Source organism: Papilio machaon, chromosome 2 (assembly GCF_912999745.1).
Source record: "Papilio machaon chromosome 2, ilPapMach1.1, whole genome shotgun sequence".
Classification (NCBI taxonomy): domain Eukaryota; kingdom Metazoa; phylum Arthropoda; class Insecta; order Lepidoptera; family Papilionidae; genus Papilio; species Papilio machaon.
The window spans coordinates 1110911-1354826 of NC_059987.1; the positions used below are offsets into that span (position 1 = coordinate 1110911).

General features: G+C 34.2%; 19 protein-coding genes, 1 long non-coding RNA gene and 2 other non-coding genes across 32 annotated transcripts; 15 read left to right on the forward strand and 7 right to left on the reverse strand.

Moving 5' to 3' along the window:
* Nucleotides 1-9222: 9222 nt before the first annotated feature.
* Nucleotides 9223-21279, forward strand: LOC106714143 (acetylcholinesterase). 2 transcript variants are annotated; one of them, XM_045680655.1, is made up of 15 exons: nucleotides 9223-9585; nucleotides 9959-10108; nucleotides 10814-10951; nucleotides 11456-11602; nucleotides 13703-13859; nucleotides 13935-14146; nucleotides 14262-14432; nucleotides 14939-15140; nucleotides 15734-15921; nucleotides 16629-16921; nucleotides 17071-17266; nucleotides 17791-17906; nucleotides 18876-18911; nucleotides 20560-20719; nucleotides 21075-21279. In XM_045680655.1, the coding sequence occupies exons 1-15, from the start codon at nucleotides 9301-9303 to the stop codon at nucleotides 21237-21239; spliced, it is 2616 nt and encodes an 871-aa protein (XP_045536611.1). In that variant the 5' UTR covers nucleotides 9223-9300; the 3' UTR covers nucleotides 21240-21279. The 2 variants fall into 2 exon arrangements, with proteins under 2 accessions (XP_045536611.1, XP_045536613.1); XM_045680657.1 differs by lacking the exon at nucleotides 18876-18911.
* A 1251-nt stretch (nucleotides 21280-22530) lies between these two features.
* On the reverse strand, nucleotides 22531-28243 carry LOC106714144 (armadillo repeat-containing protein 3). The gene is made up of 17 exons (XM_014507104.2): nucleotides 28083-28243; nucleotides 27556-27783; nucleotides 27188-27349; nucleotides 26819-27043; nucleotides 26486-26686; nucleotides 26086-26245; nucleotides 25724-25873; nucleotides 25333-25460; nucleotides 25005-25106; nucleotides 24788-24909; nucleotides 24568-24697; nucleotides 24085-24238; nucleotides 23885-23993; nucleotides 23758-23808; nucleotides 23410-23557; nucleotides 23034-23204; nucleotides 22531-22762 (listed from the first exon to the last, which is right to left on the reverse strand). The coding sequence occupies exons 1-17, from the start codon at nucleotides 28224-28226 to the stop codon at nucleotides 22574-22576; spliced, it is 2574 nt and encodes an 857-aa protein (XP_014362590.2). The 5' UTR covers nucleotides 28227-28243; the 3' UTR covers nucleotides 22531-22573.
* Nucleotides 28244-28566: 323 nt separating this feature from the next.
* On the forward strand, nucleotides 28567-31282 carry LOC106714163 (estradiol 17-beta-dehydrogenase 11). The gene is made up of 6 exons (XM_014507126.2): nucleotides 28567-28829; nucleotides 29209-29346; nucleotides 29474-29665; nucleotides 29812-29941; nucleotides 30163-30339; nucleotides 30950-31282. The coding sequence occupies exons 1-6, from the start codon at nucleotides 28596-28598 to the stop codon at nucleotides 31093-31095; spliced, it is 1017 nt and encodes a 338-aa protein (XP_014362612.2). The 5' UTR covers nucleotides 28567-28595; the 3' UTR covers nucleotides 31096-31282.
* A 620-nt stretch (nucleotides 31283-31902) lies between these two features.
* Nucleotides 31903-33508, reverse strand: LOC106714159 (zinc finger protein 33B). Its single transcript, XM_014507123.2, has 2 exons — nucleotides 32343-33508; nucleotides 31903-32229 (listed from the first exon to the last, which is right to left on the reverse strand). The coding sequence occupies exons 1-2, from the start codon at nucleotides 33401-33403 to the stop codon at nucleotides 31917-31919; spliced, it is 1374 nt and encodes a 457-aa protein (XP_014362609.2). The 5' UTR covers nucleotides 33404-33508; the 3' UTR covers nucleotides 31903-31916.
* A 697-nt stretch (nucleotides 33509-34205) lies between these two features.
* On the forward strand, nucleotides 34206-43211 carry LOC106714155 (oxysterol-binding protein-related protein 1). Its single transcript, XM_045685358.1, has 14 exons — nucleotides 34206-34512; nucleotides 35638-35798; nucleotides 36164-36361; nucleotides 36555-36699; nucleotides 37097-37242; nucleotides 37336-37563; nucleotides 37684-37798; nucleotides 37904-38043; nucleotides 38623-38715; nucleotides 39715-39825; nucleotides 39953-40016; nucleotides 40096-40224; nucleotides 40657-40810; nucleotides 43093-43211. Exons 1-14 carry the CDS (start codon nucleotides 34374-34376, stop codon nucleotides 43106-43108), a joined length of 1839 nt encoding a protein of 612 aa, XP_045541314.1. The 5' UTR covers nucleotides 34206-34373; the 3' UTR covers nucleotides 43109-43211.
* A 3994-nt stretch (nucleotides 43212-47205) lies between these two features.
* LOC106714145 (oxysterol-binding protein-related protein 1) lies at nucleotides 47206-63337 on the forward strand. Of its 5 annotated transcripts, none has more exons than XM_045685327.1 (10): nucleotides 47206-47285; nucleotides 54474-54664; nucleotides 59835-60055; nucleotides 60338-60453; nucleotides 60678-60820; nucleotides 61068-61268; nucleotides 61567-61750; nucleotides 61853-61969; nucleotides 62235-62449; nucleotides 62762-63337. In XM_045685327.1, exons 2-10 carry the CDS (start codon nucleotides 54630-54632, stop codon nucleotides 62868-62870), a joined length of 1341 nt encoding a protein of 446 aa, XP_045541283.1. In that variant the 5' UTR covers nucleotides 47206-47285; nucleotides 54474-54629; the 3' UTR covers nucleotides 62871-63337. The 5 variants fall into 5 exon arrangements, with proteins under 5 accessions (XP_045541283.1, XP_045541289.1, XP_045541307.1 ...); XM_045685333.1 differs by having other exon boundaries at nucleotides 47223-47305; XM_045685351.1 differs by having other exon boundaries at nucleotides 47229-47285; nucleotides 54506-54664.
* A 5026-nt stretch (nucleotides 63338-68363) lies between these two features.
* Nucleotides 68364-81987, reverse strand: LOC106714151 (17-beta-hydroxysteroid dehydrogenase 13). Its single transcript, XM_045682553.1, has 8 exons — nucleotides 81814-81987; nucleotides 79378-79445; nucleotides 73248-73407; nucleotides 72821-72972; nucleotides 70364-70541; nucleotides 70025-70210; nucleotides 69650-69832; nucleotides 68364-68556 (listed from the first exon to the last, which is right to left on the reverse strand). Exons 2-8 carry the CDS (start codon nucleotides 79437-79439, stop codon nucleotides 68482-68484), a joined length of 996 nt encoding a protein of 331 aa, XP_045538509.1. The 5' UTR covers nucleotides 79440-79445; nucleotides 81814-81987; the 3' UTR covers nucleotides 68364-68481.
* Nucleotides 81988-87234: 5247 nt separating this feature from the next.
* LOC106714157 (epidermal retinol dehydrogenase 2) lies at nucleotides 87235-90687 on the forward strand. The gene is made up of 7 exons (XM_014507120.2): nucleotides 87235-87330; nucleotides 88122-88260; nucleotides 88719-88870; nucleotides 89244-89421; nucleotides 89622-89807; nucleotides 90207-90389; nucleotides 90578-90687. Coding segments are annotated over exons 1-7 (921 nt in total). The 5' UTR covers nucleotides 87235-87328; the 3' UTR covers nucleotides 90659-90687.
* A 395-nt stretch (nucleotides 90688-91082) lies between these two features.
* Nucleotides 91083-94206, reverse strand: LOC106714146 (EF-hand calcium-binding domain-containing protein 1). Its single transcript, XM_045684327.1, has 5 exons — nucleotides 94111-94206; nucleotides 93622-93724; nucleotides 91732-91994; nucleotides 91506-91628; nucleotides 91083-91185 (listed from the first exon to the last, which is right to left on the reverse strand). The coding sequence occupies exons 1-5, from the start codon at nucleotides 94173-94175 to the stop codon at nucleotides 91083-91085; spliced, it is 657 nt and encodes a 218-aa protein (XP_045540283.1). The 5' UTR covers nucleotides 94176-94206.
* A 3800-nt stretch (nucleotides 94207-98006) lies between these two features.
* Nucleotides 98007-147614, forward strand: LOC106714165. 2 transcript variants are annotated; one of them, XM_045682178.1, is made up of 5 exons: nucleotides 98007-98183; nucleotides 133704-133764; nucleotides 140097-140187; nucleotides 146040-146788; nucleotides 147404-147614. In XM_045682178.1, the coding sequence occupies exons 3-5, from the start codon at nucleotides 140130-140132 to the stop codon at nucleotides 147512-147514; spliced, it is 918 nt and encodes a 305-aa protein (XP_045538134.1). In that variant the 5' UTR covers nucleotides 98007-98183; nucleotides 133704-133764; nucleotides 140097-140129; the 3' UTR covers nucleotides 147515-147614. The 2 variants fall into 2 exon arrangements, with proteins under 2 accessions (XP_045538134.1, XP_045538130.1); XM_045682174.1 differs by lacking the exon at nucleotides 98007-98183 and adding an exon at nucleotides 127990-128214.
* Nucleotides 147615-150704: 3090 nt separating this feature from the next.
* On the forward strand, nucleotides 150705-153641 carry LOC106714153 (1,2-dihydroxy-3-keto-5-methylthiopentene dioxygenase). Its single transcript, XM_014507114.2, has 4 exons — nucleotides 150705-150903; nucleotides 151756-151922; nucleotides 152218-152350; nucleotides 153495-153641. Exons 1-4 carry the CDS (start codon nucleotides 150781-150783, stop codon nucleotides 153624-153626), a joined length of 555 nt encoding a protein of 184 aa, XP_014362600.2. The 5' UTR covers nucleotides 150705-150780; the 3' UTR covers nucleotides 153627-153641.
* Nucleotides 153642-153728: 87 nt separating this feature from the next.
* Nucleotides 153729-155443, forward strand: LOC106714154 (1,2-dihydroxy-3-keto-5-methylthiopentene dioxygenase). Its single transcript, XM_014507115.2, has 4 exons — nucleotides 153729-153998; nucleotides 154397-154563; nucleotides 154720-154852; nucleotides 155280-155443. Exons 1-4 carry the CDS (start codon nucleotides 153876-153878, stop codon nucleotides 155409-155411), a joined length of 555 nt encoding a protein of 184 aa, XP_014362601.2. The 5' UTR covers nucleotides 153729-153875; the 3' UTR covers nucleotides 155412-155443.
* Nucleotides 155444-156716: 1273 nt separating this feature from the next.
* On the forward strand, nucleotides 156717-170525 carry LOC106714148. The gene is made up of 2 exons (XM_014507109.2): nucleotides 156717-156814; nucleotides 170087-170525. Exons 1-2 carry the CDS (start codon nucleotides 156738-156740, stop codon nucleotides 170523-170525), a joined length of 516 nt encoding a protein of 171 aa, XP_014362595.2. The 5' UTR covers nucleotides 156717-156737.
* A 14024-nt stretch (nucleotides 170526-184549) lies between these two features.
* On the forward strand, nucleotides 184550-188260 carry LOC106714164 (arginine kinase). 3 transcript variants are annotated; one of them, XM_045685155.1, is made up of 3 exons: nucleotides 184550-184635; nucleotides 186669-186847; nucleotides 187275-188260. In XM_045685155.1, the coding sequence occupies exons 2-3, from the start codon at nucleotides 186682-186684 to the stop codon at nucleotides 188174-188176; spliced, it is 1068 nt and encodes a 355-aa protein (XP_045541111.1). In that variant the 5' UTR covers nucleotides 184550-184635; nucleotides 186669-186681; the 3' UTR covers nucleotides 188177-188260. The 3 variants fall into 3 exon arrangements, with proteins under 3 accessions (XP_045541111.1, XP_014362614.2, XP_014362613.2); XM_014507128.2 differs by lacking the exon at nucleotides 184550-184635 and adding an exon at nucleotides 184947-185243; XM_014507127.2 differs by lacking the exon at nucleotides 184550-184635 and adding an exon at nucleotides 185987-186264.
* Nucleotides 188261-195220: 6960 nt separating this feature from the next.
* Nucleotides 195221-196336, forward strand: LOC106714160 (chromatin accessibility complex 16kD protein). Its single transcript, XM_014507124.2, has 2 exons — nucleotides 195221-195430; nucleotides 195707-196336. Exons 1-2 carry the CDS (start codon nucleotides 195305-195307, stop codon nucleotides 195974-195976), a joined length of 396 nt encoding a protein of 131 aa, XP_014362610.1. The 5' UTR covers nucleotides 195221-195304; the 3' UTR covers nucleotides 195977-196336.
* A 6710-nt stretch (nucleotides 196337-203046) lies between these two features.
* On the reverse strand, nucleotides 203047-203786 carry LOC123722515. The gene is made up of 3 exons (XR_006756500.1): nucleotides 203753-203786; nucleotides 203269-203462; nucleotides 203047-203084 (listed from the first exon to the last, which is right to left on the reverse strand). It is a non-coding gene; the product is annotated as an uncharacterized LOC123722515 (long non-coding RNA).
* A 14654-nt stretch (nucleotides 203787-218440) lies between these two features.
* Trnae-cuc lies at nucleotides 218441-218512 on the reverse strand. Its single transcript has one exon. It is a non-coding gene; the product is annotated as a tRNA-Glu (tRNA).
* A 1816-nt stretch (nucleotides 218513-220328) lies between these two features.
* On the forward strand, nucleotides 220329-220400 carry Trnae-cuc. Its single transcript has one exon. It is a non-coding gene; the product is annotated as a tRNA-Glu (tRNA).
* Nucleotides 220401-221847: 1447 nt separating this feature from the next.
* LOC106714158 lies at nucleotides 221848-223341 on the forward strand. Its single transcript, XM_014507122.2, has 5 exons — nucleotides 221848-222010; nucleotides 222271-222480; nucleotides 222641-222783; nucleotides 222912-223031; nucleotides 223230-223341. Exons 1-5 carry the CDS (start codon nucleotides 221858-221860, stop codon nucleotides 223285-223287), a joined length of 684 nt encoding a protein of 227 aa, XP_014362608.2. The 5' UTR covers nucleotides 221848-221857; the 3' UTR covers nucleotides 223288-223341.
* Nucleotides 223342-224490: 1149 nt separating this feature from the next.
* LOC106714149 lies at nucleotides 224491-230337 on the forward strand. Its single transcript, XM_045684985.1, has 6 exons — nucleotides 224491-224666; nucleotides 224742-226227; nucleotides 227166-227232; nucleotides 227687-227810; nucleotides 228042-228179; nucleotides 228466-230337. Exons 1-6 carry the CDS (start codon nucleotides 224658-224660, stop codon nucleotides 230155-230157), a joined length of 3516 nt encoding a protein of 1171 aa, XP_045540941.1. The 5' UTR covers nucleotides 224491-224657; the 3' UTR covers nucleotides 230158-230337.
* A 703-nt stretch (nucleotides 230338-231040) lies between these two features.
* Nucleotides 231041-235644, forward strand: LOC106714150 (peptidyl-alpha-hydroxyglycine alpha-amidating lyase 1). Its single transcript, XM_045682740.1, has 8 exons — nucleotides 231041-231197; nucleotides 231274-231352; nucleotides 231463-231700; nucleotides 232386-232514; nucleotides 232769-232920; nucleotides 233222-233419; nucleotides 233630-233890; nucleotides 235063-235644. Exons 1-8 carry the CDS (start codon nucleotides 231108-231110, stop codon nucleotides 235239-235241), a joined length of 1326 nt encoding a protein of 441 aa, XP_045538696.1. The 5' UTR covers nucleotides 231041-231107; the 3' UTR covers nucleotides 235242-235644.
* A 3299-nt stretch (nucleotides 235645-238943) lies between these two features.
* On the reverse strand, nucleotides 238944-243055 carry LOC106715988 (methyltransferase-like protein 25B). 3 transcript variants are annotated; one of them, XM_045682720.1, is made up of 6 exons: nucleotides 242815-243055; nucleotides 242073-242533; nucleotides 241340-241754; nucleotides 240999-241108; nucleotides 239993-240174; nucleotides 238944-239067 (listed from the first exon to the last, which is right to left on the reverse strand). In XM_045682720.1, the coding sequence occupies exons 1-6, from the start codon at nucleotides 242902-242904 to the stop codon at nucleotides 238988-238990; spliced, it is 1338 nt and encodes a 445-aa protein (XP_045538676.1). In that variant the 5' UTR covers nucleotides 242905-243055; the 3' UTR covers nucleotides 238944-238987. The 3 variants fall into 3 exon arrangements, with proteins under 3 accessions (XP_045538676.1, XP_045538680.1, XP_045538677.1); XM_045682724.1 differs by lacking the exon at nucleotides 239993-240174 and having other exon boundaries at nucleotides 238951-239067; XM_045682721.1 differs by lacking the exon at nucleotides 238944-239067 and having other exon boundaries at nucleotides 240050-240190.
* Between the last annotated feature and the right edge of the window lie 861 nt (nucleotides 243056-243916).

The following is a 243916-nucleotide window of genomic DNA, read 5'->3' on the forward strand; positions in this document are numbered from 1 at the left end:
GGAAATATTTTTAATATTTTCTTTCATTGAAGACTGCCGAGAAGTTTAAAGTTCACACACTAATAACAAGTATGCGAAATCCTCTGTGACGTTTTCTATACTTTTTGCAGTATCAAAATAAACTTATATGCGACATAGTAGAAAATATAAGACTACAACTTCTACATTTTATAACATAGTGTCAAGACAACGCAATATGTTATCAAAAATGACCATTGTTACACGTTAAAGAATATTCACTGAACCTTCCTACCGCTATACCGTTTTCCATAATTATATAATTATATTTTTGTATAGTGCAAAAACATATAGTATATATCCTTTCCGATTTGAGCAATAATCACTAAAATCATCTTGAGTGTCAATTTAGTAACTATAAATACAGTAATGACTTCCAAGTATTATATTCTACTGGTTTTTCTAATATATTTCTTTTCTATTTATTTTCTTGTGGAAAATATTACAAATTTTTTCCACTCTTAGAAACCGGAGCACCGTGGCATCGGAAACTATTACCGCAACTTCACAGATACGGTTTCTTTTCACACCCAGCTTACTGATCATGACACTTTTGTAAACTAGAAATACGAAAAGATATTGATTTTATAACTACATTAAAAAAATAAAATTAATCATTTGTTACAAAAGATTTTTCATATTATACCAAGGAGGATGTGAAATGTTAAATTAAACTTTAAATGAAAAACAAATTACCTAGTTATAAAGCTTTGAAGTGACTTAGTGTGCGTCCATAGTGCGTGCCTAGCGCGGTTGCGGCGACGGGCGCGAAGTATCATACATATGAAACGCGCCTTTGTGTCCATATTGTAGTGACTAAGGCGGAAGCCTAGTGCGACGGGACTGAGCGAGACAGCGCGCCTAAGTTTCAAACGCTTCTGTCCGCGCGTTTTGGCCCCACTACAAACCTAGTCAGCGAGCGACCCAAAGCGCGGGTGGCGGGGGTAACAAACCAATTCAGTCTTGTCGCTCGGCGTATGCGCGTCTGTTTGTTTTGTTGGTCGTAAAATGGCGTTAGATACTGTAATGGCGAATTTTGTAGGGTATAATCTCAACTCTTCATATAAGTTCACCAGTTATTGTCCTTTTTTTTATTTATTTCGTGCACACCATCTCTAGTGTTCAACACCTCCCATGTCAGAATCGGACTGTCTAGTAAAAATAGCAAATCCTCGTCCATAATAGTTTACAACACCTGATATACATCAAAACGCTACAAGAGCTCGCGCCTTACTGTGGCCACCGCACGCCCCCGCTCGCCGCGCCCGCCTAGGCTCCAGTCACCGCGCTTTCAGTGTGGACGCACACTTAGATCTATGCTTTGGGCGATGTCATTTAGTTTTTTTTAATATAAACGCTGCACAATTTGTTGAAAATATTTGAGAAGCCCTCCTTAAATTATCTTACAAAAGACTATTTTATTGTACCTAAGTCTCAGTTTCCAATGTCTATTTCATTAGGTATTTACAAATTACGTTGTATAGATGTACAGTCATCAACAACAAGCTAATCACATCATAGCATCAAATTATCGCTTTATTTATTCATAGATTAAGCGCTTTGCAAATTTAACATTTGAATATCATTCGCGTTTCGCTATTCAAAGGATTATGTCAGCGCTGTGATATTCTACACTTATATTACAACAAACCTTATCATATTTGTCACTAGTTTTTAAGTCATTTGTTAATTTTTCTTAATATGGGATACTGAACTAGGGTAACAAATAATTTGAGACAATAGTGGCCTAGCTTTCAGACATTTCAAGTTTGAAAAGTTGTAAAATGCAACGTGTAGATTAGAGAGAGGGGGCGGGGGGAGACAAATCCAATTAAGAAATACTGTAGCTCTCGTGAGACGAACGTTAGCGAGGTCTATTCAGTGGAGCCTGGGGGTCCTGCGGGAACCTTGTTTAATCACTAAAGAGGGGAGGCTTTTTGTCTGCGAGAATATATGACGATTTCAAAATTGGATTTCAAAAGTTTCAATGAAAGAAAAATGTTATATTGCACGATATTTTTTTATATTTATTTATTTAAGGATTCTTTTTTTGCATTTCAGTATAGGAAAAAGGCGATAACTGGACTTTGGTAACTTAATCGTAACGCCTATATTTGGAGCCGTGCTGCTGTAATTCATTTAAAATTTTTCTCAGAACAAACATAGTTTTTTGTGGCAATATTTATGGTGTTGTTCAACATATTAAATTAAGTTTGATTCAAATGAAAAATTGAACTCAGAATTTGCGACTTTGATTCTTGCTTTATTGAAACAAACTTATTAATCAAGCAATGCTATCGTATCCGTGTTTCAATCGAACTATTTAAACGACGAAATACAATCGTTGGCGACTTGAAATTGAAACCAGCGGGATAACAATATATTTGTGAACTCCCGGAATCCGAACATCTCCTACACTGTTTCAACAATTCCACTTCGAATTCTAATTGTAAACCGAGCTGCGTGGATTTTAGGTATTTGAATAGATAACCTAGATTGGTCAGCGGCGGATTGCAATGATATACTACGTAGCTAGAAACGAAGACTACAACAACAAAGTGATTTTGAAACATATTCAGAGGCTCAATTCCGATCGTAAAATTATTTAAATTGGTCAATTTATTAAAAACTAGCTTTTACCCGCGACTCCGTCCGCGCGGAATGAAAAATAGAAAACGGGGTAAAAATTATCCTATGTCCGTTTCCTGGTTCTAAGCTACCTGCCCACCAATTTTCAATCAAATCGATTCAGCCGTTCTTGAGTTATAAATAGTGTAACTAACACGACTTTCTTTTATATATATACTAGCTTTTGCCCGCGACTCCGTCCGCGCGGAATAAAAAAAAAAGAACAGAAAACGGGGTAAAATTTATCCTATGTCCTTTTCCTGGTTCTAAGCTACCTACCCACCAATTTTCAGCTAAATCGATTCAGCCGTTCTTGAGTTATAAATGGTGTAACTAACACAACTTTCTTTTATATATATAGATAGATTACGAATGGTGTAAGATTAATAATGTGCACTTACATATTATAGTTTTAAAAGAACATGTACAACACAACAATGTCAAATTAATGTATAAAAATAAACTTGTATTAGCGTATGCAGCATTTTAGGGCCGCATTATCATAACGGGAGCTAATGTTCGCATGGTTTCTTATGGCATTACCGTTAACACGGCTTAATATGCTGCCTTTGCCTTCGTCAACAACTCTAGGAACGGATTATTGTAACATCATACTTTCTGAGATAATTAGCAGCTTTGAGTATACAGTATCTATTACGACAAACATCTTCGCATATGTAATTAATTAAAAAACTTACACGTTATTTCCTTCGAGACTATTACTGACATACGCGAAATTCTCAGTTCATTTGCAAAGAGCTATTGTCGCTGTTTTTATTTTGGTATTTGGTAGAAGAAGGTAACTGAGTAACACGATCTGTATAACTGACTGCGCTATAAGGACTTCCAAAAATCAGAAGAAAACTCAATCTGCAATGAAAGACAAAATGAGAAGGCGGTTGGTAATACCTACCTTATAATGATTCGACTAGTATATTCTAATTCATCTCCGTCAAAATTCGGACGTGTTAAGCTTTAGGGGAACCGAGTTTAGTGCCTGCCCACCTCAAAAGGGATTAAAATGTCTTAACAGTTGTAAATGAACTAAATGAAACGTCTCACTCACATCTCTATTTTAAACGATCTTTATATTGTTATTTATTTTATTCATTTACATTTTTATTAGTGTAATGCTTTAAATTATGTTAGAGAATTGTTGTATGTTAGCACATAAAACCCTTTTTTTGAAAAGGGTTTTACATCTGTACTTTTTTATTACTTGGTGTAATAAAATGTATCTACACTTTTGCTCTACATTTCTTTTAGAAATGCAATAATAATAAAGTAAACTAATTATATTCATATATTTTTTGTTGTTACGATAACGTGAAGTACATGTCAAACAAATTTATGATAACACGGCTAACCTTAATCAAGTCCTTTGTACATAGACATTAAAAAAAACAAAAGCATTGTTTTGAATTTAGAACATAATTAAATCAGTTTTACGTTTAATTCTAATTGGTATTAATAATCGAGTAAACATCGGTAATAAATCGATTAGTTTTAATAATCGGATAAAATGCCAAAAACGTTCTTTAATTACGATTTACTATTAATTAAGTCATATTTATCGTTTAATTGCGCTATAACTCAATATATTGTTGACAAATTAATGTGTTGTATTTTGTGGTTACCATTTGTCTTGATTACATCGATAATATAAGCTGACCAATATATTTTAGCAAAGATCTAGTACAACCATAATTATAAATTACAATTCTTTTAGCCAGTTAAAAGTAATAGTAAAAAAAACTTACAGTAAACTGTTAAGTAATTTAATAATTACACGACAGACAATAGGGTAAGTGTTTGGTTTTATAAATTAGTAAATACTATTTTGATGGCCTAGAGCCAAAACGACTGAAACTATTTTGACGAGTGAGATGTCATTCGATTCGACTTTTTCCCCGGAGTAAGATATGTTAAATTATCTCAGCTCAAAATACATTCAATAGACAAACTCAAAGTGGACTTTCAAAGTTCGATAACTCTTTAACTAATCACTTTAAAAAAATTAACAGATGTATCAAGAATATGTTTAAATAGAAACATAATCAAATATTTTTGAATTCATAAACCTTGAGTTTATTATTATTACCTGGACCCTTTGCATGCAATGCCACACAACATTGCTTTAAAATGGCGCTGGCCTCCATTAGAGCCCGCCTGTCAGATTTTTTTTATAAGTAAGGTTATGTTTATTGAATATCAATTTTTAGTTTGGAATACAAAAAGTAACAGTAACATAGAGTCCATTTATTCGTTTTCCAGCGACGGAACGTAAATTCGCATTTGATAAGATCGGTGTAGGATTTACGCGCGTATTCCGCGGCGTATCGTGTTCCCGCCAAATTTATTCTTACAGTAGCGTTGCAGCGAGCATGCCGCAACAGAAGTAACATTTTATATGCGTCTCCGAAGAAATCTTGACTTGATTTAAATTTTATAAAATAGAATTTAGATTTAAATTAAAATAGTAACGATAAATTTTGACGCAAGAAAGTGATTTCAAAATACTATTTGTTAAAACTAATCAATATTACTTTGAATGAGGTATATATGCTTTGAATATTGAAGATTTCAAAATATAGCTTCAAATATTCATAAATCGTAATAACGTTTTCGCTTATATTGTAATTTCCATTATTGATATAAGTATGTCGTATTATTTGTATCAAATGAAATTTATTTGTTTTTTTTTCTATTTCTCTCCTGAATAATAAATTTTTCCTTCTATCATTGTTCGGTTACGAAAAACTCGTTACGAAATTTATTCGGCACGTGTTCAGTACGTGACAATAAAGCCCTCAGCTTGTTTTCTTACAATTATTTCATTTGAATACAACCCCGCGTGTTTTATATCAATTTATGAGTATATAATGTAACATCTAATATTCAAGGTAAGAACAAACAGACATAATTGATTAGGTCAGGCTTATTTGTCGCAACTTAATAAATGCTATTTGACAAATAAAAACATAACTTAGGCGATATATAGACAGTAAACATAAAAAATACGTTCCAGGTAAAATAACGAAGCATTAAAATAATCTGGATTCAAGGCCAGCGTTAGGATAGGGCGCGGTTGGGCGAGTACCCAGGACATAAATGGGCGCCATAGATCTGCGAATTACATAATCTCACATAACGTCCTCTCCTCCTCAAATGTGTGTTAAAAGAGGATGGAATTGAAATCTCAGGGCGCTAGTACTGTCTAGATTAAGTTAACCAAAGCTACATTTCCAATTTCTGGAAATACTATACGGTAGCTGGTGCCATTGTAAATTTCTGAATTATTTCAATTTGAAACTATTCAGATCTGTTATGTTGGTAGTGATAAATTGACGAGAGGCCCGCCCACAGAGTAAGCGACTATTTAGCAAATCCGTTCCATTCAACGCTGTCATCTGAAATTCCGATAGAATTAAGTTATTCCGTAGCGAAGCGATTAGCTTAAAGTCCGTTCTTATCTATTGAATTTTGACTCCGTTAAGAAATGCTTGCGACTTCAAAATTCTCTTATTGAACGCATAAACCTGTTTTTTATTAAGCACATTACTCGATGTTTATAAACTTTCTAACTCGAGTTATAACTATATCCTTTTCAATGTAAAAAATAAATAATTGTATATGTAATTGAAATATATATTCATTTATTTTTTCGTTATTCAACTAATTTTAAAGATATTTAAGATATTTATGAAATTAAAATACATAATTGAATTTATTAGAATATAAAAAAAGTGAAGTAAGAATACATAATAGATGGAATAGCATAGACCATATATGTTATGTGATTGTTATATGTACGTATCGACATCCAGGATTCAAACATGTCGGGCGAGATGCCTCGCATTCCAAGACCGAGCAATCCTTTGATAGGTCCGATTTAATTAATTTCTCCGAAGATGCCACAACGTTTTCATATATATATAGTCTGTAGGAATGTGTCTGTAGGAATGTATATCATTTATTTTTAAAAAGTTGCCTAGAACTTGTTATTTTTTAATATTGAACAATAATTACAACCTTAAAAGATGAGAGCCTACTATTTAAAGAAAAGTTATTTTTTGTTTCTTTAGGAATAAGAGTAGGATTTAACTTTAGTTTAACCGAGATTATCTGGTAACTGAAATTAGAGGTTGTGTGTAACAATCGTGATTTTAAGTATAGTACCACAATGTTGAAATGCCCCCATTCCTTCACATTACGAGTATATAACCTAACCTTGAGTCACATCTCTGCCTATACTTTCATCGCCCTAATCAAAGTTTCTAAGGAGGTGCATTGTTAAAAACTCGATAAGTTTCTTCCGATATATTAAATGAATTCACATATCGACGCCCCCATCGATTAATCCTGTAATGCACTCTTACCGGGTTCTTGCTTTTCCGTTGAATTCGGCATCTAAAGGTCCTATTGCACGTTGTGATTTTTTTTTATATTTTCTTAATGTTAATTACGGAGATAAAAAGTCATAATTGAAACAGATTTTTTTTATTTCCGGTATTATCATTTTTTCCTTCATAGCACAGAATACGCCCGGAAGACATGAATGAAAATACAATGTATCTATAAAAATTAGCTTTGTTTTGGTATCTAAAAGATTCTTGTACAATTATTGATGAAGTTATTAAAGAAATACGGTTTTTTGTTCTCCTGAAAAATTTGATTTTTCCTATTACGGGGTTATTAGGTGGGGGCGTCGATATATTTCTTAATGAGAACATCAATATCGTCAGTAATCACGTTAACAAGCAGGGCTTACTACATCAAAGATAATGGTAACAAATAGAGTTTCGTAGACCTTTCCCTGCCACTATATTGAGTTATGAGGCAATTAGACGATAAGCACAGTCATTATTGTTCAGCGGAAACTGAGAGACGGTTCTAGGCGAGTGTGTGCTGCGCTGCGAATGCGAAAAGCAACATTTTCTTTCGATAATACTGCTCGGATTCAAACTCTCGAATTCCTAATACTATCACCTTGATACTTAACCGTTCACGATATATTATATTTTTGATTCCACCACCTTATTTACTTTTCAAACGCAAAAAGAGAAAAATGAAAATGTCTTGAGTAATATGATATTTTTATACGAAAGAGCTTTTAGTATAACATTTGCCGAATCATCGCCACAATTCTTTTTTATTGTCGACGCTATAAAACGCAATAAAAAGACGTCATCTTTACCCCCAGAAATATATTCCAAGTTTTTACATTATTTTCCATATTCCCGACAAGAAAACAATGTGAATGTGCAGAAATGTGTGCATGATATTCGTAATAAGATAAAGTAAAATTTTAAATACCTTTGAAACGCTTGCGAACTGAAGCAACCAGACTTCATAAACCTTAACGCTAAACTGTACAGTTGACCCTTTGCTGTTATTATTCTAGCAGGCGTTTTTGCTAATCAAATCACATTTTTAAGACAAAATTACTAGTATACTTACTCTTTGGATAAAATATAACCTTGAGATTAATGGGGTGGATTGTGTGTGAAGTTGGCAAATGTTTTTTTTTTATATATATTTATCTGCGTATTTAAAATTTATCTCATAACGGCATAATCAAGCGATTGAAAAGATTGAACCACCCAAAATGCAAACACTGGTTGTGTTTGCTCTCGAAAATTTAATGGACGAGCGGCGTTAGCTGCGGTGGCCTTTAATAATTGAAGACCCATTTTGATAATTCGTTACTCTGTATTTAGATAAATATGAATTAAACTAGTAAACACAGAAACTATTAAAAAGGAAGACTCGCAGAGATTTCTTTTACCTTTTACGATTTGTAAATCATAATTTAAAAATGCTATATTTAAATGGGATATTTATAGGATACATATCTTATTGGTTTTATAATTTTCTAACAGGTTAGAAATAAAATTAAACTCTAATGAAACGAAATTTTATGACTAATGTACGACGGCTACCTGCCTCACTTTTGTGCTTTGAAGCTATGTTTTAAAGATTTGAAAAACGAACAAATCGTTCAAAAACGATACATTTTATGTCAACTTCGAGTTACAAAAATTAACTTAACAAAGATATAAAGTTTACATTTATTTATTTTTTACTTAATTCATGAACAAGCCATTTATAAACAAGCAATAGATTTTATAAGCAATCATCAAATCATTAATAAATATTAAGATTCATGGTTCCAAAAAAATATATTTAAAGGCCTTTGCATAGTCTGTGTATGAAGTTGTTTCGGAACGAATATAAACTCACTTCGTAACTGTCTTATTGACAGTTTGAAGTTGAAATCATAAACAAACTTTGGTTGTGTAGTAGTGGGCGTTGCCACACATTGTGTTGATAATTCATTGATTTTATAACAGATAAACCGTACTTTGTGTGTGACATGCTTTGAGATAATAATGTGGGTCTTTTGTGATAAAATTCACAACTATTGCGGATAATGAATCACACGGTTTCGTGAAAAAATAACTTCTATTTATTTCTCAAATTTAGTATGAAATATTAAGTTTTTAAGTTTAAAATTATCTTATAAATTAGTTAAAAGTTGTTTAAAAACATTTTTAATTCATAAGTCTTTAAAATTATGTGATATTAATCGTAACTCAGTGTTCGCATTTATGTGGCTTCTCGTTCATCTAAGTTCTGATTTACGTATGAAAAATGTTGAAAAACGCTTTTATAATTTTGTTTTTGTGTTTTGACATTAATTGCCAATCAAATAAAGATCTTTACAATGGACAATATAATACACGGCCTGATGGCTCTGAAGCAAGACTTCCAAAACCTGGGGATAATAACTATAGAACATATTTGTATAACAATAGAAGGTATGGTGCTGACCCCAGTAGATATAATCCATACAACCCTAACATAAATCAGCCTGGTGGATTTCCATACAATCCATTGAATACCAATCCATTAGATGATCAGTTTAAATACAATACGGTAAGTGGAAAAAGCTATTTATTTCTCTTGCATTACTTTAGAGTTTTTTTTTACTTTACATTCTGTAAATACACCCCAGTAAGAATCTAATAAGACATAGAGATAAATGTAGTTAAGTTAGTTTCAAAGTTTTCATACATTTGGTCTTGAAATAGCAATGTTGTAGTTTTCATAAGTTTATTTACTAACTGACTTAGCAATTGGAAGTTAAATCAATCCATGTAAAGTCCTACAAATATTGTCCAGATTTATTTATAAGTTCTACAGTTAATTGACAAAAATATATACTTCTTCATCTATAATATTTGTAAGTATTTTACAGGAATAATAATAACCTATTTCGAGATATTGACATTTCTATTTTATTATATAGAATATAGACCCAAACAATCCAGATGCAATATTCCCTGGTGTCCTGGGTGGCTGGAGGGAGGACTTGCAAGGGAGGGAGAGGAGAGACTCTCGACAACTGAAAAGAGACATCTTTGTTAATACCAATTATGGACAGGTTCAAGGATTTAAGGTATGTTATATACAAATTTGAATTTTACTCACAATGTTAAGTTAAATTGCTTTATCATAATGCCTCTTAATAAATTTATATAAAATAAATAGACTGAACATAAGCTAATTTTTTAAATGTTATAATAATGTTAGGTTACATATCAAATTTATTTAACATAAACTATAGAACTGAATATACAGCAACTTGACATCAGATTGCATTCTAAAAGGAAATACAACATTTGCAATATCTTTACACATTAGAGGAGTAATGCAAAAAATTTTGCAAGAAACAATTTTAAACTATATTATGTACTAGCTTTTACCCGCGACTCCGTCCGCGCGGAATAATAAAAATGCACACAAGATAAAAAAGTTCCTATGTCCATCTCCTAGTTCTAAGCTACCTGCCCATCAATTTTCAGCTAAATCAGTTCGACCGATCTTGCGTTATAAATAGTGTAACTAACACGACTTTCTTTTATATATATAGATTTTAAATTGTATTATATTTATTGTAGGATATTGTTCTCATGGAAGCTACTTTTTCTTTGTCTATATAAGAATAAATATTTTTTATTAATTAACTGTGCATGAAATAATTTTATTTTTTCCAAAGTTTAAATTAATTAATTAATTTATTGGGAAAAAAATATTTTAAACAAAGTAGTGATTTCACATAAAATATTGTAGCATATTTGTTTAATTATACATTACTTTTCAGGTATATTTGTATGATAATCCAGACCCTAATTCCGGTTACCGACCATGGCTGACCCCAGTGGAGAGGATACAGGGAGAAGTATCTGTATTCCTGGGTATACCATATGCTAGACCACCCGTGTTGGAAGGGAGATTTAAGGTAAACCATTTTCACTTACAATTATTTGAACATTGAACTCTTAAGACTTCGTGTCAACAAATTTTTCACTACATGTGTATGTAAATGTTTCACACCGAACTTACTTCTTTATAAATGGATAGGCAAATGCTTGGAAAAGACAGTTTTTTTCTTTGTTATGATTTAAATGCCCCTGCTGATAATATGTGACAATTAATTCTATCTATATTATTAGTTCGAACCCACACCACCTCTACAAAACTATACCATCAATGTCGAAATGGAAAATCAAATAGGCACAAAATACTATGTCTTATAGCCAGTCCATTTATAAGGTCAGTGATATATATAAACTAAGTTACCCATCACTGAAGCTTGAGTACTATTAATTAGCGATACCTTTATATTCATACCAAATGTGTATAAAAAAAAAACATTAACTCAGCTGATGAACTGTCACTTTTGACAGTTGACAATGTTACTTTTGTTTTTTTTTGTTTAACTATAACGCATGTTTGCGTACAGCCGCCGCGCCAGCACCCCGGCTGGCAGCTGCTGCAGGCGGTGGACTGGGGCCCGGCGTGTCCGCAGCCCGTGCGGTACACCGGAGCCACTAAGGGCATCCGTGACATGGACGAGGACTGTCTATATCTTAATATATTCTCACCTAATGTAAGTACTATTTATTATAGTACTAGCTGTCACTTGCCACTTGGTATTAAAAAAATTTTAAATGTCTATGTGTTCTTTCAGACTATTTTTACATCTATAGCAAATTTCAACTGGATCCTTTAAACTGTTCTAGAGATATGTAGTAATAAGCATCCATCTGTATATCTAAACATTGCATATTATTATCTTACTAATTTAGTAATACTAATTTGTAAGAGTAGTAGAGCGTCGGTGGCTCAGGGGTTAAGCACTTGACTTGCAATCTGCAGGTCCTGGGTTCGAATCCCGCTATGTACCAATGTGTTTCTCGATTTTCGATTTACATAGGTACATTTATCCGACGTTCTTACGATGAAGGAAAACATCGTGATGATGCACATATCTGAGAAGAAATTCAATGATATGTGTGAAGTGAAGTGCACTTGGCCAGCGTGGTTGACTATGACCTAGTCATCCCTAACTTGGGGTAGGCTCCGAGCCCCTCAGTGGGGACGTATAGTGAGCTGATGATGATGAATTAATAAGAAGAGAAAACTTCTTGATGATATGCACAAAAATTATATCATTTAATCTGGTATTGATCAGGTTCAAAATAAAACGTTTAAAAGCTGTAATATACTGCGAAAGTTCAGCAGTTTTGTTAAATGTAATTAGATTTATTTTTAACAAAAAAAAATATCCACATACTCTTTGACATAATTTAACAATTGAAAAGAATATATAACGTACATGTTTAAATCTATGGTCTTCATTTACGAAAAAAAATTACTATTTCAATATTTTTTCAAGCGACGTCGGGTCATTTCTTATGCATTTTATAATGAGTATATGTTTTTTTTTTTGGATAAAATAACTTAATAGGTTTTCCCCTATAGTCAGAGAACTGGTGTCTACTTACGAATATTAACAATTCTGTGTATCGATTTCATAACGCTATTTGGTCGCGGTTTAGATATTGGGTCGCTGATTGTAATACGCTATTTGAATTGCGGTTTTACGTAACATTATCCATACTTAATATGAAATTGCTACCCGCATTCATATATCAAAATTTATATGTACAAATAGTTATACGCCATCTCTGTCTATCTTGAATGGCCTAATGAGTTGTGAGGCAAAGTGGAAATACTGCAAGAAAAGTTCGACCATCTGAATTAGGAATTAATATAAGCTAATAAGATTAACCGTTGGTTTCTGAGACCAAAATCCCCATTAAAAACATATTGTTATCTCTGATCAAAGACAGGGATGAATAAAATCTTTGTATGTTTCAAAGAAAGATTTTACTCTCAGAAATCTACGGTCAGTGAATTATCAAAGCAATACCGCTTGTTGATACGAATTCATTCTTATTTCAAAGTGTTAAGGTCGTTATTAATTTGACAATTATGTCTAATTGATGAGATTAGTACTGGTGCAGTTGGCTTTGCAAATTGAATCAGTTAACTACCGTGATGACGAATTACGGTCATGTCATTGACTCGTAGCTTTAATAGTTTTCACAATAACGTAATCATTATTACGTAGGATGTTAGGATCATAGAATGTCATAATATGGTGAAAATTCCATTAGTTATGGTATACTGTTGTACCCCATTGAGTCGCTAGGAGCCTATACTAAGTTAAGGGCGAATAAGTCATAACGCTGGGCCAGTGTAATTGACTTCACACATATGTTATCTTTGAATTTCGATATGTGCAGGTTGCATCACGATGTTTTCCTTCACCGTAAGAACGTCGGATAAAAGTACATAAGTAAATCGAAAATAGAAAAGCATGTTGATACATGACGGGATACGAACACAGGTCCTACAGATTACAAGTCAAGTGCTTATGACCTATGAGCCACCACATCCATACATCAGTAAACAAATGTATTTATTTTTATTTTACACGCATAAAGATCGTAAAAATTCAAATATTAGTGAACATTGGTCTTGGGTTGAGCAATTCAATGCTCGACCGATTTATTGACGCTTGTTTTTATCGAGCATTACGAATTGCTTCACTGAACATCCACAATTTATAAATCTTTAAATGATAAAAACGTACAAAGTGAATGTGGGACACTTACGGCTGGTTATTTCTTGTAATTTGTAGACAGAGGCAGGTGCAACAGCTCAGAAGTACCCTGTGATGGTATACATTCACGGCGGACAGTTCTCCTCGGGCGCCTCCAACTTGTTCCCCGCGCACATGTTGGCCGGCTTCTACAATGTTGTTGTTGTTTCCCTCAACTACAGGCTCGGCGCATTAGGTATATAGTGTGCTATCTTTTTAAACTGATCTATATCAGGCGAGACATCAATATTTAAATTTCCTCACACTGTAGGTTTCCTCTCGACGTCTGACGAGAACTCGCCCGGGAACTACGGTATGCTGGACCAGATAATGGCGTTGCGTTGGGTCCGCGACAATATTGAACCCTTCAACGGTGACCCGAATTCTATTACACTGTTCGGTCCCGGCGCAGGCGCAGCCTCCGCCGGCCTGCTGGCACTTCACCCGCAGACCAGCCATATTGTCTCCAGAGTTATTGCACAGGTAGGATTCCTTTTTGTCTGTCTCTAACTTTATACTTTCTCACTTCCAGTTTAGGAGTTTACAAGCAAATTGTACTTTAAGCTTTACGTAATAAGGTTGAGTATTGTTTACACAGAGCGGGTCAGCGCTGGCGGACTGGGCGCTGATCGAGGACAAGTTCCGAGTGCAGAACACATCACTGGTGTTTGGGCGACTGCTGGGATGCCCCATTGACTCCTCCTGGAAACTGGTCAACTGTCTACGTCAAGGCAGAAGTTTCTATGAGCTCGGCAATGCTGAGTTTCAGGTTATAACATTCATAATAATAGCAGTGCTTTTAAAATTTACAATGTTTGTAAATGTTTTCAAATATCAAATATCTGACCTATTTTATTTTTATTTCTCTTAAGATATTATTCAAAGCATAACTATGTACAGTTGCGGAAATACGCGGTGTTTTACTTATAGAAACTGCCTCTTCACAACAATTAAGTAGCAGTGAGTTACGAACGACGGGATGAAAATAAAAAGCAATTAGTTCTGTACCATTGATTGACCTTTATGCGTACAGACAAATTTAAAAGCTACCTATTGATGATTATTCCGCGTCATCTTAACGTGTTTAAAATGTTCAAACGGCTGCTGCTTTTAAAGTAGAACACCGCCAGTGTCTCTGATTGTACCTACCTGAATATTCAAAGATTTAATCATGTGTTTCTTGATATCCAATGTAATTTTTTTAACACAATATAAGACTGAGTAATAAACTTCAGATTTTTTGCTGCAAATATATTCACGTAACATTAATTTCAGCCACAAGTGGGGTTCATCCCATGGGGTCCGGTACTGGAAAACAATTTCACATATCCCGGGGATGAGTGGTACGAAGGGTGGCGAGCGCGGGACTGGACCTTCCTGCAGACCAAGCCCGAAGATCTGATAACTGCTAGAACATTCAACCCCGCTCTCAGATATATGACCGGTGTTACCACACAGGAGGCCGCTTATGTGTTATGTAAGTGATTTTAATTTGGCAATATAACTAAACTTGTTTGTATCAAAAATGTATAGAGTAATAAGTATAGCTACGCCCCTTGTACTGTTTCCGCGCTTACTAATCTCTTACACTTTTTTTGTTTACTTCTCCAATGTTTTTTTTTTTCTTGCGTTTTTGACAGATCAAGGTCATTCACCCGCAGATTGTTTAAACCAGAGACCCCCAAACTATTTTGGACAAGTGACCCCTTTTCCGAAATGAACTGTTACCACAGACCCCCAATGGCCAAATTACTTACTTTTAAGATCAATTTTTATTATTATTATTTTTCATTCTACCTTAGGTCAGTAGAAGACAGAGTGAGAATTAGCAATGCTTTAAGTTCTTTCACTTTGGGAATCCCTGGTTTAAATCTATCTATCTATATAAAAAAAAGTCGTGTTAGTTACACTATTTATAACTCAAGAACGGCTGAATCGATTTGACTGAAAATTGGTGGGCAGGTAGCTTAGAACCAGGAAACGGACATAGGATCATTTTTACCCCGTTTTCTATTTTTTATTCCACGCGGACGGAGTCGCGGGTAAAAGCTAGTACGTTATATATGACAGACAACAACGAGAGCCTGGCTCCTGGTTATGAGATCAGCGAGCAATGGTTCGATCAGAAGGTGCGCGAGCTTGTGCTGCGCTACAACTACACGCTGAACCCGCGCGGAGTGTACGACGCTGTGCGCTATATGTACACATACCACCCCGACCCACACAACCTCACCGCCATACGCGAACAATACGTGCACGTGAGTTATAACACCCCGCCCCCCTCAACCCCCACCCTTCTGCTGTAGGAAAAGGAGCAAGCGGCTACTTAAAATCGCTGGTTTTTTTCAGTAAATTATTAAGAAATAAGTTATTTCATCATCAGCTCACTATACATCCCATTGTGGAGGTTGGAACCTACCCTAAGTTAGGGGTGACTAGACATAGTTAACGCTGGCCAAGTGCAGGTTGACTTCACACATATCATTGAATTTCTTCTCAGATATGTGCAGCATCACCATGTTTTCCTTCAACGTAAGAACGTCGAATAAATGTACATATGTAAATCGAAAATCGAAAAACACATTGTAAATGATTGGTACATGACGAGATTCGAATCCAGGATCTGCAGATTGCAAGTCAAGTGACCCTTGAGTCACTGACGCTATTTAGCGGTTAAGAAATAATTATTTCTTTAGTTTTTGTCGATTTAACTTTGAACTCTATTTTAACTTTTTTACTATATTTCTTTAACTTTCAATTATCATATGAGCAATAGTGAGATGTGGAATGAGCTCCATGTAATGGCATTAAAATGTGAAAACCACCAATTTTTGACTTGAACGGTGTTGTAATTGACGATATATATCACTGTAATAAGTTACAGATTCCTTCAATAACAAGAATCCATCATTAACATTCAAATATTGAATGTCCAAAATGATTAACTATAATATGGTATCACCAGCTCCTCTCTGACTTCCTGTACCGAGCACCTACAGACAAAATGGTGAAGCTGCTCCTAGAACAAAATGTGCCTGTGTACATGTACGTAATGAACACTACTGTGGAGGCGTACCGCTGGCCGGCCTGGCGACAGTACGCACACGGCATTGAGGGTGTCTTCCTCACCGGAGCACCCTTCATGGACCAGGAGTTCTTCCCGCGTCGGCTCCGGGTAGACCGTCAGGCCTGGACACCAAATGATAGGAATATGAGCCATTTCTTTATGAAGGCTTACTCAGATTTTGCTAGATTCGGGTGAGTGGATTTTTTTTTATAAAGTGAAAATAAAGTTGCGATCTCTCCAAATCACAAATTTTCTTCAATTTTTAAAGTAATTTACAACCAAACTGTGAAAAATTACTTAAATCAACATATTTTTAACCCATACTTTCTTGTGTTCTCAGCAATCCGACGCGGTCTCGTATCCTGGGCGTGCACTTCGAGCTGGCGCAGGCTGGACAGCTCCGGTACCTCAACCTCAACACCACCTTCAACTCCTCCATACAGCTCAACTACAGGCAGACGGAGCTCGCCTTCTGGACAGTCTACATGCCCAATGTCATCGGCAGAATGGTACCTACGTACCCCCCCATCACTGAGGTAACGCCCATTAATGTGCTGTAAGGTCCTTCCTACACAAAGTAACGAAAATCTTCCGGCGATTTTAGTCGCTAAGCGATCAATTACAGTATCATAGAGATTTGTACACAGCGTGTATTTTTCTAACATCGCCAAAGAAAGTCGCTTGCAACCTGTTTGTTAATATCATTGTGAAATAAGCCGCTGCAATTTTCAAGATGGCGGAACAAATCTATAAAGTTGACAATGTAGTCGCCATGTTTGTATTGAATAAATAGTCGACGCGCGTTGAGGATTCAACGTTGTATGTATGGAGCGAGTGCTACGCGATTCTCGCGATGTCATACAATATTAATTTCAGACGATTTAATTTCGCCTTAGTCTTTTACCTTAGTCTTATTTATTATGTTAAGTAATGCAATAAAATGAGTTTTCTTTCCTAAAGATTAACAAAACATTAGCATTTTTTTAAAATTGCGGGTACTTGAAGAATAACTCTTATAATATATGAGATGAGTTGTTCCTGAGTGTTCATCTCTGTGTAGTACTGGTGGGAGCCTCGTCAGCCGCTGCAGATAGCATTCTGGTCTGTGGCAGTAGCCTGTCTGCTGCAGCTGGTGTTGCTGGTACTCTGCTGTATGCTCTGGCGCAATGCAAAGAGGTACACCCCCCTCATCCCTCTCCCCCCCCCCATCTCTCTAACACAAACACCTATTTCTCCGTCTCTTCCTCACGCACATATAAATTCAAACCCACAATCTTTTACTTTGTCTAATGAGCTTGATACTGGACTTTTAGCTTTCATATTTAACGGTACTCCAAGTCATCTTTTCCTCTTATAAAATAACACTCTTACTAATCATTTATTAACTGCATGTGTTTAAGACATTGTTTCCCAAAGTGGGCGATAACGCCCCCAAGGGGGAGTTTGAAACCTAAAAGGGGGTGTTAAGGGGTCCAAAAAATGGGGGGCATTGAAATTAATTAAAGCAATGAAATTGTGGTTTTTAAGTTTTAGGGCTGAATAATTAGGACTCTGAAATATAATTGATTTTTCAAAGTGGGCGGTGAAAGAAATAAATTTGACAATCACTGGTTTAAGATAAGGAATGAATATAATTTCGTTCCCTAATATATTAATACTAGCAGTCGCCCGCGACTCCGTCCGCGCGCAGTTAAAAAATGGGGGGGGAGGTATGAAAAATAGATGTTGGCCGATTCTCAGAACTACTGAATATGCTCAGAAAATTTCATGAGAATCGGTCAAGCCGTTTCGGAGGAGTACGGGAACGAAAACTGTGACACGAGAATTTTATATATTAGATTGCATATATTTTTACATGAAATTATATTAACATTACTAACTATAGACTGACATAACTATCTGAACCGATGAACATAAATTAAAATTATACTAGCGCCCTCCTGTCATTGTCAAAAATGTCACAAGATCCACTTTGTATTGTAGCTGTCATGTCATTTTTTCTTTTGACATTTTCTATGCCTAAGTAGGTTTTATATACATTTTGACAGAACCAAGTAGCGTTTCTCATCGGTTCAGATATTCTTGTTTGATTGTAATAATAAAACTATAGCTTTTTTTAACATTACTAACAAATTAACATTCCAGGGCTTCACCTCCCAAATGGAAAATGGTACCCATAATGTAGGTGAACGTCTTATTGTATTATATTGTATGTCGCTTTTATTTGCTTAGGGGGCGTCCATAAATTACGTGAGGTGTTTAAGGGGCGGAGGGGGTCGAGTCAAATCTCATCTAATCTTACGTTGGAGGGAGGGGGGGTCTCGGCAAATATCACGCAATTTTTTTTCTGATTGAAACAAAAAAAAAATTATACTACTTTGGTCCATTTAATCCAGATTGTACATGCATAAGATTTAATCTTAAGCGTTATCGTAATACGATAAAGATCATTCACTAATTCGTTCAATAGAAAATAATTTCATTCATACTTCGACGTTATACATTTACTTACTGTCAAACCACCATATTTGTTTTATACACTGAGAGAAAATTTTATTTAACAGTAATAAAAAAGTTTATTTGGACTTGAAAAGAAAACTTAGTTAATAGTAATAAAATTATATTCCATGTGAATAAAATTTTATTAGTATTTTTTACTAGATCAGAACGAAGTTGAAGGATCAGATGATTTTACTGAAAATCATATGGACATGTTGGTTCCAATAGTCTCTCTTGAGACCGTGCATGATTCTCCATGGACTGAATTAGAGTAGATACTCTTTTTTAATCTAAGTAGTTAAGATTTGAGTATTCTATTGTTAAATTTTTATTACACTTATAATTAAACTCTCAGCAACATTGATTACTAGTCGTAAATAAAAGCACGAAGCAAATTTGTTTTTTTCTTTTTACAATGACAATCCAACGCGTTTACGTAAGAAACTCACATTTTGAAAAATCTCACGTGAGATTGGGAGATGGGGGAGGGGGTTGAATAAAATCTCACGACATCTCACCAGGGGGGGAGGGAGGGGTAGAAAATTAAAAAAAACACCTCACGTAATTTATGGACGCCCCCTTATGTGTATTTGTTTTTTTTTTTTTCACTTTTTTTTTTGTTGTGTTTGTTATTGTCAGGAGAAGGTTCTTAGGACAGATGTTTAGACGCATGGATAATGATGTTTGTTTGAAGGTATCTCCAGAAAGGCTTAATGAATCGTAATGAAATCTATATATATAAAAGAAAGTCGTATTAGTTACACTATTTATAACTCAAGATCGGTCGAACTGATTTAGCTGAATATTTATGGGGAGGTAGCTTAGAACTAGGAAACGGACATAGGAACTTTTTTATCTTGTGTGCATTTTTTTTATTCCGCGCGGACGGAGTCGCGGGTAAAAGCTAGTTTGATATAAATCATAGTCTGGAAGTGATAAGTATGTGTAGGAGTAACTAAAACAACGCTTGCTTAGTGCAGACTGCTTTATTGACGTCACTTCGACATAGCGGTCGGGCGCAGCCGACCGTTCCAATATACGCATTGTGCATGCGCATACATAACAGGAAGAACATATTGTCTACATATTTTTTTCTTTAATTCGACGCAGACGAAGTTGCGGGCAACAGCTAGTAGTTGTATAAATTAAACCAAAATAATTTTATGAATATCTTACTAATATTATAAATGCGAATGTTTGGATGGATGGATGAAGAAAATTATATTTTATAGTATGAGAAAAATTAGAGCATGTAAACTGATCGTACAAAGCATATATCTCTAATCTATATTTTATTATCAAATGCAGTGAGATTTTGGTATATATTTAGGGAGAGTGATCGTCTGTACGAGGGTGACATATTCATGGTGCCAGAGTTGACGGAGGGTGGCATAGACAATGACACCGCGGCGCGATCGCGGGACAATATCTACGAATACCGCGACGTACCACTCAAGAGACCGCACACGCCGCAGACACTCACTAGAACGGTGAGATACTTATTTTTACGTAGTTTTAGATATCCATTTTCTTTTGGATTTCAATTACTTTCTTCCGGTTACAAATATCCATTTTAATATCTTACTAATATTATAAATGTGAATGTTTGGATGTATGGATGGATGTTACAAGGTATCTCCAGAACGGCTCAACAGATCTCAATGAAATTTGACACAAACATAGAACAAAGTCTGGAAGAATACATAGGCTACTAATTAAGTTTTGTTTAAGTAATTAATTCCGCGCGACTGAAGTCGCGTGCGACCAAAGTCGCGGACGACAACTAGTATATAAAATCTATTATTTTATCAACCTTACGCAATGTTTTTCACTATTTATATATAGTTAAGTCAGCCGGTTACACTGCAGTCATCTCGCCCGCCATCTGAAGCCTCCACAGGCTCTGCTCTATCTCTGAAGGAGAGTACAGTGTCGCGTGCACCTGCGCCTGTACCACGCGCACGTTCACGCACACAAATAGTACACGGAGTACCACAAACTACAGTCTGACACACCATTTTAAACCTTAACATCTACACAATAAGGTTTTATTTACAACATAGTTGTCCTGGACTGTGTTTTAATATTGTCAGAGTTGTGAGTTAAAACTCGTGTAATCCATTTCGAACCTTATTTGTTATGCAATAAGGTTTAAATTGGAATACGGTTTTTTTATTTCTAACCACAAAAAAAATGTTTTATTTGATTTAATTTACCTTCAAGGTCAGTGTATGTTTAAGATTCTTACCAGTTTTTTTTAATTAGGTGCTGTCCATTAAACGATTTTAGACTTTATCCCGTACGTTATAAGACTTCGTTTCTATTAATATATTGAGTACGAACAATTAGGTTATAGTTAGGCTTAAAATATCTCTCATTTTAATTTAAATTAATTATTATCATTTATTAATACCAGAAAAAAAAATCATTCCAAGTTTTTTTTTTGTGCCAATATTCAGATATATTTTAATTATTTTTTTTAATATATTTGAAAAATCATGTACTAATTTCTATGAAATTTTACTTTAACAGGACTTTATATTAATAAAAATTACCACCGTTATTATTTTTAATATTTCATTATTTACCAATTTTAATGATTTAGACTGAAATAATATTAATTTTTGATTTAATTTACTAGCGTTGTGATAGATAACGATTTTTTTATATATAATATGTAAAATATTAGATTTTACAATTTTACAGTACATATTTTCATATCGTAAAGACCTAATGACATGTAAACTGCCTTTAAACTGCCGAAGTATAGACACATATTGTTGTCTCTTTCATTCCCATTGAAGAAAGTGAGACAACAATATGTTTGTACGGACCATCTTTAAAAAATATATTATACCAGTGATAGCTGTTAATATAATATTTATATTATGTATTTAAGTTGTCTCGTCTTATTTTAACATTTTTTCATGTTTGTGATTGTCTGTCCGTCCATTTTTGTTAACTGTTCGTTGTATTTTTATATAATATTATTTATATATAAAATAAACACAACTGGTTTCTATGTATTTAAAAAAATAATATTAAAATTATTTTTACAGATATTTGTTAAAATTGTTTCATTTACTTAACCAATTTTATTTTACTAATATTATAAATACGAATGTTTAGATGGATGGATGGATGTTTGAAGGTATCTCCAGAACGGCTGAACGTATTTTGATGAAATTTGACACATAGTCTTAAATATAGAACATAGTCTGGAAGGACATATGAAGTTTTTTTATGGAGTCGCGGGCAACTACTAGTATTGCTATAAATACGTGTTCCACGTGTTCGAAATAACGAGCTAATAATAAAATATGATACGCATACATTGCTGCAGTTTATTTGGTACATTTACAAATGTCAGGCGGCGAGCGCGCAGTGTATAGCGCGTCGCACGCGGGGCCGCAGATCAGCTTCGCATCAACGCCACCTATAGGTAGCAGCCTGCCCGGACACTGCGTCAGGTCTACCACGTAGTTAGCTCGTAACAAGCCTGCTGGATAATTCTGTTCAACATCGGACTCCTCCTTCAGAAAAGATTACAAATCAATTAAAAGTGCATAATTATTTACCGAACGGCACAATCCTATTTCGGAAATCCGAATAATGCATTAAAATATAAAGATACACCTTTAAAATATTGAATGACTCTTAAAATAATAATGATTGACCATAAAAATAATAATGATTGGCCATTAAAATAATAATGATTGACCATTAAAATAATAATGATTTGCCATTAAAATAATAATGATTGGACATTAAATAATAATGATATTTTCAAAGTCAGATCCTTACCGGGTCTGGCTCAGGCACGGCGACCTCGCACCAGGCGCGTGCGCTGCAGGCTCTGGCCAGCGCGCACGGCAGCCCCGCGCGGTCAGCCAGGACCTTGTACAGCAGCGCCCGCTCCAGCGCCCCGCCGCACTTCACGAAACCCAACCCTATGATGTTTGAACGCAGCTCCATCTACAACCAGATGAACCAGTATTCGTACTAACACAACTTTGATGAAGCTACTCGGATTACGGAAGGACATCTTTGAAGAGATCTTTACTTTGGTATAGCCTTGAATTTAGGCTGATGAAATTGCTCGCTAAATACTAAATACTAAACGAAATTAACTCCTGTCTACACCTGATTTGTAGCCTATCTATCGAAAGCGTTCAGTTACCATAATATCAGCAAGGTGTAGATGCACGCTGGGCATTGAGCAATCGCGCTCCTGTGTGAGGCCGCTCATCACCTCCGCCACGTACTCCGCCAGAAGTGCCGCCTTCTGCTTCAGTGTTGTCGACACCTCCGCACACTTGTCGCGGTATCTGATCACCAACATATACTCACAAGCTACTACTCAATCTGTCAATGACCAAAGATAAACAAGCACAGAACATCGTAGCCGCCACATCTCCACTCATCCCCCAAAAAATTAAACTATTCTCAATTAGATCCTCCACATTTTATAACAGTGACTAAACTATTAATTTAATTGGAAACAAACTTATAAACTACAAAAACTTACCTAACTTCATAATGTGCGTCTTCTATTTCCAGATAGTGCAAAGATTTAGATCTGGTGACAAACAAATTTATTTCATACGTGATATTTCAGTTAGTTTCCTCTTTTTATAATACACATTTTAACTCACGGATCACCGAACCAGATCCGTAAGCGCAACAAATAGTGACGAAGATTTTTGTCATCTAGCAGTCGGCCGGGACTTAAGCTGCGATCGGACCTCGACGTCGGCGAATATTCTAGAAAAAAATAATAAAATAAAATCAGACCAATTATTCCACCAACCATTGTTGAAAACATTTTTGTTATACTTATTCGCTTATTACTCACTCGGTGTTCTCAAATCGACAGCTGAAATGCTCTCAGCGTCAGGAGGTTGGAAAGAGCACACAAACACCGGGTCTTGACTCGGATCCGCCACTTCCAATAAAGCACGTAATGTAGGGAACGGACTGGATAGTCGCTTCTGGACGTAGAATCCGTCCTAATACAGTACACAAAATATTTCACGAAAATTATTATAATGACACGAACGAAAAATGTCAATAGAAAGGACTCTTCTTTTCGACAAATGTTAGGAATGGTTATGTTTCTGATCTTTTCTTAGGGAATATAAGGAGATCGAAGCCCATAACATCTCTAACACTTTAGTAATGAATAGTAACGAATTTGAGTGTACACTGATATTAATAGGCCTTTTCGATCAGATTTAAGAGAAAACCATAATCAACATCTACATCCCGCCCTTGTTCTATGGTTGTAGAAACGTCCATGTAACAATAGATATAATTATCTAGTAATTTTATGCCGCACCCTAGTCTTATCATTGATGTCCAGCCGGCCAGTGTACGCCAGCTTGGCGGAAGGGTGCTGCTGGAATATTGCCTCAATTGCCGGCTCCCACGCGGCCACGACGTACCGCGCCTGCTTGTTCTCTACCATGCTGAAAGTACAAGTATATTGGCGACACTTAAAAGAAAAAGAACGTAAAATCCCAGTTGTCATTTTCAATATAATAAAATATGTGACAAACTAATGCACAGTGCCGAGGTCCAGGTAGACGTCGGCGCCCTCATCCGTCACGCTCCCAGTGATCATCTCGCACAGCGCCGTGCGTAAACCCACGTGCTCTATCAGTAGGTTGTTTGATATCACCTACAATAAATGATCTAGCATTATTAATATAAAACAATAGCTGCGCTTTTATAGAATTTTTATTTATTACATTTTTATAAGCGAAGTATAAATACCTCTTCCCCTTTCCTTGCTGTGAACAATTCCTTGCTCACATCTTCGGCCATCAGACCACAGAGCGCAGTACACGTCATCATTTTCAATGTTATATCGATTCGCTGAAAGATTTTTTAAAAGAAATCACTTAAGTTTTTTTAACTTCCATAACTATATCATTCTAAATATAAAATCCTAACATTAACTACATCTTTAACACATTAAATGCCACTTAGATTTTTAAATGATACTCATGGAGCCAGTCGCTGGCAAAAAATATGTTTTAGCTTCAATTTGAACATATAATATTAAATCTGTATTATAAAGTTGCAGTGTATAATGTTAAACCTTCAGTATGTTAAGCAACTCTTGCATGAAGTCGGCGTTGAGCATGGCGGCCATACTGACGTGGTAGCTCTGCAGGTTGATGTAGCACTGAACCGCCACGCGCTGCGCCTCGATTGGAGAGTCCGCCACTACACTTACACCATACTTTATACATATTTATTTGGGAAGACACAGAAAGGTCAACGTAAAAAAGTAAAAACATATAGATATGTAGGTATTATTTTGCTATATTTTGAAAAAGGAAGACAATATTACTTTGCTATAAAATTAATGCAATTCGATAAAAACAAGTTAACACGTTAACTGCTACCGAGTTATCTTTCGAGTTCACGTAAAATCGTAGTTACATTGGACATGTAGATGTCAAAATGTTGGAGTCTACATAACTAACCCTTCTTGTTGATATTCCTGAGCGTAGTGAAGGTGCTGGGTTCTACCAGCCTATAGGCGGCCTTGGGTATGATTCGACAGAGCTCGGCCAATGCGCGCAGCGAGTTGATGCGTACGAAGAACCACGGCGCCGCGTCGTCGGCCAAAATACCTTACAGGGACATACAGCAAATAAACTCTTTCCTTCTCTCTCTTTTTCAAGCTCGCTCCATACCGACGGATCCGCTATTTTTTTACGTTTTACTACGAGTTATTAATCAATAACGAAGACTCTTAGTATATTTGGTACTTTAATTATCTCAGACTGCTGCTGTAAGGGGTATAAAGTAACCGTTTAAGTATTCTAACTCCGGCAGTTGTTACCACAAAGCGCCTCAATGATGTTCGTATCGGACATGCGTACGGCAGCGGGCAGCAGTTTGGTCATGTTTGCGACGCCCATCGCAGCGTCCGCCAACAGGTCGGCGTTCGTGCTCAGAAGTTGGCTGCAGAACACCAGATCCGTGCCTGTCTGGTATAGCGCCTGGGTAAACCATCGAATGTGGAGTAAGCTTCACGATAAACGCTCAAAAGTACAACTCATACACATATATCCAGAGTAATTGTACTAGAGTGACAGACTTTAAAGAAATACTTGGATATCAGAAATTATGGTAAAGGTAAAGTTGTTGAATCTCAACCTTTTCTCGAACTGACAAATAAAGGTGTAGAACCTTTAGGCCCAGCAAGTTAAACTAGTCAGGTAAGTTAACAATGAGGTTACATCTCTCCCGTTGGCAGTAAAGGACATTTTGGTGAGGACCGCGAGACAGTGCGGTTTCATGGCCGGTAGCGCCATATCGAGGTAGGCGAGCAGTCGTAGCACGCAGCCCGATTGGTACAAGTGCGCTGCGTTCTCCTCCGTCTCAGCGTAGTCGCGCAGGACACCCAGCACCTCCGTGTGCACGTCGCGGAATTCATACGACTGTAACCACATCATAAGCTCGGTCACTCGAGGCTACGCTAGTCTTCTGTTGTTCTTGTAAAACTACAACAGTATATGCCTCATCTCAAATATTACGAAAGCAAAACTGCTCTATAATATCAATTATTTAACCTCTAAAATGTCACACAAGTCCAGCACTCCAGTAGATGCTCTAAAGGTCTTCTGGACCGCGTAATCTTTATAGCGCCGGATGAGCTGATCGACGGTACGCAGCGCGGCGTGCTGGATGGCCAGGTACTCGCTCTGCATCAGCGCTAGCAGTGACACCCAGCTGAACTGGTTGCTTTTCGTCACCTCCGACGCGCACACTGGGTCAGCCAGTAGGTTGCTTAGAGTCTAGGACAATTTGTATCGGAAAGTATAATCCACAAGGCAGAGTGTACAGGAAAATACAAGAAGAGAGGTCTTGTGTTACTTTAATAGACAAAGAAACAGACACATATATCAAAACACCAGAACAACAGTTAAAATGGTAAAAACCTGCAAGCAATTATTCTGCACATCAGGGTCAGAGCTGTTCTTCATGCGGTTAAAGAGCGTGTTAAGGATGTTGGCGGAGACAAGCTGGTCGCAGCCGAGCGGCTCGCGCGTCAGCTCGCTCAGCACCAGCGACGCAAACTCCAGTACGAATATGTCTTCCACCTCGACAAACAATTAAAACTACAGGAATTCTACAAAGTCGTACTAAAAATTGGATAATCATGACCTTAAGAAGGTTACGGGAAATTACTCGAAGCCGTAAGTAGTCTATACAGGAAAAAAACGTTATTCAATAATAAGACCGCAGTATTTTGTTGAGTGTTTTTTATTTCTTCTTTCAAATTGCGCACAAATGATAAGTTACTAACTTTGACGAGCATCAAAGCAATCTTCCTCAAGTTCTGAGGGTTATCAAGCACGACCTCCGGCGCGTGCGGCAGCTGGCACAGCTGTGCGAGGGCCTTCAACGCGAACCGGCGGATGTTCAGCTCGGCGTGGTCGATGTGTGGCAGGATGTACCGGATCGCGTTTAGATCAAACAGCAGTTGACGGTTCAGCATGTCTTGCGCTGAGAATTTTGTGATCGCGCGTAACGTCTGGGGAAATTTGACTACAATTAAATCATTGCCTCGTTTAGATATTGCATTAAAAGAGCCTTGGACAAGAGTATTGGGTTAAATACATAATATTAATAACGCAGTTAAATATTCCATAATAATTTGAAATATATGAATCTTCATAGCATTTCATCCTGAAAGTACAATTGTAAGTTTTTTTTAACTTTTGGTGCCTTACATGTTCAAACGATATTTTTGTTCCAAGTGAAAAAATGAGGCACATTTTATTGTTGTCTTTGAAAATTGTGGAATCTTAAAATAAATAATAATAAGGGAACCTGGCATAATATCTCTGGTTCAGGAGACTCCAGAAGTAACACCGCAGTCTTAGCAGTCTCCGGGGTGATGTTATATGGATGGAAAGTCAAATCTTTCTTATCGGCGGATCTGTTTTCTCTATCTTTCTGCAAAGGTTTCGCCATCGTAGAAAATATTTATACGAAAATATCTTCAGTTAATGTTAATATATACAGAAAATATACTTTCTATGCTTTATTTACTTAATTGACGTTTTATAATTGTCAATTACTTTTTTTGTTGATACCAGACCAAGTTTATTAGCTAAAAATAGCTAATATTGTATTTTGATTTTTTCAAATTCATTACAAAATCGGCATTTACTTACTTCTATATTCGATACAAACATGTGCATTAACGCCCGTATCTCAGTGAGTTACGCGGAATCTTTTTTTTAAACTGGCCGTTACAAAAATGATTAAAAAATTATTTTCTTTGTTGTCATTTTCCAGTTAGACATTTTGAATGTTGATGTACTTTTATACAAAAGCTTTATGCGAAGTAAAGGTTTAACATTTCGTTACATAGGTATAATAGCTAGGAAGTTCAGGGCGTTCCAAGAGAGATGGCTACTGCCGTGGTGGGACAGCGGGGGCATGTCGACAGCGCCGCTTTGGGCACTGGATACACTCGTGCTCATCGTCAAACTGTGCTCCACTTGTGCCATTGCTGTTGTAAGGGTGCTAATTCCACCGTCAATGAAGAATTTGTACGGAGAAACTGTTCTGGTTCGTAGCTTTCCTTAGTTCAATTATACCTCGTACAGTGAGCAAGAAAGTTCATATTTACTTTTGCAAAATTAAAAATGCAAATATTGCAAAACTTGTAATTAATATTTTTTGAATAGATGTTGATATTGTAAGTAGAATCGGCTGGTATTATAATTTACTAGCTGTCGCCCGCGACTCCGTCCGGATTAAAAAAAACTTAATTAGTAGCCTATGTGTTCTTCCAGATTATGTTTTAAATCTGTGCCATGATCCGTTCAGCCGTTCCGGAGATACCTTCAAACAAACATCCATCCATCCATCTAAACATTCGCATTTATAATACTAGTAATATTGATAAATTGAATCTCACAAAATTGTTGTCAAATTTTCGTCATAGATCACCGGGTCAGGCCAGGGCCTGGGTCGCGAGCTAGCGATACAGTTTGCTGAGCTGGGCGCCACCGTTATCTGCTGGGACCACGACACGCCCCGGAACAACGCTGTTGTCAATGAGATACGGAAAAAGGACGGCGAGGTAACTGTTTTTGCAGTCAATGCTCACTGACTATTATCTTTCAGCCAGTACGTTAACCCTTTCATAAATATCAAGTTTTTGAGTTAATTAATCGTTCAACTATCGCCTCTTGGTGTTTCTCCTCCAGTGCTTCGGGTTCACAATAGACGTGACGTCACGAGAGCAGGTTTCCTCGCTGGGCGCGCGGCTGCTACGTCAGCTGTCTGACGTCAGCATCGTGGTGATCAACGCAGGGACCTATTCATGCGGACCCGTGACTCACTTCAGGCCAGAAGCAATTGCCAAGCTCATTGAAATTAATCTACTGGCACATTTCTGGGTAATTTCTTCCATCTTAAATAAATACAGGTTAAGATTATCCATTCATTGTTTGCTTGATTGCTCGACTATTGCTGTGTATTGGATTTTATTCCAATAAAAATAAAATTTAATGTCCAATACTTAATTGCTTTCACGTTTTTACAGATTATACAAGCGTTTCTCCCAAATATGATTGAGAAGAGACGTGGTCACATTGTGGCGATAAACTCGAGCGCGGGCCTCATGCCCTGCGCAGAAATGGTGCCGTACTGTGCTGCTAAATACGGCCTCAGAGGTTAGTTACATGCAAACGCTTATACATTCCTTTAATAGACTGATAAAGACCATAAGTGAGGCAGAGAAAGTCAGGGTACAATATGGTATAACTCTTTATTCCTATATCTATGGTGTTGAATCTGCGGCTTACGTTTCTGTCGCTGTTTGTGCTAATAGTAGAAAGCCAATCTTTCTTTTGACTGACGCTCGCTTAAACATAATTCAACATTTACTTGTCAGGGTTGATGGATGCCATAACGGAAGAGCTGCGCCTAGACACGTGGACGAAGAATATTTATACGACGTCTGTGTACCTGGCGACCTTGTCTACCGGCTCGTATCCCCCACCAGCGCACCGCTTCTCCTCCCTCTACCCGGAGGTCGCGCCAAAGGACGCCGCAAAAATTATTATTGATGGTAAGCTTATTCTGAACTACCTATCCCCGTGTTGTTTTATTCGCATGAAATTCCATTCACTTTTTTACACAGAAAAGTTTTTTTATTGTGTACATTGTGTAAAACTTTGAAATTGCAAAAGTCAAAATTTAAATGACAACGTAGGTCACCGCCATTGTTACCGTTACCGTGCCAACCATCCATCTTTGCTTCTGTTGGCTTGCAATTTTTATCCCTTTCTCGCATTACAATTTTTAACAATTTACTTACCCCCCTAAGTTTAATGGCGTGAAAATGAATCGTCTAAAGCGTGTCGTAAGTATGAGGCTTTTTATTACAAAAATAATGATTCCAAAAACATGCCGTGATTGCTACGATCCTGCGTTGTAAAGTGTGTTTACGCTTAATTATATTAGCATAGATTTCGTCGTCAATTCCATCTACTACATTCCACGCCATCTGTTATTTGTTGAACAAAACGAATTTCGGAATGTAAAAAAGAAATTGATAAACTCGTTTTAAATAGTCATGACATCATATTAACATAATGTTTAATTCAGTTTTCAAGTAGGCTTATGTTAGTAGAGAGTAAGGTTTTTCAATTTTTAATTAGTCTTTTATGATTTTGCAGGTATTCGTAAAAATCGTAAAGAAATCAGCATACCCTCAATCATGAAGCCACTGATAGTTCTCAACAACATACTGCCATACCGAATAAGAATAATTCTGATGGATTTCTTTAATTTCGGTCACAGGGGTTGGTTTAGCTTTTGTTGACTTTGTTTAGAATATTTCGATTATACATGTTACCATAGATTTTAAGTATATTTGTATGGACAAGTTTTGTTTTTAGTTTATACAATGTTTTTTTTATTTTCCGTAAGAAAAATTACCGTGGCTTTTGTAAAATAATTAAGCGCCTTTCGACCTTCAACTAGCAATTTTTCTCGATCTTCTTTCTCACTCTGCCTCTGATGGGTAATTACGAATACCATTTTATATATTTAATGCATTTTTGAATTTATTGTTTTATAATAGACTTGTATATTGTGTAATTTGTTATAAATAAAAATAATTTTAGAACTGTTTTAACGTTTTTTTTACACCATATAACCAGATATTTCTTTCAATTCATAATTATCAATTTGCAATGGGCAAAATCGCTAGTATTTTTTTAATACTGTTTATTTGTAAGTGTTATGAATTTTGTAAACTCAATATTTTATTAAAAAAGCGGTAACCCGCGACTTCCGTCAGCGCAGAAAAAAAAGTAGTCTAACATACCAGCGTACTTTAACTACCTTCCGGTCAAAGTCGGATTAAAATCGGTCTAGCCTTTCCGGAGATAACCCGAAACAAAAACGGCCTTGCAGACAGACATATAGACAAAAATTTACAAAATTGGTTTTTCCTTATCTGCTATGCAAACTACAGCTACATTCTGCATTTCGAGCTTACTAATATTATAAATGCGAATGTTTAGATGGATGGATGTTTGTTTGAAGGTATCTCCATAGTCTGGAAGAACACATAGGCATCTTGATTTTTTTTTTAATTCCGCATGGACACAATCATGGTCGACAGCTAGTTGATTTTATTTAAACGCACAGATGACATTCTAATTTATGTCTATCTACTTTCTCACCACATTTATCACACATAACAATATCACTATGTTTTAATTGATGTTCATAATTAGATTTTGCATCAGGAAACTTTTTAGAGCAGAATGAGCATTGATGATCATTTTGTGCAGCATGTTGCAAAGAATGACGAAGTAATGTAGCTTTTGTTGCAAAACTGTGACCACATGACTCACACAGGTGACTGCTCGCAACTTGTTTTGTGTGATTTTGTACATGCATGTACATTTCTTTGTGGTTTCCTGATATTTTATTGCAAATCTTACACCTGAAATATGAAAAAAAATTAATAGTGAAGTGAAATAAAAGTAAAGAATTAATAATAAATCAAATTAGGTAAAAAAAAATGTTACTAATTATAGTTTAACATTTTTTTCTCACCTATACAATAAGTTTTCCAGTTTTTCATGTTCTTCTTTTTTATGTTTAGCTAATCTGTCATTACCAATAAAGGTATGTCCACATATATCACAAATCTTTTCAGCAGATTTAATTAAATGCTGCTTTACATGTTTGTAGAGCTCCAATCTGTCTTTAAAGATAACTCCGCACTGTTTGCAGCGGTGACACAAACCTAACATAGACACTTGGTCAGCTTGACAACTGTTGTAATGTTTTACAAGTAATTCTTTGTTAGTAAATTGTTTACCACAGTTGCAAATCATTTGTGTTAATATTCCATGAATAATTGAGTGTTTTTTCATTTTTTTCTTGGATTCAAATTGTACATTACAATGTATGCATGTTCTAGATGCATTTTCACATATACACAAGTGTTGTGACAGTTTTTGTACATTATCAAATTTAGCTTTGCAGCCAAAACATATTGTCTTATCATTTTTTACATGATTGCTTTTAGTTTTAGGCTCTGTCTCTTTAAACAATATTTCTTTTACCAACTCTACATCAGAATCTAAAACATCTATATCCATTTTAATACATTTCTTTGTTTTTGGTGACTCTCTTTTTTTAGGACTAGCCTGTTTGGTAACTTTATTAATTGTTTTTGTGAACTCTATGTTATGATCGCTTGTTTTATCAAGCAAACTTACTATGGAAGGGATATCTTCTTTACCTAAATTGTTTAGATATTCCTCTATGTTTGCTGTATTGTTTAGAAATTCTAGGAGTGAGTCCGAATTGTATTCAGAATCAGGTAATGGTTGTACGTAAGTTTTAGTTTCTGATTTCTTCGTTTTTGACTGAATAGAAGATTCTAGCCAGTCTTGTGAACATCTAGCATTTTGCTGGAAATTGTAAAAGTCGCATAACTGCGATATGCAAACTACGCAGATTTCTTTAGGAAGGTCATCGTTAGTGTTTACGTTGATTGATAAGCACGATTTTATATGTAAGAGAACAACCGGATCTTCAAAAATGGACACATGTTTCGTCTCGACGTCCAAACATATTCTACAACAGGTTTTAATGTTGTCTTCCATTTTTATCCTTGTAAATGTGCAGAAAGAAACAAGTATTTACGAGTAGACAGTGAAAAAAAGAGTCATAAACTCCATAAAAATATCAACCCTCAACAACAATATTCAAGAATAGAAGTAGACTCAGATGGCATTGTCAGGTCAGTTGTCATTGTCAATGTCGTTATCAGTCAATTGTGGACGAAAAATGTTAATATTGTGACATTTTTAGTGAGTTGTCATAATTTAGTTTGACTTATGTCCATCGGTTCAGGTAGCCTTTTTTATTTTATTTTTATTTATTTATAAAACAGTGTTCACCTTGGAAATTTTAAATAATTTTGTGGGACATAGTTGTAATTTGACATTTTGTTGGCCGCTGCATAATAAAATAATCGTGGTGGCAATGTTTTAAAATTATTTGAGATTATTCACTTCCAACGGTCGCAAAGTTGTAGCAATTATAAAATTACACGGAACACTTAAACAGATAAATACGAAGTACTCTTTTTTTGTACATACGATTAATTTTAGAGGAGCATAAAAAAGATTTTTATTTTGAATATTTCAAAATGCAACATTTTATTTCCTATGGCAAGTATAACAATCGTGACATTTTGATAAAAATATGTCATCTGTCGTGTTTAATGTTTATGCAATGACGCAATTTGAGTTGAGTGCATAATTTAATTTTAATCGGTTAACGCAATAAATAATGTTTGTCGCCCACTTTATATGAGTGAAAAAAATTAATGATTTTGTACAACTTTTGTAATTTAGTTGAAACGTCATCGGTATACCATGTTTTTATTAAAATAGTGTTAAATTCTGTGATAGTAAATTTAAAATATATTTGTTCTAGGTTTTATTTAGTCTTCTCAAGTTCTTTTTTGTCATTAAGGTTTTAATAGCTGTTAATCCGCGAAAATAGTGGAAGCCTTGTACAATATATTGTATTTAAAAAGAAAATTTTACAAACACCAAACTGTGAATCATGTCTTCAAAAGACGATACTGGCCGAGAAGCTGAAGAATCTCTACTATATTCAGCCAGACATGGAGAATTATCAGTCGTTAAAGCATTACTTGAAGCAAAGAGAGAGGGAAAATTGACTTTGGATATTAACTGCAAAGGTATATTCTTTTAGTTTTTTTTTATATTTTCAATACATTTTATACACAGAATTTGTCAATTATAAATTTAAAATATTAAGAACATAGCTTGAGTGTATATAAATCAAAACTCCTGAATAAAAATATAACATTATCTCTGCTTTTAGTTTTTTTTTTAAATGAGTGTGGTAACTATATTTTTGTGAAATGAAACAAGTCATAAGGGAATATAGAAGTATGTTAGGAATATCCAAATAATCCATATCAAAACAATTAATTTTTAATTTCCAAGATTAATGTTAGAATAGATTTTTAAAAGTTATGCAACATTAAATTATGTAGTAACAAAAATACCATGCTCACAGACACATGGATAAGCATAAATTATGCAAAACATAAAGACCATATAATATGTCTATTTATATGACACAATATTATTATGTAATTTAATACCCCCAGGTTATGAGTCACCTATTACCTAGTATCAAGTTTATATATACATAAATTTATCTAAAGTTTCATATAGAATAAATATCTATCACACTATGTATGTATTCTAAAATGAACTATACTGTACTTGAATAGAACACATTTTACCTTGTTACATCTAATATTATGTTATGTGACTTGAGGAAACTTGTTTTAAAGACTATTAGCATACACTAAAGCTATGAAGTTTGATTATTTCAATATGATCAACCTTGAATTGGTTAGAGATTTTTTGCGTTAACCTGCAATCAAATTTTTTTCTTTTGCTTCCTTTTAGAAGATATGATAAGAATGAAAGAAGAATTTGAATTCACTCCTTTTTTACTATTATTTCTTCAGTCTTCCACTACTATTATAGGATTTTTCTGTACGTAGGTTAAACTAAGTGGAGGAGGGGACGCATAGGAAGGAGAAATATCCTCTTTCTGTGCGTCCTCTTGTCCGTTGATTAAAGGTAGGCAGCGCATCTGCATTTGCGGATGTCTATGGGCAATGGTCGCCTCGCTATTGTGGCGAATCCAGGTGGTCGTTTGCTCGTTTGCCACCTTATGATATAAAAAAAACTGATTTATTTTCATATAATCTAATTAAATAATATAATCTAAAGATATAACATGTTTCATCTGTCTAAAGTCATCCATAATCCTACTGTTCCAGGTAAAAGCAGAATAAATTATGGCTGGACACCGCTACATTTGGCTACGTACTTTGCGCACAAAGAAGTTGTTGAGGTGCTGCTCGACAGTGGCGTCAATGTGGATGAAGTAAATGACAATGGAGACACAGCTCTGCACAAAGCTTCATTCACTGGAAACGAAGTTAGTATTATTTACAAAATTATATGAAAAATTAACGGTTCAACTGTCTTATAAACGAAATTAAAAAAAAACTAAATAAGTACCCTATGAGTTCTACCAGACTATGATCTACATCTATGCCAAATTTATCAAGATTAATGGATAAGCCGTTTCGAAGATAATTTCAAACAAACATCCATCCATCCATCTATCTAAACATTCGCATTTATAATATTAGTATATATAATCTACATCTGTGCCAAATTCCATCAAGATCCGTTGAGCCATTCCGGAGATATCTTAAAAAAAAATCCATCCAAACATTTTTATTATTATTATTATTAAGTAAGATTACAATATTATGATTGGTAATTTAAACATTTCAGGAACTAGTGATACTCCTACTGAACTATAAAGCTGATGTCAACATAATGAACGGTGAGGGTCAGACGGCGTGTGACGTCAGTAAGACACATGATGTGCAGCGGCTGTTGGAAGCGGCGCAGAAATCTGAGCGCGTAGACAAGGAGCGGCAGCTGCTCACTGCTGCTAAGGATGGACGGGTTGAAGATGTACAGGCATTGGTAATATACACTGCTATTATTTTACTAATTTACATGACATTCTAGTCTTACCTTAATGATTGAATTTTGGTCCTAAAAGATAGGCAATACATCTGTAAAACATTGCAAATATTTGGGTCTTGTTGTTCTTTTATAAAGTTAGGTTGCTTCAATGATTTTTCATATGTTTATCTCGTATTATACTGTTTAATAGCTGAGTGGTGTCAGTCCTCCGAATATAAACTGCGTGGATAGTCAAGGCAACTCGGGGCTGCATTGCGCAGCGTACCGGGGACAGGCGCGCGTCGCCGTCCTTCTGTTGCAAAACGGCATTGACACCACGCTCAGGAATAATACGGGTATGTTGTTAATAAAGGCTTAACCTGCCCTTATCCCTATGGAGGGTCGGCACAATATGTACTACTCCTCCATACATCTCTATCAGCCGTCATATCTGAATTTACCCCCTTCTTACGTATATCCTCTTTCACACAATCCATCCATACTTTCTTTGGTCTACCTCTACCTTTATAGCCATCCACATTCAATCTCATTACTTTTTTGTTTATGTGATCAACATCCCTCAGCATAACATGTCAAAGCTACGCTAACCTTCTGCTCCTCAATTTCTTGATAACTGGTGCTAATTTCAAACTTCCTCAAATATATATTCACATATCAAACTTGTTTTCTTTAATGAGAAGGTATTTCTACAGTGGAAACCGACCATTGATATGTGTTTATTGTGTATTGCAGGTCAGCTGGCCATAGACCTGGCGAAGGATGATGATATGCGCGAGGTGCTAAGCGTGCGGCCGGTGCAGAAGCTGCAGCGCACAGCCGCCAGGTTCGAGGGACCTCTGCTTAAGAAGTCGCGCTTTCTCGGCTGGAGGCCAGTTTGGGTTGGTCCATTCACACACACATCTCAAACCAACGTCAAAGTCTGAATTTAAAAGAACTTCTCTGTAATCCAGTATCATATTGTATGTAACTAGGCGGTGTTACAACGCGGTGTGTTGATGTACTACGGGTCTCGGGCGGAGGCTGCGCGGTGTGGGGCGGGGCGAGGCGGAGTTGGGGGCGGGGCCAAGAAGTACCTTGATGGGGCGCGGCTCTCAGCACCTCCAGCACAGCCTGCGCTGCTGCTGCTGCACTACAGCGACGGCGATAGCCATCGTCTCGCCGTTGACGCTGCAGAACCAGACACGCTCGCATGCAGACAGGTATAAAATACCACAGGATGGTGGAAACACCCCTTAACACTTATCATAAACAATTCCACACTTTCATACTTCTATAATCTTCAGAACTAGACTATTTGATAGTTGAAATTTATTCCACAGTCGTGGATAACAGCTTTGAACGAGCACATCGCGTACTCTGGACACTATTTGTGGGCGGGCGCCGGCCCTGAGACCGCTAAGGAGGCCACTGAGGACGACGATTGCAAACCACTTGGTTAGTTAGACTATTTAAGACTAACGTATACGTACGTAGACTAACGTATACGTACGTAAACGTATACGTAATTGTTTAAAAGCATATATTTGGTCTATTTCTCAGGGTCTATGCAGGATGCACTGACTACAGCCAACAATCGTCTGGCAGTGCTGGAGACACAGCTGCGTGAATGTGGTGCTATAGTTGCAGCACTAGACAACACTGCTGCACTCGGCAACTCACTACATCACTCCGCTTACATGGTAAACATATTAATTAATATTATAAATGCCAATGTTTAGATCAGTGTTTCCTAAAGTGGGCGATAACGCCCCCTTGGGGGCGATAACGACCCCTTGAAGGGGGCGATAACGACCCCTTGGAGGGGGCGATAAAAGGCCCAAAAAATGGGGGGCATTGAAATTAAATAAAGTAATGAAATTGTGGTTTTTAAGTTTTAGGGCTGAATAAAAATTAGGGGGCTCTGAAATATAATTGATTTTTCAAAGTGGGCGGTAAAAGAAATAAGTTTGACAATCACTGGTTTAGATGGATGTATGTATGTTTGTTTGTTTCAAAGTATCTCTGGAACAGCTCAACAGATCTTGATGAAATTTTAACAGACGTAGGACAGTCTGGAAGTACACAACATTACGTATAAAGTTTTTTTTATAGATTGAAAAAGCTATCGCTTGATCACGATCCCAACCAATGAAGTGATGTGGTTTAAAGATGGTACGCGCTATGTTTTTAATTATGCAGACGGAGTAGCGGGCGATAGCTAGTCTTTTATATATAATTAGCTAAGATAATTTAATATAAGTGAGTATTTCTGTGTACAGCGTTTCCAGCACGCTTGTGGTACTGGGGCGGAGGCTCTGAGTGCTCTGAGGCACTGCGCCGCACTTGTAGCGCAGGCACGAGACCGCGACCAGGCCAGGCTTGCTAGAGAGGTCACTAGTCTTTCTAACTGAACTTACATCATTAGCTCACTATACATCCCCATTGAGGAGCTCGGAACCTACCCTAAGTTAGAGGTGACTAGGACATAGTCATTGCTGGCCCAGTGCGGGTTGACTTCACACATATCATTGAATTTCTTCTCAGATATGTGAAGGTTGCATCACGATGTTTTCCTTCAACGTAAGAATGTCGAATAACACATTGGTACATGACGGGATTCGAACCCAGGCCTGCAGATTGCAAGTCAAGTGCTTAACCCCTCAGCCACTGACGCTCAACTATACATATAATATATACTTTACTTGTTTTTATCCTTTTTATTGTTTTAAACCTAGTATATAAAAATTGAGAAATGTTTATAAATAAAGAAATAAAGTACACCCAAAATCCCAGGTTTCTAAGCCAACAATATGTTAGAGGGGAACGAGAGGGCATCATAGCGCTGCCCATAAAAAATAAACTATGCTTTATCTCAGAAGTCTGCTCAAGGTCAGCTATGATCTACGCAGTGTCCGCTCTTTACATTCCTTTACGCATCTCATACATAAAATTGTGCTCATTTGTGAACCGACAACATGTTTAATGTCACTCATACAATCTTTCTTATCACTAATATATAAAAGAAAGTGGTGTTAGTTACACTATTTATAACTCAAGAACGGTCGAACTGATTTAGCTGAAAATTGATGGTGAGGTAGATTAGAACTAGGAGACGGACATAGGAACTTTTCAATCTTGTGTGCATTTTTTTAATTCCGCGCGGACGGAGTCGCGGGTAAAAGCTAGTTATAAATACAAATGATTAAATAGAAGATGGATGGATGTTTGTTTGAAGATATCTCCTGAATCACTAAATAAATCTTGATGAAATTTGTTACAGATGTAGAACATAATCTGGAAGAACACATAGACTACTTATCCTTTTTTTTTTAAGTTCTAGTTAGTAATAAATGTCGGTGCAATGTTTAAAGTATGTGTTATGTGCGCAGTTAGAACGTAACCGTGTACTGGAGGAGGCGCTGGCGGCACTCGCGCGTACACACCACGCCCTAGAGATGTCCGTCGCTGACGAGATCACTAAGGTTAGAAATATCACTTTAGTGTGGGCTTCCACTGTGATACTATGTTTAATGTTAGAGTTATATCACTGTTACTAATTTATCTTACTTTACCTTTTTTTACTTAATCTATTTTTTTATATTTTTTCAGAGTAAACGAAAAAAAAAGTTATCACAAACCGAATCGAAAGAAAATTTCTTTGACGTATATGACGGTAAGTATTTATTTAGATAAATTTGAAATTTTTTTTTCGACTTGCAATGGTCATTGACGTGACGTGATGACGTGTTCAGAGTCAGGTGATGATGACGACACGCTGGTGACTGCAGGACTGTCAAGTCCACTGGGCGCCCTCAGCCCTTGGGGCAGCAGTCCTGACCTCACACGACACACGCCCATCGGAAGTGTTGATAGTGATGAGGGTAAGGGCTTCACTTAATTCACTCAATCTATATATATATAAAAGAAAGTCGTGTTAGTTACACTATTTATAACTCAAGAACGGCTGAATCGATTTGACTGAAAATTGGTGGGCAGGTAGCTTAGAACCAGGAAACGGACATAGGATAATTTTTACCCCGTTTTCTATTTTTTATTCCGCGCGGACGGAGTCGCGGTTAAAAGCTAGTGATATATAAAAACGAATGAACTAAATAATGCATTGTCTAAAAACTATTTTTAATTTTAGGCAAAAACTGTTTTTTTTTATTTCATATATCGTATTGATCTCAAATAGTTTAAATATTCAGTAAAAAGTAAAAGTTCTTGGCTCTTATAAAAAGACCAAATAATTCTAACAATATAATTTTCAATTTCTAAGTAACATTTTTTTAATATAAATATATGTATATTAGATGATAAGACGGCAACAAACGAGGGCAAGCTGGAGCGCGCGGTGTCGGGGTCGTCGTGGTCCTTCCGCAGCGAGTGCTCGCGCGGCACGCTGGTGTCTCAGGACGGGCACGTGTACCGCAACGCCCGCCCCTACCGCAGCCCCGCCACGCCCAGGTAACAGCTAGTGCTCGCGCGGCACGCTGGTGTCTCAGGACGGGCACGTGTACCGCAACGCCCGCCCCTACCGCAGCCCCGCCACGCCCAGGTAACAGCTAGTGCTCGCGCGGCACGCTGGTGTCTCAGGACGGGCACGTGTACCGCAACGCCCGCCCCTACCGCAGCCCCGCCACGCCCAGGTAACAGCTAGTGCTCGCGCGGCACGCTGGTGTCTCAGGACGGGCACGTGTACCGCAACGCCCGCCCCTACCGCAGCCCCGCCACGCCCAGGTAACAGCTAGTGCTCGCGCGGCACGCTGGTGTCTCAGGACGGGCACGTGTACCGCAACGCCCGCCCCTACCGCAGCCCCGCCACGCCCAGGTAACAGCTAGTGCTCGCGCGGCACGCTGGTGTCTCAGGACGGGCACGTGTACCGCAACGCCCGCCCCTACCGCAGCCCCGCCACGCCCAGGTAACAGCTAGTGCTCGCGCGGCACGCTGGTGTCTCAGGACGGGCACGTGTACCGCAACGCCCGCCCCTACCGCAGCCCCGCCACGCCCAGGTAACAGCTAGTGCTCGCGCGGCACGCTGGTGTCTCAGGACGGGCACGTGTACCGCAACGCCCGCCCCTACCGCAGCCCCGCCACGCCCAGGTAACAGCTAGTGCTCGCGCGGCACGCTGGTGTCTCAGGACGGGCACGTGTACCGCAACGCCCGCCCCTACCGCAGCCCCGCCACGCCCAGGTAACAGCTAGTGCTCGCGCGGCACGCTGGTGTCTCAGGACGGGCACGTGTACCGCAACGCCCGCCCCTACCGCAGCCCCGCCACGCCCAGGTAACAGCTAGTGCTCGCGCGGCACGCTGGTGTCTCAGGACGGGCACGTGTACCGCAACGCCCGCCCCTACCGCAGCCCCGCCACGCCCAGGTAACAGCTAGTGCTCGCGCGGCACGCTGGTGTCTCAGGACGGGCACGTGTACCGCAACGCCCGCCCCTACCGCAGCCCCGCCACGCCCAGGTAACAGCTAGTGCTCGCGCGGCACGCTGGTGTCTCAGGACGGGCACGTGTACCGCAACGCCCGCCCCTACCGCAGCCCCGCCACGCCCAGGTAACAGCTAGTGCTCGCGCGGCACGCTGGTGTCTCAGGACGGGCACGTGTACCGCAACGCCCGCCCCTACCGCAGCCCCGCCACGCCCAGGTAACAGCTAGTGCTCGCGCGGCACGCTGGTGTCTCAGGACGGGCACGTGTACCGCAACGCCCGCCCCTACCGCAGCCCCGCCACGCCCAGGTAACAGCTAGTGCTCGCGCGGCACGCTGGTGTCTCAGGACGGGCACGTGTACCGCAACGCCCGCCCCTACCGCAGCCCCGCCACGCCCAGGTAACAGCTAGTGCTCGCGCGGCACGCTGGTGTCTCAGGACGGGCACGTGTACCGCAACGCCCGCCCCTACCGCAGCCCCGCCACGCCCAGGTAACAGCTAGTGCTCGCGCGGCACGCTGGTGTCTCAGGACGGGCACGTGTACCGCAACGCCCGCCCCTACCGCAGCCCCGCCACGCCCAGGTAACAGCTAGTGCTCGCGCGGCACGCTGGTGTCTCAGGACGGGCACGTGTACCGCAACGCCCGCCCCTACCGCAGCCCCGCCACGCCCAGGTAACAGCTAGTGCTCGCGCGGCACGCTGGTGTCTCAGGACGGGCACGTGTACCGCAACGCCCGCCCCTACCGCAGCCCCGCCACGCCCAGGTAACAGCTAGTGCTCGCGCGGCACGCTGGTGTCTCAGGACGGGCACGTGTACCGCAACGCCCGCCCCTACCGCAGCCCCGCCACGCCCAGGTAACAGCTAGTGCTCGCGCGGCACGCTGGTGTCTCAGGACGGGCACGTGTACCGCAACGCCCGCCCCTACCGCAGCCCCGCCACGCCCAGGTAACAGCTAGTGCTCGCGCGGCACGCTGGTGTCTCAGGACGGGCACGTGTACCGCAACGCCCGCCCCTACCGCAGCCCCGCCACGCCCAGGTAACAGTTAGTGCTCGCGCGGCACGCTGGTGTCTCAGGACGGGCACGTGTACCGCAACCACATCTTTAGGTCCCCCTTAGGCGCAGCCCTTCAGTACGTAACACGCGCCCCGACCACCAGTAGTCTACGTAGATCGTGACTTACTGACTATTTGCAATTAGTTTTGTTATTTTTTCATTTTTTATTTAAGTTAATAATCATTTTTTTTCTTTTACTAATTTCTTATATTTTTTTGTTTTATCTTTGTTTTTCTTATGTCATCTTTTTTTTTTGTTTCAGTTCTGATAAATCGTAGTAGGTATGAATTAAGTACAATACAGGACGCAGCATTTATCATATGACAATTAGCACAAATACGACAACACACTTGAAATATTTCCTTTAAATATTTTAAGGAAGGAATATAAATTCATATTAAATACACTGTTTCGATGAAATATTATATTATAAAAGATGACAATTATTTTTGTTAATTATCTTCATTTAGTCGTAATATGAAATAAATATTAATATCACAAGAAACAAGTGTGTAAAAGAAACGAAAAAAATGAGGTAGAGTAGCACTTGTACAAAAAAATGGTATAATTATGTGTTTTAAAACATGTATTTCGGTAGTGTAAACTCACGATAAATTGCTTCTAGTAGTGCACCAATATTTTGTTAGGTTGTGGTTGGTATTGTATTGTTCTGAATTTAATTTTACGTCATTTTTATATGCAACAAAGGGTACTAAAGTTTCAGCAGATTGGTAATAAATTCACCGTAGGGGTAATTTCCTTTTTCTTTCCAACGTTCTTACTGTAAAGGAAAACATCGTGAAGCTGCACATATCTGAGAAGAAATTCAATGATATGTGTGAAGTCAACCCTCACTTGGCCAGCGTTGACTATGTCCTAGTCACCCCTAACTTAGGGTAGGTTCCGAGCCCTTCAGTGGGGATGTATAGTGAGCTGATGATGATGAAATTTCCTTTGAGATTGTTAGATTTTCCAATCTGATTTATCTTTAGAATTGTTACTGAAAAATTATTAAACTTGTTAAAAAAATGACACGAAATTAGATTAAGAATTTGGACGAATTTTTTTAGAGTTAACGAGTTAACAAAAGCCATAATCTTGCAAAATATCAGTATGAAATTAATTAATCTTTTAGTTAAAAAACTTTCTAAATTTTTCCAATATTAAATAGCTGACAGTGTTCCTAACACATTATTTCATGTCTACTAACAAAGACTCGAAGAAGACTTCTTCAATTTTGGTAGAAAAGTATGACGGAAACAAAAAAATTATTAATTTTGACTAAAATCTAAAAATACAAGTATCAATTACTAACAAATTCGTTATTATGATATCCTAGTACAAAATAAAGTTGATATTAAATAAATAGTTAAATAATATTGGTGATATTTTTAATACAATATTTAATACGTTATAATTTTAATAATAATTTTTTATAAATAATTAGAATGAAAATTATTAAACATTTGATATTAAAAATAGAAATATTATAATTTTAATGATTTTAATGAGTTAATCTTCTAATTAAGATTATTGAAATTATATCTAACACTTGCGTCCTTAAAAATGTATTCATTCAACGCACAAATTGTATCATTAACGCACATTGTTAGACACCTTAAAGTGTATACTAAGTTTGTTTTCCGGTTTTACCCATCGAGGCAAATGATACTGAATAATCTAAATCAGTGGTTCCCAAAGTGGTTCAGGCGAAGGCAGATCCGACTGAGTTTTATTATGCCAGGGAATAAAGTTGAAGGTTCACAAGTTGATGAAGAAATGTCTTGGCAAAGTGTTACCCGAAGTCATAAAAATTTTGAAAATGGAAAATAAGAGATATTAATTTTTGTCGAACTTTGGGAACTTCTGGTATAAATTATTCTACACAAAATGGAGTGTTCATTGTCAAAAGAATTAATTAAATCTGATTAATAACTTTTAATTAACGCGTACAAAATCTTTACTTTTATTATTAATTTAGTTTATTTGTTACCTCATAGTTTAATTAATATTTTTTTATATTTGAAATGACGTCACTCACATTGCATAGCGTTCTTTTTCTTATAAAATATATGCCATATAAAATTGTACTAGTCAATTTCGAATGGTTACCCCGCGATATAAAATATAAGTTTATTGTGTGTTTTATGTAACATACATATCTTTATAGAATCTCTTAAATCTCTCAATAGAAGTATTTGTTAGGTTAAATGCTTTATTTTGAAACGCAAATGTGAGTTATTGTGATAATTTTTTTAAGAGTATTTTTTTCTATGATACTATGTTTTTTTATTAATTTACTTAATTTTAATTCATAATAAATGTTTATTTTAATTATTTTCGTTTTATTTTAACAATACCTTTTAATTTAATGTTCTGTTTTAATTATTTCAATTTTTAATCTATATCTATCTTATATATATATAAGAAAGTCGTGTTAGTTACACTATTTATAACTCAAAATCGGCTGAATCGATTTGACTGAAAATGGGCAGGTAGCTTAGAACCAGGAAACGGACATAGGATAATTTTTACCCCGTTTTCTATTTTTCATTCCGCGCGGACGGAGTCGCGGGTAAAAGCTAGTATCAATTAAAAATGTCACGGTAGTGGAATTCTACAGTAAGAAACAGTCGATTTCTATGTCTTGGAAACGTAACGCGCATAATAGTTTAATTTTCTAGTTAAATTATCTTGTTTGTTTAAGTGTTATATTTCACTATTCAATGTTATACCACTAATAGGCTTAAGGTTGGGGAGGCGTGAAAAGGGGAGGATTAGGGGTGTGCTGTAAGTGTCGAGGACATCGCTTTAATTCCTTTTAGTACATAATCCATTGATGAATATTAATTCAATATACATATATATATATATATAATTAATATTCAATATACATATATATATATATATATATATTATATATATATATATATATATATATATTATATATATATATATATATATATATATATATATATATATATTCAATGGATATATGAAAAAATAAAACAAACAAAATCTATTTTTATCGATATATAACTCTACGATAAAAATGTGTTTTTTTTTTCTTTTAAAGCATAACATCGAATTCAGGTCAATTCTGTCGAATGGCCAGTGATATGAAACTGTACAGATTGCGTCAAAACTCGATCGTTATTGAACGATACGCGTGGGTTTCAGTAGAGCGAGATTGCTTTTAGGTTTTTATTGTGATTGTATCGTTTGTGAACTGAATGACTACGACTGAACCCAATAACTAATGAATATCTATTTTTGTGTATCTAATGTACCTATTATTAGGTAACATTTCAATTTATTAATAGTAGTCATCGAAATTAATCTGTATTTATTTTAAACACGATGACTTGTAGTTAAATTAAAAAAAAAATTCGTAAACTTATATAAAATAAAAAATAAACTCTTGTCATAAATACACCTGTTAAAAATATATCCCGTGTCACCCGGGTATAGTTAAATAGTGTAGGAATTTTTCAAATCGGATGAGTAGTTTCGGAGCCTATTCAATGCCACAAAACAATCAAATCTCCTCAAAATAATTTTAGTATAGATAAACTAGTCCGCTACTGAACTACAGTCTACGAACAGCTACGGCGTAGTACATGTAGCTTTTTATTTACCCTTGCAACTTACCCACTACCTTAAAACTAGATATTTTCATGTTGTAATGCTCTAGATGGCCAATAAAACGTTATGGTTACAGCATCGATTTTCTATACACGTTCTAAGCTGTGCACAACAACACATTGAACTCGATTTGGAGCAAACACATCTTTAGATCACGTTTTTATGCCTATCGTCGTTAAGCTTTGCAATCGAACACCTTTGTCGCTGCTTCGAACCGATCGTTAAAACTTGTCTCTGTTTTATTCTTGGTCATAAAGCATAAGTAGCGCGCTTTTTTTTTCTAGTTGTTATTTTATTTTATTGGAAAGACAAATATATACGTTACATAAAAGAAAATACCGCCTATGTTCAGATACATTTTGATATAAGTTAAGTTAATTAGTTAACTTAAGCTTTTTGATAATTCTGAGAAAATTGTGATTATTTTGGAGACGGGGCGAAACAGCCTGACTTATTCATCCCTATTATTCAATAGTAGAAAATCTATTTATTAAATGAACTAATAATATTATACATATAACTTATATATGTAAGTAAACTTCAAGAATGGCCAAGTAATAGTAATTTGCAAAGTGCTAAAGACACATAATTTTACCGTAGCTTTCTTCGGGGCCCAACTTGGGCGCCAGTAGGGTCTTGCGGGGAGTAGTCGGTATGGAACGTCGCAGACTCGCAGAGTGGGGGCAAGGGGATGGTGACACCCTGTCTCGGGATTCTGGCTAGAATATCAGTCAGTTGCGCCGCAGCGCTGGCCGAGTGTGATTGTATTTGTCGCGTTCATGAGTCATTTCACATATGACACAAAAAATCGTGAGTGGACGTCTGGTTACGTAATCGATTTTTGTTTTTCAGTTCACTGTTAATCATTTTGACGATTATTTTTGTGAAATAACTGTTTCTTATTCAATCAAACATTATAAAATTCTATGAGCCTTGATATATGTAACGAAATGTTAAGTAAAGCTTTCAACTTAATTCCACTTTGAAGTTAAAGTAACCGTATATTTGCAAACAAGTACATACACTTCTAAGAATATAAAATACATTTTCTTTGCGTGCTTTACTATAAACGTTTACTAATATATTCAAAGATTTATAACAGATTAATCTTTAATTATTTTATTCAATCTAAAGTGACATAATTTACAATACTACGCCTTATTATTTCGTCAAAGAATTAAACGATTTGTTATCTTTTAGAGACCAACTCATTAAAGCTATCCAATATTATCGTAATCGCAAAGTTGTTGATATCACTAAATTAAAAAGATATGGCAAAATATAACATCAAAAGTTCATTAAGTATATAGCATAGTAATTCGAAAGTTTTGTAATTATTTAATATATAACGTTATCATTGCTTTACATAACGCTGCAAACATATACATACATATATGTATGTATTACATAAAAATATATGTATTTAGTTAAATATAAGTAGAGGGTACGTCGCTGCGCCTCGGGTCACTTAGATGTCGTGCTTAATTGAACCGTAATGGGTTCAATCTATCCTGTTGCGGCCGACAAGTTAAAAAAGAACAAATATAACAATATATAAAATAATTACCCATTACATTTTTAATGACTTACTATATTTAAATTATTTGAAGTATTGTATAATTACGTTCGATAAATAACAACCATGAAGATTTGAAGGTTATAAAATCATTAGCATATTCTGCTGTGAAATAAGACTGTTTACTTAACAACCCGGCTCAGCAAGTAAGTGCATATGCGTTAGCCATCGGCATAAGTCGGCGTGTGCTTTTCTTCAGTATTTGAACTTGGACTTCTCTACTTGAACATGCTTTTAAATAGATTTGCAAGACTTTCATTATAGTTAAAGATACCGTAACTATAAAAATTAACTAAATATTTTTTTTTCATCACTTAAGATCAAGTGAATATTTTAAATAAAGTGGTGATTCAATCAGCTCTCTGCGCAAGTGGTTTTCAGTCCCCGAGAGCTTCATCGAAGGATCCTTAAGACGATATTTAATATTAGTATAATATATTCAATGTTAAAACAAGGTTTTATCAGAATAATACCGTGAAAATAAATACCGCTTATGTACTACCGGGTATTAATTTAAAAAAAAATATTCAGTTTTTAACTCAACTCACTGGTGAACCAAAAACAAAATGTATTTTTAATTAGTTCATTATCATTACATTTGGTTTTTTTTTAATTGCTTTATTTTCAGGTAGAAACTTTAATTGAAAACAGTATGTATGTTGCATGTTTATTGGCGCAGCTCCAAGCACAGGTAGCTTTAGAAGGTTCTTCTATAAAATTGACCTACTTTATACAGTGTTTTGTTTTTACCGCATTGTTCATTTTAATTATACAAATCTTGTTTTACGACTTTTAGTGGATGTCGCCCGCAACCACGACCGCGCGGAATTACAACAATTAAAAAAACTTAATAAGTAGTCTATTCTTCCAGAGTATGTTCTACATCTGTGCCAAATTTCATCAAGATCCGTTGAACCGTTCTGGTGATACCTTCTAACATACATCCAAACATTCGCATTTATAATATTAGTAAAATATATATAGTAATATTTTATAGTGAGCTATTTTTATTTAATATTTAATATGTCCATGATGTAATTTCTTGTACCTTTAAAATTTATAGATATATAAAAAGCCATCATAACAAAGCAAACATAAAAATATAGAATTATATTTGAAACAAAAATGTTATTAATTATGTTATGTTGAAATAACGTTATTATTACGAATATTAATTTATGCATGGTCACGTTACTTAAAGTTCCAGTACAGATTAAGTTCAAAGCTTGGAAGACCGCCTTGTCATCTTATGAAAATTATGTCACAGTTATAAAAACCCTTTATCTACTTTAGATCCCATTAATATTTTCAAGATAAAGTTCAGAAGTTTTAAGTGTGCTTTTAAAACATTTTATAATTTAATGGAACCTAAAGCTTATGCGAAAAATTCGAGGAAAAATAGTAACGTAACTTGTATATAGAGTAATAATAATAATATAACAAAACAGGAATGTAATGTATTATTTTTATATATAATGAAATTTTGATTACTAAGTTAAAGCCATTTTTACAATTATATATGTACATTTTTAGAAAAACATTATTTTTTTTATCAATGGCATTTGAGAAAATGTTTTCTGAATAAAATTGTCAGACAACATTATAGATTAACTTGAATACTACTCGAGTTTTTCACATACGAAAAATAAATAAAACAAGAGCACTCAGACGAATAAGCTCGTAAAATAAATGCTTAATAAAAACCTGTGCAACATAGAAACAGTACAGACCCCACTCGTAGTTCGAATCAACAGGGTAATTCGCAAACTGTCTGCTAGTCTGATGTAAAATAGTCGTGTATTCAGTGTTCGTATAACCCCGACATATCGACCCGCCAATTCTGGCTCTACGCCAAGCCAACCTTTGCCGACCTGTTGGTTGCTCAGGTACTTTTATTTATTTTTTAACATTCCTTCTAATGGCTTTTGTGAATGGCATGTTGCGATTTATTCTTTTGTTTAAATTGTAAAAAGTTTTTATTTTTAAATAGAAAAAATTTGTTATTATCTATTTTTGATTATAAATCATAGGTTTGGAAAACTACTATCTGTATTTGAATAACAGCATTTTAGCAACGATTACTTTTTCATAAGTTGGTATGATATTTTTTCATAAGTTCGAACATTGTCCTTCTTTACTAAAACGTAATTTTAATAAAAAAAAATTAAATGCGTACGTGAAATTATTCACTTAAACTTAAATAAGATAGACTTAATTAATGTGTAAAGTGAATCTCCAAATATATCAAAAGCAACTTCATAAGCTAATTTAAATTTCAGTCACGAATTTAGGACACTTTGACACTGCGATTTCATTAAAACGTGACAAGGGGGCTAAGATGAGACGAGCTCAAATAGATCCATCAGAATATTTAAATTATTAACCTACAGAATAAGTAAATATTTTTTTTAATATTTTCATTGACAAGAGAAAGGCTAAAAAAGTAAGGTTTCTTAATTACAAAGGAGATGCGACTAAAATTATATCTCGTTTATGATGAAGAACACACGTTTACATGGGAAAATTTATTCTTGAAAGACTATATAAATGCTTGACACATAACTGACGTACACTCTTATAAAACTAAAACAGCCAGTGCACATCTCAGCGTCTAAGCAGATTATACTACTCCAACACGCCCCCTTTAATCTGCATTATCTACGAGCCCTAAACCTTTTACACAAAGTAAATGTTTGGATATAGCTATCATTAAATCGGTTGACAGATGCCTTAAGGTTATATATTTTTCCTTCATAACACTACGTACAGGACGTACACTACGTTTAGGAAATTCAGCCAAACAAATCGCACCTCTAATGTCAATATGCATCACCACTTTAGCAAGTTCATCCAAACCTACATCAGCTAATAAGCTATTCAAATATATACTCTCTTTCATATATATTCTGCCAGGCTCATGTATTCAGCTTCCTCAAATATTCAGCTTCCATCGACGATGTAGCTACCGATTTCTTTATTAAGACACATAGCGATATCCTACAACATCACAGTTGTTAGGCTTCAAAATAATCTTAAAATTATTATTTTTAGTTAGACTTTGAACTTCTGACGAAATAGCTTCCATCCAACCTTCACGTTCGTCACCCGTTAAAGCTTCATCTATAGATATTTCTATAGCTCCAGCAAAATGTTCATTTTCATAAAGCCTTTCACTGTCTTCTTGATCATATTGCGTTGTTGTATTTTCTGTCATTTCATTTTGATTAACTTCTTGACTGGTTTCTCTAACATTATATAACTTCTTAGGCCTTCCACGTTGACCTCTTTGTATTTTCGGTCTTCCAGGCATTCTTTTTAAAATAATCTCATTTGTTCCACCAGTTGCATTTTCACTTGCATCGCCATGATCATTGTTATCATTTATATTATTTTCATGATCAATTTCAATATCATCACATATCGTCTCTTTATTGAATACTATATCAACGATCGATTCATCACTTGATTTCTTATCCTTTTCGATAATCTCATTTCCACCTACATTGCTTTCTTTACTTCTGCAAATTTCATGGATTTTGGTAATATGATTTTCTTGGAATTTCACGTCTCGTGCAATAACCACTTTATGTTCATCTGGTATCCAAATTCGATATCCTTTAGAAGTTCGTGGGTATCCCACCATTATGCCTTCTCGAACACGTGCGACAAACTTATCTTTATTAGGCGTCTTGTCTAAAATAAAACATTTAGAACCAAAACATCGCATGTACTCAATATTAGCTGGTTCTCCATACCACATGTTATACGGCGTGTCACCATTAAAAGTATTCGTCGGACAGCGATTTCTAATATGGCAGGCAGTTGCCACAGCTTCAGCCCAAAAACAACTAGACAGTCCCGAAGATAACAACATGCATCTCGCCATCTCTGTGAGAGTACGATTCATACGCTCACTTACAGAATTCATTTGAGGTGTATGTGCTACCGTCAAACGACGTTGAATTCCTTCTGTCCTTAGAAAGACATCGAATTCTTTGTTGCAGTATTCGCCACCGTTGTCAGACTGAAGAGCTTTAATTTTCATACCAGATTGTTTTTCAATAAAAGTTTTATACGTTTTAAACGCGTTTAATACTTCACTTTTCTTACTGAGCAAGTACACTTCACACCAACGTGTACTGTCATCTATAAAAGTAACGAAGTACTTTGCTCCACCTAGAGATTCGGTTCTCATTGGTCCAACCACGTCCGAATGGACAATCATTAATTTAGTATTACAAGGGCCTCTCGTCTTCAAGAACGGTAGTGCAGTCATTTTTCCCTTCGTACATGTTTCACAGTCATATAATACATTCATATCCTCTGTCTTTACATCAAATCCGTAAGTATTCAGTAATTTCATAAGATCTCGTGCATTTAAATGACCCATACGCTCATGCCACAAACGTACATCCACATTCGTAGCAACTAACGCGTCATTCATTCTATTTTTCACTTCTCTCACTCTGTATAAGTTACCCACACGATCAGCTGTCATTTTAATAATGCCTTTGTTGTCAGTGACATAAGCAACATCACGTTTAAAAAGAACATTATGACCATTTTCAGTAATTTTGGCAACTGAAATTAAATTACTTCTTAAATTGGGAACGTACAAAGTATCGCGAAGCAGAATTTGACGTTTGTCTCGATCATTTGAAGCTACGAAATTTATATCACCCTTACCTTTGACATTTGTCGACAGATTACTAGCTAAGTTTAATTTTGCAGTATACGGAAAAACCCCTTTACCAAAAATTTCAGGATCTTTGCAGAGATGAGATGTGCACCCACTATCTAAAATAAAAGAATTGCTTATTAAATTACTTGGTAAACCATTACAATTAAACGTTTCATAATTGTTTTGTTCTTCAGTTACACATCCTATCTCATAATTTTTCTTCTTTATTTTGCAATCACTAGCTTTATGACCATAATTATGACATTTGTAACATTTGTACTTGAATGTACCACCGGAATTAGATACGGTATTGACGTTCTTGAATGACTTATGTCTCGTCCCATTTCTCTTAGCATACATAGCTCCTTGTATTTCAATAGAATTATTACTCTGTCGCCTCGAGCTATCCTCTTCCAAAATTTTTATCTTTAATATATCCACCGTAGGTAAATCATCGCGGGATTCCATTGCGCATCTAAAGTTATCATAACTTGCTGGTAAACTATATAACAATAATATTGATAACAAATCTCGATGTATTTCGATTCCAATATCATTCAGTTTATCTACAGCGTCCATGAATTTTGAAATGTGTTCACGCACATCCTCGCCCTCTTGCATACGATGTAATGTTAACTGTTTCAATAAAATTGCTTTACGTGCAGGTCCTTTAGATGCATATATAGACTCGAGTTTCAACCACACCTCTCGTGCAGTTATGCACCCTCTTACGTGCTTTAACTCACTCGGACTAATAGACAAAATCAGATCTGCCTTCGCCTTTTCATCTGCAGCTAACCAATCATCTAATAATTTTTCATTACCTGGTGTTGAACACGGTCTCACATTTTTCCCACTTACGTATTCCCAACCTTCCGTCTTCGTTAACAATGCTTGAACTTGTATTTTCCACGTTTCATAATTCTCTTTATCCAGTAACTCTATTCGCACTGATTGAGCCGTCATTATGTAAACGTTTTATATTATTTACCCATAACCTGATAATATTGCGTTTCTGGGCCCATAACCTGATGAAGAACACACGTTTACATGGGAAAATTTATTCTTGAAAGACTATATAAATGCTTGACACATAACTGACGTACACTCTTATAAAACTAAAACAGCCAGTGCACATCTCAGCGTCTAAGCAGATTATACTACTCCAACAGTTTATTCATTCATATATGCTATTCGGTTACTAGTACTTCTAATATCAAGAAAAATTTAAATCGTTAACATTTGAAATTTCGAAAACTAAAATGAAATAGCGTACCTTCTCTTAGTTGTGATGTCCATTTAAAAATCATCCTCTCATCACGAGATGAGCTTTACAATGAGATGACCTAAAAACACGCTGTTCCCATTACGTACTACGTCGCTTCTATTCAAGTTTTACCGTAGTTTTAAAGAAGATTTTACTTTTTTTGATGGCTTTACTTGCTACTAATATACATGTATGTTATTTGATTTTGTTAGTATTAAAAATGGTCGGTTGTTAAAAAAATATCTTGGCCTATTAAAAGTAGGTTTTTGTAACCAGTCTTGTAGTAAGAATCTGCAGAGGCTTTTTGTTTTTTTATAGTTCTCATTCAAGTTACCCTGGTTTTACCTCGGAATTGTAACGGTCCTAAGTTATAACTATTTTTAGATATTTCACAAAACGCACATTTGATATGTTTCTAGTCATTTTTTAGTTTTTTACTACGACACTCATATAATTTTGTTATTTAATTTCCAGTTAAATTAAATAATAATATGGATATAAAATAGCGTAAGTGACATTGAACAGTTATTGTTTTGTAAAAGTTTTGCAAACAGTGTTTCGACAATAGTTTGGTATAGATAACAAAGAGAAGAGAAGAGAAGAGAGTGAGAAGGTGTTGCTTGTTGTAAGATGGAAGATAATGTTGACGGGGTATACAAATACAGGTATGTAAATATTAATGTAAGTTTTGCTATTTGTGTAATTTTGATAACAAATCACTTAGCATATGGAATACTGACAGTATTTGTTCACTCCTGGAATTACTAAAAACATTAGTAATTAAAAATTAAATCTAGGTTTAGTATGCAATAAAATTTAACATTTTAAATGTAACACGAAAGTGGTTGTTACATTTACTGCGGCGCAATTGACAAGAGAAATATTTATTCCGAGCATGGATCAATACTGAAAAGTTTTCCTGTGAGACGTCGTCTTACCCGCGTAGCAATCTCACAGGACACTAGAAGTTCTGTAATCTTAGAAATATTTTATATAAAGAAACCTTTTCTTTGCCACATTTTATCTACTTTAAAAGAAAAGCGGCAAAAATAACTTCTTGTAAATATTCTATTATTAATTTTAATTGAGGTATACGAATTTTTCTTTGAATTCTCATTGAAATTATTAAAATTAAATTTACAAGAATTGAATCCTTAAAGTTTTCCTTTAGCACCAACTACTTGTGAACCGCAACAATGTCTCCACACTTACTAGTAGTATTTATGTATGATGTACCAGTACAGTACCTTTGAGAGCTTCAAGGCCGCGGTACGGGATCAATACGTAGCCCGGGGAGGTGTTTGCTCTCTCATTAAGGAAGTTTTCCAAATGGTGTTATTTCCGCTAAAAGACACTCAATTTGTTAGCTTTCGAGGATTTAAACTTGAGGCTGAGAGGGATAAGTTAAATAAAAGTTCACTGTATTTTTTTACCCTATACACGATTTTTTTTTACCCTAAAATTATATAAAATATGTATTATGTCAATTTAAATATACCTAATAATTACTTTATTATTCGTCGGAGAAAAATAAATGCAATTAATCATTTTTCATATCTATAGCTATAAAAAAAATTCCAACTTCTACTTGTTTTCCACTGCATTAGTGTCAGGTTTCAAAGGTTAGGGTAATTTCCCCAGTACTAAAACACGCTATCGATCTGCCCACAAGTCTGCGGTTCGAGTTTCACATCACTGGGCCTGTAGTTACTCACTTTATGATGTACACGAAATTTTTCTAAATAAAGTGAACTTTGTGGACAGTGTTATCACTACAGTAGCTTAATAATTTCAAGTTGAAGCAGCACAATCTGTAAACTAACCTATATATGCATTCTTATAAAATTTTAGTTGACTTACCGTCCGTTTCTGAGACCAACATCTCTGTATAAAACATAAAATCATCCCTATTATTATCTTTGACAAAACATAGATAGCAATATGTTTTAAACAGAGATTTCGGTCTCAGAAACCTATAGTTAATGACTCATTTAAAATATGTAGATAAAGAATATATATTTTTAAATGAAATTAATTATAATTAGGTTTATTATAATCGCATTTATCACAATTACTTAGTCGTTTGTTACGAAAAAAATATTGTTCGAGAATATGAGAGTAGTGCTGTAATTTTGATTATTGTTTAAAAGTCGCTAAGTTAATATTTATATGCTAAGGTGACAATTTTACAATATTGTTTCAATTTGACTAACGTCATTAAAAATGTAGGTTGAAAAAATTAAAAGAGGATTTGTATATAGTTGATTTTTAATCCTTGTTAGTTATTTAGGTAAAAGTAAATAACTTTTTGCTATTCGTTCAACCCAATTTATTAAACAGGTAAGAAAGAGTACCCCAATTTTCGTATTACGTTTTTGGGTCAAGGATATTTTTGGGCAACGAATAAAATTGTCGGCCTTGTCCCTTTTTACGAAATATCATTCTTCAGGATAAATGTTCCTACTTCCGTAATTCAAAGAAATAAATTACATAAATGGTGTGGATTACAAAGTGTATTACAGATAATTTTTTATAAAAATCAGTAAAAATGTATACCTATACATAGTTTCAATTCAAAATTTAGCTTAATTTATTGACTAGACAAAAATGGCAAATATTTTATGAGAGCTTAAATAAAGTTTTGTAAAGCACCTAACCTAGAAAAGAGCAATAACCAATGTTTATCGTAAACCATAAAATACATCAGCACTTCATTTTGACGCGGCTATAAATTCTTAATTGTGCCAGTGTTCTTAATAGCCGTTGAATTACTACGGAAAGCGATGTCTCTTTATGACGCTTGTTTTTATTGTTAACTAGCTTTTACCCGCGACTCCGTCCGTGCGGAATAAAAAAAATGCACACAAGATAAAAAAGTTCCTATGTCCGTCTCCTAGTTCTAAGCTACCTCCCCATCAATTTTCAGCTAAATCAGTTCGACCGATCTTGAGTTATAAATAGTGTAACTAACACGACTTTCTTTTATATATAAAGACTAAATAATCTGTATCGTAAGTGATTACATAAAACAAATTGTCATATTGAAGATAACATTCTAAACTTTTTAAAATTTAACTCTTCAAAGAGTTGTGGAATTTGATAGTGACGTTCTTTATTATGATTGTACTTTATCAATCTTTTAAATTGTTTTTAGCTTTTTTTAACAATAAACTAGTTGCTGAGTGTATCGTGAACGAGGAGTAGAGAAGAGAATTATTTAGAAAGCACAATTTGTCGAGACTCAATGTTGGCGAACTTCTGTTTGCTTTGGCCCAACCATTGTCGGACCTAGCAGACGGAGTCCGCAGCATGCTGTTGAAGGCCTTATAAAATTGTAAATACTTTTTCTTGTTATCATTATTTGCTCTTTTTTTTGTTGTTATTTTCTTGTAAATGTATTTGTAATGATATTGTAAGTTGTTTTCTATGGGATTGACATGTTCATAAGAACCAAAGTCCCTACAAAAATAAAGAGAAAAAATAATAATAATAAATAATCTTAGTGGGATAATAAGCATTTTTTTTCAATAATACTTGACAACGACCTGTATTATCCTTAAAAATAAGAACAATAAAACAACGTAGTCTGTATTAAATTCTAAGTAAAACGAAAAAAGTTGTGTTAATTAAGTGAGTTGTACGGTTATACAGCTACGTAATGTTGAGTGCGGCGTTTCAGTTGGGCGACGGAGAGAGAAGGAAAAGGAGTCCCGGGGGAAACTTGTGCAGATTAACTTTGCGGAAATTAATATAAACTGCGACTAGTAAACATTCGTTGCTACCAAATTGCTTCTTGAATTTTACATTACGCTGAGAACTTTTTACTTTTTCATTTTTAATTTTTTTTCACTCACCTACTGTTAAAAAAAAAACTATTATTTTGATATGTTTTGTAGAATCTATTAATAAGTGACATGTGAAATAGCAGTGAAATGATATGTAACAAAACATATTTAAATCATTATGTATGTACGTTCACAAGAAACTTTGAATGGATAATTTTTTACTAAATCCCAAGAATATGAACTTAATTATATCTCAATAATTAACACAACACTGTAAAGTAATAAAACTATATAGTAATATATTTTTAATTCCTATTATACAGGATGTTTAAAACATTTCACCTAAACTAACATGGCGACTTGAGACCGTAAACCCTTTTTACGATTAGATCAAAATAAGATTTGTACGTAAATAATGGTCGAGAAAAACATTACTCCTACATTACCGTGATGAATGTTATATCCACTTCAAACGGCGTTTGGAGGGCAAACAGCATCCCGGGCGGGGCGTATCGATCGCGGTGCGGCCTTGAACGCGCCCCTAGGCCTCGCAGCCCCCTATCCCCTAGCTCCTACCACTCGTAGCGTTGCCTCAGTAATGCTATTGAGTACATATTTACATTGAATTACTATAAATTATTAATTTAGTTATTATAAATTACAACTCAATTACGTATGTTAATTTATAAATTAAATCTGCAAATGCTGCATACTCAAAAACTGGTTAACTCTATATATCTTAGAATGCCTGTTGAAGATATGTTGCACTCAGCAAATAAAAATTAAATGTCAATCACCAATATAAATAATTTATTCTTCCCACATTCTTAAAAATCCCCAATTTGCATATATGTTCGAATGGGAAAGTAGAAATTTTCCACTGCTTATTATTTTCATCGCTCTCGTATTTCCCAACTAAACGTCACAAACTGTGTCATTGTATCATGCCAGAGCGTAATCACGCTTCAGAATTCGCTTTGACGGTGCGTTGCTGTTAAAGCTTGTCAGTGTAATATTAATGAGCACCAGAATAAAACACCCTGTACATAGTTATAATACGTATTAAAAAGAACTTGATGAATGTAATCGAGCGATACGAACGTTCTCTAGAGTTTTCTAGTATCTTCTGTGTGCAATTATATATTACTGTGTATTTTTATACAATACAATAAATGTAGTAAATTAATGCATAATTTTTTTTTCGATGAATTTGCTGAAATAGGGAAGTGACCGCTGCCCACTGATATCCAGAATTGCCTACATTTAATCAACGTAGGACGTACTGAATGGCATATTTCTACGCATAGGCAACTATGCATCCACGCTTTCGTCAAATCCACTTCCCGTTCCCATCATTTCGTGAGAAGAAAAGGGACCGTGTACTAAAATTATTCCTCCGGCGTGCTTTTGTACATTTTATACTACTTTAATATCTATTATCAGTCTAAATTAAATCTAAAATAACCTTGAAATACCTAAATAATACTAAATGTACAGCTTCTACCAATAATTAACCTTGGATTCACCGATCAAGGTCAAATTGACGCAATCAATACTTTAGCACTTGATGACAGATCCATTGTGCGAGAGTTAGGGAATCTGGATGTAATATGAATTTAATAAGAAAGATACGTATTTTTCTAAACTTGTTTAACTTCTTTTTACAGTAATATTTTTCTTCATTATTTAACATTTAGATGTTATTAAAATGATTGACCGCTTTCTGTGTAGCTAATAGTTATTCGGATCTCTAAGTAATTTTTTTGTATTGTAAAACCCAATAATTAATGAAAACTTGAAAAATATGTTTGGGATACATCATAACGCATTAAACTGGTTGAATTCGTTAATATTAAAGTACATGAAATGCAAAACACGTGGGACACAACTAACTGATTACAAATTTATTCTATGAAGTGCTTAAACCGATTTTGAAACTAGAAGTATGAATAGGCTTTTTATAAATTGACGCTCATTATCAGTACACCATATAAACACTTGATAACAAGTGGGATCATGGCCATGTATAAGGTATGGACTGGTGTTACAGAACTTCGCTACCAGTGGCACAGTTCAGCCGCGGCGACTTCTCGCTGTGGTCGGTGTTGAAGAACTGCGTGGGCAAAGAGCTTTCCAAGATCACGATGCCGGTGGTGTTCAACGAGCCGCTGTCCTTCCTGCAGCGCATGCTGGAGTACTTGGAGTACGCGCACCTGTTGCGCCTAGCCGCAGAACAGACCGACCCTGTCGCTAGGATGGAGTACATCGCAGGTTAGAGAGGGATTATTAAGTCTTCGACTTAACAAGAAGTTCATGATATAAGGTATTTGACGGGGAATTCCTAGTAAGATGTCATTATATTTTACTAACTTCGACTTACAGAGTGTGACTTTATCTTCTGTGGGACATTGGTTTTACCAAATTGGTAACTTATGCTCGCTTCTTTTGATCACCCGGCGTCCGTTTGTTAATGACACCGAACAGAGATGTTTTGAATACTAAAATTATGGTTATACTAAACAATTTTAAAAATATTGATTTTATTGTGCACAGCGTTTGCGGTGAGCGCGCTGGCTTCGAACTGGGAGCGTCTGGGCAAGCCCTTCAACCCACTTCTGGGCGAGACATATGAGCTCGAGCGGCCAGAGTTCAGAGCCGTTTGTGAACAGGTACTACAAATATAAATTAATATTGAGTATTGCTTAGTTTTAAGTGGACCCTTTCAAATATTCATTGTTGTGTTCATATTTAGTTGCGCCTGTTGCATTCTTCATAGCAATAATGAACATATAGCCCAGTTTTCGCATTGCTTGTTTATATTTTTCAAGCGTATTTGCTTAAAATACTTTTTTTTCACTCCACGTTTTAACATAAAACATTTATTGATCACCAGGTGTCGCATCATCCGCCGGTATCGGCATTCCACGCAGACAGCCCACACTTCGTCTTCCACGGCTCTGTCCACCCTAAACTCAAGTTTTGCGGCAAGAGTGTGGAGATACAACCCAAAGGACATGTTACGGTTGAATTGCCTAGGTGAAAATTGTAATTTATAGCAAAGTTTTTAGCGTTTCAACATTAACAATTTTGGATGGACAAAATTGGATGGAACCTTATCTCAACTGATATATCGCCAATCTGTTCTTGATTCTCACTTATTAGATACTAATGTAGGTAGTTGAGGAGAGGAGTTAACTTTTGATAGATTCGTGTTGTTTTACTGAAGGGTTTGCCATCATAATTAGATGCAGGGACTTGTTAGACTAGTTCAAGTTATGTGTAGATGGGGTGAGGCGTACACGTGGAGCAACGTGAACTGTTGCGTGCACAACGTGATCGTGGGAAAGCTGTGGATCGAGCAGTACGGCGCTATGGAGGTGACGTGCCACGGTGGCGCCGGCCTCGCCGCCAGCCTCGTCTTCAAGCCCGCCGGCTTCAACAACCGTGACCTGCATAGGGTCGACGGATTTATTACTGATGCCAAGTACGTGCACAATACCTTTGTTAATATTACGACTTTCATTTATGATGAAACCAAATTAACACAGATGTTAAATGGAATATTTTATTAAATTATTCAATGCAACACAAACAGACAATTACACAATGACACATAAAGTAAATAGTACAATATAAATAATATATTTGGTTTAAACAAAGGGCCGCAGTCCGTATGACGCACAAACTAAATGATGTACAATGGCATGCAGACTGTTAGGTAAATACTGTCATACAATTAAAATGATTCACTTTTTGTAGTTTACTCCAACTGTTGCTTACAGTAAGAAAAAGCTGCGTTTCGTGTACGGCAAATGGACGGAGTACATCCGCAGCTGCAGCGCGGCGGCGCACGAGCGCTGGGCGCGCGAACAGGCCGCCGCAGAGCCTGCGCACACGCCCAAGAAGGTGTTGGCTAAACTAAACAGCTTCAAAGTCGGTGCACTCCGCTCCATGTCTATACAAGATGTCAGTATAAATTACTAATTAAATATATGTCATTTAACTTAACATGTTCAATACCACTGCGATTTTCACATGTCACATTTATTTGTATTTATTTAAATTCAGACAGAGGAGGCGGAGAACTCAGAGGAAGTGCCAAAGCCTGACGAGTCGTACAACATCGACATCCCGGGCTCCACCACGCTGTGGGAGGCCACGCCGCGCCCCAGCAATAGCGCACAGGTAACGAAGACGACATATTTACAAACACTTTTTCGGACACCCCTTATACCGACTCACTCAAACTAACACTTTTTAGATCCTGTATGCTCTAATAAAATTCAAATTGGGTACCAATCTTCTAGTACAATACAAATACGATAGATACACTTATTGGAATAGTACAATAATGTTTTCTTCTTCAATAATTATGACATAATGTAGGCAACTTTAGTTCTGGTACAGACTGTGAGAACAGACCAACATAAGTCTATTGCTCTGTTTCCAGTATTACCAGTTCACGGAGTTCGCGATGTCTCTGAACGAGCTGGACCGCGAGCTGAAGGGCCAGTTGTGCCCTACCGACAGTCGGCTGCGACCCGACGTGCGCCTGCTGGAGCAGGGTGATATTGACGGCGCTGCTGCGGAGAAGACACGCCTCGAAGACAAGCAGCGCACCGCCAGAAAGACGCTCAAGAAATCCGCTGACGGCTGGCAACCGAGGTATGTGTTCCACTCTGACATGAAGTTAGAAGCCGCGCAATTGAGCAATGTGTCCCACTTTAACATCACGATTCACGAGAAATCCGTAGCCGCAGCTATCAAATTTTTAACACCCATATCAAAGTTGTTCTGGTTATACTTCTATGGAATTTTTTCTTATACAAAATGACGATCCGAAAGCAGTACCAATTTCGAACATCGAATTTCTGCGCAACATTCCATCTTTTGTGCTTTTTCAAGGAAGCCTATATTAGCGTAATATTTACAAATTTTGTTATTATAAAAATGTTTATAAAGATGTATTATGCGCAGATGGTTCAGTCAAGGCACGAACCCTTACACGAAGCAGGAGGACTGGCTGTACAATGGCGGTTACTGGGACCGCAACTACCAGCATTTGAAAGACGTTGATATATTCTAACTCTTTAGCAAATAATGTAGTAGAAAAAAATCATATTTTTGTGTCGCTAAGCAATGTGTAGAGATTAAAATTATAATTGTTATGTACAAATAAAAAGTAAATAAATGCTATAGAGCAAATATTAATAATGTTAAGGTTATAGCATGCATATACAATTTACTCAAAGACGTGGACATATAAAAGGTTAATACGACAGCAAGTAATGCTTCAACAATAATCAAAGTATATAAATACTGTGAGCTTAATCTAAAAACAAGTACAGGTAGCATATGAAATAAACAACAAGAATACATTAGTTCAGAACAGAGATCGATAAAGTGATCTACATAGAACCCCAGGGTGGTATGTGGTAAAAGCAGAATCTATCTGAGTCAGGTCGAATGGGGGTCGAATAAAAACAGTTCTTAATACGCAAATCACACATACCTATTAGAGTATGTTTTATCATTTTAAGAAATCTTTAAAATCATAAAATAAATTACATTTTCGCATAAAATTTTATTTTAATTTTTATGTACAAAACTTTTTTTTAAATTCACTTTATAGGGTTCGATGGAGATTTCGATACTAATTTAACTAATTTTAGCTAATTTAAAAGTAAGTGTTATTGTGTTGTTTTGTGGGAAATATTTGATTGTTGACTTCGCGGTATTTATCAGCCAACGACGAACAGCCCACAGTCTAACGCCAAGCTGAGGTTTCGTTATTAAGGAGAAATTACTTTTTACTGATGTAATTTTCTATCCATACCAAAAATAGTTACGTGAATATAAAATTCCGTCATAAATTCATTTAATTTTTATACGAATACGCACAGAATGACACTTGGTTTTATGTATATAAATGCTGTGGACCTAACACGAATATTTGTGACAATTGTCATCCGATCGTCATGTCAGTGATTCTCGCAAACATTCATACTAGGCCCACAGAAAACTTCAATAATGCTCTGTCAAACAATCATGACCAATTTAAATTTTTTAAGATAAAATCCTAAAAATAAACATAATATCTTTGTTTTATAACAATGATGAGAATTAAACATTAAATTTTTATTTTAAAATAATCACTTTTTTACATTTAAAAACGTTGAAGATGTATCACTGTAATAAATCAAACGCTATTCTTAAATTAAAAAATATAAAAAGTGCAAATTTATTTTTAGACGTTGATAAAATTAAAAATAAAATGTCATTATATGTATTTTTATATTAAGTAGCATGATTAAAGGGAAATATTAAATTTTATTTTTAAATTAATGACATGTAATTTAAATTCAATATACTATTTGTTCAAATATAACTGTGTATAGTGCGACAAACTTATTTGGTCCGGTGGGCAAAAGTGAAACTAAAGTAGCTATAGTCCGGTCGCGGAGCACGAAGAATTTCGTACATTGAACTCGCATTACCTGTCTCTGTCACTCCCGCGTAAATACAATTAGTCTCGCTCGCACAGAAACAAAGGCCGCCGTCCTCAGGGATTGTAAACCTTTAGTTTGTTTGTTTGCATAATAAAATTTTTATGGGCTCCGTTAGAAGGATTACCGAAAAGGAATTTTTATTATTGGATAGTTCGAAATGAACAATCGAAAAGAATATTTGAAAGACGAAAGTGCAGGCAACATCATCATTTTATTGACGGCTTTCCGATAGTTACTTTTTGGTTTTAAAATATTATGCAAATGAATTCTTCAACAAACAATAGAGCAAAATAACAGTTACTCCGAAACAGAGGAATCGGATTCTGATTTTTGATTTTTTATTATTAGATACTTGTCTAGATTTTTATTACTTGTATTATTAAATCTAAATAAATGATTTATATAATAATAATAACTATATTTTATAAGTTGGTAATTTTTCTTTCTCCTTCAAATAATTCATGTAAACCGCACTAAATACAAAAATGTTTGTAACCTCTGTCAGTAGGTAAAGAGGTCATTGTACGAAATTCTTCCTGCTCCGCGACCGGACTATAGTGTCTTATTTTTTTTTTTCAATTTTATATTTTATTTTATATTATTATCTGATACAACTTAATACATTAACAGCGCTATTCTAACCAGGTCAGATATTTTTGTGAGATTGTAAAAATAATGTTGAAAATATTTTTAGCCGACTTCAAAAAGAAGGAGGTTATCAATTCGACTGTATTTTTTTTTTTTTTTTATGTGTGTTACCGCGAAACTCGGCCCCTGGTGGTCCGATTTTGATAAAAATTATTTTAATCGAAAGGAAGTGCTTGCAGGTGGGTCCCATTTTTTTGTTTTTTTTTTTAAATAACTAGAAGACTAGTAGATTTTGAATATAGCTTCAAAATTTGTTGCGGAAATTAGGGACATTTTTGCTTTCAGCGCTTACGTAGGCTAAACTATAGGACCTACATAAAAATGATGTATGGCGAATTGTAGCTCTTTAAATGTGCTAAATAAAAGTCCGCGATAGCATATATCTATCTTTTATAGTTTTCTCACAATAACCATTTTTTTCTTTAGAAAGATTAATTAAATTCATGCCCTATTTCCGACGCTATTATTCAAGTTCAGTATTAACCCTTATGTAAATAAACATGTTCATTATCAAGAGAATTAAATGTAGATTATATTTGCAATTGAAACTATATCATTCTGTCTAATAGTTTAGGAGATATCGTAAGAATAAAATTACGCGGAAACGAAAAATGCTACATCGCGTTACAATGAATAGCACAAATTTGCTTTCTGGGCTTACGTAGGTCAAACTATATGACCTACATTAAAATGATGTATCGAGTAATTATAGATCCTTAAATTTGCTAAATAAAAGTCTTAGGTGGCATATATCTATCATCTATGGATGTCTCACAAAAACCATGTTATTATGAACAAACTTCGATTAAATTGCACACGAAAAACAGCGTCGTAAGCTTACGGCGCTATTATATTATATTCGATATGAATCCTTATCCAAATAAATATGTTTGATGGCTAGAGTATTAAATGCAGATTACATTAGCCTTTAAACTATGTAATTCTGATCAATAGTTTGGAAGATATTAAATTATTAAGAACTACGCGCATTCGAAAAATGCTACTGCGGCGCGCGGCTGGACAAAATTAAAGGCACGCTACGATGTATTAGTTCGTTAATTTTCAATTTGTATACCGATTTTGATAATTATTTCATTGTTTAAAGGATAAGTGGTTATCTGGTGTATTCTAAATTAGTTTTTGAATTGAAGTACACACATATTAAATAGGAAAGTCCTTTTCTTTATTTGTCTTATTTATGTCCTTATTCGTATTAAGGAAATTTGTAATTAAACTTCAAATTCACTAAAAATTGAGAAATAAAACAAACATTTTAAGAAAAAAAAATAGCCGACTTCAAAACAAAAAAAACTATCTCAAACAAAATGCGCTCAAAAGTAACTTAAAAAAAACAATTTCAAACAAAATGCACTCAAAAGTAACGTAAAAAAACAATTTCAAACAAAATTCACTCAAAAGTAACATAAAAAAACAATTTCAAACAAAATGCATTCAAAAGTACCATAAAAAACAATCTCAAACAAAATACACTAAAAAGAAACAAAATAATGTCATGAAAACTTCTTTCTTTCTTTCTTCTCTCTTTCAAAAACCCTCTAAACTCTAAAGAAAGTTCTCTTCTTTCTTGTAACATGTCTATATTGTATAATTATTGTTATTTTGGAGTCGGTTTCGGCCTAAGTAGGGACATAAACGTAAGTATGTCTAATACATCTCAAATATAAAATGTCACCTATTTACTTCGGTCGACACCGACTGCGAAATAACAATAATTATACAATATAGACATGTTACAAGAAAGAAGAGAACTTTCTTTAGAGTTTAGAGGGTTTTTGAAAGAGAGAAGAAAGAAAGAAAGAAGTTTTCATGACATTATTTTGTTTCTTTTTAGTGTATTTTGTTTGAGATTGTTTTTTATGGTACTTTTGAATGCATTTTGTTTGAAATTGTTTTTTTATGTTACTTTTGAGTGAATTTTGTTTGAAATTGTTTTTTTACGTTACTTTTGAGTGCATTTTGTTTGAAATTGTTTTTTTGGTAACTATACTTTCGCTAAGTTTTTCGAAACCAAGATTACTGTGAATAAATTACTTTTAATGTACACAATATGTAAACAAATCAGTCTATTAGTTTCGCTAGGAATTAAAAAAATCTAACCTCAAACATTGTAAATTGACACGATTAAGGTATTATTTGAGTTTTGTAATTGCCTTTGCCTCCATTATATTATTACTTCCAAAGAGGTCGATGTTTCATAGTAAATTGTAGTGAATTAATATTAATCAATTAAAGGTGTAATTAGATCTGTACTGACATTTTATTTCCTACCTCAGTCTAGTCTCAAAAAAAGTCAAAACTTTAAGGTTGATAAAACCTTATGCGCCGACCCCACATGTGTGGGATAACACCTGGGAGATGAACCTCAGTAGTCAAAGACAGGAAAAATAGCCTAGGTTACTTGCTGATTATAAAGTTATAATATAAACAAAAAAAAATTAAGTGGCAAATTTTTTTTATAAAAAATATTATTTTTTTGTCTATTACCAATTGATATATTTAAAAAAAGGAATAAGAATTAAAAATATATATATATATATATATATTTAATTATTTATTACTCTTTCACTTAAAACAACATCACAATCTTACAACAATATCACCAAACATCACAACAGACTCATTATCAGTATTAATAAAATATAAAATTAACGATCTGTGGTATTTATAATTTGACAGTTACATTATAAATAAACTAATGGCACTTTTATTGTTATATAAATTTATATTTTATCACAAAGATAAAAAAAAAAATATAATAAACCAGTTTCCAGTTCATAATTATATCATTGTTTTATAAAAAAATATACAATAAATAAATAAAAATTATAATATTAGATAATATAAAACACCCTTTATACTAAAATATATCTAATTCTCTCACCCGCATAAAATCATATCACAATAAGGACGTTCAGAATTTTCATTAATTCGATTAAAAATACCATACTTATACAAAAACTAAAAAAAAAAAATTATTAAAATTTATTTTTTCAAATTTTTTTTAAAAAAAAACCAACACCGATGATATAAATTTATTTCTTAATCTTATATTGGAATAACGGAATTGTTTTTGTCACAAAATTTTGTACTAGATTTTTTTTATATTATATTTTATCGAATTTTACTAAAATGATATACATTTTACAAAGAAAGATAAATTGAATTTTTACAGGATTAAAAAAAAAATTGAAAAAATGTGACATAATTTTTATAAATTAAATTGATTCTTAAAAATTATTCTTATTTAAATTTTTAAATTACAGATAGTTTTATTAATTGGCAAAAATTTTTGATGATTTTTTTTCTGTCGTCAGATCACTTTGAATCATATCACAAAATACACATTAAATTTTTCAAAGTGTTGAAAAACTCTTTATAAAAAATTTTGCTATTTATTTTTTTCTTTTTCAATTATGCTTCCTTTACCTGTATAAAATATATTTAACTTAATAAACATTTACACAAGTTTTTAAACTTCTAGTGATAGGCAAAAATAAGCTGCAAATTAAAAAACTGAAATTAATGTGCCTCCAGACCAGAGTCTAAAAAGTCTTTAAGATGGAGAGGCACAGCGCGCGGCATCGTCCGACATATCTGAAAAATAATATTTATTAAAAAATTTAAGTTATACAAAAAAAAACAAATACCAATTAATTGTACTCAACTTTCTTAAATTTCGGGACAGAATACAAATTAAAAAAATGTTAGTTAAAATTTTTTTACATTAATAATTGTTTTTTTTTTTTAATAAAGGGCATTCAACGATCATATTTTTTTTAATGGTTAAACTATTAGCGCAGAATTTTTTAAATCTATATATATAAAAGAAAGTCGTGTTAGTTACACTATTTATAACTCAAGAACGGCTGAATCGTTTTGACTGAAAATTGGTGGGCAGGTAGCTTAGAACCAGGAAACGGACATAGGATAATTTTTACCCCGTTTTCTATTTTTTATTCCGCACAGACGGAGTCGCGGGTAAAAGCTAGTTAATAATAAAAAACGCTATTGAAAACTAAAATTACAACATTTATTATTGGAGCACAGTTTGAATGAATTTCATTACAAAACATAGATTACATGGTACTTTAAATGATAACTAATTTAAAACAGAATAAACCATCACTCGGTGTTTTTCAAAATCAATTTTTAGAAATATATAACTAGTTTTTTGTTAATTATTTTGAACTGTACTATATTCGCATATTCTATGCTAATCTTTTTTTTTATTTTAGCTGTGAATCACATCATATATTCTGTTCCAATTATTTATTTTGCTGGAGGGCTCTAATATCTGGGTTTCTTATAGCCTGATTACCCTATACCCAATATAACCCTATTGCACCGTTCCCCTACAGCTTGGTTACACTTTAGCACGATTACCCCATTGCCTGGTTATCCTATAATTTGATTATCTTTTTTCTTGGTTACCCTGTACTCTAGTTACCCTATACTCTAGTTACCATATACTCTAGTTACCCTATACTCTAGTTACCCTATACTCTAGTTACCCTATACTCTAGTTACCATATACTCTAGTTACCCTATACTCTAGTTACCCTATACTCTAGTTACCCTATACTCTAGTTACCCTATACTCTAGTTACCATATACTCTAGTTACCCTATAGCCTGTTAGCACACTGGCAAGTTACCCTATAACTTGTCTACTCGCCCTGGTCTATTACCTGGTTGATGTAGTAGAGCGAGCTGGGTATGGTGATCTCGTGGTAGTTGCGGCGCACCGCGTCCACAATGCTGTCTGCAGCCTCCTGAGGTGACAGGATCTTCATCAGCGATGGATACTTGATCTTCGGGTTCTTACAGAGACCCGTGTCCACGATATACGGACAGATAGTCGTCAGCTTGATCTGAAAATGAAGAGTTGGAACTCGATTGTGGAACCTGAATGTTGACTTCGTCCAAGTCAGAAATACTAAGACACAAAAGGACAAGACAAGACAAATTTTGGACTAGATTTCTCATTAAGAGACTTTAGCCCGAATGACGCCAGAATTTCAGGGTACCTAAAAAGACAGTTATAATATTAAATAATCACTTACACCACTGAAGTCTCTCTTGTCCTCGCGCAGTTCCTCGTGCAAGGCCTCCATGAGACCGCGGACCGCGTACTTAGTGCCGCAGTACGGGACCAGGTTCCGGAGACCAACGACGCCCGCCATAGACGACATCGCCACGATGTGACCGTGGTTGGTTTCCATCATGTGCGGCAAGAACGCTTGGATCAACTGACAAAATTGAATTTTCAATATACTTTCTACAGCTTGATTAACCTTCAGGGTATATTTATGCCGAATAACAAAATCAGCCTTTGGTCATTTGGTCGTTATACGAGTACCTTTGGTCTATTGGATAAAGTTGAAGATAATGTAGAATCTCACCCATAGCTGAGCCAACACGTTAACCTCGAAGACAGTACGTATCTCCGTGTCGCTGGTCTGCAGCAGCGGCTTGCAGGGCATTATGCCCGCGTTGTTCACCAACATCGTGACGTCACCGATCTCGCGTCGGATCTTGTCCGCGAGCTCGTTGATCGCGTTTCGGTCCGTGACGTCACATCTGGTCACGTAACCAACAGTTGTAATATGTGCTGTTTAAATAATCATGCGCCTCATACAGCCAGTATATATTCTAATAATAAAGTCAATGATATAAACTTTAAATCCTAAAAAACTTTAAGACTTTAACAAAATACGTATTATTCAAGTCACATTTACTTTATTAATAACTCGACGGACACAAGTGCAAACCTTTGCTAAATAAACATGACGTATAATAAACACCTATTTGAGAATTTAGCACATTGTGTTAGCGTATAACAAATTTTTTTTTTTGGAAAAACTACTCAAATAGTTGTTGTCAAATATATCATAAAAAAAATTATTAATTCGTAAAAATTTTAAAATATCCCCTAAACCAGTATACAGATTTTGGTGAACCTTTGGAAGGATGATAAAAAATCTTTTTATTCTACCTATAAATCTTATTTACGTTGAAAAATCAGAAAATGATGTTTTTCAAATTTAGTAAAACATTTTGTTGTAACATTATTTTAATTTTTTTTTTCGACTTTTAACACGACTTCAACGCAAATACACATTCGTTAACTTTTGTTTGCTGAAGTCATTTTCGTCTTGTGAAATTCGTGACGACATAACTAGCATTGTATGGCTTGAATTCAAGGTTACATGTCTGCTAAAGTTTGCAGACTTTACAGTGAATATGTATAATAGATAAAGACAAGTACATTAATATAATATAGGAAAGAAAGAAAGAAAGAATAGGCAATACTTATAGATTGACAAGGATATCTGATCCGGTGGTCATGAGTCAATTAAAATATAATAGCTCACTAGCGCCCCCCTGTCAATGTCGAAAATGTGTCGCATGATCCTATTGAAGTTTATTTCACATGTTGTTTTTCTTTTATATCATACGACTATTAATAGTCCATATCTTAGCACAAGCTTCTTATCCTAGCACAAGTGGATTAATCAAAGAACTGCTTGTGTCTCAATTTAAAAAAAAATCAAAATTAGTGGAATGCGTAGTAGAATTAAATTTCTAGTGGAAAAACGAATACGGACAAATGGTAAAATGTTTTGAAAAACAAAAAATGTTGTTTTTGCTTGCTACTCGGCTGCTGTCGCCTGCGACTCGGTCCGAGCGGAATTAAAAAAATTAATAAGTAGTCTAAGTTCTTCCAGACTAATTCTACATTTGTACCAAATTTCATCGAATTCCGTTCAGTAGTTATGGAGATACCTTTTGACAAACATCCATCCATTCATCTAACTTTCACATCTATATATATAAAAGAAAGTTGTGTTAGTTACGCCATTTATAACTCAAGAACGGCTGAATCGATTTGACTGAAAATTGGTGGGCAGGTAGCTTAGAACCAGGAATAGGACATAGGATAATTTTTACCCGGTTTCCTTTTTTTTTTTTATTCCGCGCGGACGGAGTCGCGGGAAAAAGCTAGTCTTATATATATAAAAGAAAGTTGTGTTAGTTACACCATTTATAACTCAAGAACGGCTGAATCGATTTGACTGAAAATTGGTGGGCAGGTAGCTTAGAACCAGGAAACGGACATAGGATAATTTTTACCCCGTTTTCTTTTCTTTTTTTATTCCGCGCGGACGGAGTCGCGGGAAAAAGCTAGTTTATAATATTAGTAAGATTGTTATAATGAAGACTTCAAGGCAATAGCGTAATTAAAATACAATGATCGAGTTACGTTATCTTTGGTTGACTTGTTTCCATTCTGAAGATCGGTTTCACTTACTATTATTAAGCACAATGCAAACACATATAAAAAACATATTAAATTATATGTTATCCACTTGTTTATTTAAAATTTATTTATTCACAAATCCTAGCATAAAATTCTGATAAATTGATAGTCATAAAATTGCATCCTATTTTTGGAACGAAGTTCCTTATCGCGCGTTGTGAAAGGGGGCTAGACGGAAAAAATTCTTACGATAAGTTGTCACGACACTTTTTGCTATATCACCATGGCAACGACGTGACAATATATAACGAAAATTCATAGAAATAAAATGTACTTCTTGTGAAGACTTAAGTTTTTTATTCATAGAATAAACATTAGTTCCTTCACTAATTAATTGAAAGGAACTTCGTTCCATCCGGGTGTCCCTTGACACCTCTCAAGTTTTTTTGTATAGGTACATACTGACGGATTGTTGCGAAAATTAGTGAATGAAATGCCAAACCAAAAAATGCATTTTTATAACAAAAAAAAAATGAAGGAAGGGTAAACAGGTCAACAACTTTTTCTCATTTTTCTTTTCTAGACTAAGGTAACTTACTGATATGCATGTGCCTTCCCTTCCTGTCCTTTAACCATGTCTACGGTCTCCTTATTGCCGGCGGGGTTGATGTCAACGCACACAACCACACCACCCAGTTTGCCGAAGCGCAACGCCATTTCGCGTCCCATGCCGTGACCTGCTCCTGTTATCTAGGTAACATCGAAACCTTTTTAATATTTTTCTTTTTTAATTCTTTCGAATATTGTATTAAATTCGACCAGTTATAGAATGACAATTTTTCTTCTTAATTAATTTTGTTTTTTCATTGATTAGTGTCAGTAAAAATTATTATGGGCAAAAATTATTTTGAATACCTACTGAGAACAATTAAATAGTCTTAGAGAAAAACTTGTATTTTTCAATGAGGAAGTATTTCAATAAATAGCCAAGGATCGATTGGATTTCGGTCTTCGGTGATACCTACTAATATTATCTCTCCCTGGACATTCTTCGGTTCGGGAGGGAAGAAGAACTGTATGATGGCGAGCGTCCAGGTGATGTTCATCTTGATAGCGAGGATGAAGATCTCCACGGCTAGCATAACGCCCTGGTACACCTTCATCGCTATGCCTTGTTCATCCGTCCTGGAATCAAAACACCAGATATAATCACATCGCAAGAAACATTGTGTTGTTTAGACACCATTCATGTCCGTAATTCAGAACGACAGGTCAAAATATAAAGGTTATAAAGTAATTAATTCTAACGCTATAAAAACCATTATGAATAATAACTTGAAATTAAATATTCAGAATGTATTAGCTAATAGTCGTAAAACGAATCGTGATACGCATCGCATACATTTTAAATTTCGAACAATTTCGTACAAATTTATATTTTGGAAGACATTATATTAGGCGTTATTTATGTAACCACAGCATTTGATATACCAAATGATACAAGAAAGCGGGAGAATATTATAAAAGCGAATGTAAATGGATGGATGTTTGTTTGAAGGTATCTCCGGAACGGCTCAACGGATCTTGATGAAATTTAGCACACATGTAGAACATAGTCTGGAGGAACACATAGACTTATTACGTTTTTTTTAATTCCGCGCGGACGGTGATGTGGGCGACAGCTAGTTGACAAATAAATAAACCCAAAATACTGCTGAATGGTAATTCTTTAACCATCAATACCTTCTGTCATAACGTGAAGATAAAACTTTTTTTTTTATTGATGTTTATAAATAAAGCTATAGCTAGTTCATTGTCAACAGCGTCTGCTAAACAATGCGCCGCTTCCTTGTTTCCTAATTCAATATTTGGTCGCGAGCCAACGACAAAATTGAATATTTAATTAACAAAAGACTAATAAAAAAGTACACATAACCAGTTAATATTTTTAGCACGGATTTAAATGCTATGCATTTTAAGATGTTTATTATTAAAGTACATTTACTTACGTTAATATTTTGTGTTTAATTGCCTTTTTTCAATTTAATTGCATAATTTGCATCATAATCAGCTCACTATACGTCCTGGGCTCGGAGCCTACTCTAAGTTAGGGGTTGACAAAACCATAGCCAACCATGCTGGCCAAGTGCAGGTTGGTTGACTTCACACATATCTTTGAATTTCATCTCAGATATGTTCATCGTAAGAACGTCGGATAGATGAACATATGTAAATCGAAAATCGAAAAACATTTTTTTATATTACACGGTGGCAATCGAGCAAGCGGCCACGTGAATTCGCCGAAATGGCGAAACGACCGCTACCTATAGACATTAGCAATTGCAGATGCGTTGCCTACCATCAATCGACGAAGGAGAAGAGGCACAAAAAGAGAATATTTAATCTTCCTATGCATCTCCTCCTCCATCATATCCACCTCCCCTTCCCATCACTCATCAGACGAAACGCGGAATTACTTCCACTTCACGCCTCTCTTTTGTGTGGTCGTGGTATTTCGTCGAGCGAGCCAGCTAATTCATGCAACGGATGTTGTTGTTGCTGGAGTCTACCACTGTTAAAACGTATTGGTACATGGCGGGATTCAAACCCAGGACCTTCAGATTGCAAGTCAAGTGTTTAACCCGTGAGCCACCGACGGTCTATGTGTGTAATTTACATAGTATGTATATTTCTTTAGCTTATAATTAATAACGTGTTTTGCTTCGTTAAATATCTATTTAATTTTAAAGTCTCATAAATATAAATTGTTATGTATTTAAAAGTAATTATAAATGAATAAGATTCAATATCCCTATGTTTAACCGACAATTTGCGATGACAATGCGATGTAAACAAGGGTTATTTTTAGGCTGTTTTTCGTACCTGTGAAATGTTTTGTGTACCTAGCACGAATATTTGCGACAATTGCCTTCGTATCGTCATCGACAAACTTTACGCCTGATGGAGCGCTGCACAAATTTTAATATATATTTCGTAGATGACGATACGATGGCGATTTTCACAAATATTCGTACTAGGTCCACAGTATTGTATGTGGGTAGGCAGTTAACATGGCATTTAAAATAAATATCTGCTTATTATTACTGAGCGGTAAGCCGACCACTCACAACCGCTATATAGTCGTATATTTCCACTGGCGCGACCGCGATTCCAATACAAAATGCCAGAGGTGCGTAGCCAGAGACACGCGACAAAGTGGCTAGTGAAAATAGGTACAATTTATATGGAACAATTGAATTGTTATTGCATACCTGTCATACCCAGGTATAATCATACAATTTTGAATTGCGCATAATCACAGAAAACACTGGAAAATTACTCAGCCTTATCAAATGCGACGCAGAATGAAGCACGGTAAAAAAGTACATATGTACTTAGTCCATAAGTCCAATGTAGCTACTGATCTCTAACCATGGATAGGCTGAACCCTTGTTATTTTGTGCCTATTTGACCTTCATTTTGGCTCTGGCGTTTGCGGTTGGTAGCGGTGGTTAGGAATTGAATTTATAATGGACATAGAATTAACTAACAGATACTTCAAAAGATGCATTTAAGTCGAATTTTAACGATATCATTGAACAATTTATATGCGGTATAATAAACATAAGTCTTGTAGAAGATTCTGGAATGCAGGATATTTGCTAAACTTTACTTGCTTAATGATTATAAAATATTTGAACTTGTAATAACAAATCTCCACTCAGTGTCAACTTTGTTAATTAAATTCGTTGTTTGATTTGACATAATTAAAAGTTTTCTACCAGGTCTTGAAGTCGTAGAATAAAAAAAAGTTGATGTTAATTGTTAATTACCATTTTAAATAACATTACAAGGATCAAAGTTCTTAACGTGAACGCATTTTTTCTACATTCATAATAAATTTTTGTTCACAATAAAAGAACTAACGAATTTAAATTAACAAAAAATACAAAGAATTTATTAAATTTAATTATCTCTATGGTAATTAAGTTTGGCCATTAATTTTAAAAAGTTTTTTCGATTTGATTATTATAAGTCAGCAATCCAATTTACAATATTTTCGTCTTAAACAAGTGACTATTTTAATAACACTACCTCTCGCACTATTAGGAAAGTCTCTCATCATCATCTGCTCACTAAGAACCTGCCCTAAGTTAGGGGTGACGGCCATAGTTAACAACGCTGGGCCTGATTGTTCGACATATCTTTGAATCTCTTCTCAGATTAGTAAAGGTCGCATCACTATGTATTCCTTCAACATCGGAACGTTGGAAAAATTTATATTATGTAAATCGAATATCTAAAAACACATTGGTACATGGCGAGATTCAAACCCTGGACCTGCAAATTGCAAGGCAACTTAACCCCTGATCCACCGCCACCCTTACTATATTTATAACGTCTTCTAAAATAATAAATTCATAATAGTTCAGACAATTTAAACTAAACCAACACTACACATTTATAATGTCTTAACTACATCTAACAAGTAATCGTATAACATGCTTTACTTTTTCGTTTTTTTATCGCTTTTACGACACACAGACAGACGCAACACTAAAACAAGATTTTATTTCAAAAATAATACACAGACGAACGTTTTTTTCGCACTAAAATTAATCAGCTAACTTTAAACCGTGCCTTGTGAAAGAATAGTCTAAATCGTCTAAAAAATAGTCAAAGAACTCACTCAAAGAACATCAACCTCTTCTTGCCGGACGCATCCAAAGACACATTGAACCCCATAATAAATCAGTTCAAATGGCAACAATTACCAGCTACAGCATACCAGCTATGCTGTACAAACGCGAGCTCGACTTTCACTGACGCGCGCTCGACCAGCGCTGTACGATAATGTGCAATCGACGGAAACGTGTTGAAAATGTAAGTCTATCCTGCCACGAACATCCTTCCCGGCCTTCCGGTGTTTAAATGTTACCAATGTTACAGCGATTCAGTATAAATTAATGTCAAATAAAAAAATCAATGATAGTTATTGATTTGACTAATTTAACTCTTTCACAGAATCATTTTTGTGAAAGAATAATTTGAATTTGAAATCATTAATACATTCAGATTTATGAAATGAAACTGATAATGGTTCATGAAATTAATTTTTAATTAACTTTTAAATACTCGTTGAAACATAAAATAAAAAATAAACAACATAATAATTGTTGATTTTACGCTAAAGGTTTGAATCTAGACTTCAATGTCACATGTGTAGGCACGTTCCATAAAAGGTCAATCGCAGTGCACTGCTTGGGCAATGACGCATGTCCGCGCAGTTAAATCGCACCAATCTGCCCTCTAATGGCCTTTCTTGACCGTACACAACTCGACACTGTCCATGAAATGTCCCCACACCTTTTCATTAAAATGCTCAAATAAATATATGTCTAAGAACTAAGAGATTCATACCAAGCTTTCTATGACATATATGTAAAGCATGTCAACATCTTCATGTCTGAAAGTGGAGCCCAATTTATGATCTATCTTCCCTCGTTTCAGTCGTCACTTCCTTCTAAATCTCTTCTTAGACTTACGTTGACAACATCAGTTACGATATTCAAGCTATAAATCTAGACATTGCAAACGTTAATCCAACACATTTAAGTTAGTTGAAAACTTGATATAAATTTAGAAATGAGCTGAACATAACCGTGAAGATAACCGGCATACGCATATAATTTGAATTATAATTCCGTACGATAAGAGTCAAGTTTAACTACGTATGTTTTGTGAAACGAATCCTTAGATATGAAAACAAAATAAAGAATTTCATAAGTTTTAGACATTAAAAGCAAAAATATTTAATATTATAGAATAATTACTTGACTAAAGTACAAAAACACTGGAATATTGCAAAGGAACAGAAATAAAAAATTGGTATTGTTAATATTTTTTGTGTTTTGTACGTTTCAATTAATATTTTATATACTGTTAGCGACTTGTTGACCATGCAAAATCTGATGTTAAATTAAATTAAACCTTCAACATTGTTAAAAGAATATAAACATTGACAATTAAATAAGGACTTATGTTTAAAAAACATATAACTTTTCGTTTATTTTTCAATGCCGCCATATTTTCATGGTCTGCTACTTTTATGATAAAGAAAAATATTTTATAATAAAAAATTATACATTTATTACTTTTATTTTAACCATTAAAATGATGTAAAATTATGACTAAATCATTAAAATATTATTACATGTAATTAAAAGTATGTATGTTCTTTTAATTTGTATCTTATTTTACGCGTTTTTTTATCTTTTTAGCCGACTTCAAAAAGAAGGAGGTTATCAATTCGATTGTATTTCTTTTATGTGCTCCGCCCCTGGTGGTCCGATTTTGATTAAAAATATTTTAATCGAAAGGAAGTGCTTGCAGATTGGTCCCATTTTTATTAAATAACTGTAAGACTAGTAGATTTTGAATATAGCTTCAAAATTTGTTGCGAAAATTAGGGACATTTATGCTTTCAGCGCTTACGTAGGCTAAACTATAGGACCTACATAAGAATGATGCAGCGAAGAATTGTAGCTCTTTAAATGTGCTAAAAAAAAGTCCGGGATAGTATATATCTATCTTTTATAGTTTTCTCACAATAACCATTTTTTTCTTTAGAAACATCAATTAAATTCATGTCCTATTTCCGACGCTAATATTTGAGTTCAGTATCCTCTACAATTTCCTCTATCCTCTACAATTACACCCAGAGGAAAAAGTGTTACGCAAAAGTATGCAACGAGCCATCCAAAAAAATGAAAAAAAAATCTTATATGCCAGACCTGACTTAGCTGTAACCTTTGCAAACTTGGCGTGGACCTAAGCCCTATCAGCGAGCGTGAGTCAATACAAATTGACAAACGATAACCTCATTAATATTTCAATATTTAATGTATTTTATTAATACAATATTTGCATTTCAATACTTATATTGATAGATAATTCATTAACAAGACACAGTATTGCAATAAAACATCGAAAATAACAGGTCATTAACCTATCAAGAAACGCAGAAAACACAATGACATGTTTTATTACTACAGATTATAATCCCACGCTTCGGTCATATATTTTATGTATTTTAAAATATATATGATCTAAAAAAAAACTGTGTAGTTAAAAATATTTTATGATAATATTTACCACGGTGCTTTTGCCATCACATTGTAAGTCATACCGTTCTTTTTAGACGGCACTGTTGCCATTTTTATCTGAAACAAAAAATAATTATTTCATAAAATGAACTTAACTTTAACTTTTAGTCTTAATAAAAAAAGATTGAGGGAACGGATAACCGACCCACCAGTCCCACAGTCGTGGGATCAGATGCCAAAATTCGACTATTTCTATTCTAGTCCAATTTCTGAGCTTATTTTTTATTTATATGTATATTAAGGTGGCAAATGAACATGCTGCCACCTGAATTCGCCGAATAGCGAAGCGACCACTGCCCATGGACATCTAAGGATATTTCCATTTCCTATGCATCTCCTCCTTCGCCAAATCCACTTCCCCTTCTCATCTTTTCCTTATAAAAAAAGAGTGGGAAGGGAACGTGGATAAGGCCTCCGACACGCGCATTCATCAGATGAAAAGCGGAACTGCTTCACGCCTGTTTTCTGTGTGGTCGTGGTATTTCACCAGTCAACCTGGCCCATTCGTGCAGTAACAATTATTAGTTTTGCGGGATCTACCACTGTTAAAACTAAATGAAATAGATACAAGAAAAGAAATATCAGTTTATTTAAAAAAGTGTGCTTTACTTTAAACTGTCGTGGTTTTTACAAACATAATGTTTGTTAGAAATAAAATATCGGGAGCTTAATCGTGGCAAGAATCCAGTTTCTTAGAATATCAAGTCTGTTAACATCTATCTCTTAATACCTATTAATAAAATAGGAATGTCCGTATGTAAAATTACAGATATCGTACTCATGATGTCGTTGTTAATAACGAAAAAAAAACATTTTTTTAAATTGTTTAATTGAACCGATCTTGGCGGGACTTTGATGTGAAGGTAGCTGAAGTACGCTGGAACATCATAGGTTTTTATTTTTATTTTAAATAACGAAAGTTGCTGGCGACCGCTAGTTTAATATGTTAAGTCAATCGGTAGAGTCTCATAAACACATATAAGTAAAGTGGCAAAAACATAGTCTTTTTTGCAGTGCCAAATATTCCGGTTCAATATTCAATCTTTTGTAAGTTTTTTTTTTTATTAAACACGTTTAGTCTAGACTGTTATCGATGTATCGGAATATTAAGACATAGCTACATTTAAAAGCTTTGATTTTAAAAAATTGTTAGTTTGGTACTAAATATTTTCCACAAAAAATATAGTAAGCAAATTTTTCGCTAGAAAAGTTGCTTAATCGATGAAAAGATCGTCGCCATACAAGCGCCAAAATTTTTTTTTTTTTTTCAACATAATATTATTGAGAAGTTATTTCGATTGGTTACTGTCACTAGTTTTTAAATCAATTATTACACGACTTTAAGGATGTTTCCCGTTGATCTGATCGGCCTATATATCATTAATAGGCCCAATGGGAATTTCTATTCGCCTTTAAACACCCGATTGAAATCGAAAATTTAGCAAAAACACTATGTTTTGTTCAAATTTCTGGAAAGTTCAATCAAATTTGGCACAGATGTAGAACATAGTCTGGAAGTTCACATAGGCTAAGTTTTTTCAATTTCGCGTGGACGGAGTCGTAGGCGACAGCTAGTGCATTATAATTATAATAAATGGCTGATATTTACCGGCGGTACCTCAATAAACGGTGCCTTCGAGAACACCTTGACAATGACACACTTATATTTATAGTAAAGTTGTTTAGAAAGAGTCTTACGATATGTTACTCAACTTGTTTTAAAAAATTAATCTTGAGTACCTTCAAATACAAAATAATTTGACATTTTTGCTTTATATTAAAGTGAAAGTAAATTATTTTTAATTAAATTTAAATATGTTTTATTTTAGGTTAACTTTTTATGTTAATACGATAAATTCTATTAGTGTTACAAATTTTATGATAAATATATTAATTCAAGCCGTTAATTGTCACTCAATAATTAAATATTTCTATTAAATTAAAAACACAAAAGATTTGTCATAATTAAAAAAAAAAACAAAAAAAAATGGGACCCATCTGCAAGCACTTCCTTTCGATTAAAATAATTTTTATCAAAATCGGACCACCAGGGGCGGAGATTCGCAGTAACACACATAAAAAAAAAAATACAGTCGAATTGATAACCTCCTTCTTTTTTAAGTCGGCTAAAAAATAACACGGTAACTTCATATTAAAAAAGAATTATCATAATTTAAAGTTCAATATCAATTTTAATTCGATAATCTAAGTTACTAATGCAATGTTAATGACATTGTTAATTTGCATGTAAGGAATGTAAATAGTAAAGTATTGTAACTCTTCCCGCCTATTTGCTATCGTTTTTTTATTGAAATATATTTTGAAGTATAACACACACTACGCACCAATCATGCATTCAATATCTCGCATAAATTTGTAACAACTATTATTAATAATTAAATAAGATACATAAAAATAAACTTACTTTTGTTGACAAATTAGAAAGGACAAATATGTTACGCGTCACTATTCTATGAACTGTCTGAATACGCGGGAAATGTAAGTTTTATTTTTAATTTGTAAAAGGCAAAGACAACTCTGTGCGTCCGCCAGCTGACAGATACCGCGAACGACTAAATGACACCAGCGGAACAAACCTATACCGGCCAGTTGTATTTGCATGATGCTCTCATAATTAGGTCGGTATACATAGATAGGCACCCAACATATTATTATTATTATATTGTCCTGATAACACGTTTGCGAGACGGAATAATTTGCAAAGCTTCCTAGTAATATGAAAACCAGATCTTGTTCTTGAATTAAATTGCCCGTTTAAAAAAGGTTACATCCATATAAACATTATTTGTATTATTTCCTTATGTCTTAAAGTATTATAACTTATAGAGAAAAACGTGTAAAACTAAAAATTCATCGATGTAAATTAATTACCTTCCATGAAACCTATTTACATTAATATTTTTGTTGTAATATATCAATAATATTTTGGCCAACATTAGTTCATGACAGTTTTGGGTGATTGAAGCTCCGACTTATATTCATGAACCAAAGATAACAATTGTGTTTTCTCGAAATAATTTTCTAGTTAATTACTTTGTTAGTTCCGGTAAATATATATAACCCGTCTAAATAATCTGTTCTATTATGGAAGAAAAATCGTTTGCAATAATTGAGCGAAAAAGAAATATAAAAATCTGTTTCTATATAATTTCATAGCAATAATTTAGTGCACTAACGTACGGCGATTTTGTTACGTAAGAGTTCAAGGTAGTCAAAATCTTCCGACGGTCCATAAATTACTGGTATCTATGCAATCAGAATATTCTTGTTGGCAATACAAGTGGACGTCACAGGGAATTCACACATTGGAAGGGGGATATATCCTCGTTCTGAGCGTCCCCACCTCTGACGAACATACACTTATGATTTAAAATAATTATGGTCTATCGAAAGCAGAAGTGAACCGAGCTTTGTACCGGTTTAATATTAGTGACAAACGAGGAGGTTCTGCGACGAGTCCAACAAAAAAGGGAACTTTTGCAGACCGTCAAGATGAGAAAAGTATCCTATCTCGGACACGTGCTCAGGCACGACAGATATGATCTCCTCCAACTCATCTTGATGGGAAAAGTTGCCGGCAAAAGGAGTGTTGGCCGTCGGAAGAAATCGTGGTTGCGCAACATCAGAGAGTGGACTGGAATTACGAGTGCCGCCCAACTGTTTCGCCTCGCAAAGAATAAACAGAAATATGGAGAACTGACCGCCAACCTTCGCTAGTCGGAGAGGCACCTCAAGAAGAATATTATGACGGTCATAGTAAGATCACATTTTTGGAAGATAGTTACGAAATTTTTTTAATCGCGTATTTAAGATTAATATAGTTAACATAAGTTAAAGTAAAATGTTATAACCTTGAATTACTCAATTCATAAAAAAAGACAAGTTTATACAAAAAAAAAACCTTCAAGTAAACCCTTAATATATTTAACTATATAATTTTAATTGCTACGATAAAATATTAAATGATTTTTTTCAATAAAACAAATAACACGTTAAGAACAAAGAGATGTTTTTATCACGTTGTTTACTGGATTAAATTTTAATATTCAAATACTAGTTAATTTAAAATTACCTAGTGTTATTACCTGGCTGGCAAGAGGAAAAAAATTTGCGGTTAAGATGGTTTTATCCGACTGACTCAGAAAAAATGTTCATAAAAATGTTTTTATCTTTTTATAAATGAATATGTGAATACTATGTAAGGTCCATTGTGCCCGTATGGAGTCGCTGATTTTAACGAGTCAGGTGTCTTTAGATTCGTATAAAAAATCTCTGGGGTATACCCAGAGATTTTTTTAGTTTATTTATTTTATTTATTTATTTAATCACGCCAACAGCATACATATTGAATGGAAACATATTAAAAGTTCACTGATACATTTTGGATAACATGTATACCAATTAAAGGCATGTACAGATTACATCGGACACATGTGTAATTCTTACTAACTAGTTATATTATTACTAATTTGTATAATTTGTTTTTAAATTGATTTAGTTGATCTTTTAAAGATTATCTTAACCTATTTGTGAAAATGTGCAATATTATTTTAAATTTTTTAATCTTGAAAAATTTAACCTCCAAAAATCGCTAAAAAGAAAAAACTGAAGAACCTGTAATGATTAGAATTTTGAATTTGTATTTAGTTTTTTCTTAATTAAACTAGTTTAAAATTAACCTTGTACGCTCGCTGTTTAATTGACTTCAGAAAAAACACAGATTTACCTACTAAACTAGGTATGTCTATGCCTAGATATCTATCTGTGTTAAATCTGTGTTTTATGTAATAATGAACAAGCCACGCAAAAATGGAATGATTACAAAGAAGAATTCGCACCGTATCTTAATTTGTATGTGCAATTTGCAAATTACTAATATCTGTTATTATCTCGCATTCATTAATTAGTTTCTATTGTTATAAACTTTGTTATTAAACTAAAATGATTTATCATCCATTTTCATATTAAATGCAGTATACATGTGACGCAGTTGTTTACAATCACCGAAGTGCAAAATACGAGTACTACCGCATTCCACGGGTTTTTATTTTTTTAATTGGTATGGGAAGGTTGGCAACATTTTTAATTTCATTGGAACAGTTTAAGGGCGACCTTGGATTTATGAGCACGTATTTACAACAAAAAACCATCGACTGCTTTCTAGTACAAGGTCGATTATCATTGGTAAACTCTACTATAGTGATCATGCCAATTATTGGTACTTTCGTCGAAACTTGTTTATTTATATAATTTTCTAGAAATCTAAAAAATATAACTTGTAAATTAAGTTTTCATTAACAATCGTGAGATTACATTTAACAATCGTAACAATTATAATTGTTATAATTTGATAAAACCTTATAAAGTAGAAGTTAAACACTGGCCAACATGCATCAGTCGCGCTATATCATCTCATAGATTACTTTCACAGCCACGTGGTAAGCGGCCGATGATCTGCTCGCTGGCCAGTGGCCAGTTGCCAAACGAGTGTTTTGCGTCACCAACACGACGTACAACGGCAAGCAAACATTTCTTCAACGGTGCAACTCTTGCGCATGGCTTTACCAACTAACTATACGCAAGAAATTTGAGTTGGATTTTGTGTGGGCGATTTTATAATAACAGTTATGCTATAAAAGAAGAATGTAGAATTAATTAAATCGATGCTGGGAAGTTGGAAAACACTTCAGAAGCGTAGTGCTTACGGGTACGGCGTACCGACCTTGTGGTCTAATCCTGTTGATTGGCTATTGTCGTGAACCATATCTCAACTTATTTGAAATGGTAACAACATAATTTGGTTACCTAATTTAACTTCTTTAAATAATCAGCTTTAAATGTTAAACAGTTTCTTTTGGGCATGACAACATCATTGGAATACAATTTACCTTTATGTTTCACATCTTAGATCTAATCAAATTTAAGCACAAATGTTTGCTAAATAAATTGTTAAATTAAATCATAATTTGGTAATGACTGAATTCGTAAAAGCGAATGCAAATCGTATTGAATGTATTTTTAATTTTTTGGCCTTGATTTGTAGCCGGAACAATTATAATAATATAAATGTCTGGGTTATTAAGTTTTTAAAATGATTTCCAATGAACATTATTTTAAAAATGATTATTTCTCATATTTTTGTTAAAACTGCAGTAACGGAAGTTATTGTAAACACTTCCTGTCCCAAATGTATACATAACAATAAAGTTACAATATTTAAAAATATAATAGATTATACAATAAAGATTAATTGAAATTAACAATTTTTCATTAATTTTACGGTTTTTCCCTCATTCTCTGGCTGTACAGTTTTATACTTATAGCTAAAAATAAACTTAGATTTTGCTAATACTAGCTGTCACCTGCGACTCCGTTCGCGGCGGAATTTAAAAAAACTTAATTCGTAGCCTATGTGTTCTTCCAGATTATGCTCATCATCTTATGCCAAATTTCATCAAGATCTGTTGAGCCGTTCCGGAGATACCTTCAAACATCCATTCATCTAAACATTTGCATTTGTAATATTAGTAAGATTATGTGGAGGTATTAAGAGGTATAAAAACATTTTTACCAGACGTAGAACATATCAGCCAAGGTTTGAACAATACAGTTACATTAAGATTTTATAGCAATATTAAGATTGATAGGGCCCATTCCATGGCGGGAGTTGATAGTTGCCTCAGAGCGCCGTGAGCGTGGGAGGCGCCACTGTTGCCAGTACAGATGTCTGGGTGTTGCCTATTACAAATGTTACGTCACATATTTGTAATACTCTATGACCAATATTGTTAATGTATACCAAAGCTATTAACAAACATTTTTAAAGCGAAATACCAAATGGTATTAATTAAAATTTATAATAATTTACTTTTTTATAAATTTCAGTGTAATTGAAAATAGGAGATGGATGATCGGACGATTTAAATAAATACATTTACTGATAACGGTCACCTATGATTTCAAAGTGTAATTAGCTTTTTGTTTTATTCCTTGACCAATTCGAGTTCCCAATATTTTCAGTATAGTAACAATTTAAGTAAAAAAAAAAATTTGATACTTTCTCAAACCTAATAATCACTTATTTTTATATTGTCCATTTTTAAAATCAAAATTAACAATAACTTTAAAGATAGACTGTTCGATTAAAAATAAAATTAATACTATCCACACTTTAATTTAGCAAGAAAGAACAAAGAACACAGGAATGACTTAAGTTTTCTAGCTATTAAAATTATATTATCGATGAAAATTAATTATGTTATTTAAAAACGCATAATTTAATTTGCAGCACATTTAACATTAAATTAATATGCTAATTATTATGCTAGTAACCTTAAAATATCTTTTTTTTTTGCACAATGGTTTAATAACATATTAAAAATATAAAAATTAAACAAATGTAAATATTTACGTTGGTTTACGAATATTCAAACAAATGAAATCATTTATCTAAATTCAGATTAACTGAAAAACGAAAAATAGACAATGATCTAATAAAATAACAAATGCAATATGTTTTACTACAAAATTGCATTTCATAATTATCAGGCGTAAAATTATTTTGATTACAGAACCATTCCAGAGCAGTATTGGCTTCTTTTACTGACTAATTAAAGACTAAGCGGCGGTTTATATCTCACCACACACGTTCTCTATTGATTGAAACCATTTGAAAATATTTAGAGTACTTTTTGGCGTTATTTTGTTCATAATAACAATGGGACTTTGTTTTTATTGCTGTGATCAGACATGTATTTTTTATGTTTCTTATCATTTACAATTAACATTGAAAGAAGTTCAGCGGTCCCAGTTATCTAGGCTTATCACACCTTATCATATTCTGTATTAAATGTGCGACTGGGACCAATCTTCATTCGGTCGAAGTGTCAGCTGCGAGGGATAACTGTTAGTTGGGAAATATGTAAGTTTTATTTCCATCATACTTTATATTAAGAAATTTATTTTAATTTTAGTATTTATAGTTTTCTTATCTAAGTTGACATACATAGATTATTATATTGTATGTTTAGATTAATAATACACATAGTATATGTATATAGTACAAAAGAAATGTATGAACGAATGAATTATTTTTCATTTTGAATTCTAAAAGATTATAATGTTATGATCGTTTGCCATTTTAGTTACTTTTTTCTAAATTCTATGCAAAGATGTACATTATATAATATAGTTTCCTTAAGTGTGAAATTACGTTTATACAAACTGTTTAAGCTTAATAACTTAGTAACGTAAATGTAAAAATATATAAAACTAGCTGTTGCTGGCGACTCCGTCCGCGCGGAATTAAAAAAAACATAATAAGTATCCTATGTGTTCGTCCAGTCTATGATCTACCTCTATGTTAAATTTCATCGAGATCCGTTGACCTGTTCTGAAGATAACTTCAAACAAACATCCATCCATTCATTCATCTAAATATTCGCATTTATAATATTAGTAAAATATGCCACCAATGATTTTACTAATAAACAAAGAACAATATGATGTACTAGTGTAACTGATTGATTGCATTATTGCTTTTTATAGTTGTAATCTTTGCTGTCTTGTGAGATTATTTCAATGGTCAAGCTGATACATTCGACTCCATCCTGCATGTAGCTTTGGCAAGTTTTAAAACTGATGTAGTCTTTTAGAATAAAGTTAACTTTGCAATAATATTGAATTTACGATTAAAACTTATACATTTTCTAGGAGTAGAGACAACTCGCCTCTGCGTTTAATACGCGAACTCCTGTGGACTCTTCTGGTAGTTAACTTCGAGATCTTGCGCGCTATCTACCGATGGTTTGTGCCGGCTGAGCGTAAGGATGTCGCCGGGCAGGTTGTACTGGTATGTGCAAATAATCTTGCTGTGTACAGAACATAACATAATAATGACTTTTTTAAATAGGATAAAAGTTATTTATATCTATTTAATTTTTGAAGAGATTATCTATGCCACATAACCACATTTTAATTACATATTCTGAAGATACATTATCCGATAACTTCAACAGTAGTCATTACATTATCTCATCGAGCGATAAAAAATAGGAAAACGTTTTGGAATAAATTTTTTAACATAAGTAGTACAAAACACACTAGCAAGTCTTAAGAGTTGAAGAGACTAGCAAAGATGCTAAATTATAACATTAATAAATAACATGACAGATAAAGTACCAAAATATAGTTGGGGTATATAAACGGGCAATAATATCTATCTATCACTAAAAGACATCTTCTCGGATAGGCAATTGAGGTTTTAAATCTGGTAGCATTTAACATATATGAAGTATCCAAACTGTTCAGATCACAGGTACGGGTCATGGCATGGGCCGTGAGATGGCGCTGCGGTTCGCACGACTAGGAGCTAAGGTGGTCTGCGTCGACATCAACGCCAAGAACAACGAGGAGACTTACAACATGATATTAGCCGAGAAAGGAAAAGCTTATAAATACGTGTAAGTAAGCAAAAACACCATTTTCATATTAAACTAAAATAAATCCCATTGCACTTTACAAAATGAAAGCGCAAACTAGAAAAAGGTGTGTGTCTATTGACATTTAAAAACTCTGCTAGTCTTCTAGTTATTTAAAAAAACAATGGGACCCATCTGCAAGCACTTCCTTTCGATTAAAATAATTTTTATCAAAATCGGACCACCAGGGGCGGAGATTCGCAGTAACACACATAAAAAAAAATACAGTCGAATTGATAACCTCCTTCTTTTTGAAGTCGGCTAAAAATAAATTTAATCTTAAAAAGCAGCTCTGATGATTGTAAAGGAATTTGCACAATTAAAGGCAAGCAAATGTGAATGGTGTTAATTCCAGTTGTGACGTAACGGACCGCGCGGCGGTGCTGCAGCTGGCTGAGCAGGTCCGTCGGGAAGCGGGTGACGTGTATGTGCTGGTCAACAATGCGGGCATCATGCCCTGCAAACCGATCACCGAACAGACCGAGAAAGAGATCCGGCTCATGATGGACATCAATGTTAATGCCAATATATGGGTATGCAAGATTCACAAGTGAACCCGCTTCTTAACGATACAAGTATTAAGTTTATAATCGAAGATGGTATGAAGCTTTTAACTAAAACTGTTTTCGATGCCTTGGAGATATAGTCTGTTATTATCTTAGAATGAAACTGGTTGTTAATAAAAGCTTTAATCATCAGTGTCCCTAAATAATCGCTTATTTTCCAACACCAGTGTATTCAAGCTTTCCTGCCAGCGATGATCGAGCGTAACCATGGTCACATCGTGGCGATGTCGTCTATGGCGGGTCTGATGGGCATCCGTAACTTAGTGCCCTACTGCGGTTCCAAGTTTGCTGCTAGGGGCATCATGGAGGCCCTCGCTATCGAAGTGAGAGACGACCCCAGGGATACCAGTGGAGTTAGTATACATTTAAATATTGGGCAATGATATCAAGTATGAAACTTAGAGATTCTATAAATAAGCTGGTATCTTAGCTAACCTGAATTTGTCAAAAATATATAGTAGCAGTAACACGTAATGTTTTGACTAGATGTTACTAGATTATAAGATATTGTGTAGGTTATTGCAAAATCGATAGCCTTTATTTACTTCTAGAATGTTTTGCGTAAAAGCTAAGTATAAGTTAACTTATTTTGAAGATACTGCATCTTAAAACCATTCTTTTCTGTCAATTAGTACCTTTAATCCAACAAATCCACAACCTTCTAACTTATTGCGGGTAGCTTTGTCCACTTGTTCAGTTTAAAACAGATAAAATATTTGTAATACAGCTACTGTTTATCATTCTACTGGCAGATCCACTTTACGACAGTTTGCCCATACATCGTGAACACAGGACTGTGCCACAAGCCTCGCATCCGCTTTGAGAACGCCATGAAGGTTGTCAATGCTGACGAGGCGGCCGACATGATTGTTGATGCTGTGCTCAGGAATATCATGGAGATTACTATACCTCCTGAATTGCATTATATGAATCGGGTAAGTTACTGCTAAAGTCCGAGTTGTTTGGTAAAGATAAACTTAATGGTTGAAGACTGGGACACTATGCTCTATTGTCTATTAAATAGAACGAATGGTGACCATGTTTACCCTTCTCAATGATCTGATGGTGATCATTCTGAATTGATCTTTATTAGTTACGTCATAATGTTGTTTTTTACTTGCAGTACATTTACCGGCTTCTCCCGTTTCCCGCGGCCGCTGCTTTCAACGACTTTTTAGACACCGGTGTCGATGCTCACGACTGAATTCTGTTTAGATAAATTTTACATTTTTCTAATAAAATATTTTTATTTTTACATGTTTGTATTATTTTACTAAATACATAATATATACACTTACAACAAATTAATTACGTGAACGGTGTGCTCTCATGTCCGCAATTGTGCGAGGATTTTCGCAAACAAAATTGGCTACATAAGCCACATGCGAGCACACCAAAGTCAAAACCGGAGTTGAAGACAGTCGCCGTGGCCGATATCGGCCGGGATTAAATCACGTTACATCAAGTTTAGATTGATGATACTTTGTAAATGGTTACCATTTTTCTTTTATTTCGTTTCAAAGTAAATTAGATAAAATTTTTCCTTCTCAAAACTTTTGAAAAATATTTTAGAAAATTAGCGGATTACATATACATTACATTATAGGAGCGTTTCGTTTTTTCGTTTTTTATTTGTTATTTAAATTTTTCATAAACGCCATTGCTTGTCTTTTCGAAGGCAGACATTGGCCAAAAGCTTCCAATAAAAGAGGTTCCTGTGTCACTGCCTCTCTGTAATCAAGTAATACATAACCTTTAGACATACTTACTGTGAGGTATATCTTATAAGAAAGAGAGAATATTTCTCTCACAATTTTAGTTTTTTATTCTTTTTAACACACTTTTTTTGTCGAACGTCTTATTCTTCTTTTTTTACATTTGACATTATATTTATTTCTATTACAGCCAGTATATTATACATAAAACCTCGTTAAATCCACAACACTTAAATAATTTTTATGAATATCGGTAGGATTCTACTTGCGAAACATTCAAACAAAAACATAACGTGTTATTTTGAAGGTAAGCATCTTAAATAGTTTATTTCTAACCTGTAGTCGTCTAAAGAAACTTTTCCATCTTTATCTACATCTAATTTCTTTAGTACCAGCTCTACCAGGTCCCTCACACCTTCGTCCGGGTCCTCGTCTCCTGGCTGCTTTAGTAAAGAGTTCCTAAAAAATTTTTTTCATTACCAAACTATGAAAATCATGTACGGAAAATGAGTGGACCTAAATAAAATTAAATGATTGTTTTTAAAAGGGATAAAATACTTACTTCAAAAGCACAAACATTTCATCTCTAGTGATATAACCATCTCCATTAAGATCGTAAACAGAGAAACAATGTATGCGCCTCTCTTCATCTGTTCCTTTAAGCATTTTGCTCAATCCTCGGGCCCAGGGTTCAAATTTAATGGCACCTTCTCCTCCGCCCGCACCTCGCTCCCACGTCGCCCACACTCTTTCCAATATAGCTTCCTCGGTCACCAGGTCGAATGTGCTATGCATGACATCTCTGAATGTGCATTGGTCTATACCCTGATAAAGAGCATAAAATATAGGATAATTAATTAATGTTCACAATTATTAAATTCCAAAGTTTATTGTCTGTTTGTGGAGGTAAAATTGAGTTTAAGACCCTTTCACGTCGCTGTTGACCTACAAAAGTAATTAGAAATACTTTCAGCTTTTGGTTTCCACAATTATTGTATCGAACAATAATTATGGGCCTGTGTAAAAATATATGGTAAAATTATGATACATTTTAAAGATAAGTTATGAGATATGCAAGTAACAAAAATTGAATGGCTTAAAAGATTTTTTAATTAGATATAAAAATAATTAAATGAGTGTCATGCCAACAAAAACAAACGTAAAATAATTAAGTCGAACGAACTGTCTGCAATAATGTTTCTAAAACATTTAAACTATTTCAAATGTCTTCATTCGTAATTAGCAAAGCTTCGTCGTAAAAGGTAACTTGCCTAAAGTTCACAACTTAGTAATTATTTATTACAAAAGTTGGACACAAATATTATCAAATTGAAATATTTTCTTCAAACAAATGAAATTCTCGTAAATAATAATGTAACCTTCAAATACTAATAATACAAACTGTTCATTTCATTTGGGTTCGAAATTTCTTGGATTTTTGACCAAAAGTCTGATTTCACGGATCATAGATGTAGCTGTAACTATTATGTTTGGATGTATGGATAGATGGATGGATGAATGTTTAATAGATGGTATCTCCAGAACTATTATTAAGTTTTTTTTTCATTCCGCACCGATGGAGTCGCACAGCTAAAATGAAAGTCGTGTTAGTTACACTATTTATAACTCAAGATCAGTCGAACTGATTTAGCTGAAAATTGATGGGGAGGTAGCTTAGAACAAGGAGACGGACATAGGAACTTTTTTATCTTGCGTGCATTTTTTTTATTCAGCGCGGACGAAGTCGCGGGTAAAAGCTAGTTCTACATAAAGCAATTTTGATTTGGTAGAAATTGTCATTTCATAATACTTTCGTATATTTGTAAAACAGTATTGACAAATATGTCAGAAGTGATTTATTTTGCTATTTCGTTTGTATTCGTTGCGTGCGATCTCATCGTGTAACCACATGACCCAAACTTTATGGCTTTAACTTTTCTACGATTACCTAAGAAAATGGAATTGGCGAACATACGTTTTTTTGTTTATTCAGACAAGTTATTGATGGACGATTAATATAGAATTTTTAACAGACTTCTAAAAAGATTTTGGAAGATTTAAAAAAGAAGTTTTAATTGAACTTCCCAAAAAAAAAGTAATTTTCGTTTTTTTTTATAGTATTTCAAAAGTTTTACTTTAAATATATCGAGTGTCCTTTATGAAAAATTAAAAACTTTTTTTCTCAATGAATTATCACGAATTTCGCTTAAAGCCTTCGCGGCTCGACTTGGGCTTAGATATTAGAAGCGCATTTTTAAATTGCTTTAACTTTGTTAAAACGAAAGAACAAAATGCTTTTGATTATTCTTTATTCGTTTAAGAACTAGTCTGGAGCCTCCGCAGACACGGATTCCGAAAAAACAATACTTGTACAATATAAACACAAGAAAGAAGAAAGAATACGCAATTTTTTCCTTACATTCTAGTGCATTAACATGCAATACTAACTTACATCAAGTTTAGCGGGAGACTGACTGATAACGGAAGTCGGAACCATTGACTGAGCACTGGTCACCAGCTTTCTGTACATAGAATACAATGCCTCCAGTTCGTTTCTGGAAATGAAATAAATACTTACAACCACACTCTTCGAAGGATTCTAATTTGCACTAATTTGTTTATAATCGACACTTGTTTAGACTTAGATAACTTAAGCATAGTTTAATGTGAAACTTATTTGTAAGCTAATGTAACTTATAAAGAAATTTCGTCAAGAACTTTAATCTTCTTTCGTCAAGAAATTTCGTCAAGATCTTCAATCTTAAACGACAGTTTCACTCATAATTTAAACAAAAGTGTTATAAACAATTAAACAATTTATACATAGTTATATATTTTAATTATTTAATTAGTTTAATTGTCACCTAATACATATTTAATGACACGAATAATTTTAAAAATATTGAACAAAATTTTTTCATTCATTCACTGAAAAACTCACTTATTAAAATGTGTGCTTTTGTACAAGGACTCAAGAATTTTCTCTTTGAGTTTTCTGTGCGGCATTGCGAATAGAATAGTTAATACGCGTCTAACCTCACAACCTGACAGATTACAACTGTTGAACCGAGACAAGGCGGTGTAAAGTAAACAATGCGCCATGAACTAAAGCCTAGCGGAAAAGACTACACGAAAATTCTATTAAGTAGAGTTAAAACAATAAATAAGACAATTATGATAGTGTCAAAAAGACGGTTATTTTAGTAAACTTAAGTTTCCTTTAAGATGCACATGTTTCACCTTTTAATTGCAGTATCAATCATCGCCGTCTTCTTCAATATCAGTGTGTACCTACAGCTAAATAGAGGCTTTCCCCAATGCCTTCATCTTTCTTCCATGAGATAATAAATCAAACTTTTGGTAAACATATTACCAAATCGTATTTATCTACGCGAATAATTATTTACGCGATATTGTTTTGATTTTAGACACGTGGAGGACCCTGTCAGAAATATACACATAAAAAAGTCTAAGCAACACTTACGAATTTCAATTTTACAATGTATTTTCGCATTAAATCCTCAGTATCCTCAGTTATTTATATTATTTTTAAAGCTTTTTTGACATTAAACAATAATTGTTGTTTTATGTCTCCTCATATATCAACCGTTTACTCACTTAGTAAACTTGGTCGCCTTGAGCAGTAGTTCTAACGTTTTCTGCTGCAGCTTGTGCGTTGGCAACACTGGCTTCAGACGGGGCTTACGGCGAGGTGCGGGGGGCGCGGGCGCCGGGGCCCGCCTCTCAGCAGCTGCTCGCCCCGCAGTTAGGAACAGCTGCACGCCGCGCAGGGCTATCGCACTAGCTGCCATGCTTAGCTGCTGTTTGGGTTGCTGCTTTTTTGTGGTTGACATCTAAAATGATTACTGTTAATGTCGTGTCCGGCAAAGGACAACTTTAAGTCGATCATCATCATCATCATCATCATCAGCTCACTATACGTCCCCACCGAGGGGCTCGGAGCCTACCCCAAGTTAGGGGTGACTAGGCCATAGTCAACCACGCTGGCCAAGTGCGGGTTGGTTGACTTCACACATATCATTGAATTTCTTCTCAGATATGTGCAGGTTGCATCACGATGTTTTCCTTCACCGTAAGAACGTCGGATAAATGTACATATGTAAATCGAAAATCGAAAAACACATTGGTACATGGCGGGATTCGAACCCAGGACCTGCAGATTGCAAGTCAAGTGCTTAACCCCTGAGCCACCGACGCTCCTATATTTAAGTCGATGCATCGCTCCAATTAGAGGTGTCTTGTAAATCATTAGTGGTAACTACAGTATTATCTAAGTAAGGTGTACCTACAAAATGGTGTAAGCCATAAAATTTCCACTACGAATCCTGTATGTAGGTAGGTTTTAATCGAACTACTAACAAGACAATTAGGTCAACGTACAGTTGGTCATTATGGGAGACTCTATAATGAAGATTTCTCATACTAAAAATATTAGATTAACAGTGGTAGATCCCGCTACAATAATATTTGTTGGGTGCAAAAATTGGCCGCGACGATCGGTGCAATACCACGACCACACAGAAGACAGGCGTGAAGTGGAAGCAATTCCGCGTTTCGTCTGATGAGTGTGGTGCCGGAGGCCTAATATTAGTCCTCTTTCCCTTCCCATCCTACTTATTGTAAGGAAAGGATGGGAAAGGGGAGGTGGATTTTATGGAGGAAGAGATGCATAGGAAGGTAAAATATTCTCTTTTTTTGCGTCTCCGCCTTTGTCGATTGGGGGGTTCCCTATTAAGAAAGGATGGGAAGGGGAAGTGGATTTGGCGGAAGAGGGGACGCATGGGAAGGAGAAATATCCTCTTTCTGTGCGTCCCCTTCTCTGTTGATTAAAGGTAAGCAATGCATCTGAATTTGTCTATGGGCAACGGTCGCCTCGCTATTGTGGCGAATCCAGGTAATCGTTTGCTCGTTTGCCACCTTATGATATAAAAAAATAAATACTAATTGTACTCTAAGAAGAACAACTTAACGGCTCTGAGTGAGATAAAAGCTTACAAAATATGATCGCGTATAGTTCAAATGTGGCATGCACATCACTAGCTGATGATCGAAAGTGTCGATAATGTAGAAGACTACCGAATGTATAAATGGTACAGTAACTACAATTAACTGGAAGGAAGTTGTAGAGGCGATGGCGCGAGGTACCACGCCGTGGGAACTGGGTTACATCGATCGCATGGATTAGAGCCGTCATTACAAACTACTAACGTTAAACTTTGCCAATTTGTATTGATTTAAATTACTTAAGAACATGCGGTGTTAACTAAGAAGGCTACACCGTGTGGTGAAAGCCATAAGGTTTTCTAAAATTCACTATCTTTTAAAGACAACTTTATTATTCAAGTTTCTCATTTTAGCTGGTTTTAAGCTTTTATGGAGCTTAGCATAGAATAGAATTTGGCGACTATATTCGTGTGATTGTGAGCATATGCGTGTAAGTCATGCATATCAACATACAAGTTCTCTTCAATTTACATAAATCAATGGAAACCTATGCATGCTATCAATTTGCATAGTCGATAGCTACTATACTCATGTTATATTTAAATATACATAGACAAGTTATTCGAAATAAGTTCTTTTTTTAAATTTGTTACATTTGTTGAAGCTACACACAATCAAAAAAAGTTTGCAATCGCGATAAATCATAGCAAACTTTTTATATTTATATGGTGATGTACCATCAGAAATCTGATATAGGCCTTACTAAAAGCAGAACTGCGTAAATCATTGAAAAACCCATTTTAAATTAGAAATTAAACTATTAAAATATGGTCTACATCTTAGTATTACATACTACAAAACTTTATACAAGTAAATATAAATCACGTTGCAAAACAAAAGCGTTTACTATTGATAACCAGCGCAGTACATATAAAGGTTATCTGCGTGAAAACAACTCACGACTTTGATGTTACTTCAGATTAGCTAGAACGAAACCGCGGTATATCACTTGCCCCACGCGATATTTATGCCCGTATCACTCCCTGTTCAACACACGTCGCTTTTAAAAGTACTTATACATAAACTTTTCCCCGTATGATTTATCGTCTTTGAACTAGACGCATATCGACTGTCTCACGCCGGCGTTGCCTGGCTACAAATTTCAATGATATTGAATATTTTCGTGACCTGTTTCGCGGTTTTTATTACGTGAAAACTTTACTTTGCTAACGAACTTTAGCGAGTTTACTACAGTTTTAAAACTTCTGTTATAGTTTTCTTATGGTGGAATCGCTTCATTTGTGACACGTTGACGAGCTGGAGAGAAGAGGTGAAACGAATAAATATATAATGGTTTTAGAATTTAAGGCATCTAGTATGCATTGATTATATTGCATGCTTCTTTATATCAATGCGTATTGCATCTAAAAATGTATTTAGGCACTGCACCGCAGTAATAAAACCGTGATTGTAGAAGAGGACTTCAACTTAAGGCAAGTAGGGTCGTACTCGATTCGAATTATTTATTCGTGAATCGCTATCGCTATTCGCGGACTCGAAATACCAGAATTTAGTAAAAGAAATGTTGAATTTATATGTCGTTATGTTAAACGCCATCTATTACAATATTAGTAAACCACGACTAAAATTCTACATTACATTAGGTATGGAATTTAATTTCAGGTTTTTTTTATAACAAGATTTTAACCAAAGAAATCAAAAATGTTTTGAAATTAAAAACATTAGAAGGAAATCCAATCTAAATATATTTAAAGACTTTCATTTCCGTTTAAAATCTTAAATTCTGAACCTGGCAGCACAACAGTAAACGTCAAACATCTTTGACAAATTAGAGAGAAAGAATTTACTCTTTGAAAAGGAAACAATGGCTGTTTGTTGCTTCCCGCAAAATATTTGTTTCGTTTAAATAGTGAATAAACAAAAGTGTCGTTTAAACAATATTGTGTGTATTTGTGCATTTGCAGTGGATTCAGTTGTGGAATTGACTTTCATTGACTACAGTTTTCAAATGATTAATGTTTGTGTTTGGTTAGTATTCTTTGTATTTGTATCCTGTTTATTTTTGCAATTCATGCGTTTAATTCTATAAAATCTAAAATAAATAAAATATTGGGTTGAGTTTTATCGTTTACAACGTTAAACTTTCTGCCTTTATCATATTTAATTTAAAAAAATACTCAATAAAACTACAGTAGCGAATCTTGACGAATTTTCATGAAATTAATTTAAGCGATAGGAAACGATCTCTTTTACACTGTCATTATGTTTTCTTTGGGTGTTCGTAATTTATTTCGAAGAAAAAAAAATTGCTTCATACTTTTTTCTACTAACAGGGATATTGACGCTCACCATTTCTATAATAATAACATTTTACTCCCCTTATCTTCAAAAATAGAAACTAAGAAAAATGTTAAGTACCTATTTATATTTAAGTTTTGAAGTTTATGATTTTAAACAGTTTTTACGGTTTTTATTTTAAAATATACTGAGTTTATTTACTTATGGCAAATACCTAAAACTTACATACACTAAACAAGTATAACCTCATATAATTTTAAAACACATTGACTAATTTCTCAGGTTATAACAAACATTTATTAAATGGATCTGGTCTGGAGGTTAAGATAATAAATTCTTTAATTTACTAATATCAAGAAATATTTATAACATTTAGAAAACAATTGTTTATTAAAAAAAAACAACTGGTTTTATATAAAAGAGTCTATACTTTTATCTCCTAACAAGCAGCGGGAACACAAATGTTAATTTTCTATTGGTATTTTGGTAACATCGGTGTATCTGCAGATGTCTTATTGGCCTTAACTAATGTAAGACACCATCTTTCATATAAGTGACCATGTAAAGACTGCCATTACATAACTCCATTATAAAAATCCTAGATCAAATCAGTAGACAGCTGTAGTTGTAGGTGTGGTTTCCTACTAAGGAAAGTTAAATATCTTATTTTTATATATATATTTTTTTTCAATGAAAAGAATAAAAAAATTTGACATATTCTTAAAGCCTTTGATTATAACATATTTAAAATTTAGTACAGTAAAAACTGAATAACTGAGAATCCTCTGTTAGGGAGAGTCCATGTCAGGTCCCGAAGTGGACAATCTATATAAGTGAGAGACTCCGTGTAGAGATAAATCTTTATAAGTGAGAATAATATCACTATCTGTAGTACTCTTCCTTATCCTGGTTCAACTGTATCCCATAAAAACAATTATTAATCATCTTCTTTTATTAAGCAAATAAATGCTGATGTGAATATGAGTTTGTGGTCAGTCCATACGTGAGCGTTAATCGTGCATTATATGACGTCACAGATTACTAGCGCAGTGTAAACAGAGCCTTATTGGGCGCACGGTCGAGGTAGGTCGAGATCCGGTCGAACAGGTAGCTGTAGGGCTGCCAAATTTTAACAAACATAAAATGGAAGACTGGCGACAAAATACTTTTGACTCTTGAGACTTAAAACCCGTCCCATAAAAAAGACGATCAGTGTTTTATTATTCTCAACATCTACTTCGACTTTAATACAACGATTTGAAGCGCCTAATACGAATTATATCCGAAGGTATGGCAACCCTAGGTAGGAGGCACGGTCTTTGATCCCTAACATAGAACCTGTCGGACCATAGATAGTAATTGTCGGGTTACGTTACCAAAGCCTGTATCTCAGGTAGGGGTGATTGATCACAGTTTGACGAAGTGTGAGTTATTCACAGTTGATAAATACAAGAATAATATAAAAATTATTGAAAAATATAAATTATTATTGAAAAATATAAATTCAAGGTGAATCACGATGTTAATATTTAATCATCATCAGCTCACTATACGACACCACCGAGGGGCTCGGAGCCTACCCTAAGTGAGGGATGTTTAGACCATAGTCAACCACTCTGGCTCAGTGCAGATTGGTTAACTTCACATATATCATTGATTAATTCTCAGATATGTGCAGGTTGCATCACGATGTCTTCCGTCAACGTAAGAACGTCGGATAAATGTACATATGTAAATCGAAAATCGAAAAACACATTGGTACATGGCGGGATTCGGACCCTGGACCTGCAGATGAAAGAGAAGAGAAGAAGAGAAAGGGATCGTGTTCAAACACTAGTTTGTTCATTACTAGCTTTTGTCCGCAACTCCGTACACGTGAAATTAAAAAAAAACTATAAAAGAGTATGTTCTACACCTATTCCAAATTTTAGTGAGATCCTTTGAGCCGTTCGAGAGATACCTTGTAGGAAACATTCACGCCTGCAGCCTAGGCTAGGCTGCAGGGCGTAGGTATCGCAGCCCTATGGACAAACATTTCGTTTCACTTATAGTTTAAATTTGTCGTGTCTGTTCCGACGTACTTATCACGGTAATAGTTAGTTATTTGAAAATCTTGTTCAGTTTTACGCAATTGACCGGATAATTGTGAACTAATTATATAACTGTCTTAAGATAAAATTCAATAGCTTAATAGGCATATTTATAAATACGCAAAAATTATAAACTTATGGATTTTACTCCCGGCTATGAAATAATTAAAATCAAATACAAAATGCATCTTTTACTTTTAATTTTTATACTCATTGTCACAGAAAGTTGACGAAGTATTTTGTTTCTTCGCCTCCGCTTAAAAAAATGTGATTTTTATTTTTATGTAAAAGTTAAGCAAGTTTTTAATTAAAAGCAAAACAAAAAAACGGTGTGGTAATATACACGTTGGTTTTATATTTTTTCTACAATTACAAAACGCTATTCTGGAGCAAATATTAATTTAATTAAAATAATATTACGGAGTATGTTAAAATAATATTCAGTGGAATCCGTTTGGCCTATATTTTGTAAAATTCTGCATCAAAGCTAAAGTCAGGTCAGGGCCATTTTACTGCAACCGTTTTCAGCGTAAAACCGCTAACCGTTTTTAAATTATAAATGGACTTTGATATTTTTTATGCTGCATTGAAGCGCTGAATTCGCTTGACGTTAACAACGTCCGCTTTTTCAAATGCCGTGGACGTAAGTCATTAGTGAGGTGCGCTCCAGATATTTCTCTAAACTATTTAATGTTTCATAACAGAGCCACGAAAAATAGCACAAATTAATTCTTTTGACTGCGATTTTATTTTTGTGTATAAAATGACTTTTTAGGACAAAAATTTTTTAGTATTCATTTTGCTCATTATTTGTTACTAGTTGTCGCACGTGACTCCGTTCCCGCGGAATTAAAAAATAAGTAATTTAATCAGTATAAAAGATGCCGGCAATCGTCTATGTAAGACGAAGTTAATGAGCCTATTGTAATATTGCGGGTGTCATCCGCAATCTTTGCATTTATTTCGAACTAGTTGTCGCCCGCGACTCCGACCGCTCGGAATTAAAAAAAATAAATAATGAGAAGCCTAAGTCTTCTTCCAGTTCTACATGTGCCAAATTTTATCAAGATCAAGTCAGCCGTTTCGGAGATACCTTCAAACAAACATCCATCCATCTAAACATTCGCATTTATAATATTAGTAAGAAAATCACATAAATTATACTAGCTGATATTTTTAATTAGAAAATATTTGCTTAAGGTTTTCTTTAGTAAAAAAATATTACAGTTATCAAAGTAAAATTGGATATTAATTTTTTGTGCATTTAACTGATCTTTCAGTCAACTTATCTCAAATGAATGGTGTCAGTTGTGATGTGGTGGTCCAGTTCTCTTTTTCGTACGATTTATGGCTTGTCTATTTAAAATTCAACACCATGTTTTTAAGCTCTCAAAAGAAAGTCGTTCTGTTCATATTAACTATATGATTTTTCATTGAAATATTTTCGAGTAATATTCCATTTAAAAAGCAATACGGAATATTTGTTATGAAGGAGAATTTACTTGTGAATAATGATAACGATTTTAAAAGTTTTAATTTTACAAAAAAATATTATAGAACTTTAACCAATCCCAATAATGCTGTAAGACTTCGGTTGTTAAATTACATGTTCCATTTTTTCCGCAATGAAGTGTAATTTTTTTTCTGTACATTCAATGATTTCTCACAGATCGTTATATCGTGCCTGTAATTACTTGTTCGTCAAATGTAATTAGTGCTTTAATTGGTATATCGTGTTAAGATACATTTAAGATTGGTTTATTGCATTTATACATTGGTCTATGTTTGTTTATTTGTTATGCTAGAATTCTTGTTTTATTGATTTACGTTTTTTGTTTCTTATTTATCTCTACTGTTAGTATGTACGGCAAAATATACTGTGAAAATTTTAATTAATTTTAATTAATGTAAATCCTAATTTCCTTATTTTATTTTATTAATTTTTATAATTTCAATCCTTTAGTACAGGGAAACCTAGTAAAGGAGCCAAGGTTATAATGAAAAAAAAATATTTGTTTATATGACTTATTTCAAACCTGTTTGGGTTAAGCTTACGTTTTCACATTACAGCGTATGACTTTTAATAGGAAATTGCATCTTTTTTGGTAATCGAATAAATAACGGAACGGGAACTGGCTTTTATAAAAATTGTACGTGAACACTCGAATCCACTCCATGTACGATCGAGTGCCGTTCGGTTTAATTACACCGCCATTGTTAAACGAAATCGACTTGGAATTTTTGCTGTTGGCTTTGAAATATCAAAAAAGTGGTACCATATCGATCGATCTCTAGAGAAGACAGGTCTAACGGACAAAAAAGAAAATCTATATTAAATTGCCTGCATTTTATCTAATATTATAGATGTGCATCTTTAGATGGATGGATGGATGTTTATTAGAAAATACTTCCAAAACGGTTCAACGGATCTCGATTAAATTTGGCATAGATGAAGAGCATAGTCTGGATATAGAATTAAGTTTTTTTTTTAAATATCGCGCAGACGCAGTCGCGGGAGACTTACTCTGTCAAAATTCTCGCTTCTGAAATAGGAAAGTTCTGTAGATCCTATCTATATTGACTTATCTTCAAATCCCCGCGTCTTGGCTAGTCTTATTCCACAGACCATAGTAAGTTGCCCCTAGTCCTTTGTTAATAATTTGCTACTAAGCCTTGCATGCTATAAGTCTTTACAAATCTGTCAGTTTGACTTAGCAATTATTTTAGCATATAGGTATTTGTATTGTAATCTGGATTGCGTTAAAATATATTAATTTAAAAAGCGAAAGCGATCGGAAGTGTCCGTTACTTTCGATCGTTCCGGTTATCAAAATGGCGGCTTGCCGGCGCGCTTGCGTATGTTATCCATTCGCTAACTGTTGCAACCGTTATTTTGTTGTTATTTTAATTAAAACAATCCAATTTTTTTAATCATTAAAGGCCTATTTTTAAAGTTGTTTTAGCTTCAAAAATAATATGTGTAGATAAATAATTCTTTTTACTGTGTTTTCCATTTCACAATATTTACTCTCCTATTTCGCTAACTCCATAAATCCAGCTGTCACCTCCAGAATTTTGGCAACACTTCCCGTAGTCGTTATTAATGTGGTCTTGTGAATTTTATCAAAACGTGTATTGCGGAACTTAAGCACCTACTTGCCGCTGTGTAATGTTTATTTAATTTACCTAATTCCTGTTAAAATGTAAAACTGATATTTAGCTATCTTACTAATGTTATAAATACGAATGTTTAGATGGATGGATGGATGTTTTTTGAAAGTAGGTATCTCCGGAACAGCTCAACGGATCATGATGAAATTTGGCACAGATGTAGAACATAGTCTGGAAGAATACATAGGCTACTAATTAAGTTTTTTTTTTATAATGCTGCGCGGACGGAGTTGCGGGCGACACCTACTTTGCTATAATAAAGAGATGATGAAGAGATTGGAAACTGTTTCAGTAATTTGTTACAACATTTCTTACATTCTGATTTTAGGACATTACGACTGTAACAATGTGCACTGAATTATGTACTTTAAACTTCTTTGCCGCTGGCGACGACGTTTCTCGCCTCGTACTCAATATAATTACAGTTCCCACAGTTAGATTTGTATTGTAAGAAATTCGTTCAAATCTAACTTGCGTGTTTTCTGCGACAAATGCTTCTAACTACCGCTTTTTGTAAGTTTATTCGTACGTCTGTTTGATTCTTCATTTGTATATAATTGTATAAAATGGCGCTTTTTGCATTAAGTCATTAAATTTCAATTTGACTGCGCAATGTGAAATTAATTTTATTCACAAAATGGAGACCAAACATCTGGTAAAGCCAAAAAAAAGGTCAACTTTTCTAAAAATGCTATGATTACTTAAAAATATGATATGGCAAAGCATTTGATACCTTCTTTTAAGTCAAAATATCGATCGGTACGAACAAAGATCTTTCAAAACAAAAGAGGCGAATCTCTTTTATAAAACGTGCTTATCATTTACTACTCAGTTATGGTTACCGGCTCAAGACGGGGTCAATGTCCGCCCTTGAATCGTGCGATATGCCTACGTGCGGGTGTTTTTCACCCCTTACCACCCGTCACGACTTCTAACCCTTTGTTCTTACGCGATCCCTAGACTTATAAACGATATCCTTTCCACAAAAATTCTGAATGAAAATGGTAAAGTGTGTTAGGTACTTTAGATTACCTACCTTCGGATTTCTCTTGATTTTATTATCGTACAGCTAAGAGGGTAATGTTATTCGCGCGTATATAAATTTGTTTTTATATACCTACTAGATGTCGCCCGCGACTCCGTCCGCGCGGAATTTAAAAAAGAACATAATAAGTAGCCTATGTGTTCTCCCAGACTATGATCTATGCCGATCATGAGATCTGTTGAGCCGTTCTGGAGATACCTTCAAACAAACATACATCCATCCAAACATTCGCATTTATAATATTAGTAAGATATGTGGGTTTATGTGTATCCAAATTCCATTCAGTCGGTCTAGTCTAGTCTAAACGACTGAACCGATTTCTAAAGATTTAAATTAATAGTAAGATATATAATTTTAAAAAAACAGCTAGCTTTATTCGTAAAAATATAACGTGCGTAAGAATTAATAATTAAAAAAAAATCCCAAAACTAAATGTTAGGATGTTAGGTCTGTTCAGAAAAAAAAAAACGTTATGTAAAGTGTTTATTGTTATCAACCATTACCTAAAGTGGCTTTTAACACTTATTGTTATTTTGTTATCAGCTTTTAAAACGAAATCCCTCCGTAATCTTAATGCTTGTTTATCACTAAATACCTGCGTAAAATTTTGAGTGAGTTACCGTCACTAGGACTCATTTGCTGCTTCCTATTTGTTTTTATTTTTATCTAAGAAAGCATTACTAGTTAATTTATTAAATATTTATTGTATTTGGTTGTTATCTTATTGTTTAATTTAGAGCGTCGGAGGCTCAGGGGTTAAGCACTTGCAATCTGCACGTCCTGGGTTCGAATCCCGACGTGTACCAATGTGTTTTTAGAATTTCGATTTACATATGTTCATTTAGCCGATGTTCGTACGGCGAAGGAAAACATCGTGATGCAACCCGCACATGTGTGTGAATTCTCGGGAGAAAAGACGGCGACGCGGCTCGCCACTCGTCACGTTCCGTCTCCCGAAATGGCGAAAAGTGGATTGCGTAAGTTCATTTGGCCACACCAAATGGAGGTCCGTAATCTCGTGAGATGTGTCTTATTGTTTAATTACGGTGCCAAATTTGACTTGGCTCGCAAGGCCAGAAACGTGCCGATGTCCCGTTGCAACACTCTTGTCTCAATAATTTTAATGTGACACAGTTTAGTGTTTTAATAAAATTTAATTAATATGCAGTGTACTTTATTATTAATAAAGCTTAATATTTATTTTATTTCATTGGACTTGTTGATATTCTGCATTCGATAGAAAATTAGTAGATGTTTGTTATTTAAAAAAGTTACAGAAAAAGAAACAAAGTTTAACTATAATTATTAAAATAATATTGAAGTTACTCAGCTTTGCCGTTACGTAGACGATCCCGCGACGCATTGGTTTTCAGTCATCCCTACTTGCAAGGAATTTTACGCTTCATTATTTTAATCGAATGTTCATTTAATGTTATATTTGTCACCGATACTTTGTATCAAAGCTTTTAGTTTGCAGAAATGTCCGTAACACGCGAGCCGGTCATCTTGTGTTGATGTCGTTGACACCGCATAGTATGGGTACATTGAACTGTAGCCAAATACGGATGTTGCTTTTAGCAAGCGTCAATTGGCGGGGAAATTAACGTTTTGTTTCCATTCGTCATGCAACTTTTACTGTACACAATAAAAGCTCGATATAGACGATGTTTGTGACCGATTTTAAGTATTTAAACTCGTTCAAAACTAGGATTCTTGTCGTTCATCCACTGTTGGTATACACAGTCTCTATAACAACAGTAACAGTAGAGATAACAATAATGTTCCTGTACACGTGTTACGATAGTTGTCCATGTAAATTTTAATTTCAGATCAGTCAAATTTTAAACATATGTAAGATGTTGTGAAACACTTATATTTATAAATATTAGTGGGCTTTTAACGTGAGTTTAAATATTCGATCGTGATTATCACACGTTATTCATGTTAACTGCGCTAACAAAACGTGCGAAAAATTTACAAATTATGCTTTGTTTATACAAATCGTACATTACATGACAAAGATCTATATTTAAATCAAAATGTAGATTCTGAAGTATCTAAATATTGTGAGAGAATTCTCGAAGTCGACCTCGTGCTATTGTAGTAGTCTGACAGTATATTTTTTTTTAATACTATTACAATAAATTTTATGAGATTGAATGTGGATAGCTATAAAGGTAGTGGAAGACCAAAGAAAGTATGGATGGATTGTGTGAAAGACGGTATGCGTAAGAAGGGGGTGGATTCAGACATGACGGCTGATAGAGATGTATGGAGGAGTAGTGCAAACTGTGCTGACCCTCCATAGGGATAGGGGCATGTTAATGACAATAAATTTTATGAGAATCAAAATTTTTTATATGATTTATTGTGATTCTTAACACAAAATGTAATAGCGTAGCATAATGTTATTTGTGTTTGAAGTATAGCGTTCAAATGTAAATAGTTTTACCGTCCATTGCTTTCATAAACCAAATGTTCTGAATATTTCGTTGTTGGATCAGACAACCAATTTACTGTTTACGTTTGTAAAATCAAACATTTAAATATTATCATACTAAATAATAGAAGTGTCAATCTTGCTTAATAAATAAGTAGGTACTGTCTAAACAATACTAACTATAGTTTTGAGACGAATTGATTGTTATGCAATTTTATATATCTAATATATAAAATTCTCGTGTCACAGTTTTCGTCACCGTACTCCTCCGAAACGACTTGACCGATTCTCATGAAATTTTGTGAGCATATGCTCTGAATACTGAATATTCAGTAGGTCTGAGAATCGGCCAACATCTATTTTTAATTTTTTTTTTAACTGTGCGCGGACGGAGTCGCGGGCGACAGCTAGTAGCTAAATAAATACGCTAAAGTATCATCAATCACGTGAGCACTCATAAAAGTTTTCCATCAATTTATCACAAAAATTACTTGTGTGTGAAAAGGGCACATACACAAGGAAAACTCACTAAAGATTAGGTACAAATACATTGTAGAGATATATGATTATGTCAGTTTTAGATGATTTATAGTATTTTCACACGAGGGTAGTGTACATAGTGCAGTTACTGTTCTCGCTTGCTTTTATTTATTCAAACAATAGCGGTACTGATTGTCCTGGTTAACCTCACTGTTCTGCCCTTGTGTGAAACAAATATGGTTAAAAGCGAGTACGTTATCCTGTGAATTTCATTAAAAAGTTATACGTTATATATCAAGTCAAGGTTTTTATGTAAAGTGAATACAGATTGCCTTAATGATCGCCGACCTTCGCGAGAAGATGGCACCGTAAGAAGAAGAAGTACATATGATTGGAAACTATTTGTTTTGGAATAAGTAGTTGAGTAGTAATATTTTTTCTGGGAGCATAATATGAGACACCTAACTCTACTCTATTTCGGATATTTATGCTATGTGCGTTAATGTTAATTTTCATAAATGATTGCCAAATTATTTAACCTATGACGTCATTTGTTATGAAGATAATTGCAATCTTATAAAATACGTTGCCAGTAATAAAGGAATATAATTTATAACAGACGAAAATAAGGTAACATAAATGAACATTAATAAATCGTTACATGAAACACTTACTGTAATTGAATTCTTTTTATAGAAGTCTGTACGACTTTAATGGGGTACACGGGGTCGTAGAAGTTATTCAATCTTACCTAGAATATTTTACTTGACCTTTGTTCATGATTAAACGCTGGCTTATTTTATTTTTAATACTGTAAGCTTTTAACTTTAAGCTGTGCTGTTAAGTACAGTCGAACCTGGATTAGCAAGAATCTAAGGGACCGTGATAATTTTCTAGCTTATAGAAGTTTTTCTTTACTCCAAGTTTCTCGATAATGGGTATCGTTCTTCGGGAACTGACAGTGACTCTCGCTATCACAGTTTTAGCATTTTTTTATAAAATAAAGGGTCAAACGAGCTGCGGGATCGATGATGTGTTCAACGACGCCCTTGGATTTCTATACTGGTATTTCTGTGGAGTAATCGCAGATGAATTGCCGACCTTTGAGAATCTTCTCTTACGAGATACTCTCACTTGAAGGACCCTAAATTAACAAAAGTAATTTAACGGTCACTAAGTGAGGTACCTTAGTATAGATTTAATGTAGGAAATCAAAGCTAAGTCACTGTTTATGTAACTGTCACTATATCTAACCAGTGGTGCTTAATGTTGTGGGCGGCTATCATGTCACGTCTATAATATCTGCTATACGCCGCGCCGTATCAATATATTTTCACGAGCAATTTGTGCTTCGTAAACTTAGTTTTACTGCGCCGTTTACCGTCTTTACTAAGTTTCTGCTTGACTGGTGGGATTTCGATCTTTGGTATAGTATTTATTTTAGTGTACAACAAGTTGTGAGCTTAGAATAAAATTAATTAAATTTCTTTAATTACTATTACTTTTGTTATTACTTGAAGGCTAACCGTGGGTTTCTGAGATTATAATGTATGTATACAACATATCGTCATTCCTGTCATCTTTATAGAGATAACAATTTGTTTTAAACGGAGATTTTGATCTAAGAAACCTACTTAATTGCACTAAACAACAATAATAAATATAAAACGTAAGGCAAAAACGTTGTTTTTTATAAAAATAAATAAGGGGTTAGAACCCTTGTAAGGAAAATGCGCCAAAAAATGAACGTGGAATTTTAAATAGTTAATGTGTCCAAGAAGTACTAAATACTATTTTTGAAAAAAAAAATTTTTTTTTGCATTAAGGTCAAATTCCGATTAATGGGCGACCACTAGTAATAATATCCCAATGTTATGTGTAAGAACACAAATATCTTGAACAGCATTATACTAACAAAATATATAGAGTTACTTTCATCTATTATTAACACTAGCTGTCCCCCGACTCCGTCTGCGCAGCATTAACAAAAACGTAATAAGTAGCCTATATGTTCTTCCAGATTATGTTCTACATCAGTGTCAAATTTCATCATGATCCGTTCAGCCGTTCCGGAGATACCTTCAAACAAACATCCATCCATCCATCCAACTAAACGTTCGCATTTATAATATTAGTAAGATATATTCCATAACTTGTTAGTGAAGCTAATATTTAACTGAATTGTTATTACTTCGGTGTTTGTTGCATACGTCTAGAGTTTCGTACAGTTTACACAAGACAAACTTCTCTGGACGAACAAACCAACGACGCAAGTCCTTTTAGGAGACTACGCCGTACGATGTACCTAAACAAATGTTGTTCTTGCTCTTCAAGTTGTTGGTTACATAAATAGGTAATTCAGTCGTAAAACAATGTCTGGGGAACTAGATTATAGTCTAGTAAATTAATTTAAAGTTCAGTTCAAAGTAATATTTGCTCTAACCTTTACGTTATCATGTGAAAACGGATTATAAGTTACATGAAAATCCCTTAAATTATATAAGTTATAGTTAAAGTATAATTAAGTTACATTTCCTTATTGCAAGTGACAGTCTTACACTTTTAAAAAAAGTTACTTAATTAAAAGTTATCCGTAGGACAACTTTCTCAAGTTATTACGCTTCAAATTCATCGTCAGTAGCTGCCGTCTAGAATTTTAATTACTAATTGAATTTAAACTCGTTAAAACCGAGGATCGTAAATTGATTTAACTTTCTTAAGTTGCCGGTAATTAACTTTTTTTTAACTTAGCCCGTAGCTTGTTTGCGTAGTTTCATATCCTCCATAAAGAAATCGTCTTTAAGATAACTTTCATAAGATACTACGAAGAAAACAGTCTTCTATTGCAGACCATTCTTGGTATTTTCGTAGGATTTAAAGCTTATATATATCGTAAGGTGGCAAACAAGCATACGACCACCTGAATTCGCCAAAATAGCTAAGCGTCTGCTGCCCATACACATCGCAATTGCTTGCGAGGACGAGACGCTCAGAAAGAGTATATTTTCCCTACCTATGCGTCCCCTCCTCCGTCAAATCCACTTCTTCAATTCACATGCTTACTTTAACAGCAAGTTATTTATATGGTTATATGTATTTTTGTTATTTTATTTGTTTTAGTGCAATATAAGTATAAAAATAACATTTATAAAGCTTTTAAAGTAAGTATAGGTAGAAATCAAACATCAGTTACTACTATTACGACAATTTGATTAGATTATCATAAGAAAGCAAGTATATTATTGTTATTGATAATGCTAAGTCATCTATCAGACAAAGTTATTACATGTGTAGTTGGGTCCATTCATTTTTATTTTTTTGGCGTCAAACCGCAATCCTCCGTCGGTCGTAACATAACCAGTTTCATTTCGGCCCTCTTTACTATCTCACGTGTGTACTCCTCGCTATTTCTGACAGCCTAGTACAACAGTGTTGGTTATCGTAAATTCTTGTTGTCACAAAAAAACTTTGCGTAAAAGTTATATTAACTTTTAGTTTTTGTGTGATATGTGTTTTGTAATGTAAGGTTCAAGTTTTAAAAGGTTATCAAAAGGTATGCTATAGTTTTATTGAAAAAACATAAATTTTGTTGTTTTATTTTCAATCATTAGTAAGCATGTTATTCCACAAAACTGGTCTCACCATAATTGAAAAATGAACTGAATACATTTTTTACTTTATAATAGTAGCCGTTCGCCTATTTTTATCATCATAACCTTTATGAATGGTTATTATAAGAATACAAAAGGACTTGGAAATGCTATCAACAAAAAGCGACTATAGTTGCAATATGCTACGAAGAATAAACATCGCAATAATGCAGTTAATTCGGCAGCCGAATGAATTTATTTCTTTTCATCTTTTGTATTAATTGCTACTAGTTTTAGACCAGTCTTGCTTGTGGTTTTTATAATGAAAGACATCTGAAATATTAAAGGACAGTCACAATCGTATAATGTTAATTTGATAATTATTCACAATTTTTGTCCTCTTTTTAAACAATTTAGAATTGATTTCCTAAGTCTATTTCCTAATTTGGGATTATACCAATAACGTATCATAGGACGTACCTTTAATATGGTTTATTGTTTCTGTTTTCTATATTTGTCTTTCATCTTATTCATCTTCATCAGCCTTTGTTTGCCCACTGTTGGATATCAATATTGATCTGCCTTAATGATTATCATTAGCTGTTGTCCTCCAATCTGTTCGCATCGGATTAAAAATAAAACTTAACTGATAGTCAATGTGTTCTAAATCTGTACCAAATTTTATCCAAATCCATGTTGCTGTTTTGGAGAAACCTAACAAACATTCAACTATACATGCATTTAAATTTTCGCATTTATAACATTAGCAAGATTAGTAAGTTGTTTTGAATCTACTATAGTATTCAAATATATATCACAAAAATATCGAAAATAATCATCACGTTCATTGCATTTTAATTGTTATTGATTTTTTGTTTATTTAAAGCTATTAATAACTAAAGTAATGAACAACGATTTACCCGACATTTTATAATTTACACGCATTCATATAGTTGGCACTCGTAATCAAAGTGAAAACATTGACATGGTTTGCATATGTATTTCCCTTCGTTAAACGTTTACCCACGGGATTCAACGATTGTACAGTGTGGCAACAACAAATTATTTTATTTATATCTTTAGATTCAAAGTTCCTTTTTATATAATGCGATTTCATCAAATTAGTTTTTTAAACATAGCGGAAAGATGAAGCAAAGCCCAAAAGTGGTGTCACGTGATGGTTCAGACGCACATATACGTAGGAATTTCATCTTAAATCATAAAATTCTATGCAACTTCGTGGTCTTGATAGAACTAGGAACTCAATGTTAAAAAAAAATAAAGGCAAAGGTGTCGTGGCTGTGAACTCTTCCATTTTCTTTAGTTAAATGTCTACAGTTACCGAATGTTACAATGAAATGTTACTATTTTATGATTGCGTACTCAAGCATTTATGGCGACGGGATTCAGTAGGATCGGTGGGTCGTAACACAAACCTTTAGAATGAGCAATAGGCAGTAGACCCGAACTTTTTTTCTTAATAAAACATTCGCTATAAATGGAGATTGAGATTTTTTACTGTCCTTACATTTTTAATGTCGTCTGCTGACTTTATGGCTACATTAAAATGTTTCCGTTCTACACTATCAACATTTGAGTTAAAATTATAACGTGATAAATAAATGTATTTATAATTAATATGTATACATTTGTCGCCTTAACAAATCATTGTTAATTGCACATAAATTTACTCCAAATAGTGGATTTCGTCGTCGGACCAAACATACGTTACACTTATTCTCCTGTCGTCTCACCAAAAACCCTTTCGACATAAAGTGTATATGCACATTTAATATTGCGCGAGCTATTTAAACAGATGTGTTGATTGCTGCAAATGTGTTGACTTAACCTTATTAATAAGAGGTAACTTGACTAAGATATTTTAAACATGGAAACAAAGTTAATATTGACACTGCACACAAATCGGTGATAAGTTGGTATATGTATCGCTGGACATGTTCCACGCTAATTCGATTTTTCGTATGCAATTACGACTCGCCAGACGAGTCGATGGCACTGAACGTGTCAAGAATCTAATGACTGCATTAATTCTAATTTAATTATTAGCTGGAAGTTGGACATCGCTTGACAAATGTTTTAGAGCAAGTAGAAGGTCATTCATACAAAAAACCTTAAACCCTTATTTTTTATTTGCTTTTTTATTTACATTTTATGTAAATTCTGACGAAGAAAGTAGGAGGATAAATAAGAGGATTTTTTCAAAAGGCCAACGAATAGAGCGCGCGAGTATGATTGCGGTTTCCTTTCACATGTCCCCACTCGTTCAATCGCGCACATGTCAATTTCTGTCACATCCTTTTTATTGCGATCACTTTGATGGCGTATGAATATTAACTCTATATGTAGTATGCATTTTGTATGTTATAAACTTCCTGAATATGTTATACAATTGTAATCAAAATCATTTACATAGGAGACGTATTCTGACACCTTCCAAAACGTAACTTTCATATCTATCTCTGAAGTTTCTGCATGTTTTCGATTTGACTCATTCATGGTTTTTTTACCTAAGTATGTGATCACTTCTTAGATACGGGAGTGCTTTCCTTTAATAGCATAGTATTTTTAACATTGTGCCCTTAACTTGTGTAAAATAATAATAAAAAGTTTTGCTTCATAAGAGGAATCTTAAAGGGATTCTTCACTTGTTTTACCAAAGCTGTTTATCCTTACTGTTTATATTGTCTTGATGAAACATTATGGCATATATCGTAAACAAGTATTCGAAGTATAAAATTCGTTGCCATGGGCGTGTAAGCCTATTCCGCCTACGTCGAGACTAATTTTTTGTTGTTGTTTTCAACCAACAGCAAAGAAAAAGCAATATACATACTTGGAATTGCTTTTTGTTTTTATCGAATGGAATATTTATTAATTTTTACTGCATAGATTTATTCCGGTTTGTAAAGTCTTGATTGATGTAAAAAGTTGAAAACATATAAATTTCCATACTATAAAGAATATTTCCTGTGTAAGATATAACTAGCTGCTATGTCGTTAAATCGTCATCAGACACATCCGCGAGTGGATCTGGACCTGGTTCGGTAAATTTCTATGACGTCACTCTCTAGAAGCAAATAGCAGTTTAAATATAACGCCACTATCCTGCCAATCTAGACTGACTTGACCAAAATTTGCGGTTAATACAATATTATTTAGCCAATTGCATTAGAATGTTTAATATTATCGCCACAAGTGTATTGCATTAAAATGCAGCCGCTGTGCCCGGATCGTTAACACAATTACAGTAACCCACATTGAACGCGGTTCGTTTAACAAGACTCAAACGTTTTATACACCGCCGCGTATTAGCATTTTCTACGTCGTGAGATACGCCACAGTCTAAATAAATATTTACATCTACAAGTTCTATTCACGCCTCTGTAATAACTATGGTTTAGTCATTGGTTAGTCACGGTTGAGATGTAGGTGATAAATGTTTCAGTTAAAGCTTCGTCTAATCTAATTTACAAGATGTATTAGTTAACTTTTGTTACGTTTCACCATAAGGTAAAAATGTATGTAGTTTTTCAATTACGGATTATGTTGCCTAATTATGAGAAATATGTATAAGTAAAACAACTGAATCAACAAGAATGTCAATTTAAACGCAATAAAACCAAATCGAGTTATCAAATTAATTTTCTTCTTTTTTTTCATGATTTTATTTGATTACGAATTAAATAGTTATACTTTGTGTAAACTAAAACCTGATTCTAAAACCATATGATCCGAAAGAGTATGTTAGTGCAGATCGGCTGAGTAACTCATGCAAGAATAGCTCATCTCCAACATTCGCGATGTCGTCGACACGGCTGCGTGCATTGAACTGTGCCCAATATGTCCACAAACAAGATGCGTGTACAAATAATTGTATGGTAATTATGTACGTGGTTATCTTTGTATGCTCTTTGTCTATGCTAGAGGTTTTTAATTATTTTTTTTGGTAACGGAACATACGAATGTTTTATACATTAGAAATAAAGAATAAGGTCCGAGAGGAGGCTGCATTTTTTAATCTGACTGATGTCAAATACCTATTGTAAGCCTTGTGTTATTTGTATAATTTTAATTCCGTCTCTGAAGATGGGCATTTTTCAAATCAATAATATCACGCTATCGAATAACACTGACACCTGACAACTTTATAATTATGACTCATCTCACTTTAAATAGAGATTTCGAGACAGAAACTGTATTTCGTTTAAAATGTAAAAGGCATTAAAACCATCGCGGTTCTTTGTGTACTTCAAATATGTTCACAGATTGAGGCTATAATCTTTGTTCCAGTAAGCCCATATAGAGAGCGTAACCGTTCGCAAAGAGCTTTATAAAGATAGTGTGTCACATTAAGCCGACGGCCCACAAGCGCAGGTGACATTAATCCTCTAACGGTCTTTACTTACTGCTCAGTATTCACAAGGTTAAAGCTCTATTTAACTGTGCTATGGAACCAATATGTATTATTAAAGTGAGCTTAGATAAATAGACAGAAATCTAATTTTATATGCAAAAAATGCACTGGTAGGCTACGCCACGCTACCACGCTAAAATCATGGAAGAACATAGCTGTAAAAAGAGTACAGTACTATACTGTACTTCTCAAATTTGTCCTATAATACTAGTGTAATAATCTAAACATTTTAAAATTAACACTACATTTTTGTTTCCATGGCAATTAAAACACCACTTGACGCTTTGTGCTCACCGTAATGACCATCCTTGAGAGCAAAGTTGTGTTTTGACTCAACACATCAATATTATATACTTCGCAGTCATTTAGGTAGCAGCAGTTGTGCTGCACGTTTTACACATCTATAATCTATTACGATAGCAATTTACGTTGAATTCAAGTTGCCAATAATGAACATTAATGATTTTTAACACATTGATGGACAGTAACGTCTGTGGGCGTTCCTATAGTAAAAAATGATACGACAGAACGCCTTTAGTCGTAATAGTTTATACTCGTGTCACGGCAGTACGGCTGAGGGCGTTTGATTTTCAATACTTTTACAAGGAAGAGAATGTTGTAGTGTCACCGCAAAAGTAATGCGGCTTTCCTACTGTCATCGTACATAGTTCTACAACACGTCAAGGGACACACACATTGACAGAATTCCGGTACCCTTCCCCCCGTACAGTACGCCCGTGGGCGTCATGTTTTCATACATTTAGTCACGTAGTGCGCGTCGGCGGTGGGCTTCGTGTCACCTCATATTTTCGCGCGCAAATAACGGCTCGAGTGGTAAGTTATTGACGTATTTTTGTGTTTTTGTTTATCGAAATATTCAAATTCAATTTTGTATAAGGTAATTGTGCTTCTAAAATTAGTGGTTGTTTGTATTGAATGCAGTTTTTTGGTATTGAATTAATAATGAATTTATCTACAGATGGCGCCTGGAGATCCGTACGAAAGGGAACAAAAACGGCTGTTAGAATTGTTCAATGAAGCTGAAACTCCGGAATCTAGTGAAGATCCATATGCTGATGATGGGGAATACGGGTCCGACAAGGATTACCACCCTTCAGTACTGGCGTACTGTCACTAAACAACATTTTACATGCAACCGCATTGACACTACGCCCATAGGCAATGTATGAGATTAAGTAGTGTCATTTGGGAAGTAATTCTTAACATGTACTGTCCGCCAACGTGTTAATTAATTTTTCAAATTCAGTTTATATTTTTAGACAGAACTTAACATATTTAAGAAATTAAAAAAAATAATTATAAAGCTTCTTTATTTGTGTGGGGTTAACCCCTATTTAAAAAGCTAAAGACTTCCCTTTATATTGCATCTTACAAAATAAATAATCAGTGTAAGAAAGCTGGCAAATTAAATGAAACATTAACAGCTATGATATATAGAAAATAAAAATCGGCATGGTCTTGGCAACATTATCTGTTATTCAAGAAAAAACTTTCAATGTTTAAATGACATATTGTAGAAAACAATTTCCTTTGCAAAATGCAATGGCACCGCAAACCAGACTGCTCTGAAATAGGTTAGCAACTATGCTCTTGGCTAACAGAATAGGAATGGAGGACGCGCCGCAAAGCCCGGCTTTTCAATATACCCAGCGACGCTTTGCAAACTCTGAATATTATTTCTCTTTACAAACATTTTCAGATTATTCTCACTAAAAAAAACGCCGTATTACATAGAATCTTCATTTAGTTACGAAAGTGACAATAACTTTGACTTTTCTTATTACTTTTAACACAAGTACTAAATCAAATTAAACGTATTTTGGCACAAATTATATTGCTTTGAGAGAAGACAAAGAAATTCTCCAAGTCTAAGTAAACTAAGCAATGTAAAATTGAGTGTGGAAACCAAACATCTTTTTCGATTTAAATATAAAGTAATCAACAGAACAAAAATCTCAATGGTAAAAGAACCTCGTAAATATCACATCAAAAAGGTTACAAAGATATATATACTGTATATTATTTCCTTCGGTACTATTAACAAAGAAACATGAACTACTGCGAACCCTTTCGTATAATATAGAAGGCGCATTCGACTGTAGATCCTGTCATCCTAGCCGACGTCCATATATCACCTTAATCTGTTACGCGCACCGCTCCCTAATGACGACACAGTCATTACGTACTCTACTAAATCGCTCAACATTCTAATCGCATTATAATAAGACTCATTTTGCTGTAACCTTGATTTACGACACGACAGCGACCGTTGACTTGGTCTTTTGTCCGTGTGCTGTGATGCAGCGAGTAGCAACAATGTGAAGGATGTCGCTACTGGAGGTGCGGTGTACTTACTATATCAATTACAATAGTGTCCAAAAGAGTTTAACATACAATGTAGTTGTTACTATAATAGAATCCCGTTACACAAATAAGGTAGGTCTCTGATGTCTAAATTCTCAAAAAAATAGAAAGCGTTATCAAACTTTCATAAGAAGTAGATAAATAAGGTCCTGAGTCAATTCACTTATCATGCAAAACGTGAATTAAACCTCGTCGCCATATTTACAGCTTTCTCGAGGTTATTTCAGAAGAGTTATCTCGCTGGTTACTATATTGTTAAGTGTCACATTTCTCTGCTGACAACAGTATCCGGACCTTGCTCATAACAATGTTACAGTGACTCACATCAAATGACGTGAGCCATCCTTGGAAGTTTACTTTTACGTGGTCAACGTGATGACACACCTTTATTTAAGGCTATAGGATATTGAAAAAAAATGTTTTGTTGCAGACTACGAAAGTTTTACCATTATGTAGATTTTTTTAATAATAGTAGCAAGCAACATTGTTAGCTTGCTCATCTCGTTATAAAATAATTCAGCTTTGTTCGATCTCTTAAACTAGCAAGGAGCTTAAAGTTCATCCACTTTCCGTCTTTGATCTTAGGCAATAAGATATCCATAGTAAATCCATCCACGGATTAAAATCCACCTTTCTAAAAGGCACATAAAATACACGTGTATTTACAAACCTTAGTCAAAAGACGTTTTGCTCTAACGAGGTGTATAATTAAATGTTCCTCGTGAGTGATGTATGGTAGGATTCACTAACGAGGTCCCAGCGGCGCGTGCTGAACGTGACTAATCAACTGGGAAAGGATGCATTGCCAGACCATGTCTAGTCGAGATCATTGATTTTAAGGATACGTACTTACCTAAATATATGTAGACTTGATAAATACGCTTAACAAATCATAGTGTTTAACCCATTGACGAAGACGAAAAAATATAGATAACTAGCTGTCGCCCGCGACTCCGTCCGCGCGCAGTTAAAAAATGGGGGGGGTTATGAAAAATAGATGTTGGCCGATTCTCAGACCTACTGAATATGCTCACAAAATTTCATGAGAATCGGTCAAGCCGTTTCGGAGGAGTATGGCAACGAAATCTGTGACACGAGAATTTTATATAAAGGGTGTCTCAGTAAGAGTGCACTTTTTCATTTTAAAATAAAAACAAGTATTTTATGACAGAGTTGTGATATTTTTATTGTATTGTAAAGAAGACATGTTCCGATTAAGTATGGAATTAAAAATCTGGCAAATGACCCCCACGGAGCCGATGACAGGCCATTACTCTTTTCATGAATTTTTCCATGACTTTTGCACAGATATGTGGCTGTATCTCACCGATGACGCGTTGGGTTTGGTTGCGCCGTCCTGCTGAAACCACATGTTGTCCAGATTCATACCGTTCAGTTGAGGCCACAAGGAGTCCGTAATCATATTCCTGTAACGAATGCCGTTCACAGTCACTGCAATTTCGGCCTCATTTTCAAAAAAGAAAGGTCCAATCACGCCGCCTGACCAAAATCTGCACCAGACAGTTACTCGTTGTGGGGTGCATTTGTTTCTCATGGATTGCATGAGAATTTTATGAGTCCCAAATTCGACAATTTTGTGTATTCACTAAGCCATTCATGGATCCATATGGATCATCGGAGAAAATGACATTTTTTCGAAAAATTGTGAAATTTTAAGTTGTTGAGAACGATGTTGTATTGATGTTTTCGGATTTTCGGCGACACTCTTGTTTACAGCAGCAATGTTTTCAGAGACCGACCGGTACGTTGCGCAAAGGATTCTTATTATCATATCAATTTTTTGATCACTCTTCGAATGGTTGACGCATTAGGTGCACTTTCTCGGCTGTAATTTTTCCCATTTTTGTAATAAGTTTTCACAATTATAACGCGTTGTTCTTTCGAAAAGCGCACCTTTTTTAATAATCGGAATAAACAGAGGTGACAACTGTAAAGTTTCAGACTCGCCACTTGCACGAAAAAAAAATTATTCCAATTTTAAAAAGTGCACTCTTACTGAGACACCCTATATTAGATATTCTTTTATGATTGTTAAAGCTACAGATACTGACCTTTGTAAGAACTAAGAAAACGCATTACACGATGGCATTTAACGTTTTACTGATGCTCTTTTAGTAATAAGTATCTTTTAACATTTAACACAGTACTGTCATGGGAGCCGACCTTTCAAAAACCGATATAGTATTTTTGTCTACCATGCCATGAATAAAAAATTATATTAAAATACAGATAGTAAAGAAACAATTGTTTTCATTAGTAAAAGAAGAAGATGTAATAATATAAAATAACCATAATAGTAAAAAAGAAGAAAAAAAGCTTTTAAGAAGAAAGCGACGACTGAAATTACTAATGATAGATCGAAGAAAAGATCATGTAAAATTCAAAAGAATTGACTATTTTAAAAGGGTATAATAGAGGCCAGTCTCTGTATATGTGTATAGTTCTGATAAAGTAAATAATAACAAAGGAATCCCCAGGTCAGTCACTAACAACATTAACTGTTTAGTATTTAGAAATATCGGCGTAGGCCGCTAATGCGATACCACAACAAATCGCAGCGCACGTGATAGCAACACGTTTATTGTTATGTAAACTCTATCGAACACAAACATAACAACACTGAAAATACTGTTACTTCGGTATTTTAGTCAGAGGCTCAATTCTGTTAAGAATTCCAATACTTCCGAAAATTTCATTTTTAGTGAGTCGTCCTCATAAATTTTGTACGAAACAGCGTTGCGATCAATCGTAATTGTAATGAGGCAAAGCAAATCAAATGCAAGATAATTACCTCTAGTCTGCCGATACGCTTCATTCAACTGCTACAAGGATGTTTTTATCGATCATTGAACTTCACGCACCTTTCTAAAATTTTCATTGTAATTTTTTTTACCAGAGCTAACTAACAAAACTGAACTCAGATGATGTAACATGAAAATATTTTAAAGGAACTGAGTAATGCATTTTTGAAAGCAAAACTGCCAATAGTTTGTAACAACCTAGTCAATTTATAAGACCTATGACTATGACCTAGATTCTATTTGCGTAAAGAGCATATATACTTGATTGTAACTCGATAAGCCTATACCCATTCAATTATGTAGGAACAGTTTCAATCCCATTTGAGTTTGTTACAGTTTCACTTCGGTATTCGTAAATCGTACAACAAATATTTGTGGACATCTACTAACTCCTTTTCCGTGATTTCAAGAAAACCCAAAAAGTGTCTACGCCCTTTTTATTGAATTTTAATATTTATGTCTTTTAAATTCTACAGATCAAGGATTTCTTTATATTGTCATAGAATGTCGCAATGCAGTCACTCAATTAAATGACGATCATTGAAGTAAAGGTCGTCATATTTATAATATGAATGAAAATAGCATAGACAATTAATGTTTTTTTTAAATGCCAGTAATGCACTTGCAATATTGCCATGTGTCGAAAACATTGACAACAATGAATTTAGTTAGACTCATCAAGAGATAATTCTAGAAGAAGACTGAACATCATGCATAGTTATTGTACTGCTTGTTATGGTTAATTTAAAACAGGTCGCTTTTACTCTGCATCTGTATGCAAACGGCGACATCACAATAAGAACTAAATAACAGTACCGTTTACAAAAGTGCGCTCTGATTCCTTCTTACTCTAAGTAGCGACGTGTGTTTCACTTTTGTACGCTTTTAATTTATTATTACGCGGTGAAAGTTATTCGGTCTGGTAGAATTTTAATTGAGCACCACTGGAGAAGTTACGTTTTTTTTTTTCAGTAATTTGACCCTGTAAAATCTCTAGCACTACGATTTAATAATACTGTTAAAGTAGATATACGATTAATTGCAGAACAGGCTGTAATTGATTTAGTAATCAAATATTGGTCCGCCGGCGCGGCGGCGAGCGGCAATCAGTTCCTGTGATGTCGTCTCTCTAAACCTATCAAGCTCTATCAATTTTTACATTAACTTTTATAGACGCGGTGAACCAGATTCTGCCTCGTCTATAAGTTTAAATTGTTAATAAAACAAATGAAATAAGATTCCTAAAGAAGTGTTTTATTTGCCGAGCAATTTTCCATGTGGATTTCCTTTGTAATTTATCCTGTAGCTGTACGTACTGAAATAAATCAATTCCAAGTAAACCGGTAAATAAACAAGGGCTTCTTGTCTGACGTGAGCGTACCACAAAAACGATTAACTTCTAATTTTAGTTTGTTTACAAATATTAAGTACTTGGAGGAAATTAAATGGTTTCCTAATTAAAATAAAATATTATTGGTAGTGGAAGTAAAATTAATAAATCAAATTGTGTTGCCCGTGTTACAATGAAACATAAATGTGTTAGGATGTCGTCGTGTCAAGGACACTGCAGTACTTTATCATATTCAGTGGAATATCTATCCATCTATCCATTTTCAAGCCCTTAATGTACATTATATTGTTATACAGACGTACGTCACTTCTAAATGTGACGTGGTGTTAACGTTACTTTTAAAATGAGTACTTCTAAATGTAAAGTAGGGGTAAAATAGCTTGAAATGTTAAAAGAGACGGGTAAATGCAGGTTTTACTGCGGAAAACATTTTTATAATTCAAACATTAGTTTGGAATTTCGTGTACAAGAAAAAAGTTTTCATTATTTATTACTCTTAAAATTTACTTATTGAAAAACTTTTCCTCTTAAGGTAAGCAAATTGCGTGTTTATTTTGGATAGATTTTCTTGAAATTTTCTTTAGGTAAGTTTTGTAATATCAAGTCGCAAATTTAGTTTTGAATTTTCAAGTGAATGTTTATCGCATTCATTAAAATTTTAGGCGAAAACTCCTTAGGTGATAATCTAGAATTCTAGTTGGTATTTCCTCGGTCGCATCAGTCGATCCATATTCCTTTATCCCGAGGTATGAGTATGTCGTTAATTGATATTGAAAAATTCTAGAAAATATCTGTCCATGAATAATAAATAGCGAAGTAAACCCAGCTTGTTCAAATATTAATAGTTGAATTTACTTTAAGGATTCGTTGTTTATTTGCTTAGTATTTAATTAAATTGTAACATGTTTCTTTAAAGATATGAGTGAGTGGCAAGTCTCAGACGATTAGGAAAGCCGACACCACCACCATGTGGGATACGAGCTAGGCAGAGAGAAAGGGTAGCATGTTCCTTATACCTCCTAATAGGCAAAGTATAGTAAAAAACTGAACGTTGTTAATAAAGTCCCTGACTTAACCCATGTCAGGGGATCTAGAAAAAAAAATAGGCAGAATATAGGCTTTTTACAATGCATAAAATCATTTATTTTAAATATAAAACAAGCACGTAAAAGAATGAATGCAATAAATATTAATCTATCATAATTATTGTGAACTACATCACGCACAACTTGTTGTTTACCTTTTAAGCTGTACTGCCTGCTTTCTCTGACAGAAGACTGAAGTCATTTGATTTCATTATCTGTGTTGTTATTATAGTTATTGTACTTCAGTTCAAACAATTGAAATCGCATATAATCAACCTTTGTTTGGATGTGCAATACATGAAATGAATTGTCCATTTAAAACAAACAACACCTCTAAATAATGATGTTATTTCAGCTATCCCAGAGTCATCAAATCGTCTACTTATCAACTTTACAACACATATGAATAAAACTCGCAGACGACACTGGAGTCTACATCATTATCATGCCCTATTCTCTACGGAAGGTACAGGATGTACTATTCTTCCATACATCTTTAAACCGGTGCCTGCATGCTAACAAAAGAGTTGATAAAATTTCTTACGCATTAACACAACATGCATGCTAAGCAACGGTCCTAGATTTTTTCGGAGTCCCTTGAGCGTATTTCAAATAGGGGTTCGCTAAGCAATCTATTGTTATTCGCTGTTAGTACATTTAATACGTTCCAATTGTTACACATTGTAGTTAAAGTATAAATCTCTACAAAACTATTCAAACGTAATTTCCACAGAAATAAGCCCCGAAGCAATTTAAGTTGGACTTAATGAATTTGTAAAGAGCTCGACTAAGCGCTTCGCCTATGTTAGCCCTAACAGCCTCGCAATATCGACAAAGTTTATCCACTAGCTTGTTATTCAAACTTATGTCAATTGCGTATAGCAATTGAACTCTTGGCAAGCAGAAGTCTGTTAAGTTTTAGTAGTTTACTGCTTTTGTTAAATGAGAGAAATGTTATTTACATTTAATCGACTTGTTGTTAAAAAAAAAACTATGATTTTCGTTTATATATTCATTGTTACGTCTTTGCCGTGTAATTATAACTTTTATAATAATTTGGGAAACAAATGAAGTTTATTAAATCACAGTATTGATACTTTCCAATATCAAAGTCGTTGTATCCGCGTCGGAGAGAGGCGACAGTGTGTACTTAGTACAGTCGTGAAGGTTGTTCGTGATCATGCCTTCTGATGTTCCCTTTTGGTTATATCCTTATCGATATATCTCAATATCGTCAGAGAAATTTGAAAGCTACTACCATGGTGTCTGTGAGCCAGCTCTTTAAGACATTCGACTCCATTCGCGTGGAATATAAAAAAATTAAGTTCTACATCTATGGTAAATTTCAGCAGGATCCGATCAGCCGTTCTGAAGATACGTTCTAACAAACATTCATACATCCAACCATTCATCCATTCAAAAATTCGCATTTATAATATTAGTAAGATTGGATATTAGGATCTTGGAGACTGATAGGTCAAAACTTTATAAATGATAAACCGAATACTAGCTGTTTTATTGATACAAAAGACAATTCTCGGATGCTTAACAGCACAATAGTTGCATTATAAATAGGCAAAGTATTTGTCGTATCCAAGAATGGCTGCACCATTGTTTTAAACTTTCACTTGCATGTTTCTAGTTTTCCGGGTTGGTAGATGCTATAAAAACTAAAAAGAAAAGCCTTTGCTGTCTTTGCCTTTGTAGTGACAACATCTGTGTTGATTCTACGAATTTTCTAAAGTAGTCTACTAGCTAGTACGTTATAGTGCGATCCGAAATTTATCTGACCCGGTGGACATATCTGAAACTAAATTGCTATAACAGTTTAGTAAAAAATGCCACATTATCCTTGTCTTGTGTGTCATTTTCCATGCTCAAATAAGTTAATATGTTTTCTGAAAGAACTATGACGATAATAGCACCTCTTTATTGGCCCGTCCTCCAAATAACTTTCATGCATGTTGCGTATTTATTCCCATATATTTTGATACATTTTGTCAATTCTCCTAGCTGTTTTACTAATTGAATGTTGACTGTCAGCCAGATATCTTTGACGCATAAATGTTGACCACTGAATATCCGTGGCGTGTGAAGATAAGCAAAAACATCGCATGTTTGCGCTGACCCTGCGCATAGTATAGAGGTGGGAGTCTCGACCCGCAGTAATCTGCGACTGTTACGGTATACCTAATTAATATGCAGACAAACACATTCGAGTTTAAATCTATTCACTTATATAACGTTTGTATACATTAACATTTAAATTAATACTGCTCAGTGAGGTACGTTCCCTCTTTGTTAAAAACATTTGGTACACAACAAATATCACAATATCTTTCAAAAACTTAAATTTATTTATTTCTTAGTCTAAATGGTTTTGTTAAGTCAAGACTACTATTTTATAAATGGACGTGCTATAGAATGTTTAAAAAAAAACTTGTGGCAGATGTGAAACATCGTGTGTGTACAAGTAATGTGCATAAAATATTAAATATTATAATTAAATAAATAATAGTAATAATGATAATGACAATGGCAATGATAATGATAGTAATTATAATAATTATAATAATAATAATATTAAGAAAAATGTTTAAATCAGAAAATTAATAAATATGTGGAATAATAATAATAGTAATATTAAATATTCAATAATATTAAACTAAACACATAAAATATATATATGTATACCTCAGTATAGCTTGGCGACCCGTCGCCACGGCAAGCGTCGCCAACCCAACGATTCGGTTTACAAGTGATCCTATAGATGTTTCACATCAAAATTGATACAAGTATCTGAACACAAAATAACCTTTGTTCCGGTTTATCCCATTACAGTGGCAGCTGCATGCAATATGGCCAGCTATTTCTACTACTTCTAATTATGTGCAACTATTTCTGCCACTCCTTTTTAATGTGCAAGTATTGTAGGTGCTTAGTATTTTAATGGAATGCAGCGTCGCAGGTGTTATTCTTGTACAATTAAATGAAGATGATGTTCTTACGTCTATTGACCTAATTATGAACCATTGGAAATTAGGCTTGGGATATGTGACTTAATATAAAGACTCTTTGTAAGTTCAATGCAGAATAAACTGAACCAGACATATTTCGTTAATATAAGTATTAGGGAACTTTTTCTCTTTATATTCATTCCACGCGTTACAGGCTTTGATCCTATAACATTCAATGTGCCACTATCTTATGTGGATTATCTCGGAATAAAGTCTTTCTTCTTTTCTAATGTAGCGATTAATTCATCTTTATATTGTTGAAATCGAGTCCTTTTTAGCCGACTTCTTTCAGTAAATCCAAAAGAACCGTAGTTTGTGTTGAGCTGACCCTATAAAGTGTGGGATTAGGGCAACAAGATGATTTCTTGTCTAAAAGTCTGTATCGCCTAACTTCTTATTTGAGTGCCATTTCCTATTAAAGGTTGGCAACCGTCATAGCAACTTGAATTTTTGACATTGAACCGTGAACACAGAACGTGTTATAACACTGGCGCAGAATTTTCAGCCATGATGTACGTCTTCTTCCTGGATTTATATTTCCCTTTCGTCATTTAACAATGACGAGCAATTCACGAATTGACCTAAAGTTGTAAAACAATTACGTGCTATACTCTTGTATGCGTTAACTCACCATGACCGGGTGAAAGTTCTCCGGTTGTTTCACAATTTAAAACTATTTTGCTCCATTTTTCTAGCTATTGGTCTGACTTAAATGTTCTTTAAGAATTATAAGATAATTCTGGCTTTTTCTTTCAGTGCCTCTTTAATCTTGAAAGTTGGTCTCTAACTTGGAAAATTTATTCTTTTCTATTGCAAGTCCATCCTCTAATATAACGTAGCCACGACTTTGGCTAATCTAGGAATTTTCATCAGGTAGACGTGTTTTAAATTTCTCTATTATCTAAGTGGCGTACTTAATCACAAATATGTATGCATGAGTTATGTCTTTTATTGTAACTTAACTAGCTTAACCAAATTTGAAGATTAAAATTAATTCAACAACGCAATTGTTACTATTATGATGAATAAAATAAAATATATTATTATATGTTTTTTCCTAAGATAGTTATACAGAATCGATGAAACGTATGCGATAGTTAGTACGCTCGGGCGTAATCAATTTTCATTAGAGTAATGCGGTACAAACAGTGGAGCAGACAACAGTGTAGTAGTTCAATCAGGCTGACAAGAGTGTGTTGTGGAGGTTGCCGGGTCAAGGACACTGCAGTCTTTCAACGCCAAAAAACACGTTCAATTTTAGCATTATAAAACGAATTTTGTATTTTAACATCCTATTTGGCTTTTTAAAACTTGAGTAATTTTTTTTTTGTAATTGTCCTAATTGTATATTGTTGTAAAGACTTGGTAATTATATATCTCCGTAATATTGTAAATACAGTTTATATTTTTACTATATGTATTAAAAAGTAACAAGAAACAAATATCATTTGGTTATTCGCTAGTTTTGGCACTTTAAATGAAATGTACGTAATTGTTTTATAATAGTTTAGGAAGTAAATCCTATACTATTCTGCATATCAAGGGCTTCGTGATCTCATTTGTTTGACGTTATAGGATAAGTAAATGGATATATCTATTATGTATTTATAGCATCTAATGTGACATTGGATGTGTCAGTGAGATGCTTTACAGACTGACTGGCCAGTCGCAGGTTGGCGCGTGTTGAGGACGGTTGCCTCTGCGTTACTATTCGATACTTTGTATCGGACTTGTGCGGATCGTATTAATATTGTGTATACAAACTTTGTGTGTGTGTTAGTTTTATTCTGTGTGTATTAATTTGAGTTCTTTTTTTAATTAGGGCTACTTGTTTTTCTTGTGTTTAAACGGTAATTATTTTGTTTTCAATGAACATCTAAACATATTTCATAGGTAAATACATGCGATTAATATAATCTAAGGCGATTCAATGTTAAAAAAACTAGTAAGAAATATGTTGAAATAATATTTTACGTACCATAATTGTAGCGGTTGAAAACAATGTGAAAATTAAAATTTAGACCGAGCGGGGAATCCAAATTATTTGTTAATTTACATTTTAGTTAGATGTTACAATGTTTCCTGTAGTTTACGCAATTCATGACTTTATACGCAATTGCTACTTTCAGAGGTTTTACCAATCAGTTGAGAGTTAGAACCGCAGTACACTATATTCTAGTTTAAGTTTGTAGACAAAATCTTAGTGGAATTCACCGAATAGATTTTATCTCAGATATTATAGATTATTATGGAGTATTAAATGCTTATAATAACTGAAGTTAATATTAAATCTTATCTGAACTATTGCGTACGCGTCTGAGGATTTTTTTTTAGAAAAGTAACTATAATTTTCACGGGTGTTTAAAATAATATTATTTATTAATAAGAAATTTAACGCGTTTCGTCTGATGAGTGTGTTATCGGAGGCCTAATTTTAGTCCTCTTTCCCTGCCCACCCTTTTCTTATTAGGAAAGGATGGGACGGGGAACTGGATTTGGCGGAGGAGGGGACGCAAATGAGGGAGTAATATCCTCTTTCTGTGCGTCCCCTTCTCCGTTAATTAAAGGTAGGCAACGCATCTGCATTTGCGGATGTCTATGGGCAACGGTCGCCTCGCTATTTCGGCGATTCCAGGTGGCCGTTTGGCCGTTTCGTTTGCCACCTTATGATATGAAAAAACGCGTATTAAATAAATATGAAAAATATTTCCTCGAGTTTAACTTAATGCATATTTAATTAATATTTTTGTCCTGGTGAAATCAATTAGTAAAAAGTTAATAATGTTTTCAGTTAATTATTTTTATAATACTCTATTTTATTTAATCACAAACTGTAAATAATGTTGTGTATTAATTTGCTAGTTAATACTTATAATAAGGAAAATATTTACTGAATAAGTTTTCCTCGAGCTTGAAAAGTTTGGCAGCCTGGCTTTGAAAGGCTTGTTCCCATTCAAAAGTACAAGATTATACATATTTTAATTAAATGTAATGAGAGTTCGTAGTTCTTAAATTAGCAGAGTTTTAACGAGGCTTTTCAATTGCTTTGCTTATTTATGTTAATTGGAATAAAGTTCACCAAAAAGTCACAAAAACCTGAAACCGTAATGTTTTAAAAAGTTTATTTATTAATTAATTAATTTATTTATTTGTTAATCTATGTTTTTCTTCTCAATATTTTTAAGTCGGTTTAGACAAGATAAAATTGCTAAGATATGAAATGATATTTGATGGTTTACTGTTAATTCGAACCCACTACCACATTTCATTTAGTCAGAACTCTTGATCAATAGACTACAGGGGCTTACAAAATATGTCGTTAAATTTTTACGGAATAAAATTCGAAATTGAAAACCTATTCAAGATGTTCCGTCGATTTTTATTTTCTACTAGCTTTTACCCGCGACTCCGTCCGCACGGAATAAAAAATAGAAATCGGGGTAAAAATTATCCTATGTCCGTTTCCTGGTTCTAAGCTACCTGCCCACCAATTTTCAGTTAAATCGACTCAGCCGTTCTTGAGTTATAAATAGTGTAACTAACACGACTTTCTTTTATATATATAGATTAGCATGTCGAACTGAAAATGGTACAATTCCGCATATTAGCCACGTTAATATTTCTTCAGCATTTGAACAATCTGTTTTCATTCATAGAAATGCAATTTATTTATTGTGAAATGTTCATTATTTTTTTCTTTCTTATCATTGTTTTCGTTTGATGACTGGATGGAGGATCGTAGGTGATGGTAACTGTAAACCTTAGGAAGGATTTTATGATTGTAACTTAGTCTTTTAGATAACAATACCCGACTATATACCTATAGTATTACGTTGATCAGTTTAAGCCAATAAGTTTAAGTTAATACTTAAAGAGTTCGTGAGGAGTCAGTAAGAGTCCCCTTACAGTAGCTCTAAGTGTTTGAGTGTCAAGCTCAGTCATGACGCGTTTGTTCTTAGCGTGAAATTGATTGCCTCACCCTTACCAGTGATTCATGGCCCACGCGGCTCGTGGCCCGTGGCACACGCTTGTGTACACAGGCCTAATGATGCCCGTAATGAAAGGCAATTTATTTCACGTATGTTGACACTGCTGGTAAATTGATCCCTTTAGAGAAGAAACAAATTTGTTACGACGTAAAGAATACCTTTTTGTTATCGTACGAGTAGACTTACTAATATTATTTACCTATGCACCATATAGACCTATGTGTCAATAGTAAATAAGACTTACGAGTATACTAGTAAAAGTTTGTAATCTGAGCTAAAACTTCAAAAAGGATCGTAAGTGCTGGTATAAATAATTAATTTGGCAGTATAACGTTATAGTTAAATATTAATATTACCATTTTAAAATTTTGTAAGATTAATTTAATAAAATTAGCATATCCTAGAAAATTTACACCTCCCACCTAAGACCTACATCTTGGAAGTACAATTTCTCTGGATAAGATTTACTAACTTTAATCAATTAATGATCCCACTATAAATCTGAGGCAGAAATTTCTCTACGGTTAGCAACTTGTTCCATAACATACTAATATAGTATAGAAACATTGGTTATTTTCGCGGAATATTATATTTTACATGTAGAAATTATGTCTTTATCCAAAAAACCATTTCACTCACACTAACTTCACAGAACAGTATTACACTAAACGTATTTTTTATTTTGTTTCGTTAAAATGTTATCTTAGTTTTGTTTTTTTTTCCGTAGTATGCATGAGGGGGGATTGTTAGTATTTTTTATCTTGTATTTGCAAGCCCCGAGGTCAGCCGGTGGAAATGAAACGTTTGTAACTTCTTGCTCGCTACAAGAACACTAATTAGGATGTTAATCGCCACCGGTAATTGTAAATGTCTTTCAATGTTCTAACCTTATCTTTACATTTAAGTTGGTAACATTGTGTGCGATTTGGTCTGTATATTTTTTGGATGTGAAGTCAATTGTTGGATACATTTCTAAATATTTTATTGAATCGAATAATTAGCGTGATATTTTTTTATATTACAAGGTGGCAAACGAGTAAGCGGTCACATGAATTCGCCGAAATGGCGAAGCGACCGCTGCCCATAGACATCCGCAATTGCAGATGCGTTGCCTACCCTCAATTGACGAAGGAGGAGACGCACAAAAAGAGAATATTTAACCTTCCTATGCATCTCCTCCATCAAATCCGTTCCTTATAAGAAAAGGGTGGGAAGGGAAAGAGGACTAAAATTAGGCCTACCTCTATTTCCAAAAGTACAGGTTTCCTCCGTTTATAAATGTAGAAAGATTTTGGAAAACTACATCTTCTGATAGGCTTTGTCTCTAGCTATTTCACCAGTAGAAAAATGAGTGTGAAAGCCGAACCCATGACACGTACTCCAATATATTTATTGTCTTCATTCTAATCATTTGAATCACGTACTTTTTGAAGATTTATTCTTACTCAAAGGCAACGCTACATTCAATAAAATCTTGCGTAAATTTTAGGGGTAAGAAAATCAAACTGCGTCTTCTATTTCCACTCAAACTGTTTCCGCATTCGAAGTCGGTCCAAATTAAATGAAATTGCCGGAACGCAATTTTGTAAGACGTAATTTCTCTTACAAAGTTTCAAGTATTTTTCGAAATGCGTAGACAATTTTGTAGCTAAAATTATTTTGTATAAACAATGTGCTATTACGTATTTTGACCTCAGATTGCATGAAAACGTTTTAGTAGTGATTAATGATGTACTATGAGTGCGCATTTGAAACATTTTGTTATATTGTCTTGTCTTCTCAGGTCGCAAATGAGTCACTTATTCGCTTATGTTTTTCCTGATATACCATATTGTACATGCAAAAACATAGAAGGATATTTGAATTCAGTTCAAGGTTACGAATAAAATTATATTACTTGCACAGTATGTTGAAATCTAACTTCGATGGTACCTAAATTTTTTCATCTACCCACTTGAAAAAAGAAGTTGTGGTATTCTCTAAGTATTACGAATTTACTGTTAACCTTGTTGATGATCTGATCTGATGTATGAAAAGACTGTTGTTAATTGTTGTTGCGCAACCCTATGTCAGAGTCTACTTCTAGTCACGTACATTGAGTCACGCAGTTCTGGACTAAAAAACTATTACCACAATACTTAACTTAGTTCCCGAGGTTTGTTAACATTAAAAGCGTTGTAGATTTTTTGGATCCCCAAATTGGATCTCAAAAATTGAGAGTTAATCTTCATGCCTGTCAACTTCAATTTTGTACGGAAATCTTTTTTTAAATAATATGCAAGGATGTTTCTTCCTTCAATTTATTGCAATGGACACATGTAAAGGCCGCTACTTTGAGAAGTTGTACATGATGACCGAAATTTCCGTGTGACTTTGACCTCTACGATGTTGGCACGTTAGTACAAAGCGTATAGTGAATAAATAACAGGATTGCAGGAAGCCCGACCGGTTTCTCTTTAGGTCGATGTTTGTTTTGGTTCATTGTCTTTCGTACACGCGCGTTTTACTGTTTGATTTTAATAACAAGTAGTTAGTATAGTTATGTTTTCATAGTTATTAGGTTTAAGTATTGTTTTGATGATCTAATGTTTAAGTTAGGGCTTTATTTTTTAGCAAAATCCCAGAAATGGAAAGTCCATTGTAACCTCTAAAGTGTGATATAATGAAATCGGATAACAATTTCGATGACTCCTACGATGATTAAAGGCCAATGTGCAAATTGATAAATTTTCAGAAGAGGCTCTTAAAGTTTCAACCATATAGGAAAAAAGACCGTATAGGCACTTTTACTTCAACAAAAAATAACATTTACATCTGTAATGTGTATTTTGTTTAGTATTGTTAACTAAACTAAGCGGTAGGTTTTAACACAAAAAAGTAAAAATCATCAGTTTCATACTTTTGCCTTTTTCTGTAGGATCCATCGATTTTTTTCTATTTTTTATAAAGACTACAAGTATAATATATCCTTATTGGTAGACTTATTGGTGTAATTCAAAATGTTTTTGTTTATTGTTACTAAATCAGCACTAGACCGATCGAAGTTCACGTGTAATTGACAAACTCGATACGAACTAAATCAATATTACACAATTGTGCCTTTCCAATTCCAAGGTCGAGGCACGGATAACAAATCAAGGGTGTAGAGAGCCAACTTCGATAATGCCCTGTCTGCTCAATTAGGATTTTGTACTAGGGCATTAGTAATTTTTTAATAATTAAATTAGAAATATGACTTAGTTATTTTCAGTGTAGAAAGGATATTGATATTAACAACAATTCATTTTTTAATAGGCTACGTGAATTTTATTGTGAATTGAAAAAAAATTACGTAATTTTCTCTTTTGCAGGGCGTGATGTCTGCTGATCATCACTAATGACCAAGTGAATACACGACTGGAATTGTTTTCGGTGAGTTTGAACACAGGTCTGATTTATTTTAGCATCAGAGAGAGCAATTGAACCCTTTACACATATGTAGGTTACGGTTTACTTGTCTAACAGTGATACTATGTTCTGTCAATTTCCCATTTATCTACATCTACTAGTTTGTCCCCTATTGGTTTGATAGGTTGCTCCAGCTTATCTATATATATAAAAGAAAGTCGTGTTAGTTACACTATTTATAACTCAAGAACGGCTAAATCGATTTGACTGAAAATTGGTGGGCAGGTAGCTTAGAACCAGGAAACGGACATAGGATAATTTTTACCCAGTTTTCTATTTTTTATTCCGCGCGAACGGAGTCGCGGGAAAAAGCTAGTTGTTTATATTTACGAGGGGAGGTCCAAAAGTTCGCGGAATGGAGGGGATGGAGTGGGGATAGGGTAGCTCGCTTAGTGTCATACTAATTGGGCACTCATAATTAGTATATATATAACATTTCAACCCTATAGTGCCATTCGTTTACGAGTACTCGCCTGCTGAACAAGTCAATCCGGAAGCAAACTGCAACTATGGAGAAAATTGAACATCGCGCTGTGATAAAATTCCTTACCAAGCAAGGAAAAAACGTTCAAACCATTTTAAATGAAATGGAAGCCGTTTATGGAGATCAGTGCCCTGGTAAAACAATGGTTTATAAGTGGCATGGTCTTTTTAAACATGGTCGAGATTCAATTGAAGACGACTCTCGCTCTGGGCGGCCAGCTGACGCCACCACATCAGACATCGTCGAAAAAGTCGAAAAACTTGTACTCGAAGACACACGTTTGAAGAAGAAACAATTATCTGCATTTGTTGGAGTATCAGATACAACTATTTTGCGTATCCTGCACGACCACCTGGGCATGACAAAAGTCAGTGCAAGATGGGTGCCGAGAATGCTCACGCCGCTTCAAAAACAGCAGCGCGTCGACGCGTCTAAGCACTTTTTGGAGTTGTGTGGAGACGAGCCCGTGCAGATTTTGGAGCGGATTGTTACTGGAGATGAAACATGGGTTCATCACTTTGAACCTGAGTCCAAACAGGAGTCCATGCAATGGCACAAAAAGGGTACACCACCTCCCAAAAAATTCAAGGTGTCAGAATCGGCGGGAAAGTTGATGGCCACTGTTTTTTGGGATTGTAAGGGAATATTACTCATTGATTATAAAGAAAAAGGTACCACTATAACCGGAGAATACTACGCACTCATATTAGAAAAGTTAAAGGAGTCAATTAAAGAAAAACGTCGAGGAAAATTGGCCAAGGGTGTGTTGCTTTTGCAAGACAACGCGCCGGTTCACAAGAGCCGAGTTGCCATGGCTGCTCTGCACACACATGGGTTCGAACCACTTGTTCACCCACCCTACAGTCCAGACCTGGCTCCTAGCGATTTTTATTTATTTCCAAATTTAAAAAAAGAGCTAAGGGGAAGGAAATTTTCCGACGATAATGAAGTGAAGGAGGCAATTTCGGCCCATTTTGAGGCCAAAGACAAAAAATATTTTTTCGATGGTTTAGAAAAATTAATTCATAGATCGAATAAATGTATTAGACTTAAGGGTGATTATATTGAAAAGGAAAAATAAATTTATTGTTATATTTCATTGACAACCCTTTCATTCCGCGAACTTTTGGACCTCCCCTCGTATCTAACCATAAGCTGCAAGTAACGTGTGACACATGCACTTTGTGTGGAGATTCAGTTGATTGACTCTTGGCCATGTGCCAGCGATGCTATGGTACATGATCTTCATTTGCTTCGCATTCACAAGGGAGCTTATTGTATTTGTTTATTTTCAACTAGCTTTTACCCGCGACTCCGTCCGCGCGGAATAAAAACGTAGAAAACGGGGTTAAAATTATCCTATGTCCGTTTCCTGGTTCTAAGCTACCTGCCCACCAATTTTCAGTCAAATCGATTCAGCCGTTCTTGAGTTATAAATAGTGTAACTAACACGACTTTCTTTTATATATATAGATATATTGCCTTCCCTTTCATCCTCTTTGGAAAACTGAGATAGCAATGTCTTTATTCAAGATGTTTAGGCAATAGAAACTTACGATTGGATAACGAATTAATCAGTTTTAGTTTCCATAATTAAACTCCTGGAGTGAAGAATTCTATTACAAACATTTCAAAAACTTTCTTAATTTTATCGCAACGAGGCGTATTTCTATTGCTGGCCTTCAATAGAGCCACTCAAAACTTTAGTGCAGCGGTGGTACTCCGTGAATCCTTCTTACAACTTTTGAGACGTGGATATTGTGCTAAATCAGCCGAACTAGCAAATCCCATCGACTACAGTTGAAACTTGAAGTTTTTAAAACTTAGATGTGTAATTTATTAAGGATAGGATTGCAGTCTCAATGTTTATGTACTATTATTTTAAACAGCTATTGTTTGCGCCTGTCTACAATAGAATAATAAATTTGAGTAGCCTATTCTTTTATAAAAATACTAGTTGTCGCCCGCGACTACGTCCGCGCGCAGTTAAAAAAAACTTAATAGGGGATGAAAAATAGATGTTGGCCGATTCTCAGACCTACTCAATATGCTCACAAAATTTCATGAGAATCGGTCAAGCCGTTTCGAAGGAGTACGGGAACGAACATTGTGATACGAGAATTTTATAGTATATAAGATTATTATGTCCTAATTTTCACCTAATTCCTCTGTCAGTGTAAAGAAATTCATACGTAGTTCTAATCAGTGTTAGACTGTGAATATGGCAATATTACGGTAAATAGAACGGGCAACGAAAATCGTTATTTATGAAAGGATTATGACCTCTATTTAACTAAAATATAGTTTGCGTATTCATTTCAATTAGGACGCCTGGAAGGCAATATCGTCTGAAGGTTACCAGTCAAGGAGAAATGACCTCTCTCCTATAGTATAGATGGCTGAGAATTACTTAAAATATAGAGTTTCCTTCTGATAGTCGTTGTACAAATATTAAGTTACGTTTCTTAGGAGCAGTGTTAAAGTAATTTAGGTTCTACGAAAGACGAGCCGAGACAAAATTCGTTTAGTGGGTGGATCGGCGCTCCGAGTGCTTACTCTCCCTCAACTCTGCTTCGCCTATTGTCGGTTTTTTAACGAACATAAAGGGTATGTATCGCGCTCTGACACTGCAAAAAATGTATCTTCGAGGAGAGTGATTGTCGTCTAGCGTAGCGTAACCTTTAACATTCAAGATGGTTAAAAGAATTATTGAAGACAGGGAGACAGGAATAGAATTTGGACATTCAAATCAACAGCAATTTTCTGTTTTATTAATTTAACTTTGTGACATAATCTATGCTCGGATGATATTAAAAATTCAGTAATCCTCGATCTCTAGACTACTTTCATATCGGTTACTTTCACTACAAACGCAATAATAACGCTATTAGAAGTGATATTAATAATAGACGACGCCTAAGATATAGTGCGATTTGTCGTGTGAAACAGTGCGCACGCGCATCTACCATATCAATTACAGCAACGCCTCTCTAACTTTTTTACGTATGCTGGTTTGTATGTATGTCAGTGGTTTAGCCTAAACGATTGAACAGATTTTGACCAGTAAGGTTATTTGATTCTTATTGTGATATTTTGAACTAACTTTTCTATCTGAGTGTCACAGGGGTCAAGTTAGTTTTTTTTAATAAGTTGGTTTGACTTTTTAATTAATAAATGTTTTTATTTTAAATGTATTTTGACGGAATTTTACTTTGTAATGTCAGAAGACGTCTTTCTTAACATTTAACTCGTACACAGTTTATTAAACAGAATGAAGGCCATCAGTCGAGACGCCGTGTCTAGTAATTTTCCTTAATTCATCCCTCATCCCTGTAATTATCCCGAGCCAAGATACATGACTTGGCTCCGCTTAACGATCGTGAAGGCGTCTAGAGAGATTTAGTGGAAGACGTAATTTGTCATTTAACTTCATTACTGAAAACTGACACTAACATTTTAATAAAAGTAAAGTGTGAATGCTTCAAACTTAACGTCGTCATAAAATTTTAAACTCAGACTGGCCACTTACTTTACTTATTCATAATTTAAACGTACTTTACTTGTAGTTTTAAAACAAAAAAATGGACATCGTTAACTTGTAAACGCTTTTCCTGCTCACGTGCTGAACACAGCTGACTTTTTCAATGTCAAAGAGAATTACGTTCTTTAAAATTAATGCACTCGTTAAAAACAATTACACTGTATATGAATGTTAAAAGAAATCATTTTTAAAGACGTATTTCTGACGTCATACACGACGTCACTATTTATCAACTAATATTTGGTTTCTGAAACAAAAATCCGTGTTTAAAACATGTCGTCATCTAGATTACTATATGCTTTATACAGGGACTTGGTTTTAGAAACCAACGATAATAGTATTTACGTATTATATTGATATCTTCACTTAATTAAAGTAATGATTTAAGTTACGTTTAAAGTCATCAGTGTGCTGTTGTGCAATTAATTTTCTCACTGTTTCTTCCCCAATTTACCCTGTGTTCCTCTGCTGGGTAAGAGATTTATGATAACATCATAACAGGAATCAATAATTTTCGTAGCAACAATATCATATCAGTCTATCACTTTTTAGTAAAAATTTAACTTGAAATTCAATTTTTATTCAGGTGTTATGTTGTTTAATTATTTGAACTGTGTGGATAAAGTTTGCTGCGTAACAATGTAATTGCTCCCTGACGGATAATAAAAAAAGACAAATTGCGTTTACTATTTCAGCAAAAAACCTTTGTCATTTTAACGAGGTTTCGTTTTTCTAGTATTTTTAACATGGACCTTGACTGTGTTTTACTTTCGAATAAATTGCCATTTTTTTAGGTATTCGACATGGATTTGATAAAAATTTTGGTCTATAATACAAAAAAAATCTTGATGTAATTATTATAGTACATATTCTTGAAAATTAAACATTGTTATTATTATTTTTTTACCCAAATAAAACAGGCAGAGGCTTTCCTTTTATAAACCGGTAACCTTTCAAATGTACCAGAGTAGCAACTTAAAAAAACACTTGTTTTGTTATAAACAAAAATATTAATGCCACTTACAGATAAATGTTAACAAGTCCATATTTATATTATACATTTTTTGCACAACCTTACTTCTTTGATAATAATATAATATAAGCCTTTATTCAGACAATAAACATTTAAACATATTTTAAAGTTATTATTAATATATAAAATATTGTCCGTTTGTTAACTTGACAAAGGCCTCCTCCATTTTGGACCAATAGCTTCTGTCACTTGTTGTTCTGGACCATGCACTCCCAAACAACGCTTTTATCTCCTTCTTTGATAAATGAACACTAATATCATCTAATCAAATGGACGACCTTCTATGGTATTAATTGGATATCGATAAATTAATCTCCTATTATTAAATAGTCTAATTAATATCTGAAATAAATTTTTTATCGTCTTGATAGTGACAAATATTTCACAAAACGTTTTCTTCTTATATGTATTTCAATATATTTAAATTTCGTTATATTAACACGTTCGGTAATGAAACGCCAAGTTGTTTTAGTTTTTCACGAAAACCATCGTATCATGAAACGTGTTAAAATCGATTCATGTTGTTAATTTTTTTTGGAGTTTTGTTTTGTTTTCTGCACGTACTAATTACGGATGGTAAAGTCTTCATCAGAAACGTTATCGCGGTTTTATAACAGGTATTATCTATAAGTAATACCGATATATTGACTGGAACGTAATCTGTAAATTGTTTTTATATATCAACGCAATTACTAATATGAAAACATATCATCCTTATAAAGTTCCTAGCTTTTTAAGACCAATCTTAAACATGTTTTAAAAAAGTTGGATATTTCGAGTATAGCTTACTATAGATCTGAATCCAGTAACTTACAGATTGACAGGAATTAGGGAATTCAACTTTTCTTACTACTCACATTTTGCAGCTTTATATTTTTTTCTTTAAAAATAAAATGCCAGCTCTTTTTTTCTTAACTTAAGAGCGTCATTCAGTGTCGCTAACAATGTTAGTTAATAAGCTCGGTCCCATTGTTGCAGTCAGCAAAACGTTCTCGAGTACCTCGACCTTAAAACACAATGTGTCAACATTTCTTTTCCATCCTCGTTGTTATCATTTGATCTTAAAACTATGTCTCCCTAATGAGTCCGCTCGTTGTAGGCGTCGCAAGAAATACTTTATTTCTTCTTTCAAGGCACTAACGCTTGTTTAAATATTCCTTTAGTTCTCTAGTTTCAATTAAACACTTATATAAGAATGTTTATGTTGGTGTTGTATGTATGTTTGTTCGTTGTTACAGCGCAGGCGCAACAGATCTAACGACGCCGCTGTCATGACGCTGCACTGGTGGATGCACTGGTTCTGGGTGACGATGTTGCTGTCTTTAATAGGTACGTACATCATTTTTATTTTTAATTTGACGAAGTCTACCTACTAACTTAATCTATCATTGAGTATACTCCATATTCTGACAACTTTTTCCATTGTAATGTAATGCGATTCGATTAGCAGTTCAAATAAACATTTCAGAAAAAGGTGTCATGAATTTATCCCACTATTTGTGGAAAAATGTTGAATATCTATTTAGAAGATTCAATCTTACCCCAGAGACTTTGTTTAAGATTATAGTGACCGTTTACGGGTTTTTATATTTGTTTTTTTAAATTATACGTAAGCACTTAATGTAAACAAAGACTTCGTTTCGTGGTCTTAAATGTTCATATAATTGTCCATTCTTCTTACGGTATCTTTTGTTGGGAATATAATAACAATATATTCGATAACATTGTTCATTGTAAGATCACATCTTAAGGTCTATAGCGAAGGTCTTGTGCTATTATATCAAACATATGTGAGAATAAAACTAGATCCCTACCTGATACTAGTAACTACTGTGAATACTTTAAAAGAACAGTTTAAATCAATATCAGCCGCTGTTTTGTTAATTTTCATTCATTGCTTTTCTTAAACTTAATCTTCACGATTTCACAAAGTATCGGATAACGGTATCCAAAATTGTTATATGAAAACTAAATAGGGATCGGTTTAACGTTTTAATTTATAGGAAGTGTGTTTATCGATTAATCTAAAAAAGGGCACAGGAAGGTGATCGAACCGGAACTCTAAAATAGCACAGCGCTATGCACTTGCATGCATTTATTAAACGGTTTTTTTTTAAGTTCATTTACTATTTTGTATTAACAACTCGAGGCCAGATTTATACTGTTCAGATTGATGAAATACTCAAAATATACGGTATTCAGAACAACCGAAACCGGCATGCTTGTATGCATAGATGTACGAATGTAGAATAAGTGAGAGAGGTATGTCAGGAATCAGGATCGCACCAAATTAAGGTCCGAGGTCTACGTACCGCACTGCGTTACAGACGTGAGCGTGAGTAATGTTGTTGTTGTACTGTGAATAAAAGTCAAATAATCCGACTGATTCTCTAATGCTTTATTATAATTGTATTAAAACTTTGATTATGACATTGTTCCTTATTTACTTTATCACATAACTTTTCCTAGTAATACTTTCAACGTCTCAAATTGAAGCGTTGAAAAATAGTATTGTTATACGATACAAGTATCAACTGTCTTAAAACACTTTAGAATAATATACCAAATAAATGCTTTCATGAAAGAGGAAGTGAAGCCTTTTTATGTCGACCTATTTCTTGTATGTATAACTATATGTATTTGACGTATTCCTTCCGTATTAACATACATTATACTGGCGACGTACTTTGAGCCCGATATAAAGAAACCTTCGAATGAAAGGGAATTGTCGAGTGTTCTCTAAAAGATCCTTTTGTCTCATCTCTTGTAGATTTTTGCATTGTAACAGTTGGTTTCCATTGCTGAAAATAATATTGCTGTCTCTGTTTTTCTCACATTGAATGAGAGGGATGTTTACCAGTTTTGTGTGTTTCGGCCGTTCAAGGTAAAAAGCTTGAACGGCCGAAAACTACATTCAGATTATTTATACTTGGCGTTTACAGGTACTCCTTATGTGGAATTTCTTAAGAATGCTTTTAGTACGTTTAATTTTTAATGAATTTAAGACTAGCTGAGGCTTTAGGTTTTATATCCGTATCACTTAGGCTTTATTTGCATAGTGTCTGAAGGAGGCGTTACCCGCCACACTTTACTGTGAAGTTTCTAGACGTCTCGTATTACTTTGCATAAATCTTCTGGCAAAAAGCATAGGATAAAAGTCTAGACTTATTGATCATTCATATTTAGAAAATCTCTCTCTCTGTGTCGGTCCCTCATTTCTGAGGATCGTGGTCAGCATGTGCAGGGTCGCATCTGGAGCGGATGATATGCTTCCACCGGCTCCTGTCCAGCGCGTCTCTCACGACGGTATAAAATTTTGTGGACGACAACTCCTTCATTTGGTCAGTCCATCTTGTTGGTGAGCGGCCGCGTGGTCTTTTTCCTTGTGTGTTGCCAACGACAATAAGTTTTTCTAGACTTTCGTCTCCTCTGCGTATTGTGCGGCCGAAGTATGATAGAATTCGTTGTTGGCATATAGTGGAGAGGCGTGTTTTTATACGGAGCTTGGTCAGGATTGATGCATTGGTGCGTTTCGCAGTCCATGGTACAGGCGTCTCCAGCACCACATCTCGAATGCATCAATCCTTTGTCTCTCACGGGCTGGGATTGTCCACATCTCCACTCCATACAGAAAGATAGGGAATACCAGAGCTCGTATCAGTCTGATTTTGGTTTTTATGCCGATTCCTCTTTTCTTCCATATGTTGGTTAACCGGGTCATCGCATCTTTAGCCATACCAATCCTCCTTTTTATCTCGGGAGCACACTTGCCTTCACTGTCAATTTGTCAATTTAGAAAATAAATAATTTTAAATGCAAATAATGTAAAGTATTTGAAATGAATTTGTCGCAATTATGAAGAATTTTTCATCGTTAAATATTTTACGCATTCCTATTTTTTTCCGGAGAGTGTTCGTTTCGATTGCTATCGCAAGTCAATAAGATTTAATTCGATTTGCTTTTATAACAACTGTAAACATTTTGACGTCAACGTATAGCAATTTTTTGGTTTCTAAAAAAATGTAAATCTTAATAATGTGTATCAGTAAGTGATTACACTGTTAATAAAATTACCCTTGACTTCAGCTTTACACAACGCCGTTACTCATGTGATAGGCTTCTTAGCCGGATTACGTTTTATAAGGCTTCGGCACAACGAGGGTGTCTACGAATACATAAGGGGTTTCGATACGCACTGAAAATGTACTGCAGTCTACACTACACTAGGTATATTTTGAATTGGAACGCAGTTTGAAGATTTTGATGTAAGATCAAGGTTATTTCTTTTTTCGTTTATGTCCCAAAAAAAATTATAAGATAGAAACTAAACTAGAACTAAAATAGAACTTACGATAAATTTGGTGAAAAACAAAAAGCTAATGCAGCCTTCGTTTTTTTAATTCGTTTTTTGTGCAATAAGTGACTGGGCTGTGGGCTACATCTGAATATTTATACCGATTCATAAGTTACATTAAAAGTAAACAAATTTTGCACTGTTACAATATTAATTTACCGGTCTTTTGCCATCCCCATAGACACATATCTATCTATATATATAAAAGAAAGTTGTGTTAGTTACACCATTTATAACTCAAGAACGGCTGAATCGATTTGACTGAAAATTGGTGAGCAGGTAGCTTAAAACCAGGAATAGGACATAGGATAATTTTTACCCCGTTTTCTTTTTTTTTTTTTTTTATTCCGCGCGGACGGAGTCGCGGGTAAAAGCTAGTTTTTAATATTTCAGACGGTATTCAAAATGTATTACATAAGATCCAAAGCGGTCAGAAGCGATATCAATCTCAAACGGCCGTACACTCTATGCCCCCATTGCGAAGCTGTGAACAGGTCAATGCGCCATTCAAACGCAAACAATAGCGTTGCAACCCCAATATTAACACGTACACTCACGAACAAATACAACTCTGTTACTTCTTTTGTTGATGCTTGATAAAAAATAAACAAGATTCTCGAAACATTAGTTTCGACTTTGGTGTCTGAAATTCATTGGAGATAAATAACAATATATTTATTGAATTTTCATAATGTTTAAATAATAATAGCGAAGATTCAGTTTTACATGATCTGAAAGTCTAGATTTATTTTCAAAGTGTGAGAAAATGTCTGCAAGGCATTCATCTTTTTTTTATTTATCCTGATTTTTTTTGATTTTTTGTGGTGTCAATAAAAATATTGTGACACTTGTGTACGAGTATGTACCTATCGTATTATCACGTTTGCTTGTTATGCTCATTTGCGACACTTATGTAATCTGTTCCATTTTACATTAGAGTTTTCTCAACCGACTTCGTAATATATCTTTGTCTCTGAAGTGAAGCGAATAAAATATATGGGTTTTTTTCTGTTATCCTCGCTTTGTTTATTTATCACGCGTTAAAATAAACCTAAAACCTTAACATAGTATAAAATAACATCGTTTTTATTGAATAATAAACAACACTGACCTCTATAATCATAAATAATCGTATTTATATAGGTCAGTGTAAGAGATACAAAAAACTAGACCACAACGCAGTGTGAAACAAAAAAACACATACAAATGTAAACTGTATCAAAGTGAGTATTACAGACACATGGATTTACTTTAAACTCAATGCAACTTAGGTATCCGGATCAGCTTACCGGTCGGTACCAACTAAACGCATTACTTACGTAGAACACGGGCTAAGCTCAAACTCACGTTACCTGCTGACAATTCATGAGAGAGCTTAATTGACCGGCTTCGGTTTTGTTAATCTTATCTTATTTCTTTCTAATATTATATGTGCGAACTAGCTTTCGCCCGCGACTCCGTCCGGGCGTAATAAAAAAAAAACTTAATAGCGGTATGATTCTCAGATCTATTCAATATGCTCACAAAATTTCATGAGAATCGGTCAAGCCGTTTCGGAGGAGTACGGGAACGAACATTGCGACACGAGAATTTTATATATAAGATGTTTAGATGGATGGATGTTTGTTTGAAGGTATCTCAAGAACGGTTCAACGGATCTTGATGAAATTTGGCACAGATGTAGAACATAGTTTGTCATCATCAGCTCTTATTACGTTTATTTTTAATTTCGCGCGGACGGAGTCGCGGGCGACAGCTAGTATGGATTTTTTATTAGGTTTAATTGTCGCAACAATTGAATAAAACCTTATTGTTTTCTTCCTCTATTTCTTTGAAAAAATACAGAGTATATAGAGTTAGTTAATTAACAAAACACAAAACTGTTTTTTTTTTTAATTTTGTATTTTGTTCTTAAAACCCTGTAAAATATTTAGAGAGAATTGATTTGAAATATTATATTACGCAGTACAGTTTCCGCTCAAGTACGATAAGATTAGATGGTGTTTCTTGCTAACCCTATCATTAGCCTATTCGCCTTTGAAACAAGAACGCAGTAATGTTTGCAAAATGTAACTTTACAGCAAAAATAATCACTCACTGGTTGAGCTAGAAACGTACCAATTTACTTCCTCCTAAGAAATAATGCAATTAGAATCTAAAATTCATTTATCAGATTTTTTTTGCTATAGTGTATCTAAGAGAACCAATGAAATTATACACCAACCTTGATTTCTTCGGAAAAAATAACCCAATAATCTTATTAGGTATTACAGACTACGGAACGTCTACGTACCTACGTATTTTATATTGCTCTTGTTTATGTTGACTGATAAATAAGGATTTGTAGGCGTATTTTTTCTGAAAACTAATATTTTTGGAGTTACCAATATTAAAAATATCTTTAACATTTTCTACTACATATTCATTGTAATATTTTACTGCATATAACTAAATATGTCATATATTAGCATAGAGTATGTATTCGTTTATGGGTCGCCGCTATTGTTCGGCGCGGTGTGAGAGAGGAATATTGTCTGGCCTCTCATATTTATGATAATGACGAGAGTTTTCATGAAATATCCTTTTATTTATTCCATTTTCGCTGAATGTCTGAATATCTGTGAATTCCAGTAGCGTTTTATTACGCTACGGGTAACTCTTATAAAGACCTTTGAAGCCCTTCGTTCACAGATTTTTGAATATTTATATTATACAGTTTAAATAAAAATTACGCAAATGGCTACGGAACGTATATTTGCATACAATTATGTTATAAAGATATGTCTGTTTTGGGTAAGATTAACAAAGGGTTCTGTATCAATTTCAGCAAGCAGCGGGCCAGCACTCGGGGCGCCCCAGTCCAGGCAGCTGCAGCCCGTGCCGACAGCGACCGATGCGGCTGAGACAGCGCAGTCTCACGCAGAGCGCCAGCCTCGCGCTATGTACTTCACCAAGGCTGTGCCTCTCCCCCTCCCCCACACGCCACCTACCACAGTCAACATCAGCGACACCGATACCACCCCCACACCACCCATTACCAACACCTCTGAACACACGCAAACAAACGCAACATTCAACACCACCACACAAGTATCGCCAATAAAGTGGACAAAAATCAACACAACTGAGACTACCAATGTATCCATTGGACTACAAAATACAACAAGAAATGCAACGCTCCTGACATTCATAGACCCTATAATCGACCCGCAGAATGCAACGTTAAATTCTAGAAAGCGTAATCTGACGCCCGACTCAGTGAGGGACGACGCGAGTCTAGAAGGTATTTCGGAGAGCAGGATCGTGACGGAAAAGCCTCTGTCTTTAGAAACGACCTTACTGCAGACCAAGATGCCGCCAATCATAGAATCTTCTAGACAAGTAATAGAGCCGGACAACAGGATGGACACGGGCGCGATCGCCGGCATATCGTTTGCGGCGCTGGTGCTGACGGCGCTCGCGGGCAGCACCGGCTTCGTGCTGTACCGCCGCCGGTACCTCAACAAGCCACAGACGCTCAACGACAAGTGCTCCAATCCCGACTCCAGCGGGTACCTAGACGATAGCACCATTAGAGTAAGTACCACACAGCGAACCAAATTTTGCCTTAGCTCCCATAAATCTTGTCCTATAAATCAGTCTCACAACTTTTAGCCACTTTTAATTTTTTTCTTCAAGCTTTTCTTTATAAATATCATAAAAATCTTACATCCAACATCTTAAAAGCAGCAAACAGGTTATAAATGTAGCCATTTTATGCTTACACTTTTAGAATTTCTTCAATTTTATGTGCAAATTTTACTAGCTAACAGATTACTTATTGTTGTAAAGATGACTTATGATTTTGCTGAAAATAACTTATCGATGTCAAATGGATGATAAACATTAAATTAGAAAACAAAAACTTGATAAATCGACAATCGTACGAATATTAACAATGCGAATGTTTGGATGTATGGATGGATGAATGTTTTTATTAGGTATCTCCAGAACGGCGCAATGGATCCTGCTGAAATTTGGCGTAGATGTAGAACATAATCTGGGAGAACACATAGGCTACTAATTGAGTTTTTTTTTTCATTCCGTGCGAACGGAGTCGCAGGCAAAAGCTAGTAGAGTAAAAGTTTATACATCCTGTTAAATTCAGTGCATTTTTTCTATCATTTAACGTACTAATATTTTCAATTACAGGACAATTCAGAGGAGATGTACAGTTTGGACAACGATTCCTTCCTTAACTCTCTGGAGGCGATGACAATCCAGAACTATTGGACCGACACTGTCAAGCATACCAAACTCTAGTCGAGGTCAACTTATAATGGACAGTTCATCTTTCGACTGACTCTGTGTATTGCTAGGTATATACCCTTGAAAATATTTTGGCAACGAATTAATGTCTATTTTTAAATTATATTCTATATTTTTTCCTTTTTAGTTATTAATTTCTCTCCGAATAGTGGCAACACTAGCGAAATATTTGACAGTTGTTATTGAGTTGTTTTAATTTAACTGAGACTCCTCATTTATACTTTGTCTTTTATTTTTATTTTATTATTAAGAAACAGATTATAAATCATTTAATATGTTCTACTTTATCTTATTTATTTATTTGGATATTTGAAGGAATATTACTTTTAAAAACTAAAAAACACCCATGTTCTTAAGGAACGTTGTATTTTTTATAATTATACCTTTTTAAATAAAAAGGTCTAATTAAAAAAATCCATCCTTCAATCCATAATTATAAAGTCTTAAATCATTTCATTTCTACAGTTTAATACATTTATAGGTTATATAAATCATTGTCTATGACATATTAAGTGTTGCCATCATATTTTACAAGGTCAATATAGACCATAGACATTATAGAAGTGAATAGTAATTCTAGTGACAAGGTGAAAAACAATAATTTGTAGATTTAAAATTAATGTGTTTATATTTAGATTGTTGTGGTTAATAATTTATAAATATTATTGTATATAGTACTTAATATTGTGATATTTGTTTGTTTTTATGTTAGTCTGTTTGTTTAACTAATATAGTATTTTCTTGCTTAAACTTCGACAGTGATAAGAAAATTATAGTTTGACCAGGAATATAAATAATTTTCACTATATTGCGGTAAAATATGGAATTACTTTTGCCCATATTGAAAAGTGATGTAATAAAAATGGCGATTTTTTATATTATTATGTCTTAATATTGGTTACATTTGCAGTTTAATTTGTTATTTATTTTTATTTTAAAGATTTGCCATTGAAATGAAATAATGAATCGTTTAGCAACACATTAATATGGATTTTTTTTTTCTTTTATGAAATTCTACCAGATATTCGGTAGTTTTTTCAATAACTTTTTAATAAAAAAAAATTCTAGGTTTTTGAAAAATTAAAAAAAATTTAATTTACTTTGGTCTAATTATAAAAATTTGCTGTAAAATTAAGCTTGATTTGAACTTAATAATAACGAAAGATGTAATTTTTAAAAATTATTTTCTTATAAGAGATAAAATGTTTCTTAATATTCTGTTTATATATTTTAATTCACGATCTAATAAAACTGAAAATAACAGTAAAATAATCGTGTACAATAAATATTAGTATCAGCGCCATCTATCGACACTTATTTATATTTGAAGTCAACGCCATCTATCGGCACTGAGTTGTATTTGTAGTCAGCGCCATCTATTTACATTTGTAGAAGCAAGAAATTGATCTCAAAATATCATTTAAAATTTAGCTATACACAGATTAATTAATTTTGGTAATATATAACATTAATTAGCTTTAAATTGCACTTAGCATTTATTTTATTTTAACTTAATATATATTAAAAATTACTTGTTTCCATTTAAAATTATCATTTTCACATCCGTCCCTGTTTTTATTTTTAATATTTGTGTTGTGATTTTAATTAAATTTAAATGCTTACGTTTCGATGTTATTGTTTGATTATTATATATTAATTTTATTATATTTCCAGTGAAAATTATTTGATTAATAATAGATTTTTCCCACTCGCATGTTATTTTATATTAACGTTTTTTAATTAAATATAATATTTAGAATCATAGATATATATAACCTATAGAAGCTGAAAAAAGGCCATTTGTTGGGGAAAATATCCTTAGTATTATTTACAAAATGATATTTTAAAAATCTTTTCTCAATTAAATATCAAAATTGTATAGAACTCCATATATATTTTATATATCTTTATTTATAACCTTATGTCCTATAACAAAATGTATCAATACAAGTGTCGTTTCAGTGGAAACACACTGTTGACATGTTCAGAGACAATACATTATTATTTCATCATTAATTTTATAAGTAAAGCATATTTACTTAATGATATTGATGAAATTATTTTTATTTTAATATACATTTTGATGTAAAATATAATACTTATGTATAAATAGATTTTTTATTAGCATGCGCTTAATGTATTTTGCTTAAAAAATAGGATTGTAGTACTTAATTTTTTTTAATATGTATTATGATCCTATATTAATATTTTTTATCTGTATAGTAGTTTTAATGCATTCATATCAAATAAATCTGTTATTTGTTTTATTGGCAACATAAATATGACATATATAATACTTTTCTATCTAAATCTTGATATTTAAAATGAACTATTTAATTAAGTATATAGATATATAGAACATAAACTTGTTATTGAACAAAATTGTTTTCTAACATTCAGTATTTGACTTGGCACTTCTGGAATAACAGTACTCTTGTGTTTGACGTGCCAACTCGTGCCGGCTAATGTACCAAAGTATTTCGCCCCAGTTCATTATCCCAAATTGGAATGTAACATGATTTTTTGAATTAGATTTAAAAATAACCATTGTAATATGATATAGATTATAATATATTAAATTTATTTTTACCTGAAAAATGTTTTATTTATATTCTTAACTAGCGGTCGCCTGCGACTTCGTCCAAAAATATACGGTCTAGCCTTTGCTGGAATTACCCGGAATAAAAGTGGCTTGCGGACAGACATATAGACAAACATTTAAAAATTAGTTTTTTGATATTACTCCACTACACTCCAAATTTAATAATATGAAGAGATAAATTCTTAAAGAATCTAGTTCTGAAAATAGGTTATCCTAGCGAGTATTATATAACGAAACTAGCTGTCGCCCGCGACTCCGTCCGCGCGCAGTTGGAAAAAACTTAATAGGGGTATGAAAAATAGATGTTGGCCGATTCTCAGACCTACTGAATATGCTCACAAAATTTCATGAGAATCGGTCAAGCCGTTTCCGAGGACTTTAACCACAAACACCGCGACACGAGAATTTTATATATTAAGATTTATATAAATACAAAATTGGCGAGTACATTTATCTACAAACCGATAAGAATTGCTCTCTATCAGTTGCATAAAATAATTTTATTGCATTATATATAAACAAAGCAAAACATAAGAGATAACCTATAACAGTTTACAAACAGTATAAATACATACAAGAGATGTCACAAAATTCTGTTTTACAGAGTCTTGGAACACGTTAACTTTGTGTAGTAGTTGAATTACATAAATTGGTCAATATGGTAAAAGCCTGGTACATGGACAATGATAAAACCGACCCGCGCGCAGAACATCAAAGAAACCCGCCGGAATTTATTTCTATTGAAGAATTACACAAGAAGACCGGCGTAGAGCTGTTTAAAGTAAGTACTGATGAAAAATAAATCTATATTTTGTGAAGACGTGGATGTTGGTTGCCCTCGCCACTTGCTTTACGCCTGTTTGACGCCTCATTCTCTTCAAAGAAAAGGGATAACATTAAATTGTACTGTAGCTTAGGAAAAACAAACTGTCTGTCGGTTGAAATAAGCTTAATTTATCATAGCTCCACACGCTATTTATGAATGTAGGGACTCTATAATAATGACAACCAGAATTAACCGCTTCTTCGTTTGCCATTTTCAAAATATGAAAATGATAATGTCATTTGATTTTTTTTTTTAAATTGCAGATTATTGACAAAACATTGTTGTTTTACAATAGTACACTGTGTCTAGTTTCCTTTAACAAATCTGATACACTTTTGTAATCGCAACGGCAAAGTGCAAATGCGATCACAGGTCAGACTCTTTTACCCAAGATACCAAGATGAGTTATCTTACTAATATTATAAATGCGAAAGTTTAGATGGATGTATGAATGGAAGGATGTTTGTTAGGTGTCGACGGATCTCGCTGAAAGGCATAGATGTAGAACATAGTCTGGAAGAAGACATAGGCACTTTATTTAGTTTTTAATTCCCCGCAAATGAAGTCGCGGGCAACAGCTAGTATATAAAGTTCAGTTGACAGTCAAATACTAGAGCATATATGAATTCCGATGCTCTAAAATTCCTTGAACGTCCTCAGCAGCTGCAGATGGGCTGTTGATCTTTAAGGAAGGGAATACAAAGTTTCGTTATGTCGATTAATAATAATGAAAAAACTTTTGAAAGCATGTCATCGTCTCAAACTCACCTTACAGAATGCCAACATGTTCCCTTTAAACAATTTCAGTTAGACTTGAAGACATATGAATCGGAAGGAGTACTTGAAAAGATAAAGAAGGATCGCGGATATACGTATGAAGACGAAATAACTATTTCCAAAGAATGTTTACCGGACTACGACGAAAAATTGAAATCCTTCTTCACGGAACACTTGCACGCCGATGAAGAGATCAGGTACGATTCTAATTTGACGTTTTCTACGATGAGTGTGCGTTCCGTAGGCCTTTTCTGATAAGGAAAAGATGGGAAGGGGAAGTGGATTTGACGTAGGAGTGAACTCATAAGAAGAGGAAACATTATATTTGTGTCCGTCACCTCCTCCGTCGATTAAAAGCAGTCGATTCGCCGTTTCTTCGAATTCTCTTTGTCGTCAATGTCGTTTTATAATACCACTCTAGTCTAGCACAGCTACTTTTCCAAAAAACTATGATTATTTATACATTTTAAAAATTGCCTAATAATATTTTAGGCTTGTAACAGAAGGCTCTGGATACTTCGACATTCGAGACGGACTCGACGAATGGATCCGCATCAAGGTGACCCCCGGGGACCTCATTATCATACCGAGAGGCAGCTACCATCGCTTTACCCTCGATAACAATGTATGTTCTGTAATATAACCAAAACTCGGATTAAAATGGCTATTTATTCTAAATAAATACTCAAGCTCATAACTCATAAGGTCATAATCACTCCTGTGTTGCGTAATTGAGTAAGACCGCCATTTGGCTAGGTCAGTAATTCTCAACCTTTTTTTTGTTGCGGCACATATTTAACGATTTCAAAATTTGGCGGCACACAAAGTAAAAGATAAAAATTATTTACTTACTACAACACACTGCGCAAATAGTTTATCAATTGTATAAAATTAATTGTATCTATATGACATTTCGAGACGCAAATTTTTTTTTCAACTATTTTTCTGCCATTGTTCTTATAAGCGAAGAAATACAGACACAGTGTCCGTGTGCAGCAAGTTAGCACATAAGCTCGGGATTCCCCGTGAGATGTGTACACAGCGCACGTGTTCAATCACAGTAGCATTTAGTAGAGTGCGATAAAAACAAAAAAAACTTATTTGGAAAACCGTATAAACCCGAAAACGTGTAAAACAAGTACCGTGTAAATCATTGGATATGTGTACTGCAAAGTTAATAAGTTTACAAATTTATAAATTGACACTACATGCAATTAAATTAATATTAAACCGAATCACATACATTTGCCAATTTTAACGAAAGAAAAGGTGCAGTAACTACTATGCAACACCTTGTGAATCCCAACTATCACTAAAACAACACGTTTTGTACGCAGAAGTGGCAAGTGTGCGCCGATTTGAGACTTATTTCTATTGCTATGCACGCCGCTTCATCATAATTTGGCACTAAGAAAAACCGCGTTGCAAAGCAAATTATAAAATATTTTTTTTTGTGAATTTAAATATATATTCATGTTAAAAATATTTTTCTTTAAACTGATATAATTTAACAATATTAACGTTATTATATATTTGCAAAATTTGGCGGCACACTTTTGAAATTTGGCGGCACACAAAAGTGCCGCGGCACAGTGGTTGAGAATCACTGGGCTAGGTCCTGACACACCACTCGCCTTTTTCTACGTCCATACTTACATTACATGACCTTTCATTAGTTAACATGAGCATATGATGGTTAACAAGATATCGTGTATTGATATACAGTGTATAGTATTTATTTTTATTGTATTATTTTGCTTTCTTTATAGAATTACTTGCGAGCTCGTCGCTTGTACGAAGACGAGCCGGGCTGGCTCACGCACATCCGGCCGGCGGATGATATGGCCTGCCGCAAAAAATATGTCGAGCAACAGAAGAGAGGTTTCAGTTCTGAAAATTGATTTTTTTATTTATCTGCTGAAATGTATCTGCTTGCAATAATAAAAAATAAAAACTGTGTACTTATTCTTTGTTCTAGCATTATTTACCTAATGTCAGTTCTAGCAGTTACAAAATGTCACTGAATTACTCTTTGGTCTTGTCTTAAAAGTTTCCAATCAAACTGAATTTAAGTGTTTAGATACTTTATAAAAAAATACATCCTTAGTGTATAAAGTTATAAGGATAACGATTAAATTACCGGAAACAAAATGGTAAAGGCCTGGTATATGGATAATGAAAACACAGACCAACGTTTAGAGCACCACAGAAACCCCCCAGAATTTATTTCCTTAGAAGATTTATACAAAAAAACTGGCATCGAATATTTTAAGGTAAATAACATATTACAGTCTTAAAACCTTTTTATAAATGTTAAAGTCTTTTAGCTATATTCATTTGTAAAAAGCTTTTAAATGTGTTAAGAAGTCTTTATTATAAACAATTACGTAAATTTTATGATTTATCTTATTATCTTGATAACCTGTGAAGGTCATGGGCATCTTTGTTGCGTCGTTTATAAGAAGCACGAATGTAAAGATTGAATGGAAATATGATAAAATATCAGTCTTGCTACACTAAAAGATGTCTTTTTCTATACACACATCCCACAGTAAAACTCTTTTACTTCCTATTTAAAAGATCTGTCTAATCTAAATAGTAAATACAACTTATGATTATATCACAACATATAGGTTTTTCAAATGTATAACCATATTAAATTATATTACAGTTAAATGTGGACACATTTAAAACGGATGGAGTATTAGACAAAATAAAGAAGGAAAGGGGCTACAGCTATGAGGATCAAATAACTGTCTCCAAAGAGTGCCTACCTAACTATGAGGAAAAACTAAAAGCATTTTATAAAGAGCATTTGCATACTGATGAAGAGATCAGGTATAAATGCAAATTAAAGTATATTTTAACCATAAACAAACTTGTTAAAAAATTTGTAAATTCCAAAATATTTTTTGGACAAAAACTTTTTTATTCACGTTACTATATAAAAGTACCTATAGGTATTTTAAAATATATTTAATCTATATATTTCAGGTTTGCTGTGGAAGGTTCTGGTTACTTTGACATTCGAGATGATAGTGACCAATGGATTCGCATTCTGGTGACTCCCGGAGACATGATCATCATTCCCAGCGGCAGCTATCACCGCTTTACAGTTGACACTAATGTTAGTATCTTTAACTCATAAAAATATAATAAAATTAGTGTTTACAACAAGGAAATAAGTTGAAGATGCACTGCCTACCTTAAATAACCAGTAAACGAAGGACTATAATCAGTCCCATGTATCCTGACATTAGACTGAATCTAGAATAGTTGGACCTGGATAAGTGAGAGGCCAAGGGACTGCTTTATTTTTCTTGTTATCGTGATTTCTCTCTTGTTATCGAATTTCTCGCCTTAGAAGGTTGTCCATTGGCCGTCCATCGGTCTATCAACAATGACTCTTGCTTATAAAGTTTCAATTCTACATCAATTTTATGTTTTATTCTGTGAAATTATACTATTTTATCAATAGAGACTGCTTAAATATATGTTTTTGTGGACTACCTTTTAATAAATTAAGGTAAATTTTTTACTGTTTTTTTTTCCAGAATTATCTAAAAGCATACCGTTACTTTGTGGGAGAGCCGGTATGGATGCCGTACAATCGGCCAGCAGACGACATGGACTGCCGCAAAGAATATGTTGACAAACTTAAAAAAGGGTTCAGTGTTGCCGCTTGAAAAAAATCGGAAAATTGTAATATCACCTTTATGTACTTTGAACAGATGCTCTGTTTTAAACAATGTTTAAAGTTGTTTCGAATAAATTGTAACTAAAATGTTATTTCTGAAAATATAATGTGATACAAATTCATGTAAATATAAGAAAAAAATAATTCTTTTTTGTGGTCATCAAATATAAAGTAAAGTGTATAAATAAATATAAATAAGAGAGTTTATGTATATTTTGGATATTATTTGTGTAATAAAAACTTTATATAGTTTTATAAGATTGTTACAAAAATAAAGTAATCTATGGTTTAAATATTTTTAAGAATTTTTTGCGTTGATCGAAACATGACCATCTAGACTTTTATATAATAAACATTATTTGAGAATCAAAGGTAAGTATATAAATTATTATAAATATAAAATACCGGTTACTTAAATGTTTAAATTTTGCATTTTGTAGTTTTAAAATAAAAATATTTTTTTTACATCCAAATATAAGAATTAGTAAGGCATGTTACAAGGTGAGTTAGATATGATGAAGGGATATGTTGGACTAGCTGTCGCCCGCGATTAAAAAAACAATACCCTATATGTGCCAGACTATGTTCTATATCTATGCCAGAATTCAGAGAGATCCGTTTAGCTGTTGCTGAAGATACTTAATAAAAAAACATCCAAACATTAGCATTTATAAGTTAGATTATCTTTTCTAAAATAACTAGATAATAGGAACAAGGAACTTCCATAATAATTTATAAAGGGTTTGATTGGTTTTACAACCGCGTTATAAAATTATTTAAAAATATTTTTATCTACGTTGAATACAAAAAACGACAAAAAAATAATTGACATGACACAAAACAACATGAATTTTGGCGTTAGACAGCTGTCATTGGCATTTTCAAAATTATTGTCGATATGTGATACAAAAAAGGAAAATGCACCAGCCCCAAAGACATCAACATCATCAGTTCCACCAAATACGAATGTTCGACCTCTACCGACTGCGCCCGCTCCCAGATCTACCACTGTCTCAACTAGCACTGTTGTAAAGTTAGTTTACATGAAATTTCTTGAATTAAATTCTAACTGCCTACAAAAAGACTTGGGTACTTATAAGTATATAAAATATCAGAGTTATAATTCCTTGCTTTGCCTTACAAATGAAGTTACTTCCACGGATTTAGGCAAACACCTAAAAAAAACAAATCAGGTTCTAAACCACTGCACCACCGACGCTCTAAATAAAACTATTTTATGACGACTATTACTATTTTGTCACGATATTCAGCATTTCATATCGTTGGCAGATCATCATCCTCATCAGCAAGAAACATGGCGGAAGGGGACAGCTCTTCTGGGATCATAGTTTTCACTCTGTGGTACCTCGCCATTGCTTTCGGTTACGCCATGTAAGTATAAAACATAATTGTTTATTTTCTTTACGAACATAGTCTTTGACCAACGCTACATGTCAATTGTCTCTGATTATTTTGGACATACATTCCTTGCACAAATCAAATACTTACACTAAAATAATAATATAAATACTTGAAGATTCTTTCACCTTATTTATAGTGACAAATTCCTGCCTGTAAATGTTCGATGTTTTTTTTTTATTCAATTTATAACTTAAGTTTTTAATACATTAATAAATTAAGTCCAAACCGCATGCGGTTATAATAAAAGCTAGTATCTAGTGCTCAAGCCACCGCAGTCTAAGCGCCTGTCGCAATTTGATATAGACCTTTGTGGATTTAGTCCGCTATGCGGCGGTTAAAATAACCGTAATCTTCACGTATTGAGAACTTTATGCTTACTAATATAACTAAAATCACTAACGATTATGAATTCCTCTGTCTGATTTTGATTTGGTATTTTAACATATTAGAGCAATGAAATAAATTTACAAATCGTTAGTTTTATATAAAACCTAACCTAAAACAACTTATTCGTACTTAAAATACAATTTTACATGTACAATATCGACTCCAACATCAACGTCCTTGACCTACATTCAACAAAGGGGTATTGGAAGTTGGAAACGTTACGAGGCTGATAGCAATTTCCTTTCAATATCTAGTTATTTCTGAATTTTCAATAGGTTTTCGTGAAAGGTAACACCTACAAATGTAAAGAAATGGTTAAAAAGGATTTACCTTGAAAGTTTTTAAGCCTACGTGACTTTTCTCAAAGACTTAAATCTAATACGTTTGAGCTGATCAAACGATGTCTAAAACATAAATAATGAAATTGGACCTTTTTCGTCTGAAAAAGATTAAACGAACCTGAGAATTTTCTAGAAAATGCTAGCTTAAAGATTCCAAAGAGTAGATATTCGGGTCAAGCGGTATTACATAACTTGTACCGGGAGGGGAGCTTCGGGATTGTGAGGGAATTCAGTTTTCGGAACGAGGGCTAATCTGAAATCTAAAGCTTTATAAATAGTTTCAGTTCTTTCTCGCTAATGTCCGTAGGTTTTATATATGGAAAACAAGCAAACGCTTTTTTTCATAAACTGTTCGCCATTTTTTTGTTATTGTTTATTTAAACGAGAATGTTTATTATTTATTTAGTTCTTATTTCAAAACGTAGGTAAAATTAATCATGCCACAGCGACATGCGGCAAGAGGGACCCTCGGGATCTTGGGCGATTAGGGTGGGGGCCCTGATTGCCTTACTAAATGGTCTCGGGAAGACGGTAACAAGGTGTGGTCTTGAGTCACCGTAATCAAGCGAGGGCACGAGAGAGGGCGCTTTAGTCTAGGTCGTGCAGAAGCCCTGTGCAGAGAGTCCCGGTGTGTTCCTTTGGAGATCCCGGGGCTCTTACCAGTTGCACTTGAAGATTGCCACCGAGGGGGTTTTAGTGAGTCAAGTCTCACATAGCCCAGCCTTTCCCCCAGAACGCAGGGTATCTTTTGAAGATTTCCCCTTCAAAAAAAAAAAGGTAAAACTAATCAGAAACAATAATGAGAATATTAAAACATAGTTTCATTCAACGCATTCCACAATTCAGAATGAAAGTTATGTCAGGGTAAATTTTATGAGTACTTACTGGCAGCGAATAAAGCTTTGACTTAATGAAACAGCTTGTTCTGAACGATTATTGCTCAATAAAATTGTATGCAAAATTATATGACCGCATGCCACCAACACTTTAATCAATGTTATGACGGAAGTATGTGGTGAGTTTGTTCGCCGGGGATATAAAAAAACGAAGAAATTCACTGGACAGTTATCAATCGATATAGCTACAAAAGTGCAGTATGCTTTAGCTTTAACTTTTAAAAGCACACGAGACAAAACATTTTAAACAATTGTGAGATATAAAATATTGTTGGCTAAACCATGAGTTTGTGATTTTTGTACACAGTTCTCCGTTTTCTTTAATTTGGTAAATGATTATGACTGATTTTAGGTAATAAAATTATAGGATATGTTTATACCTCGTAATACACCCAAGATTTATTGGCACATTGCCCATTTGTTTTCGTCCCTTTCTATTGCTCGATGCTTTTAGATTTATGTATGTAGAATTTACTTGCATAACGGCGAGTTTACGATTTCATCTAAAATCATGAAACAATCAAATGTAGAATGAATATCTTTGTATCTAGTTTTTTTTTTTAATTTAATTGTAAAAATCTGAATAATAGATAATTAACAGCATTTATGCGAAGTCGGCACGTTCCAAATATAAACTTCCTTACATTAGTATTTAACACTGGCAAACAATTATAAACCATAAACCAAAGAAGCTACCATAGACCATAAAACTCATTCGTTGAGTATTCGTTAGTTCCTACTGAATCATCGATCGGGGAAATTGTAATAGAAATATTTTATTTGCAGCTAAAATTAGATTTCAATCAATACTTACCAAGTCAGTACACGTGACATCTGTTTAAGGCCGCGGAGTATCGAGCTTCGCTTACGTCAGAGCTTTCGTACAAGCTCCCTACCTTTGTATACGTACATAATTTTATACCTTTGTTTCAGTTCTAAAAACTTTAAAAACACTGACTAGATATCAATCTATATCTATATTACAAATATCCATCATAATTAGCTTATAATTTGACTTGATGTTAGAAGATCCTTTTACGATACGACCCTTATACGATACCCATTTTTTTTCAAACTCCTTTTCAACCGTTTTTATAATTTTTATTACTTTAATTTCCTAGATAATTTTTCTCAAATTCTAGTCCTAACATTCTTTGAATCTGTGAATTCATACAGATTATATAATTTAAACACTTCCGACGTAACTGCGTAGTAAAAGAGCTCGATGCGTTAGAAGATGCTCTAAAACAAACAAACGAGAGTCAGATCTAACTGTATCTTTAACATTAGAGCTGGCAACACTCCAGCAGTATATAGCAGGCGGACTTCGAGCCAACGTTTTCGATTACAATAACGAGGAGGGAATGCGCGCGCGCTGAAAATATTGCTCTGGTGTATGGTACAAGATAGAAGGGATTGCATTTCTTTTTATTAAATTTCCTTTAAATTAAAAATAAATAAAATTTTTAAAAGGCTGATAAAGGAGGGATCTTATTTCCTTAGACATTATTAAACATGGTCACCGGTATCATGAAGGTTTACTTTAAAATAAAAAATACATGAAGTTTTTTTATAGGTAATCGGAACATGACCCTAGTCAACAGTGACACTGGACATATTGTCATCCCCCTTCATCCTCTTTGACAAAACAGAGACAACAATATGTATTAATTAATGTTGTCGAAACCTACTGTGAAACGAAATTGTATAGTTGTGATTGTACAGTCAGGCCCGTTCGCGGTATTCCACTTGTAGAAAAATTGCTGTGTCCCTTGCAACGTAACAAACTTCGACCCTTCTTACATTATTTATTTATTTATAATTTTATATATTATAACGTATACATACAGACCCATTTAAGCTGCTTCTTATTGGTAATTGTTACCGCGTAGTTGTCTCAATGCGTACAAAATGTTCAAACGACTGTCGCTTTGATGGTAGAATACCACCAGATTCCCTGATAGTAGTTTAGTCAAATAGTTGAACTATTTTTTATAGTCATATTTAAATTCTTTCTGATTCCATTATTTTTATTCAATCGCGTTATCCTATGTATTGGAATGCCGCATGTAATTTTTTTTCAATCCGCCGAGTTTTAGTTATTGATTCGGCACCTATATTTTTTTATCAAAGTGATCGAAATATTTTTTCGTAGTTCAAACAGAATCGGCATTTTAATGACGACAGCTCGTTGTTTTAATAATTTATTTGGAAAATTGGAATATTTTTTTTATTATTGAATTGATTTATTATAAGGACCTGTACAAGTATTTAAAAAGTGTCGAATTATTTTGTGCTTAGACCCATGTTTTTTTAATAAATTGAGGCATAAATTGATATAGATATATTTGGTTTTAATGTATCATTTTGTGTCATTTTTATCTGCAATTAGAGTATTGATATTTTATTCCCACTGAAGTACACAGAGGTCGTTATTCGTGACCTAGATTTTAATATCATACGGGCGCACTAATTGTTCTTGTACTTATTTAAATTACACCTTCGATTTTATTCGTTGAAGTGCATGTTGATTTTGTTTTATAAAATTGTAATAATTTTTTAATGGTGTCGAAAAAGGTTTTAATAAAAAGGTTGGCAGTATTTAATTTACTTGGAAACTTGTCGGTAGTATTATTGTCATGGAAAAGTATTATATATACATATGGTTACGCTATGTTGTGACTAAACTTCAATAAATTCGATAAATCAATTTCAAATGTTTTCAATGAGGACTTTAATTATCGTGTCATTCTTTAGATTACATTCAATAGCCAATGTAGCGGCCGACCTACCACAAGACAGTTCATCACTCACCAGCTCGATATACGTCTTGCTTGGTCCAGCGAGATCTACTCATCTCGCGGGATGGCTAACAATAGATTTTATTATCCCAGGAGACGAGAGATGTAACGACAACACGCAACGCTGCCAAGCCCCAACGGGAACTATTTTATTGATTTTACGCATATCCATTGTAACACGTTAAAGTACATAAAGTATTATCCATTGATACATACGGGTAATGCCCATAGATTTTGTGACACCAAACACTAGTCGAAACGTTCGTGTATTAAATGTTACAACGACAAGTTCCACAAGATTCTCTGACGGTCCTATATTGTGTTTGACAGAAATAATTGCGACAACAGTTCCACTCTAACCTGGACAGTTATGTTTGAACTTCAGTATGCAATGGAGACGCAGCCGGCCACTGTTTACAATGATAGCAGTATGCCTGTATGCCAAATATCTGACATCCGAGCTTTGCCAACATAACGTTCATCCGTAACAAGCTTTTGAAGTTGTTTATATAATAATAGTTGTATATTATTATATATTAAATAACTATGTATCTTTTCTTTTTCGTTCAAATGGCCATTTCATAATTACGTTGCCTCCATATAATTTAAGAAAATTTTATTAGAACAAACTACCTTCATTACGAGTCAGTTTAGTATGGTTCTCTCATCCTGACAGTTAGGTGGTTGTTTTTAGGTTAATATGGACAGATCAGTTGAACCGTCTACTTGTGTTATCACCTTCTTACCTACATTCAAATATCGTCTGCACGTGTAAATCTTTATAAATGGAACGTGAATCGATCAGGCCACCTAATGTGTTTTATTCATCGTGTCCGCCATTACTAGTCACCAGTGATCGATTTTGTATGTACAGATTAGCTATGATCATAGACAAAACTCTCGAGAATTAATAACAATTCTAGGAGTTTTTTTGGCTTTGTTTTTCATGTATGTCACAATATAGTATTAAATATTATTAACTATCTTTGCTCCAAGCAACTATTTTAAGAACAGACTCGAATATCTATCAAGGCAAATGTGTAAAAATATGCGCTGAAATAGATAATTAGCTTGGTTTCACTTCACGCTTCAATAAGCACAGCGACCTTCCTCTGTCAATAGTCACAATATTGGCAGATCGCTCAGGGTCGTCTCGGCTAAACTTGACTTTGACCACTGTCAAGGTCATTTGGATACAATATATGTTTTACTCCCTTAATGTCATGTTAACGGTTAACATTTCGAAGATGTAAATTCTTCGCAGAAATATGAGAATCATACGACCAACCTTGTGGAGTTGTCACCACATGTATACGACAATGATGGTGTCAAAACAAATTATTAGTAGGAAAGAGGTCTTAATTTTTCTTTAAAATAATCGGATTAATTAGATAGAAAACAAGTATCTATATGTATGGAGACACATCTTTCTCCATACATTATTTGCCTTTATATTATTAGTTAAGCCGCATGTAGAATACATCGTAATACTACCTTTAATAATAGAAACATGTATGAAATGTGATTTACGTTACAGTTAAAAGCAGTGTGCAAATCACAGTCTTGTGCAATGTTAAGTGGATATAATTTAAGTGGAATGCAAACTGCTGGACTGAGTTAGTGGGCGTGGTTGCGCGTCCGCAATGACCCCAGCACCGGAAGTCGCGCAACTTGACTCATAACTCCACCGGATGTGCACACATGACAGATGCGGGCCTCTCTCGTACGTCATAAAAACGTCGCCAATCTTAATTGATAAATCTCTCACTGACAATTAGATTAATAACCGTTTTACTGTCTTCAACGATGTAGTCATTAATTAATTTTTAAGTGGTTAATGAGAGTTTTGGTTGAATTTTATAAAGATAAGATAGAATCGAAAATGCGTTTCAAGATGATTTGGCCATCTTTGCCTCGATGGGGCCAAGTTACAGGTGATAGTTTGTCTATGGAATATGACGTCATGAATCATGTGACTTGTTAGATACAAATCGTTCGACATTATGCGCGGTGGGGATGACAAATGTAACGAACGCTTTGTACGGTATAATCGCACCAGACGTTGTGACTCATGTGTTTCTTTTCCATAACTAACTATATACTGTTCTATTTACAAAGCAATTAATACAATGGCGGCAAAAACTTCATAAACGACGAGTCTAGTGTGAAATCAAGTGAATAGAAAGTAGGCTCGTATGCAACAATCTCTTAAGATTTCCGAATTCTTTTCTATTAATATCACTTCCCGTGAAATTTCACAGCTGATACAATTGTATTAAAACATATTGCTATCTGTTTTATTTCAATTAAAAACGAAAAGGACGCCTGATGGTAATGTTATTAATTATAACATATTAAACAAAGATACTGGTGTGTTTCGGTTTAAAGTGTTAGAACTTCCTAATGCACATCTATTAGTCAATGTATAACGCATACAAGTCGCAACATATGGTAATTTATTGTACAAACATATTGCATAACCTTGTACCATTTTATAGAGTACACTATTTTAATACGGAATTTGTCGTATTTAAACTGAAAAATAGTAGATTTATTCAAGACTTACAAACAAAAAGACTTGATAATATTGCAGTAAATTGACTGACATGTGATCTTCGTAGTCTGTGGTGAACATAAGCCGCTTTGACTGAGTTACAATTAGATCTTTGTCACGCTCGCTGACCTCATCTCTGTTAAATGGATTGAGTTTAATATAGTTAACTTAAAGTGTCAACTTGTAAAACGATCATAATATGAACAGTATTATCACAAGCGTTTTATTCCCAAATGATAGTTGGTTGGTTTTTCATTATTTATACGGTCGTTTCTCGACTTGGTCGATTTTAACGAATGAAGTTATGTTTGAGTCGCCATAAATCTCGAAGTGTTATTGTTATAAGGGGTACTGTCATTAAGACTTATTTGTTTTTAAACCGGCTATACATTGTCAGCAGTATCATCAGTCTCCGCTCACTCCGGTCCTATCATTCCTCTATTAGATTAATCTACTTGAATGTAGTTCGTGAATCAGTTCAATTAACCGTTCAAGGGTAGAGTTGAATGGCGATCACCTCACATGACGCTATTGTGACGCTCCCGCTCGGTTCGTGAGAATCGAACTTGAATCTGCCGAGCGTGACCGATGCACTTGATGATTGTGCCCACCCAAAGTACAGTCAGGTCCATTCGCGGTATTGTAGTTACAGAAATTGCCTTGTTTCTCGCAATGAGACAAACTCCGCTCCTTATTACAAAATAACCAATTAGGTAGTTGTGAGTTGCACAAATGACGTCCTTTTTGACGATTTGACAATCGAACTTTTTCGGATAGACACATTTAAAAGCTGCGTGCTATTGGTCATTGTTTCCGCGTCGTCGTCAAACGTCGCTTACGAAACGTTCTAACGACTGTCGCTTTTAAAGTAGAATATTGCCAGATTCCTCGATTGTACCTAAACTATACTACTAATACTAGTAATTATTATCCCTAATATTATCCTTGAAAAGACTGAGATAAAATTGTATTTTGTACGTGTGTACTACTTATGTGTAATACACATATTTATTACACTGCTGTGTAAAATTTATTGCCAACACTCATAAACTTGCTGCTCGTCCAGTAGGTACCTAACTTCTGTATGTGGATATTAAAATTATTTGACTCTCACTTGTATGAATTATTTTTTTTTCACAGTGGAAAATTATTTTCGATAGTGTAATCCACTTGCGTCAAACGTGATTCTAATCTGACAAACCTGCATCAGTATCTTGCCCTCTTATCCGATAGTATTTTTTTAATGGCGTAGTCACATCACGCGAAAAGATTATTGTCGTTATTGTAAATAACTACATTTAAAAAAAAACCTAGTAAAATAAACATTACATACAACCTTAAAATAATTAATAAAAGATGAAATAAAGATTTTTAATCGTAACTAGACATGTTTTTGTTATCAGCCAGCATTAAATTCAACGAGTTTTTGTTTTTTTTTTTTATTTTCAATACTATTCGAAGTCGTTTCTTATCTATTAATAGTTGGGGTTTTGTCAGCATGTGTCGCTTGGCAACAGCGGGTGAAAGCGTTGGAAAGTTAATTTTAAAAGCTCGCCCAAGCATCGCGGCGGCTCTTCGCGGTGGCACACTCTTTATTTGCATTCGATGCACTTTATATAGGGTTGTCAATTTCAATTAATTAACTAGTAGCACTTATTGGTACAGTTAAATAAACTGCTATTTATATTTACATATATATTTACTGCGTATTTTAAACGATTATTTTTTATATTCTGCTAGTTTTTATAACAGTAAAAAATCTTTACGTTAAATTGTATGAAAACTTTAAAAAATACTAGCTTTTACCCGCGACTCCGTCCGTGCGGAATAAAAAATAGAAAACGGGGTAAAAATTATCCTATGTCCTTTTCCTGGTTGTAAGCTACCTGCCCACCAATTTTCAGTCAAATCGATTCAGCCGTTCTTGAGTTATAGATAGTGTAACTAACACGACTTTCTTTTATATATTAGGTCCTTACATATGAAATTGGCGTTTTTCGTACTGGCCACTTTAATCACGAATTTCTCCTCTTTGGTAAGGAATTCCAAATTCAAATTTGTACAGCTATAGACTCATGTATTTGTGGTTCGATGACCGTCATTCATTTGTTTTTTTTCTTCTGTTTTTTTCTGTTTGCGTCACTCATTTTACAAAATGGAAAACTTAAAATATCGCGTTATTTACGAGTACGAGTTCCGCCGTGGCACTAGTGCTGCGGAAACGACTCGAAGGGTGAATGATGTGTATGGCGGTCGTGTTGCAAAAGAAAACACAGTTCGTTTTTGGTTCCAACGTTTTCGTTCTGGAAATTTCGATCTGCAGAACAAGCCCCGTGGACGGCCTGAGACTCAAGTTGATAATGAAGAGTTGAAGGCTTTTGTGGAAGCGGATCCATCGCAAACCACGTCCGAGTTAGCTGCAGGCTGCGATGTTAGTGATAAAACTGTTTTAATTCACTTGAAGCAAATTGGGAAGATTACAAAGCTTGAAAGGTGGGTACCTCACGAATTGACTGAAGCAAACCGGCAAACGCGCGTCGACTGTTGCGTTACATTACTAAACCGGCACAATAATGAAGGTATTTTAAACCGAATCATTACCTGTGATGAAAAATAGGTTCTTTACGATAATCGGAAGCGCTCAGCGCAATGGTTGGATCCTGTCCAGCCAGCCAAATCCTGTCCCAAGCGAAAATTAACCCCAAAAAAGTTACTTGTAAGCGTTTGGTGGACTAGGGCCGGTATTGTTCATTACAGTTTTCTCAAATCTGGCCAGACTATTACGGCTGATGTCTATTGTCAGCAATTGCAAACCATGATGGAAAAGCTAGCGACTAAACAACCTAGGCTGGTCAATCGCTCCACGCCACTGCTGCTTCACGACAACGCTAGACCACACACTGCGCAACAGACGGCTACTAAATTAGAAGAGCTTCAATTGGAAAGTCTAAGACATCCTCCGTACTCCCCGGACCTTGCTCCAACAGATTACCATTTTTTTCGAAATTTGGATAACTTCTTGCAAGGGAAAAAATTCAACTCCGATGGGGCAGTCCAAATCGCCTTCAAAGATTTTATTGGTTCCCGTTCGACTGGTTTTTTTAGCAAAGGGATCAATGAACTACCTATGAGATGGTAAAAGTGCATAGAAAATAATGGTTCATACTTTGATTAATTAAATATATTATATTAAAAAATATTCGACTTTTTGTTCCTCCCATACAAAACGCCAATTTCATATGTAAGGACCTAATATATAAGATTTTCTTTTAGTTTTTGTTGTTTTAAAAAACGGGAGCTATAGAAAGTAGGTGGAATTTAGGTCATGTTCCAGTTAAAGCCACTCAGATATCAGTCGTATCATTGAGATTGCTTGATGAAACTCTAAAAATGATGTTTTATTTTTATTTATAGTTTGTTTTTTATTTGACGTGAGTAGTATATGCAAATAAAAAACAAAAAAACGGAGAGAAAGTGCTAGAAACCAAGATCTTTTAAAAACAGAATAACTGCGAGATCTTCTTCGTCAGTTACTAGTTATTTTTTATAGTTTTAATAATTCAGTTTTTTTTTATCTTTTAACAATACAAATTGTAAATGTGTAAGCAAAATAAAAATTAGATCTAGATTTTTTTACGACTACACATTAAGTAAGTAACGTTTCTATCAACCCTATTAGTGTGACTATTCCGGGATACGGTTGTTTCCAAGTGTGTCCACACCCGATGTACACGAGTCCTTTGTCTCCTGCCTGCATTTAGCACCCTGCAACAGTAAATAAGACAATTTATAGCTCTATTAATGCTAAACATAACCTCTCCATTGGTGCTGTCAAATACATAGTGGACATAGAATAGCTTCATACAATACGTTGGACATTAAAATGCAATAAAGTAACAATGAAAGATTAAAAATTATTTGTTCAAATAATTTTCATGTAAAGTTTAACAATTGAAAAATAAAATAAATTAATTAATATTGTCACAGATTTGAGATAAAAATTATTATAAATCAATGGCTCTATACTCTTTGGTGCAATTGCGTTGGCAGAAAGAACTTCTTATAACTGGTTTGAAAAGAATAAAAGTTGTCTGAGGTAAGTTCCAGACAGAGAGCGGATGTTGTTGCAACTGCATGTTACGTAGTTAGCGCGGTCACAGTGCAGCGGCGAACGGAAGTGTGCACTGATTCAACTGGACTTGGCTTATGCGTGGGATGCACTGTTTCCTACTCTCATAAGACGAATGTCTTTTCGAATTCGATTTGCGAACGTGTTCCCTTATACGAATATTGTATTTACTTAAGGCTTAATCACTTCACTATGTCCTTTATTTTCTGAGCCCTAAAATTTTAGCATGTCTTTTCATTAAATTATTCAAACTTTCGTGAGACATTATCATTAACTTATATAGAAACGGCTAAAACACTCACGTATATATATCCGGTGTCGTCACCGACTAGTTTCGAGCCCTTCGAGGGCCCTTCACCAGGGTGAGTGGGACTGGTATTATTTCGCGGACGCGGCCCGTCGCTCACTGCGCGCCTGCGCTCTTATAAGAGCCCTGATGAAGGGCCCCCGAAGGGCTCGAAACTAGTCGGTGCCGACACCGGATATATATACGTGAGTGTTTTAGCCGTTTCTATATAAGTTAATCTCTTTTCATTGTTGATTTATTTCTTTTCATGTGATGATCATTAAACATGTTTAAAAAACTCTCTTCAAAGTATAGGTATATTATATGGTTGCATAAACTCATTACTCCTATTTCCTTGCCATTCGGAATTAGAATAGTCTAGGATATAAAATTTAAGTATTCAATTTGATTATCAAATATCCTTGCTGAAGAGTGAATGCACCCGGGTGTACAATGCGGTGAGCTGCAGAGGTTGACGGCCGGCTTCGAACCCTCGCCCGCAAATAGCGCATACCGCGCCGCGCCGCCCTGACGCAAATAGTACAGCTAATAGCTATCTGTCGCTGCGTACGCGCACTAGATATATTGAATTACAGCATGCAGCTGAAGTGTAATCTTTATTTTTTAAAATTTTTGGACGAAAATTACATTAATTAAATAATAATGCAGAAAAATTTGGTGTTGTAAGGGCGATATTTACATATATACAGTTAATTCTTAACAAAACAAAACTTTTAATTAACGTTCCTAAAAAAACACTTTTATTCTACTTTGGCAAATTATCTATAAATAAAATTGTGATGTGTGAAATTACATAATATTCTTTTTTTTCTTAAAATGTTTACTTTCAGCACCAATCAGCTGTACACAACAACTACAGCCCCTAGTCCTATTGATCCTTTGAGCCGGATAAATAGTTTTCTAAACGAATATAAGTTATAAATTTTCATTTGGTAATACAAATATAAGTTTTGTTGTGAAGCGAATCTGCTCCGAGGCCGGTCACTCGACTCTTGGCGGCTGTCCAGAGCTGACGGCTATTCTCACGCCTTCCTATGTCTGATGAGATAAAAGCAGTATACTTTAGTATTTATGGCGCCTTGTTTATCTCAATTTCATAATATACACATGTAAAATATTACGCAAGTCGAACCATAATATTTTAAATCAGATATGTTAACTATATTGTAAGATGGCAACATTTTAACGATTTCTTAACCTTATTTACAAAACACAATTTGATCAAATTTTGAAGTCTATGCTTAACGGCAGAACTTTTTAAATTTTTTTTTAAATATTGAAAAGCATAAAAGAAATTGCCCTAAAACATTAGCTTCGCTCCATTTACGATGATATTTAAATATCAAATCTTTTACTTTATTATTTCCACAAAAATTTCACGGACTACTTCTGCCCTTGACATCTTGAAGTAGTATAATTTACCTAGTTATGTTTAAACGTCTCTAATTCTACAATGAATAATTTAATACACTAAATTATTTAAAACAAATTTCTTCTTGGATAAAATCCAAGTATTATTGACAATGTAATCAATTAATTGCTATTATTGTGAACGTTTCAATGTGCAATAATTGCTCACTCTCGCCAGTTATAATAGCTTGGCAGCAGATTCTTGTATTTTCCTTGCGGCAAACAATTTTTATAATTTCGCAATCACACCTAGAAAACAAAATGGCGCTGGCGCCAAATGAAAGTAAACAGACTATTTATCGCCGATAACAAATATTTATGGTACGTGATGTTTTTTTTTTCTTTTTTTTTTATGCCAGTGACAATGTTGTTTTTTTTAAATAACCTGTAAAATGTTGATGTAATTTTTTTTTGCAGGGATAATTTCTTCAAACCTAAAGAGAGATATGAAAGCGAAACAAATACAGAAGTTTTATCTATGGACGAGATAATACCGAAAAACCAAGATGCGGTCCGTACTCCGTCATTTTTCACCGCAGTCCCGCCTTTATTCAACCCACTTAACACAACGGTATCCGATACTGTGAATGAACCAGAACCAGCTCAAGAAATACCCAGTGAACCTCAGAGTCCCGAAGTGATGGCGGTTTCAGAAGATTCCTTCGTGGAAGCAACACCATTACCTACGGAGGAGCATGAACCTATTACAGAGATAATTGCCGAATATGTTGCTGAGACCAATGGTATGGAAGAAACGATTGGAAATTTTGAATCCAATCAAGAGTTTCTCCACGAGGAAATACCTGAGGCACAAACTGAGGAGGTTACCGAACACGTCTTTGATATTGGAGATTGAACAGATTTACATTTAGCTTTTCTTAAATAGTTTACTTGTATATTCACTTTTTTATATATTTTCTACTTTATACCATTAAAAAAATCTGATTACACATTGAATTTATCTTAGCTTTGATTTTTTCGATACCCAAATTGTTGAGTTAACCCATTTTATTTAGATGAGGTTAGCTGATAAAGGTGTTTGAACCTAATTTAAAACCACGGTTGTTACTATTGATTTTTGCACGATTTTTGAATCATATTCCCTTGTATTTTTGTTCTTTTAGAAATGTCTAGTCATAGTCTAAGTTAGATTTCTTGCCTGTAATTTATTGGACTGAAAAATACTTGAGTCGTATAAAAATTGGCTTGACTTGAGTAATGGTGTAATTGTTTGAACAGTACGTAACATTTTGCACTATTAACACACGTTCGCGATCTATTTGTCGAAGAGTCTGCATCTGCAATAGTGTTACCATGATGCGACATATAGCAAGAAATTCCAGCAAAAAAATAAAACCTACTAATGTTATAAATGCGTAAGTTTAAATGGATAGATGGATAGATGTTTGTTAGAAGGTATCTCCAGAACGGTTCAACGGATCGAACATAGTCTGGAAGAATACATAGACTACTTATTTAATCCTTAGTTATTTATTACTGACTGGCAGAAATGATTTTATTCTCTTTATGCGTGATAATAAAGGAATTATTTCGTACAGAGCTTTTGCCACTTTAAATGATGTCTGAAAAAAGTCAGGTTTTAAAACTCCAAATATTTTTAGTGAAATAAAATAGATTTTTTTTTCAATTTGAAAATTAATTTTTATCCCTTCAATAATATTGATAACCTATCTGAAAATGCTACCATGGAAACATAATGTGGTTTAACTACCAGGTGATAATTCATTTACACGTCTTACGTTAGCATTCCTCGACCTTCAATGCAGTTTATATCTTTATGTATTGCAATTGTGATCTCAGTCTTTTTTTTTTTTTTATTGTCATGGAGACAAAAACAATTATCTTTTTCTTGACGAGTTTTTCAGATTTGTTAATGGTGAATTTGCAAACAAGTCGTGTTAACAGTTTGGCAAATTTCATATCCAATTTTCTCTCTAATTAATAAAGAAAGCATATAGAATGTTTTTTTCAAATATTAAAAATAGATTTAAAATAGATAGTTTTAAATACAATGTCTATGAAGCAATAAAATGAGTCAGATTCTTGCAAAATTGTGATCCTCTGTAATCTCCGGCTAATCTTTCACATGTCAGGAATGATAAGGATTGCACAATAATGATAACGTTGACATCAGAAAAGCGGAAAATATAGATTTTACTTACTGAGCTGATTTTTTTTAAAATATAAGATAAATAAAGCTTCAACTTATATCTGGCGATAGGCCCAATTGATGGCCATCTCAGGTTACTAATTGTTTTATTGTAACATGTTCTAAAGTATAAAATGTAGGCTTCAAACACTTCCATTCTTTATAATTTCCTTTACGTAACGGAAATTATTGCCGACCAAGCACTCTTAACACTACATATTATATTTTATCGCTTGTAAACTATTTATGTGAAAATGAAGGATGTCCCATAGAAATGGGGCAAGAGATTCCCCAATCAGAACCTGGCTTTTATCACGCTTATTTCCTGTGCTTAATTAAATCCATATAAATATTTACGCCGATTTATTTTCATTTGAAGCTGTGAGGGGATTTTAAACAAATTGTTGTTACAATTTATATTAAATCCGCTCGCCGATAATACAGCGACGTTTTCTATCGGACGCTTTTCAAATAAACACATTATTTTTAAGTTACGACTTTCCATTTTTTTTTTGTTTTTATTCCTAAATATCTGGTGGCTGTCTGCATGTTGAGGTAATGGATTTTTTTATGAGTTATTGTCTGTCTGTCTTCTTTTCAGACTACTCAACGTTAAAAGTAATTTATGTAAGATTTATTGGATCCTCGGCACATTCTTGTATTAAAGTCTTTTAAATTTTTTTAAAACTGAATAATTTCAATGTGAACTGTGGATTTCGACTCCTGAAACATCGCTACAAAAAATATATTGCTAACTCAGTTTATTCAGAGACAACTAGAGGGACATCTGTATGTCTCGGCAGTGGAAAACCACGGTAACGTTAAAACCCTGTACACAAGCAATGTAAAACTTCGAAACCCGGTGATTTTAGTCGCTAAGCGATTTATGCAATAATTTTGTTCTTTAGTCACCAAAACCAGTCGCTCACAACATTATTGACAGTGGTAGATCCCGCAACAACAATATTTGTTGGGTGCACGAATGGGTCGGGTCGACCGGCGCAATACCACGACCACACAGAAGACAGGCGTGAAGAGGAAGCAATTTCGCGTTTCGTCTGATGAGTGTGGTCCCGGAGGCCTAATTTTAGACCACTTTCCCTTTAGCTATACACACAGTTATAACAGCCGTGTTTCATTTTAACTGAAGGTTTCTAGCGGGCCTAAGAAAAGTCGCTGCGATTTTGAAGATGGCGGAACAAATCTATGCATTTGACACGGAGTCGCCATGTCTGTACGTGGAGGCCGCGCAATGCAATACTCGCGACGCAAGGATACAATATTTGTTTCGAAAATTTACGTTGCCTTGTGTACGAAGGGGATAAGTTTTCACAGTGAGAAACTAGAATCTTGAAATTTATCAAAATGCCGATAAATTTCACGATACTTAGTTTGTCATTGTCATATCGACAAGACGGCTTGCTCATCACTTCTAGCTTATTTTAAAAAAAGACTCCTTTAACTTTGACCAATAACTAAGGATTGTGAATATTGTTTAAACAATTGTCTAATGCTTTACCCTGTATGAAGGGGCTGGTTTCCATGTGAAGAGCAAGCCGCGGAGTCGGCCGGTGCCGGGGGGCCGCCTGCAAAGGACGCCCCACCAAAAGAAACCCCAAAACCTAAAGAATAAGACATCGCACCTCAACATTTGGTACTGATAGAAGATTCTCGCGAATGTTTTGGAAGGTAATTTTAATTTTAAAAGTATTATTTACTGACGGTATGCGCGTTTAAATGTCCCTCATCTTTTCGTACGTCGTAGTTAATCTGAAAATAAGTTCTTTATTGAGTGTTAATTTCCTTCTTCGTAGGGGTTGGTTCCCGTGCATGACAGCAGACGTCGGCCCAAGAGGTACAGGAGGCGCCTTGGGAGCGGGGGGAGCGGTGGGAGTGAGGGGAGCGGGGGTCGCGGGGGTCTCAGGTGGTGAACAGAGTCCGGACACGAATCCAGGTCCGCCGACCCTCACCGCCTCAATGGTTAGAAGTGGCGAGCGGCTCAAGGAACTGCCGCCCTCAGAAATTATATACGAATCACCAGCGAAGAAATGAATTTGCAAGTTATTTATTAAAAGGTGATTTTTTTTTATTCTGTAGTAAAAATAGGTTAATGACATTGTCCAGCAGTGCACTGATTAAGGCTGATTTTATTTATAGTACCAACAATTTTAAACTTTAAGAACAAATGTTAGGTTAGGTTAGAAGTATAATAATGTTTTGAGACGAAAGCAAAGCGGGAGGCGGAAGTGGTTGGCGAGAGATAAACATCGTCATGATTTACAGCATCCATGTACTGAAATACCTCCAAATGTACTCTGCAGTGCGTTAGAATTCCACAGAACTCTTACATGATATTATACAGTACTCTTACAGAAAATATGATATAAGTTCCCTTAAATATCTTTTAAAAATAATAATCTCAGTGTCCGTAGCGCAGTTGTAAAGCGATGTACACACCATTTTTTTTAAGATTTTCTGTATTTCATAGGAACATTTATTCGACGTTCTTATGGTTAAGAATCTATGGGAACACATTGTGATGCAACCTGTTCATATTTGCGAAAAAATTTAAAAATATATGTGAAGTCAACCAATCCTTGCTGGGCTAGCGTTAACTGTAGTCAACCCTAACTTGGGTAGCCTCCGAGCTCCTGTGTGGGGATTTGTATGGGCTGTCGACACAACAATACTCTACAAATACGATAATATAATTACATATGATTTATATAGAAATTCTAGGATTATCAGTATTTACTAAAACTGCCCTCGAATATTATCTTACTAATATTATAAATGCGGAAGATTAGATATTTATCCGGATGGATGTTTGTTTGAAGGTATCACCGATACAGCTCAACAGATCTTGATGAAATTTTGCACATATGTAGAACATAGACTTGAAGAACACATAGGCTACTTATTAAGTTTTATTTCAATTCCGCGCGGACGCAGAAGCGGGCAAAAGCTAGTTAATAAATACCACTTTAACATTGTAACATATACTATCAACTCGTTTTCAACATTACATTTCTCCAAAATAATCAATAATTTCTTTCACAATTTCCTTATTGTGTTTATCAATTCCGTTTCTAATTATCCATTTATCTGTTAGAATGTGCAATTAAATACTTAGAAGTACAGCTCTCGGGAAAATAAATAGGTGATATAAAAGCGGAAATTGCTTCAATTCACAACTGGCTAATTTATTTACGACCATCTGGGATCTTTCACAGCTTAAATCGATTTGTAGGTTTACCATCTTTTTACGGTTAATATCAGACTAATATTATAAATAAGAAAGTTTAGATGGATGGATGTTTCTTAAAAGATATCTCCGGAACGGCTCAACAGATCTTGATGAAATTTGGCGCATATGTAAAAAATAGTCTGAAAGAACATATAGACAACTTATTTTTTTTTAATTCCGCGCGGACGAAGTTATACAGCTAGTACAATTTCATATTGATACAAATGTACTTTGTTGTCTTTGTCCGACAATTTAATGTCGTCTGGAAGTCAGAATTAATTACTTAATTACGAGGTGTTTATGTATTGGAACATTAATTTATACCAATTTATCTTCGTAATTGGACAAGTATTATTTTTACGTTATATTATCTGTGTAAACGCATGCCAATAGGCTGAATAAAACCGATATAACCACACTAATTTGCGGGAGTAGTTTATTTCAAAGCAATTATTGCTGAACCCGGTCGTATTCTATTTTATCGTGTTGTAATCACTTTTACTTTTTGTATTTAGAATTTATTACTGTCTTAGATTGTTGCTCAAAGGATAGTGAGCGCAGCTCCATTGTCCCTGGATACAGAATGTGGATTAGAAATTATTATATATTTATTATCTTACTAATTCTTGCTAATGTTATAAATACAAATGTTTGTAACTAGATATCTCCTGAACAGCGAAACGGCTCTCGATGAAATTTGGTATCGATGTAGAACACAGTCTGAAAGGCTAACTATGGTCCTAAATATAAACGGTTCCCGTGGTATACACCTATAAAATAAGAATTACGAAATTAAATCAAAGAATAGTAACACATTTCAGCGATATATACGTATGTATACCTACTAATACAATAATTTTGGTGGAGTATCTAAAGTTCTTTCTGTTTCATCTTTAACATCTTTAATAACATTGAAAAAATAATCAATTAAATTCCGTTGCACCCAATAAATAAAACATTAATATTGTCGACATCACAAATTATAATGCATACCGTCACCGATCGCCATAATGATAGTGCAATGGAGACGCGCAGCCGGGGTCGATGACTGGCCGTGAGTCATGCGGACCGAGCTTCAAGCTCCCATCTAAAAGGAAGTGTTGGCGAAGACGTTTTGGCGGGAACATCTCTAACGCAAACATTTTATTTAGTACATATATGACAGTCATTAAATTTTTTTATCGGATTTACTATATTTTAATGTTCTATTTAAGGAAATCTGATTACACTGACATAAAATATCCATTATCATTAGCTAAGATATAAACGGCTAAAACACTCACGTATTATCCGATGTCGGCACCGACTAGTTTCGAACTCATCGAGGGCCCTTCATCAGGATGAGTGGGACTAGTATTATTTCGCGGACGCGGCCCGTCGTCGGAAACTAGTCGGTGCCGACACCGGACAAATGTACGTGAGTGTTTTAGCCGTTTTCAATATTAGTTAATAAAATATCCAAAATTTATCATTAATTAAAAAATTGAACATTTGAACAAAAGGATTGCCACTTTTTTGTCGCATTTGCCTTTGAATATTTGTTAAATACTAACATTTTTACGGTTAAACATAATGTTTATTACAAATATAATTTACTAATTTAATTCTTCATCAAAAATTATCACAATATAAATTTTAAACTGGTACTTTACGGCTATTTCAACCATAGATAAATAAAACCATAAATAAATAATCTTTTTGTTTGCTAAATTGTTAGGAAGCCATACAATAATAATCTCCTTATTGGCAGACGATAAGTCCTACGTGCTAGGATTTCACGAGTTGCTGACACTCAACGCAACTAATAGCTTTTAACAGATTACTGGTAACTGTTAGGATTCCTAATATACTTAAATGGGATTCTTTGAAAGAAAGACAATATCCTTATATCCCGAACATTGTAGAAAGAACTAAATAGGTGTGACTGGATTGCCCCAAACGGAAACGCCTCTGCCTATCCTTGTAGCTTGCGTGTTGTCTATGAATCCTTGGAAAAAACCTGTCAATAACCTATACCTCTAAAATGCGTTTTTAAAGCAACGTGTGTTACGTTCCAGGCCAATGACACACTATTTGTCACGTAGTTAACCAATGGTTAAACATTCTGCTGACACAAGAAACATTACTCGATATTTGAAACATTTGCAAGTTGGCGAAATGTATCGTCCATAATATTTTAATTGTATTTCACTGTTGATTTGCTGTTTAAATAGCAAATTATTTCTTGTCAATTAATGAAATAAATTAAATTAGTTCCACAGTCAGACATCTGTATAAGAGTAGGCAATGTTTTTGTTACTTGCTTCGCCAATGGAACCCTACGCTAATGTAAATATTTTTACTTTAACTGCAACATTGAATAAACATTGAATCAACAGTTGTATTAAAGTCGAGTACCTGATAGCCTAAATAGTTATCTACAAAGTGCAATATTGACGTATCGTGGGTTTCTGAGACCAATATCTCTGTGTAAAACATATCGTCTTCTCTTTGAAAAATAGAGATAATAATATGTTTCGGTCTAAAAAAAAAATAGAAGCTAATATAAGAAGTTTTTTACCCACGATTAAGAGATTAATATCAACCATTTTAATTCTTAATTAAATTAAAGTCTAAATGGCAACGTACAAATACCAATAACTTTTTCAATTCGGACAGGACATTTTCACTAGCGCAGCAAAACGACAGCTATGGCAAAATCACGACCACGCGTTGACTAACTACACTACGTGACACTAAATCTTTAGTTAGCACTAATTTACAATCGCGTTAGCAACTATTACGTTTCTTAAAATCCAATTGGGACAATTACGTTGTATCTTGTTTACAAATTACATAATGTCAATTTGGGCTTCAAGCCAACGATTTCTTTTAGCTCGCTACAATGTTGGCAGAAGCCATCACAAACTAATCCAACGTCCTAACTTGCCATTTCATTTAAATTCCTATTAAATAATGTGCTACAGACTGATTACCACTTGCAAGTTACGATTACCGCAGTAATATTTGAAAATTACTTTTTCTGATTTCTTTTAATATCATAAGGTGGCAAACGAGCAAGTGGCCATATGAATACGCCTAAACAGCGAAGCCAACGTTGCCTACCTTTAAACGACAGGAGACGTACAGAAAGAGAATCCCCTTCCTATATCATCTTGATCATCAAATCTACTTCCCCTTCCCATCCCTTCCTTATAAGAAAAGGGTGAGAAGGGAACGAAGACTAAAAATAAGGCCTCCATAACCACTCTCGTCAGACGCAACGCGGAATTGCTTCCACTTCACGGTCGTGGTATTGCACCGGGCGAGCTGACCAATTCGTGCAACAGATGTTGCTTGGGTCTACCCCACTATATCTGTTGCCAGTGTTAAAGTAGAAGAATTTAGGTCTCATAGATTGTTATAATAGTTTCACTTTATTTCTATTTCATAATTATAATTGAAAAATGACAATTACATTTATAATATGTATTAACCAGTAATGTGTATAGAAAAACTTTGCCTCATCACCACGAGAAAGTATATTTGCTCCCACATATATAAACTTTTTGACTTTTTTACTTAAATAGAATCTAATTTGCGGATTGTATATTATGTTATAGACAGGAAGAAGCCAGACCGCGCACCGGAAGACGCTATTCAGACAAATTGCCCAGCACAACTCCGTCCCGACGGGCGAGATCTGCACCATCTAACTATAACCGGTTTAAACTGGAATCTGGATAAACAATTTTGTATTTGAAATAAATAAAAATAGATTATTCACTTTTGGTTTTATTACAATCCTTAGTAGGTTAATCTTAAGGGCAATAAAAATATTTTTGGTACAAAGAGTTAAAACATTCATCGCTTTCTTTTAAAATTTTAACATGTTAGAAGTTTTAAATTCAAACAAATATATGTACGGAAAGAGAAGGAACATTCTAGGAAATATTTTTTGACAGTGACAGAAAAAAAAAACTATTTTTGAGCCATTAATGTCCAATGTCAATATCAGAATATATTTACTTAATACATATATGCATTAATAACTACAATTACTAACGAACTCACTGTTTACGTGTACTAATTTAAAATAATTGATAGCTACCCGCATACGCTCATCCCATGAGCTCTCAATTTGATCTATTAACCTAATACATATGGGAGCTACGTCACTAACGTGGCTGTCAAACAATAACTACATTTAATTCCTGAGACAAAATAGCATTTTGGATTATTATAACCGACAAAATTAAATACAATCTCAATAATTCCTCTTTCTTAAATTCTACTTGAAGATTGAACTAAATGTTGACAACATTTGGAAGGGTTCATAATACAAAATTAAAGATTCTTCGTGATCATCTACATAAGTAAAGTTAGTTGCCACAAGTTATTTCTTAACTTGCCATCAATTTTTAAACGCAAATTAAATCATTTTTTTTTGTATTCATGCAGGTGTTATTTTGTAAGCAAAGTTTAAATTTACCTTCTTATATTTCCATGTAAAAAAACAAGAGCCATTCATGCGTCATACACTGCTACTATTTCCACGAAATCAGCATTCTGTTTGTAACACGACATTCCGACGCATTAATCATACTATGACCTTATTAAAAATATTAATTGATCTAAGGGCTTTTTGTTTTGTCTAATTGTAGGTTTTTAATAACACCTGTATAAAGTTATCTCCTTTATAGCAGCAGAATAAGAAAGTTTTAGTCCAGTGTTTCCCAAAGTGGGCGATAACGCCCACTTGGAGGCGTTTGAAACCTAGGAGTGGGCGATAAGAGGCCCAAAAAATGGGGGGCATTGAAATTAATTAAAGCAATGAAATTGGTGGTTTTTAAGTTTTAGGGCTGAATAAAAATTAGGGGCGCTCTGAAATATAATTGATTTTCAAAGGGGGCGGTGAAAGAAATAAATTTGACAATCACTGGTTTAGTACAAATAATTTCATTTAATCCCATAAACTTTTAAGCTATTGAAAACTGCTTATGATTTTAACTATTTTAAAAAAGAAAATATCAAATATGTAACAAATTAATGTTGCTAATACTGATAAATATTACGTTATCGAAAATATCTATCCATCGTACCGTAATCTAAATATTATCTGAAAATTATCGATACGTCAAATGTTTCCAGAATCTTCCGAAAAAAAATGTTTCCGTATAGGCCGTTCACTATTACTTGGCTTCGGATTTATATCATAATAATCCTCGTATATCTCATTTTTTCTATGGCCACAATTGACAGCTACAAGTAAGTGAAAACTTTATGATAAAATGTCACTCTATCGATAAGGTATTTCGAAACCATTGCCATATCTTAGCCAAGATTATACCATCCATGTCTAGACTGAATTTAGTTCTAAATACGTTGTAACGTGGAAAGTATGTAAGTAGATTATTTAACTTTTTACTATAGTTTATTTATAATTTAATCACTTAATCTTAATGGACGTCGTTAGTATAAAACTACCGTATCGTAAATTTTCAATATGAACATGCATTCAGGCGTATCGTTAAATTTAATGAGGCCATTAAGGTACAAGTAAATATTTGGTACTTAAAGTATGTAGCTCTTTAACATAGTAGGTTAATGAAAACATCTGAAATTCATCATATTTAAAAATTATAAACAGATATTTAAACAAAAAAAAAACTTATAAAAACCATAAGCAATACTTTCCTTTACCAACGTTTAATTAATTAGTGGATGTAATAAACATTTTAATGAGATTTGAAGGTGACATTTAAAACCTGTTTAAACTTTGAATATTAAAAATACATTGATAAAAAACTTTAACAGTTAATATTTTAACTCATTATTTAAGTAATTACTCACGCAGCGACTTTATTGTTATTTATATTGTGGTATGAATTTAATATTAACGAAGGTTAAATGAATCATTACAATTTTAACATTTTTCCCGCCAACTTCAAATGACATTACTTTTTGTCTATGGCACAGGTGTTTTTTTTTGTGATAATTTCACATACTCGTGGCGTTATATCATGCCAGGATTTGCGAGTTATCTAGACTCATGTCGTATCGTGTTGAGTTATAGTTATCCGATTCAGATAAGACCGGTACCACACGTTAGTCTTCTGAAGTGATAATGTCACTTAAATCGTCTTGTATCTATGAAGCGATAAACTTGTTCTGTGTAAATTTATTAAACTTTTATGATTTATTTATTAGGTTTGGTTTGTATTGAAAAAAGCCAAATAAACGTAAGGTTACCTTGATCATGTAAATGAACGTTCAAATATACATACAGCTAAAATGCAAAATACTAGGTACTTTTATTTTTAAAAGCTGTTGAACGGTCGGCGAGGCCGAGTCTCGTGTCATTGCCAAGGCCTTCGAGAAACTTCCCACGGCTCGTTATATATTTTTTTTCTAAACTAAAACGTTAATTCGATCTGGCAACACATACACCGTTTCACATATTCGCGTGAATTATGAATGGAATAAACGAAACGACCTTTACTTATTTCAATGTCAAATATTTGTTGCTCTCATTTTAGATGTTATTGCAGAGAATGTGAAAATTTAAATGAAAATAGAACAATATTTTTATTTAATTTAGTTTTATAACTATAAATAAGGATTTAGGATACCTAACTACTGTCGAATGCGGTAGGACTTATTACATAACAATATAAATCGTTCGTGATCGCTAAACTTCACTAAAATGTTAGATAATGCCCGTGAAATATAACGTAGGTATAACTCTGGCGTGTATTATCCGCATCAGTGAAAAAGGCGTTAAGGCTGGTCTATTATTTATAAAAATTTGTACGCTTTCCATAAAACATCGTAAAGATGAACATTTTAATGCCGGGCAACTTAAAATATGTGACAAATACTTGGAAAAATAAGGAAAAATATCACTTTTAACACTTTTGAAGTAGATAAAGATGTCTATCATTATTCGTATTGGTATTATTAGTGATTTTTATTGGTATTACTAGCTGTCGCCCGCGACTCCGTCCGCGCGCAGTTAAAAAAAACTTAATAGCGGTATAAAAAATAGATGTTGGCCGATTCTCATAGATACCGGATAAGCACAAAAAATTTCATCACAATCGGTCAAGCCGTTTCGGAGGAGTATGGCAACGAAAACTGTGACACGAGAATTTTAGGTATATATAAGACTAGCTGTCGCCCGCGACTCCGTCCGCGCGCAGTTAAAAAAAAAAAATCAAAAATAGATGTTGGCCGATTCTCAGACCTACTCAATATGCTCACAAAATTTCATGAGAATCGGTCAAGCCGTTTCGGAGGAGTATGGCAAAGAAAACTGTGACACGAGAATTTTATATATTAGATTATTACCAGTGACTTTATATAGGTGCAAAATTTAAATGCACTCTTACATTTTAGAAATACATTTATAATACCTACTAAATGTTGTTTTGCAATGTTCATTTTGTTCATATGTTAGGGATAAATTTATTTATCATCCTTTATAAAATTAATTGGAATTGCAAGAACTTATTAATGTTGGGTATTCACTATTCATAAATTAATAAAGATTTTTCCTTTCGCACTGTTAAGTACAATTGATGTCACATTGATGTCACAAATAACTTTAAAACAAAAAGTACTGTGGACGTTAAAATCTTTTTAATTAATCACGTAAGTATCACTTATATCTAATATATAAAATTTCCATGTCACATAATGTTAGTTACTGTACTCCTCCGAAACGGCTTTACTGATTTTTACCAAACTTTATATGCGTACTCAGTAGGTCTGAGAATCGGCTACTATTTTTATACCCCTATTAAGTTTTTTTTCAATTGCGCGCGGACGGAGTCGCGGGCGACAGGTAGTATTATATACATCGATATTAGCGAGTGAACAAGTAAAAGAAGAGAAAGAAAATACGAATCCACTGCTTTTGTCTAAAAGTAGAATTTCAATCATTGAAATGATTACGTAACACCGGGAACTCTTTTACGCTCGATATTTTTCCGTAACCTTGCCATAGCGTGCCCGAGTTCCTTCATAGGTTTACGTTTGGACCGTGTTCCGACATTGAACAGGGTAATTGTTATGGCTTCCCCGCGTGCCAGCGGGTAACACGCTCCCAATCCTCAGGTCAAGGTTACGAGGATACACGCCGATTACGTCACCACCACAGACTATAAATACGTAAGCAAAACAGCTGTTTTCTTTTATTTCTGACTTGCTGATTTTAAAGATTAAAAAACAATTCCATCATTTTCTTGTTTTGATACATAAAAACTCTTTGGTGTGGAAATTTTACACAGTATAATGTATAGCTGGACTAAAGTGAAGGTAATGTAAGTTTCTTACAGCCCTGTTCTGACCAATTTGGTGGGTCGGTAAATAAAATATAGTATAATTTCTCTGTTGACAATAATTTAACGGTAAAATTTAGCTTACGTTATACCTACATTTTACCAAATTTGTTTTTATGGTGAGTATTAATATAACTTTAAATTTAAATAAAATGTTCATAACAACTGACTCTTCCTTTGTCTTATGCTACAATTTAATTTTCAACTAATCAGTGTCCAAGATTAGCTGAAATTGATTTAATTACAGCAAATAACACATCATTCATGTTGTTTTATCATTTGCGTAAATACCGATACGTGTTGATTCAAATCAAAAATTACGCAACGAAAGCAAAATGCGAACTTGACATTGGTCCGTCCGTCATGGCAGCGAAGGTAACAACGGCTTGGACCCGGTCCAGACGAAAAGAAATCTGTCTACTAAATCTATTTTGATTATCTCGCCTCAACTGATAACGCAACGAGAACCAGTTGTTATAACCTTAAAACAATAAAATATAAGCAAGTCAATTGTTTTTTAATACTCTTTCTTTAAAAACTACTGACTTGCTTATGGTCGTGAAGAAATGCCATGCTATAAGATACATGAAAATAACAACCATCCTGTTCGTATAGAAAAAAAAAGTTCAAGGTTGAATGGTCCGTGGAACTCCTGCGCATATTAATGAATCATCCGGAAGTTAAGGCTAGTTAAGTTATGCAGTTTAACCAGTTAAGTAAATAAGGCGAAGGAAGAACTCACTTTTCTTGAATACTACTGATTACTATAGTATAGGTGATTACTGTCTGGTGGTCGACATTTACTTTACTTACATTATTAAATATTGTTTAAAAGCTTTGAAATCTACGGTCTTGTATGTTGCTCTCGGGTTTTAATTACCTTTGCTTTTATTTAATGTTGAAATAGCTAGTCGTAAACATTACACAGCATTGTTCGCGGGGTCTTGTCTAACTGAATTGCGATTATGCACGGAATGGAATGACAGTCATCGTTGTAAGAACTGACTTTCCGTCTGAAAGGCTTGCCGTCGCGCCGGCCGGCAGAGAAGCCATACATCTGCAGCGGCGGGCGGCGGCAGGCGGAGGGCGTGAAGCATCAGCAAAGCCAAGGTCGGTAGGCCGGGGGCGAGGTGCGGGCGCGGGGGAACGCCCGGCTTAACGCACGGCGCGCTCCCGCTCCGAACATTCTGCACCTCGCAGTCGACATCGACGGTTGTTCTAGTGCAAGGTAAGCGGTGGCCACTCTGCATAATACCACGTCGTCCGCCCGCTCCTCGCCGACCGCCACTCGTCACGGTGACCGTCATGCCGGGTTTTTTAAAGATCAACGCGATAACTGACGACTTAAACCTTTTCAAGAGTGTCGATGTTGAGATAAGTTCGAGTGGTGTTCCGATATGATATCGCGCTTTAAGAGACTGCGGTGCTGCATTCGGAGATAGCTCGCGAAGGTAATCGTTGGCGCCGGCCGAGGGTAGGTTTCCCTCCGAAAAGTTTTGAAGCAAGTTCCGAAGGGCGGGAAGCCGTGCCGCGTGCGTCCCTCTCCTGCGTCCTGCCTCCTGCGTCCTGCGTGCCGTGCGGCGTGTCGCGTGCCGCGCATCGATCCACGCGCCCCTCGCCCTCACCGCGCCCTCGCCCTTACCGCGCCGACCGGCAACATTCATTTGGACAAATATCATTCCATCATTGCATTTAGTCCTCCGTTCATTTTATTTATTTGCTGTAGTTTTTTATGTGATTTAGTGCATGTTTAGTCGCTAGTTAATCATACAGTAATATCGTGAAAATGGGTGGCTGTGCAACTAAAGAAAACAAGGAAAACAAACCGGCGGACGGGTGCGTATATCCCAGCCGGCGTTCATCTCGGCTCGTGCTCTCTGCTCGCCCTTCATTTTATGTTATTCATGCTTTTTGACTGAATTATTCGCTAGTAAACATTAATTTGTCTCATAATGTTCATTCTCCACAGTCATAAATATTGTATATGATTTATTTTTTTCCTATACGATGTATATTTAAGTTCTAAATGTTAACCAAATTTCGTGAGACCACTTGAAATTCTAGAAAATATTATACTTCAGTATTTTTAAAATCATTAATCGGGAAAAAATCCTCTTATACATACCTATATCCGAAATACTTTTTTTTTTGTATGACACTCAGTGAGCCTTATGCAAATGTTTTGTAGGTACATCGATAGTAAGGTTATGATTAATACGTATTTTTCCCGATTTTATATTTGGTAGGTATATTTTTACTTATGTATGGAGAAAAAATTTGCTAAAAATTTGCTCATGCAAAATTTGAGTTTAAAATGTAACTAAGAACTTACTAAAATTGATTGTATTTGCTTCAACGTTTGACATAGTTATGAGTGGATTTAAAGTGAGGTTAGTCGGCGCAATACGTGGAATGTAAGCGCGGTAATCCGATATCGGGTATGTGTACCATGAAAGAATTGAATACAAAGAGGTAACAAGAAACTTGCGATAATACGTTCGTATGGCGACGGTGGCGAGTGGGAGGTAGGCAGGGCTGCGCGCACCGAGGAGCGCAGCGACGATGCGCCGCCGTGCCGCGCAGTGCGAGACGGCCTGCGCGCCGACTCACCGACCTCTACCTAAATTACGTAATTCCACTAAAACCGAGTATCACAGGGTGTGTTTAAACAAATACGTTTTAGTCGTTCGTCGGTCACAGCAGCATTTCCACCCGTAGTTGTTAGACCCTTTCTACAATTCACACATTGCATCTGTTAAATCGGCATATAATCCATCGGCATGAATTATAAACTAAAAGTTACAATTCCAATAGTGGTTTGCGGCGGCGCTGTACTTGCGTATTACCTCATCAGGCGGTTTGTAATCCTTATATTAAAATCATTTATTTTCCTAGTTTGTGTTAACATTACGATCTGTTTTTAAAACGTCTAAAAGTAAACGCGTATTTTTTATTTAATAATTTTGCTTTTTAAAAACATTTGGACTTATTCCTTAAAATCTTGTGCCTAAATATTTTTAATTAAAAAGTTAATAATTATCTATTGATCGCGCCTTTTTTGCTTTCGAGTGTGACACGTAACGTCAATCTTTTTGAAATTTTCTGCGTCGAATAAAAATAAGCATAAATAAATAGCAAAAATGTGTACCCGGGCGACTTGTGCAGCGTTAAAGGCGTTAGAATTACTAATCTACCTTCTCTTTAATTATGAATTTTCGTCTTACACGAAGTTAATGACGTTGAAAATTATATTACTTGCAGAAAAGCCGCAGCAATGGTGGACGCCGCAACCATCGAGAAATTGGAGGCTGGCTTCAGCAAGCTCCAGGCTTCTGACTCCAAGTCCTTGCTGAAGAAGTACCTCACCAGGGAGGTATTCGATGCTCTTAAGAACAAGAAGACCTCTTTCGGCTCAACTCTCTTAGACTGCATCCAGTCGGGTAAGTTGACCAGTTATGAATTTGATAGTTTTACAATATTTTAAAATCAGATGTTTGGGTTTAATACACAACACGGATTTAACACGAAAGCTTTTAATTTTATACTCGCATTTAAGATAGATCTGAATTTTATAATAATCAGTAAAATATTTTTGACCTTCGTACTAGGAATTACGTAAGATTCCTTTAAACACTGTTTGGACGATATGCTGCTTTAAGGTTGATTATTGATTATTTACTGATAAGTTTACAGATAACATTGAAAATGGTAACGCATCGTCATTTGCAGCAAACTGATAGCTCTATTGTTCATTGTTTTAATTTTAGCCATTGCAAATAAATTCGACACATCTTGTCGTGTGACATTACACTACCCGTGAAAAATATTGCGATTTCAGTACTTTACATAGCTGTTATTCGTTTATAGGTATTGAGAACCTGGACTCCGGTGTGGGTATCTACGCCCCCGACGCCGAGTCGTACACGGTGTTCGCGGACCTGTTCGACCCCATCATCGAGGACTACCACAATGGCTTCAAGAAGACTGACAAGCACCCACCCAAGAACTGGGGCGACGTCGAAACTCTCGGCAACCTGGACCCCGCCGGCGAATTCATCGTGTCCACGCGCGTGCGCTGCGGCCGCTCCATGGAGGGCTACCCCTTCAACCCCTGTCTCACTGAGGCCCAGTACAAGGAGATGGAGGACAAGGTCTCCTCTACCCTGTCCGGCCTCGAGGGCGAGCTCAAAGGCACCTTCTTCCCGCTCACCGGCATGTCCAAGGAGACCCAGCAGCAGCTGATCGACGACCACTTCCTGTTCAAGGAGGGCGACCGCTTCCTGCAGGCGGCCAACGCTTGCCGCTTCTGGCCCACCGGCCGCGGCATCTACCACAACGAGAACAAGACTTTCCTCGTCTGGTGCAATGAGGAAGACCACCTCCGCATCATCTCGATGCAGATGGGCGGCGACCTGAAGCAGGTGTACAAGCGGCTGGTGACCGCCGTCAACGACATCGAGAAGAGGATCCCCTTCTCTCACAACGACAGGCTCGGCTTCCTCACCTTCTGCCCCACCAACCTGGGCACGACGGTGCGCGCCTCGGTGCACATCAAGCTGCCCAAGCTGGCGGCGGACAAGGCCAAGCTGGAGGAGGTGGCCAGCAAGTACCACCTGCAGGTGCGCGGTACACGCGGCGAGCACACCGAGGCCGAGGGTGGTGTCTACGACATCTCCAACAAGCGGCGCATGGGCCTCACCGAGTACGAAGCCGTCAAGGAGATGTACGACGGTATCGCGGAACTCATCAAAATCGAGAAGTCCCTCTAAGAAGCTTTCGATCTCGTGCTATCAGTATTTTTTTGTATTATTTATCGTTTATATTATTGGATGTTGAGCGAAGCGTGCGGGCGGCGCTGGTCGGCGACCCGCGCGGGACCCGCCACAGGCTGACCCACTACTGTTTTTCGTAAACGTATTTTCTATAAGGAAATGGAAAATAAAGACAGCTAGCGTTAAGACTATATCTAAAAACTTTTTTATTTTGACCTAATTCCTTTTTGATTAAAACATATTGGTACTGCTTCTAATGAATCATGGCAAAAACCACCTAGGATAATATGGAGTAAATATATTATTTCTTTTCACAGTATAAAAGATTTTAAAAATTACGTTTTGATACCTAAAAAAAAATTTCAGTCAGTCACTTTTATTAATGTAATAGATAACACTGAAGAACACAACCTACTTTTACTTCATTTACATATTTCAATAACAAGTTGCGTATAGGTAACTTTAAAAATTACATTGTAAAACAGACTACATTAATGAAATGATTTTTTTTGTCTACCAACTAATACTACACTAATAATTAACTTACAATGCCTGCTCAAACTTTGGCAGCAAATATGTACTTTGCTATGTACATTTAATCCTCCAAAACCTACTAAAAAGCATTACGGTCGACGCTGCACCTGTAGGGTAGACCTAGGTAAAACCCGGTAAGGTGGCAGCCATATAGATTATGGCTTAATAATAGTTGTCTTCGGGTAATAAGCACCGACGCGGCGCTGCACAGACTGTGTTACATCTCTTTAAGAACAAATTTAAAAGATTCACCATCATCTGATTTTCATTAATTAGTTCAGGTAGGCATAACAATAACACCGCTGAGAACCGCAAAGTGTGGAGAAACACCCAACGAGACATGGTTACGAATTGCATTCATAATTTCTTTAAATTATAATACGAAAAGTTATAAGACTGAGTAAAAAAGTTTTAAATGTCGTTTATTAGACCTCCGTGAAGTTGGCCCCCTCACTTTAATTTTTTTAACTTTTTTTTACGCAAATCGTTTGAGAATCGTTTGAGAGGGTTTGAGAGAAAAGAAATATCGTTTGAGAGTTCCTACTTTCTCCGTAAAAACAATTTCAAATTCTAGTGTTAAGTTGGCCCCCTCACTTTACATTTTTTTATTTTTTTCAATGCGAATCGTTAGAGAGTCGTTTGAGAGACATTAAGAGAAAAGAAATATCGTTTGAGAGTTTTTACTTTTTCTGTAATAAATATTTTAATTCTGGGCATCGAAAGTTACAAGTCGATTTTCTTTTTTTTCCGAATTAAATATGGCAATCATGCACTTGGACGTTTCTAATTTATTGTGTAGGTAGAGAATGGTAAGAGAGTGATTGAGAGAAAAGAGAAATCGTTTGAGAGTTAATACTTTTTCTGAAATATATATTTCAATGTCGGAATCGAAAGTAACAAATCGATTTTCCTTTTTTCCGAATTAAATATAGCAATCATGCACTTAGACGATTCAAATTTATGGTGTAGGTAGAGAATGGTAATAGAGTGATTGAGAGAAAACAGAAATCGTTTGAGAGTTAATACTTTTTTTGAAATAAATTTTTCAATATCGGAATCGAAAGTTACAAATCGATTTTCCTTTTTTACGAATTAAATATAGCAATCATGCACTAAGACGTTTCAAATTAATGGAGTAGGTAGAGAATGGTAATAGAGTGATTGAGAGAAAAGAGAAATCGTTTGAGAGTTAATACTTTTTCTGAAGTATATATTTCAATGTCGGAATCGAAAGTTACAAATCGATTTTTCTTTTATTACGAATTAAATATGGCAATCATGCACTAAGACGTTTCAAATTTATTGTGCAGGTAGAGAATGCTTAGAGAGTGATTGAGAGAAAAGAGAAATCGTTTGAGAGTTAATACTTTTTCTTAAATAAATATTTCAATTTCGGAATCGAAAGTTACAGATCGGTTTTCCTTTGCTCCGAAATAAATATGGCAATCATGCACTTGGACGTTTCAAATTTATTGTGTAGGTAGAGAATGGTAAGAGAGTGATTGAGAGAAAAGAGAAATCGTTTGAGAGTTAATACTTTTTTTGAAATAAATATTTCAATATCGGAATCGAAAGTTACAAATCGATTTTCCTTTTTTCCGAATTAAATATAGCAATCATGCACTTAGACGATTCAAATTTATGGTGTAGGTAGAGAATGGTAATAGAGTGATTGAGAGAAAACAGAAATCGTTTGAGAGTTAATACTTTTTTTGAAATAAATTTTTCAATATCGGAATCGAAAGTTACAAATCGATTTTCCTTTTTTCCGAATTAAATATAGCAATCATGCACTAAGACGTTTCAAATTAATGGAGTAGGTACAGAATGGTAATAGAGTGATTGAGAGAAAAGAGAAATCGTTTGAGAGTTAATACTTTTTCTGAAATATATATTTCAATGTCGGAATCGAAAGTAACAAATCGATTTTCCTTTTGTCCGAATTAAATATAGCAATCATGCACTTAAACGTTTCAAATTTTTTGTATAGGTATAGAATGATTAGGCAGTGATTGAGAGAAAAGAGAAATCGTTTGAGAGTAGATACTTTTCCTGAAATAAATATTTCAATTTCGGAATCGTAAGTTACAAATCGATTTTCAAAAACTTACAAATCTCAAAAATTGAAATATTTATTTCAGAAAAAGTATTAACTCTCAAACGATTTCTCTTTTCTTTAAATCAATCTATAACCATTCTCTACCTACACAGTAAATTTGAATCGTTTATTCTCATGATTCCCATATTTAATTCGGAAAGAAGGAAAATCGATTTGTTACTTTCGATTCCGACATTGAAATATATATTTCAGAAAAAGTATTAACTCTTAAACGATTTCTCTTTTCTCTCAATCACTCTCTTACCATTCTCTACCTACACAATAAATTTGAAACGTCTAAGTGCATGATTGCCATATTTATTTCGGAGTAAAGGAAAACCGATCTGTAACTTTCGATTCCGACATTGAAATATTTATTTCAAAAAAAGTATTAACTCTCAAACGATTTCTCTTTTCTCTCAATCACTCTATTATAATTCTCTACCTACACCATAAATTTGAATCGTCTAAGTGCATGACTGCCATATTTAATTCGGAAAAAAGGAAAATCGATTTGTTACTTTCGATTTAGAAATTGAAATATTTATTTCAGGAAAAGTATTAACTCTCAAACGATTTCTCTTTTCTCTCAATCACTCTCTAATCATTCTCTACCTACACAATAAATTTGAAACGTCTAAATGCATGATTGCCATAATTATTTTGGAAAAAAAGGAAAATCGATTAGTAACTTTCGATTCCGACATTGAAATATATTTTTCAGAAAAAGTATTAACTCTCAAACGATTTCTCTTTTCTCTCAATCACTCTATTACCATTCCCTACCTACACCATAAATTTGAATCGTCTAAGTGCATGATTGCTATATTTAATTCGGAAAAAAGGAAAATCGATTTGTCACTTTCGATTCCGACATTGAAATATATATTTCAGAAAAAGTATTAACTCTCAAACGATTTATCTTTTCTCTCAATCACTCTCTAAGCATTCTCTACCTACACAATAAATTTGAAACGTCTTAGTGCATGATTACCATATTTAATTCGAAATAAAAGGAAAATCGATTTGTAACTTTCGATTCCGACATTGAAATATTTATTTCAAAAAAAGTATTAACTCTCAAACGATTTCTCTTTTCTCTCAATCACTCTCTAATCATTCTCTACCTACACAATAAATCTGAAACGTCTTAGTGCATGATTACCATATTTAATTCGAAATAAAAGGAAAATCGATTTGTAACTTTCGATTCCGACATTGAAATATTTATTTCAAAAAAAGTATTAACTCTCAAACGATTTCTGTTTTCTCTCAATCACTCTATTACCATTCTCTGTCTACACCATAAATTTAAATCATCTAAGTGCATGATTGCTATATTTAATTCGGAAAAAAGGAAAATCGATTTGTTACTTTCGATTCAGAAATTGAAATATTTATTTCAGGAAAAGAATTAACTCTCAAACGATTTCTCTTTTCTCTCAATCACTCTCTAAGCATTCTCTACCTACACAATAAATTTGAAACGTCTTAGTGCATGATTGCCATTTTTAATTCGAAATAAAAGGAAAATCGATTTGTTACTTTCGATTCAGAAATTGAAATATTTATTTCAGGAAAAGTATTAACTCTCAAACGATTTCTCTTTTCTCTCAATCACTCTCTAAGCATTCTCTACCTACACAATAAATTTGAAACGTCTTAGTGCATGATTGCCATATTTAATTCGAAATAAAAGGAAAATCGATTTGTAACTTTCGATTCCGATATTGAAATATTTATTTCAAAAAAAGCATTAACTCTCAAACGATTTCTCTTTTCTCTCAATCACTCTATTACCATTCTCTACCTACACCATAAATTTGAATCGTCTAAGTGCATGATTGCTATATTTAATTCGGAAAAAAGGAAAATCGATTTGTTACTTTCGATTCCGACATTGAAATATATATTTCAGAAAAAGTATTAACTCTCAAACGATTTCTCTTTTCTCTCAATCACTCTCTTACCATTCTCTACCTACACAATAAATTTGAAACGTCCAAGTGCATGATTGCCATATTTAATTCGGAAAATTAAGAAAATCGATTTGTAACTTTCGATTCAGAAATTGAAATATTTATTTCAGGAAAAGTATTAACTCTCAAACGATTTCTCTTTTCTCTCAATCACTCTCTAATCATTCTCTACCTACACAATAAATTTGAAACGTCTAAATGCATGATTGCCATAATTATTTTGGAAAAAAAGGAAAATCGATTAGTAACTTTCGATTCCGACATTGAAATATATTTTTCAGAAAAAGTATTAACTCTCAAACGATTTCTCTTTTCTCTCAATCACTCTATTACCATTCCCTACCTACACCATAAATTTGAATCGTCTAAGTGCATGATTGCTATATTTAATTCGGAAAAAAGGAAAATCGATTTGTCACTTTCGATTCCGACATTGAAATATATATTTCAGAAAAAGTATTAACTCTCAAACGATTTATCTTTTCTCTCAATCACTCTCTAAGCATTCTCTACCTACACAATAAATTTGAAACGTCTTAGTGCATGATTACCATATTTAATTCGAAATAAAAGGAAAATCGATTTGTAACTTTCGATTCCGACATTGAAATATTTATTTCAAAAAAAGTATTAACTCTCAAACGATTTCTCTTTTCTCTCAATCACTCTCTAATCATTCTCTACCTACACAATAAATCTGAAACGTCTTAGTGCATGATTACCATATTTAATTCGAAATAAAAGGAAAATCGATTTGTAACTTTCGATTCCGACATTGAAATATTTATTTCAAAAAAAGTATTAACTCTCAAACGATTTCTGTTTTCTCTCAATCACTCTATTACCATTCTCTGTCTACACCATAAATTTAAATCATCTAAGTGCATGATTGCTATATTTAATTCGGAAAAAAGGAAAATCGATTTGTTACTTTCGATTCAGAAATTGAAATATTTATTTCAGGAAAAGAATTAACTCTCAAACGATTTCTCTTTTCTCTCAATCACTCTCTAAGCATTCTCTACCTACACAATAAATTTGAAACGTCTTAGTGCATGATTGCCATTTTTAATTCGAAATAAAAGGAAAATCGATTTGTTACTTTCGATTCAGAAATTGAAATATTTATTTCAGGAAAAGTATTAACTCTCAAACGATTTCTCTTTTCTCTCAATCACTCTCTAAGCATTCTCTACCTACACAATAAATTTGAAACGTCTTAGTGCATGATTGCCATATTTAATTCGAAATAAAAGGAAAATCGATTTGTAACTTTCGATTCCGATATTGAAATATTTATTTCAAAAAAAGCATTAACTCTCAAACGATTTCTCTTTTCTCTCAATCACTCTATTACCATTCTCTACCTACACCATAAATTTGAATCGTCTAAGTGCATGACTGCTATATTTAATTCGGAAAAAAGGAAAATCGATTTGTTACTTTCGATTCCGACATTGAAATATATATTTCAGAAAAAGTATTAACTCTCAAACGATTTCTCTTTTCTCTCAATCACTCTCTTACCATTCTCTACCTACACAATAAATTTGAAACGTCCAAGTGCATGATTGCCATATTTAATTCGGAAAATTAAGAAAATCGATTTGTAACTTTCGATGCCCAGAATTAAAATATTTATTACAGAAAAAGTAAAAACTCTCAAACGATATTTCTTTTCTCTTAATGTCTCTCAAACGACTCTCTAACGATTCGCATTGAAAAAAATAAAAAAAAGTAAAGTGAGGGGGCCAACTTCACACTAGAATTTGAAATTGTTTTTACGGAGAAAGTAGGAACTCTCAAACGATATTTCTTTTCTCTCAAACCCTCTCAAACGATTCTCAAACGATTTGCGTAAAAAAAAGTTAAAAAAAAATGAAAGTGAGGGGGCCAACTTCACGGAGGTGTTTATTAGATTCACAATGCCAGACTGTAAGAAATTCAACTAATCACTTTTTTTACTCTTTGTAACATAATCTATATCTACTCTTTGGTTGGAGGTGAAGATGGAAGTCAGTGTTGCCAATGCTACGACATTTACCGTGTTCTACGGCTTTCAGGCCAACAAATAACAAAATATACATCCTACGACCGTAACCCTATGCCCGTAGCATAATCTACGGCTTTTTGAAAATCTATAGCTATTAATTGATTTTGTTTTAGAAAAAATAGTTTTAAAGCCTTAGGAGTGTGAATAAAATTCCGTAAATTTATATAAAATATTAATGCTTGAAGAAGTTTTGATTTTTCTAAAACAAAGAGTATTACGAACAATTCAAAACAGTGTTAAAAAAACTTAAAACAGCGTCATTAGACGAATGTAAAACGTTTCCTTTTAATTAGTGCTACGGCCCACAGTTGATCTTCTTCCATACAAACATGGCTTTTTTACACTATGTCCACGGTCGGGCAAAAATAATCATTGGCAACACTGGTGGTTCAAACGTCAAATCAACGAAACCGAAACAAACAAAAACAGCAAGTAATTAAAATTGTAGGTTTGAATTAAAAATGTCTGCTACGAAATCTGAGAAAGACCTTCATTTACCATTGTCTAGAGTTAAGACGATTATGAAAAGCTCTCCAGACGTAGATGCGGTTGGACCGGAACCATTATATTTAGTTACTAAAGTGACAGTAAGTAATTTAATTTCCCGCTATATTTTAAATCTACTAATAATATAAATGCGAATGTTTAGATGGATGGATGGATGGATGTTTGTTTTAAAATATCTCTAAAACGTCTCAACAGATCTTGCTGAAATTCGGCATAGATGTAGAACATAGTGTGGAAGAAAACATAGGCTACTAATGAAGTTTTTTTTTAAATTCCGCGCGGACTGAGTCCCAGGTGCTAGCTAGGTAAATATAAAAGAACTGGGAGCAATAATGAATGAAGTGTATTTATTACAGGAGATGTTTGTTACGGACTTAGCTAAAAGAGCGCACAAAAATACAAAAGGAAATATGTTAGAGTACAAACATATAGCTGAGGTTGTGCAAGAAGATGATACGTTAGATTTTCTACGAGAAATAGTGCCTAGAAAAATCACTGTCCGGGAGTACAAAGAATTAATGGCACGGAAAGCAGCTCGGGGAGATAGATCTGATGAGTCGAGTGAGGAATCTAGCGAGGCGGAGAGTAGTGATGGAAGTTCAAGTGGTGTAGAAATCATAGAATAGTTGGAATGGGAAAAAACATATAAATTGATAATTTTCTACAATCCCACCTTAAGATATATGCATTTAAGGAAATAAGATTTAAAACAGAACATGTTTTATGAAATACATGACTGGAAAACTCGGAGAGACCTTTTTCTACAGCTAGCTAAAGCATAATATGTTTAACAAGCTTGGTTTAAAAATATTTTTTTTTCTGTATATTGTTACCTAAGCTGTATGAAGGACAAAGTATGCATTTAACTGAAACCAACAAAACCACATTTTTTGTTAGAGTTAGGCGATGTTGTAGTGAATTTACCTGACAAGATGCTTAATAATAGGAAATTTGACTGTGAAAATATTTGCCTTCTTTCTTTTCTTGATAGTTCTGTTAATTATGTCTATAATAATGGTAGAATTTACTGTGGTTTTAAACCATTTTAGCTTACTTTACTTTCAGTGAAATGAACCGGTTTTTATCTACTTAAATTTGTTTATCCTGGGTTTTTATATATGTCTATTTGGCTAGTCTTTTAAATTTAGTCATTTGTACTTATGAACTTTTTCTATATAAATTAATATTTTAATGAACTCATCATCGCCTTGAATTTTTTTGTTATATTCCTACTTTTTGATTTAAAGAAGTTTCACTATTATATTATTAAAGAACATGTCTGCTGTAAAAAATATATGATTTTTTTTTCTTTCTTCAAGTTTATTAAAAATAGAAGTATTTATATACTTTCATAACCCGAATTTCTTTGACTGCAGACAAAAAGTCAAAGATTAATGTGATGTTACAATTTTTAAGACAGCGCCATCTTTTGTTTGACTTTGAATGTAATTTAAGTGCTAATATGAACTAGTTTACTGTATCAGGTATAGATGTCGCTTTCTGATTATTTTTACTAAATAGCAGTTTTTAAAATATTTTCAAAATGTATTTCCGTAAACATTAGTTACATCAGCCAATCGATCAATTCAAAGATAGATTGAAATTATTTAACACGTTGGCGGACAGTACATGTTAAGAATTACTTCCCAAATGACACTACTTAATCTCATACATTGCCTATGGGCGTAGTGTCAATGCGGTTGCATGTAAAATGTTGTTTAGTGACAGTACGCCTATAGGCATATGGATCTTCACTAGATTCCGGAGTTTCAGCTTCATTGAACAATTCTAACAGCCGTTTTTGTTCCCTTTCGTACGGATCTCCAGGCGCCATCTGTAGATAAATTCATTATTAATTCAATACCGAAAAACTGCATTCAATACAAACAACCACTAATTTTAGAAGCACAATTACCTTATACAAAATTGAATTTGAATATTTCGATAAACAAAAACACAAAAATACGTCAATAACTTACCACTCGAGCCGTTATTTGCGCGCGAAAATATGAGGTGACACGAAGCCCACCGCCGACGCGCACTACGTGACTAAATGTATGAAAACATGACGCCCACGGGCGTACTGTACGGGGGGAGGGGTACCGGAATTCTGTCAATGTGTGTGTCCCTTGACGTGTTGTAGAACTATGTACGATGACAGTAGGAAAGCCGCATTACTTTTGCGGTGACACTACAACATTCTCTTCCTTGTAAAAGTATTGAAAATCAAACGCCCTCAGCCGTACTGCCGTGACACGAGTATAAACTATTACGACTAAAGGCGTTCTGTCGTATCATTTTTTACTATAGGAACGCCCACAGACGTTACTGTCCATCAATGTGTTAAGCGGTAAGAAGAGTAAACAGGTAAGGACACAACTAAATTTTGCGTTCATTGAGGTACTTTGTCACCTCGTGATGCTTCCAACGTTCCTGTTCCCAATCCGGTTATAATATTGAAGTAACAGCCCCAGCTGAGGCACCTTAGTTACTCATAAACAAGGTTTAGGCTAAGCGCCATCTGAGTTCGGCCACCTCGAGCCCGCCTCATCTAGGCAAACAGTGGTTAGTCAGTCACAAAAAAAAGTTCCTGTCACTTGTAACCACATAACAAAGTTTTGCTTAACATGATTTAGTAAGTACGCCTTGATGCCAATTTTGACTATACACCGATAACACCTTAAATTAAATTAGTTTTTTTTTAATTATCACAATGTCTTCAAAATTATTTATGTAAAATAAAATACATATCTACCATTGAAATTGGAAAGATTGCATTGTAAAATTAAATGTTTACTAGGACTTGAAACACCGGTATTATGTCATCTTATTACAAATGCGAATAAAAGGATGGATGTTTGTTAGAAGGTATCTCCACAACCGCTCAACAGATCTCGCTGAAATTTTACATCATCATCATCATCATCAGCTCACTATACGTCCCCACCGAGGGGCTCGGAACCTACCCCAAGTTAGGGGTGACTAGGCCATAGTCAACCACGCTGGCCAAGTGCGGGTTGACTTCACACATATCATTGAATTTCTTCTCAGATATGTGCAGGTTGCATCACGATGTTTTCCTTCACCGTAAGAACGTCGGATAAATGTACATATGTAAATCGAAAATCGAAAAACACATTGGTACATGGCGGGATTCGAACCCTGGACCTGCAGATTGCAAGTCAAGTGCTTAACCCCTGAGCCACCGACGCTCAAATTTTACATACCTGTAGAATATAGTCTGGAAGAACACATAAGCTGCTAATTAAGTTTTTTTTTTTAATTCCATGCGGACGAAGTTACGGATGACAACTAGCAAATTTATATTTTTCTTACTTGTAAGGTCAACTGTATTATCTATGTGTTGTATTTTCTATGTTTATTGAATATATGAACAGATTTTATTAGTTTACCTTTGACCCTGTGTTATATTTAAGTAGTGGTGTGTAATGTTATGGTAAGTTAAACAGAATTATGTGGTTTACCATTTGACCTCGCATGCGAAGAATAGAGGTAGAGGTCACTGATTACGTGTTGGTCAAACCTTGTCGTAATCTTTTGACTGTCGTGTCAATGTGTAGTTTGTTACGACCATTTAGAGTTGATACTTATCTAGATCAATGTCTTACTGAACTTATAACAATGGGCTCTATCTTCCAGTCTAGTAACTATAGACTACAGCGTCTTACTGAAAAGAAATATAACAATTTGCTGAGTTCTCAAAGAATTCGCAAATAATTAGGCTAAGCTTACGTAGCTTATAGTTCTTTAGTAGATAATTTAAAATTAATTTCATAACAAAACATACTATGTTATGTTGTGTTCAATATTAGCTTTGATTTTAAGTAACCTGGGTATTCATATATATGTTTAAACATGGATTTCTATAATTATATATAGGTCACTTTTCATAGATATGTGACCAATATCGAAAAATATTTCATCTTCGGTCGCAATACTTTGCTTTGTAAATACATATTAAGTAAAATTAGGGTCAAGTATCAACGATAACTAAATATTTGCACCATTAAAAAAATAAAGACGTTTTATGTCTGTGCTAATAGTATAACAACAGGGCGTTGTTTTTGGGTACATCGATGTTTTGTAAAGATAATCGAAGTTAACGTAAGTTTTATCAGAAAGATAAAACTTACGTTAACTTGGCAAGGGAATGGAAACAAAATTTTTGATAAAACCGATCAACTTTAAATACATATTAGTGCCCAGTGTACCACTTTAAAAATGTGTGATGCCGTCAACATCGCTTGTTGAAGAATTTTTTTTTTATATTATGTAAACTTTACGTTGTAAAATTTTCAGCCAGCGCCCTCAACCGTTTTAAATCGCATCGTTTCCATGATGTAATTGAAGTAGAAGCAACAAATTATGTAAACGTGAATAACACTGACTAGAGGTCATGTCTTGTCACAAAATTATATTCAAACGTCGTTTTTAGATACTCGAACTTTGTATTCACAACGTAGCATTTGATCCTCAAAATCCCTCAAGATCATATTTCTTAATTACATATTTATTGCATTTATCGTGGGTTTCTAAGACAAAATCCCTGTTTAAAACATAATATTTTTTATCTCTGTTTTGTCAATGATAATGAGATATGTTTTACACAGATATTTTGGTCTCAGAAACCCACGGTTACAGTGATAAATTTTTGACATACGAGTGTCAGTTCCTTATAACCTTATACGACTTGGGTAAGTGTTCGTCACAAAACATCAGCCTTCTAAATTAACCTCGAACTTAAACGTTTAATAAAAATGCGGATATGTCAATATCTATAATATCAATATTAAAATGTAATTAATAAATATACATCATTTTAATTCTGGAATAGAATCTTTATATTTCGAATGTTTGCATTTATTTGAATATATTTAACTTTCTCTAAGTCCAGCATATTTCACAAAGTTTCACAATAACTTGATATACAGTGACCTAATATTATTTAAATATAAAAAAACACACCAAACTTAATGATTATGGTCACATTTTTTTGTTTAATATAACCTTGTCTATGGACATTACAGATAATAAGAAATTTGTTTACGCAATTTGTCGAATCAAATATAACCACCGTAGTCAATAACCTCATAAAAAAGAAAAAAAAAAGGTGAAACACCTGAATGTATTGTTGTCTCTGTTTTTCAAATTGAATGAGAAGGATGGCAAATATGTTTTTAAAATAAGTATTTGACAGTAAGACCCACGGTGGATGAAGGTCGTTGCCCTGGTTGGTTGGTGGTTATTTTATAACGTGATAACATAATTTTTAAAACAAGTTTAGATATTTTTAACCATAAGGGGCGTTCATAAAATACGTCAGATGTTTAAGGGGAGGAGATGGTCGAGTCAAATCTCACCTTATCTTACGTTGGAGGGAGGGGGGTCTCGGCAAATATCACGAAAAATTTAATTTCAAAAAAACACCTTACGTAATTTATGAACGCCCCCTAAGTTCTTGTATGTTCTATAATCAATGTTTTAGACAACAAATTCTATTAAGTGTAAGTTTTTTACTATTTTCTTTTCTTTTTAAATAGAAGGCGTTAACCCTGGAAGTAATAACCTTTCAAATCTAATGACAATGAAGAAATTATTAGTTTATTCTTGTTCAACGACTTTTCCTTAAATTTAGAAGTATCCGTACAAAAAACGACATCAGCATGAGTTAATAGTTTGAACAAAAATACAATACAGAGACATAACCTCTTTACTAAAATTAAATTTCTGTAAAAACGTTGAGCGTTTTGAAATTATCAAAACATGGCTTGAGTTCATAACAAAAAACGAAATAATAATGAGGAAACGTCCACTTTATACGTTTTTTTTTTGTGAATTAAAGTCAACAAATTTCGCAGATTGAGGAAAATTTTCTTTGCTAAAAATACAGGTTTATTTTTGTACCAAAATACCAATTAAAATGCTTATTTCGAATAAACTTGTACAATTTAAGTAATGGAATTCAACAATTGTTAACTACTTTAGCGTTATAAAGTTCAATCTAATTTAGTTTTACAAGAAAACGTCTCAAGGAAAAACGTTAAGCCGTTGTCAAGGTTTACTAACAAAATGACTAGTGTTGGTTGATGGTGAGTACTGTGGCATGTAACCTTCGCGAGTCGGAAGTATAACCATTGTTATACAGCACACGGGAGCTTGGGAAAATGTTTATTGGTAAAGATTTCTATTGTGCTGCACCATATAGTCAATATCCATCTAAAAACTTGACATTTATTTTACTTTGCTTCAAACATTTTATTAAGTATTAAATAATTCATAATCACTTCTTCATGGGTCACTAACTATATAGAACTCTACAGTGGGGTTAGCTAAGCTGTATTACATCTAAAGTGATAATCGTTCCAAGGTCCTGTAAGCCATGAAAAATTAAAGGTCAAAGAATGTTGCAACAATAGCGTGTTTAACATTATACAATAGGGGTAGAGTACAGGTAGCCTATCACAACGTCGATGTCATCCTAATTAATTATTTTTAAATCAGATGACAAAGAACAAGTCGAAGATCGCTAGTTTCTTTCTCGCTAATCTATAATTATTTTAAGTAAAAATGGCAAAGGTCTTAGTGGCCAGTATGCAATTTCTTTAGCAGATTGCAAACTCCTTGTCTAGAAACCCGTTCGGCAAGAAGATAGCATAAAGTTCTCTTAATGTTAACATTATTCAAGATCTGATATCAGAAATGATAACCAAAAAATCAACATAAAGTTAACATAAAGTTAACATAAAGCTCTCTTATGAGCCATCTAGTGCCATCTTTTAGAGATCATTAAAAAGATATCAGAAAGATAACATTTTCTAGAGATCATAAAGTTAACGTTTTTATGTTAAAATTAAGAGGCTAGTGTAAAATTAAAATTGCCATGGTAAATAGGTTTAATTATTGTTTATTTGATAACACAATGAATAATAACGATATGACATACCAATATAAATAATCTTATTATTAAAATTATAAATACTTTTACGGCTCAAGTAATGATATAGGAGTTTTAAATGTTGGTGGTGGTTGCTGATCCTTTTGGCTCACGTACGTGGCAGGTGGCATTGGTATATTATTTATTCCGCTATCTGAAAATAAAGTGTTTTATTAATAAGGAACAAAATAATCTATATATATAAAAGAAAGACGTGTTAGTTACACTATTTATAACTCAAGAACGGCTGAATCAATTTGACTGAAAATTGGTGGGCAGGTAGCTTAGGACCAGGAAACGGACATAGGATAATTTTTATCCCGTTTTCTATTTTTTATTACGTGCGGACGGAGTCGCGGGTAAAAGCTAGTTATATATAATTGAACAACTTTATTTGTTACATACCCTCATTATCAGAAGAACTTGACGATGACATTATTTTCTTTCTACTTTTAGTTTCTATAAAATAAATAAAATTAATATTAGAATTATTATATAAAAAAATTTAGGTAAAGGTAAAACAAATACTATTCATTTTTCTTTTCAATTTTCATGCAATTTTAAATTTTACAATTAAATTCAAACTAATGATCCTTACTTTTTTGTACAGGCGTCGATTCATCTTCTGTATCACAAGAGCGTAAATGTTTATTGCAGTTTCTTTTTCCTTTATCTACCATTTCTAATTTTTTATTTGTTTTAATAGCAGCAAAACCTTCATCATCATTTGTAGACAAATTTAGGGCATCTAATTCGAATTCACGCGCTTCGTCATATGCCTGTTATAAAAAATAATGATAGTTTAATTAATTATTATCTCACTATTGATATAAGGGTGAGATACTGCAAATATTTGCATATCCATATTTGAAAGTTAAAGTACAGAAATACATGAAGAGATTATAACCAATTATTCCTGATCAACGAACTACATATTTTACTGTATAGTATAAATAAATTTACCAAATGGACCGCAGAGTTGAACATAATTATAAGTGATCCAATTATCTTTAGGGTTATCAGCTCGAATAATTAGTAAGGTAGGATTTTTTGTTTTCGGCCACTTGAAAGTTCGAGATTCTGAATCTACCCATGATGCAGGTACGATTGCAGACGTTTTATCCCAAAAAACTACGAAATACATCTTGTGTTGAATCCTAAAAAAAATATCAAATCAGAAATTGAAAATATTCATTAAATTTTAGGGCATTCTAAATTTTATCAGACACTTTTACAAAGACGATGCTGATAAGTTTTTTTTTATTATGTATGAATTAAATGAACAAAATTGTATACAAATGTTTAAAGTTAGAAATATTTTAAAAAGTAAAATATTTAAACTGCATTTAATTAAAATAGCGACGAGCATCGTCTTACAACAATTTTAAATAATTTAATTAGTTATAAAATATGAAAAAATGTGTTTATAACCTATATTCATACTTACAAGTTTATTTGTTCGGCAATTAAATTCTTGATAACTAACTGAATAATAAGAATCACAAATACTATTAATTATATTTTCAACCAGTATGTTAAGTCAAAAATATTACGTTTATGTTGTAATAATTGAATAAAAACACTTAGCAATGCCGAACGAATTACGATGCAATTCACGCTTGTCAACAATCACTCTTTAATGGATGAGTGAGAGGTCCGTATAGAACAAAATGGCCGCTGTTGGTTTTTAAAAGTTTTATTAACAATAAGCCCAGAAAGCAAATTTGTGCTATTCATTGTAACGCGATGTAGCATTTTTCGTTTCCGCGTAATTTTATTCTTACGATATCTCCTAAACTATTAGACAGAATGATATAGTTTCAAGGGCAAATATAATCTACATTAAATTCTCTTGGTAATGAACATATTTATTTACATAAGGGTTAATACTGAACTTGAATAATAGCGTCGGAAATAGGGCAAGAATTTAATTAATGTTTCGTAAAGAAAAAAATGGTTATTGTGAGAAAACTATAAAAGATAGATATATGCAGAGCTGGGCATTAACTCGTTAATCCGTTAATCGTTAATTAACGAAGTTAACATTTTGCTTAACGGATTAACTTTTAAGTTAACTTCAAAAAGTGTTAACGCTTTTGTTAACTTCCGTTAAACTTAACTTCCGTTAATAAAAGTCCGTTAATCGTTAAATTAGAAACTTGGAGACGTGCTGTCATTTTGTTTAATTTACGCGCCACGCCACGCTCGTAAGTTCAGCTATGTTGGGCGACTGTCGGCGACTCGAATGGTGAACGAACGAGTTGATAATTGATATATGTGAAGTTCGCGTGCAAGTGTGATGCATCAGAGCGTCCGGGAAAGACATGACCAACAGGACAAAATCAAAAGAAGGTTCGAAATAGTATATTTCATTACGAGTATATATAAGCACGAGTATGTAATAGCCCACATTCCGAACGCTCTTCGTCCCTGCAATACGCCACTTTTTGAGCAACTGTATTAAAACACTTTTTTATTCGTGCTTTTTCTTTAGCTTTTCCAAACTCGTGCGTTCTCTTTCCCAACTGTCAAAAAAAAACAAAAAAAAAAAAAACAAACCACGAAGTTTTTACAAAAAAAATCATTGAAGATTCATGCAAATATTTCTAAAAAGAAGCTCCTAATTTGTTACAATATCAGATTTATTGATTTGATTCAATGAATTAGGTTAGGTTTCAATTTATTTCATCTCATTAAATTTCATTTTCATTTCATATCAATAAAAATAATCTACCAAAGTATTCGCTGTTTGGGCATAGTTCCCTTTGCCTACCCAGAATGGGTGAAGAAAACAAAAAAAAACTCTGTTTGTATTCTTTTACGGTTGGCGCCATTTTCCAAACATTTTAGTTATTTTTTTTTTAGTTAGTTGAGTTGATTGTGTTTTTATTATTCTATTAAATTGCTTCATTTTTTCGCAACTGTATCAAAAATAGTTGTTTAGTACACGTGCGAAACTGTCATTACAACTTGTTCCAACTGTCAACCCTCACCTTCGGCTGTGCCTCGGCTTGGGTAGACATTTGTCGGAACTCTTTGCAATGACAGGCTTTCCGTACTCTTAATGAAATATACTATAATGCATTCATACCTGTCTCTAATACTAATGTGTACATTCTATAAATGTATAGTCAAATTACAATTTTAAAAAGTGTCGCCACATAAGTGTGAAATTAGTATGTATAATTTTGGTATGGTTAACTGTTAACGATTAACTTTAACTTGCGTTAAATTTTCGAGAATTTAACGCTTTAACGATTAACGAAGTTAATTTTTTTATTAACGAATTAACGATTAACGAAGTTAACTTTTCGATTAACTGTGCCCACCTGTGGATATATGCTATCGCAGACTTTTATTTAGCACATTTAAAGAGCTACAATTCGCCATACGTCATTTTGATGTAGGTCTTATAGTTTAGCCTACGTAAACGCTGAAAGCAAAAATGTCCCTAATTTTCGCAACAAATTTTGAAGCTTATTCAAAATCTATTAGTCTTCTAGTTATTTAAAAAAAAAAAAAATGGGACCCACCTGCAAGCACTTCCTTTCGATTAAAATAATTTTTATCAAAATCGGACCACCAGGGGCGGAGATTTGCGGTAACACACATAAAAAAAAAAAAAAGAATTCATTCGAATTGATAACCTCCTTCTTTTTGAAGTCGGCTAAAAAAATATGTCCTCGAAAAGTCATCATTTAGTTATCATTGAGATTGCTTTAAAATGACATCGACAAAAAGTTATCGAAAAGACAACATTTTGCTGAGCTCTAAAAGTCAACATGTTTCAGACAACATTATGTCATCTTTCTGACTTTTATGCCGAACGGGAAAGAAATGGGATACATAATTCTTCATTCAACAGTAGGCCACTGTACCCGAAAACGCTATGAAAACTGACTTAAGAAAAGAAGTTAAGCAATAACACCATTTTGTTTGTTATTAAATAATTTATGTTGGCAAAATTGCTTAAATCCTCATATAATTGACTTTATTGGTTCAAAAGTTCTACAAAGAGTGCGAACGTTATGTAAAACAGTAGCAGTACAAAGTTATCTGTGAAAAACTCGAATTTTACATTTGTTGTTTATGTTTTAGCTCTTTGTTTACTTTTTTTAGAATTATGTAACAAGTCGTAATGTCTTTAGAAAGAATAACATTCTATGATTACAACAGCCAAACAGTCTGAAATATGGTACTATTAAAATTTCAAAATAGCATTTTTTCTTAGAATTTCAACAAAAATCTTACTAATACATTATAAATACGAATGTTTAGATGGATGCATGGATGGAAGAATGGATGTTTGTTTGAAGGTATCTTCGGAACAGCTCTATGGGTCTTGATTTAATTTGGCACAGATGTGGAACATCGTCTGGAAGAACACATAGGCTACTTATTAAGTTTTTCTTAGTCCGCGCAGACAGAGTCGCCAGCGACAGCTAGTTAATAATAATTGTCAATTTGGTACGGTTTTCTTAAATATAGCTATAAAATTGGACAATATATGTTGAAATAACTAGCCAAATCTTTTTGGTAGACAATTATAAAAGATAAAAAGTCTGAGATGTTACACCAATATCTATTTTGCACGCTCAATACATTGATATATGCAATATACTACAATATTGTACGAATGCGAAGTGCAGTATTGCACACGGCTGCCTGCAAATTACCAGCAATTGTCAAGACACGCTCAATCATTCAGAGAAGCGTTGCATTCAGTGATACCGTAACTGATACTGCTATTCAACAAATCAATGGAAAAAAAATCCATTGCTTTAACACATGTATAAAATAATATTGTTATCCCTTTATTTTACTTTAATATTATAAGTGCTATAGTTTGGTCTTATGGATGGATTTTTGTTATCAAATATCTCTAGAACAGCTAAACGGATCTAACTGAAAATTTTACTTACATGTATAATATAATCTGGTAAAACACTTTTTAATTCCTCGCAAATTCTCTCTCTCTCTTGTGCAAACGCTACTTTTAATTAAAAAATTAATTAGACACAAAATAAAATTCACGAATTACATAGAATTAATTAGTGCATAAATTTATAAGAGTGGAAATTAATATTTCGTTGTCGAATTAATAGTGATTTGAACCAACATTTACGTAAAGCGCTAAAAAAATAGCAATTAAAGATGTAGTCCAAGGTAATGTAGACCAGACCAATGTAGATTTTCTAAGAACACGCAATCTATCGTCTGGTATAACAGATTTTATTAATATGATCGATAAAAAAGATGAGTCAAACATTTACGTCATTAACCGTAGCTTTCTGAGATCGAAATCTCTATAAAACATCGTCATCCCTGTCATTATCTTTGACAAAAAAGAGATAACAATATGTTTTAAATGGGAATATTGGTCTCAGAAACCTAAGGTTAAAGGAATTAATTTAAAATATGATGACCTTGTACGAGAGATGTCAAACTAACAATCGTGTCTCTGGTCACTTACCTTTAGTTCCCACTGCAGAAACTCGTACAAGAATATGTTGTTATTTCATTTTTTTATGAGAACGAAAGAGAGGATAATTATGTTCCTGTACAAATAAAAACATTGCAATAACTGTTAGAAAATGCCACCAGACTAACTTATTTTGGCGTAGGTATAAAATAATACAAGAGATTCTTACTTCCGTGTGTATGTGGGTATTACTATTTAAGTAATGGTCATCAAGTTATCATCATTTTATATTTATAACTATACTAGCTGTGCCCGCGACTTTGTCTTGGTAAAATACTATCTTCGGGTACCATTTTATAATTATTTAGGTTAGTGAAGAAGCGAGAGAGATGTGTCAGGACCGCGTTAAATAGAGGTCTGTGATTTCTACCTACCCCTCTGGGTTATAGGCGTAAGTTATGTTGTTGTTGTTGCAGTATTTTACTTAAAGTTATAAAACTTAAAATTGGAGAACTAGATAAACTAGAGGTGCGCCGAAATCGCATCATAATCCATGTCTTTGTTTTTGTCTTTGCCTATCTCTTTGGGTTGTAGGCGTGAATTGTTGTTGTTTGATAAAAATAAAGCAATTGTCAGTACAATTATGTACCATTACAGAGATATAGAATTATAAAAGATTACATCCATTAAACTCTTCTCTCGTTGTTTGTATGACGGTAGATAAATGTAGGTATAATTAAAACGGCCACAAGTTAGATTAGATTACATTAAACGCATTTACCTACTACATTATTACATACATACATTTCCGTTCGTTTGTTCAGTCTTTCGTGACCGCAAGTCTGTTGTAATCTTGCCGAATGGCGTTACAGCTACCCCTGAAGCAAGCATTGGTACGTTTCTTTTGTAGAGCTACCGATAGACTACATATGTTTGTGAGTTTGTTTGTATGTGTACATTTTTACTAGTGCCTTTATCGATTATGAAAATTTAATTATATAAGTATAACCTTAATTTTTTTAACCGAAAACCAAACTCATCAAGGCTCTTATAAATGAAATAGCGCCATCTATTATCTGCGTTTTAAAACAAAGTTGTTTTTTATTTAAACTAAAAAAAATAGAGAAGATGAAACGAATGACAGCTTTCTGGTCAAAATCGGTTCAGTTATTTAGGCTCTAGGTCGTCACAATGGAATTGACATACATACAAACCCACATACATAATACAAATCTTTGTCACTTCGTTAATAAACAGTTTCATCCATTTGTAGCAATAATATTTAATTACCAATTGAAGAAAATACATGAAAAATAATTTTACAAATACTTGTCGTCGCATCAAGTACATTGCGAACAACGAAACATGTTTCTAAATGGCCAGATGTAATCCGCAGTGTCCTAACAAACCAGATCCGATACAATTACGTAAAACACCGTAAAAGTAATTCCTGCTTCGTTGACGGTTAGAGTAAATTTCAACTAATCATTACATAGTTTGTGACGGTTACAGCAATGATTCAAGACGATGGAAGTTTTACGCTAACTGTAGGCTTCCAGTGTTGACACCCTTGTTTAGAAACATATTACCATCCTTTTTGTTGTCTTTGAGAAAACAGAGACAACAATATACGTCAATACAAGTTTCACAGCAGTGGAATTCTAAAATAACCAAAATATGTCAGTAAAACAGCATTTCGCGAGTGTATTTTAATTATCGTTTAATTTCAATCGTCACTGGCATAAAGGTAAAATTGCATTTTTTATTCAAGTAAGCCAAATTATTAGAAAAAAAAATGCAAATCCTGAAAATATGATGTTCCAAATTCCCTAAATACGTTCTTTTGTGCATAAGGCATTAAAAAATTGCCGTTACATTTTTCTCCAAAATGATATTTTACTTTCTTGTGTGGAAAAGCGAAGATTGAATTTTAAAAATAATTTCTTCATTGGCCAACAAACTTTGTTTTTTAATTTTGTGAAGCCCTTCGAAACACAATTAATATTGTTTTAAAATAGATTTCATAAAAAGTACACTCAACCTAGACGGAATATTAAAAAGAAATCAAGGTGAGCATTTGTTTTACTTTTTTTCTAATTTGCGCAACGAATTTGCGCGCCAATAAGAATAAACCTAAGCATTCGTACTCGGGCCGCGCTTCTCAACGCTCTTGCGGCTGCGTTCAAATTAAAAATAAAACACGTCGTTTATTTTCGGTGTTAAGTGCATTTTACTTTTCATTAAATTAAAATGACTATTTACAGCAAAATCGTTCAAATTATTTTAATAAGTGTCTAAAATATTTGGGAGCAATCAATTTAATATAACTTGGATTTTTTTTAGAACAAAGGTGAGTATTTTACCTTAAATATTAATTACACAATTGAAACTATGATATTGAAAATTAGTCAAAAATTCTTTTGTTTACGGAATACATATATTCGGTTTTTGACTTTAAAAAAATTATTTATAATTTTTTTCATTTGATTCCAATAGGAATCTACGAGCTACTAGAGCTAGAGCTACTACGATAATTTTTGGTCAAAGTATTGTTTAAAACAGAATTTTAGGCTGTTTAACAGTGCCTAAGCAACGAGTAACAGATTGATGATTTAACAATTGTTTTTTCCAAAATTATCATACCAGTGTTAATTTCATAATTGTTATTATGTCACGATCGTACTTCCAAAAATTTGTATACCAAAATACGACTTCATCAAGTCTTTATCATTACATCGATCTCTAATTCACACTTGACGTATAACTTTTGTTTGCTAATTAATCGTTGTCGTCGAAACTTATTCCGAAAAAAAAATAGTACAAATACAAACCTGATTTGACCCAGATTTAAAAAAATATTGTTAGATTTTTTTATTTAATAAAGTAACAATATTTTTATTATAGTTATTAGCTACGTTAGCTAATTTGCTTTTTGTACTTCGTTTTGTGACTAACTTTATTTGAAAATAAAATTGAAATAATATTACATAGTATAAAGTAGCAGAGATTTAGGTAAATATTAAATAATTTATTATAACAATAAATAATCCACTTGAATAATGCAAAATGGGAGATGTATTTGGCAGAGAAGATGACGCATAGAGATGGGAAAATTCACTTTCTTGAGAATCCCGTCCTCTGTCAATTAAAGTTCGACCAACGCATTTGCAAATGTCTCTGCGTATGGGCATCTGTCATTTTGTTATTTTGGCGAATTGAATTGGCCGCTTGTTAGTTTGCCACCTTTTGCTATAAAAAAAGTTAATGATACTTTTGATAAATTTATATTGGTAATTGGTAATGTAAAGTTACAAAGTTTATCCACCTCAAACAAATCTTTTCCCTTAATGTTATTGATGTGAGGTTGACCTCTTAGACTACTTTCAAAATTTTACTGATTTAGGCGAAATCCTGTTGCTACATTTCTTCCACTTTCTTTTCCATTCCTTTAACTTTATTTTCCATCACTTATCTGGATCACTTTGGGAATCACTGATTTGAACGAAGTATGTTGTTCGTAAGTTGGTTTCATACAACCAACACTTGATTATGATTGACATACGAAATGAGTGTGTATATGGTTCGGAGGCAGTGTCAAGGATAGTGGTGATGTTTTTAAGTTTTTAAAATTATGCACATTTGTACCTTGGCACGACATCAAGGAAGCATCAGTAAATCGAATAATTACATTAAGTCACGCTAGAGCCGATAATTTTTTTATAATTGTATGATTGAATAGCGATTTCGTCAGCGCAGAATAAAAAACCCCTAAGCTACTCCCACAATACAGCACAAATCAGCTTTTCATTGTGACGGAGCCGTTTCAAAGACTACCCGGAATTAATGCGGACTTGCGGTCAGAGAGACAAATAGACAGATAAAACTTCTAAATTATAAGTAGCGCAAATACATCATGTCTACGAAATGGTTTTTTTTTATATTAAATACAGACACTCCAATTTTTTAATAGTAATATAGTAGTAGTAGTAATTTCACAATTTACAACAATTTATTTCGTGTTCGAACCATTGGGCTATTATTATTGTTTGTTGGTTTATATATTTACTGCCTACTTCCACACTTACCGTGGGTTTCTGAGACCAATCTTATTGTTCTATGATTTTTACCTACTACAGACCGTTAAGGATATCTGACCCGGTGGGTATAAGTCAAATTAAATTTGTGATAGTGATAGCTCACTGGCGCTCTCCTGTCAATCTCAAGTCACAAGGTTCCTTTTGTACTGTAGCTTTTTTCATCTATGCCATTGTCTTTGTCCATGTATAGGTTTTATATATTTTTTGACAGAACTTACCGCGATAGCAGCGCCTCTGTTCGGGCCAGATACGTTTGTTTTACTATAGAGTACTCCGACCTGTCAGTAAATCTCCTCTAAATCTCCTTTAAATATCCTCTAAATCTCCTCTTAATCTCCTTTAAATATCCTCTAAATCTCCTTTAAATATCCTCTAAATCTCCTCTAAATCTACTCTAAATCTTAATTGACTGTTTTAAGTTGGCTTAATTGGACGTGAAGATTTAACTCATATGAATATTCAAATAAAAAAAAACTCGTCGTGCAATCGAAATCTTATCTTACTAATATTATAAATACGAATGTTTAGATGGATGGATGGATTTTTGAAGGTATTTCCACAACGCTTTAACGGATCTGCATGTAATTTGGCATAGATATAAAACATAGTGTGGAGGAACAAAATAGGCTACTAATTAAGTTTTTTTTAATTCCGCGCAGACGGCGTCGCGGGCGATAGCTAGTATGTAATAAATATTTCTAATCAAAACTTAATGTACTATTAAAAGACATCAACGAGTGCGAAACAATATCAACTAAATGTTAGGTAAATTAAATGTTTGTTTAGTCAAATTCAATGGAAATGAGAAATTGTAACTAACATCAATTTTAACTTCTTACAATTTTAACTTTATAATGTTGTAATCACAGACTTATAAAAAAACAGACCTGTTTGTAATATCTGTTTTTATAAGTCTGTCTGTTTTTATAATTCACATACTTATAACAACAGACATTACGAACATGTCTGTTTTTTATAAGTCTGTGATTACAGCATTATAAAAAACTTTAAAATTTAAACAATGAAACGTCCCACACTAAACTTATGCACAAAAAATGACATTGTCAGTTAATGAAACCTGATATAGTTTCCTACATCCAATGAATTCGACTATAAATCGAGGTGTTGTACTAAAAGCGATCTCCATCTATAAAATAGAGAATCAATTTTATTTTTTTATTATGTAGAAATGAAATCAGAATCTAGATTAGTTTCAAGTATGTTTATTGCAACATAACAAGCGGTATTGTAATAACAGGGTATGCGTTTCGGACACGGTTAGTGCGCATGCGTGACATCTATACCACCTTTGTAATGCATACCTTTATACAACACTAGCTGTCGCCCGCGACTCCAGACTGTGTTCTACGTCTATATCAAATTTCAGCGAGATCCATGCAGCCGTTCTGGAGATACCTTCTAACAAACATCCATCCATCCATCATATATTTAGTAAGAAGTAAGATATAATATAATACATATATAATATTACCTTTATTATAATATTCAAACTTTATTGCGGCTTGTGGTTAAATAAGAAATTATATTTACACATGTCACTAGCTAACAATGCATTTATTATCTTTGGATTTATTTTGGGCCGTTTCACTGTTTAAATTGACAATACGTACATGTCTGTTTTCACGTGACACTGTCCCTTTTGTGCAGCGCATCAGCTCATACAAGATTCCGAAACGCCATAAACTTTGAATGGCAGGATACCAACTTGCTGAAGTCTTGATCTACATAAAACAACGAACAATAAAAATGGTCATTTGCTAATGTTGAAAGCATTTGATTGCGTTAAAAAAGTGTATCTAATTTTTTTCTCACAAACTTGTTTCAAATAAGACTTTTTAATATGCTATTATTTCTAAGTAGGAACAGTTATGGCCCAGTTACACAGGACGAAGCGGACTACATTACAGGTTTAAATAGTTTCTTAACAATTTTATTTGTGTAAAAGAATCAATGTAAGTATTTCATTTTATAGTTATAATATCTTCTAATATATAAAATTCTCGTGTCACAGTTTTCGTCCCCGTACTCCTCCGAAACGGCTTGACCGATTCTCATGAAATTTTGTGAACATATTCAGTAGGTCTGAGAATCGGCCAACATCTATTTTTCATACCCCCCCCCCCCATTTTTTAACTGCGCGCGGACGGAGTCGCGGGCGACAGCTAGTTTATTTTATAAGATCTTAATCGAATTTAACTTTATTGTATTCATATGTTTGTTGAAGTTTATTTATATAAATGTACTTTAAATAGTGAACCAAATCAAGTCACGTAAATAGGCATTGTCCCCGACACGCGTGCTCCACACGCATCGAAATATCTGTCGTTATGAAATCTTCTCAACTGTGTACGTTTTGTTACAAATAAACACACACATTATGTGGTTTAAATTTGAAATTTTATTACGCACAACACAAACGCCTTGAAGATTCGTATTAGCTTGCCTAGACATATGTATAGGTATATTATAATTGTATACATATTAATAAAATTGGAATTACTTTACGTAACAATAAAAAGGTTAAATTTTGTATACATGATTTATTTGCGATAGCGAAAAACCGATTTTTAAACATCTTTATGTCTGTCCGGAATGGAGGTGATGCACACGGGCATAGTAAGTTTATTGGCGGTTAGCCAAAATCGGTTTGGTCGTCAAACTAGATTTAGATTTTCGATTTTCCCGGTATTTCCTGATCTCCTGTTATATTTGAAAGACTGAGATTGAGTTCTGTCACATTAACGGGCAGTTAATAATACGAAAAAGTCACTTTATTTAAACTCGTGCATAATACATTATTAATTAATTTTAATATATTTTTTTCTTTAATTCTAAATATTATAGTAAACTTTGCAAATAAAAAAAATGTTGACGTAATTCGTTAACGCTTAGGTCATTACCAGACAGTAAAATAAAAAAAAAACTAACTACAAAGCATAGGACGGAAGTAAAAAAATTGATAAGTCATTGGCAACCATTTTGGAATTTCAACAAAATAACTGAACAAGTTTATTTGATAATTAAAGAAAAAAAGTTATAAAGATAAAGATTTTATTTTGTGTATTAAATTTTGCTTTTGTCTGTTAAATCTTTCCAACTTTATTACCAAGAGTAATCTGATTAGATTCGAGTGCGTTATCAAGGTTTATCTAGCTCTAGGCTATTAGCTAATATGTCACGCCGCCCAAACTAGTCAACGTACATTCGTCCGGAAACAGTCATTACGAATCAAGTACAGCGGACATTCTAATACAGGGCTGCTTAAACCTACCTTTAGTTTTAATATTACGTATATTTTTATCCCATTTATTAAATAATTATTGTAATTTTCAAGTTATTTCTTTTTCGTTTGTTAATATACTTGTTTTTTTGTTCGGAAAGTCATTTCGTTTTTATTTCTATTTTCTATGTTTATTTCTATGTTCGTTTCTATTTTATATGTTTGTTTCTATTTTCCAGGACGTAGCGCATCTTCGTCGAAAATACACGAATCCAAAGTCGAGAAAAAAAGAAATGACTTTCCAAACAACCTATTATTTCTTGTTCTTATCGTATTCTTTACTCCACTCAATGATTATTTTATCACATCTTACTAATATTATAAATGCGAAAGTTGGATGGATGTTTGTTAGAAATTATCTCGGCTCACCCGATCTTGATGAAATTTGGCACAGATGTAGAACATAGTTTAGAAGAACACATAGGCTACTTATAAAGTTTACTTTTAATTCCGCGCGGACAACAGCTAGTAACATCATGTTACTCATGTAGTTCGGAAGTATGACCGTTAAAGCTACAAGTATAAGGTAGAGCGAAACAAGTCTCGTGAGATATCCAGACCAAGGACGGCCACCAGCCCTTGTGGTGCATAAGTAAATAAAAGTCGACACCAACTGGCTTAAAAATCATAAAATTAAATATTTAAGGAGTATACATGATGTGTTGATAAATATTATAAAGTTAAAAGTAAAACTTAATAAGTAGCCTTTGTATTCTTCCAGACTATATTCTACATCAGTGCTAAATTTCATCAAAATCCGTTGATCCGTTCTGGAGATACCTTCAAACAAACATCCACCATCCTTCTAAACATACGCATCTTACCTATCTATCTATCTATATATATATATATAAAAGAAAGTCGTGTTAGTTACACTATTTATAACTCAAGAACGGCTGAATCGATTTGACTAAAAATTGGTGGGCAGGTAGCTTAGAACCAGGAAACGGACATAGGATAATTTTTACCCCGTTTTCTATTTTTTATTCCGCGCGGACGGACTCGCGGGTAAGCTAGTTTATAATATTAGTAAGATTGTTTGTTTTCATTTTTGAACTCTTGCATCTTTTGCTAACCTTGGTTTGACCTTTTTTAAACTTCAACTTAATTTGTAATGTGTCAAAACAAAAGTAACGAATATTTTAACGATATTTTGTGTTGTTTAAATAAATAATATAATAGATAAAATGTCCTTTGAATCTATAACCTATAGCAGATAATAAAGAGCTTCAGACTAAATTACATCTAGTCGTAACTTAAATCTTTTAATAAATATTAGACGTAGCTATAATCGAGTGAGGGAATGTAACCACTCACCTAACTATATCTGGTTATCAGGGTCACTATTTAGATGGCCTTAAAATGATATTAAGTAAAAAAAATTGCACTTTCAAAATGCGTGACCTAAAGTAATATTAGATTAACATTGCAAGAAACACAAGGCCATCTTTTTGTTTCTTGAAAAATGAACTTAGAGATTTAGAATGACAGACATGTCATATATGCATTAGGCCCTTCGTACACATGCGAAACCCGCTGCTCTTAGACGCTAAACGTCGTATTCAAATATTCTTCTTAGTAATTCCTAGTTTAACGTAAACCTAAACCTAAAAAAAACAATATTCGAATAGAGATAACATTTCCTGTCGCATTAGTATTTCAAATTAGCAAAATTTTAAATACTTATACGTAATTTTTTTGGTTTACATGCATTAGTTAGCATCTCGACTGTTCAAGGATTGAACAATGATTATGTTTTTATAACTTTATGTTAATAATGCTAATATTCTTTGAAGATGCAAATGAGTTTGTGCGACTTTTTTTGCTGTCGTTATTATTCAATTTCATTGTTATTGATTTTCTATTTGCTAGCTAGCACACAATGACATTGTTTTGTAATGACCTCTATTAATAAGCGAATAATAAATATCAGGATGAAACAACATCGTCTGCTTTTTTTCTAGAATAAACGACATATTGAAACTTGTATTCTTTATGATAAATTACAGTAGTGAGTTAAGACCACTCTACTCTTCGGAAGAAAGCGTAAAATCGACTTCAAACTGACATAACCTCAAATCAAGTTATTTACTGTTATAATACTTTATTTTTAGGGTTCAGTACTCAGAATTTACTGTCCCTTGGAGCTGTGAAATCAAACTGTTAAACGAAACGCAATCAAAAGGTACAACCGTTTATCCTACAAATTTGACGCCCGCAAGAGAATCAATACCTACAGAGAACTTCATGTGAATTCAGAATCTTATAATTTGGTACGAAGCAACGTCTTATAGCACAGATAAAGGAAAAATTGCGAAAAAAAAAACTTGAGAGGTGTGTTGGGACACCCGGATGGAACGAAGTTCCTTTCTATTAATTAGTGAAGGAACCAATGTTTATATGAATAAAAAACTTAAGTCTTCACAAGAAGTACATTTTATTTCTATGATTTTTTGTTATATATTGTCACGTCGTTGCCATGGTGAAGTAGCGCTCATTCGTCGTTAACATACTTACTATAGCAAAAAGTGTCGTGACAACTTTTCGTAAGAATTTTTTCCGTCTAGCCCCCTTTCACAACCCGCGATAAGGAACTTCGTTCCAAAACTACAGGTTGGTACGGAACACTCGACGCGAGACCGACTCGCACTTGGCGGGTTTTTAGATTTCATACCTGTTTATTTACTTGTGTTATGTAGTAGATGTTATCTGGTTTTTAGCGACGTATGTTTTCCTAATTAATTTATTTATCGTGACGATTATTATACCCATACAATTATTTGTAACATTTCAATATTATTCGAATAAAGCTTCAAGTTCAATGATAAATAATTGTACAAGGAAGTGTCGGAATCTTCGAGTGATCCATCACCCTCAATAATTTTAGACGGCTTCAATTCATTTGTATACAAACAACTTAACTACCTATATATATGATGGATGTATTCAAAATTGACGTGAGAATAAACGGAATTGTTTAAAATGTCATTGTATTCTCTAGGCTTGGTTAATTTTTGTTTATTAACTTTTAAATAAATGTTCCTTAAGATAACTAAATGTCAATAAATTTATTAGAATTTCTAGAGCACGCCAACGTTGTCGTAATAATATAAATAGTGAATTCAAGGAAGTAAAACGATTTCCCAGTACAAGTATTGGCTGTTACAATACTGGTTTAGAAAGCTGAACAGATAAAACTTTAAAGGGTGGGTCACTTTAGTTTCATTCGAATTGTATAACATAAATATTGCTCTGATAAATAAAAAAAAACTATAAATATACAAGCCAGTGAAACGGGATAATGTTAAAAAAGTCTTCCGATACCGGGAATCGAACCCGAGCCTCCTGGGTGAGAGCCAGGTATCCTAGCCACTAGACCATATCGGATTATGTTTATTACATCAATTAACAAAAACGATTTTTTACAAATCTGAACAAGTAATACTAAAATCAAACTTTTGACAATTTATTTTATTAGCCGTCTTCAAAAAGAAGGAGGTTATCAATTCGACTGAATTTTTTTTTTTTAGGTATTTCATTAGACTTTAACAAAGTTATTCTATTAATCAAATGCTTTCATTTGATACCCATGTTACGCTGGTGATACAAAAATATGTAATTTTTTTTTATAATATAAGTTGGCGACAAGTAAACGGTCACCTGAATTCGCCTAAGTAGTGAAATATCCGCTACCCTGTGAATTGCATAAATAGAAATCAATATGAGAACGAATATTTTTTTTGACTTCAAAATTTTTGTGTATGACATATGTTACTTTGAAGTTAAAAGTAAAAATGTTGTCTATGGCCTAATATAGATTGTACAAATACAATTTGTATGCATTCTTATCTCCCAAGAAAACGAAGCGAAAAAGAAACATCCATCTTTCCTGAGAATACCTCTTTTACAAGTATTTAAGCTACTGAAGATTGGGGAGTTCAGAGTTCAAAAGTTCATTTTAATATTCAGAAAATATCTTCACACAAGTAGTCAACATAAAAAAAAAATGCGAAAAACTGACAGAATTTGACGTATCATAGATTTTAGTACTAATAATTTAATACCTTGATTTTATTATAGCTTTAATTTGGAGTTCTATAACTTATTAATGATTAATCGTGGTCAGACAGATTTTTTTTTGCGTTATTACAGTGATACAAGGTTAACTATGAACTGTTACTAAAAATAACGTAATTTAAATTTTAATTTATTCATCTGCGAAATATTTAATTATAATGTGCCAGACATTGTGTTTTTAAAATTAAATGAAAAAAAAGTACAAGGTAAATAAAAACACGATTAAGTAGTACAATAAGTTGTAATCACTTTTTTAAAGGGCCCAAAAAAATAATACAAAAGTTTTGCAACATTCTAACGTCTCGTTTACCTTCTGTTGTGTACCGTAACGATCACGCTTATTAAAAACTAGTTCACTTTATTGTTAAAAAAAAATAAGGCCGCAGTCATAACATTTCGACATATTGAAGTCCTCTAACAAAAAAAAATAACTTGACACTAAGTTACGCGTTTATTTTAAACGGAATTCCAAGTCAAATCCCCTCAAGAGATATTATTCTTTCTTTACAACCCAAATAGGGTTGAAAATAAGGAATTCCTATCAAGAGATTCGAACTCAGTGACTCGTAGAATCTAAGCAATCTAACGTCTAGGCTATGTGGTATATCTGAGAGTGTTCATTCTTTTTTTGTTTGGAAACAAAAGCCTTTATTTAGGCAAGCTATTGTTAACACCCGATCAGAATACAATAGCAGGAACTTGTAGAGTATTTCCCTTTCAGGTCTTTTCAATTCAACATGTTTTTACTTCGATCGCAAGATATTTGGTTTCTAAATCAAACCATTATTAGAATCCTTAATACATTATCTTGAAACTAACTGGAAAAATGATTTTATCTATTTTTTTAGTACAATTTAACTACGTGATAATCAGCTAATAACTTTGAAAGTATGAAAATTGTTTTTAATCTTACTAACATTATAAGTACGAATGTTAAGATGGATGGATGGATGTTTGTTTAAAGGTATCTCCAGAACGCCTTAAAGGATCTAGATGAAATTTGGCATGGATGTAGAACTTAGTCTGAAAGAACACATAGGCTACTAATTAAGTTTTTTTTTAATAACACGCGGACGGATTTGCTAGTGACAGCTACTATAGTCAGCATTGTGTAAATTATGGCATATCCGATATGGTCTAGTGGCTAGGATACCTGGCTCTCACCCAGGAGGCTCGGGTTCGATTCCCGGTATCGGAAAGTGTTTCATAAATACTTGCATCTTACGTTAATTTTGATCATATTATTTTGAATAAATAATATGGGTGCAACATGATAATAAATTATTACGACAGATTAAAAAATTTACATATTTGTAAGCTTTTATAATCAAAGCAATATTGCCTTACTGTAAATACAATCTGATGCAGTCTGCAATATTTAAATTTAAAGCCACATTTTATTAATATAAAAGCATCTGTATATATTAAAAACTGGTTTTTGCAAAACTTAACACTTAAATATGATAACATCCGTATCATGCAAAAGTCTGGCGAATTTGCTAAATTAAAATATGCTCCATTGCTTTAGTAACATGTAGAAAGATTTTTACATAATCTGTAGAAACAACGTCTGCAACAACCGTTTTAATAAAGCAGTCAAGTTTTTTTATCTGTAATATTTATCTGTTATGGTCAAATGGTCAAGGTATGCGGTTAAAAAGATAAAACTGCACATGGTAATATTTTTACAGAAAACGTTTACGTCACAATTTATTAATAATTTTAACAAATGTATAGATATATGTATTGTATGTAAGCAGGAAATATAATCAACTAATTACTCAATAGTATCTAAATATAAAAACAATCAGTTTGTTTATAACATTTGAAATACATAGTGAACCCGTAGTCACTTTAGCCATATTGGCCACAAGTTATCGTCTTGGTTCCAACATTCAGCGTGTGGATTGGTCTTGATCTGTGTTGCAAATATTGCGAACATCACGAAAAATTCATTGACATTAAAAACAATTTTTCGAGCAATATTCAATATCAACCCTTGCCTTGTGTCAGTTTTTGTAGACGTTTAAAGGCGAGTAGTGAAGGGGCCAGGCGGGCGGACTTCTCATACCCACACATTGGTTGCATTAGTACGGACGCGCTTGATTTATTAATGAATAAAAGCATGTTGCAAATACCAAAAGTTGCCACTCCGATATAAATGCAGCAACAAAGAAACCTGTTTAAAAATGTACAACGGTCTAATATCTTAATTCTTTTATTGGCCAAAAGCCATTGCAGCGAGTTTTTCTCCGCATATATTAGTTATTAATAATTATTCGATTTATAGCCAAGCTTGAAAACAAATCATTTTCAATGTGAAGCGCCGGCATAAATTTTCACAACATGGTATGATAGATGAGTCTGGCGCTACTTGATTTGTCATCACGTGCATAAATCACTATGTGTTGTCGCTTTGGCAGATATAATGCTCTTTATATGACAAATATAGCAACAACAAATGTGGGCCTAGCAATAAAATTTGCGAGAAATCAACAAATCTTACATAATGTCGATGTACCAAAAAAAGGTCTTCCAGAAATAAAACACTTGTTCAATACTATAGTGTCATAAGTGTTACCTATTTTTTTGAAAAAAAAATAATAAGATATGGATATTTCAACAATGCGAACAGTATAATGAATCGTTTTGCAGATGACAGAGGTAGAGGGCGGTGCGGCGCTGGCGTGGCGACTGCTGGCAACACTCGAGGGCGGCTCCTTGCTTTTGGTCACCTCCGCACTGCTGGCGTACACAGCTCGGTCCAAAGAAGCGGCCCGCCACAGGATACCAGTTAAAAATGTTCTAGTAAGTTGACATACCCTGTGAAAAAATACGTAATTCAAAAATATAATATCTGAATAAATAAATGTGTCAATGTTCGTGATCTTTCTTCTTGATAAGAGGTTTGTATAAAACAAAATGCTATACGTACCGCTTTTTAAAAAGAGTTTGTTTCCGTTTATTAAACACTAATTTAAATATTTCTCCTTTCGTTTGCACGCCGCATGAAATTCAATTGGGATAGTACCATAGACTCATTGTTAAAAAAATGTTTTTTTTTTCAGATAACCAATAACACAAGCACATTAGGACAAGAAATAACTAAACGACTAATAGCGCGCGGCTGTACCGTTAGCACAGCGACAAGTACAGCGACAAGCGAAGCGATTTCTGTTAAAGCCGACGCGTTGGTGGTAATAGGGGCTGAAATGAAAGAAAGTGGCTTGGATGGCATTACACAATTAATTACTGAGGATGTATATTATAATATAAAGGTCTGTGACACAGTATATTTGTAAATTTAAGAAGGTCTAAGACCAGTAACTAATCGGGAAGGGGATTCTTCAATTTAATTTACTATCAACACAACCCGAAGCACTATGTACAATTCTATGGGTTTTAAGACCCTCAGTTATTTATTCTTGAAATGTTCAGTTATTAGAGAGCTTGTCACCGTTGGTCCGCGCGGGCGGGTGTGTGGCATGGGCTTGTGCTGGCGCGGCGGGCGGAGACTTTAGCGGTGCGACCAGCGCATACGACGCCGTGCTCAAGGCCAGCTTGCAACATATTGCAAGAAAGTTGGTTCATTAATTTTGTTATAAACATTCTTAAATTCATATTTCAGTAATAGAATAATTTTTAAAATAAAATATGAGTTGAAAATAAATTATATCATTTATGTTTTGCAATTTTTTTTTACCATCAGTCAACACTGTGAGCCAATCTGGACGGATCGATGTGAGGATTGCGAAGTGGCTGCGGAGCGAATGGTCGCCTCGCTTTTGCCTTGCGCCGGTCCACAATCAATAACAACATTCTCACTCAGGTTAACTTAATCCGTCATTGAAGTTTTTAATTTTTTTTTTAATGTTTACTCCATGGCTTTAGTAGCCTCACACAAAATGAATATGATGCTAAGTAAGAGTTATATAATAATGGACGAGTGCGATTCAATTTACTGTAGTTATTCATGGAACATTATTATAATTAATCTTGAAATAAAAATTCACACTTTTCTTTACAGAAATGCGGTTCGGAAGCTCAGCGAATATATTGGAAGATGGCTCAAGATTGTATCGTGAGACTGCTCAAGCACATGTGATAATTTATCCGTTTTAAGATATTTCTATACGAAGACGATGTTTAAGTTTTTTTTTTTATTTCTATTGTAGTATTACTAAATACATAATAAGAAAACAAAAACAAATTTCTTTTCCCTACCTATGAAATTTAAAACTACTAGTACCTATTATGTAAGAATATCACATTATCAATACAAACTTGTAAAAGTTAGTGAGTTTAGACTACGGAATAAAACTAATTTTTGCCAAAGAGGGAAGAGACGTATAATGCGAGTTGATCGATAACAGCGAACAGAATGACACAGTTAAAAATTAATTTGGATTAACAAAATCTTAATTCTATGACGGTAATTCTAAAATTACGCCGTTGCTCGTCTTAAAATTGTAGGCGCATATCACAACGGCGAATTGGCGCGAACAAAACTTATAAAAAAATAATGGGACAAGCTAAAGTTGATTTGAAAATAACTATTAAATGTGAAGCGGAAGGAACAACGACCTAATCTCTTTGAATTTCGGAGTAAATAGAGCGAGCCTAGTTATATTGGCCATAGAAAGCAATGATTACACTTTAACATATTAACAAAATTGGCTCACACCCGTGGTCTCTTCTGCATTTCCTATCTGGTGCACGGCCATATATCATTTTACTATCCAAAATTTATGGAGGTTAGAAATATCTCAGAAAGAATGAACAGAACACAAAATTCTGCGTATATAAACTCAACTAAAATTGGTGACCTGCAGCTCACGGTTAGCAGATCACGATCAGCACGGTGAAGAGATCAGTGAACTGGCAGCAGCTTAATTCAATTTGTACCCGCATAGAGTTATGATTTGCGTTTCGAGCTGCGAACTGCTAGTCGCCAGGCAGCTTTCGGTTCGTCAAATCACATAGATATAGTACATCGCGATGAGCCGTGAGCTGCCAATTCAGTTGTGGAGCCGCAGCTCAACGGTAAATCCACCAGCAGCCATAGTGTTTGAATCTTATAATATAATATGATATATTTAAATATAAATTTTAAATAATAAATGTTTACTGTATTTTTCCCCTAACATGATTATAGAAACGATATTTTAAAAAATATAAAAACAGCGTTTTGGATTTTTAGTCTTTGGTTTTGTAAAAATCTCAATATAATCTGTAACCAAGATGACAATTGTGTTATTTTTTATCTGTGGTTTCAATTTTTTTTTAGTTCTCAAAGACTCGACTCGCTATGGAGTGTCAGACGTGTCCATAATAAATAAAAATTCTGTTTTAGTTATTAATAATGCTTTCAACAATTTTATAATTGTTCCAATACAATTTTCGATTATGTTAATTTCGTGTGGTATTTTGTTTTATCCAAATTCACCGCTGAAATATGGAGGAGGTAAGTACTGAGGTTACCATATTTATGTTGTGACACAACAATGCGTGATGATTTTGCAATCGTTTTCACTTTCAGGATCTTAATGAGAATGAGCTAGAGGAACGGTTTTATTCTATGCGATATAAAGGTAATGAGGCAGCCAATTTGACCACTAACCTTAAGGATGATAACTTCGTGGTCAAGCGGCCCCAAACTAACATACGTCGATATTGGCACACTAATGATGACCATGCGTTACAAAAGGTTAATCGAGCAAAACAACCCAACCTGTCCTCAAATGAACCACTTATTCCGGAAAATATAAAATCCAAGGGAGAAAAATGTAACGTAACTCCTTTACCTGCCGATTTATCTATATTTCAATCTCCCGTACCGCAAAACATAAAGAAAAGCATAGAGATAATAGAAAACGATGGACCCATGAATATTGTAGAATTGCAATCAAGTGATGAGGATGAAGTTATTGAGGTTAAATTGCCACCAAAACCAACCATTACTATTGAGAGTTCAGACGAAGATGAAATTGCAGAAGTTTCAAACACCACTGAGGAGAATGAGAAAAGTGTGCATAAAGTAACACCTGATAAAATAACAAAAAATAGAAGTGATAGAGATGTTTCCGCGAGTCCTGTTCCATCAATTGTGTCGTCAGTTTCTGATGACTTTATCCGCAGCGACTGCATTGCACTCAATATATCCTCCAAACATCCAAACAAGCAAAGCTTCGACTTCAGTCTCCATGGCTCTGATATAATAGACCAAAGCTCTCCTCCTAAAAGAAAAAAAAAGAAGAAAAACAAAGATAGCGTGACATCTACACCCATAACAAACACACCAACACCCTCTACACCAGTAGCTAAAGAAGGTGAATATTTTGCAACGCCAAAAAGTAAAGCAAAGAATAAACGACAGAAAACTAAAAACTATTCTGTATCAGAGAAAAGTATTCCAAATGCTGATGTTTACGATTCAGACAGCAATCAATCTGGAAATGGTATTGAGAAAACTAACGTATCTTATACCTTTATAGATAGAAGTTTTCCACACGCTGATGTTTATGAATCAGATTCAAACCAATCTGAGAAAACAAGTCCTGTAAAAACAAATCAAAAACCAACAGAAGAAAATATTTGCTCGTCTTCAGATGACAATGTTAGTTCAGAAAATCATACGGAAGCAGAACAGACTCCGGAGTTGCTCCGAGACAATAATGAAACAGTAGAACAATGTCAACCAACTATAGACTTGACAGAAACAACATTCGATGATACTATAATTGATGAAAACATTGTCATGGCAAATGTTACCGGTTTCCAAGTGGAACCAGATAATACTGAACAAATGAATACAATTCAAAACGATGCAACGAAATTTGGTTCTACCAAAGTACCGGCGATTCTATACGAAGATCTCGATTTCGATAATCTAAAAGGTAAAGAGAAATTTTGTAAGAAAAGGCGATATTCCTTGTCAACTTTACGAGCAGAAATGGAGAAATTTTACAATGAAAGCTGGGGCGGAGAAAACTTTAATCATCGTGAAATACAGAAAAACATGTCCCGTAAGTTGTTAACTTAATTTTTATAATATCTTTGCTAACTAAACTGAGATGTTTTAGTTGTTAATTGACGTATTGCAGAAGCTTATGACATGTTTATTTCATTAAGGAGCTCAAATATGTTTAGTATGAAACAAATGATGCAGAAAACATCTTAAAATATCAGAGATGGTGATAAGTAATGTTCTTAATATTTCGTTTCATCATCATCAGCTCACTATACGTGTCCCCACTGAGGACTTAATACATACTTGCTATTTACATACTTGAAAAGACTACAAAATGCACTCTGAATCCAAGTAACATTTCAATATGTGAAGTGTTTGTCGTGTAGTTTATTGTGTTACACACAATAGCATTGTGTAGATAATTATTTCGAATCTATACAATATAGAAGTATAACAATATTCCAGTCCAGCTAAGACCATAGACAGGCGTGAAGTGGAAGCAATTCCGCGTTTCGTCTGATAAATGTGGTGCTGGAGTCCTATTTTAAGTCCTCTTTCCCTTCCCACCCTTTTCTTATAAGGAAAGGATGGGAAGGGAGGGGGATTTGATGAATGTGGAGATGCATAGGAAGGTTAAATATTCTCTTTTTATATGTCTCCGTCAATTGGGGGTAGGCAACGCATTTGCAGTTGCGAATGTCTATGGGATTGCCCATGCAAAATGCCCGAAATGGCGAAGCGACCATTGGGTCGCTTCGCTATTTCGGCGAATTTATGTGGCTGCTTGCTCATTTGCCACCTTGGAATATATAAAAAAAAACCTATGTTTTCAGACACATGTATTTCAAAACGTTTTTTTGAAACATAATCAGTAGATCCACATATTTATTTTATTAAAAAAACGGATGTTATATCAAGTTTTATAATTAAAAATTGAAGCTAGAATTTGTTCATTACACACCTTTATTTATTTTAAGAAAAAAATTGTTTCAGGTGACAAAAGTTTGTGGGTTATTGACCCCAAAGACAGAATGCCCGGACTGTCCAGGAGGAAACCAACGTTAGTATAAATTAGATAGACACAAACATATAGTAATAGATCTTTTAGCAATATGGCATACTAGCTGTCTCCTTCGACTCCATCTGAGCGGCATAAAAAAAAACTTTATAGGTAGCCTATGTGTTCTTCCAGACTATATTATACATATGTGCCAAATTTTATCAAGATCTGTTCAGATGTTTCAGAGATACCTTCAAAGAAACATCCATCCATCCATCCAAACATTCGCATTTATAATATTAGTAAGATGTCTTATAAACATTACCAAAAGTATAACACATGAAAAGCAACTGTCAAAAGTTTTTTTTTTACCTGACACTAAGATTGTGAGCAAGTAATTTTCATTTATCCTTTTAAAAATAAATATAGTCGCGATAAATTTAAAGCATTGTATATCTGATTGTCTATAAAGAAGTTTTTTTTTTTTTTAATAAAATCACAATTGTTGTTACAGATGTAATTACTGCAACCGCACGGGGCATCGAGATGACACATGTAGGTTCAAGCCGCCCGTGTGTCACATGTGTGGGTACACCGGCCATTACGAGACACGCTGTCCTAGGAAGATTTGTGTTAATGTAAGTTGAATATTAATTAGTAACCATTTACCAACACATTTATGTCTAGATAGACACCACACATTAATGTCTATCTAGACATAAATGTGTTGGTAAATGGTTACAGAAGCCCCCTATAAGTGCCCCAAGCATTGTTTAAAAGAACTTCCTTCATTATTACTGAATTAATCTATGTTTATTATTGTATCATTCATATTTAGTTTAGGAAAAAAGTAATTTGTTTTATTCCAGTGTGGATCTCCAAATCACATGTATACAACTATGTGCCGGAACTGTTCGAATTGGAACAATGTAAGGTGCCCTGAATGTGGACAGATCGGCCACCCTGCCAGCCACTGCCCCGACTTGTGGCGACGCTACCATAACACGGTAAATATATATCTGATTATCACTAAAAAAAAAACTAATACTTATATTTAAAATAAATACAGATAGTATCTACAATTTTTTTACTTTTTATTATGAAACATCTATATATATATAAAAGAAAGTCGTGTTAGTTACACTATTTATAACTGAAGAACGGCTGAATCGATTTGACTGAAAATTGGTGGGAAGGAAGCTTAGAACCAGGAAACGGACATAGGATAATTTTTACCCCGTTTTCTATTTTTTATTCCGCTATATTAGATAAATATAATATTTTATTTTTCAGATTACTTGTAATACACCATTAGAAGAGAATCGGCAGATGAAAAGGCATCATCAACTGTTCTGCAGTGGATGTGCCAGACGAGGGCACCTCATACATACCTGCCGATCTTCTCTGCCATTCTCAGGTCTACCCATCAATTCTCCATATGTATCCTTATACAATCCAATATGGAGTGATAAACAAAACGAAAACACACCACAAAGAAATCGACCGCTTGTACGTTATTTTACACAAGACACACCAAATCCGGCTGAAACTGTGTCAAATAAAAATGACAGGAACAAACGATTATCAAATTCGCCTGTTTGTCATGAAGGTCATACGAATAAGAAACGACACATGTCAAATTGTGAGGAAGTTGATATGAGTAGAAATACAAACAGTCCTATGACAACTGTTAACGGAAGAAAGACTCCACAAAACAAAGATCAATATGAAGATGCAACCAAAGTGGTTAAAGAATCAAATAAAGTAACAAATGATAATATAGAACCGCCTAAAACTAGTATTGCAGCTGAAAAACAACCAGATTCCGTAACAGTGTCCTCTTCCAATCATGATAAAAAGGGACAAATGATTCAAGATAATGAAGTGTCAGACACAAGTGACGTTGTCACGACTGCAAGAATTTATGTTACCAATGAAATAATGGAAAAACTTAAAGCTAAAGAAGGAGAGGAATGGTTAAAGAAATTTACACAGAATAATAATGTAACTGTACAGAAATCAGATTCCAATACATTCATAAGTATTTTAGGAAAAGTCGGCGATCAAGAAGCTTTTCAATCCGATCTTAGAGAATGGATACAAAGTCAAGAAAATAGTGATAATGTGAAAACTAACAATGGGATGAATCAAAAACATGTAGAAAATGATTCTGAAAACTTCCTGTGCGTTAATATACCACGGAACAGGTACAATCTTATAAGAAAGATAACCAAAGCTCTTGATTCACTAAACGAAGATTTAGGTGATCCAAAGGACATCTATAAAGAACTTACTTATTTACAAAATCATCATCAACAACTTCTTAAACAGAAGCAAATTAGCCCGAAGCAGTTGTCAAATAATCGGGACAACCTTAATGATGTTATTAAAAAACTGAATATGATTCTTATCGGTCAAGCTGGTCTTGCCAATGGATCCAAGCATTTAAGGCAATTACGAATACTTAAAGAAAAATTAACGAGTTTTAGACAAAAATATATACCGACAAAAATGCGTTCGGAAATCGGTGAACATTATCATTATGTATTCACTGCTTTACCCAGAGAGGACTATCATGACTTGCTTAATAAATATTATGCTGTAAAAAAGAAGTTGATAACATTTAAAAAGAAAAATAATGAAAAATCTATGAAACTTGGTCCAGCAATAGTAAGGAAAAAGTTGAATAGAAGTTGGCAGAAGAAAAATAGTAAAGTGGAAGTGAACGAGGCTGATGAAGGTAACGCCAAAAAGAGTCTCGATCAGACAATGAATAAATTAGTATTTTATCACAGACGACTTATGTGCGCTAAGCCACATGATAATGTTCTAGACAAGACAAGAGTCGAGTTGGTGAACAAACTCAGTTCTCACATCTCGTCATTGGGACAAGATTGTAATAAGTCTCCGAAATCCTTGAAGAAAATGCGAAAGAGGATGAGGGTGACTCAAGAACAAGCGCAGTTGTTCTTGACAAATGTCTGATGACTCTCTTGCACACAAGTCTGGCGCAGGAGGAATAGTGCTAAGGATAATGCGCCGTATACTGGAACAGTAAGGCAAATGTGCGACCCCCTTAACGAATGGGTTTATTTATATAATGTCACTTTTTCCGTTCAGGTGTAATGGCACTTTTATTGTGCGTGTGAAATAAACTTATTAGTTAATGCATACATTTGTTTTTTTCTTATTAAAAATCAACCTAAATTCGAACGGTTTAATAATTCTATTGTTTTATGTCTTCTAAAAATTTTTAGAATTAATCAATCATATTTATATATAATTGTCGATGTCTTATCCAATAATTCAAATTTTTCCCTCCCTAAAACATTGATCGACAATGATGAATGACTTACGTCCTAGGAACCTTTTGCCCGTGACTTCGTTTGCGCGAAATTAAAAAAAAACTTAGTAAGTAGCCTTCCAGACTGCTCCACATCTACACGAAAAATCAGTGAGATCAGTTTATCTGTTCTGGAGATACAAAATAACAAACATTCATCCATCCTAAACTTTCGCATTTATAATACTAAGTAAGATACGAATAATTAAGTACAATACAAAAATTAGGTAATTTCTTACCATTCAGTCGATTGTTAAAGCAGTTCTTTGTTACATTGTTTTTTTCGCTTATATTGTTTTTCCAAAAAATATCCAATGAAAATATATATAGACATCATAAAAAGGATATGCCCATAAAAGTACACTTTTAAACTCGTGTTATTAAAAGGATAATTTTCAATTAAGAGACTGTCGATTTTGATAGGCAGACTTTCGACTATTATCAGAAGACTCGATTCGTAAAAGGGCAACACTAAATCGAATACGTCACCAAATGTCAGTCATGATAAAATCTGATAAGAATTCATTTACTTGTTGATGTTTAATAAATAATTTAAAATATTGATAAGTTTTAAATAATAAATAAACTTACGATGAAATCTCTATCAAGTACAACTGTACCGAATGTTGTAAATATTTTATTATTACTAGTGTTTAACTTTATCTACATTTCAGCACGAAGGGTAAGAAAGTTAATTGGAATTTATAGCATTTGATTATGGTATTATGGACTTTTAATCCTATTTGTATAAAATTTAGGTGCCAGTGAATGAATACTATGGTTTATACGAACATCATCAGCCTCAATTTGCTGCAGCATTAGAAAAATTAGAACATGGTTCGTAGTTTCGTATTTATTTTTGCAGTAAATATTAAAAAAAAAATTGAAGTCTAACTTTTAATTTCGAATTAATTAAAATATTCTACAATTGTTATATAACTTTTTAGAACCTAAATGGGTGGAAAATTGGCCTGATTCATCCATCACAATGGGCCAAGTATCAGGAGTTGCTCTGGACAGCTCCGGTCTACTGTTGGTGTTCCACCGAGGTCCTAATATATGGGGTGCTAGTACATTTAGTGATAGAAATGTGTACAATGGTATAGGAGAAAAGCCTATACCAGAACCAACAATCTTGGTGATCAATGACACCGGAGAACTGGTTGATAAATGGGGACAAAATCTGTGAGTATTTTAGAATATTGTTTATCTGCTTACCCTAATTTTAACACATTCAATAATGAGTTGTTACTCAAATCTCAAGGCTTACCATTTTCTATATGTTCTGTTAAGTTACTTACTAGACTTTTGTTGTGTTAAAATGTCAAACCTTTTTTTAAAAGGTGTTTTATGTTCCTGTTTGTTTAGTGTTATTTAATATTTTTCCATGTAGTTTTTTTTTATTTAAATGTCACTTGATATCTTGTTTATTCAATTTTTATTGTTCACCTTTCATAGCCTTATAGCAATTTAACAAGTCCAGTATCACCTCTTTTAATTTCGAATATCTTTAAAGTAGGAACTTTTCTTTAGGTATAAAATACATTTATAATCATACTAGCTGTTGCCTGCGACTCCGTCCGTGCGGAATTAGAATAAAACTTTATTTGTAGTCTATGTGTTTTTCCAGGCTATGTTCTGCATCCATGCCAAATTTTAGCAAGATCCGTACAACCGTTATGTAGATACCTTGTAACAAACATCCATCTATCCATTCATCTAAACATTTGCATTTATAATATTAGTAAGAGAGAAGATTATTTTCTTCACCATATTTTTTTTTATTATATTATGATTCAATCAGAACTGATTTGATCAGTGGAAATTTTCATTTGAATAAGTGTATAAAAGTATTTGTTAAATTTTGCAGCTTCTACATGCCTCATGGGATCACAGTTGATACTGTGGGTAATGTCTGGCTCACAGATGTAGCACTGCATCAGGTCTTCAAGTTCACACCTGACCAGCGGGATAAACCAGCAATGGTGCTTGGAGAGAAGTGAGTTTACATTTTATTTATTTGTCTTGCAAGTAATTAGTATACAAAATTAATTATATTAAAAATAAAAATATTATGTGCAAATATAAAATATTAAATTTGATGAGATGTTATTTGAGTAAGTAGCCTAATTAATTTCTATGTACAATCACCTTCATTTGCAGTGCCCATGTTACAAAAAATTGCCTTGCAAATTAAATTAAAATCCACATAGTAGAAGAAAATATTAAGTCACTTTTAATTTTCCTAACTAGATTCGTCCCAGGTGATGACGAAAGCCACTTCTGCAAGCCGAGCGCGGTGGCGGTGCTGTCCAGTGGAGAGTTCTTTGTAGCGGACGGCTACTGCAACACGAGGATCATCAAGTTTGCGCCCGATGGTACAAGAATACTGCAGTGGGGAAAACGTACGTATTCATCTCGTTTATAAGCTTAAAGGTAGAAGTACTTTTTTGGTAAAATAATTAAAATGAAAAAAATCAAGTCTTGTTTTAATATCACCTTTTAATTGCTTTTTTGTTTATACGTAAATAAATATGCAACATAACCACAAAAATGTCTAAAATTTTATGTGAATCGTTCTTTGAATTATTGTATCAATTGGTTGCCTTGATATCACAAAGAATCAATCCTTTGTAACTACTATTGATGACCTTTCAGTGATAATACGTAAGTGTGTATGATAATAGGATTGTATGTGTGTGATAGGGTACGGGGAGTCCCCGTTCGTGTTCAAAGTGCCGCACGCACTGACGCTGGCGGAGGATCGCGGCGCGGTGTGTGTGGCGGACCGCGAGCGCGGCCGCGTGGCTTGCTTCCGCGCAGACAACGGCACCTACCTCGCCGCATACTCCAGCTGGCTCATCGGTGACAGGCTCTTCAGCGTCGCCTACGCACCAGTACATGGTACGTACTAGTGTCCATCCACGTGTTACTATGTCTAGTCTTTAACTAGCCGTCGTCTGCTTCTTGGTCCGTGTTGAATTAAAAAACCTACAGTTTTCTCTATATCTATTTCTCCTTCAAAATTAAATTAGGATAAGTTCATTCTGAAGTTACATTTTTAGATACATTTAGTGTAAATTCAATGTTTAATGTAGATATTATTGTCTGTAGGCGGTCGGTTATACGTAGTAAATGGTCCCGGGGGTGGTGCGCCTGTGCGCGGGTACGTGGTGGACTACGAATCGGGGCGTATGGTGGGCACTTTCGCACCGGACGGAAAGTTCTCCAACCCGCATGATATCGCGGTGTCGAGTGACGGGTCGCGGGTCTTCGTGCCCGAGCTCGACCCTTACCGCGTCTGCAAGTTCATCGACGACACACCGCGCAACGCCACGGAGAGCTCTCCACCTGCCAAACCCACCGCTACTGTCGGTCAGTGAACACTTACTGTCCCACTCAGTTACGTTTAATGGTTACTTTAACAACCTCTTAAGTCTCTTGTACTCCTTATTCTATATTATTTCTCTATTATGTGCCCAATTAATGACTATACTATCAACAATTTTAGTTGACAAATCTACACTAAGGCATTGTAACCATTAACTTAGAACACTTGAGTTTGACTTTATGGCATGTTTTATTTTTTAATGCGTTTTGTTGCTATTTTAAAAATTATATATTTCCGTTTGACAACTTCTCTCGCTTTTTACACTCTCAGTACGGCTTATATATCCTTTGTTTGTATTTAATGCTATTTAAGATTTTTGTATATATGTAATTAAGTAAATAAAAAAGTTCTCACTTTTCTTAAGGCAGTCGACTCAAAGATCGGAATTTTTTATGAAAGCTTATGGCGCCAATGATTATTTAGTTCAAAAAGTAATTAAACCTTTTTCAAGATGTAAACTTCAATCACCTTGTAAATATTGTTTCAATATTGATCTAGCTAATACGTTTGTAATTTTTCAACAATACAAAAATAAACTATTTAAACTATTATATTATTATTACTTAATAATAAAATGGCTACACTAACGATTTAATCCGGTATCGACATCGATTAGTTTAGTGGTGATACCGAATAAAATTGTTATTCGTTAGTAGCTGTTAGCGTATTTAATTTCCTTGTTCCTTTAAAGTCCGCTTGAGTTTAATAAATAAGTTTCATGATGTGAAAATTTTCTTGATAAATCATTCTAATTAAATTAATCCGAAATGTGCTTCGGTGATTTGTATTTTTTAGTACTATTTGCTTTTATTGTAGCTTTATATTGTGACATCACTAATTTTGTAAAACTTGAATTGGATCATCATAATTGTAATATACCTTTTAAATTTATGCCAATGCTTAAAATAATTTCTTGAGCATGTGTAGATAAAAACTGAAGATTGTCCAAAATAGTTTTATTTTAATTTTAATTATACATGTGTCCTTTTATTCCCTATTAAAGTTGGTGGAGGTACGCTTTTTTCTTCGTCTTTAAAACATATGTCATATGTGTTTCTCACTGTGTCATCTTTCACACAATATTCCTACGTTTCTGTTATGTTCTGATTTCCCTCTTTATCAAGTCCTAGTAACATGGTTGTATGTATGTGGGCAGAGTTGTCAGGATCTAGTGCAGTGCCCGTGGGCCCAGTTAGCGCATGGGGCGCGGTGTCTGGAGCCATGGGCGCGGCTCTTGGCGCGGTAGGCGCGGCGCTGCTCGCTCTCGGCGCCCTCGCCTTGCTGCGCGCCAGGAACCGTGGTAAGGAGGTAGAGGCCGAGCCCCTCGTGCAGTAGGAGGTACACGACACATGCACTCGGTACACTCGCCCTAGGTACAGTGGTTTGTTAACGGAATCTCATCTTTAAAGTCAGTGTTTGAAAGTCTTTTACGCCTTGAAACGAAATAAATCAGTAATTGTTTTAACAATAGCGTATTCCACAGTACACAATACTCAGTGGTGCATTTGAGGTAACGCACGCTTGTTTATTTGATCAAAGGAAAGTCAGCACCTCAATTGTAAATATGTAAGAAGGTGCAGATTTTAAGTTCGTTACGACGCGTGAGGCTATTTTTTCACAACTGGAATACCGCGAACGGAGCTGACTGTACACTCGCGCTAAGCATGAGGCAATTTATTTTGTACACAATGTAAATGGTCAGATAAGAAATATAATATATTGTAGCGTATATTTAAAATGTAGCACGATTACGTGTACAATTTTGCAATCATCGCTACTTACCAGTAATGTGATTAACAAGTGCTAGTTTAGAAGTTGTAAAAAAATGAAAATAAAAAAATACGAATTTACATGAATTACAAATTTTATATTATATACAAAATATTTTTAGTATATTTTCGATTATTTTTATTTTAATGATTGATTTAATTTATATTTCTTATCTGTATAATAATCCAAATATAATTTATAGTTCACAATTTATCCAATAATAAATATGAGAAAAATTAATCTCCTATTTGTATTTTATAAACGCTATTTATTTTACTAATATAATAATATGTAATAATAGTAACATAACTTTGTACTGAATAAAATAAGACTTATATATTTTATTTATAATTAGATTAAATCGTAAACTGGTCATAATAAGATCCGTTCCGTTTAACTATCTGACCCAGTTCGTTTAAAATCCCAATTTTATATTTCTTTTAAGTTAAATATTTAGAAGAAAGCTTTCTTTTCTATAATTTTGTAAAGCAACAATTGCAGTGATTTAATAGTTTTTAATTTAATTTATCACATGGCTGTTGAAACCTATCAACTTTTATTTTATCTTCGTTGAAATTGATTTGAGAACTTTTTTATTTAACTATATATATTTTTTCATTCCTTAATAATGTAAGGCTGAAATATTTTTATTTAATCAGAAGTAAAATAGGCTATCATCATCCCGCAAGGTTTTTTAAACCTTAAAGTTTTGGCTTAATTTTTAAAAAGCAATCTAAGTATTAAGTAAAATAAGCTATATGATTATTATTTTTTGTGCAATATTGAACTTATTGAACTTGGACAATGACAGGGACAATAGCTAGTCTTAACATACCGGCGGCACAGGAGAAATATTTACGTAAAATGTATTTTTTATAAGCAACATTTTTATGTAAATGTTTCCAGCACAGCACACACACACACACACAGAGAGACACTTTTCTTAAGATAATTCAATCTTAATTTTATAGATAAATGGGGCTACTTTAAACTCATTAAGTACTAAAAGGTACATATTACGTCTTTTGAAAATTTGTTACCGTAAGTTTTTACTGCTAAAGTACTGATATACTATATAAACATCTCTTTCATTCTTGTTGAAAAAAATTGCAACAACAATATTTTTGTTTCAGCAGTGAAATCTCACGGTTATGTTTTAACACTACAATGTCATACATTGATGCATTATAATTATTTTATTTAATTATTTATGTAAATTTTAATTTGATCTGATGTCTTTTTGTATCATTTGTTTCGTCCAGTTGTAAAGTTTTTTTTTTAGCTTTAATTGTAATTTTTTAGTTTATATATTTGTTGTGATTTATTTTGCTGTGTTTACACACATTTTTATGTTTCTGTTCTTTGTATGATGTGACATTTGTAGAAATGAGAAAAAATATACTATTTGAAGCAGGTTTGTTTTCTTTTTATTTATAATGCACCTTTATCACTTCAGCACTTTATTTTTTATTTTAATCTCTCATGTTCTATTCATCTGAACTTGTTAAATTTTACTGTCTTTAAAGAAATTACGGTCGCGGTTGACCACGTTTAAAATATATTTATAATAATAAAATTTGAATTTACAAAAAAGAGAAATGTTGAAAGCTACGTAACGGTAGATCTTTTGATAGAAATGTGTGCTTGTGGCTGTTGTTAAAAAATTAGCTAAATAATAAAAGTTTATTTAGTTTATATTTCATAAAGGTAAACTTATCAATTAATGAAAATGATTCTCGAATTTGCGAAGTTCAAGTTTATTAGGAGGTATTTCTATTTTCTGTAACTGCAACACCACGAAAGAAGGCGACTGTACATGCCCATACAACGGTCTACTTGTTTCGATGCACCCCTTAACTATAAACTACAAATTACGCTAAATCTCGAATATTACCTACCTTAGCAAAGTTTTAGCTTATAAAGTGATTATCATTTTATCACAGAATTTAACAACTTAACTAAAATATCGTAATGACCGCTATATAACAAGTTCCTTTAATTTTGGTATTGGATCAAAACGAGGTATTGATTGCTGTATACTAATCAGCGATCAACCGCAGGTCGTAAATGCGCAGCGCGTCGCCGTTGGGAGTACGGGCGAGGGGAGTTCAAACTGCGCCGGCTGCTGGAGCGGCGGCGGTTCACACGCGTGCACTCAGACGACAGTGAGGACGAGCCCGCGCCCATGTTGCCGCCCGCACATCCACCAGCCACCGCCTGATGTCACGTCCCCGCACGCGCCGCCCGCGCCTCGACCATCACGCGCACAGTCTACATGCAGTGCTGATTTCTACATACATTGTACCATATCGACACATCCCACACAAATTACATCTCTCATGAGATCTTATAAGTGTTGTAGGACGAAGAAGAGACATTTTTACCAATTTTTATCGGATGTGTCGGACAAGTACTCGGTATATTTGCAATAGTTGCAACGCCTGCATCTTCCATAAAATTTCTTTACGTGTATTTAGTCAGCGTGAATGGAATTATATCGCACAAAAACTTGCGTGGGTCCTATCCTAATAGAACACTATTTTATATTCTAAAAGTATTTCTTACTTACAAATTTTAGTTTTTTGTAAATAAAGTACGTATGTGGGCTTATAAACGTCGAGTACACGACTATAGCATGAAGTATAGAACATGTAACCTTAGAATTCCACTGCCGTAATATTTGTATTACCGCATATTCTGACAAAACAGGAACTACGGTATGAAAATGGGCACCAGTGAGATTGTACGGTTATAGTCTTATAGTTAAACATTATATATTAGATTTATCGAATATTTTTGTTCAGTGTTCGTTAAATATACATGAATCTAGAACTAGAAATCCTTAAACTTAAGTCTTTAATTAAGAAAAAACAAACTTATTACCTCTTTTCTAGTCATTTTTATTCTAATATTTTATATATCTGTAGTAGCTTCCTGTATAACTCGCACGGTGATGCTCACGACAGACGTCTGCTCTCGTGTGTGGTTCAGATAATACTGAGTACTTAAAACCGTTCAATAAAAATAAATTATGCTCCTACGCATTGTATTTTCGTATTTTTTTTTTAATATTTAGTTAAGGTCAGTACTATCACAACTTTGGATATGAGAAGTAGTTTTGATGTACATTTGTTAAAATAAAAATTCACTTTGAATATAGATTGCACAGAATATAAAACGGTTAATGTCAAAATTTTAGTGTAAAATATTATATGCTTATAAAATTATATATCTTACTATAAGGAAATAAAAAACATAATACTTTTAAGCATATATTATATTTGATGAAAGAAGCATTGATGAAAAAAGAACTACATTCTTCTACCGATAATAATATGATTGCGGGGCGATATCTTCGGATCAAAGACGGGCCGTATCTCGCAATGGAGACCTAAAACAACAATTTTACATTTAAGTCAATAAAAGACAAATCCAATTACAGTAAGTTTCCAATAAAGTACATGAACTCGCGAAAACTGTGTCATAGCTCTCAAATCAAAAAAAAGCACTTACTAACCGTGGATTTCTGAGTTCAAAATCTCCGCTTAAAAAAAATATCTCTGTTTTGTAAATGATAATAAAATCAAGGAGGTTTCATACAGTTATTGGTCTCAGAAACCCACGATAAAATTGTTATTTTTCAAATATTTATTTCCAATTTAAATCTTCAAGGTCAAGTTTTTTTTTCTTCAAAAAACCATAAGATTCATCGTGGTTTTTAGGCGAATTACTCTAGTTTAATTATTTAAGGTAACTTTATTTTGTTGGAACTATTTATTTATTATTTGTAAGTGCCAAAAATATAATCAGTGTTGCTTTATCGATGTTGTCTTGTATAAACTATATGTATATAAGTTGTATGTAAAAATTGTACTTATTCGATTTATGTGTCTTAATTAATTTATTAAACAATTTTGCATAATGTTATCTGAAATTAATTATTCATTCCCTTTTTGGCTCTAGTGACACGGGAAAAATTTAAATAAACAACTGACATATTCCAATCAATGTTACTATAATGTATTTACTATGCTGTAAATGATCAAATCGTGTTTACTATTTTATTTGTGTTTAATTAAAAATATAGATATTTACTTATAAAAATGATTTAGAATGGACAATTTTCCTTCCCAAAGGAATGGAAGGGGAATCAGAATTGACTCAGACGGCTACATATAGGAAGAGAAAAAGCGTCTTTCTATGCGTTCCCTTTGAGTTGTGGTCGCTTCACTGTTTCAGCGTATTCAGGTGACCGCTTGCTCGTTTGCTGCCTTCACCACCAATCCTTGTATACCAGCAATGAATATAAGATGTACCATGTTCAAGAACATAGAGCATTCTGTCGAGCAGCACGAGAGTCTCCACCAGCGGCGCCAGCAACAGCCGCAACGAGTACAGCAGCACAACGCGCCGCCATTGCGACAAACACGCCTCGCCCGCGCACAACGCGCTATCAGACAATGTAACGTCCAGTCGCGACAGCGCAGCACAGCAGTAACTGTACAACTGGGTTGCTATATTGTTGCTAGGATAATTAACATTAAAATAAAGAATTTCAGGGCGCACAAACACTAACATTAGACTATGCATTGTTTCTAATCCAATTAAAAAGAATTACGCCTTAAAATATATCTGTTAATATTGTAATAAGAACTAAATGTGTGGAATATTTTTCATTGCAATACCGCGAACCGAGTTTACTGTACCTAGTTTTAAAATGGGTAGAAAAAATGAAAACTCTAATAAGGTTAAGGTGGCGCTAGCGTCAAGAGTGGGCTGTCATCTGTCAATTTTTATACATTATTCTAGTATTGTAGTAAAAATGTATTTAATTTTTTGCCGTAAATAATTTATGATCTATGTTAAAAAAAATACTTATATTAAGGAATTTATTTGAGTGCAATTTGACAGAAGTCATTGCTATGATTACAATCCAGACTACTTTGTATTTTATCTTACTAATATTATAAATACGAATGTTTGGATGGATGGATGTTTGTTTGAAAATATCTCCAGAACGGCTTGTTGAGATCTAGATGAAATTTGGCATAGATGTAGAGCATAGTCTGGAAGTACACATAGGCTAATAATAAAGGTTTTTTTTAATTCCGCGCGGACGGAGTCAAGCGACAGCTAGTACACAATAAAATAGTGTTTTTTTTTAATATTTGTGGTATATTTAATGTTACTGTCACTCTTGATGAAGCCAACATCTATAGTTAGTAAAAGGCAGTTTTTCTCTCCATAGACAACAGCTAAATCTTCATTTAAGAGTTGGTATGTGTCAAAAATCAATATTAAAATTAAGATAAAAGTGTATACCTTTTAAAAGTCATGGTATTTGAGTGTTTGATGCTCCGAACAGGGGAATGTTTCAATGCAGGATCATGTTCCACCAACACTTTCTCCAGTGCCGCTCTGAATGCATGAATCTAAAATAAAATTAATACAAATATACCAACAAAACTTACTAACTATAAAATTCTACCACCCTAACACTGTTTTAAAGAAAATCAATAGATATAGATAACAATGTTTACAAGATAAAAATTTACGGTAATTTTGGGTTTTTGACACCAAAATCTCTTCAAATCTCACCAATATCTTTTAAACGGATATTTTGATCTTAGAAACCCACAGTAAATCTATTAAAGTACACTTACCTTCAAATAATCATACTGTCCTTTCAATAACCGTTCGGAATATGTCTCAATAGCGTGACAAGCTATCTCCCTGCTATTATAAGATAATCTACTTCCTAACTTCTTAACATAATCGCTCATAGGATATCCGTAAGGTTCAGCATCGCAAGATAATTTCATATAACAACAACCAACTATGCAAATAAACTTAACTTTTTCGCAAGTAACAAAATGTTTAAGCAACAACGGTCCCAAGTCACCGCACGGGTGAAGACCGACTAAGCCATACTCTGTAATATTAGCGGTTAATGGCAATTGAAGCAACTGCTCAGAAGATGTTAAAGTTAAGTTTAAATGCGTAGGTCGTTTAAGTTTAGACATTAACTCTTCTGACAGATGCTTCCTTGCTGTGTACTCTAGTTCCAAGTCGAAAGTTCTGGAACAATTAATTTCAAGTTATGATTATAGTAGATATTACTTAATGTGTATGATACAAGAATGTTTTTTTTTTATATTGAAAAAATTAGCGCTTGACCACGATCTCACCCGATGAGGTGAAGATGTGGTCTAAAGATGGTATGCGCTAGCTTTGTAGATGCCTATTCACTCTACTCTTTATGGTTTAAATACTTCGTTTCCTTTTCAAATTGTATATAATAATGCCTATTTACTAGAGAATGCATCATATATCTTATTATCTAATTAGAACAAAAAAAAACTTTTTTTATGACTAATGGAAGCAAATTGTACAGACCTAGCTTGCTCTGTTAATTGCGACTGACATTCAATACCCATTGTATATAAATCATATTTGTAAGTCAAAACCCGCATGAGATGCCCCAAGCCAGAACCAAAATCCAGTACGGCTCCACAATTACTTAGTTTTGCCGTTTCATTGACAATCTCAGCCATTAAATTTATCTCATGCCTTTTCTTTAATTTCACATGTTTCAAGAATAGATTCGTTAATTTAGGATTATTACCAATCTCTGAATGGGGAAAGTCTTCAATATTTTTAGGTTTACAGTTAATATTCCTTTTTCGAGATATGCTTAGAGTTTGGGCACATTTAACTAATGATAAAAAAGATAATGGTAGCATATGTTTTATTGGTGCACCTGATAGAAGGGTTCCCAAATCCTCGGGATCCATAGCCTGAAGACTTTCACGCCATGATTCAGGAAGTGTATTCCATTGGTGGTCAACATAAAAGTCCTGCAATCATGTTAATTTTTATCAGAGAATTAATGTTCAAGATATTAAATTTGTGTTTTAGATTCTTTAGGTCACACATTTTTTCCTATGGGTGATACAAACATTGTTTTATCTATATATATATATATAGATTATCAAGTCACGTTTTAGACTTGCGCACAAGTTTAAACAAACTATACATAAATGTTTATTAATCTCCTATCTAGGCCGATTAAATATATATAAGCGTACATGTTACATTATTATTGATTATTACCTATAAAAAACCTTATAACACTTACCAACAGATACATACTCAATAACCATTCATAAACCTCCATTAGCTTTTGGGTCATCTCAAACTTTCTCTGAACATCTTCTTGTAAAACCATATTTAATGGCACGATGATTTAAGTATACGGTGAAATGGAATCAATTTAACGTAGTAATAGCTGATTTTCTGGTAAGAATTTACTAAAGTTTGTAATTAATTTGACACGATATATTATTATGGAAGAAAGAATGTTCGGATCGAAAGATACTCATTACCTGTCAATGTATGTCATGTCATGTGTCAGCGATCAGGATAAGGATGTAAATTTTTTTCAAAATCGATTATAAAAATTTTACGGTTTTTATCGGACGATTTTTTAAAAAATCGATTTTATAATTTATTCGCTTTTCAAACAGCGCTATCGATAAGATATTTCACGGCCTGCGACGTATCCTTATGCCTTCTAATATTAAATTAAAAGTAACTATGACTGTCTCGCTTTCACGCTAAAACTAATGAACCGAGTTAAATTAAATTTTATACAAAGGTTCACGAGAAGTCACGAGCACAGCTAGTTTGTGATATTTGATATTATAAATATTTTTTAGTGTTTAAATGAATGTTTGAAAACTGATTTGTTTTATATTTTCGTTTTTAAGACCATAAGTTTGTCGTTTTGTTTTAATACATTTGCTTATCTGCCATCGACCACAAAAGAAGGAAAGGAAGGCCATATCAACGGTGGTGCGACGATATGCGACGGTGGAGGACGTGGAGTACTCTGGAGGCTTTTACCGCGCTAGGCGGCCCTTATAATGAACATGAGTAACAATCATACTAACAATACTAATATTTTTCGATACTAATGGTTTTCGAAAAATTGATTTGAACACTAAATGTTAACATCCCTAGATCAGGAGCAGAGCAGCTGTCGAGTTGACACGGGGGCCAGCCAGTGTTACCACTCTACAAAATGTAAAGTCCTTACAGCATGTTAAGTTTCTTCCAGACACAGAAAAAATATGCTTGTAAAATCCGCTATACACCTGTGTATCCCCTGTTGTGTAAGCATATTTTTTCGCGATTTATTAGCTCTCGAAACTAACATGTTCGAAAATATGAGATGTTTA

What these genes read in the sequence shown, in the direction of transcription:
- LOC106715988 (XM_045682720.1), bottom strand. Translation starts at nt 242,904, where the DNA reads ATGGTTTTACAAGAAGATGTTCAGAGAAAGTTTGAGATGACCCAAAAG. An exon ending in TATTGAGTATGTATCTGTTG is followed by an intron (nt 242,534 to 242,814) that starts GTAAGTGTTATA and finishes ACATGATTGCAG; the next exon opens with GACTTTTATGTTGACCACCA. An exon ending in GCTCTATGTTCTTGAACATG is followed by an intron (nt 239,068 to 239,992) that starts GTACATCTTATA and finishes TTGTTGTTTTAG; the next exon opens with GTCTCCATTGCGAGATACGG.
- LOC106714157 (XM_014507120.2), top strand. An exon ending in TCGCCGGGCAGGTTGTACTG is followed by an intron (nt 88,261 to 88,718) that starts GTATGTGCAAAT and finishes CAAACTGTTCAG; the next exon opens with ATCACAGGTACGGGTCATGG. An exon ending in GGAAAAGCTTATAAATACGT is followed by an intron (nt 88,871 to 89,243) that starts GTAAGTAAGCAA and finishes TGTTAATTCCAG; the next exon opens with TTGTGACGTAACGGACCGCG.
- LOC106714160 (XM_014507124.2), top strand. Translation starts at nt 195,305, where the DNA reads ATGTCTGCTACGAAATCTGAGAAAGACCTTCATTTACCATTGTCTAGA. An exon ending in ATTTAGTTACTAAAGTGACA is followed by an intron (nt 195,431 to 195,706) that starts GTAAGTAATTTA and finishes TATTTATTACAG; the next exon opens with GAGATGTTTGTTACGGACTT.
- LOC106714144 (XM_014507104.2), bottom strand. Translation starts at nt 28,226, where the DNA reads ATGGCGAAACCTTTGCAGAAAGATAGAGAAAACAGATCCGCCGATAAG. An exon ending in CAGCAAGGAAAGGGGAAGAG is followed by an intron (nt 24,910 to 25,004) that starts GTATTTATACTT and finishes CATTTATTGTAG; the next exon opens with GTGATATCAAACAACCTACT. An exon ending in ACATCAATGATAAGACTAGG is followed by an intron (nt 24,239 to 24,567) that starts GTGCGGCATAAA and finishes GTACTGTATTAG; the next exon opens with GACGGATTCTACGTCCAGAA.
- LOC106714154 (XM_014507115.2), top strand. Translation starts at nt 153,876, where the DNA reads ATGGTAAAGGCCTGGTATATGGATAATGAAAACACAGACCAACGTTTA. An exon ending in CTGGCATCGAATATTTTAAG is followed by an intron (nt 153,999 to 154,396) that starts GTAAATAACATA and finishes ATTATATTACAG; the next exon opens with TTAAATGTGGACACATTTAA. An exon ending in GCTTTACAGTTGACACTAAT is followed by an intron (nt 154,853 to 155,279) that starts GTTAGTATCTTT and finishes TTTTTTTTCCAG; the next exon opens with AATTATCTAAAAGCATACCG.
- LOC106714163 (XM_014507126.2), top strand. Translation starts at nt 28,596, where the DNA reads ATGCGAAGTAAAGGTTTAACATTTCGTTACATAGGTATAATAGCTAGG. An exon ending in ATCTACTGGCACATTTCTGG is followed by an intron (nt 29,666 to 29,811) that starts GTAATTTCTTCC and finishes ACGTTTTTACAG; the next exon opens with ATTATACAAGCGTTTCTCCC. An exon ending in CGCAAAAATTATTATTGATG is followed by an intron (nt 30,340 to 30,949) that starts GTAAGCTTATTC and finishes ATGATTTTGCAG; the next exon opens with GTATTCGTAAAAATCGTAAA.
- LOC106714155 (XM_045685358.1), top strand. Translation starts at nt 34,374, where the DNA reads ATGTCTTCAAAAGACGATACTGGCCGAGAAGCTGAAGAATCTCTACTA. An exon ending in TTGAAGATGTACAGGCATTG is followed by an intron (nt 36,362 to 36,554) that starts GTAATATACACT and finishes ACTGTTTAATAG; the next exon opens with CTGAGTGGTGTCAGTCCTCC. An exon ending in TACATCACTCCGCTTACATG is followed by an intron (nt 38,044 to 38,622) that starts GTAAACATATTA and finishes TTCTGTGTACAG; the next exon opens with CGTTTCCAGCACGCTTGTGG.
- LOC106714153 (XM_014507114.2), top strand. Translation starts at nt 150,781, where the DNA reads ATGGTAAAAGCCTGGTACATGGACAATGATAAAACCGACCCGCGCGCA. An exon ending in CCGGCGTAGAGCTGTTTAAA is followed by an intron (nt 150,904 to 151,755) that starts GTAAGTACTGAT and finishes AAACAATTTCAG; the next exon opens with TTAGACTTGAAGACATATGA. An exon ending in GCTTTACCCTCGATAACAAT is followed by an intron (nt 152,351 to 153,494) that starts GTATGTTCTGTA and finishes CTTTCTTTATAG; the next exon opens with AATTACTTGCGAGCTCGTCG.
- LOC106714159 (XM_014507123.2), bottom strand. Translation starts at nt 33,403, where the DNA reads ATGGAAGACAACATTAAAACCTGTTGTAGAATATGTTTGGACGTCGAG. An exon ending in CTGGAAAACTTATTGTATAG is followed by an intron (nt 32,230 to 32,342) that starts GTGAGAAAAAAA and finishes TTCATATTTCAG; the next exon opens with GTGTAAGATTTGCAATAAAA.
- LOC106714164 (XM_014507127.2), top strand. Translation starts at nt 186,188, where the DNA reads ATGAATTATAAACTAAAAGTTACAATTCCAATAGTGGTTTGCGGCGGC. An exon ending in GCGTATTACCTCATCAGGCG is followed by an intron (nt 186,265 to 186,668) that starts GTTTGTAATCCT and finishes TATTACTTGCAG; the next exon opens with AAAAGCCGCAGCAATGGTGG. An exon ending in CTTAGACTGCATCCAGTCGG is followed by an intron (nt 186,848 to 187,274) that starts GTAAGTTGACCA and finishes ATTCGTTTATAG; the next exon opens with GTATTGAGAACCTGGACTCC.
- LOC106714149 (XM_045684985.1), top strand. An exon ending in AATACAGAAAAACATGTCCC is followed by an intron (nt 226,228 to 227,165) that starts GTAAGTTGTTAA and finishes AAATTGTTTCAG; the next exon opens with GTGACAAAAGTTTGTGGGTT. An exon ending in CTAGGAAGATTTGTGTTAAT is followed by an intron (nt 227,811 to 228,041) that starts GTAAGTTGAATA and finishes GTTTTATTCCAG; the next exon opens with TGTGGATCTCCAAATCACAT.
- LOC106714150 (XM_045682740.1), top strand. Translation starts at nt 231,108, where the DNA reads ATGAAATCTCTATCAAGTACAACTGTACCGAATGTTGTAAATATTTTA. An exon ending in ATTAGAAAAATTAGAACATG is followed by an intron (nt 231,353 to 231,462) that starts GTTCGTAGTTTC and finishes ATAACTTTTTAG; the next exon opens with AACCTAAATGGGTGGAAAAT. An exon ending in GCAATGGTGCTTGGAGAGAA is followed by an intron (nt 232,515 to 232,768) that starts GTGAGTTTACAT and finishes TTTCCTAACTAG; the next exon opens with ATTCGTCCCAGGTGATGACG.
- LOC106714143 (XM_045680655.1), top strand. Translation starts at nt 9,301, where the DNA reads ATGTTGAAAAACGCTTTTATAATTTTGTTTTTGTGTTTTGACATTAAT. An exon ending in CTACAGGCTCGGCGCATTAG is followed by an intron (nt 13,860 to 13,934) that starts GTATATAGTGTG and finishes CTCACACTGTAG; the next exon opens with GTTTCCTCTCGACGTCTGAC. An exon ending in TACGCGAACAATACGTGCAC is followed by an intron (nt 15,922 to 16,628) that starts GTGAGTTATAAC and finishes TGGTATCACCAG; the next exon opens with CTCCTCTCTGACTTCCTGTA.
- LOC106714148 (XM_014507109.2), top strand. Translation starts at nt 156,738, where the DNA reads ATGGCGGAAGGGGACAGCTCTTCTGGGATCATAGTTTTCACTCTGTGG. An exon ending in ATTGCTTTCGGTTACGCCAT is followed by an intron (nt 156,815 to 170,086) that starts GTAAGTATAAAA and finishes TTTTTTTTGCAG; the next exon opens with GGATAATTTCTTCAAACCTA.
- LOC106714145 (XM_045685327.1), top strand. Translation starts at nt 54,630, where the DNA reads ATGGAAGATAATGTTGACGGGGTATACAAATACAG. An exon ending in GTTACGGTTGAATTGCCTAG is followed by an intron (nt 60,821 to 61,067) that starts GTGAAAATTGTA and finishes AGTTATGTGTAG; the next exon opens with ATGGGGTGAGGCGTACACGT. An exon ending in GCCCCAGCAATAGCGCACAG is followed by an intron (nt 61,970 to 62,234) that starts GTAACGAAGACG and finishes CTCTGTTTCCAG; the next exon opens with TATTACCAGTTCACGGAGTT.
- LOC106714151 (XM_045682553.1), bottom strand. Translation starts at nt 79,439, where the DNA reads ATGGCAACAGTGCCGTCTAAAAAGAACGGTATGACTTACAATGTGATG. An exon ending in ACGTGTTGGCTCAGCTATGG is followed by an intron (nt 70,211 to 70,363) that starts GTGAGATTCTAC and finishes CAATTTTGTCAG; the next exon opens with TTGATCCAAGCGTTCTTGCC. An exon ending in CGCTCTACTACATCAACCAG is followed by an intron (nt 68,557 to 69,649) that starts GTAATAGACCAG and finishes ATTATTTTTCAG; the next exon opens with ATATGTCGGACGATGCCGCG.
- LOC106714165 (XM_045682178.1), top strand. Translation starts at nt 140,130, where the DNA reads ATGACGCTGCACTGGTGGATGCACTGGTTCTGGGTGACGATGTTGCTG. An exon ending in GATGTTGCTGTCTTTAATAG is followed by an intron (nt 140,188 to 146,039) that starts GTACGTACATCA and finishes TATCAATTTCAG; the next exon opens with CAAGCAGCGGGCCAGCACTC. An exon ending in TAGACGATAGCACCATTAGA is followed by an intron (nt 146,789 to 147,403) that starts GTAAGTACCACA and finishes TTTCAATTACAG; the next exon opens with GACAATTCAGAGGAGATGTA.
- LOC106714158 (XM_014507122.2), top strand. Translation starts at nt 221,858, where the DNA reads ATGACAGAGGTAGAGGGCGGTGCGGCGCTGGCGTGGCGACTGCTGGCA. An exon ending in TACCAGTTAAAAATGTTCTA is followed by an intron (nt 222,011 to 222,270) that starts GTAAGTTGACAT and finishes TTTTTTTTTCAG; the next exon opens with ATAACCAATAACACAAGCAC. An exon ending in ATAACAACATTCTCACTCAG is followed by an intron (nt 223,032 to 223,229) that starts GTTAACTTAATC and finishes TTTTCTTTACAG; the next exon opens with AAATGCGGTTCGGAAGCTCA.
- LOC106714146 (XM_045684327.1), bottom strand. Translation starts at nt 94,175, where the DNA reads ATGCCGCACAGAAAACTCAAAGAGAAAATTCTTGAGTCCTTGTACAAA. An exon ending in AAAAGCACACATTTTAATAA is followed by an intron (nt 93,725 to 94,110) that starts GTGAGTTTTTCA and finishes TTTCATTTCCAG; the next exon opens with AAACGAACTGGAGGCATTGT. An exon ending in AGTCTCCCGCTAAACTTGAT is followed by an intron (nt 91,995 to 93,621) that starts GTAAGTTAGTAT and finishes GCTCTTTATCAG; the next exon opens with GGTATAGACCAATGCACATT.